At 40.4% G+C, this 288,358-nt stretch overlaps 3 protein-coding genes, 2 long non-coding RNA genes and 1 pseudogene across 12 annotated transcripts in view; 4 read left to right on the top strand and 2 right to left on the bottom strand.

The window, feature by feature from the left end:
* Positions 1 to 4,093, bottom strand: part of HEBP2 (heme binding protein 2) — an 8,271-nt gene extending 4,178 nt beyond the window's left edge. Inside the window, exons 1-3 of one of the 2 annotated variants that reach the window (XM_072825110.1) lie at positions 3,933 to 4,093; positions 3,312 to 3,456; positions 2,408 to 2,588 (exon numbers count right to left, since the gene is read on the bottom strand). In XM_072825110.1, the coding sequence (XP_072681211.1) occupies positions 2,408 to 2,588; positions 3,312 to 3,456; positions 3,933 to 4,019 (413 nt within the window). In that variant the 5' untranslated portion in view covers positions 4,020 to 4,093. The remainder of the gene's footprint in view (positions 1 to 2,407; positions 2,589 to 3,311; positions 3,457 to 3,932) is intronic. The other variant, XM_072825112.1, reaches the window with a different exon arrangement.
* A 95-nt stretch (positions 4,094 to 4,188) lies between these two features.
* Positions 4,189 to 8,785, top strand: LOC140614794 (uncharacterized). Of its 3 annotated transcripts, XR_012015602.1 has the most exons (4): positions 4,189 to 4,319; positions 5,797 to 6,192; positions 6,658 to 6,785; positions 7,434 to 8,785. It is a non-coding gene; the product is annotated as an uncharacterized lncRNA (long non-coding RNA). The 3 variants fall into 3 exon arrangements; XR_012015596.1 differs by having other exon boundaries at positions 5,797 to 6,785; XR_012015573.1 differs by lacking the exon at positions 5,797 to 6,192 and having other exon boundaries at positions 4,200 to 4,319.
* A 52,638-nt stretch (positions 8,786 to 61,423) lies between these two features.
* On the bottom strand, positions 61,424 to 238,038 carry ARFGEF3 (ARFGEF family member 3). Of its 5 annotated transcripts, XM_072825090.1 has the most exons (35): positions 237,847 to 238,038; positions 230,027 to 230,078; positions 195,582 to 195,663; positions 192,443 to 192,574; positions 177,812 to 177,880; positions 168,966 to 169,097; positions 165,351 to 165,473; positions 161,827 to 161,869; positions 159,447 to 159,525; positions 152,281 to 152,385; positions 151,059 to 151,392; positions 134,173 to 134,285; positions 132,478 to 133,397; positions 119,135 to 119,301; positions 117,922 to 118,087; positions 114,218 to 114,325; positions 113,654 to 113,869; positions 113,386 to 113,496; positions 111,756 to 111,906; positions 110,206 to 110,526; positions 107,877 to 108,010; positions 105,446 to 105,591; positions 103,638 to 103,817; positions 97,022 to 97,166; positions 95,190 to 95,312; positions 90,774 to 90,877; positions 89,598 to 89,742; positions 85,320 to 85,448; positions 82,685 to 82,861; positions 81,248 to 81,362; positions 80,327 to 80,429; positions 79,964 to 80,095; positions 78,379 to 78,500; positions 72,425 to 73,685; positions 61,424 to 69,036 (listed from the first exon to the last, which is right to left on the bottom strand). In XM_072825090.1, exons 1-35 carry the CDS (start codon positions 237,929 to 237,931, stop codon positions 68,845 to 68,847), a joined length of 6,717 nt encoding a protein of 2,238 aa, XP_072681191.1. In that variant the 5' UTR covers positions 237,932 to 238,038; the 3' UTR covers positions 61,424 to 68,844. The 5 variants fall into 5 exon arrangements, with proteins under 5 accessions (XP_072681191.1, XP_072681199.1, XP_072681192.1 ...); XM_072825098.1 differs by lacking the exon at positions 72,425 to 73,685; XM_072825091.1 differs by lacking the exon at positions 165,351 to 165,473.
* On the top strand, positions 78,212 to 81,208 carry LOC140632972 (uncharacterized). The gene is made up of 3 exons (XR_012030613.1): positions 78,212 to 78,508; positions 79,443 to 79,518; positions 80,217 to 81,208. It is a non-coding gene; the product is annotated as an uncharacterized lncRNA (long non-coding RNA).
* On the top strand, positions 137,337 to 137,819 carry LOC140614749 (ubiquitin-ribosomal protein eS31 fusion protein-like; annotated as a pseudogene).
* Positions 238,039 to 281,267: 43,229 nt separating the features above from the next.
* Positions 281,268 to 288,358, top strand: part of PERP (p53 apoptosis effector related to PMP22) — a 16,361-nt gene continuing 9,270 nt past the window's right edge. The window contains exon 1 of the mRNA XM_072825086.1: positions 281,268 to 281,555. Coding sequence (XP_072681187.1) covers positions 281,342 to 281,555 — 214 coding nt within the window. The 5' untranslated portion in view covers positions 281,268 to 281,341. The remainder of the gene's footprint in view (positions 281,556 to 288,358) is intronic.

The following is a 288,358-nucleotide window of genomic DNA, read 5'->3' as shown; positions in this document are numbered from 1 at the left end:
CCTCAAGAAATTAAAAATAGAGCTACCCTATGACCCAGCAATCACACTACTGGGAATATACCTAAAGAATCCAAAATACTAACTCAAGGGTACCTGGGTGGCTTAGTCAGTTAAGCATTTGTCTTAGGCTTGGGTCATGATCCCAGAGTTCTGGGATTGAGCCCCCACATGGGGCTTCCTGCTCAGCGGAGAGTCTGCTCCTCCCTCTGCCCCTCCCCCACTCTCTGTCTCTATCTCTCTCTCAAATAAATAAATAAATAAAAATTTTTAAAAATGCTAATTCAAAGGGATACATGCACCATGATGTTTACAGCAGCTTTATCTACAACAGCCAAAACATGGAAACAGCCCAAGTGTCCGATGATAGGTAAAGAAGATGTGCTATATATATGCGATGGAATACTACTCAGCTATTAAAATAAAAGAATGAAATCTTGTCATTTTCAACGACATGTATGGACCTAGAGACTATTATGCTAAACAAAATTAAGTCAGTCAGAGAAAGACAAACACCATATGACTTCACCCATCTGTGGAATTTAAGAAAAAAACGAATGAGCAAAGGTTAAAAAAAAGAGAGGCAAACCAAGAAACAGACTCTTAACCATAGAGAACACATGGTGGTCATCAGAGGGGAGGCAGATTGAGGGGGTGGGTGGAGGAGATGAGGCGGAAGAAGGAGGGCACTTGTCGTGATGAGTGATGAGCTTCGGGTGACGTGTGGAAGTGCTGAATCGCCCTAAATGGATACTATGCTGTATGTTAAGTAACTGGGATTTAAATACAAACTTGAGAAAAAAGAGAGCCGTGGCACAACATGCACAGGTCAGTGAGGGGTGGGGAGGTCAGTGGAACATAACTAGTGGGGAGACAAGGCTGGGCCACTGTAGAGAAGGCCCTGTGAACCATCTCAACTTCACCCTGAAGCAAGTGGAAAGTCACAGAGATTTTTCGTGAAGTAACAGGTTGGGGTTCTTGTTTTGCTGCTGTAGTAGTAAGGAAGAGCATGGGTTCCGGGGTGGAGCGTGAGAGGAAGAGAATGGCAGGCAGGTTACTCCCAACAGTTGGGAGGCCACTGAAGCAGAACAGTCAAGGCCCAAGATGACTAGCCATCCGATCATCTCCTGAGCATCAGGCGTCGCGCCAAGCATTGTGGGATATACAAAGATGACTGAGGTGTGGTTCCTAGGAGATGATGTTCAGAGGAAGTCACAGGGAAGGGCAGAAAAGTAGATTCATGGATCACTTCCCAGGAGACCAGTTGTCAGGAAAGAGTACGTTGATGGTGACCTGGGAGGGCCTTGCTGGGAAGGCACTATAAGATCACTGCCCACATAAATTGGGAATTGGGGCGCCGCTCATTTGTAGAGCTGTTGAGTTTAATCCCCACTTACCTCATGTGGAAATGTCTGGCAAGTCGGGCAACCTGGGCTGGAAACACTAAATTTGAGAGTCACTGGACACATGTAGTGAAAGCTTTATAAACAGATCACCCAGAGCAAGGCTGCTATGACGGGACGGTCAGTGTGGTGGGTCGACAGCACTTCTCTCAACAGAGAGAGGAATGGGAGGAGGGGGGGACATTCTGAGACTTCAGGGGAGCAATGAGTATCAGGAGAACAGATTAGTCAGCACATGTAGGCTGCGGGGGTCACACGGGCAAGGGGTGCCATCATGCGCCGCAGGCAGGGCCACTGCTGAGGGTGATGAGGACAACAGTTCCGAGGAGGTGGCCTGGGTTCTCCCAGACTGAGGAGCGGTGGTGTGAGGAGCACGGGGGAGACAGAGACCTTTAGCAGGCTGGTGGTGCCAAGAGGGGGAGAAGGGAATAAAGCGACTTCAGTATGAGACTGTTATCATGTTCTGTGCGTGGTTTAAATTTCAACAGAGAGAATTTAGGGAATGAGGCAAACAGGTAGGGAAGTCTGAAAGGGTACAAAGGAACCAGCCAACGAACAGGGGCGATGATGACAGGACCAGCTGCCATCCCTCAGGCTGGGGAGCACGGGGCGGGGGAGGGGGGAGGTTGGGGCTAACAGAGCCTAAAAGCTGGGAGGGGGGGTACCGGACACTGTGTGGCAGGGTTTTTGCTCAGGTTTACCTCCATGGCAGATAAGGGCAGCCTTGCCCCCCCTTTTTTTTTAACTTTTTTTTTTTGAGAATAATGTGCATTGTGTCTTATTTGTGTGGAAGGTAATCAACAAACTCTTTATTAAATGAGTTGATTATATCTGGCAGCAGACCCTCAGAAACATATAAAACTAAGCCAGCAGGAAACCCCTGGAGAATGCACTAGACCTCTTTCTTTATGGAAGGGTGAAAGCCTGCGGAAACTGCATAGGAGCGAAACTGAGTGCAGGCAAGGCCAGCTCGCAGTCCGCAGGGCTATAAATTATCTACCACTTACCGTACAAACACGGTCATCTCAGCTCGGTCTTCAATGAAGACACCTGACTCTGAAGGCCGTGGCGGATCCGGTTGCTGCTCAGAGGGGATGTACAGGGAAATGGTAATGATAGACTCACTAAAAGGACCTGAACCCGGCTCCACGAGGCTTGTCACTGGAGCTGTCATCTTTATCTTCATCTCTGGACCATAAAAGACCAGGAAAAGGGCGTGAAAGCAGATTTAGTATATTTACGATGACTTCTAAAAACTTAACCTATCATTTTTTGATCCAGGTTTCCTGACTGACTTTATGCTACTGACATAAAATTCACCTTTGAGATCATTTTCATCATGAAAAAATAAGGGCAAAACGATTCAATTATCCACCGGCCACATTAAACACTTTCTGTACTATTGATATTTTTGGTTAATAATAAATTCTAGCTTTAGGGATGGAAGGGAAAATTCAAGATTGTATAGACCAGCCTGTCCTTTATTTTTTTACAGTTCAGAACCTGAGATCCCACGGGTTAAGTGACCTGCTAAAACATAAACAGAGTCAGAGCCAGAACCAGAGGTCTTGAGACCTGATCTTGCGCTCTTCCTACCTTCCTGCCTCCTGATGACTCTTAACTTACCAGTCACCAAATTACCTCAAAGCATTAGCCACGAAAATGACCTAAGGCTGGTTGCACGGAGGAGGCCGGGCTCGTCCAGCGGAAACACGGAACAGAGGCTGAAAAGCACTGCCCTCCTCCGGGCTCTCAGCGTCCTGGGGCGAGTCCCTGTCCTCAAACGTGAAGCCTTCGACGATCTCATGATTTTTCTTTCCCAAAGTATATCTCTTTAATAAGCTAAAACGCAAGGATAAGCCCGGGGACTCGACCACACCGTATATATGACTGTAAGGCACACTGTCTTACTGTCTTCACCTCTCTCGTTTTTGCCTCTCATGTAGCTGTCCAGCTTGCTGTAACCCGTCTGGATGGCCGCATCCCAGTCCAGGGACTCCACGGAGGTGCTCACCCACTTGGCGGGTCCATAGCGCCGGATCTCGTAACTTCCCGGCTAAAACGCAACAGAGAAGCCCGAGGGAGTCATTCTGAAAGGGCAGGACGAGGACGGCGACGGCGCAGGGGCCCTACCTCGGTCGGGCCCACCTGGGCAGGCCCTGATCGCGGCCTGCAGCCCCGGCGCCCCTCCCCCAGGCTCGCGTCCTTGGACTCGAGACCTGGAGGCGCCGGGGTCGCCGGGCTCTGTTCGCGTGACGTCCTCGGGGCCGGGCGGCTCCCACCGCGGGCCCTGGACCCGATCACTTCCTTTTCTCTTGTTTAACCTCAAAAGACACTGCGCTGTGCCAGTGGGAACTGAGATGTAGCCGTAACGTAGGGCTCCGGCTAAGCGACCGGCATTCCCCATCGGGGCAGGAACGGAGCTGGGGGCCCAGACAACTTTAAACATTGTCCTTTTTGCTTCCATCTGCGGGACCCGCCGGCCCCACTGCAAGTCGCCGGCCGCCCCGCCCTCGCCGCGGGGGCGCCTACCTGGGGGCCCGCGTCCTCCGGCGCCGTCCAGCCCGGCGTCTCCACGGCTCGGGCGTCCGCGGGCTCGGGCTCCTGCTGCTCGGCCATGGGCGGCGCCGACGCTCGGGGGAGGCTGGCGAGCAGAGCCGCCCAGGGCCGCCCGCGGCGCGCGCCCCGCTCCCGGAGTGCCGGCCCCGCGCGCCCGCGCCCCGCTCCCCCCGCGCGCCCGCGCCCCGCTCCCCCCGCCGCCGCGCGGCCCTCCCCGCGCTCCGGGGAGCCGAGGCCGCGGGAGCCCTCCGGGGCCGGGAGGGGGCGCTGCGACCGCGAGGGCCGCCGACCCGGCAGCAGGGGCCGCTTGGGCCCCGCGTCCTTTGGGGGTCCCTGCGCGCCCTCGCCCTCGTTTATAAAGTAAGAGGCGCGCAGCGGGGTCCACGCGGGGAGCCCGGGGCGGGGGTGAAGGATGGGCGCGGCTGCCGGGGGCGCTGGTGGAGCCGGTTTGGGAACCTCTCGGCGGCTCCACCCGCGCGGGGAGCCGGTTCTGCAGAGCCGGCGTGTCCGGGCCCCGGGTGCACGCGGCGGAGGCGGGAGGGAGCCTGCGCGCCCGCCCGGGGCTCCACCTTAGGGCCGCCCGGAGCTCCGGCGCGAGCTGGCTCGGGACCCGGGACCCGGGACCGGCCGGGGCTGCGGAGGTGGCCGAGCGCGGGAGGAGGGAGATGGGGCGACAGTCCTGCCTGGAGAGGCTCTCCCGCGGTCCCGGTGGATTGACCTTTCCCCGACATGACCCCAGAACCTCTAAGTTGGTCCCACTGGAACTATCAGGCGGCGGGGAGGAAGGTTAAAAGGGGGGCAGAGAAATGGGGGGAGTCCAGCGACAGGACTCTAGTGCCTTTAAAACTTTTTTGGTTAGATTTATTCTTTATTTTTCCTAAGAGATTTATTGAAATATAATTGATGTACCATAAAATTCACCCATTTTATGGGTACCATTCAGTGGTTGTTAGTATATTTACACTTGTGTGCAACCATCACTACCATCAATTTTAGAACATTGCCCCCCCCCCCCCCCTTTAGCCGTCATTCCTCAATTCCACATCCCCAAGTCCTAGGCAGCTTCTAATCTGCCCTCTTTCTCTACAGGTTTGCTTATTCTGACATTTCATATAAATGAGCTAATACAGTGTCTTAATCTGTGAGGCTGCTGTAACAAAATATCACAGACTGGTGGCTTATAAACAACAGAAACTTATTTCTCAAGGTTCTGGAGGCTAGAAGTCCAAGATCAGGACACTCGCAAGTTAGGTGCAGGCCCTTCTCCTGGTGGCACACTGTGGGTGGTGTCCTTACAAGGTCGAAGAGGAAAGGCAGCTTTCTCTGGCCTCTTTTATAGGGGCATGAATCCCATTTATGAGGGAGTCTGTCCTCCTGACCTAATCACCTCCCAAAGGCCCCATCTCCTAATGCCATCGCCTTGAGCATTTGTTTCTCAAAATACGAGTTTTGGGGGGATGCGGGCATACAGACCATATAGCATACAGCCTGTGGTCCTCTATTGCTGGCTTCTTTTACTTAGCAAAATATTTCAAGTTTCATCCATGTTGTGTAGCATGTGTCAGTACTTCATTCCTTTTTGTAGCTGAAAACATTCCACTGGATAAATATTTTTCATCAGTTGATGGACATTGGATTCGTTCAACCTTTTGGCTATTATGAATCATGCTGCCATAAATATTTGTATACAGGTTTCTGTGTAGACAGATTCTCATTCCTCCTGAGTGAATTCCTAGGAGTGGGATTGCTGGTCAAATGGTAACACTATATTTAACTTTTTGAGGAACAGCAGACTGTCTTTTATTTTTTAATTTTTAATTTTTTTTTTTTTTTGCAGACTGTCTTTTAAAGTGGGTGGTGCACTGTTACATTTACATCAGCAGTGTGTGAACATTGTGTTTCTTCATATCCTCGCCAACGCTTGTTGACATCTGGCTTTTCGATTATAGCCATCCTATTGTGTGTGCCTGGTGTAAAAAAAAGTTTTTAAAAAAATTTTTTTTGAGATATTCATATAGCATAAAATTCACCATTTGAAAGCGTGCGATTCAGTGGGTTTTAGTATTGTCAGTATGTCGTACAAACACTATCACTAATTCCAGAACATTCCATCAATCCAAAAAGAGACCCCTCACAATTTAGCAGTCACTCCCAATCTCCAACACCTCTCAGCCCCTGGCAATCACTAGTTTACTTGCTATTCCTGTGGATCTGTCTATTCTGGACATTTCACGTAAGTGGAATATAACGTGTTCTTTTGTGACCGACATCTTCCTCGTAGTGTAATGTTTTCGAGAGTCATCCATGTTGTACCTTGTATCAGTGTTTCATTCTTTTTTATTGCTGAAGAATATCCCATTGTGTAGTCTTACTGCTTTAAAGCAACTGAGGTTCTCTTTTTCCTTTGCCCGTCCTTGCCGTAATGAGTATGGTGGCCTGTGGGCACATGACACTTGCCAGTGTTTGTATCAAAGCTATTATGCTGAGTTATGTTTGAATTATTTAGTGAAGACTGAATAATGAATTTTGACTGAAATTTTAAAAACAGCCTGACTCTTTTAACTTCTATAACATGTGATCCACTGCTTAGGTGACTTTGCAAAGTTGGGAATGTAATTTTATGTTGTGAAAAGCTTTAAGAGAAAAGGAAATAATTTACATTGTTGTTTAAGATTTCTGTTGTTTTTTCCATCTGCAGAGTACCTTTTACAGTGATTGATGCCTTTTGGGGTGGAGGAGCATTTTCTTTGTAGAAGAACTGAGGCTAAATTTGGAGACATTCATTTAAGAGGGTGTGGAATGTACAATTAACAAAGATAACAGCAGGTGACTCAGCTGAGTTATCTATATTTATAGGGTGATAATTAGTCATGTAAAAGAACAGAAGGAGGGGAAAAAAGGATTTATTTCAAAATAATGGGATTTCAGTTAGAATAAATTTAATGAAATTCAGAAGGCTCAAGTTTTATATCCATATGTCAAAATAATCTAGCTAGTTTTCTTGTTGATTAATTATGGTAAAATTGTTCTATTAACTCACACTTAATGAATGTATGACATTATGAAGAAGGTAGTCTAAGCTTTACAGCACATTTGGTGGTGCAGTGTGGCTCGATTCTAACAACAGGTGTCTCCACTTCACCCCAGCCAGGGGAAGAGAGCCCTGCAGAGCCCTGCAGCAGGAACCCCAGAAGATTCTCATTATTTGCAGAAGCTTTATTCTATAAAGTCACCATGCATGTTGAATTAATGAGTACTGAACTATTGCTTCTGGAGGAAATACAGAGTTAGGTTCCTGTGAGCCTCTGGCCACATTTTTTGCCAATCACTCCATAACCTTGTTTTATATGAGTTATTGTATAAAGATACCTTATTTAAGAGATGCTGTTGATTATTTTGATTCATTGACATTGAACTCATAACCAACTCATACTTTAATGAAGCTTATATGACACATATTATCTCCTCCAAAAGGTACATCCCAGCCTTCCTGCACTTAGGCATAGGAGTAGCACTTCAGTGTTATGATTGGAGGCCATTTTAAGCAACAAAATCAACAAGAAGCACGAACACGCAAAAAACATGGAACAAAATAGACTGCAAAAAGGACACTCGTTCACTGTATGAGAGCTGAAACTAGAGGGCAGAGCCCCACCTTATTTGACCTCAGCTGGGAACGTGTGCAACCGGTGGCCAGAACTCCTCGCTGCTCTACACATGCAGATGTCCACTAGTGACCGAGACGGTGCTCTGAGTATTGCTTTTGAAGTTCGAAATACGTACCAACAAGTCGGTGAACTGGCAAATATGGAATCTGTGAATGATGAGGATCAACTGCCAATGCTGCCTGCAGTAAGTTACGCCGGTCGCTTCTATCCATATTTCCTTGGCCAAAACAAATCATAGGGGCTTGTTTGACGTCAAGTGCAAGCACACTGTGTTCTCAAAGAAGAGCTCCAATATTTGAGAGAAGCGCTGATGCTCATTGGTGATACAATTTAGTCATTCATTGATAATTCCATACTTGCGGTAGATTTTCTTTTCCAAAGACAGTTGCAATATTATCTCCCATTCAACATGCTGCTCTTATAATGTGATTTTGATACATCCCGGCCCCCTCCCCTCTGACATCAAGAGATGGAGGTCTATGCTTTTTTTCCTTGAAACGGGGCAGGTTTGTGACTACTGTAGAAGTAACCCTGTGTTACTTCTGAAGCTGGATCATTAAGGACTTCCACCTGATTTTCTTTAGGACAATTACTCTTAAAAATCCAACAACCATGCTGAAGGGAAGCCCAAGCATCTCCACGGAGAGCCATGTGTAGGTTCCTAGCTGACAGCTGGCGTTGACCTCTACACGTCCAAGTGACCAAGTGTTCAGACATTGCCAACCCCCACCACTGAGTCACACCACACATCCTCCATTCCTCTAGGCTGAGGCCTCAGGGATCATAGGGCAGACACAAGCTGTCCCTGCAGTACCCACAGAACCCGTGAGCATAAATAAATAGTTATATTTTTATGCCACTAAGTTTGGGGTGATATATTCTCCAGGGTAATAACTGAAAGAGTGCCCTCTATGTACAGCGCTGTTGTAGATGTTGGGGGGTTTTAGTCATACATAAAATTTCATTCTAGGGGATCCCTGGGTGGCGCAGCGGTTTAGCGCCTGCCTTTGGCCCAGGGCACGATCCTGGAGACCCGGGATCGAATCCCACGTCGGGCTCCCGGTGCATGGAGCCTGCTTCTCCCTCTGCCTGTGTCTCTGCCTCTCTCTCTCTCTGTGTGACTATCATAAATAAATAAAAATTTTAAAAAAATTTCATTCTAGTCTTCGCATATCTTACAGTCAGCTCATTGTTTACTATGGGGCCATTCTTGCTCTCATAAAGAAATTAGGTATTTGGTCTTTCTAGAGTTACCACTGTTTCAAATATAGGAACTGTATAATGGGTAGCAACTTGGTAGTCTATCAGGAAGTACCTTTTAGTTTGCCTGGCTTCCCCTTTAGTTTTGGTGAGAATTATAATACTCATCCATCACTTAGACCCAAGACAACCCATGAAGCCCCTCTTACACTAAGCACTTTGCTTAGTACCTGACACATAATTACTTGATAATGTTGAATGAGGGCCAGTCAGAATTTATCAGACACATAGATAGTAATTGAGTGTTTTCAGGAGCACCTGTGCACCACCTTTTGAAGGGCCACAGAAAATGAAGAGACATTTATTGAACGTGGGGTCGAGGATATAAAGACTAAAGTCTAAAGCTGAGAATGTCTTTAAAAATTAAAACATCAATTCTAATCAATATGAGGCCTGATACAATAGACTGTGGTGAGTGGTTATAAAAAAGAGTGAGGGGTATCCATACTGATTTTATAAGTCTCAGGTTTTGAAGTAAAAATAGACAGCCAGCTATGCCACAGCTAGATAGCTAGGCAGCTCACACTCTAAAGAAGCTCTTAAAAAGAAACTAAATCCTTGATGCAGCTAAGAGGAAATGTTTTTAATAGATCACTTGATTAAGGACCATTTCCCCAAAATAGGACATTTAAGATGTTCCCTTAAGCTCTTATCTATGGGACTTTTGCTTTTGCCATACATTATTACCTTATTTCTTGATCAAGAAAAATGAAAACATTGATAGGAATTGGACTCGCTTCCCTTATAACTTTTTTAGGATGGAGGTGTTCAGTGTTTCAGTGTTCCCAGTTCTGAGAAGAGGAGACACTCAGCCCCAATCTAACATATACCTGTGAACCAGTCAATTCTCAGCCAGTTCTCAAGTCCTGCATAATGGGCTCCACAAGCAGCTGCACACCTGAGTTTGTTTGGGTCTGCATGTTCAGAATGTGTTCCACTCCAGGAAGAGGTCAGTGGCAGATTGGCTTGGCTCCAAGATGGAGGAAAAGTTTAGCAGTAATTAATGTCTGGGGCATCTTTTCTTCTAGATCAGGGCTTCTCAAGCTATCTGTGATGGAAAAACTTCTCCTTTTAAGAAATAATTTCTAGGGACACCTGGCTTAGTTGGTTAAGCGTCTGCCTTCAGCTCGGGTCACGATCCCAGGGTCCTGGGATCGAGCCCAGTATTGGGTTTCCTGCTTCATGGGTAATCTGCATCTCCCTCCCCTTTGACCCCTCCCCCTGCTTGTGTGCTCTCTCTCTCTCTGTCAAATAAATAAATAAATAAAATCTTTAAGAAAAAAGAAATAATTTCTAGTTCATCATAAAGCAATATGTGATTTTACTGCTCAAGATTGTGCAGCTCGGGCAGCCCAGGGTGACTCAGTGGTTTAGCGCCGCCTTCAGCCCAGGGTGTGATTCTGGAGACCCTGGATTGAGTCCAACGTCAGGCTCCCTGCCTGGAGCCTGCTTCTCCCTCTGCCAGTGTCTCTGCCTCTCTCTCTCCTCTCTGTGTATTCTCATGAATAAAAATAAATAAAATCTTTTTAAAAAATTGTGCAGCTCACTATATGGTTTTTAACTCACAAGTTCAACGATAATTTAATTGGTATATACCATGTTCAGTGAGATGACTCTACTGATGATGTGCACAGATTTTGTAAAAATGTTTAATTCCTATGATGATTCTAAACACTTTCAGTTTCTCTAGTTATCTTATCTCAGACTGTAACAAATAGTTTGTGAGCCAGCACTGTTTTGTGGATCCTGCCTTAAAGAATACTGATTTAGATTATCTTTCCTGTCTCCTGATGCTTTCTGTTTTGGAAGGTTGTTATTGATTCAAATTCTTTAATAGAATAGGCTTATACAAATTGTCTATTTCTTCTTGCATGAGTTTTGGCAGATTATATCTTTTAGGGAATTGGTTCATTTCTTCTAGGTTATCAAATATTTGGGCATAGAGTTGTGTAGTATTCCTTTTTGTCCTTTTATCATCCAAGGAATCTGTAGTGATGTTCCCTCTTTTTTTTTTTTTTTCCTGATATCAGTAATTTGTATCCTCTCTTGTTTTTCTTAGTTGGCCTGGCTGTGAGTTTATCAATTTCATTTATTTTCAAAGAGCCAGCTTTTGGTTTCCTTGTTTTCTCTGTTGATTTCCTGTTTTCATTTTCATTTTCATTGATTTTCTCTTTAGTTTTTATTATCTATTTTCTTTTGCTTACTTTGGATTTAATTTGCTTTTCCTTTTCTAGTTTTGTAAGGTGGAAGCTTAAATTATCGATTTGAGATCTTTCTTCTTTTCTCATATATGCATTTAGTACTATAAATTTCCCTCCAAGTACTGCTTTTGCTGCATCTACAAATTTTGACAAGTTGTGTTTTTCTTTAAATTTAGTTCAAATATTTTCAGTTTCTCTTGAGATTCTTTCTCTGCCTCATGTATTATTTTTTTTTAAAGATTTTATTTATTTATTCATGAGACACAGAGAGAGAGAGAGGCACAGACACTGGCAGAGGGAGAAGCAGGCTCCAGGCAGGGAGCCTGACCTCGGACTTGATCCCAGGTCTCCAGGATCACACCCTGGGCTGAAGGCGGGGCTAAACCGCCCCATGTATTATTTACAAGTAGACTGTTTACACTTCAAGTATTATAGAATTTTCCAGCTATTTTTCTGTTACTGATTTTATGGTTTAATCCCAGTGTGATCTGATAGCATACATTGTATGATTTCTATTCTTTTAAATTTGTTACACTGTGTTTTGTGACCAAACCTGTTAGATAAACTAAGAATAAGAAAAGAAAAAAATGTTTGTTTTACTTTCACTTATTCTTTCTCTAATCCTCTTCCTTTTTCTGAGTTTCTAACCTAGATCATTTGCCTTCTCTCCGAAGAAGCTCTTTTAATATTTCTTGCAAAGTAGATTTATTGGCAACTAATTTCCTCAGTTTCTGTTTGAGGTCTTGATTTATTTTTCACTTTTGAAGAATAATTTTGCAGGGCACAGAATTCAGTCTGGTATTTTGTTTTGTTTTATTTTGTTTTTTCTCTCTCAACCCTTGAAATATTTCACCCCACTTCACTAGCTTGCATGGTTTCTGAAGAGAAGTTGGGGGTAATTCTTATCTTTGTTCCTCTACAGGTAAGGTGTTTTCTTCCTTGGGCCTCTTTCAAGACTTTTTAAGTTTATTTTTTATTTTATTTACTTATTTATTTTTTAAGTAATGGACATGGAGCCAAATTCAGGTCTTGAACTCATGACCCTGAGATCAAAACCTGAGTTGAGATCAAGAATCAGAGACTTAACTGACTGAGCCAGTCAGGTACCCCAAGATTTTTTTAATCTTTGATTTTCTGCAGTTTGAATATGGTAGGCCCAGGTGAGCATTTTTGTTTCTCTCTTTCTTTTTAGTCATTATTCCTGCTTGGTGTTCTTTGAGCTTCCCACAGCTATGGTTTGAGTTAATTTGTGGAAATTTTGCAGTCATTATTGCTTCAAATATTTCTTCCGTGCCCTTCTTTTTTTCTTCTCTTTCTGATATTCCCATTATGTATCTGTAATACCTTTTGCAGTTGTCTCATAGTTCTTGGATATTCTGCTCTGTATTTTTTTTTCTCTTTGCCTGTTTTAGAAGTTTCTATTAATATACCTTTAATCTCAGAGGTTATTTCCTCAATGCTGTTCAGTCTACTAATAATCCCATGAAAGACATTCTTCATTTCTATTTTGGTGTTCTTGGCCTCTAGCACTTCCTTTTGGTTCTTTCTTAGACTTTCCATCTCTTCATTGACATTACCTACTTGTTCCTGCATGTTGTCTATCTTATCCCTTAGAGCACTTTGCATATTAATCTTAGTTATTTTACATTTCTGGTCTTATAATTCTCTCTTTATATATCTAAATCTGGTCCTGATGCTTGCTCTGTCTCTTCAAACTGTGTTGTTTTTGTTGTTGTTTTCCTTGTAGTATGCTTTGTAATTTTTTTTGAAATGTGGACTTGATGTGCTGGGTAAAAGGAATTGCAGTAAATAGATTTTTAATAGTGTGATGCTTAGGTGGAAGAGAAGGGGAAGTGTCTATTGTCCTGTGATTAGGTCTTGGTATTTTTTTTTAAATATTTATTTATTTGCTTGAGTGAGAATGAGCAGGAGGGAGGAGCAGGGGGAGAGGGACAAGTAAACTCCCCACTGGGCAGGGAGCCTAATGGATGCTCCATCCCAGGACCCTGGAATCATGACCTGAGTTGAAGGCAGATGCTTAACCAACTGAGCCACCTAGGTGCTCCAGTCCTTTTTTTTTTTTTTTTAAGATTTATTTATTTGAGAGAGAGCACACACACACACACACACACACACACACACACACCCCACACACACCTTGGTAGGGAGGGGGAGACGCAGACAGAGAGGGAGAGAGAGAATCCCAAGCAGAATTCTTGCTGAGCGTGGAGCCAATGCGGAGCTCCATCCCAGGACCCTGAGATCACCACCTGAGCTGAAATCAAGAGTCAGTTGCTTAACTGACTGAGCCACCCAGGTGCCCAAAGGTCTCAGTCTTTGAGTGAGCCTGCTCCACTAGGCTGTGAACTTCACAAGTGCTTCTCCATTTTTCCCACTGCTGTAAGTAGAACAAGATGGCTAGAGGGGCTGGAAATGGGTATTTTTCTTCTCTAGTGTAAGGCTGGAGCCAGGTAGGGCTAATTAATCCCCAGGCTAATTAGGCCCTGGTAAAACAGTTCCATCTGAAGGCAGGACTTGTTAAGAGCAGAGTGCTCTAGCTATTTCAAAACGGTTCCCTTCCCTCCTTCCCCTACCAGAAAGCATGAGAGAATTTTCCTCCGATCTCTGCTGTGAGCACCTGGTAAGGCTCCTAGAAGCAAAACTCACGAAGTATGGGGCCCCTCTGGAGTTTGTAATTCTAATGTTTGTCTGCTCAGAGCTTCCAGCAGTCTGTCGATTCCGGTTCTGGTCTCTCTCGCTGCCACTGGTCCTGAGGAGGTTTTTGCTTATGGATTTCTGCTCCCATAGTCGTGATTCTTTGTTTCTCTCACTTTGGGGGCAGTGGTTTGTCCTATGACCTCAGTTCTCTGGTGGATCCAAGAAGTGTTGATTTGCAGTTCAGCTTTTCTTGTTATTGGGATGGATTGATGTTTCCGAGCTCTTTACATGCCCGACCAGATACTACACTCCTTTCCTTTCTATAAATGATACTTTGGTGGTATTTTCTGGTCTAGTGTAGAACCTAGTGAAAGTGTCTACATTCTAGTCACCGTTTCTATTATACTGCCTCCCATTCTTAACCTTTCCTGGCTATGCTTATTTCTCTCCAAAATACATCTTAGTTGTTAACAACCTAGTTCTTTCATTTATGGACTTTCTTCAGCTCCACTCTGTCTTGGAGGGCTAGCATCCGGTCCCACCAGCGTTTGTCAGTTGTGTCAACATTTAAGCAAGGATGTGCTGTTTACCATGTTGTTCTTAATATTCTGCTTCCAAGTCCTGCTTCGTGAATTGAATTGGCTACAGTTACCTAGAGGCTGGTGTCTTCAGGAGTGTGTAGAAAATGGTGGGTAATAAATGATGGCTCAAAGCTAGATTTACAGATCTAGTTTTCTCTCAGCCTATAACCTTACATCTACCCACATCAAAGTTCGCCTGTATTTTGTGGCCTGTTCACATTGCATAATCATTTTCAGCCTTGCTTTTATGTTAGAATCACTGGCTCGATTTCAATTTGATTGGTCTAGGTGATATTCGTAAGTTGAAGTAATTCTATCGTGTAACCAGATTGAAATCCATTGGGCTATAGCAAGGATGTAGGCTTTGAAGGTCATTATGGTCTCTGTTGCAGCCACTTAAGTCTGACGCAGCAGCCATAGGCAACTGTGCAATAATTTGTGTTCCAATAAGGTTATTTCTAGACAACAAAATTTGAATTCATACAATTTCACGTGTCACAAAAGGCTTCTTTTGATATTGTTTTCAACTACTTAAAACTGTGAAAACGATTCTTGTCTCCAGGAGGTACAGTAACAGGTTGCAAGCAGGATTTGGCTTGTGGGCCATAGTTTGGCAACCTCTGGTTAGTAGTTTATCTGATGCTTCGGTTTGGTTCCAGAAGAGAAAATCTTTCTTCCTCAGATCACCAATAGCATTTTATTTTTTTAATTTTTTAAAAATATTTTATTTATTTATGAGAGACACAGACACAGGCAGAGGGAGAAGCAGGCTCCATGCAGGGAGCCTGATGTGGGACTCGATCCTAGGTCTCCAGGATCATGCCCTGGGCCGAAGGCGGCGCTAAACCATTGAGCCACCCAGGCTGCCCACTGATAGCATTTTAAAGGAGTCCTATCATTGACTAATTCTTTTAAATAGGTCTTATCAAGACATTTTTAAACATGGCAATGTATTTCCTTAATGGCCTGAGAAATGGTAGCAGCTGGGATGCTTTGTCTACCAGTAACAAGCCTGGCTTAAATGGTTTAAAAGAGTAGGAATGACATTCTCTCATTAAAATATAGAAAGTTGAAAGGCTAATTCAGCTTTTCTACAATATTATCAAACCTTCTTTCTACTCTACTGTCCTCAATACCGGTTATGACTGATGTCTTGCCTCATAGTTTCATAGTTGCAAGATGGTGGTAGCATCCCCAGGCACCACATGAGGCATGTTAACATCCAGCAAAGAGGCACAGTACTCACTTCTATGTATATATATTTTTAATATGAGGTAACCTTTTCTCGAACAACCCTATCCTGATAGATCTCCCATTAGGTCCCAAAGACCAAATCAGTCCCTGGTGGAGCAATTGAGATCATGATTAACCATCATGAGGGATCTGGTCTAACAGATGGCTTCAGGATCCCAAACCAAATCAGGGTCCTGTTAGCAAAGGAGGAGGAATGGCAGTTGGAAAAGAATCAACATAGTCTCACACAGAGCTAGATTTTTAGGATTCAGAAAAAAAATCTGAAGATGGCTGTCTGCTGAGCTTCTCATTTCTATTTGCTTTATTTACTTTCCTTAAAGACCATCAGGGAATTTTTCAGTCTAATTTTCCTGAAAGAAATTTTACTGATCTTCACTCAAAGAGCTTATATTTTGCATTCGTCCTTAAAGATAATACTATTATTTCTATTAGATTATGTTTAGAAATAAATGTATATTTGGGCTTATTTTGTTATCTTTCTAAAACTGCAGCACATTTCATATGTAGCATAAAAATGCTTTTGTAAAAAAAGGTTCAAAAGTTTTTTGTTCCTTTTTAACCATCAAAGTGTCACCTAGTTTTTGTATTATAAAACAACAACAAAAAATAGTTTTTTTTTTAAGATCTTATTTTTTTATTCATGAGAGACACACAGAGAGAGGCAGAGACAGGCAGAGGGAGAAGCAGGCTCCCCACAGGGAACCTGATGCAGGACTCAATCCCGGGACCCTGGGATCACCACCTGAGCTGAAGGCAGACGCTCAACCACTGCCCCAACAAAAAATAGTTTTACCAAGACAATTATAGTATCAAATAAGAGTTTTAGAATCATCCATGTCACCCTCCTGCTTCCTCCACCATCTCCATGGGAATTCTGATCTGCATCCCAAGTTGTTGGTCCTCATTTGCAAATCACAGAAGGAGATCTGTATCCATTCGGATTTCAGCTGGGCTCCTCCCCCTGAGAGCCTGGATGCCCAGCCAGGGGCCAGGAGCATGGCCTGAAATTCCACATTTGCAATTTTCTTAGAAGAACACCTGGTGCATTGGAAGGTGCTCTAGCCCAGAGCTGAGAGGCTTCTGATCCCAGCTCCTTATGAAGTATTTAACATCAGACAAGTTACTTAACCTCTCTGCGTTCTAGTTTTAACACCTGTAAAGCAGAACTTTGGACTATATGGTTCATGAGGTCCCTGGTGGAGCTAATCTGTTTTTCCTTACCATGGGATCCAAAACTTTGATCTTCACTTTCCAATGTTAAACTAATATCTACTCTGTTACTGCTGGGTGGTGGAGGCCACTCAGTCACTCCTGGTGTCCCCTAAGATAATGTGTTGAGGCAGCGAGTCTGTCCTGCCCCAGCGCCCTGGGACAGCCCAGGATGCTCTAGTGTGAGACTCGCCCACTTTGTCGGGCCTGATCCCCTTCCCCCTCCGGAGACACAGGAGAACACAAGTAAGCAAGGAGGGCTGCACCGGGCGGGAGAGAAGTTGGTGAGCTTTATCGTTTTGTTTTGTTTTAGACTAAAATGTTTGCAAATGTCTGTCTGTACCTTCATTCTTAATGATGAGACACACAGGACCATTGTTCGCCCCGCGACCGACCGCCGCACCGGGGAGGGAAGCCGGAAACCCAGAGAAACGTGTGTAGGGAGAGTCCTCTCGTTTGGTGGCAAAAGCAGTGTCCTTCGCTCGGCAGCATTTCTTTTCCTTCAGAGCTTCCCGTGCGTACAGGGAATTTTTTTTTTTTTTTAAGATTGTATTTATTCATGAGACACACACAGAGAGAGAGAGAGAGAGAGGCAGAGACACAGGCAGAGGGAGAAGCAGGCCCCATGCAGGGAGCTGACGTGGGACTCGATCCCAGGACTCGATCCCGGGCCGAAGGTGGTGCTGAACCACGGAGCCACCCGGGGAGCACCCCCCCCCCACCCCAGGAATTCTTTTTTTTTAAAGATTTACTTATTTATGATAGACACAGAGAGAGAGAGAGGCAGAGACACAGGCAGAGGGAGAAGCAGGCTCCATGCAGGGAGCCCGACGCGGGACTCGATCCCCGGGTCTCCAGGATCGCGCCCTGGGCCAAAGGCAGGCGCCAAACCGCGGAGCCACCCAGGGGTCCCCTCAACCCCCCGTACCAGGAATTCTAATCCTTTAACTCGCATAGCATTTCCCCACGTTTTCCTGGGGGGTGGGGGGGCTGCAGTTTTAGAGAAGCCTCAGGGTCCTCCGGCCCCCCTGGGAAGCGGTTTCCCTAGGGGACCCGAGGGACTGCGGAGCGCGGCGGGGCCTGGGGAGAGCGGGGCTGAGGTCGCGGCCCCTCGTGGGAGGGCAGGGGCAGCGGGGAGGCGGGGGGCTCGGGCTCAGCGCCCGCGGGGAGGCCTGGCAGGGCGTCCGTGCCCCCCGCTGCGGCGGGGCGCCCCGGGAGCTGGGCGCTGGGAAGCTGCGCCCCCGGCCGCGGGGCCCTGCACCGGCGGTGCAGGCAAAGCAGCAGGAAGGCCAGGAAGAGCAGGACGGGGGCTGGAAGAACGATGCACAGGAAGGGCTCCACGTCGTCCTCGGGGGAACTTCTCCTCTGGGTGCCCTGGAACCCGGGAAGAGGCGGCGTTAGGCGGCGGGGAAGGAGGCTTCTGCGGGCCCGAAGCTCCTCGCTTTCTTCATCCCTTGTTTTTATTTTATTTATTTTATTTTTTAAAGATTTATTTGGTCCTGAGAGACACAGAGAGAGAGGCAGAGACAGGCAGAGGGAGAAGCAGGCTCCCTGGGGGACCCCTAGGATCTCCCCTGCGCCGAGGCCAGACGCTCCTCCGCTGAGCCCCCCAGGCGCCCCTCATCTTTTCCTCTTACCCTCGTTCCCCCCTCTCAACATCACTATAGTCCTTTCTTTATGCCAATGGGCTTGGGCCCAGACGAAGCAAAGTAAGTGGATATGATAAAGTATGAATTCGAATGTCAAAAATGCCTATTGACGCTATCCTACAATATTTCGCTGACGGAAAAATAGGACAGTAGCCATGAGGCCCACCGCTCATTCTTGGAATGGGAGATCTTACTCCATGCGCGCACTCAGAATTGGACCAGTCCCGTAGTGTGGCCAGCAGGGATCATATGGAGCTTACATCCTTTAATTCTGGAATGAATTCTGACATTGTTAGGTGTTCCTATCACGGATAAGTAATATTTGAAATCTGAGTTGATCCCTGATGTTTACGATGAATGAGATTTTAAGATTCCTCGGGTTGCCTGGGTGGCTCAGCGGTTGAGCGTCTGCCTTCGGCCCAGGGCGTGACCCTGGAGACCCGGGATCCAGTCCCACGTGGAGCTCCCTGCATGGAGCCTGCTTCTGCCTGTGTCTCTGCCTCTCTCTGTGTGTGTCTCATGAATAAGTAAATAAAATCTTAAAAAACAAACAAACAAACAAAAAACTCCTTCCACTTGTGTCTGCAATATTTGTAGAATCAATATGAAAACTTTTGAGCTCTTTAAAGAAAAAGGATTGTATCCTATTGCAGCCTAAAATTTCTCTAAGTGACCCTGTAACAACTCTTTGCAGCCAATTTCCTGCAACATGCTGTTTATATCTATTCAAGGGGAAAATAGCCTGAATTGAACAATAAAGTTTAATGAATCTTTTAATCATATAAAAGCACCCCCCCAAAAAAAAACCCTACCTAGTCTAGGATATTATTAAATTAGATATATTAAAGATTTCTGCTATATCTGTAGTTTGCGAGTATAAGTCATTTATGAACTCTATATGAACACAGATTTTTTTGGTTGTTTTCTTAAAGTACAATCTTTAAAGTATAAGCATATCTGGTGCTTTGTTAGATAGTCATCATCTGCAAGGTTTTCCATCTCAGTCAAACTTTAAACATTAAATATTCTTGAAAGTTCACTAGTTTAAAAAAATCGCAGATAAATTCTTAAGCAACCTAGAAGGTATTGATTTTACAATATTGGCTGACAAGGTAATGATGGTTCTTGATGGAGTAAATAATATAATAGCCATGAAATGATGCTTCAACAGCAAGGTAAAAAAGCAGTACAAAAAAATACTGTTCCAAATTGCAGAGACATTGCTTTAAATAAAGCTGCTAAGAAGTAATGAGGTATTAAAAAAGCTTCTCTGTTAAGTAAAGCATACAGCAACAAATATAAATCTTTGTATCCACTGTTACAGAAGAAAAAACTAAAGCCTTGTATTGTGTTTCAAACAAACAGGCAAAATACTAAGCTCTTTATGTACTTATTTAAAAGAAAAATAATAATAAAACAGAGCTGGGAGTCTTTCCCTGATTTTGGGGCCAAGGACAACTGTTTTGCTGGCTGTGACCTCTTAAGACTGGCTTATTCAGTGTTTGTATCCTCTTTTTTACTTCCCAAAGAATTTACAATTATGTGTGTTATTTTGATTAAAAATTAGTTTATTTAATATTTATATTGCCAGATATTTTGTCCTGGGTAAGATAGGAGTTAAGGTATTTTAGCTTAAAGTGCATAAAAAGAAAAAATGGGTTGTTTTTGAAACAGAGTATTGTTTTGGGGTTTGACAACTCTGGCTTTTGAATTCTAGTAGGACTTTCTAATACCTGAATGACTATGGACCATTTCTTTGTTCCCTATGGGCTGGGGTTTCCTTCCCTATGAAACGGAAATAATATCTCTTTTTAAGGGTTGTAATGAGGATTTATTTTATTTTATTTTATTTTATTTTATTTTATTTTATTTATTTTTTATTGGTGTTCAATTTACTAACATACAGATATTTTATTTTTTTAAAGATTTTATTTATTTATTCATGAGAGACATAGAGAGAGAGGGGCAGAGACACAGGCAGAGGGAGAAGCAGGCTTCACGCAGGAAGCCTGATATGGGACTCGATCCTGGGTCTCCAGGATCACGACCTGGACTGAGGGCGGCTCTAAACCACTGAGCCACCCAGGCTGCCCCTGTAATGAGGATTTAATGAATCAGTATGTGTAAAGCAGTTGGTGAATAATGGATATTTATGTATTTCTACATCAGGTAGTCACATGGTCAAATATACTAGAAAATAATATACTAAAGATAACCAGAAGAAGTCTATAAATTTATTGCTAAGGCTAGAAAATACAGTGAACATTAAAAAAAAACTAGAATTACTATGTTTATGTTTTATATTTTTCAGAAAAAGTATTTTAGTAACAATATATCTTATGTGTGTGATCATTGTTGTGTTTCTAAATTATGGGTTCTGTTTTCTTACACATAATCTGTCAAAACTATTAAAATCTTGTGATATAATAGGACTTTGATTACAAAAGCTATAAGAATAGATGAACTCATAAATAAAGTCACTAGCATTAGTAAAAAATCAAGTTAGAATCAAAAGCAATTTAACTATGTTTAGTTTTTTTTCTCTAGATGAACCATTAAAAATATTAAAGCTATTATCTCTTTTAGTGCCTAAAACACTCTTCAACCTTGATAAACATGGATCATTATGCATGACTTAGTTTTTTTCATTCTCCATCAATTATATGGATGATAATAGTTTCTAAACAGTTGTGGGCATCCAATTTTAAATACCTTGTAAGTTCAACATGCATAGACTATAAAGATAGTTAATGTTCTATTTAAAAGGTTTTGTGTAATAAGACCTTGTTGTTAACAGCTATACCACTTAACAATATTATCAGTATCAGTTGCATTTTTTTTTTTTGCAATTAGTTGCAAAATTTTCCAAAGAGAAAAGCTACAGTCTCTTCTATCATCCATACTTCCATTGGTTGAGTCAAATTTATCCAATTATCAAAGACTTATCTAAGATGCATTTTAGGCAATTTCTTGAGATAACTCCTCTTGTGTTCTAGATAAGAGAAGCACAGAGAGCTACAGGACAAATTTATGATGGTCTCTTTAATTTTCTCTTTTACTAATTCTTGGCATATTGGTTCAAATTGTTTTTTTTTTTTAATACAGAAAGGATGTCTCCTTTTCTAGTCAAATGTTCTTATTTGTTCATTTTCCTTAAAGTTGTTTCTTAGCTTTTAATATTCCTCTGATGCTTATATTGACTCAAAGGCTTTGTTCAGGGAATATTTTTAAAAATATTCAGTTAAAAGTGTAACTGTTGAAGGATATACAATCATAATTATATAAATTCACTTAAAAATGTTAAATATAGACAGCATATATAAATATATAAAAAATGTATAAAATGTCTCTCTGTAAAAGGTAGTTTAGGAGAACTTAAATGCCAACCTCGTCAGTTGATTTCCCAGACAACAGGAAAATAGATTTGTTTCCCTCTTTTTCTGGGACAGCAGTATCCCTCATTTCCCTCCTGATCATAAAATTAATTGAGTTCTTAGGTTTCTACAAATATTTTTCCTTTCGGCTGCCTCAGATGGACGCTGCTGTGGTGATTTCCCAGCAGCAAAGCAGCTGCTGCATTTCTTACAGACAAAAACCTACTTAACCCTCTGCTGGCCTGCCCAAGGTAAGATCCTTGGCTTCTCTTAATTCTTAGAAACAGTGTCATTATACAGCCAGACAGCCAAAGGGAGCCTCTTATGTTTGTGTATGTGGGCATTGCTTTACTGGGCAAAGAACAAAGTCATAAAACCAAGGCATGAAGAATTAGTTGATTCCTACCTTCAGGTGTTCTTTGATCAATTTGATCTATCTATCTATCTATCTATCTATCTATCTATCTATCTATCATCTATCTATCTATATCAGGTGTTCCTGGAACATATTTGTGGCAAGTTTCACTTGAATCTATCATTGTCAAAAAGAATACAACTTTCCAGTTACTTCCTTAGACCAAGCCAGTCAGTGAATTAATATTTCTGTCTTAGCCATAAAGTAAAATGTTTCCACTAAGTTTTAAAGATCCTAAAAATATAGGCATTGTTGGTTTTAAAACTGACTCTTAAACATAACTTTAGCAAAGAAAAGGTTTAAGTCATAGATACAGACCTGTAGCTGGGTTTCCAGAAGAGGTAGGTTTGGTTCGCTGGTTAACCACTCATATGTCCCCCTGCCAGCGTGTCCAAACTTCCTCCAGCTGCTGGCCATCAGTCCCCGCATGTTTTCATCCGACTGGTGCACTGACCACCCTTCTATCTCGCTGCCCAGATTTCAACAGCCCTTGGCCTGGATCCAGCTTGGATGTGCTCGGCTGATGGCTGTTGGTAAACTCGTTCTCTGATGAGGGGCAACTGGGAAAAGAAACCAACCAGAGAGACCTCTCAGGGCTGACTGTTTAAATTCAGTGCCTCTGCATTTGTTTTTGTGGCCTTTATCGCTGTCAGGATTGGCATCAGATATCAGACATGGAATAGACTTTAGACAGAGGAGTTCTTTGCATTAGCATTTTGACAGTGCAGTGGATGGTCTCGGTGAATAAAAGCTGTTTATATTTAGGTATAAGACCCTCTCCCTTCCCTTACCACATCCCTCTCCAGAGATACAGCTCAGCAAGAAAAACTACCCAAGCTGAATTTTCTTTTATTATTTCTGGGTTCTATGATACAGAGAGAAAGGGTATTTGGTGGAGAAGCAAGACTCCTTTATAACATTTTAGTGAATTATTTAGATGAAGGATGCTAATGATAAAGTTGTATGGGAGCCAGACAGACAGTAGCTCAGATTGTTTGGAAGAAATATTTGCTGGTTTCAATTAAAAACAATCAAAGTACTGATAATTAAATCGTCTTCCTTTTGATTATCTTGGGAACTTTATAAGATTATTTATACTAAGCTTAAAATAAGAAACTTTCAATTTGAATATTCACTGAGGTAACCTTGGGATGTTTAATTCTACAAATTTATGGAGGCTTGAACATTTAAGACAGGGTGGTTGGATTCTCTCTCTTGCTTTTTTTTTCTTTTTAAAGATTTTATTTATTTATTTATTTATTTATTTATTTATTTATTTATTTATTTATAACAGAGAGAGAGAGAGAGAGAGGCAGAGACACAGGCAGAGGGAGAAGCAGGCTCTGTGCAGGGAGATGGACGTGGGACTTGATCCTGGGTCTCCAGGACCACGTCTTGGGCCAAAGGTGGTGCTAAACCGCTGAGCCACCCAGGCTGCCCAGATTTTCTTTCTTTTAGTGGGGTAGACTTCAGTTTCAAATATTTATTCAAAATATTATAATTCAGTATTGCAATTATCCACATCCTGATCTAAGCATCATTTCCATCCAAGCAGCTGTCATGATGCAGAGAGTATTTCTTAACTAGGATTTTTTTTTTTTCCTAATTAAGATTCTCCACAGTTGGCCCATGGTGGCCCATGGACAGGTTTTGGGGATGGGGTAGTGAACTGACACTTTTAGATAGATCCAATTTCTGAGAAGGAGCCATCATTTTCATTACCCTTTCAAGGACAGCAGCCCTCCTTGCTATGGTTTGGCTCTTTGCCAACCTTCTCATTTGTGGTAGAAGTTTTCCCTAAGTTTCGCAGTGCCTTAGTCAGTATCCTAGTGTGGAACTCCTTTGTCATTTCATCCTTTTAATTCCTAATGTAGAGTAAGTTGATTTTGTGCTTTCAGTTAAAATATTTTCTGATTTCACTGATCTGTTTCTATTTTGATTCACTACTGTATCCCCACACTGGCAACCTGTGCACTATTTAGCTTTTTTTGTATGTCCCTAGCTTTGTTAATACTGTGTTCTAAACTCCTCCTCTACCCTATGAACTTCAATACCTTTATTTCTTAAGAAGCAAACTGGAAATCTGGATCCAGAGCATTAAATATGCACCCATAATGTTGACCCTCCTCCAGCATTGAATGAATCGGATACAAATTCCTGCTCTTACAGATATATTTTTGTGGACTGAGAGAAACAAGTTACACAAATACTTGTCAGAAGGTGATACATGCTATGGAGAAAAAGAAGAGAAGGAGCAGAGTAAATGCTGAAGGGGGGGCTCTTTTAAAGGCGGAAAGTCAATTAGGATCTCAGAGAAAGTGATACTTGCACAAAAAGCTGAAGGATGCAATGGATTCAGTCATGAAGTTATCAGATGGAAAAGTATTGCAGGGCAAGGGAATAGCCAGTGCAAAGGCTCTGAGGCAGTCACGTGCCTGGTAAGTTCTCAGAACGGCTAGAAGGTCAGGGTGGCTGGAGCAGTAAGCTAAGGAAAAAGGAGGATGTAATGAGAGAAAGGATATGTGGGAGGTGATAGGACAGCACAGAGTAGAGAGTTTATAGAGCATTGTAAGAATTGTGACTTTTACTCTAAAATGTAGGAGCCATGCAGAGTTTTGAGCAGAGGAGTAAGAAGATCTGACTTTCATTTTAAAAGGATCACTCAGGCTCATTTGTGTTTGAAATAAGTATAGGGATTAGGACAAAAAGCAGGGAGACTAGCTAAGGCCTCTTTTAATAATTTAGGGAAGAAACAATAGACCAGAGTAGTAGCAGGGGAAGTGGTGACATTCTAGATATATTTTAGGAATAGAGCCAACAAGATTTCCAGAAGAACTGAAAGTGGTACGAAATAGAAAAAGAAAAAAATCAAGGAGGATTCTGTTTTAGGCTTGAGCCACAGGAAGGATGACCATTCTCCTTTACAGAGAGGGAGAAAGACCAGATGGAGCAGATTGTGTTGTGTTTTGTTTTTACACAAGAGGAATAAAGATTCAGAGTTGGGTTTGGACCTGGTAAGTTTGCAAAGTGTGTGAGTTTGGATATTAGAATTTGGAGTTCAGGAGTAAGGACTGGACCACAGTCAACAGTTAGAACTCATTGGCAAGGAGATGGTATTTAAAACTGCAAGACTTAATGAGATCACCAAGAGAATGAGAGTCAATAGGATGGGGAGACAGGGAGTGGCCAGTGAGGTAGAAGAGAACCCAAGAATGTTCAGCGTCCTGGAATCCAAGAGAAGAAATGTTTCTAGAACATTTCTACCTATCTCAAAAGGTAGGTGCTATGTGATCAAGTAAGATAATGGAGGAGTTTTACTATTGGATCTAACAAAATGAGTTTGGGGGAGGGATGTCATTGGTTATTTGGAAAAGAGTAGTTTTGGTAGAGTGGTTGGGGCAAGGCTTGATTGGAATGGCTATAAGAGAAAGGAAGGAGCAGAACTGGAGATAGTGCACAATCTTGAGTTATTTTTTGCTTGAAAGGGGAGCAAAGGAATGATGTAGTAGCTGGATAGAAAAGCAGAGGTAAAAGAGTTATATATGCAAATAGACAAGTTAATAGACTATAGAGAACAGAAATCATCAATATATGTCGACTCTCAACAATTCTAATTCTAGGAATTCATCCTAAAGGAATAATCTGATAAATACTCAAAGATATTATGCTGTTGAAAGGTGTTTTAGCACACCTTGAACATCTATAATAACAAACAGGCAATTTTTAAAAATTCCACAAGATACTTGGCTAATAAGATCTCTACATACAAAGACAGATTATCACCTGAAAGCAAATACCAGAAAAATGTAAAGATGCTTATCACATATTAAGACAGATTTATCAGACAACTGCATGCTTATTATACATTTTCAGGTCTCTGCCTGTAGAAAAAAGTCAAGAAAAGTTATTTTCCGTAAGTAGTGGAATTATGAGTTTTTTTTTTTTTAATGGGACTATGGTTCTTTCTGCTGATCAACATTTGTAAATTTTCTATGACTATAGTTCTTATATTTTCAAGAGTGACAGACTTCTTGGTTTTCTGGTTCTGCTGGTTTGTGGAGCAGCTGGACTCAGGGCAGTCTGCTCTAGTCATGTGACATAGTTCATCTTCTGGTCAATAAAGGAGAAAAGGTCCTTGAGAATTCATGATTAGGGAAGATTGAACTGAATTAAAGATGCCGATAGAACAGTAGTAGTTTTTTTTTTCCCACATTTAATTCTAAACTAGGAAATACATTTGAATTTTAGCAAACTTGTCAGTGCACTTCTCAAGATGATATTATAGGAATTAAATAAGCTTATATTTGATTAGGAGGACTGAAAACGAAACAGTAGATGGCAGGCGGCACTGTGATGAATCACTCTGCCTGAACCAGAGTTCCATGGAGACGAAGAGTTCACCTAAGGGTCAGCAGATCTGGCCTTTGGTTTTGTTCAGCTTTGTCCCTGATAATCTGGAAGGGAAGAAACGCAAGCCACGTGACTAAATCCACCAGCAATATGGGTTGAAAGAAGATATGCCAGCAATGATTTTTTAAAAAAACCAAACAAGTATGACAATAAAAAAGGAAAAATTATTGAAATTTACTTTGGAAAAATGAACACTTACAGAAATAGAAGATTTCCATTTTGAACAGAAGATTAAAAAAACATTTTATGAAGTTGTAATGAACATAAAATAGAATCTTAGCATTCTTATATGCAAATTGTAGTTACTCTTAGTGCAAAGGTCTTATGTGTTGTTTGATGAATTTTGACAGTTTTATTTAGCCCTGTAATCACCACGTAAAACAAGATGTAAAACATTTCCATCACACCAGGAATTTCTTTTCTCCTTCAGTCAACTACTTTAAAATTCCTGTCTACAACAGAAGAATATTTTTAAAAATCTCAATTCTTCCCCCAAATCAGAAGCAGGATATGAAATGTATAAGCTTACTGTTCTCTGGTTATGAACGTGGGTATTTTTAAAAATTTGGCCTTTAGTTTTTCTATACTTGGAATCAAGGAAAGTCTAGGTATATTTAAAATAGAATAATGATCATAAATGTTTGGAAATCACATTGATATTCTTGAATTTAAAACTGGAACTAGGCAGGTAGATACATGTAATTTGTTCATGTATCTTTTCTTCATATATATGTGATAGGGAGTGGATTAGATGGGGTAGAGGAACCTCATCATTTAGTACCTAAATTGTCATATATTATTATATTATCTGGTTTTTTTTTTTTTTTTTTTTTTTTTTTACAACTCTGAATGAGAAAAATCATTCCACTACGGGGGCACAGTTGGTTAAGCATCTGCCTTCAGCTCAGGTCATGATCTCTGGGTCCTGGGATAGAGCCTCACATTGGGCTCCATGCTCAGCAGGGAGTCTGATTCTCCCTTTCCCTCTACCCCTTCCCCTGCTTGTGCTATCTCTCAAATAAATAAAATCTTTAAAAAAAAATAATAATAAAAATAAAATCACTTTTCTGAAAGTGCAGTCCAGGCCTGACATGCAGTGGGCAATCAAATGCTTTAGGAAGAAAGATGTACTGGAGTCTCCTTTTACACGTAATCTGTATCACTCTGTTGAACACTGTCAGAAAGGTGACCTCACCAGAGGATGACTGGATTGCATGTACTTAGGCAAGGGGACCCTTTGGGTTGACCTGGGAACTACTGGAACTTCATCTAGGTACTGGACTCGTTCCCTGCTCTGTGGAGGTCTCTGCTCAGACTCAACAGTGCTGGTTCTTGGGAGCGGTGGGCCTATGTGTGGTGCTACACCATTCACTTGAGCTCATCAGAATCCCCCAAAAGATGCCCCCAATGACACACATTTAAGCAAAGTCACTTAAAATATCCAAAATGCTATGGGGGAAAATTTTAGTCTGAACCCCAAATTCAGCAAGTAGTTTGGACTGGAACAAATGTAAATGGCATATGTTAGGAATACTACAGCTCATGAGTACACAGTAAGTAACTACTGTTGGACATACAGAAGAACATTTGAAACATCCACTAACTCTGATTTAAATTCCTGTTTTGAAGTCCTCATTTATATCAAGGTCTTCTCCCTCTAAATAGGAATACTATCAGATGAAAATGCTTGGTAGATTTGATTTCATGATTTGAAATTAGAAAAATGAATTCCAAATACATTTGGACTGTTTTCATGTGCAGCCTGATAATTGAGACAAAATCTCTTCCTTTAGCCAGCATTTCAGTATTTTTGAAATGGGATATAGTTAAAGTCACCGTGTATAGGTTCCCAATATTCTTTCCCTCTAGGCACCAGTCAATACTTCTGTGAGCTTTCCCAGATGAGAAACAACAACAAAACCTACTCCTCCTACACACACTTAGGTAACAGAACAAAATCTTTGGTGGGTTTGTGATTACAGATAGAATTATGGAGATTATTTTTAGGGGCAACCAGTTGGTGGAACCATTTGGATTATATAAGAATTTTATTTATATCTTTATTCACTTTTTGTGGTTAATTAACCCATAGCAGTTTTTTGTTTACTGTCTCATTTCAGGAACTTACGTATGTGCAGAAAATGGTCCTTTTAGAAACATTTCCATACACATGTGTCTAAAATGGTGTCCTGTTTATTTCAAATAGTATTTTATAGACAGACTCAAGTAATTGAAGGATGTATTTTTTCCCTTCAAATTTTTATTTAAATTCCAGTTAACACACAGTGTGATGCTGGTTTCAGAATAGAATTCAGTGATTCATCACTTATATACAACACCTGGTGCTCCTCATAACAAGTGTCCTTCTCAATACTCATCATCCATTTAGTTCATCCCCCACCCACCTCACTCCATCAACCCTCAGTGTGTTCTCTAAGAGTCTTTTATAGTTTTCCTTTTTTCCCCTCCCATATGTTCGTCTGTCTTGTTTCTTAAATTTCATATATGAGCTAAGTCACATGGTATTTGTCTTTCTCTGACTAAATTATTTCACTTAGCATAATATCCTCTAGCTCCATCCACTTCATTATGAATGGCAATATTTCTTTCTATTTGATGGCTGAGTAATATTCCATTAATATCTTCCACTCCCTCTGCCCCTCCTCCTGCTTGTGTTCTCTTTCTCTCAAACACATGCACACACACACATATCATATCTTCTTTATCCATTCATCAGTTGTTGGACACTTGGGCTCTTTCCATAGTTTGGCTATTGTTGATAGTGCTGCTATAAAAGTGTGGGTGAATATACCCCTTTGAATCTGTATTTTTGTATTCTTTTGGTAAATACCTAGTAGTGCAATTTCTGGGTTGTAGGGTAGTTCTATTTTTAACTTTTTGAGGAACCTCCATACTGTTTTCTAGAGTAGCTGCACCAGTTTGAATTCTTGCCAACCGTGCAAGAGTTCCCTTTTCTTTTTTTAAAATCTTTTTTTTTTAACTTTTATTTATTTATGATAGTCACAGAGAGAGAGAGAGAGAGAGAGGCAGAGACATAGGCAGAGGGAGAAGCAGGCTCCATGCACCGGGAGCCCGATGTGGGATTCGATCCCGGGTCTCCAGGATCGCGCCCTGGGCCAAAGGCAGGCGCCAAACCGCTGCGCCACCCAGGGATCCCAAGAGTTCCCTTTTCTCCACACCCTCACAACACTTCTTGTTCCTTGTGTTAATTTTAGCTATTCTGATAGGTACAAGGTGGTGTCTCATCATGGTTTTGATTTGTACAGGATGTATTTTCTTTTAACACCAAGTTGGTCACAAGTGAAGCTAACCAGAAATGAGAAGCTTCTGCTTATGTAGGCCACAAACACTAAGTACACACTAGTTTAAGTTCCAAAGAACATAGTACAATTGTATGTGTAATCAGATGGCTTAAGAGATTAGGAAAAAATAAGAGAAAATGCCAGACCTAAAGGCATTTACTCCTCCTTTTCTCTCTTGTTGTATTCTAGAACAATTAGTTTTAATCTGTCCTTTATAACCAAAATATAAGCACAAATAATGCATTGTGAGGCTTCTCAAAATAAAACATGGGGAACTAGCCAAAGTAGTGGTGTTTCATTAAAGTTTCTTTACTGTCAGAAATGGACGTAAATGACACCTCATCTGTCTCTTCATAGTCAACCCGGTATTTCCCTAGGAAGTTCATAAGGCAACAACTTCCCAGGAGAGCTTGTCCATGGCCCACATTACATTTCTCTTACTGATCCTGCTCTTTTGAGGTTTTAACCAAGAGAGAAAAATGAAAGTTTAAAGAAATAACAAAAGACACAAATGATTCAAAATCTGGGTAATCAGCTTTTGAATAACCATTGAATTTTCTTGCCGGACTTCTATGAGAAATAGTAGGATTTGAAATGACATCAATGCCCATATATAGAATGGCTGAATAAACTGTGGTGTATCCACACAAAGGCATACAATGCAGCTGTGTAAAAGAATAAGCATCTCTATAGATGGAGGAATGGGAATGTGCTATTAGAGATGGGAAGGAATAATACCTCTAGGTATACTTCTTTGCATAATTCTGACTCTTAGCAGCTTGGTAAGGTTTCACATATCCAAAAACTTTTATTTTTCTATAAATTGGTCAGTTTTGTTTTCGTAGTTATTGGCATCAGTGATAATATTTCTCTTTAAATCGCATCTGTAAATATGGTTATGTCCTTTTTATCATTCCCAATTTCACTTTGTGCTTCCTGTTTTTTCATCTTTGAACACGACTGTAGATTTGTCAATTCTGTTAATCTTTTCTAAAGTCTGTATTGGGCTCCCTGATTCTGTCTTTGTTTTCTATTTTATTAATTTTCACTCTATTTCTTTCTTGTTTACTTTGAATTTATTTTGCTGTTCTGATGACTCTAATTCCTTGAGATGAGTGCTTAACTCTGGATATTTTTACTCTTATTTTCTTTATGAGTAGTTAGGACTGTAAGTTACCCTGGGACTACTGCTTTAGCTGCATCCTCCAAATTTTGTTTTATAAAAATTTTATTATTTAGTTCTCAGTATTTTTAAATTTAGTTATTTTTATTTGACCCAAGACTTATGTAGACCCACATTTAATTTCTACTTGTCAGAGGATTTTCTATTTACACTTGTGTTTGATTTATAAATAAGTTTCATTGTTTTTAGAGAATACATTGATGTGATAGCAGTTCTTTAAAATGTTACAGCTTAATAAGAATATGTGGTTAGTTTTTCTTTAAGTGTTCCATGTGTGGCTGAAAACCCTGGCTGCTCTAATTGTTGGTTGTAGGGTTCTGAATATATTAATGAGATCTTAATCTTTTTTTTTTTTTTTCAAAGAATGCAGGGAGCTTAGATCACCTTAGCTGTACTTCCCAGCTTGAATGACCTGATATTTTACTTGACTTTTTCTTTTAAATTAAGACTTCATTTGTTTTCTAGTAGTTTTAGGTTTATAGAAAAAACTGAGCAAAAAGTACAAAATTCCCGTCTATCCCACCCCCAATTTCCCCTATAGTTTTAGCATTGTGCATTAATGTGGTACATTTGTTATAATTAATGAACCAATATTAATACGTTATTATTAACTAAAGTTCTTAGTTTAGTTTTTGCTATATTGTACATTCTTTGGGTTTTGACAAATGTAGAATGACATGTATTCACCTTTACAGTATCATATAGAATAACAGTTTCACTACCCTAAAAATTCCCCGTGCTCTCCCTATGCATCCCTTCCTCCACCCCCACTCCCTGGCAACCACTTATCTTTTTCCTGTCTCCATAGTTTTGCCTTTTCTAGAATGCCATATAGTTGGAATAATAAAGTGTATAGTCTTTCCAGCTTGGCTTCTTTCACATAATGTGCATTTAAGATTTCTCCTTGTCTTTTTGTAGCTTGTTACTTGTATATTTACAAATTATTTGGCTTACTATCCTCGTGTCTCAGACTTTCCTTCAGCAATCATTATCCGCCTTCCTTCAATGAAGGAATAAAATCATTCTGTAAAAAATATGTATCTTTATTTCACTCACATTATTGGATGATAGATTTTCTGAGCAAATATTTCTAGATTGACAGATTTGTTTATCAGCATTTTGCAGATATTATCCTGCTGGTTTCAATAGCTGTTGAGAAGCTAATTATCACTGCTATGTCCTTGTAGCTGGTTTGTCTCTTCTGTCTGGCTGCCTTTAAAGTTTTCTCTTTGCTTTTGGCCTTTAATATCATTATGCAATTAAAGGTAAAGATACTTTATTTAAATTTTACTATAAGCTGTACTTTATACATCTATGGTTCATGTCTTCCATTTGCTTTTGGAAAATTTAGAATTACTATCTGATTGCTTTTTTTTGGTTCCTTTTGAGACTGTTATTAAATGTATTTTAGGCCTTTTCATTCTATTCTCCATATCTTCTAATTTCTCTTCCCAGGTGCCATCTCTTTCATTTTGCATTTATTGACTGGTTGGTAAGTTCTCTTCTCCCTGGAGTCTAATTATCTGTGAAACACATCCGTCCTTAAGTTTTAAATTTGAACAACGATACTTTTCATTTCTAAATGCTCTAAGGTTTTTCCCCTTAAAAGTGATTGGCAATTTTTGATGATCTCTTATTCCTTGATTTTATTTTTGGAATCTGTTATTTCTTTATCTGATCATTTAAATATCTGAATCCTTTAGAGTCAAAGTCTGTTTATCTTTGCTAAATCTCTCTTAAAATGAGAGTGAATTTTCCCTCTGAATTTGGTAATCTTTACAGTTGTGAGTTCTTATTTTGTGGCACCCGATCTATGAGGATCCTGAGATACTAAGTTGGAGGTGCTTTCCCCAGAGATGATTTGCATTCAGTACTGATGGGCCCAACACCAACATGGGATCACTTCAGCTCCATCTGGGAATTCCAGATTAAATGTGGGAGTTGCAGATTCAGTTTGTTTGCCTTGTTGGAACCCTCAGGCTCAGCCTTCCAATTTCATGGTGACCTATGCTCCAGTTTCACAAGCACATCACCTTGCCCGTCAGATTCTTGAGTGGCCTGCTGTGAATTGGTATAGCATGGAGCATTTTTTAATCTTATTTGGTCATGGAACATTTTTTTTTGGGGGGGGGTACTCCTTTTCAGATCTAGTTTTCCAGTGAACGTTGCTTAATTTCTAATCCAACCACTTCAGGAAACTGATGCTGTGTGACAGGCCAGTATTTCACAATGAGTCTGTGTTAGGGTGAGGGAAAAATCCTTTGCATTATAGAATCAATATGGTTTCTAACCCTGGAAAGTCCATTAGTAGAACATCCATTTCTTTCTTGGTGAAAGTATTCTTATATGTGACATGTCTCACCTTGGACATGTTCCTAAGAGTTAACTATCTTGTGGAAGATATTTGTTAAAATATATAAGTAAAATCTTAGATTTGTAGGGGGAGCAGTGAGATTAATGTTCTCAACAATAAAAGGTATAGATATGTTCTTGGTTAGAGGTAGGTGCTGAGTAGTTTCCTAAGAGTTAGGCTAGGTGATTTAAAAAGATACCTGTATACTCTAGGGTATTGCTGTTGAAATATGGAGGGGCAAAGCATTAATAAGTTCATGGCTCAATTTATCCAGATGAAAGCCTCTGAATTGAAATGTGCATTATTTAAGAGTCCCATTTTTTGACACAAAATTGGGATACTGGTGATTTAATTTGAGGACATTGAGTTTGAAATGCCAAGTATAATCTGCATTCCCACTTTAAGGCTCATTCCTTAAGCAGTATTTATAACTCAAAATTTTGCTGAATCATATTTCAGTTTCTTGCCCTTATATATTGTACTCATACTCTACACATATTTTTAAGACTCCTGCTGGTAGTTCTTCCTGCAAATAGATATTTGTTGATTGTTGTAACATAATAAGCAGTTTATATTGAATTGAAATTTAGAACCTTTATCCCTTAGTCACTGATTATAGAATACTATTGTTTGGAGGATTCTTAGGTAGGATTCTAAGTTCAGGGCTTTAAATACTAAGTTAACCATGCAGCAAGTGATATAGATTCTTTACTACTTGGCAGTATTTTTGTCATTTATTAAGCAAGCATTTCTATTGAGTATTTTTTATTAGTAGTAGTAGTATTTTATTATTTATTATTTTTGAGTCATATTAATTTTATTTCTAGTTAACATAGTGTCATATTAATTTCAAGCGTACAATATAGTGATTGAACAATTCCATACATCACCCAATGCTCACCATGACAAGTGCACTCCTGAATTGTCATCACCTATTTTTTATTTTATTTTATTTTATTTTATTATTTTATTTTATTTTATTTTATTTATCATCACCTATTTCACCCATCTCCCCCCACCTCCACTGTATAAACTATCAGTTACCTATAGTTAGGAGTCTGTTTCTTGTTGTCTCTCTCTCTCTCTTTTCCCCTTTGCTCATTTGTTTTGTTTCTTAAATTCCACATGAGTGAAATCATATGGTATTTATCTCTCTCTGTCTTATTTCTCTAGATCCAACCATGTTGTTGTAAATGGCATGGTTTCATTCTTTTTTAGTGCTGAATACAATTTCAATTGGATCTTTGTTAAGTTCTAGGCATTATGTTTACATAAAACAATCTCTTCCCAGAGAAACTTGTGGTTGTGTGTAGGACAAGCAAATGAATAGTTAGAGGTCAATGTGAAGCATTCGGGCAGATATATGCTCAAAGAGAACCCAGAACCATAAAAGAGGGAATCTAAGCCAAATGAGGACATGAGGAGTGTTCTTCTAAAATAAGCTCTTTTCTCATTCATTTCTAAACATTCACCACTTTCTTTAAATCCTTTGCCAATTGCTCTTCTTTTCTCTCGGGCTTAGTTTTTCTCACAGAAATGACCATTAAGCAAGAATTCTGTCCTTTACTCGCTTAAGTCAAATTTCCTCATCTTTTCTCATCCACCATGGTGGGAACTGTGCTAAGGAAGAGCTGTCCTTTTTTGTTCAAAGCAAGTTGTGCTGCCCTAGGTCCTCCTCCAACCTATGATCCCACCCAGTCTCCCTACTGGGATCCTGTTCTCCTTTTCCAACACATTTCTCCTCTCTCTCTGTCCCTCTCTCTCTCTCTCTTTTTCTCTCTCCCCCGCCCCCCGCCACACTCACTCCTTCATCCTGTCCCCTTCTCTCATACCATGGAAGGCCCACAAGTACCCCCCCCATCCCTAGCAGATACTCACTATGTAGCCTCTCTCTTTCAAATCATTTCCCCTCAGTCCATAAGCATTAAATTATCTCCCATCCTGAAACAAACAAAACAGGAACTTTAACTTATATCTTAGGTCATTGTTCCTTCTGTGTGTCCCTTGTTGTTTTATTTCCTTCCACAATTTAAAAATAGTCCTCACTCCTGCCTTCTCTTCTCCCAATTGTTCTTTGTACAATTTGGCTTGTGCCCTCACCCTTGTCCTGCACTTAGTCTGATGAAAGTCATTACAACTTTCAAATCAATGATGGACCATTTCCAGTGTTTATCCTCCTTGGTGTTTATACTGAATGTTCTCTTCTTGAAGGGCTCTCTTACTTGACTTTGGGAATACCCTGACTCTGCTGCCCTCCAGTGTAGCTGGTGGTGGTTTCTCATACTTTTCTGTGAGCAATGCTTCCATGGGCTGCTGTTTTTGCTCAGTTCATATCAACCAATGGTAAACTTTCAAAAAAATCAACTTTAAATATAAAGATCCAAATAGGTTAAATGGAAAAGAAAAGAGTGTACCATGGAATAATTAGCTTAATAATTAATACCAGTAATATAAATTGTAATATGAATTACAAACACTCAGCAATTGTCTGCCTTTGACTCAGGGTATGATCCCAGGGTCTGGGATAGAGTCCTGCATCGAGCTCCTTGCAGGGAACCTGCTTCTCCTTCTGCCTATGTCTCTGCCTCTCTCTGTCTTTCATGAATAAATAAAATCTTTTAAAAAATTAATATAAATTAATATCAGCCCAAGGGATATTAACAGATTTAAAGACATTTCATCATAAAGGGGTCAATTTGTTAAGATGATATAACAATCCTAAATATATATACCTAACAACAGCACTTCAATATTATGAGGCAAAAGCAGAAGAAATTAAAAGAAGGAACAGACAAATTCACAATTACAGTTGGAGATTTTAACATTTCCTCAGAGTGTAATTGACCTAGTTAGTATTTATAGAACATTCCATCCAACAAGAGTGGGATATGAATTTTCAGGCATATATGGCATACTCAACAAGACAGACTATATTATGAACCATAAAAATTATTAAGTAGAAAAAAGTTGAAATCATGTCCTCTGGAATTTAAATTGGAAATCAATAGGAAGATACAAGGAAAGTCTCCAAATATTTGGAAATTAAACAACATACTTTTCAATAACAAGGATTAAGGAAGAAATTATAAAATTGAAAAATATTTTAAACTATTGTTAACTTGAAAAAGGAGTAAATTAAACACAAAGTAAGAAGTAGGGAGGAGAATATTAAAGTAGTAGAGATTAAAAAAAATAGAAAATGAGAAAAAAAGAATGAAATTAAAAGCTGGTTATTTGAAGAGGATCAATAAAAGTAGATAATATTTATCCAGACTGATCAAGAAACAGAGTAAGGGCAAAAATTGCTGACTTTGGGAATGGCAGGGGGGCATTATCACTACAGACATTTAAGAAACAATAAGGGGGATGCCTGGGTGGGTTGGTTAAATGTCTGCATTCAGCTCATGTCATGATCCCAGGGTCCTGGGACTGAGCCCTGCATCAGGTTTCCTGATCAGTGGGGAGCCTGCTTCTCCCTCTCCCACGCTCTCTTTTTCTCAAATAAATAAATAAAATCTTTTTTAAAAAATGAGGAAATATTATGGCCAATAAACTTGACAACTTAAATGAATTAATAAATTACCAAAGCTCACTCAAGAAGAAATAGATATACCATGTGATTTAGCAGTTACATCCCTAGATATCTATGGGAGACAAATAAAAACTTGTATACATATATGTATAGCAGCATTATTCATAATAGCTGAAACATAGGAACAACCCAAATGTTCATCAACTGATGAATGATAAGCAAAATGTGATCTATCAATAGATCTATCAATCTATCTATCAATACAATGGAGTATTATCTGGCCATAGAAAGAAATGAAGTACTGATACATAATACATGCTATAATATAGATGAATGTTGAAGACATTGTGCTAAGTGAAAGAAGCAAGTTATAAAAGACCACATATTCCATTTATATGAAATTTACAGAATAAGCAAACCTAGAGAGACAGAATGTAGATTAGTGATTGCGTTGGGGTAGGTGGAGGTGAGTGATAGGTAAAGTATATAGGGTTTGAGGTGATGGAAAGGTTCCAAGATTTACTGTGATGATAGTTATGCAAATTTTTGAGTCTAAAAATCACATTGAATTGTATACTTTAAATGAGTGAATAATATGGTATGTGAATTACAGCTCAATAAAGCTGTTATATAAAAAATAGATAACCTGAATAGCCACTGTCTATTAAAGAAATTAAATTCATAGTTTAAGACCTTCCTCAAAAGAAAACTCCTTCCCAGATGTATTCATTGGTGATTCTACTTAACATTTGAGGAAAAACATCATCAGCTTTACAAAAACCCTTCTAAATCTAGAAGAGAAAGAAAACATTTCATAATTCTTCTTTGAGGCTACCATCACCTTGATATCAAAATCAAAGGCATTATAAGAAAAGAAGCTACATACCAATATTACTTATAGATGTAAAAAAACTTTAGCAAATTAAATCCAGTAATATATGATAATAATAACACATCATGACTGTTATGGACTGAATTGTGTCCCCTCCAAAATCCATATTTTGGCTCCCAATGTGACTGCAGTTGGAGATAAGGCCTTTAAAGAGATAACTAAGGTTAAGTGAAGTCATAAAGCTATGGCCCTAATTCCATAGGACTGACATCCTTATAAGAAGAAGGAGAGATGCCAGAGATCTTTCTCTTTGCAGGTGCACAGAGGAAAGGCTATGTGAGAACTCAGCAGAAACACTATGTCTGTAAGCCAGGAAGTGGTCTCACCAGAAACCAGTGCTGCTTTTGCCTCAGTCTTGGACTTCAGACTCGGAAAGGTGAGATAGTAAGTTTCTATTGTTTAAGCCGCTCAGTCAGTGGTATCCAGTTGGGGGAGCCCCAGGAGCCTAACATAATGACCAAGTGGATTTTATCCCAGGAAGGTAAGTTTAGATTAACATTAAAAAGTTAAGCTGATTTTTCACATTAACCGACATTGAAAAAATAATATGATAGCCTCAAAAGACACAGAAAGAACACCTGACAGTCTTCAACACTCATGAAAAAATATATTTCAGCAAACTAGGAGTGAAAGAAGCCTTTCTCAACCTGATGAAGAATAGCTAAAGTTATATTTAATAATGATAGACTGATTGCTTTCTGCTAAGGTCAGGAATGAGGCAAAAATGTTGTTTCTCACCACTCCTATTCAACATCCTTACTAGAACTAAATCCAGTATAATAAGATCAGTAAAAGAAATAAAAGACATGTATATTGGAAAAGAGTAAAATTATTTTAATTATCAGATGACAAGATTGTCTAGATATACCACAGAATTTATCAAAAAAACCCTACTAGAAATAATTAACTTTTATTAAGGTCACAGGATATAAAGTCAATATGGAAAAATCAATTGTATTTCTGTATATTAGTAAAAACTGTTGGAAAAATATAAATTATAATAGCATAAAACTATAAAATACTTAGGGACACATTTAATAAAATATGTGTAAATTGTACACAAACTGTACATTACTGTACAAACTGTACATTACTGAAAAAATTAAAGAAGACTTAAAAAATGGGGAGGCATACTCTATTTCTGGGTCAGAAGAGTTAATATTAAGTTCTCAGTGATCCCTAAATTGATACCCAAATCCTATGCAATCTCAACTCACATTCCAGGAGATTGTTTTGAGGAGATTAATAAGATTTTCTAAAATGTATATAGAAATGAAAAAGACTTGGGATAGCCAAAGCAATTTTAGAAAAAAAGAAGAGATTGGATGATTTGCTATGTGATATCAAGACTTCAAAGGTGTATAGTAACCGTGTTGGTGTGATACCGACATGTGGTGTGGTACAAGCATCTAGACCATTTCAGGAAAATGGAGTTCAGAAATAAATCTACTGATTGTTTTGAAAAGGTAATAAGATGAATCCATAGGAAAAGGATAATCTTTTCAATAAATGGTGCTGCAACATTTTGAAATCTACATGCAATGAAACAAAACTCAAAGCTTCCTTCATACTGTATGAAACAACTACGAGGGCATCATTGACTTAGACCGCTAGACTTAGACTGCTAGAAGGAACACTTGACATGTTGTTTGTGAACCTAGGCAAAGATTTCTTGGGTAAGACATAAAAATGGTGAAAATAAAGAATTAAAGGTAATAAATTTGATTTCAGCAAAATTAAAACTTTTTCTTTTCAAAATTTACTATTAAGAAAATGAAAAGACAAGGTACAAACTGTGATTTGCAAAAACCTATGTCTGATAAAGAACTGTATCCATAATATAAACATAACTTTTTTGTTTTACATATATGTGAGTGATTATGTATATATGCATAGTTGACACAATGTTACATTAATTTTGGGTGTACAACAGTGATTTGAAAAATCCATACATTATGCTATGCTCACCATAAGAGGAGCTACCATCTATCCCCATACAATGCTATTACTATACCATGACTATATTCTCTGTGCTGTGCCTTTGATCTCCACACCTATTCATTCCATAGCCTGAAGCCTGTACCTCCCACTCTCCCTCACCTATATTGCCCATTCCCCCATCCTCCATCCTCTGGCACCATCACTTTGTTCTCTGTTTTTATATATATATATATATATATATATATATATATATATATATATATATATATATATATAAAGAGCATACAGTTAAGTACAATCACATAGTGTTTGTCTTTCTCTGTCTGAAAATTTCACTTAGTATAATACCCTCCAGGTCTATCCATGTTGTAGAAAATGGCAAGACCTCATTCTTTTTTATGGCTGGGTAATATACTATTGCATATATATACCACATCTTATTTATCCATTCATCTATTATCCATTCATCTATCAATGGACACTCAAGTGTTATTTTGGTTATTGTAAATAATGCTGCAACAAACACAGGGGGGCACATATCTTTTCACATTAGTGTTTTTATTTGGGTTAAGTGCTCAGTAGTGGAATTACTGGATTGTATACTATTTCTACTTTAATTTTTTGAGGGACCTCCATACTGGTTTTCCCAGTTGTTGCAGTGATCCACATTCTTACCAACAGTGCATAAAGGTTCCTTATTCTCCATATCCTTGCCAACACTTGTCACTTCTTATCTTTTAGATTCTAGCCATTCTGAGAGGTATAAGATGATATCTTACTATGGTTTTGATTTGCATTTCCCTGATGATGAGTAATGTGGAGCATCTTTTCATGTATGTGTTGGTCATTTGTGTATTTTCTTTGGAAAAATGTCTATTCATGTCCTCTGCCCATTTTTAAATGGAATTGTTTGGTTTGTTTGTTTTTAGTGTTATATAAGTTCTTTATATGTTTTGGATATTAACTCTTACTAGTATATTATCTGAAAATATCTTTTCCCATATAGTCAATTGCCTTTTTGTTTTATTGATGGTTTCTTTCACTGTGCAAAAGCTTTTTTTTCTTAAAGATTTTATTTATTCATTCCTGATAAACACACACACACACACACACACGCACACACACACACACAGAGAGAGAGAGAGAGAGAGAGAGAGAGAGAGGCAGAGACACAGGCAGAGGGAGAAGCAGACTGCATGCAGGGAGCCTGATGTGGGACTCGATCACAGAACTCCAGGATCACACCCTGAGCCAAAGGCAGACAAGACACTTAACCGCTGAACTACCCAGGTGTCCCGGCAAAAGCTTTTTATTTTGGTATAGTCCCAATAGTTTATTTTTGCTTTTGTTTTCCTTGGCTAAGGAGACATTAACATAAATATGTTGCTAAGGGCAATGTCTAAGAGATGACTCCTTATGTTTTCTTTTAGGAATTTTGTGGTTTCAGATCTCACATTTAGGTCCTTAATCTATTTTGGGCTTATTTTTCTGTGTAGTGTAAGAAAGTGGTCCAGTGGTTTTTTTTTTTTTTTTCTTGCATGCAGCTGTCCAATTTTCCCAGCATCATTTATTGGAAAGACTATCTTTTCCCTTATTCTTGCTTCATTTGTTGTAGATTAATTGGCCATATAAATGTGGGTTTATTTCTAGGTTCTCTATCCTGGTGTATTGATCTGTGTGTCTATTTTTATGCCAGTACCATTCTGTTTTGATTACTGTAGCTTTTTTTTTTTTTTTTTGTAGCTTTGTAGTGTATCTTGAAATCTGGAATTGTGAACCTCCAGCTTTGTTCTTCTTTCTCAAGATTGCTTTGCCTATTTCAGTCTTGTGGTTCTATACAAATTTTAAAATTATTCTAGTTCTGTGAAGAATGCTCTTGGTGTTTTTTTTTTCATTTATTTATGATAGTCACACACAGAGAGAGAGAGAGAGAGAGGCAGAGACATAGGCAGAGGGAGAAGCAGGCTCCATGCACCAGGAGCCTGACGTGGGATTCGATCCCGAGTCTCCAGGATCGCGCCCTGGGCCAAAGGCAGGCGCTAAACCGCTGCGCCACCCAGGGATCCCGCTCTTGGTGTTTTGATAGTAATTGCACTGAATCTGTAGGTTTCTTTGGGTGGTATGGACATTTTAACATTATTCTTCCAATTCTGAGCATGTCTTTCCATTTGTTTGTGTCATCTCCAATTTCTTTCACCAATACTTTGCAGAGTATAGGTGTCTCATCTCCTTGGTTAAATTTATTCCTAAGTATTTTATTCTTTTTGGTGCAACTGTAAATGAGACTGTTTTCTTAATTTCTATACTTATACAAAGTATAAGTGTGTTATTTTGTTGTTAATGTATAGAAATGCAAGAGATTTCTCTATATTAATTTTGTATCCTGCAACTTTACTGAATTCATTTTTCAGTTTTAGTAGTTTTTTGGTGGAGTCTTGAAGAGTTTTCTATATATAGTATTATGTCATCTGCAAACAGTGGCAGTTTTACTTCTTACCAATTTGGATACCTTTTATTTCCTGTCCAATTTCTGTGATTTGGAATTCCAGTACTGTATGGACTAAAAGTGGTGAGAGTGGACATTTTTGTCTTGTTCCTGATCTTAGAGGAAATCTCTGAGTATTCCACCATTGACTATAATGTTAGTTGTGGGTTTTTCATATAAGGTCTTTATGTTGTTGAGGTATGCTCCCTCTAAACCCACTTTTCTGAGAGTTTTTTTCATAAATCGTTGTCAAAGACGGTCAAATTCTTTGTATGATCCTATGGTTTTTATTCTTCTTTTTGGTAGTGTGATGTATCACATTGATTTGCAAATATTAAACTGTCCTTATATCCCCAGAATTAATCCCACTTGAATGATCCTTTTAATCTTGCTGTTGAATGCAGTTTGCTAATGTATTGTTGAGGATTTTTGCATCTATGTTCATCAGAGATATTGGCCTACAGTTTTCTTTTTCTATACTGACTTTGTTTTTTGTATCAAAACCATAAACTTTGGAAGCTTTTATTCCTCTTTATTTTTGAAATAGTTTGAAGACTATTAATATATTAAATTCTTATAAATACGTTAAATGTTTGATTGAATTCATCTGTGAACCCATCTGGTCCTGGACTTTTGTCTGTTGGGAATTTTTTGATTATTGACTCAATTTCATTACTAGTAATTGGTAAGTTCAGGTATTCTTTTTCTTCTGGGTTCAGTTTTGGAAAATTGTAGCTTTCTAGGAATTTATTAATTTCTTCTTAGTTGTCCAATTTGTTGTCCAGTTTGTGGACCTATAATGTTTCATAGCCTCATAAGCCTCTGTATTTCCTTTTTTAAAGATTTTATTTATTTATTTGAGAGAGAGAGAAAAAGAGAGTAGAGGGAAAGGGATAAGCAAGTCCCAAGACTCCAGAACTTGACAGGGGCTTGATCTCACGACCCTAAGATCATGACTGAGCTGAAACCAAGAATTGGACACTTAACTGAGTAAGCCACCTATGCATCCCTTTAAAGATTTTATCTATTTATGTGAAAGGAGAGAGAGAGAGAGACAGAGACAGAGACAGAGAGAAAGAGAATGAGTGGGGGGAAGGGAAGAAGGAGAAAGATGATCAGACTCTCCAATGAGCATGGAGCCCAACTCATGGCTCAATCCCAGGACCCTGAGATCACAACCTTAGCCAAAGTCAGAAAGTTAACTGACTGAGCCACCCAGGTGCCCCAATCCTTTGAATTTTTGTAGTGTTGATTGTTACTTCTCCTTTTTGCTTCTGATTTTATTTACCTGAGTCCTCCTTCTTTTTTTCTTGATGAGTCTGGCTATCAATATTTATCTTTGCAAAGAAGGAGCTTTTGGTTTTATTGATCTGTTGTATTGCTTTATCTCTATTTCTTTTATTTCTTCTCTGATTTTTATTATATCCTCCCTTCTATGAATTTTGGGCTTTTTCTCTTCCTAGTTTTTTTTAAAGATGTAAGCTTAGATTGTGTATTTGAGATTTATATTATATCTTGAGGTAGGCCTGTATGTATTGCTATAAATTTCCCTTGACTTGCTTTTGCTCTGTTCTAGAGATTTTGGACTGTTGTGTTTTTATTTTCATTTGTCTACATGTATTTTTAAAATTTCCTCTTTGATTTCTTGGTTGACCCATTTATTGTTTATTAGCATGCTTTTTTTAGCTCTACCCATCTGTGTTTTTTTTTCTATTTTCATATCATTGTGGTCGAAAAAGATACATGATATAATTTCAGTCTTTTAAATTTTTTAAGGGATCCCTGGGTGGCGCAGAGGTTTGGCGCCTGCCTTTGGCCCAGGGCGCGATCCTGGAGACCCAGGATCGAATCCCACGTCGGGCTCCCGGTGCATGGAGCCTGCTTCTCCCTCTGCCTGTGTCTCTGCCTCTCTCTCTCTCTCACTGTGTGCCTATCATAAATAAAAAAATTAAAAAAAATTTAAAAAAAAATAAATTTTTTAAGATTTGTTTCATTGCCTAACATGTTATCTGTCTTGGAGAATATTCCATGTACATTTGAAAAGAATGTATATTCTGCTGTTTTGGGATGGAGTGTTCTGTATATATCTGTTAAGTCCATTTGGTCTAATGCTTTATTTAAAGACACTATGTCCTTATTGATTATTTGCCTGAATGATCCATCTATTGATATAAGTGAGATGTTAAGGTCGCCTGCCATTATTGTGTTACTGTCAATTTCTCCCTTTATGTACATTAAGATTTGCTTTATGTATTTAGGTGCTCCAATGTTTGGTGCATAGAAAATTACAATTGTTATTTATTCTTGTTGGATTAACACTTTGCTATAGCCTTTGTTTTAATTACTCTTGTTGGATTAGCACTTCGCTACTGTCTTTATTTTAAAGTACATTTGATAAAAGTATTGCTCTGCTTCCCTTTTTGTGCTTCTTTTTGCATGGTGTATGTTTTTCTGTCCCTTTACTTTGAGTCTGTCTGTGTTTTTAGGTCTGAAGTGAATCTCTTGCAGACAGCATATAGATGGGTCTTGCTTTTTTATTCATTCAGTCATAGTATGTCTGGACTATGGGTTAAATTGGAGCATTTAACCCATTTACATTAAAACTAATTATTGATACGTATGTACTTATTGTCATTTTGTTAACTGTTTTCTGTTTTTGTTTTTTTGTTTTTTTGTAGCTTATTCTGTTCCTTTTTTTTTTTTCTCTCTTGCTTTTCTTTCCTGTGACTGAAGACTTTCATTAGTATTATGCTTGGCTTTCTTTCTTTTTACTTTTGTGTGTCTTTTACGGGTTTCTCTTGTTACCATTATGTTCATGTATAACATCCGAAGTGTACAGCAGTCTCTAGTAAGCTGATGATCACTGAAGTTTAAGTGAATTCTAAAAGAACTTCATTTTTATTTCCTATCTCCATGCTTTATGTCTAATGTGTCATATTTTACATGTCTTTATTTAGTAAGTCCCCTTAATTATTTAAATGATTGATTTTACTACTTTTTTCTTTTTACCTTCATACTAGCTTTATTTATTTTTATTTTTTATAAAGATTTTATTTAGTTGAGAGAAAGAGACAGAGATAGCAACAGAGAGCATGAGTGGGAAGGAGAGGGAGAAGCAGGCTCCCCACTAAGCAGGGAGCCCCATGTGAGGCTTGATCCCAGGACCCTGGGATCATAAGCCTAGTTGAAAGCAGCTGCTTAACCAACTGAGCTACCCAGGAGTCCCCATACTAGCTTTATAAGTGATTACTGTACTTTTTTGTATGTTTGCTTTTACTTGTGAATTTTTTTCCTTTTATAGTTTTATTACTTCTGATGATGACCTTTACTTTTCCATTTAAAGAAATTCCTTAAACATTTTTTATAAGACTGAATTAGTTCTGATGAATGTCTTTAACTTTTGTTTGTCTGGGAGAAGATCTCTCCTTCAATTCTTTTTTTTTTTAATTTTTATTTATTTATGATAGAGAGAGAGAGAGAGGCAGAGACACAGGCAGAGGGAGAAGCAGGCTCCATGCACCGGGAGCCCGATGTGGGATTCGATCCCGGGTCTCCAGGATCACGCCCTGGGCCAAAGGCAGGCGCCAAACTGCTGCGCCACCCAGGGATCCCCTCTCCTTCAATTCTTAATGATAACCTTGCCAGTAGAGTAATGGTTGTAGGTGTTTTCCTTTTAGCACTTTGAATATATGAGGCCGCTCCTTTCTGGCCTGCAAAGTTTCTGGTAAAAAATCAACTTATAGCTTTATGGAATTTCCCTTGCATGTTACTAGTGACCTCTATCCTGATGATTTTAAAATTCTCTGTCTTTAATTTTTGCCATTTTAATTATTATGTGTCATGATGTGGACCTCCTTGTTTTCATCTTGTTTGGAGCTTTCTGTAATTCCTGAACCTGGATGTCTTTTCCCTTGCCAGGTTAGAGAAGTTTTCAGCTATTATGTCTTCAAGTAAATTTTCTGTCCCTTTCTCTCTTCTTCTTGGACACCTATAGTAGAAATGTTTCTTTGCTTGATGTCGTCCAAGAAATCCTTTAAACTATCCCCACTTTAAAACTTCCTTTTCCAAAAAGAACTCTTATAATAATAAGACAATGTGACTTAAACATGTGCAAAAGATTTGAAAAGTATTTCACCCTCCCCCCATCAAAAAAGGAAAACAAGAACACAAAAAGATTTTCAACATCACTAGTCACCAGGGAAATGCAAATTAAAACTACAATGAGATGTCATCACATATCTTGCTAGAGTATATGTGCTTAAAGAGATTTTAATATCCCTGATAATACAGATTTTAGCAAGGATATACAGTAACTAGAACTTGTATACTGTCTGTGGATAAGAAAATAGTTTCATCACTTTGGAAAAATGTTTTAGTTAAAAAAAAAGAAATAAAACCGCAATGCCACCAGTAGATAGTACCCAGGAGATATGAAAATATATCTTCATGGGCAGCCTGGGGGTTCCCTGGGTGGCTCAGTGGTTTAGCGCCTGCCTTCGGTGCAGGGCCTGATCCTGGAGACCCAGGATTGAGTCCCACGTCGGGCTCCTTGCCTGGAGCCTGCTTCTGCCTCTGCCTGTGTCTCTGCCTCTCTCTCTCTCTCTTTCTCTTATTAATAAATAAATAGAATATTTTTTAAAGGAAAATATATCTTCACACAGAGACATATGATTGTTTATGGTGGTCTTATTTGTAAAAGTCCCTAATTGGAAACTAGACAGTGCACATCAACTGAAGAATGCCAGCACATTGTAAGAATCTGTACAACAGATTATTTGGTAATTTAAAGAAATGAATTACCGACACATACATCAACATGGATGAATCTCTGAAGCATTACACTTTGTATAAAAAGCTGAACACAAAAGAGTATACACTGTATGATGTTATTCATATGAAATTGTAGGAAAAAAAACTATAAAGACAGAAAACAAAACAGTGGTTACCAAAGGCCAGGTTGGAGGGGGATGACTGGTTGGTAAGGGGATATGGTTTGGGTGATGAAATGTTCTATATCATGATTGATGTGTTGGCTACACAGTTTTATATGTGTCACACTTACCAAATTGTACACTTAAATCTGGTACATTTCATTATATGTAACTTATACATCTATAAAATTCATTTTGTTTCGAATGCTGTAAGAATGCTATAAGGTGTACCTGGAGTCATGTGGAGAAGCTGGCAGGCTTGAAGGAATTTTTGGAAAAGCAGAAGCTGTCTAGGAGCTCCATGAAGGCAGGAGGGAGTCTTTCTTGTGCGCCGCTGTATATCCAGATTCTGTCTTTGTGCTCAGCACATGGTATATGCTCAGTAGAAACTTGATTGAATGAAGAATGATAGTATTTCCGAGTATCAAAGAATGAAGATTAGGACCAAGAAGGAGCAATATGAATTTCCAGAGCCTGGCAAGGAGAGGGCAGGGAAGTAAAATAAGCCAATTATCTGGAGCCCTCAGTGCCACAATTGTGCATATTAACTCTACTCAAATGATAGTAATATTAGAACTATGTTCTGTTAGAACCAGACAGATAAATACATGATTTTAAATTTTAAGGAGGGAAAAGGGTACAGGAATTCCTCTGGTAAGTGTGGATGGAAAATAATGGAGGGGAAAGTCTGGAGTTAGGGAGGAGAGCATTTAAGAGGCTGTTGGCACATGTGCATCAAAGGAAAGTTCAAATGCAGTAGAAATGGATATAAAGAAGGTCTTGAAGCTGCTTTATCCTTTCCTTTTTGTAGACTTTTGATTTGTGCATAGAAAGTCTTTTCCTTTTAAAGTCAATTTTTCTGATTATTTAGAATCATCAATGGCACAAGGATTAGAAAATCAAACATAGAAGAAAAGTAACATTTCTATTAAATCTATCAACTTAAAAATTTTAGTATTAATACTTCTGATTTGTGTAATTGTGATTGTATGTATTTTTAATTTTTTAAAAGAATTTATTTATTCATTAGAGAGAGAGAGAGAGAGGCAGAGACACAGGCAGAGGGAGAAACAGGCTTCATACAAGGAGCCCAACGTGGGACTCGATCCTCGGTCTCCAGAATCACACCCTGGGCTGAAGGCAGCGCTAAACCGCTGAGCCACCCAGGCTGCCCTATATATGTATTTTTCAAACAAATATGAAGGTTGGTTTAAAAAAAATCTTAAAGTTGGAAAACTGCAGCTTAGGGGGTTTTAAGGAGTTTCTGCTTTCTAAGGTAGACCCTCTCTTTGTGCTGGGAGATATCCTTAATTCTAGTGGAAGTCCTGAATTGCTAGGGTATTTACCCAAGTGTGGAAATTTCAACCTGAGATGTGTTCTGTCTAGTAAAAAATTGATAATTGGTGGTAACATGATTTGCCCCTTAAACCTGAAGGTATTTTCTACATACAAGTTGAAACTTCAGCTCCTTATGCCTGAATGTGATTAGGGGTTTATATTTGGCATAGACAATGGCATTTGCCCAAGTAATTGCTTTCGGGTGGAAAGATGGGTAGACAATGGGCTGGAATGCCTATCAGACAGTGTGACCTAGACTGAAGGAGACCCTGGAGAATGTTCTCTGGATTCTTACATTGTCATGGACTGGACCATGAGAATTAGATCACAGTCCAGTTGCTGTTCACCTGTCCAATCCATCCCAGGACAGAAACTGGAATAAATATTAAATGAGAGGAAAAAATATGGCTATAATGTGAAAAACAAAGCAGGTTAGTGTTTCAAAGGAGACAGCTGATAAAAGAGGCACAACAATGGTCTGGAAACAGGATGGGGTGCCTGGTGGTGTCCTATACTTCTTCCAGCCTGATTCCTAGAAAGTTTCAAGGAATGAGAAATTATCAAGAAAAAACTAATCTTAAGGTAATGAAGTGGAGGGAACTGTCTAAAAAAAGATTGGTGAAGAAGGGGAGTTTATTGATAATACAGCATTTATAAGATCACCACACCACTATTACTAGATCAAAACCAATATAAGTGTAATTCTAGAGAATGACCTCTTCAGTCTGTTTGGGTGGCTATCACAAAACATCATCAACTGGGTGGCTGGGAAACAGCAGAAATTTATGTCTTACAATTCTGGGGGCTAGCAAGTCCAGGATCAGGAACTGGCAGATTCAATGTCTGGTGAAAAACCACTTCCTGGTTCACAGATGAATGTCATCTTGTGTCCTCACAAGGGAGAAGGAGCAAGAGAGCTCTTGGAGTCTCTCTCATAAGGGCACTAATCCTGTTTACCAGGGCCCCACCCCCATAACATAATCACCACTGAAAGACCAGCACCTCTTAATACCATTGGGGATTAGGTTTAAATGTATGAATTTTGGCAGGAAACAAACATTTAGTCTATAGTAGTAACTCACTTTTGTTTTTGTTTTTTGTTTTTAAGTGGATTTTGGGTCTAAGCATAAAATGGGCTAATAGAAAACTTTAATTTGTAGCTATTTTGAAAAATATTTAGACCTGTGCTATTCTGGGAATTAAATATTCAATTACTATATACCATTGAATTTTACCTATTCTATATTAATATAAAAATTTTAAATGTACATATAAATGCTACTTGGGTACAGTTATTTCATAAGCTTTATAACCTTTTAGGTTATTTTGCTCTGATAAGTTTATGAACAGGCCTGTAGGTCAGTAGTAAAAGACATAAGTTCCAGGGCCAGATTTTTTTTCCAGATTTTATTTATTTATTATAGAGAGACTCATGAGAGAGAGAGAGAGAGAGATAGATAGAGAGAGAGAACACAATTGGAGGGGAGGAACAGAGGGATAAAGAGAAGCAGCCTCCCTACTGGGGAGGGAGCCTGATGTGGTGCTTGATCCTAGGACCCTTGGTATCATGCCCTGAGCAGAAGTCAGATACTTAACTGACTGAGCCACCCAGGCACCCAAAGGGGCCAGATTGTTTTGATTCCATTTCTACTATTTAAACAGGAATGACTTTGGGCAAGTTAGATAATTCCTTTAAGCTTCAGGCTCTTCTGTAGAATATGGGTAATGCCTAGCTCCAAACTGTCCTGAAAATTGCATGAAATAATCCATGTCAAATGCTTGATAGGTTCTTAGCTACTGTGATGATAGGAAATACTACTTCTATTATTAAAAGAGAATTATAAACTTAAGAGAAATTTCACTGTGAGAGCTCTTTGGTCAAAATCCTTTTCTTGGTCTCAAGTCTTTTTTTGATTGGACTATACAGAACATACAATGTTATGTTTCAGGTATACAACATATTGATTTGACAATACATGCATAGACAATGCATGTCTATACATGCATTACTCAGTGTCCACCAGGATAAGTGTAGTCACCATATGTCACTATACAACATTATTACAATATTACAATGCTATGGACTACATTTCCCATACTGTACTTTTCATCTCTCTCATTTTATAACTGGAAGTTTGTACCTCTTAATCCCCTTTGTCTATTTTACCCATCCCCCCACCCATATCCCCTATGGTAACCATGTTCTCTTTGTTTAAGAGTCTGCTTGTTGGGATGTCTGGGTGGCTCAGTGGTTGAGCGTCTGCCTTCTGGCCCATGCCATGATCCTGAAGACCCGGGATCGAGTCCCACATTGGGCTCCCTGCATGGAGCCTGCTTCTCCCTCTGCCTGTCTGCCTCTTTCTCTCTCTCTCTCTCTCTCATAATAAATAAATAAAATATTTAAAAAAGAGTCTGCTTGTTGTTTGTTTTTGTTTTTTAGACTCAGTGTATAAATGAAATGATATGGTATTTGCCTTTCTCTGTTTGACTTGTTTCATTTAGCATAATACCTTCTAGGTCCACCCATGTTGTTGCAAATCACAAGAGCTCATTCTTTTTTAAGGTTGTGTAATATTCCACAGTGTATTTGCCAAACTTTCTTTATCCATTCATCTATTTATGAACATTTGGGTTGCTTCCATAGATTGGGTGCTGTAAATAATGACGTAGTAAATCTAGGGATGCATATATCTTTTCAAATTAGTGTTTTTGTTTTCTCTGGGTAAATACCCAGTGGGTGAAATTACTGGATGATATGGTATTCTTATTTTTAAGGTTTTGAGGAAACTCCATATGATTTTCCACAGTGGCTACACCAATTTGCATTCCCATTGACAGTGCATAAGGGTTCCCTTTTCTCCACAACCTTGCTGAACTTGTTCAGCAAACTTGCCCTTTTGATACTTACTTTCAAACTTGCCTTTTTGATATTTACTATTCTGCCTGAGGTGAGGTGATATCTCTCATTGTGGTTTTGATTTGTATTTTCCTGATGATTGGTGATGTTGAACATCTTTTTGTGTATCTGTTTGCCATCTGGATGTCTTCTTTGGAAAAATTCAAGTCCTCTGCCTGTTTTTTATTGGATTGTTTTTTGGTGTTGGGTTGTATATGTCTATATATTTTGGATATTAACCTTCTTATTAGATATGCCAGTTGCAGATATCTCCTCTCACTCACTAGGTTGCCTTTTAGTTTTGCTGTGTAAAAAGCTTTTACTTCAGTGTAATCCCATTAGTTTATTTTCACTTTTGTTTCCCTTGCCTGAGGATACGTATTTATAAATATGTTGCTAAGGATGATGTCCAAGAGATTACTGCCTATGTATTCTTTTAGGAATTTTATGGTTTCACTTTTTTCATTCTCATTATTATTATTTTTTTTCTCTCTTCAGTTTGGTTGCTTTCCATTATCCTGTCTTCCAGATCACTGGCTTGTTCTTCTGTATCATCTCATGTGCTGTTGATTCCCTTTAGTGTATTTTTATATTCCAGGTATTGACTTTTTCAGCTCTTACTGGTTCTTTTTCATGTTTTCTATTTATCTGTTGGAGTTCTCACTGAACTCATCCACTCTTTTGTTAAATCCAGTGAGTATCTTTATGACCATTACTTTGGATTCTTTATCAGGCATATTGTTTATCTCTGTTTCATTTAGTTCTTGTGATTTTTGTCTTGCTCTTTAATTTGGGACATATTCTTCTGTCTTCTCATTTTGTCTAACTCTCTATGTTTGTTTCTATGTGTTAGGTAGGTCAGGCGCATCTCTTGGTCTTCTGTGCTGTGTCTTTAGCCACATTATTTAGTATGTTGGCTTTTAAGGGTGGGCACTCAGTTTCCTAGTGCCTTCTGGCTCTCCCAGAATAAGTCCACTGATTTTTGAAGACAGATGTTTTGGGAACTTGTCTTCCCAGTGAGGATCTCCAGTGCCAACGATGCCTGGTGTAGGGTCTGATGTTCTCACTTCTTTGTGCTTGTGTTACTTCTGTTTGTGGTTAGTCTCACTGTGGGTTTGCTTCCTGGCCATATCTTCACCTCTCCCAAACTTTTCAATGTGACCTTCTCTCTGCAATTAACTGTGGAAGGCCTGTTTTGCTGGTCTTCAGGTGATTTTCATAGTTAGTTGCATATCTGTAGCTGACATCTCAGTGTGTTCATGGGATGAGGTGAGCTCAGGACCCTACTACTCTGCCATGTGTCTGGCCCCCTTCTTGATCTCAACTCTTTAGACAAGAATCTGATCTAAAGAGATACTGGTAAACCATAGTCCCTCCCTGTCTGCATGGATGCTGAGGGACTCAAGCGAGATTGAGGATCACTTCCTTCAGATTCTGTGGGTTATGCTACTGAATGTTGCCACTGATCAGTCTCTGGCTAGTATGGACCTGAAATTCTGGGTGTCTGATGTAGCTAAGAGAACTTATAGGTGTTTATGCTAGTTATATCATAGTGTTAGCTGGGTCACATATTTTTTGAGGGAAGGTTTTATTTACATGTGACATATATATAATTCACAACAGAGCTTTAGGCTGTTCATAAACAAAAACAACACAAAACTAAAAAGCCAGGGGATGGGTGCTATTAGGGAATGAAAGTGAAACAATTCTTTCACCTGGTGGAATACTTGAACTTTGACTCAGACCTGGACTTGAATGCTGTTTTGTAGCTGGACCTCCTTAGGAAAGTGATCTCCATGCACTTTCCTTCCATAAGATGCATTGATTGAATCTACTTTGTTTAAGTGTTGTGATGAGTGAATAAGGAGAGTCAAAAGATGCAGTGAGTAGCATGGTGCTCATGGTTTGGTCATCCCTTATTCCTCGACATTCTTCTTCAGCCTGAATTTAGCTCTGAGTTGCCTGGAAGCTAAAGAAAAAATGAGTGAGTCAATATCTAGAATAAGATCAAATATTCAGTTGAGTTTGGATGTAAAGTTCTGTAGATATCTGTGAAATCCATCTGGTCCAGTGTATCATTTAAAGCTCTCGTTTCTTTGGAGATGTTGTGCTTAGAAGACCTATCGAGTATAGAAAGAGTTAGATTGAAGTCACCAAGTATAAGTGTATTATTATCTAAGTATTTCTTCACTTTGGTTAATAATTGATTGATATATTTGGCAGCTCCCACATTCGGGGCATATATATTGAGGATTGTTAAGTCCTCTTGTTGAATAGATCCTTTAAGTATGATACAGTGTCCCTCTTCATCTCTCACTACAGTCTTTGGGGTAAATTTTAGTTTATCTGATATAAGGATGGCTACCCCTGCTTTCTTTTGAGGACCATTTGAATGGTAAATGGTTCTCCAACCTTTTATTTTCAGGCTGTAGGTGTCCTTCTGTCTAAAATGAGTCTCTTGTAGACAGCAAATAGATGGGTCCTGCTTTTTTATCAAATAAATCAAAACTCCTCATGGTTTCTTATATAAGAAAACAAATAGATAATGTAATGGGCACCTACTATTAATATAGATTTATGAAAGACAAATTTGGCAATTTTTATATCAACTTTCTTTAGAAGCCAAGGACATAACATTATATCTTAATTCATTAAGGCATTTCTGAAGGAAGCTGAGATAATTTGGTTTGAATACACAGCTTCTCAATAGCACAACCTAATAATGCAGGGATAAAGTTAGAAATTCTAAAAATTGTGTTTATTTAAAAAATATCTTATTTTAAAAATATTTTATTTTTATTTATTCATGAGAGACACAGAGAGAGAGAGAGGCAGAGGGAGAAGCAGGCTCCCTGTGGGGAGCCCAATTTGGGGCTCTATCCCAGGACCCTGGGATCATGACCTGAGCCACAGGTAGATGCTCAACCACTGAGCCACCCAGGTGCCAAATTGTGTGTATTTAAAATGACCTTTAAGTTTATTGTGGGGGCGGCTCATTGGTTGAGCATCTACCTCTGGCTCAAGTCATGATCCTGGGGTCCTGGGATCTAGTCCCACATTGGGCTCCTCACAGGGAGCCTGCTTCTCCCTCTGCCTATGTCTCTGACTCTCTCTCTGTGTCTATCATGAATAAATAAATAAAATCTTTTAAAAAGTTTGTCATGAATATTAGCTCTCTCAAATTATCCTTTGACAAAATGCTAGGTTGTTAGGTTGAATACAACCATCAGTTGAATTTCATGCTACTTATTCCTATTGCAGATGAATTTATTCTGTATTTTCCATGGTTATGGCACCAGAGTTTCTCATTGTGAGGACTAATGTAACACAATTCTTCTGAGGGTACTGATTAAAAAAATGTTTGAATTTAAATTTGTGAGTGATTTTATCTGCAGTTGAAGGTGCTGCACTGGACAAGGCTTCCTCCAGGCTATTCATTTCATTTAAATTTTTACCTCAGGTATCATGTTCTAGTGGAGAGAGCATGACTTTGTGGTTCAGACTGATTAGGGTTTTGAATCCTGGCTCTGCCAATTGCTAGTCATGTGACCTTCAGGAATTTATCTCCCCTTTGGAAATTTCTCCCCTTTGAGACTTTGCTTTCCCATCTGTAAAACATATCTGAGAAACTCACCCCATGGAGTGTTCCTGAGAACAAGTGTGCATTGTGCATAAATTGCCTCGCACAGTTCTGAGTCTTGAGATAGTAGGGGCTGGGCTTGGGTCTATTTATGTTCTCTACAATCAAATACTCCATTCAGACAGGAAACACTTTCTTTGATGGATTAAACATGCTTCTTTGAGAATTTCATCCTTTCAGTCTTGCCTTTCCTAAAAAATGGTTACTTCAGGGGCACCTGGGTTGCTCAGTTGGTTAAATATCTGACTGTTGGTTTTGGCTCAGGTCCTGATTTTGGGGTTGTGAGATCGAGCCCCATGTTGTGTCCCATGCTCAGTACAGAGTCTGCTTGGGATTCTCTCTCTTCCTCTGGTCCTTTACCTACTGCTTTCTCTCAAATAAATAAATATTTAAAAATGGCTACTTCAGTCATCTATGAATTCATTTAAAAAATGAAAATAATAAATGATTAAATAGTCTGGTTGCTCCATTTTTAGTGCTACAGGTAAAATTCCCCTCAATTTATTTCATAGTCTACTGGTTGATAATGTGAGATTGTGATAATAAATGGATTTGGCCATTTATCCATCAGATTTCCTAAGTAAAATCATTGCCAATATTAGTTATTGAATATTTTACAGTAAATATTAGCTTAGTATTTAGTAGTCAAATTGATTCCAGACATCTAAAGGGTTGGTATATTCATTAATAGGAAGCTGAATCTAAATAAGATTTTAAAATTAGTTCTTTTGATATTTCACCTATTTCATCTTTAAACATTGTAAACTCTATTTTGAAATATTTCTAACTCAAAGCAATTTTTAAAATTTGCATGAAATTAATCTTATTATTTTTAAATTTAAAGGGCTGATCTGACATAAAAACATTGAATTTTTTCCATTTTTCACAATGTAAGCAGAGGGAAATTTTAAGCCATTCTATTTTTTCCTACAGTGTTTTAAAAATTCAAACCAACTGGAATTTTAAAAAGTATATAAAATTCATGAATATATACGAATTATATTTTTAGTAAGCTTTACTCTATAGCAGGGAGACATTTCTTCTTTGTTGGAAAAAATCTGTGCACTGTCCTCATTTGAATGCCTCCAAAGTAGAAGCCTTTGTGAGAATTTACCAGAACAGCCTTATTAGAATTTTGGTCATGAAGATGGAATTGTTTATGTTTTAAGGGACATTGGCAATCGCCTTACCAGCTCTGTCTCATGACAGGTGAGAGAATGAGACTCAAAAGTAATTTGCTGACAAACAGTGCTAATCTAGGACTGGAATTAGGGCTTCTGATTCCAGGTGATTACACTAGAGTATAAGGTGACATGAGAGAGAAAGCGCTCTTGTCTCAAACATAATTTGATGAGTTTACCCCAGATTTACAGCCATCCTTCCTTATGATAATCCTGGACAGAATTTAACTGGTTTTTGTGCCATAGATTCTTATAGTTTGGGAAAGTCTATGAATCTTTTTCAGAATAATTTAAAGTATTTTAAAGACTTTTAAATCCATATGGTAAAATATGTTCTATTACAGAGAAAATGAAACCAATGTAGTTATCAAAATATTCAACTCTGAAAGAGTAATATATATGTATTCATCCTCATTAACATATTAAATAACAAGATCTAGTAGTGGTTCTAATAGCAACTTTAGTGCTTCCCAAGTATGGGAATTTTGAGGAATCTGCAGTAGGGAAAGATCTGTGACCTCTATGGGCAACCAGTCATAGGCCTGCCATTGTCGTGGTGGTTTGTCACCCATATTCAAAATTGAAGGGTTTGTTAGATTTCAGTTAGAAATCAGTGAAAAGAAGGGACACTTGACTGGCTCAGTCAGTAGACTATGTGACTCTTGATCTTGGGGTTATAAGTTTGAGCCCATATTCATGTAGAGATTACTTAAAAAAAAGTCAGTGAAAATAAAGCTATAATTGTTCCTTTCCTTGTTCACAGATCCCCCCCGCCCCCCAATTTCTTGTGAATCCCAAGTTACAAACCTCTGGTGTATAGTGAAGCTATCTGGGCAGGTAAAGGCTTGAGCCACTACAATATTTCTCGGCCTCCACCTAAACTCTTATATTTAAGGACCAAACACACAGCTTTTAATTTTAGGTCATATTATATCTCAGATTCTTAGAATAAGAATATTAGATAGAATAAGACTAAGATTCTTAGAATAATTTTCAAAGAGTGATTCATAGGTCATCTGTGTCAGAGTATTTTTGAAAGCTTGTTGCATGCAGATTCCTGAGCCCTGCATCATTTTTCCTGGGTCAGAATTTGTGAGGCAAGCCTGGACACCTGCAAGTTCAACAATCAGTCAAATAGTTGTTATGGGCATCCCAACTTGTGACTGTCTAGGGTAGTGAGCTAGTAATGGGCATAATTGAGCTATGTGGGAGGATGGCTTGTAGGTAGCAGAGATGTGTTTTTGATAGAGTTTGACGTTACTCTGTAAGCTGTTGTCCTATTGTGATTCTCAGGCTGATCACATAAAGAAGCTAGTTCTAAATCTGTATTTGTCTGTAACCACATGGAGTGGGTGCTGTCTTTTACTGATTAGGGAAAACCTGAAGTGGGGCTATTGGAGCTGCTGGCAGAGAAGGAGGTGAGCAGCTTAGGTTCACCCAGAAGCAAGGAGGAGGAAGGCTATGGAATCAGGTTCAGCACATTGATTGGGTTTATCCACAGCAACTGGAGCCCTGCCCATTGGGAGGAACCAAATTGCACTTTGTTGAGACAGTTCACACATCTAAGAAGAGACAGTTTGGAACCTGATGGAAGATGATCTGGTGAGACTGTCTTGCTCCACAAGAGGGCAGACAACTTTTTGACATTGAGGGCCACTGACATTGAACTTGGGAGGTCTTGTCAGTTGCCAACTCAGTTGGCCCTTCCTTGAAAATAACTTCGCATTTGTAGGTACAACTGTCTCCCCTCCCACCCCCATTCCAATTGCCTTACAAAACCAGACATACTGTGGTTTTTAGATTATTCATTATGAAATCAGGTATAAATTCAGCCCACAACTTCATATATCAAATTTTGATCTTTATTTTTCTCCGACTTGATGGAAAAAAAGAAGTGTTCTGAGCTTCCATTCTGTCATAGTGGCTGCTCACTTTGCTGCTTCTACACCATGAAGTATGGAGATCTTTCTGCTACCCATGCCATGGCCAGGGACTGGGACTTTTTCCTAGGCTAGCTGGCCAACCTGCAGCCAAGGAACACCTTGCAGGCTGGCCTCCTCTGGGCTCTTACTGTCTTGTCATTGCAAGGGTCTTTCCTGACCTGCAGCCTTTCTGCTACTGAATCTCTTCTCCCTCTTCCTTATAGCCCTGGGAGTTCACTCTTAGTCAAGGACAAAGGAATTTCCTCCCCTTATGTCTCTATCTTAGAGGGTTTGTCTACACTTTCCCTTTCTATGACACTCTTCCCTCAAAACCCATATTAAGATCCCTCCCCCAACTATGTGTACACACACGCGTATATAGATGTGTATGGCATGGGATCTTGGGATAGAAGAGCCAGAGAATGTCCCAGGCAATTCACTGCCATCCCACCAATTACTTACTGAACACTGGAAGGAAGAAGAGCATAGATTAATATCTCAGATATACTTTTTAATCACAGGATTTCACTTAATGCTTTTGAGGAAAAACTTGTATTGAAGAAAAGTGGCCTGGTAGATTCATCTGTGATCTTTGGATCAGAGATCTGGTCCTGTAAATCCATAGGTGTTACCATTCCTGAATATTGGCCAGGAAACAGTTTCGTGAAAGACACAATCCCAGTTATTCTGATAAGTAATAAATTCTGTGCATTTTATGATTATGTTAACTTCTTGCCATTCCTCTCCTTGGAGTGGCTGAGGGGGCGGGGGCGGTGGGCAGGCAGGCTCAGCTGTGTGCAAGGGATGATCTTCCCCCAATACCTTAGCCAAACCCAGCAGGGGGCCAAGGGAGACCTGCAGAGAGGAGATGTTTTTTTATCTCTAGGCGGAGCTCTAATCCCCACAGGTTTTACAGGCTTTTTTTCCCCATTGGAATAAGAGCTAAGTAAATTAAATTGACCAATTTAATAATGTAAAAATGTAACTCCCTGAACTTGTACTAGTGTAGACACTGCCAGGGTCTTCAGTCGATAGGGCTTAGCACTGTGCTCAGTTTTCCAAGAAGCTCATTTCTGAATGGTTTGACCTGACCAGTCTGTAATAATATATATCCCTCCCACTTGAAAGAAAAAATCTATTCTAGGCTTTTAGAATAATGTTGCTTTTATAACCCATTGTTATTTTAGAAAACCCATTGAGTATTTACTGATTTGATGGAATATTGAATTTTTAACCAAAATATAGCCAACACTATCTTCTCCTTTATAATTGGTAAATTAACTTCAATACTCATTTTTTCAAGTTGAGTTATAATGGAGCCTTCTGCATCACAACATTCATTATCTAATTTATCTTCTTGAAGGTTATTCTCTGCCAGAGACTGGGAAACCATGTCAAAGTTAACTGAAGTTCAATGTTTGAGTTCCCAGCTCTAAACTGTTGTGAATTTGATCCCTTCATGTTGAAATAATCTTTTTTTTTTTTTTTTTAACTTAGAAACTGCTTCTCTGGGATTTAATTATGCTGTTGCCCTCTCTCAGTTTGCATGAGATCATTAAGCTGGATAGTTTGTTTCTTTGACAACAGAACATTTTGAGCAACCAGATTAAATTAGGGGGCAGATTCAGGGCACCCATGACTTGATGTTGTAACTAGGAATCTACATATAAAAACAAACAAGGAAGAGATAAAAGTCATGCTTGGAGTATTCTTTCAAAGGCTTGAGATAACAGAAATGCCGGTCGATATGTGAAAGCCACAATATTACATTATGCTTCAATTTTATTTTCACTTGCTTATTGAACCTACCTTGACGCCAGATGGGAAAGTGAGTTTTTAATGAGTGAGATGAAATATTTATCAAAGCTGAATTATACAAGTTTTGATCAGAAGTCAAATAGTTGAAGCATATCAAGTCTCCTTTAAGGAAATACATACAGGTTTATGCATGTCTTATATTCATTGCAGGATATCAATAATGGAAGAACTGGTTACTGACCTAGGACTTATTTCCAAAATATTTGATTAAAGAGATCTACATCTGAGCTGCCAACCTCCTTGTATAAGACTAGCACAAAATGTTAAGCTTTCTGTGTTGTAGTGCATTTATTGATATAGATGTCAAGGATATGTATACATGAGGTTTCAAGCATAAATCATCTTGCAAAATAGTGGTGCTATTTATGAGATGGATAATCCTTCAGCACATAGTTGTACTGCATTTATTAGTCATTGGTGTTTACACAGCACTGCAACATTGGGGCTTTCATGTTACCTTGAAGCAGCTCTGAGGTTAGAGTTTATTTTGCAGAGTGGGAACCTTGAACTCTGTACTCAAAATTGTATGATTTTCCCACTCCCAGGAAGCCACAAAGCTTGGGATGTGAACTCTGCTTTTCTAGCGAAAGTCCAGGGCATTCTTGGCCCTCCTCACCTCCACCCACAAACACCCACTTACATTTATGATGTCTGTATTGCAAAGTACATATCTATTGTAGTTTTATTTCAGCCATAGGAGGGAAGTGACTATGTTTTAGTAGTAAAACTGTGAGATTCCCAGTGTATGATAGAGAATCATGGTTTAAGGTCACATACACAAATTCCATCCCTATGGCAGCCTGTACTTTGATCCTTCTAATGGCCACTTTTCCACAATTTGGGCATGATGATTTCTAGGCTTATACTATTATAGGCTTTTGAAACAGTGATAAAGCTGCAATCAAATAAGACCATGATGTTAAAAGTGGCTGTATGTTCTTTTCAATATTACCTTCTAATAGTATTATTCCTATTAGTTGTTTATGAAAAAAAGGTAATTTTTATAATGAACAAATTCCACCAATATCTACTGATAGTATGAATTTATTTTAAAAAATTATAGGGGTGCCTGGCTGGCTCAGTTGGTAGAGCATGTGACTCTTGATCTTGGGGTTGTGAGTTCAAGCCCCACGTTGGGTGTGAAGCATGCTTAAAAAAATAAATATTAAAAATATTATATATATGTAATATGTATTTCTTCAAATGTACTTTCTAGGCATGTACCAAATTGTTAACAGTGACCATCTTTGTATTATGGAACTGGAAGTGGCCTCTTCATTCAGTTGTGAAATGCCATGGAGAAAGGAACCTGATTCTTTGGCTGAATTCTATAAACATAGGCTAGTTACATAAATTATTTAGATATATTTATTATGTAAAGAAAATTGTTTCACATATTTTTAATGCATTTGAATTTTTATTCTACAACACAAGCAACATAAATACAATCTTTTAAAATATTTTCTCTTTAGAATTTTCATTTTCACCTCAGATAAAATGTACACAAAATACACTTGCAAGCTTGCTTACAGGGACCTGTTAAACAATGAACAGACAAATTCTATCAAACAGTTTATCAACATATAAAGGAGGATAGTTTCAGGGTTTTAAAAAAAATTATTAATGTGAGCAAACTGATTAAATAAGGCGGCAAATTAAAATTATATTTCCTTGACAAGTCCTTTGGAGTAAACAAAATGCTTCAAGGCTCCTGGTGAATGGGATTGCAAGGATGAATTCTGCATTTTATAGGTAAAATGATATACTGACTCAAATAATTATGGCTATACCACGCTTTACTTACAATTTTTATGCATGAAAACAAGTCAATTCTTTGGCATAATACAAGAAGGGATAAAAGAACCCTTACCACCTTCTGGCTTTATTTAGAGTGGGAAGTGGTAGTAGGGGAACTGTTTATAATGTAATTTATTTCTCTTAGAAATGCAGGAAAATAATCTTGAATAACAACTTTTTGGCATGATTAGGGCAATAAACATCTTATTCTTAGCTCCCTTCCTCCCACCCCCACCCATCCACTGAAAACAAATCAACAAACAAAAATAAGTGAAATTACTCTTTCCCTCTAGGCACCTGCTCCTGCCCCTATCATGCCATACCTGGATATCCTACCACATGGTTTCAATTGAAGTGAAACCAAAAATATCAAAATCATTAATCTTTGTCCAGTTTTGCCTATTTAGCAGGAAACCAATTTTTATTACAGAGGACCACTTCCAACAAAATACAGATGAAAGAACTGCCAAGGGAGGAATACAAAGTAGCCTGCACATGATCATGAGGTAGTCATGGATGACCACTGGTGGCTGGTAGTGTCAGGGCTTGAGATTCCCTAACTTGAAAACATATTTTATGTGGTAGCTCAAAAGATTGGATTTTAGATTCCCCCCATCCCTTTTTTGGCACCAATTGGTAAAATAAGTTGGAACTAAAATTATTCCCAGAGATTAGTATTTTAAATTTAACTTGAAAATCAATTACTATTAAAAGAGCTAAAAGCACACATAATTTCTAAAATGGATTATGGAAAACAAAAGTGTAATAAAACTCTTCAATTATTTCCATCCACAGAGGCAAGAACTCTACTCTTTAGTACCATTAACACTTTGATATGCTTTCTGATCTCACTAAATCTAGTAAATACTGTAATTATCTTCTCATACAAAAATCTAAATTAATTTAAACAATGTTAGAGTATTCAAGCAGAAAGTTTTAAAGAAACTTAAATCAATAAGAAGTATCTGTAATTAATATAGTTTATACTTGGATGATAATTTAAAAGTTCTTAATTTTTTTCTCTTGAACTATTCCATGAACCTTTTTTTAATGCAAGAAAAGAATTTCCAAGGCTAATTAATCAAAGAAAATGTTAGGAAATCAACTAAGGCCCCACCTACACTTGAGTTAACATGATTTCATTGTATTCCCAAAGCATATTGATACATGTGTACATTTCTCCCATAATTGGAAAACGAGGAGTGTGGTCTCCACTGTGCAGATATGAACAGAAACACATTTTCTGAAAAGTCCTTAAAACAGGCACATGTACTGCTAAAAGGGAGTTATTCAGTTTCCAAATTTCCATGAAACCACTTGGTAGACTCTTTACAGGTACACAGGAAATGAAAATATTTACACCAGACAGTTAAATGAAAGATGAAGGTACATCAAGTAGTGTAATATCATTTTGACATGTTGATATTTGGGTGACTAATGAGAGAGAGAAACCTACTAGCAAGCAAGCAATGACTCAAAAACCTCTGGAAGCCAGGAGCCAAGATTGCAACAGAGTTGAGATGGAAATATTAAAACTGTATGACAGAAGAAACTCAAACACTGTGTATTTAAATTTAAAATCACCTCAGTACAAGTCAAAGGGTCAACATGATACAAATGATCATCCATAGAACCAGTGTTTCTAAGTACAAAGATGAAAAGCTTACACAGATCTCACTGTCCCATTGAACTGATACATTCATTGTCTTTGAGCTTGTAAAAAACCGAATTGTTGGTATAATAAACCTAGAAACTGGGAAGGTTGAATAGGAATGCTGTAGAGAATCCAATCCCAAGTTGTCTGCCCCAGGTTGTTTGTTGTTTTCTCTAGAGCTTGATAAGTCAGGCTGATCTTAAAGGTAGTAGCTGGAAATTTTTTCAAGGCAGTTCTCAGAGTATGGTCCCCAGACCAGCAGCATTGGCCTCACCTGGGTCCTTGTTAGGAAAGCAAATTTCCAGACCTACTGAATTGGAAACCCTGGGCATGGGCCCAACAACCTGTGTTTTAACAAGCCCTCCAGGTGATTCTCATGTGTGCTAAAGTTTGAGAACCACTTTAGAACAAAGTCAAAAGATACCACACAACCACTACTTAAACCTTCAGGATAGGAACTAATAGTACAAACAATTCTTGGTGATTGAAAGGCTGGAAGGACCATAAGTGGATGGGATTCACCCGCAGTTGACTACGGTTTTGTCACGAAGATGGTCAGCCAGTCTCTCCTCCCTGGAACTCTCATGCATTATTGTACAAAGATAGAGGGGACAGGTTTTGTATGGTGCTAGTGGTGTGGCATCGAGTTTTCTTCAATTAGTAAGTGGTGCCATCATTTATATGGAAATTGAGCATTATTCCCAACTGAGTTTCTCATAGATTATCCCCGGGGATAATTTTTTTGGTCTGTTTTCCCTGAAGCAATAATTGTGTTTTGGAAATCTAAATGGTGTTCTAGTCCAACACTTTGTATTAAACTATTTGTTACTTCCACATCAAATACAAACATTATAAGCAGAGGAAGAGGATCTCACAAGAGACAATTTTCTAGATTGCTCCACTATGAGGAAGGAGAACACAATTTTTCTTGATGAAGCATAATTATGAGTTCTATACTAGTTTCATAAAGCTTGCCCAATAACAAGTTCATATTTCCAATAAAAAGTGCTTAAAAAGAGTCTCTTGCTTTTTTAAGGCCACACTAAATGTCACTAGGATCACCTAAGTGGTACCCATGCATATCCAAGTTTTGTTATTCACTTAATGAAACGTGTTGGACTTTTTTAATGCCTGTCTCCGCAGAATATGCAGAAATATTTAGGCATGTGGCACGTGGTTGCTATGGATATTGACCTGATGCCCTCAGTACCCGGATCTTTAAACAATCTTGTCTTACCCGTTGCTGCCTCTTCAGAAAGAGTGCATTTGAAAACTGGTTAGAATTTATTTTGCATATTCCCAAACTTTGATGATGACTTACGTATTTACTACTGTACACTTCCCAGGGAAGCAAGTAGAGAGGCACTGTTGGCTACAGGGCACTTTATTTTGAGTGATTAAATTGAACCAACTTTGCATGTCATTCTGGCCACAGACTGCCATGCTTTTCTGCGTAACAGCTGGCCATGAACAATATTATTCTATCATTTCCAACTAATTTGGCAAGTTTTGTAAATTACCTCTGAGGGCCTGCTTGAAGATTAAAGTTCAGACCTTATTTTATTTTCAAACACTCAAAATATTATGTTATATATGATCTTTCTATGTAAAAACACTAGCTTTTTCTTTTTTTTTTTTTAAACCTTATTTGAAAAATTCCCATAACATAGCAGATCTGGGATGTCAATCAGATATTTTCCACTCATTTTAACTGTTTAATTCCTTAAAACACTAAAGTGTTTCCCCTGTGTTTTTAGAGCACAATGTTGTAGAGCATGGCCTTTGAACTTAGGAACACCTCTCTCACAACCAGCTTTGCCACTTACTGGTTATCTCAGGCAAATTTCTTAACCTTTCTGGGTCTGTATCCTCAGCTGAACAAAAATGAGGAAATCTATGCCTATTTGACAAGGTCATTGTGAAAATTAAATGCTAATGTAGGTAAAGGGTCTACATTCACAGTGGCACTCGACAAATGTCACCGCCTCCCCGCTGTTTATAACCTCTTGTGGTTATCAGCTCCAAACAAAGGTCTTCATTCTGCTTAGTTTGATGGGTGGACACAAATGGATTTTCTTTCTGAGAAAGAAGACTGTCTTACCTAAGCAGTCTTGTGATGTATTTGGGGAGAGTCAGGGATATCTATTATACAATCACATTACCTTCTTATGGTTAAGGCCATTTGACTTTCTCCACTCACTCTGTATAAGCCTCTTCTTAAAACAAGAACTAAAAGCTTGGTGGTATCATACCAAGAGGCTTCCATTTAAAGGTACTTTTGAATTTTGTTAATATTTTGTCATGTTTGATTGCAAATATTTTAATCTGAGCTGTTATGTGTGTTAACATCTGCCTTGGTCAATCATTAAATAGCATAAAGATGGTAGAAAATGCCCTAGTTTTGTATTGATGGAGAAGGCTAGAAAATAATCGTAAGGGGAGAGAGAATAAGATGGTGTAAAGAGGCAGCCCAAGCATTTTTAAAAGCTAATCAGGAGAGGCAAGAACTAGGGGAAATCCTAGAACTCCATCAAACCTATGCTCTTAGGGCAAGGAGAAATCTGATGATGAGTGTGGTCTACCTGGCTGTCAGGAATTCCTAAATACTGAATTTTCTAGATGCTTTCAAGATGCACTTTACCAAAATATTAAAAAATAAATCTCAACCTTAGGGTAACACACTTTTGGCAGTAAATATGGGCAATTGAAAGCAATGTACAAAATCTTATTCTGCTTAGATCAGTAAATGTATGGTAAGAACTGTTTTAACCACAAAGGCTGTCTTGACATTGGTCCTTCAGAGACCTTGGGAGAGCGAGAGTGAAGGAAGAGAGCGGAAAAGGCAGAAACCAAGACAGCAGGAGAGTGTGAGAGGCTGACCTGGGCCGTCTGGAAAGGGAACCCTTGTCTACCAAGGGTTCCTCTCCACCCCTGGAGATGACAGACTTCATTGTGACCTGATGTTCTGTTTGTTAGAGATTATTTGCATCAGGCAATATCTTTTTTGACAATCACAGATACCTCTGGGAGGTATTATGGTGGTTTAGCTAACTTTCTTGTTGAAATCTGATGTGGATGTGAAGCACAGAGTATGCTGGGGACAGAGGTGGGTGGAGACCAATGTGGGCCGTGGGGTAGGCTATAGAATAGATGATGGAAAGGGGTCAAAAACCTCTTAAAAATGGTAGGTAAAGAACTATGTATGTTTTCTCACTTTTTAATTCTTGAACGTACAGTTTATTTTCATAAACTAGCCTTGGATCTCATAATAGAGCATCTATGGGAGAATGGATTCTGATTTCTAAACAATTAACATACTCTAGGACATGACATTCTACACTGAGACAGGCTTCCCTCAAATTTTCATACTTTATAAGAGGTTGCTACATATAAACATTTCATAATCACTCTGATTTGATACTCTTCTCTAATGAAGCTTATTTCCCACCCCTAAAGTGAATTTTGGAGTCCCCATGGGCTCACAAAGGGGAACCAAATCTCAGAAAAGCAGTACATCTTGGTGGCTCTATTTCTTTTTGTAGCTTTTGTTAAAATAAAAAAAGTACCCGACTTTCAATTCTATTTCCAAAAAATAACAATTTAAAAGTGTAGAATACAGCTCATTACTATCCCAACAATTCATTGCTTGTTAAGATCAAGGAGTTGATTTGCTTCTAAACTTATTTGTCTAATGAGTAAAACCTGAAGGCAAAAAGAGTGTGTCATGGAACTGGAAATATGTCTCTGGACTCTGTGGTGATCTTTAGATGGTATAAGGAATGATGAGGTTCTTTCATATTGGCTAAATAAATCAGGGAACCCTGTCTTCATCTTAACCTTGTAGATAGTTACATATTTCTCAAGGAAGACAAAGTTTACAAATAACAGCACTTAATAAAGCTGTTAGTTGTAAATCCTTGCTTCTCTACCAAAGACTTGATGTTTCAATCATTATAATTTAGGAACTATGAAGTATATTGTAAATAATATAAGGATTCCAAATTAATTTTCTAGTACTATCCGAAAGAAATGTCCATATAGAACAGCCATTTAGAAAGACCTCAGACAAAAGATAAATTTACTTGCCAGAGAGAACACATATTTTAAATTGAAAAACTTAATTTCCTAAATTTCATTGTGTCCCCTTCTCCATTAGTTATTTTTTCTTTTGAGACTAGAGCCTGTTTGCCTGACGCTGTAATTTCACGTGATGGTTGTATAATATTTAAGGTTTAAAATGACTTCGTCCCAGTCTCCTTTCCCACCCCTTCCAGCTGTCTCCCTGCCACCCCACACTTCCTGCCCCGTTCCCTGAGAAGTCTGCTCACTGGATGGAGAACTGAGTCCTTTCCTCCAAGGGTGTGGATACAAAAGGAGTTGCATTTAAATGTTTTGTTTTCTTAAAAACCCAATGTTCTGCCTTATGTTCAGATAGCTAGAGCATAAAAATGTCTGTGCAACAAGAAACTAAGGCACCATTTTTTTTTTCTTTCCCTTTCCTGTTTTGCCTTGGGAGCAAAAGCAGAGACTGGTGGGAAGCCAGGGTGGCAGGTCAGTCTTATGTCTCTTGGCAAGATCTGTATCAGCCACTATCACTGGGAGCTGTGTGTCAAAAGTTTCCAGGACACAGACTGAAAACCCTGCCAGGAAAGCATTTTATTCCTTTAGAAATAGGGAAATAAAGGCACAACAGTACCTTAAAAGAAGAAGTAAGTTGGTGAATACCAACCAGAAAATCTTGACAATTTAGGACAACTTTGAAATGTTCTGAAATATTTTACAGAGGAAGTCATCCCTTACTTGATTATGACACCCAAGAATATGTTTTTCCAGCTGTTGTCTTCCCTGCTAAGCCCATAACCATAATAGATATCTTCCTCCGATGAAGAACGTCTGCTACTAGATGCCTGAGTGCTTGCACATCAGCTTGACTTACCAGCGGATATTTTCTTAACAATTGCATTAAAAAAAAAAAAAAATCAAATGGACCAGTGAAGTGTTTTCAAAGGAGTAGTCCTTGAAAAGGGACTCTTTTGGGAATAGCATGGCAGGCAAAAGCACTGGGAAATAAACATCAAAATTTAGAAATGTGTCAAGGACTGAAGACTTTTCTGAAATAATGTGCAAAATCAGAGTATCGTTTGTGTCCTCTAGATACAAGGTGAGTGTCCAGAATGGCCCCAGGACTGATTAGCGAGGGAGCGGCCAACTGTTCTCCGAGACACTGGTTTCAGTGGGGCTGGTGGTGGGGAAGACGCCACCCGTCAGACTGGCAGGCACTCTCCGACCTTCGCTATTGTACTTGGTCACTGGGAGTCTCCTAGACGATGATGTCATAGACCCGGCCCACTCGGCCCAGCCATTCCCTCACAGCCTGGCGCACTCTGATGTCGGTCACGTGACAGGTCAGCTGGCTGATGCACGGGAACACGGCGGGCTGGAGGGCCGTGAAGGTCTGGTCCGGAAGGATCTGAATCTGGTTGAGGACTGTTAGCACCATGTTGGTCCATGCCTAGGAGAAAGGATGGAGGGGAATTAGCAGCTTTCTCCTCTGGATTCATTCGAACTCAGGTGTGGCTAAGCACTGCCAGTTTGCAAACGAGTTTTCCTAGGCTTTAGGTTGCAAATAAATCAGTCTTTACTAATGCAATGTGGCTAGAAGCCACTAATGTGGCTAAGTCGTCATTTTAAGTTCATATATACAAGGAATAGCAGAGACTCCTTTAATGTTAGGAATACCTTATTTTCAGGTTTCAGGGACTCCAGGCATACCTTGTTTTATTGCATTTTACTTTACAATACTGTGGTTCCCAGACACTGCTTTTTCTTTTCTTTCTCCCCCCCCCCCTTTTTTTTTTAAATAAACTGAACATCTGTGGCAGCCCTGTGTTGAGCATGTCCATCGTTGGCACCATTTTTCCAACAGCATTTGCTCACCTCACTTTGTATCTCTGTCACCTTTTGGTAATTCTCACAATATTTGAAACTTTTGCATTATTATTACTATTATTTGTTATGGTCATCTGTGATCAGTGATCTTTAATGTTACTATTGTAATTGTTTCGGGGTGCCATAAATTGTGCCCATTAACTTAATCAATAAATGTGTCCGTTCTGATTGTTTCACTGACCAGTTCCCCCATTTCTCTCCTGCTCCTCATGCCCTTCTATTCCCTGAGACACAATAATGGTGAAGTTAGATCAATTACTAACCCCACCATGGCCTCTAAGTGTTCAAGTGAAAGGAATAGTCACAGGTCTTTCCTTTTAAATCCAAAGCTAGAAATGATTATGCTTAGTGAGGAAGGCATGTTGAAAGCTGAGATTGGCACAAGAGTCTACTTCTGGGCTAAGTTAGCCACACTGGAAATGCAGAGGGAAAGCTCCTGAAGGAAATTAAAAGTGCTACTCCAGGGAACACACAAATAAGAAAGAGAAACAACCTTAGCGCTGTTCTGGAGAAAGTTTGAATAGTCTTGATAAAAAATCAAAGCAGCTACACCATTCATGTAAGTCAAAACCTAATTCCGAGGAAGGCCCTAACTCTCTTCAATTTTGTGAAGGCTGAGAGGTGAGGGAGCTGCAGAAGAAAAGTCTGAAGCTAGCAGAGGTTGGTTCATAAGGTTTAAGGAAAGAAGCCATTTCCATAACAGAAAAGTGCAAGGTGAAGCAGCAAGTGCTGATGTAGAAGCTACATTCTTAGAAGGTCTACCTATGGTCATTCATGAGGGTGGCTACACCCAACAACAGATTTCCAATGTAGATGAAAAGAGGCTTCTGTTGAAAGATGTCATCTAGGACTTCATGGCTAGAGAGAAGTCACTGCCTAGCCTCAAAGGTCAGGCTGCCTCTCTGGTTAGGAGCTTACGTAGCTGGTGACTTGCGGTTGAAGCCAGGGTTCATTCACTATTGTGAAAATCCCAGAGCCCTTAAGAATTATGCTGAATCTGTTCCGCCTGTGTTTCATAAATGGAACAACAAGGCCTGGAATGACAGCACATCTATTTACAACACGGTTTCTTGAATATTTTAAGCCCATTGTTGAGAACTACTACTCAGAAAAAAGGATTCCTTTTAAAATAATCCTGCTTATTGATAATGTGCCTGGTCACCCAAGAGCTCTGATGGAGATGTACAATAAGATTAATACCATCTTCATGCCTGCTAACACAACATCTATTCTACAGCCCTTGGATCAAAGAGTCATTTCTACTTTCAAGTTAATATATAAGAAATACATTCCATAAGACTGTAGCTGCTATAGATAGCGATTCCTCTGAGGGATCTGGACAAAGCATATTGAGAATTTGGAAAGTATTCACTATTCTATGCCATGAAGAACATTATGATTCATAGGAAGAGGTCAAAACATCAATACGAACTGGAGTTTGGAAGAAGCGGATTCCAGCCCTCATGGATGACTGTGAGGGTTTCAGGACTTCCCCAGAGGGAGTACCTGCAGATGTGGTGAGAATAGCAGGAGAACTAGAATTAGAGGTGGAGTCTGGAAATGCGACTGGATTGCTTTGATCTCCTGATCAAACCTGAACAGATCAGGAGGTGCTTCTTATGCAGGAGCAAAGAAAGTGGTTGCTTGAGCTGGAATCTACTTCCAGTGAAGATGCTGTGGAGATTGTTGAAATGATAGTGAGGGATTTAGAATATTACATAAACTTCGGTTGATAAAGCAGTTGCAGGGTTTGAGAGGACGGACTCCCATTTTGAAAGAAGTTTCTACTGGGGGTAAATGCTACCAGACAGCATTGCATGCTATAGAGAAATCATTCATGAAAGAGTCAATGCAGCAAACTTTATTGTTGCCTTATTTTAGGAAATTGCCATAGCCACCACAACCTTCCGCAACCATCACCCCGACTGGTCAGCAGCCATCAATGTCGAAGAAAGACCCTCCCCACTGGCAGAAAGACTGACTTGTGGAAAACTCAGAGGATGGTCAGTACTTTTTAGCAATAAAGTATTTTTTTAAATTAAGGTTGTGTGGGTGTGTATGTGTATTTCTAAGTATGCTATTGCACATTTTATAGACTATAGCATAGTGTAAACATAATTTTAACATGCACTGGGAAACCAAAAAATTCATTTGACTCACTTTGATATCTGCTTTATTGCAGTGGTCTGGAGTCAAACCCGCAATATCTCCGAGGTATGCCTGTACAAAGATCTTACCTACCTATTCCTCAGATTTTTAAAAATTCTCTTGCCTTCTCATAATGAAATCTCTATGAGACATTTTAAATGATCAGTCTCCATAATGCTTAGCAAACTGGAATAGGACTACCTTCATTCAGGGTGACTTTTAAAATCACAAGCAAATCTCCAAGACATGAAAAAAATTAAGCCATGTTATTTGTCCAAAAGGTCATCTATTATAGTATAACCACACATCTCTGGTTGACTGGACTTTTGCAAATCTCGTCTGGTTTTGAAGTTTGGTTCTATTTTCAAGATACTTTAGAGGAAAATAAGGCATCTTGCAAGATTCACGCTAAGTCCCAACTTCTGTTTATTCTAAGAATACATTTTTTGTGTAGGTCCACAGAATCCTAAGATCTGAGATCTTCTAACTTATTTATGCCTGCGGCAGGAGCCCACAATTCAAACACTCGCATTATTTTTAAAGGGCTCCCTGTGACTTTAGATCCCTCTTTTTCTCTTTCCCCATCTCTCATCTATCCTTAAATGGTACCAACACCGTTTTCTTCTCAAGCTGAGTCACAAATTTTAAATAGTGAAGGGGCCGGCCCACTCAAGGCCTTCCAAGCAACGAGCATGCTGTGCTCCTAATGGGTTAGGGAGACTTGAGATGAAAGCAGCCGGTTGGTACCACCGCAGGCCAACGTGCGCCGGCTTGGCTGGCTCGTCGGGGCGGCGGGAACCCACCTGGATCTGGGCTTCGGCGTCCCGCACCGAGACGCTCAGCGAGCTCCCGGTGGAGCCCGAGCGGGGCCTCTTCTCCTGTCGCAGCAGCTCGGGGCCCGCGCTGAACGAATGGCGCATCTGCCCCTGGTCTACCAAGTGCTGGGGACGCTGCAGCAGCGGGGAGTCCTGGCCCCTGGCGCCCAGCGGCTCTCCCTTCTTCTCCACTTTGCCCTCTTTGGGGAACGCGGGCAGGTTGTGCTGCTGCTTCCTCTTTTTGTATTCGGTCATGAGCTTGGAGATGGTCCTGTCGGCCGCCATGGTGTAGATCCTGTTCCCCGCGCTCTCCCACCACTCCCGCCTGCGGCCGGCGTCCTTCTTCTCCACCCTGGGGCTCGGCGGCCGCGGCGGCAGCAGCGCGTCGCCGCCGCCGCCGCCGCCCGCCCTCAGGCTCCCGGGCTCGGCCGCGTGGTCCCGGGCGTGGGCCTGGGCCTGGGCCTGGGCCTGGCTCCGGTCGTCCTCCGAAGGGGTGTCCTTCCCCGAGAAGCCGCCGGTCGACGGCGTGGAGGACTCGGACTGGAAGGAGGGCAGGATGAAGAACGGGTCGCTCTTGAAGACGGGCGCCTCGTCCACGCTGCTCTCCAGGTCCAGGTGCATCTGGATGTAGTTGGTGCACAGCTCCATGCACAGCTTGTGCAGCCGCTTGACCAGCCACACCCAGTCGGCGTTGCTGACGGGCTGCACGCTCAGCGAGGGCAGCCGGGCCCGCCACCGCCGCTTCTCCCTGCCCCTCGGCGGGCTCACCTGCGCCGTCTCCTCGAAGATGTCCTCGTCCTCCGACGAGCACTGCTGCGACGAGTCCGTGCTCCTCTCGTCGTCCTCAAAGAGGACCTTCTTCACCTGCTCGGCGGTGATGGCCTCCTGGTTGGTGAGGACGGCGCAGACCAGCGCGTGGAAATAAATGTTAAAGCTCATGGCGGACTGGCGGTAGAGGTTGGCGGCGCCCCCGATGCCGGACACCTTCTTCAGCAGGCACTTCAGCCCGGGGCTCGTGTCGAACTCCCGCGCCGTCCGGTACGAGTCCAGCAGCAGGTCGAAGATGACGGCCAGGTTCTGCATGGAGATGTATCGGAGGAAGCCGGCCAGCTTGGCCTCGGGGGCCGCGCCCGTCTTGTCCTCCCCCGGGGACGGGCCCTTGACGAACTCCTCCAGCAGGACATCGTACAGGTTCTGCAGGAGCACTTGATGAGACAGCAAGCTCACCACAATCTCCCGGAAAGATACGCTTCAAATGCAAAGAAACGGATCGATTAAAGTCACCCGCCTCGGCCACTAAAGCCATTCGAATGTCACCCATTTTCCAAGGACTTGGGCCAAATGATACACTAGCCGGCTCTATTTCAACGCCTTCATTTATCTGTATATTTTATCTCATTATCTCTTTTACAGCTTTTATTTATTTATTCATGAGGGACACACACACACACACAGAGGCAGAGACACGAGCAGAGGGAGAAGCAGGTCCCTGCAGGGGGCCCGATGCGGGACTCGATCCTGGCACCCCGAGATCACCACCTGAACCAAAGGCAGATGTTCAACCACTGGGCCACCCAGGCGTCCCTGATGCCTTCCTTTCAAAAGGGCAAACTTCTTGGGCCATTACACCATTTTAATCATGGTTAACAGGATTGCAGACACTTTCTAAAATCTAGGCGCTATATGATATTACTGTTTTGTAAAAACTTTTCAGTATAGGCTCAGTGATGGGATACAACATTGGACATTTTATTACCTGTAACTGTGAAGGAAATAAAATCAGAAAGTAACAACTTCTGGCCAATTCTATGAATTTTAATTGGTTTTCTTCCCTACCTTTGGTTTTTTTTTTTTTTTTTTTTTTTTCCCTCAAACCCAGAGCTGTTAGCAATCTCATTGAAGTCTAGCTTTCTAGGGACCAAACCAGTTTACTGTTTGGATTAACCGTTAATGCTTTAGGTGCATATATATAAAAACTCCAGTGCTTCCAGCATGTGAAATGGGCGAGGGTCACACATTTGCAAATTTAAGATAGAGATGACTGAACTCAAGCTTTCTAAATCAAACCTGAGAGACAAAGCAGCATTCATTCAACACTTATAATTCTCTTCTGTGTCCTTTCCTGCCAACATGGCCACAGGGCTCCTTTGTGGCCCTGGAATGCTTACTTGGATTTGCTGAGAGGCCCCTCGGGTCAGCTACGTGGCACAGGGGGAGGGGACGAATCCTCCCTAGACACCTGGCCAGGTCCCCTGGTTGAGAAGCGGGCACAGCCCACATAAGGAAGCCTTACCAGTGCCCCTTGGTGATTTGGTCTCTTCTGTTTGGCTGTATTCTTATACGATTTCAATTCCAGGTACTACCTTGGTTAAATACTATAATTCACCCATGTGGTTTGTGGTTTATGGTTTCACATTGTTTTGCGGCTCTTAGAACTGCATGAAAATAGCTTATACCATTATGTTGCAAACTAAATCCCATATGGGGTAATTATGAATTTATGACAACTCTAATTAATTAACAGTGTTTATTTAAAGCTCCAACCACTATGTTAATATGGTTAGCTATGACCCTGCATTTCAAAATTACTCTTTTAACAAAAAGGAACACAAATGCTTCTGTACATTTAAAGGCTGACCTTGCCCTCTGTGCCATGGTACACTGAGGCAGCATGGTGTAATCAGCACAGATCTGCCATTGACAAACCATATCCTTTTCTAACAACTCATTTAAGTAACTTGCTTTGGTGGTAAAATATACATAACATAAAAGTTTATTTTATTTTAGCCATTTTATTTTTTTTAAATTTAATTTTTTTAAAAGATTTTATTTATTTATTCATGAGAGAGACACAGAGAGAAGTGGAGACACAGGCAGAAGGAGAAGCAGGATCCCTGCAGGGAGCCCGACATGGAACCTGATCCCTGGAGCCGGGATCATGCCCTGAACCAAAGGCAGACACTCAACCGCTGAGCCACCCGGGTGTCCCTATATTAGCCATTTTTAAAAGCACAATTCAATGGCATTAAGTACCTGCACCATTTTGGGCAACTGTCACCACTGTCTATTTCTAGAACTTTTCATCCCAAATTCAATACCCCTCAAACAATAACTCCTCATTCTGCCCTTCTTTTGATAAGTTATTTAAGGTATCAGGAACCCTGATTCTTTTTAAAAGCCCCCAGGTTGATCAAGTGCTTCATGTCTATAGCTATAGGATACTACCTTAAGGGAAATCCTGTCGCCACTCAAGTCTTTTCCCTTGTCTGTCTGCCCCATTACACCGTAAAGTCTTCAAGGGCCAGGGTGGTATCTTATTATCTTATTCAAGGCTGGGAAAATGTCTGGTGAGAACAGCTCTCAGTAAGTGTTCAAGACAAACTGAGTAACAAAAACAGATTGGCTCTAAGTACAAATGCCACCCGGAAGCAACGTTCTCCCTGAGAAATGGCTCTGACACCTCAACCCCATGCCCTTGGCAGTCTGGACTCCTGAAGCAGGAACCCAACCAGAGAGGGGTAAGTTTGATCAACCTTTAGAAGATATAAACACCAGAGCCTACAGGACATGATCTGTCACCTTCCCCGAGAGCTGGAAAGCCCTTTACCAGTGAATGTTTAAAAAGACAGTTGATACTCAGCCATTAGAAATACTCAGCCATGAGAAATGACAAATACCCACATTTGCTTCAACGTGGATGGAACTGGAGGGTATTATGCTGAGTGAAATGAGTCAATCGGAGAAGGACAAACATTATATGGTCTCATTTGTTTGGGGAATATAAATAATAGTGAAAGGGAATAGAAGGGAAGGGAGAAGAAATGGGTAGGAAATATCAGAAAGGGAGACAGAACATAAAGACTCCTAACTCTGGGAAACGAACTAGGGGTGGTGGAAGGGGGGGGATAGGGGTGAGTGGGTGACGGGCACTGAGGGGGGCACTTGACGGAATGAGCACTGGGTGTTATTCTGTATGTTGGCAAATTGAACACCAATAAAAAATAAATTTATTATTAAAAAAATAAAAAGACAGTTGATGCAAGGCCATGTTTGAGTTATGTAGTATCTTTATCAACCAAGATAGCAATTTTATATCCTAAAGTATCAAGGGGACTAAGTGTGCATGTGAAAAGTTTAAAAAAAAATGCCTTCTGCTTTAGGATCAAGCTCCATGATACATAATAAGACAATAAGGGGACGCAGCTGGAGCAGTAATACAGAGATCAAAATTTCAGAGAGGTGCTGAAAAAGTGAAATAACTGTTATAGATGCACAACTCTTAATCATTTATATTGACAGAAGATTTTTAAAAAAGACCTGGAACAAACAAAAATGAACAGATAATTTTTCAATTTGTTGTACCCAAGTGTTTCATCCTTTTGGTCTGCACACCCATTACAAAGGGGACTGTGAAGTGCTTCTGAGACCAAGTGCAAAGGAAAGGTCTCTTCCTGGAGAATTAATTGCCTAACCAGTGGCTGACTGAAGACCTGCTAATGCCAGTTTCAGAGAGAAACAGATTCTGAATTTCAAGTACCATATCTTAAAGCTCTCACATTAGGTGGATGCTATAAAGCTCAGGGGCTATCTAGAGGTGATTTAAAACCACACCCAGATTTCTCTTTATTAATACTATAATCTGAATTTGATTTAGATATTTTTTTTCCCCATGGGTAACTTCAACATGAACCTTTGGGGATGAGCATAGATACGAACCTTCCTTGGGTCTACCGCATCTTGTGCTACATCTCGTGCTAAGATAAGAACTGCTCTGTAATAAGAATCAAATCCAAGAATGCCAGATGGCTCCACGCCTTTGTCCTTATGTGTCCCTGGATAGGTGGCCTGGCCTCTCTGAATGTTTTCCCATGGATAAAATGGGAGTGAAAGTATCTAGCTGCTGTATCTTACATATCATGCTCAAATACTTACCATCATTATTATTAGTAGGCTGGAAGTTTAAAAATGGGAAATTCCACTCATGGGTATTATCTTCAACATTGTATTATCAACAATAGTTTGTAGGCAAAATGACAGTATTTAGAAAGGGCAAGATTTGGGGGTACCTGAGTGGCTCAGTTGGTTTAGCATCTGACTCTTGATTTTGGCTCAGGTCACAATCTCAGGGTCTTGGGATCAGCCTGCATCAGGCTCTGCACTCAGTGGGGAGTCTGCTTGAGATTCTCTCCCTTTCCTTCTTCCCTTCCCTCTGCTCTGTGTCTCTAATTATAAGTCAATCAATCAATCAATCAATCAATCAATCTAAAAAGGGCCAGATTCTTATGGCTGGGCACAGATGTTTTTATCTCCCAACAGCTCATGAAAAGTTGAAGTATTTCTCCCTGAAACAGTATGAATCATGCCTCATATTGCAATTTAAAAAAAGAGAGACCATGGATAATACTATAGACACGCTGAGTTATGTCCCCCCACCCAAATTCATATGTTGAAGTCCAAACCCACAGTACCACAGTGTGACTGTATTGGGAGTTAAGATCTTGAAAAATAATTAAGGTAGATTCTCGTCCAATATGACTGGTGTCCGTATAAGAAGGGATTAGGACACAGACACATACAGAAGAAAGACCACATGAAGACACAGGGAGAAAGCATCCATCCAGAAGCCAAGGAGATAGGCCTCGGAAGAAACCAACCCTGCCGACACCTGGATCTTGGACTTCTAGGCTTCAGAACTGTAAGCAAATACATTTCTGTTGTTTGAGCCACCCAGCTGATGGTATTCACTATGGCAGTCCTATGAAACTAGTACATGTGAAATGTTGAAGCTTTACAGAAACAGTTTTCTGTAAAAACCTTTGCTAAATGACTCTATAAATGTCATTCTTAGCCAAATCTTGGATTTCAATGAGCCAGAAATGAAAATAAATAGAACCTTCCTTAGTTGTAAGCTCCCCACATGTTTAAGCTTATTAGCTGCTTACCTTTTCTTGGTGTGTCCATTTGGCTTCTCATCAGGAGGCAGCTCAATAATGAGCTGACAAGACTGAGCATGATCGAAGTTGTTTGGAGTCTTGGGTGAGCACTGCGTGTCCAACATAAACACCTGCAAAGGTACAGTTCAGAGCTCCGTCATCCTCCACCTGACTCCACTAGGGATTAGCTGGATGGCCCTGGATAAATTTCTTACTCTTTCTACTCATTTTTTCATCTATAAAATGAAGTTGACAATGGTTTCCTACATGATATGTTGAGAGAATTAATATGTGTATATTACATATGCATAGCATTAGAACAGAAGAGTAAATATTCAGAAGTTAGTGGCTGATACTAACACAAATAACACGACTACTTTAATCACGTGACAACTCATTACACCCAACTAGTAAGTGCTGATATTTAATATTAATTAAGAGTAAATAAAGAGGGGCCGTGTTTATAAAAAATATCTCCGATTTTGACATCTCTGTGGTATTCTATCCAACACAGGAATAAGAAATTAATTAGGACATTTAGAAACCAGACCTAGCCAGGAAACTTATCAATTGATAATCAGAGTATCCTGGATATACTAAGGGAGATTTTATTAACAATTTAAACAGCTCTTATAGAGAAAAGGCAATTCTGAATAGAACCCTTAATTCACTTTATTTTTGTAAAGAATTAGAATACTTTTCCAATAATTCCATCCAGTACTGCATACACATTTATAAAAATTGCTTAATATTTTAAACATACCACAAACATGCAAAAGATGTCTTTTGTATATGAAGACATAATTCAAATAGGTCTGCTGCCATTACATGATAGATTGTAAATTTAGGGACAATGTTTAATTACTCTGCTGGAAGCCACATGCAGGGTTTCTTAGCGGTAGACTGACATGCTACTTGAGTGTTTGGGGGCATATCTGTAGCTAGTGCTAAGGCTGGAAGGCCTTTGGTGATTTAGTAACTCACCTACTCAACAGATATTTACTAAGTATCTTCTATATGCATGGCTCTACTAATACCAAGGTAAGTATACAGACATGTTCTTTGCTCCTCAGGAGATTCAATCAACTTTTCTGACTTCTGACCTCTGTCAGCAGAAAAAGTCACTGGTACATGGTGATCCCTGAATAGGTAAGTATATTTTAATTTTAGTTATGATTTACATTTGACTGAAATTAAGCAGCTTGTAAATGTCAAACTCTGCATGGGAAACATAAGGAAAAATCCAAATAGGTTTGCCATCCTTAGGCACTTGTAGACTGCAAGTACCATCAATATTTCAGCAAATATGGATAATATACAGAGTCCGAGAAAGTCAAGTGGTGTATGAAGTGTAGGGGCCAGGCAGAAAGAGGACTTTATCTGATCTGGGCACTGGAGGACACAACAAGAAAGAGATGGAGGAAAGGATTATAATGATGTTGACTGGGTTAGTGGTCCTCATCAAGAACAGTACTGACAAGATGTCAGAGCCAGGAAGTGTATGTCCCTAAGGGAATGAAAGACAATCTGATTATGCAAGACCTTCAGGAAGAAGCTTGTAAAAGTCCTGGGAATCACAAGCCCCAGTCCTTACCTGCTGAGCCATGGCTCGAATGCGCCAGTACTCGGCCTCAGCACTGGGGGAGGAGGAGGGGGCCGCCACCCTCACCTGGCAGCCTTCCCCACTGAAGCTCTCAGTGCCGCTGTGGAAGCAGCCCAGTAGATCCTAGGGAGAAACACAGCAGAGGTTTCCTGGGTGCATCCAGGCCCTGTGTTCTAGAGCTGTTACGGTCCTGGTGTTTGGGACAAAAGCACAGATTGGACAACTTCTTTTTCACCCTCTGTAGGATTTCAAGTGAGCCTGCCTGATAAGAGAAGGAGGGCAGCATCCAGATGCCCAACTTGAAAGGCACGAGATGACTCGAACCTTCTCTGGCTCCACCTGCCAACAATTTACCTTCACTGGCTTGAGTGTGGCTGAGAACGCATCCTGCAGGGCACAGCAGGCAAGCCTCCACATTTCTTCAGTGAACACAGGTCCTGCTGTGACAAGGACGTACCTGCTCAAAGAAACCAGGAAAGAAGTCTTGAATCTGTACCTTTTGTCGCCCTTACAGACGAATGCACATATTTGTTCCACAGCTTCCATTCAAGTCTTGCTGCCTCTTATTACACTTGTCTTCAATCCAACTGGTATCCTATCTATTGTCACAACACTATTTCCTAAGGTATTTTCCTATAAAAATATCAAATAGCAATGGGTCCCCATTACAGAGAGGGCAATGTCTCAACTTAGGCTTTGCATGCAAGACTGTATATATATTCTGTACTAATTTTTCTATTCTAGCCTCATTTTCTACTACTCCTCTACAAATAACAACCAAAATAATAAAGACTCTGTTGTCATTTATGACTCAGATCTCCATGCTTATGTTTGTGATGTTCTGCTTGCAAGTCCCCATCTATCAAGATCTTGCCCACTTTGGGTGATCTGACCAAATGTCATTAATATAAAAAGTCCTTGCTGACATCCTACTCCCCTGTCCTCCTTGGCATGTACAGTAACTCCTAACTATTGTCATTTTTCATGTGTCTCTCTCTGTTATGTCCTTTAGAAAAGGCTATAAGCCTCTTTGAGGGTAGGGACCTTGACTTCCTATGCACAGAGTATCTCTCTTTGTATAATGCCTTACACATTGAAATGAAGCATTATTAGCATATACATATAGACATTTTTACTTGTAGAAAGCAGTCCAAAAAGTGGATTGCTACAATAAGAGAATTTAACTCCCTTGGATTTCATAATAAAAATTCTTAACTTTAAAAAAAAAAAAAAAAATTCTTAACTTTGTGGAGAGGCAAAGAATCTTTTCCTCACCTAATACAGGAGCAGCCCACTCTGGAGATGGTTTCTGTGGGCTTGGCCACACACGCTACCAGTAACTCAAACAGGTCCTTCAGCATCGTGTTGATCATGCTCTCATACCTGATGTCTACATGGAAAAGTAAAACCAGAATTTCACTCAACTCTTGTAAAGGAGAGGGTTAAAATGACATTTTTAGTAAAAGGGGAAAGTCTGAGCAATAAAAAGATGTATAAAAATCTAGGGAAAAAGTAATTTCTTGGATTTTTTCTGAACTTGACTTTAGCTTGTATTAATCATTTCATGATGAAATATGAGGCTTACTTTTATGTGTTGATATACATTTTTCGAAGTTAAGCATATAATTCATCCACTTATACTAGCTACTATTCAGGCTGTGCGTGTTCTTTTCTGTATAAAAAATTTAAATTCTTAAAAAAAAAAAAAAGAAAAATGAAACCTACAGTTTCCTTACTCTTGACAGACTAATTAAATGCTCGTGGCAAACAAACCCTCTCTCATCTTAACAGTTCTTGAACTCAGCCTGGCACACTATCCCCAGACTAAAGAAAATGAGACTTCCCCAAATCACATTCTATTTTCCCAATTCAAGGAATACATGTATATTCTTTCCCTCAAAGTCCATGTGATGACACAGATTTAATTTTTAGTAGAATCCTCAGTGGTTCTGTGCTGGGCAAAGCAGTGATCCAGCTAAGAACATACCTGTAGGGCTAATTATCGCTTACATGTGGAAACACCCACTTGTTGTCTTTCTCAATTAACTTTCTTTTTTGTGGAGGCAAGCTTATTAACTTTAGTAGAGCCACCCATTTCTTACTTTGCTTTTTAATTCTCCCTTGGGTGAACATCTCATGAATTTTTCTAACCTCTTCAACAAGGGCGTCTCTTACCTTACCTCTTCCTTTATAAAGAGAAGCCAAAGGCATATTGAATTATAACTTCTAGGTTAACAGTGATTTTTTTTTTCTGACTTCAATATACTATCTGCTACATACTTTCAGGTCATCTTCAAAGTACCACAGATATTAAGATACTTCACCCCTAACCTCTTAAGCAACTTCTTGCCTATAATTTAAGCCTTTTCTCAAATCTTATCTCCTCCATTTAGCCTCCCAGAGGAAGCAGGAGGATATACACCCTCTCACCTACAGACTACAGAGCTAGTTCTTTTTTTCTTCATTTAACTTATTGCATAGTTGAACTTGCCTCCTCTCTTCTCATGCACAGATCTACTAGATGGCACTATATTCTTATATGTATTTTAAGTATTAATTTTCAGTTTGATAATCTAGGAGAAGGTTGGCACTAACCATTATAGTTCTATTTAGGTAATACGTGGACAAAAATCATACACTGGTATTTTTTGACAGTGATGCTTCCCATGAAAAAAAAATACTCAGCATGGACTGCTAGGGGACCAAAGATACCTGAGTGTATAAAGCTTTGAATGTGCTCCACCACCAGCTCACAAGACAGGCCAATGGCGTGCTTGAAATTAGCAGAAGCTGCATCCCAGTACGAATGGTCTTTATGGCTACGTCGGAGCCAAAGGGTCATCACAGGGAGGAGAAGGTGAACAACCGCATAGATACCAAACCCTGGTCCTGAAATAGAAAAGTTGGCATCAGAACTGTGATCACAACAGCTCTCCTGTAGGGAAACAGAAGTTACTGCCATCACTTGGCATGCCCCAGTTCTTTCACAGGAGTTCCCCCCACCCCCTAAGAAGTTGCAAGGAAAAAGAATTTACTACTGACTGGGGGGAATATATGGTCTTCACTGGCATTTTTTTTTTCTTTTTTAAGATTTATTTTAGAGAGAGCATGAGAGTAGGGGGAGGGGCAGAGGAAGAAGGAGAGATGATCTCAAGCAGACTACCCCTGGGTACAGAGCTGGACTGGGACTTCAATCCCACGAGCTGGAAATCATGACCTGAGCTAAAATCCAGACTCAGAGGCTTAAATGACTGAGCCACTCAGGTGCTTCTCTTTTTTTGTTTCTGTTATGAATATAGTTATGCAAGTGATATATGAATAAATTCATAAAAATTCAAATAATACCAATAAAGCCAAAGTATCACCTAAATAACTCCCCCAGAGGTAAACAGAGATACACATATAAGAAAATGTCCTCTAAAGTTTACATATAAATATCTATATGAAACATCAAGAAACACATTAACATGTGTTAGAGATCATTCTGTATCAGAGAATTTAGATATTCCTCATTTTTACTGCCACATACTATTCCATTGCATGTATACACAACAGTTACTTATCCGTTCCCTTACTGATGGACACTTAAGGTGTTCTAACTTTTTGCTTTAGACAATGCTATAATGAAAATCCTTGTGAAAGTGATGGATTTTTAAAATTCTGATTACAAAAGTAAGAAACCCTTTTCTAATAAACACAGAAAAGAATGAGAATACGAAGAAAGAAACCTCACCCACAGAGATAATTACATTTTATGTTTGACTTCTAGTCTTTTTGAATGGACATGTGTATTCATAGATGCATAAAATTTCAATGTTGTGGTTGTACTCCATAGTATATATACTTTAAATGTTATTCACAAATACTCATTTTTATATCTGTGGGATATTTATATGCTCTCATTGTAATTTACTTAACCCATTTAGGGTGTTCATAATTTTTTTGGTATTCAATATATTTCAGCAATCATTTTATACTCATTTTGTTTCCATCACTATTAATTTCCTTTGATGATAGATTTCTAGTAGAATTAATTAGGTTGAGTGCTCTTCACACACAGTTAGTGGCAATGTGAAAACAGAAAACAGTACTAACTACTGAGGGAGAGCTATATAATTAAATCTGTAAAATACCTGCTTATTTTTGGCTTATAACTTTTTGACATATGAGAATAGCTATGCTGGCTTTTTTGGAAAAAATTCTGCTACAAACTGCAATGGATCTTAATACCGTACCAGTTATCAAGTCTTCACCAGTTTGTAATAAATATGAAACTCCTCTTATTACTATGGAATTGACTAGTGGGTTCATTTGTGGTTCTGATTCTGTTTGGAAAAATTAAAATTTCTATAGTTGCTTGGATCTTGGGAAAATTTGCATGTGTTAAGTATATATGCTAAATTTGATTGAATCAAAAGAAGAAATAAATTCCTCAGGGCCATTCTTTTCCTGTACTATCAAGGTATTAGGTGATCACTACATGTCTTTTTCTTTTTTTGAGAGAGCGAGCGAGCATGAGTCGGGGAGGGGCTGAGGGAAAGGGAGAGAGAGAATCTTAAGCAGACTCCACACTGATCATGAAGCCTGAGATCATGACCTGAGCTGAAATCAAAAGTTAGATGCTCAAAAAAAAAAAAAAAAAAAAAAAAAAAAAGAGTCAGATGCTCAACTGATGGAGCCAGCCAGGTGCCACTACATGTCTTTTTCTAAATCTAACCACCTATGACCTTTATATATTTAAGATCTTGCTGTTTTATTATTGTACATACTTTTGAGTGGTTTGTTTATGTCACTGAAGACTCAGTGAGCCTTACTGACAGCCCTAGGGCCAAGAGAAGGCTGTGATCATAGAACAGAGCAAAGCCAATAGCCTTGGCCTGATTATTGTAGGGATCCAACACACCTAACTGGATAGTACGCATTATTTGTAAATGGACTGATGGGAAGATATGTAAATAATAACAGGACATATCTTTTTTTTTAAAGGTTTTATTTATTTATTCATAGAGACACAGAGAGAGAGAGAGGCAGAGACACAGGCAGAGGGAGAAGCAGGCTCCATGCAGAGAGCCTGATGTGGGGCTTGATCCAGGGTCTCCAGGATCACGCCCTAGCTGCAGGCGGCGCTAAACCGCTGTGCCACTGGGGCTGCCCTAACAGGACATATCTTAAACATAACTGCATCATTACCATTTAACAAGTATTTACTGAGCATCTATTATGCATGAAGCTCTGCACCAAGTCTAGGGTTATAGGTGTAAAACAAGTAGACACATGGAAATACCTTCCTGAGAAAAGTTATATGCATAATACCTCCCCCACAAAAGACAGACATAGAAATTCTTACCAGGTGTTTTGGTAACATCTCTCAACAGCTCAAAGAGTAAATCCAAGGTTGGCGGTTGGTGCTGACGTGGACAGTTGGACACAGCCGCTGTTAGCTGCTCCAGCAGGATGATCCAGACTTCTATCAGCCCTGGATACAAAAAAGCAGATCTCTGTGAAATCCAGTTCAACATAATAGAGAGTCATAAGATCAAACTAAACATCGTGAGTTTAGCAGTGTGTCATATGGCAGTGTGTAGTCCTCAGTGTCTACAAGCATGGGCAGATTATGATTTACATGCTCTAAATAAGTTAAAGGGGGAAAATCCCAAATTTCTTCTCATTCCCCTACAGGAAGAAGGTGATGTGGCAAATTTTACTATATTGAACTAACTATCAGATTTCTTGGGAGCTGACAATACCAAAATAATAAAATATCCTTTTGTATCATCTTAGCATACATTCTTTTAAAACATTATTTTGTTGTAAATATGTAACAAAAATTTGTCACTTTAACCCTTTTTACATATGCAATTCAGTGGTATTAATTACTCTCAAGGTTTTGTGCAACCATCCCCACTATCTTGTTCCGAAACTATTTTTTTTATCATCTCAAACAGAAGCCCTGCAACCAGTAACTGTCCATTCTCCCCTCACTCTAGCCCCTGGGAACCTATCATCTATTTTCTGTTTTTTATGAATTTGCCTGTTCTGGATATTTCATATAAGTGGAATCACACAGGATTTGTGTTTCTGTGTCTGGCTTATTTCATTTAGTGTAATGTTTTCAAGGTCTATCCGTGTTGCACTGTATATCAGATGAATAATAATCCACACTTTGTTCATTCATCTGTTGATGGACACTTGTGTTGTTTCCACCTTTAGCTATGGTGGAAATAAGGCAATGAACATAGGACAGTAAGTATCTGTTTCAATCTCTCAATTCCTTAGGGTCTAGAACCAGGAGAGGAATTTCTGGGTCATCTGGTAGTTCTTTTTAACGTTTTTTTTTTTTCTTTTCTTTTTAACGTTTTGAAGAAGTACCAAACTGTTTTCCATAAAGGAAATATATATTCCTGTGAGGGTTCCAATTTCTCCATGTCCTTGCCAACACTTTTTTTTTTTTTAAAAAACTATAGACATCCTAGTATGTAAAGTGTGTTTCACACTGTTGTTTTGACTTACATTTCCCTGATGACTAATGATGCTGAGCATGCTGATCAGCCATTTGTAGATCTTTTAAGAAATATCTACTCATGTCCCTTTGCCCATTTTTAAATTGTGTAGTTTGTCTTGTGGAGTTTTAGGAGTTCTTTATATATTCTGGATATTAAAACCTTGTCAAAAATAGGATTTACAAAATATGTTCTCCTTTCGATTGTCCTTTCGCTTTCTTGATAATGTCCTTTAAAGCACAAAAGTCTTTAATTTTGATGAAGTCTGAGTCATCCAGTTTTTCTTTTGCTGCTCCTGTGTGTGAGTCTATTTTCTTTACTCTTCTTCATGCCCCACTTTTTCCAAAGGTCCATCAGTCATCTCCAGTCTTTTTTTTTTTTTTTTTTGCAATTTATACATTATTTTGAATTTGCATGCCTGCCTTGTGGTTGGCGCTGCTGGCACTTTCTCATCCTACGTACATGCAAATCACTTCATGTACCACTCACAGATGGGGAATGAGATTCACAACATCAACAGAATCATACACCCAAAGCAGCACACCTCTCAGTATACACCTCTCTTCCTTCTCCCCTTCAGGGTTTCATTTTTAAAACAAGATACTAACTTTTAGTGCTGCGCATTACAAGGCAAGGGAAAAAGCATGAGATTTTTTTTTTATTAGATCCAAACAATTTTAGTTTTGCCATTTACAGAAGCACTATCTGAGCCAACATTCCTGCTGACCACTGCCTTTGGAAATATACGAACCTGCCAGATAACTGACAGAGAAAGGACTCAATTTCTTTCGCTTCATCTAAAAGGGCCTAGAATAGAAAATTAAAAAATAACCCACCCTACATTTTAATACTTCTCAGTTTCCTATGAAAGATAACTGTCAAAAGATGGCAGCTTTATCATATTCCCATTATAAAAAAAAAAAACTACTTCTACATTTTGGACATTCCCATTCATAGAAAGCTAAAGCAAACCCATGAACCACAAATATAATAAAACTAGGTGACAGAGGCTCATGAGCCTCAAAGTATAAGCAGGTGGGAACAAGCTAATTTATCGGAAATGCAGAAGACAGAATCACATGCTATGCACCACTCGGGGGGGAGGGGTGTAACCAATAAAGTCCATATGGAAAACTCTATGGGGTCTCACTTCAACAAATGAAGTACAAAAGAGTGAAAGAGAGTTGAAGAGGAAACTCTAGGGATTGAGAAGAACTTCAGAGACCTATCAGCAAAACACACAGTACAGGTCTTATGTGAATGCTGAAAATTCACTGACATAAGAAAATGGGAAATGTTAACATTTAAGGAGGGCAGCCTGCGTGGCTCAGCAGTTTACCGCCTGCCTTTAGCCTAGGACGTGATCCTGGAGGCCCGGGATCGAGTCCCACATGGGGCATCCTGCGTGGAGCCTGCTTCTCCCTCTGCCTATGTCTCTGCCTCTCTCTCTCTCTCTCTGTATCTCATGAATAAATAAAATCTTAAAAAAATAATATTTAATATTAAATAATTATTGTTAATTCTTAGGTATGATAATGGAATTGTGGTTATGTTTGTTATATTTAAAAAACACAAGCTGAAACATTTACAGATGAAATGCTATAATGTCTGGGATTTAATTTAAAATAGATGAAGTGAGAGGAAGGGGGAGACAGAGTGAGGGGTTGTGTGTGTGTGTATACATAATAGACTGGCTATAAGTTAATAGTTGAAGCTGGGTGATGGGTACATGGAGTCTCATTATACCATTCTGTCTAGTTTAAACATGTCTGAAATTTCCATGGGGGTAAAAAAAAAAGGACATTATTTGCCTTTGGAAACCAGAGGAATAACATGTAAGAGCATATAAATTTTCAATACTAAGTTGAAGCCTTTGCTTTTAATTCTTTTCTCTGAGCTAGCTATATTTTGTATATCATAATAACTTTAAAGATATCAATGAGTTGATAATGTGGAAAACTTTAGATAGGTCTTAGCTGAATTTTATCTATAAGATGGGCTGCCTAGAAAAAAAACAATGGATTAATGATTTGCACATATGGAAAGAGAATTGCTGATTGCTACATACACAGACAATTTATAACTGTTTAAAGACTGTATTATAGATAAGCAACATTAGCCTCTGTTTATAATTGTCTGGGTTGGAGGTTTAAGAAGCTAAGTAAAAATTATTCCTAACTAGTCATTAAATGAAACCTCTATTAGACAACCTCTAGCCAATTTCCATTTTAATTGTTCTCTACATTTGCTATTCCTTCCTACAGTTCTCCCTTAAAACTACTCTCAACTAATGAGGTTTTACCATTTATAATCCCTGTGGAAAAATGTAAATCCTCTCGCTATTCTCATAAGTGAATTTATAACAGAAAAACAAAAATTAATAATTAAAAAAAGCAAAATTTAAAAAACCTCTCCCCAAAACTCCTTTTGCAAGAGTTTGAATCAACCTATACCTGTTAGTCCTGTTAGTTCTCTTTAAGGATATAATTTCCACTTCTAGATTTAGAACAGGGCAGGGTTGACTGAATCAGAAGACAAGCATGAGCATGAGTTAATCCATCTGAAAATTTCCCAAAGTTACTAGAGAACTCCGATCCACAGAAAATTACATGGGAACTAATTTGAAACACATTCTTTAAAATTATTCTTTTAATGAGGCTTCAGTTCCACCAGGCACAAATAGATTCTCTCTTCAGTAGTGGCTTAATTTCCCCAGTCTCTAACCAAATAGTCCTACAGGAAGTAATTATATAATGATTGTGTTTCCTAGAAGGTATTAAAGACAATTACCAGTCAATTTACGTAGCAATGCAACCGCGTTCCAATTTGCTAAATTATAGAGAATTCAGAGTTAGAAACTATATTTAGTGGAATCTGCAGATCTGTACTGAGCTTGGATAGAGGCATCCATCTATAAAAGGATGGGTTTGGAGACAAGACATCAAATGATGTTTTTAAATAGTCCATGGAAACTTTATGTAGACTTGTTCTATTAGAATTAAAAACAATAGTAACATAAATGGATGATCATTCTTATGTCTCTAAGCTACTGAACTCATGGTTTAAGCTTCTGGGAATATAAACATAACAAATAACCTAGAGTTCAGTCCAATCAATTTACTCACCAGTGTCATCATCAAAATCAGACAGGACCGACTCAATTCCATCCTCACTGCTGGCCGACTGTTCCTGAAGTCTTCGAGGCAAGCTAGCCAGTCGCCCACTAAGGAATATTGGCTTCAAGGGCATTTTGTAGATTTTGGCCAGTAACTAAATAATGAAAAACCAAATTGCAACTATGTATTAGAAAAAGCTGTACTATGGGTGTTAAAGAAGAATAACATAGTATACCAGCAATACTGGTGTTAGGGAAAACCAGAAAAGCTTCCAATGTATGAAAGTTTTGAGGTTGTTTGTGATTTGGATTCTTATAGTAGCTCATGAGAGGGAGATGCAGGGCGGATATTCCCTGGAGAGGGAACAGCAACTGCCCTGAGCAGTGAGGTGCCATGTATCTGAGGGGTGGAAAGTCGGTGTGGCTGGAGCATACAGTGAGAGGGAAGGATCTGAGGGTGGAAAGGTAGCTGAAGTCCTGTCATGTGGTGTCTTTTGAGGGCTGATGGGGGAAGAAGCTGGGGCTAGGTATCCTTTCTAAAGCCCTGGGGTTCACACCATCACTGCTGTCACGGAGGGAGGAGTTCCGCAGACAGGAAAAGGTCTGGGGACACCACCTGTGAAGATAGGAGAACAACTATAAAGGGTGTCACGGAAGCCTGGGGGCAGAAGGGGCTTTCTGGTTGCTGGAGGGAGCATCCTCTTGGGCTAACAGCAATGACCGGATTGACCACAACAAAAGTCGCTGTTCCTTTGATAAATGAGGTTTCATGGGATTTCCTCACTAGATCTTTACTGAACATGTCCCTTTTTTGTTTTTGTCCCTCTTCAGTGGTGGCACCACCACCACATCCTATCATGAAGACTTCCCATGACCTCTCTCCCTACAGCCTGATGCAAACATAGAGATTAGGACCGTTCCTGTGTCTTGAGTATAAAGGAGAAGTTTCAGAGGTTTCAGTTCAATTGTGTGTTCTAGCATATTTTCGTTCTTCTCATTCTTTCCTTCATGGAGTGAGGACAAAAATTCCTACTCCAGATCTCAGCCTCTGCTCTCCTCAGAGTCAGCCAAAAATGTTTCTCTTGGGCTTCAGCAAGAGACATCCACGCCTGGTTTGCAAGCATCAGGTCCCAGGCCGGTCACAGGGCCTGGAGCCCAGTGTGGGTGCACGAGCATGGTCCCCTACCTGCGAGCAGCGCCTGAGGTAATCCAGGGCGGGGAGGCACAGGTCTGGGGACGTGGCTCCGGGTCCCGGGACACAGTCTCCTATTTCCTTGCAGTCCACCTCCCCTGGAGGACAGACAGACACAATTACTCTGGCATTCCCCCTTCAGCAGAAGACCTAGTAGCTCCCACAGCACTCGTTCATTAAATGTCTACTAAAATAAAAGACAAAATTACCCCAAACTTTGGACCCTGAGGAGAATCCTTCCAGTCATTTTTTCTCCCTCCATATGTATATGTGTTAAATACAGTTGGGATTGAATCGAGCATCTTAGTTTGTTGGATTATTCCATTTTGGTAACTCTTCTTTTCACTAAACAGTGAACTCCTCTTTTCTGGTACTGGACCACAGTTCCTTCAGTGGCTGCACGGGGTCCCTCTGTGCCTGGGCCCGCGGTAGTTCCCCTCACCGTCCCTGCTGTGGATGGTGCGACTCTGAGCTTGATGATAAAGGACACTCCTGGTGCCCAGCCACGTCTGCGCTGGAGGGAAGAACTTGGCCTCTCTCTGTTTGCAAAAGGACCCCTCTGCTGCCTGGGCTCAGCACTATAGAGTGGTGATAAAGTCCTCTGGGAAGAGTCTAGACATCTGGGGCTCAGGGATAGAGACTATCGAATTGAACTGAAATGATTTTTTTTTTTTGGTACATATCTAGAGATTTTGCAGATCTGTGGAGGGCATCTAGATTTTTCTATAGGTAAATAGTAGTTGAGGATTACCATTTTTCTTCCCATGGGATGAAATCTATTCCCGTACTTTTAATAAGATCATTCCACAGTACTGAAATTGTTTCTAATTGTCTACAATCGTAGCCACTAGGCACCCTTTCCTGTGGGCAGACAGATCTAATTACTAGGCATTAGTTAAAATTCAGACAAAGCAGCATGTTTCCTTAAAAAAGAAAAGATAAATATTTGTATTCTAGATCAGGGATCGGCAAACTTTTTGTGTACAGGGCCAGACAGTAAATACTTTAAGCTTTGCAGGTCATCCTGTTTTTGTTACCGCTTCTCAAATCTACCATTGTAGCACGAAAATAGTAGTAGACAAATGACCATGGCTGTGTTTCAGTAAACTTTATTTATAAAAACCATCGATGGGTTGGATCTGGCCTGCAGGCCATTGCTTGCCAGCCCCGGGTCTGGATTAACATGCTTTACAATATAAAAACACAGACTGGGTCAAACTCATGTTGAAATAACCAGATGGCAATTAAAAATAATTTCATTTCTTAGCCTGTTGATCAAAGTGAGCAGCCCGTTTTTTTTTTTTTTTTTTTTTTTTTTTAACCAAGGTTGGTGTGTTACACATCAAAGTCTATGCAAATTGCGCCCCCCTGGAGTCTGGGGCAGTACCTAGCCAGGGTGGCTACTGGGGGCTCAAGGTTCCCATGCCCCTTACAAGTAAGGCCACGTTATGATTCACAGAAAAAAAAAATTTTCTCCATGTGTACATAGATTATTCTGCATCTCTATCTGCTGCCTTTAAGTCCTTCCCTAAGATAAAATCTCAAATTTGTTAACATGCTGCTAGACATCTCCACTTGAATAGGGTTTTACAGAAACTCAACGTGTCCAAATGTCCAAAGATGGAATTCGTTACTTTTTCCTCTCCTCCACACCTACTTAACCTGCTCTCCTTTTTAACATCCTATTTCTGGGTAACACTAGTCCTTGTCAGGGAAGCAGGGAGCCTTCCTCAATGCCTCCTCCCCAAGCCCCCATTCTAGCAGGGCCAAGCCCCACAGATCCCACCTCTACCATGCACTGGAGCCAACCTCATCTTCTCTACTGCCTCTCTGCCTGCAGCCTCTTGTCCCCATGTAAGGGGACATATGCCTTCCAGAGTTCAGTTTCTAACACTGTGTGATCGTACCACTCTTTACCTAGAAACCTTCCCCACACGTTCTGGATTCCTTGATGTGGCATATGGAGCCCTTCACAACTTCCTTTCTTCCCAACTCATCATTCACTATCCCTTTATGTGGGTACCTCCAATGTACCTTGATTTTAGGAAAGGAAACCTAGTTCACCACAAAGTTCAAATGTCCCTTACCCTTTAAAGCCTGCACTGGACCCCACTACCAAACATCTATCTCAGCTACTTGTTTATTTCAGCTTACATGTATTTTTTCTTTTTTACTAGCTTCCATGAAAGTATTCATCTTACTTAATTGTAATGATTGATTTATATGTGTTTCCTAGAAGAGGCTGTGAGCCTCTCACAGGCAGGAAGCATGTTTTATTCCTCTTTACACCTTCATAGTACATATGAAGGCTGCTGTGCACACATGGCAGGCACTCAACTCTTCACTGAATAACAGAATACCAATAATGGTTCTTAAATGAAATATAAGACTGTGACATAATAGCAAATATACATATTGGCCTCTGCTCCCAGTTCCTGGCACAGAGCTCCTAAAATCCTTGTAATTTCCCAAGTGATGAGGATTAGAGGCCCCCCCTTTTTTTTGCCCTAATATTTGGTTTCTGACTCCAATTCCTGACACGCCGCTCCTAAATGCTTGGAATTTCCTGCATGATAGGAGGGTCTGTTGTTCTAACTGAGGCAATATCCGGTGGGCTCCTAGAAGTGGACGACTGGTCACCTGAAAGACCAAGCCATGACTAGAAGCTTGAAATTTTCAGCTCCTTTCCCCTTCCTAGGGGAGAGGGACTGGAAATAGACTTAGAGGTCTATCATGCCTACATGATAAAGTCTCCATAAAAGTTCCAGAAGTATGGGGTTTGGAGATCTGGGTTGGTGAACACATTTATATGCTGGTAGGGTGGGACACCCCAACTCCATGGGGATGAAAGCTCCTGTGTTTGGGACCTTTATGGACCTTGCCCTATGTAGCTCTTTCTCTGGCTATTCATCTGTGTCCTTTATTATATCCTTCATTATATAATAAATTGCTAATCATGTTCCCCTGAGTTCTGTGAGTTGTTCCAACAATTAACCAAATCCAAGGGGAGAAGGTCATGGAACCTCCTATTTGTAGCCATGTCAGAGCTGTGGGTAAATGGGGACCTACTTTTGCTTGGCATGTGATGTAGGGGGTAGTCTTTTGGGACTGAGCCCCTACCCTGTGGAGTCTGGGCTAACTCTGGGTAGTGTTAGAATTGGACTGAATTATAGGACACCCCACTGGTATTGCACAATACTGGATGGTGTGAGAACCCTCCACCCTCCACATCTAGCATTGGAGCATTTTGAATGTGGTGGTCACAGGAGAACAGGAGAACAAAGGAGACACACAGGAGTGAGTTCTTCCCATGCAATAACTGAATTTCCTACTACTAAGATTATGTATCTTACAATTAAGACACTAAGTTACTTGGTTTCTATTTAATTAACATAGTTAAAAAAAATTTTATGCTGTTGTTCACAAGAAATATTCCTCTGAAGCCCATTGTGTAAAATCGATAAGCAAGTGGCTGTCATGGTTGCCCTTCTGCTCAGTCCTCCATTTCCTGGGGCAGATTCAACAATAGAATGAGGCACATATAATAAATAATAGAATATAACAACAGTGGTCTACAGATCAGCCTTGTTGCCTCTATCCTAAAACTTGCATTTTGCTTCTGCTCCCTGCAAAAGGGGGAATCTGAATGAAGTCACCTAGTTTCTTTGTGTCCAGTTTTCTTTGCAAATGAACTGTCGATAACCTCCAGATATAAGAGCACCCCACAGTGAAGTTCCAAACTTTAAGACTTACTTACGTTCCTTCTAAAATTATTGGTTTGACTAACTGTGCTGCCTTCCGTTTCACCCCAGATAAACTTGTGCTATATAAAAATCTGCTGCAGCAGGTCATGTTGCAGAGCAAGACTCTACTTTGTTTAAGCATTGCTGAATGAAGCGTTAAATCAGCTTGGTAGTCTCTGAAACACTTCAGAGGACTCTCAAAGAAGGGGGACTCTCACACTCCAAAGAAATGTTATGATAAATAAGGCCCAGGGGGAGGCATCCTTAATTTTTGTTTAGGGGAAGCTGGAAACTCAAGGTCATGCTGCTAATTATGTGACATTGAGGACAGTGGTTCCTGCATAAGGGCAATTATAGAATATAACACTGAACGTTTGAAGATTCAAAAAGAATCTTGTTAGAGTAAAGTAACATACAGATTGAAAACATGCTACAAGAGTATTCCAGGAACACGATGAAAAATAGCAACCCTGGACAGAATCCAAGCTGCTTTTACAGTAGGCTTTCTGCTTCTGAATATACAACACGCCACCATCTGTTGAAAGCCCAGGCTGCTTACTTGCTTGCTCCAGGCAGCCAGTGGGACTGCCTCCAGAGCTTTCCATGCAGAGTCATCCAGGAAAGGGCCCCCAGCTGTCACAAGGCAGGAAAAGAAGACTCCACTTACCCAGTCCTTTGACAAACTTCATAAGGCACATGATGTAGCTTGTGGCTGCATTAGCAAAGACCTGAATGTTGTCGGTATTGAGAAACGCTTCAAATACATCAAACACTGGAGCCTGGCCTTTTCCTAAGGGAGGAAGGTTGTAGAATTTGAAGAAAAATAAGTCTCAGCCCTTCAGGTCACCCATATTCCCAGCACCTTCCCTGGAGTCTTGGAAAAGACCTGCTCCTGGAGGAAATCCCTGGCCTTTTGACGGGACATGTGGCCAGGCTCCACTGCTGTCCTTCTCAGCTTTGCCTGCAGGGGGAGGTGCAGGAAGGCTAAAAATAGGAAGAGAGCTGGGTAGAGCTTTAAGGGCAAAGCTAGCTGAAAGCAAGGCTGGGGCAACAGGTGGATCTAGGAGGTAGTGAAACACACAGAATCCCCTGGGATTCTGCACACATAATTATAGGCAAGGAAAGGTTTAGATAAGCCCTCATGGCATATACTAATTGATTTATAACTGAGCAGAAGAGAGTTAACAGGCTCAAGATTGTTATCCTCACAAAGGCCTGCACAAGTTCAGCCCTTGGCTGGCTTCTGGGAACCTGGCTCTCAGGATAGTCCCAGGCAACAGCTGACTGGTAAGGTGGTTCACTGTGCCTAGACTATGCAAACAACTTGGTTTATCCTGAGCACTCGCTTTCCTTTGGGGAGTCTAGGATTTTGGTAGGTGCTAGGCAGAGGGAATCTATGTGGCCAGCTCCTAGCTGCATCTCCAATGGGCTTTGCTGGAGAGAAACATCATATTCATGTTGCTACATTTTCACCAGTGGAGCAGAGTATGCTCTGGGGGACCCTTGGGGGAGGCTGAGAGCACATGGAAGCCCGTACGGGGATTTCTTCTGCCCTTACAATCTGGCTTGTCCTCAGTATGCTGCCATGATAAATCTTAGCGGTGAGCCATGTAATAAATCTGACCCATGCAATGCCACCTAGCATACCTCTATGCTGAGTGCTGTGAATCCCTCTGGTGGGTCTCTGGGCATGCTTTATGGACCCCCATTCATTTCCAGCCAAACACAATTTGCCTAACTGGGATTCTATTGTGTTTGTGATGCTTTTCTGCTTCTTACTAGCAAGCAAATAATGTTTTTCTTTTTCACTTTAGAAGCAAACTCAACACACATCTGTATAACTGAAACAACAGAAGTGACAGCATTTTGTTTAATCTGTCAGTAAGAGCAGGGCCTGATGAGGCTCAGGGATCTTGGCGCGTGGGCAGAACTTGGAATGCGTGTCCCTGCTACACCAGATTATTTCCTACCAAGGAGACATGGCTGAATGTTAGCCTTCTCTATTGTTCAGTTTCTTTTGGTAGCATGAAAATTGGCATCAAGAATTCATACTTTTTTTTAAAGATTTTATTTATTTATTCATGAGAGAGAGAGAGAGAGAGAGAGAGAGAGAGGCAGAGACACAGGCAGAGGGAGAAGCAGGCTCCTCACAGGCCTGATGTGGGACTCGATCACGGGACTCCAGGATCACGCCCTGAGCAAAGGCAGATGCTCAACCACTGAGCCACTAGGTGTCCCAAGAATTCATACTTTGTAACAAAAATCATCTACATTCTTCCTTCTCACCACCCTTACCCAACATAGTACTGGAAATACTACCCAGTGCAACTAGACAGGAAAAAACACACATCCAAATCAGAAAGGAAGGAGGAATATTACCTGTTTGTAGATTCCATGATCTACTTTATTTAGAAAATCCTAAAGACACCGCCCAAAAGTTCATAACTAATAGATGCATTTGGTAAAGTTTCAGGACATGAAATCAACACATGTTCTTACCCATGGAGTAATCACCAACCAGATACTCCTTCACCTCAGACTTATTCCCACTGTGCACAGTTTCCAGGGCACTGAACAAGGGCCTCCATCCCGACTGGATTTGGGTGGAACACACTTCGACTAGCTCACCAATGGATGTGACAACCTGGCAGAAACAAAGGAGGTGGCACGTAAAACCTTTTCCTTAAAAGCAGCAGAAAAGTTTCTGGGAGGAGGATCTACTTCTCTGCTTCCTATTTTTGGGTTAATTTCAGTGAAAAAGAGAAGCCAGAATTCAGTCAAACTCACTCAAAAATAAGCAGCCATATCGCATTAATCTGCATTTTGCTACTGATTCATGTCGTTAAGCAACTTTTCACGTGCTTATGAGTCATCTGCAAATGTTTTGCTTTTTTCTTTTTTGTCTTTTCATTTATTGTCATTTTTTTTAAGGAAAGGTTTATTTTAGGGGGGGAGAGTGAGTGTAGGTGGGGTGCAGTAGAGAAAGAGACGGAGAAAATCTCAAGCAGACTCCACACTGAGTGCAGAGCCCAACGTGGAGCTCAAGCTTATGACCCTGAAATCATGACTCAAGAAGAAACCGAGAGTCAGATGATTAACTGACTGTGCCACCCAGGCATCCCTCATTATTGTCTTTTTATTAATAAGTTGTTAGAGTTCTTTACATATTCTAGATTCAAGTCTTTCCTCAGATACAGGATTTACAAAATTTTTTTTTACAGCTTTATCTTTGTCTTTTTATTTTTTTAATGGTGTCTCTTAAAAAACAAATTTTAATTTTTCTTAAGATTTTATTTATTCAGAAGAGACACACACACACACACACACAGAGGCAGAGACATAGGGAGAAGGAGAAGCAGGCTCCCCGTGGGGAGCCCAATGCAAGACTCCATCCTGGGACCCCTGGATCACGACCGGAGCCGAATGCAGACACTTAACCACTGAGCCACCCAGGCATCCCATCTTGAAGTACAAGTTTTTAATTTTGATGAAACCTAATTTATCAATTTCTCTTTTTATGGATCATGTTGGTGTCACTCTTAAGAAATCTTTGCCTAACTCAAGGGCCGAAGGATTGTTTCTAGTAATATTTACCATTTTGCGGTCCATTTTGCCTGATGTTAATATGGCCACCCCAGCAATTTCATGGTTCCTGTTTGTTTGGCCTATCATTTTCACTTATTTTACTTTCAATCTACTTGTGCCTTTTAATCTAAAACTTGTCTCTTGTAAACTTACACCCTTACAATCTGTTTTCTGATAGTTGAGTCAATTCATGTTTTTTAACATCTTTATTGAGATATAAATCCCATACGATAAGATTTACCATTTACACGGCCCAATTTGTTGTTTTTTAGCATATTCAGAGAGCTGTGCAACCATCACTAATTTTAGAACGTTTTCATGACCCACCTGTGCCCCCAAAGCCAGTATGTGCCAGCAGTCATTCCCTCCACAGAACCCTACTCTCTGCCCTAGGCAATCACTAACTTACTGTTTCTCTCTATGGATTTGCTTATTATAGGTGTTTTACATACATGAAATCCTATAAAGTGTGGTCTTTTGTGGCTGGCTTTTTTCATTTGGTGTAATGTTCTGAGGTTCATTCACATTGTAGCACAAATCAGAGCTAATTTTTTATTGCTGAATAATATTTTATTATGTGGAAATACCACATTTATCTGTTTATCAGCAGATGGAATTGAGGTTTTTCCAATGTTCTGGCTCTTATGAATAATAATACTGCTCTGAATGTTTGTGTATAGATTTGTATGAATATATGTTTTCATTTTTCTTGGGTAAGTACCTTTGGAGGCACTGACACACTGTTTTCCATGGTGGCGCATTTAACTATCCTGATAGTAGCATATGGGAATTCCAACTTCTCCACATCTTCATCAAAACTTATTATCTTTTATTGAAGTCATCCTAGTTGGTTTAAAGTGATTTCTCATTGTGGTTTTGATTTGCATTTCCTTAATGACTAAAAATGGGGAACATATTTCACCAATACATATTTAGTACTATTGATGTGGTCTTATTTACATCCATCATTTTACTATTTGTTTTCTATATATAATGTGGTTTTTGTTCCTCTGTTCCTCTCTTACTGCATCTTTTGTGTTAAACACATTTTTAGTGTATCATTTTAATTCCTTTGTCCATTTTTAATTTATTTTTTGTGTTATTCTTGTGGCTGTTGCCCTAGGGATTATAATACACATCTTCAATTTATCACAATATTCAAGTTAATAATGACTTAATTCTGGCAAAATAGAATAAGTTTGCTTCTAAATAGTTTCATTTTCTCCCCCTTCTTTCTGCTATGGTTATTTATATCTTTACATTTAACAAATCCAAAAATACAGTGTTAGAGTTAGTGCTTTAAACATTGTTTTTAAAATAAAAAGGAAAAAAATACAATCTTTTTATATTTACCCACATAAACACCATTTCTTCTTGTGAAATTAAGTTACTTTCTTGTGTTATCACCCTTTGGACTGAAGGAATTCCTTCAGGACTTCTTATAGGATAGGTCTGTTGGCAAGAAATTCTATTGATTTTTGATGATCTGAGAATGCTTTTACTTCACCTTCATTTTTGAAAGGTAATTACTCTAAATTATTCACTGACCACTTTTTTTTTTAATTTCAGCACTTTCAATATGTCATTGCATTGTCTTCTGGCCTTCATTCTCTCTGGAAAAGTAGCAATTAATCCTATTCTATTGTAGTAATGAAGTGTCTCTCTCTCTCTCTGCTTTCAAGGTTTTGTCTCTGAGCAGTTGACTATAATGTATTTCCTGTGGATATCTTTGTGTTGATGTTAATTGGAGTTCCATTATTTTTCTAAATATGTTTTCTGACCCTTTGTGGGTTCTCATCTTTGTCTCAACCCCCATTACACGTAAGCTTCACATTTTCCCACAAGTCTCCAAGGCCTTGTGTCTCTGGTCAATCTTCTCCAATTTTTTTTTATTTTTTTTATAATTTTTATTTATTTATGATAGTCACAGAGAGAGAGAGAGAGGCAGAGACACAGGCAGAGGGAGAAGCAGGCTCCATGCACTGGGAGCCCGATGTGGGATTCGATCTCGGGTCTCCAGGATCGCGCCCTGGGCCAAAGGCAGGCGCCAAACTGCTGCGCCACCCAGGGATCCCAATCTTCTCCAATTTTTAGAATGGATTATTTCTATTAATCTACCTTCAAGTTCATGGATTCTTCTTCTGCCATCGCAAATCTTGCTGGGAAGACCATCTCGTAGATTTTTTATTTCAGTTATTGCCCTTTTCAACTCCAGAATTTGCATTTTTTCATAGTTCCATTTCTCTAATTAGGCTTTTGAGTCATTGTCATCATATTTTCCTTTTATTCTTTGAACATATTTATACATATTTATAATAGCTGCTCTAAAGCCTGTCTTTCAACTCCAACATCCGGGCTCATTCTAAGCCACTTTTTATTTTTTGCCTCCCTTCCCAATATGTGTCATTCTTTCTTGCCTCTTTGCTCGCTTGCTTGCTCCTTCCTTCCTTCCTCCTTCCCTCCCTCTCTTTCTTCCTTCCTTTCCTAAAAAGTTGACATTTTTATATAATACACTGTGGCAATGCTGAATTCCGATTAGTTTTTGAGTTTTTTTTTTTTAATAAGGGGTTGGATTTCTATTGTGCAATCTGTCTCTACCCATGTGTAGGAGCCAATGTCTTTGGATCAGTTTTTTGTTTTTAGGTCTTAGATTTATTATTTAATATGCATCCCCAGGTCTGCATAGTTTAGTGGTCAGCTGATGATGTGGGGAGAAATTGTGTTCGACAACTTGAGCCCTTAAGGCTTCCATCCTCTTCAACCAATCCATGTGTGTAGGTTGGGGAAAATATTCTAAGTTTAGCCAGTTCTCAAGTCTCCCTTCTTTTTCACTTTCTGGTGGAACTGGTATGGTCTGTCCTGTGTATGCCCATGTTTCAGCCAGCCACAGATGTGTGAAGGAACTTATCTAGTCTTCCTGTAAATCTCTGGTTTCCAGAGACTCATGTTACATTTCTTATTGGTTCATGGCAACCTTAGGCTAGCAAAGTTGCAGGCTTCCCCTGTTCACTTCCAATGATTTTGCTGCTTTTCATGGCCAAACCAATGGCCGTTCTTCCTCTTCTTTAAACCAAGTCTGTCCCTTATAGTAGAAAAGCTGCTGATTTTCTACGTTAGCTCCACACTGGTCAAACTACTATTCTTGGCAATAGCTTGACAGTAGAGGTGATGGGGAGTCTTTGGCAAGAAGTCACAGACTTCCACCGTTCTTAACCAAGGTTCTAGAAAGAAGTATTTTCAAATGGAAATCCTACTGTATTTGTTGTCTGTCCTTGGTCAATTTCCACAAACCTAAAATTGTTGCTTTTGACAATTTTGCCCTGTTTTATACTTGACTTTTGTGAAGAAGCTTCATGAACTTTTTCATGCCATCATAGCCCAAATCCCTCCTATTCTTTTTTTTCTAAATTTTATTTTAAATATCTTATTTATTTATTCATGAAAGACACACACACACACACACACACACACACACACACAGAGGCAGAGACACAGGCAGAGGGAGAAGCAGGCTCCCTGCAAGGAGCCCAATGTGGGACTTGATCACATATCCTGAGATCATGCCCTGAGCCGAAGGCACACACTCAACCCCTGAGCCACCTAGGCATCCCAAATCCCTCCTGTTCTAAATCTTTCTGAACGTAATTGTAAAAGTTAATTAAATTAATTAATTAATTAATTAATTATTATTTTTTAGTTAATTTAATTTAAAAACAGTTATTTTAAAGTATGTCTTTTATAACTCTGGATCCCTGACTGAGCATGAGCATATATATGTTTGTGTGTGTGTCTATTTTCATTGTTTGTTTTTCTTTTTGTTGTCAGTGACATGTTATTTTCCTAATGAGTCTGATTATTTTTGATTGAATGTAGACACTGCACATGCAAATCAAGAATAATTTGAAGCCTTGGGATGATGTCATCTTCTGTCAGAGAGGCATTTTGTGCTATGGCAGGCACTAGAACCCCAAAATCTTCTAATCTCATGTCAGGGATTGGGATTATTTGAAGTTGGGGATTATTTCCTGTTATAACTAGTCTATTTAAGTTTCACTCTTCCTCCTAATATATCCCTTTCTCTTCATGGTTCTGTCCCAAGATGTCAGGAAGTTATCAGACTTGGCAGACCCCGGCCTCCAAAGTTGATTAGTTTCTCAATCTTCCAACTTCTTATTCTGAAATTAGCAGATTCCATTTTCAGGAAAAGAAGTCTCAAATACCAGACACTGACTTTGGGTATTCTTTTTCTTCTAGATATTGGCCTCATAGTTACTCACCACCTTGTTGTATTTCAGTAACTTCCAGTGATTTTAAAAAAAAAAATTGTTTTTATCCAGCTTTTCCTGGTTATTCCCCGTGGGAAGTTGATCTGAACTACTTAGTTCACTATCATTGAAATTCTCCAACTTAATCTTAGGTATTAACTCATATATTTTCATTGCTTTCCTTTGTTTCATTGAACTTAATAGACATTCTTGTTTAATATTTTGCAGGAAGGATACCAGTATTTCAATTCTTTTCAGTCCTCACTGTGACATCTGTTGTTTCAGCCAGCTCCCTCTATTGCCTTGTTTTCCCGTATGCTTTACAATATTTTGTAAATACTGTGAACTCACATATCTTGGAACTTTAGTAGTGGGATTCTTTTATGGCCCAAGTTGAAATGAATTCCTCTGGGGGAATTTCTGTTGCTTTTGTGCCATGCCCATATAAAGCTTCTCAGAGCACCATGGTGGTGTAATTTCATATGCTGACCTGCTAGAAGGGCTACCTTGTAATTTTAAATGCTGCAGAGTTTTTGGGTTTTATTGTGTGTGTTTTTGGTTTTTTAAATCTCTACCAAGAGCCAATGTTAGAGAGGCTGCTAGTATCCCTGGGAAGGTGGTATGTGGATTCATTTCTAATTCAATTTTGGCCTGAGTGAACACCAGTCTTATAAGGTTTGCACTGAGATTTATCTTCTATTCCTATGGCCTCAAAAATGTGAGAACCAGAACTCATGCTTCACCTGATGGCAAATTCCCTCATGGAAAAAGCAGTCTTAGAGCTCTACGTAGCACACTGGCTTCCCATTGTCACTTAGTTGTGGACATCTTGGTATTCTTGCCTTTCTTGCCAGAAAGGGTCAATGGATCTAAAAGGATTTTTTTTAACCTTTTATTCACATTTTGGGTAGATTTCAGACAAAGAGTATCTTCTGTGGTCCTAGCGCAACATCATGCTGGATATGTAGTGTCCAGTTACTTTTTTTAATACCTGTCTCCCAGCAGAGGGTACTGTAGTGATTAAGAGTGTAGGCTACGTACATAAAAGTATAGACTGGTATAGCTATACTGCCTAGGTTCGAACCTCAGTTCCACCGATCATTAACTATGTATCATTAGCCAAATAGCTTAACTCCTCTGTTACAGATTCCACAGAGGATTTCTGGACAGATGACATATGCAAAGGCCACAGAGCAGTGCCTGCCAGGGTGCTTAGTCAGGGCTGGCTGTGATGTTGGTGATGCTGACTTCCACGATACACTGACCTGGTCTTGGACATCCTCATCGCACAACTCCAGCTGCATGATACGCTCAAAAGGTCGGAAAAGTGCTTCATTAAAGTGAAAATGAGGCGGCTCATTCCAGTCAGTGAGAACCTCTGTCAGTATATCATGGATGAAGGAAACGGCCTTCTGAGACACATGCCTTTCCTTATGGCAGGCAGCCTACAAAATTTGGGGGACAGAAGAATACTATCAGGACTCTACACAAGTAAGAAAATGGTTTCTTAAGTTCCTAAACCACCTCGTTGTGGGGAGGTAGAAACAGCAATTCTGTTCAAGTAAAAAAATAAATAAATAAATAAAAATCCAAGGAATAAGTATAGATACAGAGCACACTAAAATTGAATTTTTAATAATTTAACTGAAGATCACACTCAATTTCCCAAAAAAATAAGAGTTTCTGTAATTTCTCTTCTCCCCTCCCCCACTTGTAACATGACAGTTTTCTTGGGTGGTATAGAACACACGGACTATAAAGATACCAGAATCTACTAGTCTGGGAACTGCCTATGGCCTCATTACGTTCCAAATATGAAGATCAGACAGGTCTTCTGTCCCTCAAGGACATGGGCTTATTGCCCCTACAATGCTCTAATTGGCTCACAGCTTTGTATGCATGCCCTTGAGGAGCCTTTCTCACACCGACCCTGAGCTTGGATGTGTGACCTGCTTTGGAAAATGGAACAATACCAAATATTGTATCAGTAGAGAACTGAAAAGTGGTTCTGATTTGGGGTTTGCCATCTTGCTTTTCCTTGGGGATCCTGAGAATGCCATGTGAATGAGCCAGGGCTGGTCTGCTGAAGGGAGAGAGATTGTGAGGAGAGGCCCATGTGTCCCACCCTCCTAGTCAAGGCTGTCATGAACCATCTGGCCAACAGGTGCACAGGTGAGGCAAGTGGAGCTCAGCTAGGCTTGGCTCAACCTAGCTCAGATTTCTGACCCATAGAATCATGAGCAAAATAAATGGTTGTTATTTTTATGTTGCCAGATTTAGGTGGTGGTTTATTATAGTGTAACAGATAACTGATAATAACAGATAACTGATAACTGTTATTATAGTGTAACAGATAACTTGCTTCAGTGCAATCCTTGCTGTTTTTCCATGACCAAGTTGTTACTTTCTACCCTTATTCTTTACTAGAATGTTCTCAGTTTAGTGAATTAAGTTTCAAAAAATACTTTATTTGATGATGTAGCTCCATCAGATTAACACTAAAGAACTAGTAAGAATAGTTATCACTGAAAAACAAGGCTGAGAAGTAGCCAGTTGTCATATATTGAAATGCTTAGTTCATAGAATTTAATTTATCATACTAACCACTTTGTATAAGAGTGAAAGGGGTCCTAGTATAATTAATTTTGTTGGAAAAACTAGGGCATCTGGTTTGCCTACTTACTGAGTACTTCCCCAAGTATATTTTAGCTATGGGAAAAAAGAAACTGGCAGGAACAAAAGACATTGTTATCATTAGGTTTAAAAGTGAAACTCCAGCCTCAGTTGAAACTAAAGCATAAAGAATGAAAAGCCGGCTGTACGAGGTACCTAGCCAAGTCATGTGATTGTAAAGAAAAAGGGTCAGGATGACACCAAGGTGGTACTGCCCTTTGGAGTGATTTTCCAAATGCCATGATGTACAACTGGAGAACAATGCTGTCTGTAGCCAGGTGATGGAAACCTCATCATTGCTCCCAGGTCACAGTACTCTTTGTACACCACCTGGAAAACCCGGTACTGGCTCTACTGCAGGAACTCTCTGAGTGTTTGCTCCCTGCTTTCCGAAGCTCACCTCCACCAGGTGTGGGGCCACAAGGCTCCAGCAGCGCATCACATGGAACAGTGGCCTCGACTTGCTCCGCACGATCCTCAGCATGGCATCCCCAAGGCGGAATAGGTGGAGGGCGCTTTTGCGGTCATGGGTGGACTTAACTTCTCCTATAAGAAGGCAAGACCATAAAAGCCATAAAGCCCAAACACAGAAACAGTTTGATCTATTCAAGTACACAGAGAGGATGAAATCAAAGGGGATGAAAATACTGAGTGGTGGGATTAGTCACTGTGGGCCAACCAAGAGAGGAGAGGACCCTGGATTCAAGAGAGATGAAGTGGTTCACTCAACACCTCTGCTATTGGCCACCACATCCCCAGTGCCGACTGTGACAAGCATGAGCAATGCTTGTGGATAAGGGAGAGTGGTATTGTGGTTAAGTGGGATGGGTGGGGAGTTCAGACTGTCTGGGCTCAGCTCCTGGCTGCACCAGTTAGGAACTGGGTTATCTTGGACCAGAGATTTCCCTCTCTAAGCCATATTTCTTATAAAAGTAGAGATAACAGGACTTACCTCTTAATGTTACTTTAAGGATTACATGTGGTGATACAAAGTGCTTATCGAAGGGCTTGGCAAGTACTAACCGCCCCCTGCTGGTAGCCATTAACGTTACTGTTGTCACTCATCGTCCACGTTGCTAATCTTTAATGGCACCTTCGAAGCCCCTGCTAAGCAGGTCAGGCCTCTTTCTACTCAGTAAATGCCTGTTAACCTGCTTCGTCTTGCTTCAGGGCAGTCTTTGCCTAGGGTGATCTTTTGCTACTCCTTTGCCCTGTCACCTTAGTCTTCTCTCTTGTCACCTTCTTGCCCATGTCCTACTGCTTCTCTCACACTACTTCCAAATGCTGATCACTATTGCACTCTTCTTCTTCTTCTTCTTTTTTTTTTTATTAAGGTTTTATTTATTTATTTATTCATGAGAGACACACAGAGAGAAAGGCAGAGACACAGGCAGAGGGAGAAGCAGGCTCTATGCAGGGAACCTGTTGTGAGATTTGATCCCGGGACTCCAGGATCATGCCCTGAGCCGAAGGCAGATGCTTCAACCACTAAGCCACCCAGTTGTCCCTATTGCACTCTTCCAATCAGAAATGCTCCTTTCTAACTAGTCTTGCCATATCAAACTTCAAAATGACAGTAATAATAATCACTGACATTTACCAAATGTTTACTCCGTATCAAAAGCTGTGCTGGTTCTTTATGCGTCTTTAATCACAGTTTATTTTTTAAAGCAAACCTTTAACAAATGTTGTTATTGCCATTTTGTAGATTAGAAAATTAAATGTCAGACAGGTAAACTAACTTGCCTAAGACAATGTAGCTGGTAAATAGTGAAGGCAGCATTTTAACTCACGTCTGGTTCATTCCAAAGCAAATGTCTCCTTCTTAGGTCTGCTGCCTCTTCCTGACCCTGCTCATGGCTTTTTTGTAAGCCGAGAGCTTGCTGATTTCTCCAATCCAAAACACTTTGAAGATTGCCCCTAGACTCGGGGATGCTCTGGAAGTCCGATGGGTCTGGGAGGTTGGCTTTATATAGCTAAGGTTTTAAAGTCTATTAAAAACTATCAGGAAAAAGACTGTGTTTCTCAAATCAGAATCTGTAGTAAGGATCAAAAGACCAAATATATACACTTAGAACTTCAGATCCTTAAAGATGGGACCTCAAGAGGCTGTACAATCCAACCTGCCACCACAATGTGTCCCTAGCACATGGCTCCCCGTGCCTTTGCCCAAACCCATGGGCAGGGGCTGGCTGTTTTGGCATGACAACCTTGGCTGCTGATGGATGGTTGCATTTGTGAGCAATCTGCCACCCATTCGGGACCCCTGGGCAGCTTGGTGTAACTCTGCTCCCTTCAAGAGGACCTTGCCTTTTCACTTGGCCTCATCAGTGAAGACAGTGACATTGACCTATCATTAATAGGAGATGCCTCGACAGCAGTTTTTCTAAGAGCAGCAGCAGGCTTCTCCCTCTTCCACTCGTCCCTCCCACCAGCGCCTTGTGGAATCAGGAGTCGCTTCTGCAAGCGGCTGAACTGAATAAAGCAAGAGATGTGGCCTGTGATATGGAGAAGGGGTCCTACCCTCAAGGGAAGCTATCTGTACCTCGAGTAGCCACATAATTTTCTCTCAAGCACAAAACTTCACAGAACACCTAGCATGGCTCCGGTGGTGACAGGTGCAGTGCTGGCCATAGCAGCATTTCTGTTCACACAGAATAATGTTGCTTCCACCCCCTGCATGCCTGAAAAGTGATGACAAGTCTGCACTAGACCTTAGCCAGGGTGACCCTGTGTGACGGTAACATGGATTCAAGCGTTCAAGCTGCTTTCGGAGATCTGGGCTGCTTCCTACTAATCTCATGGTATGGTCTCTTCAGGGAAAGAATTACCTGGCATTGCCAGAGAGTAATCCACTGTATCTGTAACAGAATGGAAGAGCTGGGACTGTGATGCTTTCTTCAGCTGGTAAAGGAACCCTCCCAAAGCCATCAGGTTCAACTTATCTGTAGCATCTTCAAAGAGCCTGAAAGAAACAGATTTGTTACTTGGAAGCAATTCCATGAAGTCTTTGTGGTAGAATGATTACGGTAATTTTGTTAAATGTGATTAACGAAAATGTGTAAACATTGTAAAGAAATGTATGTTATACTTCTATACCTATTATTACTGTGTACAAGTCTGCTCCAACTAAGAGATTTTAATCTAAAGGGCACAGACCATTAACAACAACAATAAAAATCTTTGTTTCCCTATGGCTTAGCTCAGCCATACTAGGTACTCATAAAATATTTAGTGAGACATTGAAAATTGGCAAAACATCACTCCCTGAAACTGAGTAACTGGGAATGGAATCATTAGAACTAGCTTTAGTTTCATTAAGCTATAGCAAAAAAAACAAAAACAAAAACAAAAAAAACAAAACACACACACACACACACACAAAACAAACAAACAAAACAAAAACAAAAACAAAAAAAACCCCACTAAATTAATCAAGGCTTTTGCTGTGCTAAAGTTGATGAATCTAATGCTTGGCATGGCCGTGGAGGATACAAAACGAAAGTACACCCAAACCTGTAAGTCCCCTGGGGGGTGGGCCTAGCTTTCTTATTGCCTCTGACTCATACATCCAGAGCCCTGGACTTGGTGGGAATGCAACTATCTACTAAATGAATAAATATTCCCTAATATAAGGGACTTTCCTTTTGTTTTCAACTCAGCTGGGCACAGAGATTTCTCGCAGAAGGAGCTGGGAAGGAAGAGGGGAGCACAGGTAGCAGGGCTAAGAGTAGGATCAGAGGCTCACTGGAATTCAGAAGGTTGGCATCAAATGTGGGTTTATATGGCTAGCCTTCCACTGCTCTTGGGTCATCCTGCTGCCTGCCCTCCAAATCTGAGTTCACACTAGAAGGGCAAGTAGCCCTGTGGCTGTCACATGCTGGGCAAGGGAGAGGGTCTCCAGCAGAAATTGAATAAGGAGTCCCTTTTGTATATGAGACACACAGCTTTTAAGATGGGAATTAGTGGATTCAGCATTCACGAATTATTGAAACAAAGACTTTTTTCGTGCTATTTTGTAATTCCAATTTATTTTATTTTATTTTTATTTACTCATAGAGATGCAGAGAGAGAGAGAGAGGCAGAGACACAGGCAGAGGAAGAAGCAGACTCCATGCAGAGAGCCTGACGTGGGACTCGATCCAGAGTCTCCAGGATCATGCCCTGGGCTGCAGGCGGTGCTAAACCGCTGCGCCACCGGGGCTGCCCCAATTTTAGTATCCTATAGTTTCTGGGTCTTATTAACAATTTGTTCTCTTGTTCCTAGTAAGAGAGCAGTAGTGAATATTATGCCCCACCTGACAACTGTATGCTACTTTCCAGATGCCAAAACACTTTCACAGCCACCGTTTTGGGTAAATAGGAAAAAAGAGATTACTGTACCAAGTGAGCAGATGGAGAAACCGAGTCTCAGCCTAACTACTTCTACAGACATGACCTTGTAGTTGGTCAGTGTCAAAGTCAGGAAAGAACTCAGGTATTCTGTGCTCCAGTGACAGCTGCTCTGCTCCCCCATTCCCTCTCCTTGAATAAACTTCACTGCATCAGTGCTGAGCACACCATGACCCAGTGTGGAGAGGGGAATGAGGTGGGACTACATGTTACTGGTGACTCACCACAGTTTCAACATCAGAAAGCCTCACCACTTGGGCCTGGGGTTATGTTTTTTTCCTCTCCACCTTAACATGGTTAAATAATATATCACACACGTGGGTGTGGGACTATAGGTATTAACTATCATAAAAATTATGAAGTTTTATGATTTATCAAGCTCTGCTTAAATGCTTTGAGTGTAGTAATTAATTTAACTCACGGCCACCCTGGGAGAGGGTGACTTTATGACCTTATCTTACGTGAGGCAATCAGGGTTCAGGGAGTTGAACCTGCCCAAGGTCATGGGGTAAGTGCAGAGCTCTGGCCCTAGGGAGCCTGTCTCCAGGGCCTCCGGTCTTAGTCAACAGGCAGCAGTTCATTTTAAGTGTGGGGCGTGATGGGAGACAGAAGAATATTTGAAAAAAAAAAAAAATCAAAAGACGCTTAAATGATAAATCCAGTTGGCCTGGAAGTGATTTTGAGACTAGAGACATGGATGCGATGTTGCCCACTGGCACTCCATGGTGAGCAGTCCTTTGAGGTGTGGTGACCATGCTGCGTTCATACCTGTCAGCCTGGGTGGACAGCGTGAGCACAGCCTTGGCGGCACTGCTCCCTGTCATGAGGCTGCCTCCACGGAAGTCGGAGGCCCGGCCTCGGCTGCCTTCTCTGACCAGTTCTTGGATGGAGAGGGGCTGGATGACAGGGGCTGTGCTCAGAGAGCTCTCCGGCTCTAGGTTCTGCTCCGGGGCCAAGCCCTCACATTCTGGGTCCCCAAGGAGTCCGGAGCCCCCTGACGCCTTCTGGGGCTGGCTGATGGTCAGAGGGGGCTGAGCGGTGCCGTCGCTGAAATGGGTGTGCTCCAGCGTGCCCACGTATTCACAGACCCTAGACAGAGTCACGGACAAGCAGCTGTTAGGCTGTAGCTCCGCAGGCCAGCTCTGTAAATCCCACAGTAAGAGAAGGATAACCCAGGCAGTTCTGCAGTCCTCCCCAATTTCCTTCCTTCTCTTATTATAGCCACCTCTCCCTTTCCTCCCTCACTATCCGTATTATTTTTTGAGTTGGACTAGATGACCTGGAAGTGAGGTAGGGATGCCTCGATTGTCTTATCCCATGCTGGGAGAAAAGTGGGTAACAATAGCCCTGCTCATCCAGTTCTATCTTGTCTAGCCTACCGGCTTATTTGGATGATGGCTGTCCGAGGGAGCTTTCCCAAGGGGCCCTCTCCCCACTCTCTGTGCTCTGATTAGGACTCAGGAAGTGCTTCTTTAGGATCCCAGAATGGGTGTGTAGGCCCCCTAGCCACAGCAGGCCCTTTCTCAAGGACTCTGCCCAGCCGTGTCCTGACCGGCCTCGACAGCTCCATGTAACTAGTGCTGGGGTCGTGCCCTAATCACAGTAAGCACAGAGAAGCATCACAACATAGGGTGTAATTGCCAACTTCCAAATTATTTGTGCCAAACAGACCCTGGGACTGAGATGGTTCTTAAGAGGCCCAGGATCACAGAAGTCATCCAGTTATAGGTAAGGATCATCCCAGATAATTCGCTCTCGTGTTCTACAATCGGGTAATTTTTTGATTCCATATAAAATACTCTGATGCAATTTATGTCATTTTTTTTCCTGTTTTGCTTGTGAGAGCAGTGAAGAGCAGCAGGTTACAAGCTCCACAGTAAAACCCATTTTGTTCCAGATTGATTCACACTGGCTCTTTCACATGTTCCTCTCAAGATGGGTTTTTCAATGCTTGAATGGTCTGTATGCTTCTCTATTTGAAACACAACAGACCATTATAGCCGTATTTGCTTTGAGGGCATCAAAGTGAACTGAGATCTAGGTGCCTAGGCCTGCCCCTGACTGCCCCATTGCTGCTCTGCTAGAACTGAGCTTGGTGCAAGGCATTGGGTGTATGCTGAGGAGGATGAAGAAACAGCTGGCACCAGCCCCATGCCTGCACCGTGGGCAGCGCTTCACTGTCCCAGGTCTGCCCAGATGTCAATGCCTGGGAGATGTGCTGTCTTAGCCGCACGGGGACTGTGGAGCTATTGCTGCTGCCATCTTACGGGTGTTGTAAATTCTGTAACTGATTGGTGTTTGGGGATCTTGTCGTGCACCTGAACACGTGTGGCCAGCAGTCCGGGTTGTGGCTTCCCATCTCCAGGCCTACGCTGAGGATTGCATCCATGCACAGGACGTGGGCGGTGTGCAGCCAGACTCCCTGTAGCTTCCCGATCTGCTCCAGTTTCTGCTCCACTTTTAGCTTCACTGTGCCAGGAAGACATTCATTAATGTAATGGTCCAAGAAGGAGACAGAGAGGGAGAAGGGAAGGGATGAAAAGGAAAGAACAGGCGGCATGAAAGAGTAAAAGGGAACCCGCAGATGTCACTTGATGTCACTGGCAGCAAGCTCCTTGGTAACAGGTCCCTGTGGTTCATTGTGCAAACTGCCCAGCCCTCAGGCTGCACAGACCCTGGTGAGCCCAGCTCTGCTGCTTCAGAGTTGGGTGGACCCTCGGCTGGTGGGCACAGTCCTTGTAGACCCACCTGTGGGTTCTAAGAGCAGTGAGGATGAGCTTTATGTGCCAACACTAGTGGAAGCCCTTTGTGCCTGAGGCCCCCCCCCAACCCGTACTCAAATTGATAAGAGAATTCCTGGCAACCCGCAAGTTCTCTGAGGTTTATATGATGTCACATGTTCATGATGACGATCATTCAATGCATATGGATCTGTGCTCTGAGCACATGATGACTGCTTTGTAACTGGAAATCATCAGGTCATTTCACTCCCTGAGTTTACATTTGTATTTGTCATCGTCAAATGATACTTTTTAAATTATAGATGACTAATGATAAAGGATGCAGAAGGTGACTTAATATGTCTATTATGCAAAATGACAAGGCAATGTCAAATGACAACATCCTCCATGAACAGAGGCTTCAATTCATTGGAAGATGGGTCTGGTGGGATAAGTGAAGGGTGGTCCAGGACCCAGAAACACAGCACGTGCACTTCAGGGGATGCCAAACCATACTCCTGTTGTAAGAGGCAAACGGAGTTCGGCAAAGCATCATTTTGTCTCATGGATGTGATACTGATTTTATTTTTTGTCTGTATATAATTTGAACATCAGTTTTGGCTTTATAATTTTTTAAGAACTTTAAATGTAAGGATTTTTAATGGAATTCATGGTTGTGCATATTAAGCATATATACTAGATCATCATCCACTTCATTGGCCAACTGATTTTAGCAAGTTAAAAATCAACTCTTTCCAGAGTTCATGATGCTCAGGTTTTTCTCTTACAAGGACAAAGTTTTTCTTCCACCATTTGATTTCCCTATTCCAAAAAAACTGGCTACTCTGCCTTTTCCCACTAGGACCTGGAGCTCCTCAGATGTATACTCTGTGAAGTGCCAAAACAAGTGGCCAGATGATGACAGAAATCTGAACAGCTCAGCCAGGTGGGCCCCTGGTGTCCTGTAGGACTCCTGTTAGAAGCCAAGAGCACTTTTCTAGTCGCTAGGGCTAGTATGTCTCTTGCCTCCAGAGGGATCTACTGTAGGGACTCTATGGGGGCAGCCATGTAAAAGAGAGCCCAGCCTGGGACCCAGCCTGGCATTCTGTGATCAGCAGTAGACATGCTGTGCGTCGCACGAGGCACAGGTATAGGTGTCTGCTCACATGTGGGGGCGTGTGTAGACTGCATGTAATGAGCCAGGTGGACTCTGGCCCTTCAGCATTACCTTGTGCTATGGCATCACTGGGTTCTTGGACTTCCTTTTCCTCTTTTTCTTCCTGGACACAGGAGGCAGCCGCCATCTGGGCAAGGGCTGAGGCACAGTTAGCTGCAACTCCTTTAGAGATGAGACATGATCACCACTCTAACCAGCTACCAAGAAGGGCCTTTCCAAAAGACTTGTTTCCCACTGGGGCCATCCCCAGGGTGTTCCCCAGGGAACTCCCCTCCCCCGCCGCAGGCTGTGGGTCAGGGAATGTTATTCCCTTCAGTACCTAGAGCACAGCTCAGCCGTGCTGCTTTCCGCAGCCCGTCGAGGCTCATGCAGATGGCATCACGTTCCTTTTGGTTCTGCTCTTTGATGCCTTCAGCTCCCAGAATGAAGGCCAACCCTTTGGAGCTTCCTGCCATTCGGCCAGTCAGGGGGGTTGATAGAGTATCGATCAGGTTCTTCCAGCAACCCACCAGAATATAGCGAGCAAATGCCACACCTAGAACGTGAAGGGGCATGGATCACTTGTCGGAGGCAAAAAAGACTGGGCAGAGAATGGCCTGGGATCTTCTGACCATCAAAGTAGCAATACTGAGCTGTAAGCAATTCTACTATGGGAAAGAGAAGTTATTGGATATTGGATTACATTTTACTTCGTGTTTATAAATAATGAATGTTGCATCATCAGCTGGATGTTGCTAAGTAACTTTCATCAGGCACTTCTTCTACCAGGATATAATGTTAAATGTTCATTTATGTCAGCCCAGAAGGCTGCCACTTAGTGATTTAATTGCTGGTAACATATCTGATGTATGTATATCCATAAACTCAAGACCCAACTCATTACCTGCCACTGTAGAGTCATCAATTCTCCTGCCTTGAGTGAAAGGAGACTCGGTAGATGCTGAGGCCATCAACTGGCCCCCAATCGCACTGCTCTCTAAGCCATCAATGTCTGCCATGAAAAAAGAGCAAGGTTTTCCCTGATTAGAACACTCCAGTCAAAAACAAACAAATGGCCACCACAATATTCATTCCCCACCGCCCCACCAAACATCCATTGGATATATTTTGTACTGAGTATGTAATAATCTTTTATCAGAATGTTAAAATTTTTGTTTTATTCTTCCAGTCCAGTTTTCTTTCATTATTAGAACATTCTTCTGTTAGGCCATTGTATATTTTTTATTTAAAAAAAGAAAATAAACTCTACTATATCTGTTGTTAGAAAATCTATTGATTTAGAACATTTTGATGTCTGAATATTCCTTTTCTCCAGAAAAGGGGCATTATTCCCAAATTTTATATGTGAAAGTTGCTCCAAGATGGATTTCTCTTTCAGAATTTCCCCATAAGAATGAAGAAGAGACTAAGATCTCTTTGGTCAGATAGCCACATAATCCGATTCCAAAGTATAATAATCACTTGATAATAATACCTTAAATTTACAAAGTGTTTTCACATTTAGATCTTCCTGACAGCTCTAAGTAGGTAAGCAGGGTAGGTATTATTTTTCCTATTTCATTGAGAAAGAAATAAATATTTCTTATTTATAAGAAATTTAGTATCATATCTTTTGACTCCCATTTGGGCCTCTTTCCATGACACCACACACACTATCCAGCTCAATAAAGGAATCTTAATTCTCCTTCATTTGAATTTTTGTTAAAACAAACTCTCATCTCTGGCATTAGCTCAATGAACCATTTCTTAATATACTGGCAAGAAGAGGCTGGCCTGGGATTGAGAAGTCTTAGCTCTGAATTAAGTAGCCTTGCAGTCCTGGGTTATACTGCATCCTCTGGGCCTCGATGCCTCAGTGGAAAGGAAAGAACCATTGGAAAAGTGACCATGGAATTGGAGCATATGTACTTGAATGCAACTAACATAGCCAGGAGGGAATGGTAAAAGAGGGTAGCCAAAGTTTATTCCTTGACTGTACAGCTTGATCCTCACCAACAGGATGAGACTTCTCTGTATGGTGTTTGAAATTTATTTAATTAGATCTTTGCTTCTTACAGGAAGTCCAAGAAGCCTAGAGACTTCTGGCAACATATCTCTTTGACAATTACAAAGACAGTAGATCTTAAAAGTTCTCATTACAAGAAAATTGTAACTGTAAGGTGTTACAATTTGTAATTTTTAAGGTGTAAGGTGACTGACATTAACTAAACTTATCATGGTGATCATTTTGCAATAACACACATGGACGGACACACACACACACACACACACACACCATATCATTAAGTCATCATGTTGTTCGCCCTGGACTACTATGTTATATGTCAATTATATCTTAACAAAACTGGAGAACAAAAGCAGGGAGAAATCTCAATGGCTACCAAAGTGGGAACAGGGCAGTTTCATTGACATTAATTTGACTTTCAGTCAAATGGTCTTATACTATTCAACAGAAATCGCCATTTCTGAAAGTTATGATGTTTCCTATATGCTAGGTGAAGGACTGATGAATTCAAGTAATACAAAGTTTATCTAAGTGCTAAAATCCCACAGTTCTATAGAACACTGTTACATGACCTCAGGAATGGCCAGAGTTTGTACAACGTTGATAAGGTTGCTACACCTTATCATGATGAAAAGATCAGATGGAAGCTTCCAAACCCCAGGTTAACTGCTGCTCAAGTTTATTTGCCATTTCAAACCTCGATTTTGCTACAAAGAATCACAGAATTTTATTTTGTAGAATTCGTATGAAAAAGCCTATGTTTATAACTTTATATCTAATTAGAGAACTCTCTCCTGGATGTAGTGACTGAGCTTACAGTTCCATGATAAAGAGGTGGCTGATGCACAGGATCGCATGATGCATGTGGCCCCATGAATGGCCTGTTATTTGCTCATTTTTATAATTATCCAATGACTCCCTTTGTTAAGGTTCAGGTAAGAGGTTCACAGACATTAACTTTGGCAGAAACTGTGGTATTTGAAAATTAAAGCTGGCATGTTAGGATCCTTATCCAAATTCCAAGGCTCTTTAAGTTCTGGGCAGTACCCTCAATCCCTATTGGAGGGATTTTACAAGGACAGATGGAAACCACGCACTACTTACAGGATGACTGAATAAATATCTCACACACTGATGAAATCCTGCACTTCAAATGGATGTAAAAGTTATCATGATTAATCAGATACAAATTGGTCATCTGTCCGGTGATCATGATCCCCAAAGTTAAGGACCTTAGTCTTGCTTCTCCCAGTTGCATCCTAGTTCTAGAACCAAGACTCCAAATGCCAGCCAATGACTACAGCTCTGCCTGCTGTGGTCAGACCTCACTATTGTTGGGGTCAGTAGTCTACTGTCTACCTGTCTGTAGTCTACTCTGCCACCTTCATAAGAGCCCCCTGATACCAGCCGTAGGTTATATAACATTCCCTTTGGAATCTGCCTCCTCCCCAGACTGTCCTGCCCTGGTCCAGCCATGCTCCTGCCTGTGTGCCTTGCCTGGCACAGAGCCATGTGGACACATGGCATGACAGAGAGGACAGGGAAGGTATCTGGCATAGGGTTGTGCCCTACATATCCTGTCGGCCGGAGCCATGAGATGATAACTCAGATCAGTAATCAGTCTGGAGGGCAGCCCAGGTGGCTCAGCGGTTTAGTGCCGCCTTCAGCCCAGGGCCCGATCCTGGAGACCCGGGATCGAGTCCCACGTCAGTCTCCCTGCATGGAGCCTGCTTCTCCCTCTGCCTCTCTCTCTCTCTCTCTCTCTGTGTGTGTCTCATGAATAAATACATAAATAAATAAAATCTTTAAAAAAAAAAAAAAGAAATCAGTCTGGGAACTCAGATCAAACACAACACAAGTCTGGACCTAATATACGAAGGCTACGATGACCAAAGTCTTGAGCACTCCTTGGTCTTCACCTAACATTGTAGTTAAGCCATAAAAAGCCATGAATGACTGTTTTCACCAAAAATCCCATGAAAACAAAAAAACAAAAACCTGCTTCATGGCCACACCCCATAGTGCTCTTTATGCTCTCATGTAAAATTTCTAATAAACGGGATTTTAAAAACTCTGGACACTGAAGACAAAGATGCTGGGCAACAATTTGGCATTATTTTTTAATTCTTATATAGCCAGGAAGAGAAGAGAGGACCTCTGATGTGAATAGGAAATGGGAAGGAAGCCAAGTTTAAAATGAAGCATTTTACATTTCTGGCAAATTCAGGAGCACTGAATGATATAGGATTATCTATTAGCATGTGAGAGCTTCCAGGAATAATTCTGGGCTTTATGCCCAGAAAATACTTCATATCCTTAGGAGAGGCTTATAGTTTCACCTTGACAGACACAGGTGCTATAAAAAGTCCTTATCTAATGGGGCATAGTGAGCCCTCCAGGGTCTCACATGAAAAACAGAACATTCCTATTAGGTGAATTCATGACACTTCCCTGGCACTATTACTGGCTGCCAGGGAGGCTTTGTGGGTGTCATTTCAGGGCTGGCTTCTCCAAAAGGGGCTCTGGGATGTCAGCCTTCCCTCCCCACCAAGTACCCCAGAGCTGTGTGAGGAGCTACTGACCTGTCAGCATGGTGATGAGGGGCAGGCTGTTATCCTCTGGGCTGCCCCAGTAGCCAGCCTCTCCCAGCATATTTCTCTCAAGCACCTGATGGTAGAGCTCCTCAATCCAGGCCTGGGAGAAGACCATCAGCACCCCGCTGGTCTGCACCTGCTTCATGAACTCCTTCTACAGAGAGGATCACAGGAGAAGGTGACCAGAGAGGATCCCCTGCAAATGGACAGGTTCCTCTGCTGCCTCGTCCCTTCACAGGTCCCCTATCTGAATCAAGGGTTCTAAGGAAAAATAAAACCTTGTTGATTTGGGTGAGGGTGAGGGGGTGTTTAAGGGAAGGGGTAATCAAGATGGGGAAGAAGTCCTAAACTTCATGAAGTTCCTTTTAATTATGATACATTTTTAAGACACCTTGTAGAAGGGATTAGGAACACTGCGTCTCATAGCTTCAGTCTTTGATGTGTGGGGGGATTAGAAACAGCACAGAAATATGAATAGAGCAACTCCCTCTCACTGCCCTAAGAGCAGCGGAGATGGAATGTGTTCTCTGAAAAAACCTGTGTGGCTCAAGAGCTACTTGAATTATGCTCATGAAGCCACCAGTTATCCTTGGGAATTTATAATTTATCAAGCAAACAAATGATGACTAATGCCCTTCAGGCAGTTCCATGGACTGAGGCTCATGAACTGATATTAGGGCAGACCATGGAGGGGTTCAGTCCAGCAAGGGAGCCAACCACAACATAATCACCATCATTCTCATTCCACAGCTTACAGGAGGTGCTTTATTACTGACAACTAGTAAGCTTAGTAGTGGGTCACAAGTAGATCTGAGTACATTCTGGAAGACAATGAAGAGTTTTTGTAACAGCACGCCTTGATTTTAGGTAAAGGGGACCATTCCCTGAATACCTTCTAATGTTTGAATATTCTGATCACTTGTTTTGAATATGGCTTACACATATTTGTGTTTAACAATGCCACTGAGTGAAATCACAGCCATTGGCAGGCAGCCACTCCCAGGCACTTGGGGTCATTGGCTCTCTGGAGCAAGGTGGATAGCCATGTGGCCCACAGTATTATGCAAATTGTACTGCATCCCCTTCCACCCTCTGCGGCCCCACAGGCATTGCCCATTCCACACTATCCCTCCCAGGTCCTTGATGCTCGGCTTGCCAGCCACTTGCCCTTGGAGGGTCTGAACAGAGACCACACACTCACCATCATGCCGGATGCCAGGGTGGGGCGCTTTCGGTAGTAGTCGCCGTGGGAGAGCTTCAGGTTGAGCAGTAGAGCACAGTGTGCTGCTGTGTATAGGCTGTCTGCATTCATCAGCATCTGCAAGCTGAGGCTGCCACTCCCATCAAATCCGGGAGAGTGCATCATGCCTACAGGAGAAAGTTAAGAAACCTCTGGAGTTGCAAACAAGGTGCCTGGCAAGACTGGCTTATGGAGTGTCCCTGACCCAATCCTAGGGATAGGAGCATACATCTTATAGGACACTCCTGGAAAGCAACTACAGCCAGCAAGGAGTATTGGGAGGGTCAGAAACACACCCCAGCTGGATGGGGAGGCGCATGCGCTCCAGAGTGAATCCATTTGGGCAAATCTTGATGAGTTACTCATAAGCTACTTTGGTAAAAATTGCTCAGATCCCCTAAGTCTCAGCTTCTTCACCTATAAGTAGGCAAAATAATCAACTGTGTCCATCTCCTGATCAAAGTCTCTGACAACTTTCCATCACAATATAATAAAACCTTGACTTCCCCTCTTCTTTCCTCACTCCCCACAGCCACCTGGACCTCTGCTGCTCCTTAGACCACACCAAGACTGGGCCTGCCTCAAGGCCTTCGCATTTGTTCTTCCCACTTCCCAGAATGATCTTGGTGTGCCAATTTCACTGCTGTATTATTCACAATTGCCAAAATATGGAGACAACCGAAGTGTCGATCAACAGATGAATGGATAAACAAAATATGGTACATACCATGGAGTTCTTATACATGCTACACCATGGATGAGCCTTGCAAACATGCTGAGTAAAATAAGCCTGGCACAAAATGACAAATATCATATGATCCACCTATGTGAGGTACAGGCAAGAAGAGACAAATGTATAGACACAGAAAGTAGATTAGAATTTTCCAGGGGCTGGGGAGAAGACTTTCTCTTTGGGATGATAAAAAATAAAAAGTTTTGTAAGTAGTGATGTTTGTACAACATGGTGGATGTAGTGAGTTCCATTGAATTGTACACATAAAAGTAGTAAAAATGGCAAATTTTAAGTTTTATGTGTGTTTTTATCCCAATTAAAACAAATGATAATGTAATATATCAAAATCATTGAATTGTATACTCTAAATAGGCAAATTATATGTTATGTGAACTTTATCTCAATAAATTTTAATACAATTCTTAAATGAGGAAACAGATTTAAAAAATATATATATATATGAATTTATATAAAGCACAAGGTGCCCTTCAAAAAATGAAAACCTTATTAAGGTGTTGAGAAAAAAATGAGGGAAGAACCAATAGCTATTCCTTTATGTGTGTGTGTATACATAAAATGAGGGAATGTGTGTGTGTGTGTGCATATACATAGTCATTTTTTGAAGGGCTCCTTGTGCTTTATATAAATTAATTGAAATAAAAACAAACTACAAACTACATCTTCTAGATGACCTTTAAAGATGGGCTCTTTCAGCCAGAGAGAATTGGTGCCTTATTCAAACTTTTCACGGAGAAATGTGGGGTGACAAAAATTTCACAGGTCAGCTTCTCTTCATCTGGTCCTATGTCAGCCTCAATGCTCTACTTGGTCCTGCAAACACTCTGATGCTAGATTTAGAAATGTGGCTGAAACAGACCATCTGAAATATATGCATGCAAATGACCTATATCCATATACTCTTCATATGGTTAAAATTATCCTTTGACCAAAAATGTACGTCTTATATGAAATGCAGTTTTCAAAACTAACAGGCAAATACATTGGAAATATAAATTTGTAACTGGAATGGTTACCTACGTCCCTGTGGATTTCTTAATGAATGTGCTAGCAAGAGGATGTGGGCCAAAGAAGCTTTTGAATTTGAAAAATCTTCAAGATTTTTGCTTTGTTTGAGAACTGTATAAACATCCTTTGGTGGGAGTAAGTATATATGTTATTCCAATAAAATCACTTTACTCAGTCAATGTTAGGCATGACCTCTGCCTTCCTCTAAGAACTCTGCAGCTGCTAGGAGAGATTTTTTTTACTGAAGGCACTTTGTGATCCTAGGCTGAGGTGCATTTATAAAAGGGGGGGTTGAGAGTGGGATTTAAAAATTATATCCTTGGGGTACCTGGGTGCTCAGTCAGTTCAGAGGCCAACTCTTGGTTTTGGCTCAGGTCATGATCTCAGGCTCTGTGCTCATCAGGGAGTCTGCTTGAGGATTCTCTCTCTCCCTCTCCCTCTGTTCCTCCTGCTTGTGCCCTTACTCTTTCAAATAAATAAATAAATCTTTAAAAAAAAACAAAAGTGACATCTTTGGTCAGGACATGGGCAATATGTTTCTGCCATGATGATCCAGAGGAACACTCCACACTCTTAAGGTCCTGGTGGGGTTGGTTCTAGTCTCTGGAAGAGATAAAGGACACATGATGGGTCTCCTCTCATGGCAAAGAGAAAGCAGAGTTCAATATTATTGGGTATTTAACTATCCTGGATCATAGATGAAAGGGATATTTAAGACTATGAACCAAAAAAACAGTATTTGTAATGGCTTTGATCTTTGGTTATCAGTAATAATTTCTTCTTAAAAATTTTAAAACCAACTACTATTCACCTTGGAATATGTTTTGAAAAACCAAGCACATGCTCAGATGCTGAAAAGAAAGGCGGCAGCTGATGCATCTGCTGACACAGAGACCCAAATCACTAGTGGAGGCGTGACAATGTCCTGGAAGTGTGGAGTTCTGAAATAATTTGTCAGACTTGTTAGGAGCACTCTGTTGGTACTGGTCTCTCTCTTTCTAGGAAGATAATTTCTTATATTACAGGAGCTGGCAAATTTGAGAATAAAACAAAAGAATTATCTATCAACCTTAAGGAAGATGCTCATTTCCTTGCTGTGCCAGATATAGTTCACTGGTGATGTTAATAATGGGAATAACACAATAGCTATAATTTATTAAGTGTTTTCTAATTTTTAGAACCAATCTCTTCTCATATGTTATTTCATTTGACATATAAAATCTATATTGGTTGCCTTTATTTCACCAGTAAGGAAACTGCCTCGGAAATATTAATTTGCCTAAAGTTAAATAGTTAGAAATTGGCAAAGGTCTTTTGGGCCTAAACTCCAGGCTTTTTGCACTATGCCATGCTGTACTTGTTTCTAATGTGAAAGGTTGTACTCTATCATGTCCCTCTCGAACAGATAGTCTATTTTAAATTCATCCTCTGATTGAGTTCATTGAAGTGTCAGAAATTTGAAGTGACACAGTATAGGAGCTATGACCTTTAACACATTCTGGCTATTTGTTTTTTCCAGTGTTCTGTAACTAAAGTTCATTCTTTCTCTCTATAATTAAGATGTTCTTAACTGTCAGGAACAGAAGGATGGGTCACTTGCTTGATTGGCTACCAGTGAAAGACTGGATACAAGATTAGCATGAATGACCTTGAAATATCTCTTTCATACCTTGGATAATTTAATGTGTCTTTTTAAAATAAACATTAAATACTTATGTAAAATCTTTAACAATACTGAAAAATATAAGAAATAATAAGGATAATAGTCCCTGCCCCATCCCAGCAGACTTACTTCCTTGTATGTATTATGTGGAAATATAGTCGCAAATGAGATCAAACTACATATGTTGTACTGTGACTTCGTGTTTTCTTAGCAATGTATGTTAGCTATGTCTTTTTATTTTGAGAGAGAGAATGTGTGTGTGAGTGGGAGCTTGATCTCATGACCCCAAGATCATGACCTGAGCTGAAATCAAGAGTCAGATGCTTAGCTTAACTGACTGAGCCACCCAGGTTCCCCTACATATCTCTTGACATTAGCACTTACGTATTTGTCTCATTCTTTTCAAATAATTATGCTTATACCATGGCATGGTTGGAGTGTGATTTATTTAATGCTCTCTTGGTGTAGTCATTTATGTAGTCTTAATTATGAAAAAAAACCCCTGAAATGATGAAATGACTTTTAGTAGGTATACAAGTTTATCTGTGGGATAAATTCCTTAAAGCAGACTAAAGACATATATTAAGTTTGATAGATATGGCCCAAATATCTTCCAAATAATTCCTTGCTGGAAATTTTTCTTTCCAGCAATGGTGCATAAGAACACTTTTGTAGCCACTCAGCAATATTGGACATTATCAACTTTCTAAACCTTTGTAATAATATTATATGATTTTTGGTTGCATTTCTATATATTAATAACAAAGTCACAGAAAGAGAAATAAAAAAATTCTTCTTATAATTGCCTCCAAGAGAATGAAATGCCATGCAATAAACTTAACCAAGGAGGTGAAAGATCTATACTCTGAAAACTGTAAAACATTAATAAAAGAAACTGAAGATGACACAAACAAATGGAAAGATAACCTGTGCTCATGGATTGGAAACATTCATATTGATAAAATGTCCATACTACCCAAAACAATCTACAAATTCAATGCAATCTCTATCAAAATACCAACAGCATTTTTCACAGAACCAGAATAATCCCAAGATTGGCATGGAACCTCAAAAGACCCCAAACAGTCAAAGTAATCTTCAGAAAGGTATCATAATCCCAGATTTTAAGATATGCCACAAAGCTGTGGTAATCAAAATAATGTGGTCCCAGCACATAAATAGACATATAGATTAAGAGAACAGAATAGAGATCCCAGAGATAAAGCCATGCTTATAATAGTCAATCTACAAAAAAGAAGGCAAGAATATACAATGAGGAAAAGACAGTCTCTTCAGTAAATGGTGCTGGGAAAACTAGACAGCTACCTGCAGAATAAAACTGGATCATTTCCTTACACTAACTCTACATGGATGAAAGATCTAAATGTGAGACATGAAACCATAAAAATCCTAAAAGAAAAACAGGCAGTAATTTCTTTGACATTGTCCTTAGCAAAATTTTTCTAGATATGTCTCCTTAGGCAAGGGAAACAAAAGTAAAAATAAACTATTGGGACTACAACAAAACAATAAGGTTTTACACAGCAAAGGAAACCATCAACAAAACAAAAAGGCAACCTACTGAATAGGAGAAAGATATTTGCAAATGATACATCCAATAACAGGTTGAAATCCAAAATATATAAAGAACTCACAGAGGAAGACACAGACATGGCCAACATGCATATGAGAAAATGCTCTGCATCACTTGCCATCAGGGAAATACAAATCAAAACCACAATGAGATACCACCTCACACCGGTGAGAATGGGGCAAATTAACAAGGCAGGAAACAACAAATGTTGGAGGGGATGCGGAGAAAAGGGAACCCTCTTACACTGTTGGTGGGAATGTGAACTGGTGCAGCCACTCTGGAAAACTGTGTGGAGGTTCCTCAAAGAGTTAAAAATAGACCTGCCCTATGACCCAGCAATTGCACTATTGGGGATTTACCCCAAAGATACAGATGCAGTGAAACGCCGGGACACCTGCACCCCGATGTTTATTGCAGCAATGGCCACGATAGCCAAACTGTGGAAGGAGCCTCGGTGTCCAACGAAAGATGAATGGATAAAGAAGATGTGGTTTATGTATACAATGGAATATTCCTCAGCCATTAGAAATGACAAATACCCACCATTTGCTTCAACGTGGATGGAACTGGAGGGTATTATGCTGAGTGAAGTAAGTCAGTCGGAGAAGGACAAACATTATATGTTCTCATTCATTTGGGGAATATAAATAATAGTGAAAGGGAATATAAGGGAAGGGAGAAGAAATGTGTGGGAAATATCAGAAAGGGAGACAGAACGTAAAGACTGCTAACTCTGGGAAACGAACTAGGGGTGGTAGAAGGGGAGGAGGGCGGGGGGTGGGAGTGAATGGGTGACGGGCACTGGGGGTTATTCTGTATGTTAGTAAATTGAACACCAATAAAAAATTTAAAAAAAAAAGACAAAAGAAAGAAAGAAAGAAAGAAAGAAAGAAAGAAAGAAAGAAAGAAAGAAAGAAAGAAAGAACTTACACAACTCAACACCAAAAAATCAAATAATCTGGTTAAAAAACGGGCAGAGAACCTGAATAGACATTTTTCCAAATAACAGATACAGATGCCAAACACATGAAAAGATGCTCCACATCACTAATCATCAGAGAAATGCAAACCAAAACACAATGAAATATCTTGTATCTGTCAGAATGGCTAGAATCAAAAAGACCAGAAATAACAAGCGGTAAGGATGTGGAGAAAAAGGAACCCTCTTGCACTATTGGTGGCAATGTAAATTGGCGCAGCCACTGTGGAAAACAATATGGAGGTCCCTCAAAAAATTAAAAATAGAAATACCATATGACCTAGTAATCCCACTATTGAGTATTTCCTCAAAGAAAATTAAGGGGGTGAAAAATATGCACCCCTATGTTTACTGTAGCAATATTTATAACAGCCAAGTACAGAAGCAACTCAAGTGTTCATCCATAGATGAATGGATAAAAAAGATGTGGTGTATACACACACATACCCTGGGATATTACTAAGCCATAAGAAGAATGAGATCCTGCCATTTGCTACAATATGGATGGATCTAGAGAGTTCGGTAAGTGAAATAAGTTAGACTGAGAAAGACAAATGCCATATGATTTCACTTATATGTGGAATCTAAAGCACAAAATTAACAAATAAAAAAAAAGCAGAAACAGACTTGTAACTACAGAGAACAAACTGATGGTTGCCAGAGGGGAGGGGTAGGAGGATAAGCAAAATGGGTGAAGGGGAGTGGGAGACACAGATTCTAGTTACAGAATGAATAAATCAGGAGAATAAAAGGTAAAGCAAAGGGAATATAGTCAATGGTATTATAATAGCATTATATGGTGACAGATGGTAGCTACACTTGTGGTGAGCATAGTATAATGTATAGACTTGTCAAATCACTTTGTTGTGCACCTGAAACTACTGTTGTATACCTGGAACAAAAAAATTACATGATTTTTCTTGGTAATACATTTCTTTAATTAAGTCTATGGTTCTAATTTTTATATAGCATTACTGTTTTATCTTCTGATGAAAGAAGTTATAAGAAAACATTTTTAAAGAGGTTTGGAAAAAGATACAAAGAAGAAAATGAAAATAGTCTGTAATTATACCATCCTAAGTATTAACATTTGATGTTCGTATTGAATCCTTTTAAAAATTATATTATGACCATTAGCCATATCATTAAACATTACTTGAAAACATCATTTTAAATAGCTATATAATGTCATAAATGGATGTATTATAACTCATTTGACTCTCCCCTTATTTGATGGCATTTAGGTTATTTCTAATATTTCTGCTGTGAAATGCTGCTATCATATACATTTTGACATATAAATCTCTCCTTGAGTTTCTGCTTCCTCAGTATAAATTCCTGAGATTCTCTCAGGAGCTGATAAGATGACAGGGTTCCATGCGTGTCTGTCTATCAGGACTTGGAAAACTGTCCCACATTCACTGGGCTACAAACTGAGACTATTTTTTTTTTTAATTTTTAATTTATCTACGATAGTCACAAAGAGAGAGAGAGAGAGGCAGAGACACAGGCAGAGGGAGAAGCAGGCTCCATGCACCGGAAGCCCGACATGGGATTCGATCCCGGGTCTCCAGGATCGCGCCCTGGGCCAAAGGCAGGCGCCAAACTGCTGCGCCAGCCAGGGATCCCTATTTTTTTTTTTTAAATCATAGCCAACCAACTCGAGAGGGTTCTGTGTTCTTGAACAGTCTCTATGATTTACCCATCCATTCATCACTCTTCCATCCACCCACTCTCCCACTCTAGGAGGCACAGTGTGGTACTAGGAACAGGTCTCTGGAGCTAGGCTGTGTAGGTTTGTACCCTGGCATCACCACTTTGTAGCTGTGCACCTTATCTGACTTACTTGACATCTCCATGCCTCAGTTTTATCACCTATAAAATGAGGGTCTATGGAGTCACTATGAGTATTAAATGAATCAATATAGGTAAAATCCTTCATCAATGCAGGGCACACAGGAAATGCTATGTTCATGTTAGCTATTATCATCCTTGCTGATACATATAAATGCTGAAAAATAGCTCCAAGTTAAGACACCAAGATATTTCAGAGGCAATCTCTGGGTGGTGTATGTTTTTTTCTTTATATTATTATGTTTTCCAAATTTCATATTCCACAAATGCCAGGGTATTAGAGGAGGATTTTGTTAGACTATTTATTCCCTAACCTTGCTTCCAGAATACTCCTCTCTCTCCCTTTATTAAAGCAAATGAACCAACCAGCCAACTCCACCAGCAGCAGTCATCTTGGTAAAGGAGAAAACCTTAAGATGAAATCACATGTTAACAATGGGTAGGGCAAAAAAAAAACAAAAACAAAAGCAAAAACAAAAAAACCCAAAACAATGGGTAGGGCAGGAAGACAGGACAGCCATCACGGAGCACCAGGCAGCCTACCCCAGATGTAATTTAGGGGAAAGAAACTGAATCATAAACACTTGAGTTTTCCACTAGATGCAAAAAAACCTAATCCTAACTGACAGAGGTGGGTTAACACACTAACTTATTTATTTGAGCATTTCTTTTTTGTATTTTACCTTTTGTATTCCACAGGGATTTTGAGTTAAATTTGACTACCTTCTGGAATGTTTAAATCATAGGGCAAGAAATCAAAGCTGACAAGAGCATGCTTGCCTTCCTGGTTTTGTATCCACAAACCCAGAGGTCCTTCCAGAGACTGTGGTCCCTTCCCAGAAGGTAATGAGAGGAGGGGGGAAACAGTGAAACAGAGAAGGGCCAGGGTTGGAGGTCTGTGACTGTCTGCTGCCTGGCAGTGCCACGGGCATTGGTAGGACCCCAGAGAAGCTACAATGACGCCCAGGGGCTCCCAGGCTTGCCGGAGGAGTCCAGATGCAGGGTTGGCAGAGGGGTAGCAAAATCACAGGACTCCAGGGAGCCTGTGAAATGGACATGTGAGAGGTGAAAGGCCTCTCTGTTCAGATCCCACATAAGCTCCAGCTTCTGGTTTTACCCTGGAATGGGGACCCAAGAGCTACTGTCAAACATTTGGCCAGCCAGGCTGGCTGAGGGTCTGGGGTCAGGTTTGTTTTAATTTAAAGAAATAGATATTTCCTGCATAACTGAGATTCATGCTTGCTATACTATCTTTTATGAAATTTAGTACTTTATAAACATCAAATTGCTTGTGATAAGCCTTACATGTGGTTGCAGTGAATCTCAAGATGGTAATAGAACAACACTCATTTTAGGGAACAGCGATCCCAAAGCCAAGTGCCTGTGCCCCTCTATTCATCACTGTGTGAGGCTGGATCTTGCTTTTTCCTCTCTGAGGGGCCACTTCACACAGATGCCACTCTGTTCTGTGCAGGATAGGGAAGGAATTTCTGCAGCTGTCACAGCTCAAGTCCACTCCCATCTTTATAAAACCCATTTTGTTTGGATGTTTTCAAACTCCCCCAACATAAAAAACAAAACAAAACAAAATCCTTTAATTGCTTTCAAAGGAAAGGCTCCCTTGAACCATGTAGAATTAAGGGGGCTCATTTCAACTGAATGTTAGTTGTCTGAGGACAGGGGTCCCTGAGAAATGCTGAGCCAGTCTGATCCCAGCCGGCAGAGCAGACCCTTATAACAAGTCCGGGAGATACTCGATGGGAGTTTTTGACAAAATAAGGTTTCAAGCTTTTGACATTGAAGTAAATAATGAGTAAAATATCTGGGTTGTCACTCAGGGAGACTCTCTCTCCCCATCTCCTGTTGTTATCTTTTAAACTTTGTCTAGGGTGAACAAAGGCCATCAGCCTGCTCTCCTGCCCCCGCAGGGTACAGATGTTTCTCTTTTACTAATCTTTCTTCTCCGAGGTGACGCTTGCGAAGGGAGGGAGAGCACTGGCTCAGTGCAGAAGTGGGACCCAGACCAGCATCTAGCAGCTTTGGTTCACCCGCCGCAATGGGCAACGGGATCCGTTAACTGAGTGGTACCTGAGGAGAATGAGCTTATTGGTAGCAGGAGCACAGAGCAATAGGTCTGTAATTTGGAAAGACAGACCAACTCCTAATTGGTAAAAATACTGGGGAGGTCACTAGAATGAAAAAGAAAATGACTAACTCAGTTATGGACAATTACTAAAAATTATATTCAGAGGGATGCCCGGGTGGCTTAGTGGTTTAGCATCTGCCTTGGACTCAGGTCGTGATCCTGGGGTCCTGGGATCGAGGCACGCATCGGGTTCCCTGCAGGAAGCCTGCCTTTCCCTCTGCCTATGTCTCTGCCTCTCCCTGTGTGTCTCTCATGAATAAACAAATAGAATCTTTAAAAAATAAAATAAAATTAAGTTAAATTAAAAATATTATTTTCGGAAACAACCAAAATATTTTGAAGTCTCTATTTTTATTTTATTTTATTTTATTTTATTTTATTTTATTTTATTTTATTTTATTTTATTTTAAGATTTTATTTATTTATTCATGAGAGATATATATAGAGAGAAGCAGAGACACAGGCAGAGGGAGAAGCAGGCTCCATGCAGGGAGCCCGACGTGGGACTCGATCCCGGGACTCCAGGATCACACCCTGGGCCGAAGGCAGGCGCTAAACCGCTGAGCCACCCAGGGATCCCCGAAGTCTCTCTTTTTAATGTATTGATTCCTGTATGTAAAAATGAATATCACATCAAATTGGGTCTGATGGGACATTTTACTGGCCTTTAAAACTTGAGCAGTTTGCAACATCAAATTCTACAAAAGACTTTGCTAGGATTTATATTTCCTAATTCTCATTGGAGAGGCAGGACCTTTGAGAGCCAACCTTTACCAATATGACAACTCATTTATCTGGAATTATTGGGGATGTTGTTGATAAATATGAAGTCATCTGAAAGTTAGATCTTACATATTTAAATTCTGAAATTTCTGCAGCTGAATTGTTTTTATGGTTTTAATTTTATTTATTTATTTATGTATTTGTTTATGTATTTCTTTATTTAGGGGGGAGAGAGAGGGAGAGAGAGAATCTTAAGTAGACTCCATACCCAGCACAGAGCCCAATGTAGGGCTCAATCTCACCACCCTGAGATCATGACCTGAGCTGAAATCAAGAGATAGATGCTTAACTAACTGAGCCACCCAGGTGCTCCAAGATTATGTTAATTTTAAATAGAAGGCCTCAAATGTAATTTTACCATTCTTGATTCAAGGTCACCATTACTGCAACCAGTAGCAGTGCTGTAATGTGATAAACAGTTGTTCTTTGGGATCACTGATGTTTGCTGGCCTGTCTGCCTTGGCACCAGGGGCACCAGGCTGGTCAGAACAGGCTGCTGAGCATCTCTCCATGTGAACATTACTAGCTGAGAAGAAGCACAGGCTCAGATGCTCTACCAAACCCCCTCAAAGGGAAGTGAACATTCCTTCCAACTCAGGCTTTATCCGCAACTTACTTCTTCAGCCCACGAACTATTTCACATATTAAGGGACCAAAGACCAAGCTTATGAATCTACAGTCAATACATATTTATTGAGAAGAAGGCATGCATATCTTGAGGCCTCTAGTTCAGAGCACAGTGAAGTTTCTCTATAAATGTTGACTGATGAAACATGTGTGAGTGTGTGTGAGAGTATATGTGTGTGTGTGAGAGAGAGAGAAACAGGGAGAGAGGAAGAGATCTACAAAACATATAGTAGCAATGCTCCATAAAACAATGACAAATTTAATGTTGGTAGCATAAAAGATATTAGGGAGAAACAATTTTTAGAAGAGCATTTAGACATTATCTTAGTCTTTCAACAAAATTAATTTTATATATGCATGTGTTCCTTTGCACAAATCAAATATCCCAACCTTGTTTTTGTATCTAATTCCAAAAGGAAAAGTATTGAGAAAAAAATGTTGAGTAGCCTTAAAAGTAGGTATTTTCATATCTCAAAAGAATCAGCACAGTTAGGAAAGCTGAGGAGTTTTATGTGTCTCTTTATAATCTCTAGATAGGTTGAGAAGTCCAGGATTATTTTTCCAGGATTAAAAGTTCTATAGATCTGCTGGTGCTTACAGTTTTGGATCATTCTCATATTAGAAAATGTCCTTCCTTAAGTACACTGGAATTAAAACGTGTTTTTTTGTGTCCCTTTAACCAAGGACAATTTGGTCAGTTTCTTAAAGATACTGATTAAGCTATCTCTTAACTATACAGGAATCAGCTTCTACCAAGTTCCAATAACTGGGCTAGACTTTTTTTTGTATATGTGTGTGATGTGTTCTTTGTTGGGAGACCGACTATGTGCTAGACATGGTTGGAGCATGCAAGGAACTGAAAGTACAGAGGGGAGAAGGTGGATGTGTTCACAAGTAACTCTGGCAGATGTGGTAAGTGCAACAATGCACACATGCTCAAAACTCAGTGGTGGAAGAACAAATGGCGATCTTGACTTTCAACAGTTACATGTTCATTCTCAGGGCTAGTCCCTTCTATGTGAGCACAAGCCCAGCAAAGTCCATCCACCTCGGTCGTCTGTGGTCAAGAGACCCTTGAATGTCAGGGGAAGGAACAGGTGACCACCAGGAGTCAGGCACTCAGTTATTTCTGCCTTAAGTGTTTTGTACCCATTAATTGCTTTCTTTTCTGTAGTACTGTGAGATAATAGGAAAAAAATATGTATATTGGTCTCTGCCCGTTTCCTGGCAGAGCTCCTCAAATCCTTAGAATTTCCTAAGTGATATGACCCCTAGAAGCACCGCTTGTTCTAGTATATGGCTTTGACCTCATCCTGACTCCTAAATCCCTTGTAAATGTCTAAGTGATAAGGGAACTAGGAACATCTTTTGTTCTAAGGAGGTGACTCTGGGCGGGCTGCTGGATGGGGACTAATCACACCATGCTGTGATTAGATGCTGGAATATCACACTTGGGGAGTTCAGGGGAATTCACGCAGCCTGCATGTGATTCAAGACCTCACTGAAAATAGTTCATATATTGATATACCAGAAGTGCACTGCTTTGTGATTTTTAGACGCCAACGTGTAGAAAGAAGCATAATGAGAACTCAGTGTTTGAGAGTCAGAAATTGTGATTTTGCTTTGGTCAGCAGCAGCTTGCTCTACTGCAGTAACCTCTCATTCTTTACTCTGCACCGTCTCCATCTATCAGCCTCAGAGCATCCCAGCTGCCTACAACCCAAACCACCTCCAGGAAGTCTTCTATTGCCCCGTTCTCTTCAAATACAAGCAACCCTGGGAGTCATTAGGATGTTTTGCGCACTTCAAACCCCAGGCACGATGGGAATTTCCCACTTCGGCAACATGCTCTGAATACCCTTACCTACCGACTGTTCTAGCCAAGGCCCGTTTACAAACCTGAGCAGAAGGTAGAAGCGAAGTTCTGGAGGGCGGCGTCCACCTCCTCCACGCTGGGCAGGGCCAGCAGGCGGGGCAGGAGGCTCTCCAGGGCCTGCAGGAACAGCCTGGCGCTGTGCTGGTCCGCCTCCTGGTTCTTGAGCAGTTTCAGGGACAGAGCGGCCGTCCGCAGGGACCGGTGGCCCAGGCAGTCCCGAGGGGTCTGCTCCTCATCGGCCAGGGAGCCGTTGTCCGACCCGATGTCCGACACGTCCGACCTCCCCGAGTCCTTCTCCGCGGCCATCGAGTACTGATCACAGGAATCGAATTCTGTCCGCGAAAGGTCTTGGTCATCGACGCTGAAATTGCTCTCGCTGTAGCGGGAGCCGAAGGACCGCATCCTGCAGTCCACCGACAGGAAGTTCGTTATGTCGGGGTAGGCGACCGTGTGGCTTCGCTGCACCACGTCCGGCTGGTCCACGGCCTCGGGCTCCGGCGCCTTGCTCGGCGGCTCCTTGCTCTCGGGCGCGGCCGGCGACTTGAGGCTGCTCTTGGGGTGCTCGGGGTGCTCGGGGTGCTCGTCGGGCGTCGTCCGGCCCAGCGCGCCCTCCAGCGTGGTCTGGCCCGTGTCGGTGGTCACGCTGATGCTGATGTCGGGGCTCCTCTCGCTGCCCGGCTCCCACGGCGTGTGCTCCGAGGACAGGACGCGCCGCTGCCAGCGGAAGTCGGCCTCGTTGATCTCCACGGAGTCCCGGCTCCACTCGGCGCCGTCCTTCAGCTCCTCCAGGCGCAGCAGCAGCAGCTGGACCTGGCCTTCGCTCAAGCCCCTGCCCTGGCTGAGCTCGTCCAAGGCCCCGAGCAGGGTGCAGACGCAGGACACGGCGGCGTAGCACGCCTCGATGCCGCCCTTGATGCACGCCTCCGTCATGCCATCCATGATGCTGGGCGTCCAAAGGAGAGAACGAGAGCGTAAGAAACACTGGCCAATGCTCCGACGCGAACAGGACGCGTGAGCCTGGTCAACCGCACGCTATTCAAAACAGACCCTCTGAGCTACACGGGGTTACACGGTCTGGGCCAAGGGTGAACGACACCAACATGCGCAGGCTGTGGCGCAGGAAAACACCCAGGAAAAGCGGCCCACCCTGAATCCCATTCTCTCTCGGTTGGCTGGCTTATCTGGATAATTCCAGATGGGGATTTATAGTCTCCACAAGGACGGGCACTGAATAGTCTCACTTTTGTATTACAGTCAGTTTTTCAAAAAGAAAGTAGTTATAATGGCTATATGATAATGAGGACACCCTCCATAAAAATAAACACGTTTCCGAACAGATGGATGTGAATACAACCATCACAAATCAGATAATATTCAGTTTTTGGTGGTGGTGGTGGTGGGGCTACGTGAAAGGCAATCTTACAGTTATATAGTACTGTGATTCATAAAGTTTTTCCCTAAAATAACCCCAATGAATAAGTGTACATTTCATTTTGCACCCTGGGTTTATGTTAAGTCATATGAAAATATGGAAAGTACATGATTATAATACATTGAAATAAGACCTCTCATATGGCTTGTGGGAACATTATTAGTCAATAACATTCCATAAAATGCAGGTTCATAAAAATTTCAGGGATTTAAAAACAAGGTCAAATGTATTCAGAGCAGCAGTCTTCACCAAGCAATAATAGATGGAAAAGGGGAATGTAGCATACAGTTTGAGAAGATCCAGATGAGACTTTCTTTTTGAAATTGATCTTTTTCTAGATTCTGATTCAGTGGAGCTGGGTCCTGCCAAATCACAGAGACGCTGTGGGCTTCCGAGAAGCTTTAAGAAAAAGAAAAAGAAAAAAAAAACAACAACAGTACAGTGAGTATCATAAAAAAGCACAAGGTTTTAAAATTGTGAGATCAAATAAGCATGTGATACACTCTAAAGAAAAAACACAACCATCTGTAATTACAAATCTTAATAAAACTGATCTAGTATTCCTCTTGTCACCAAGTACACATTGGGTTCCCAGCTCCACATTCAGGACTGGCTTAGACAAAGCAAATTCTCTAAGGGATTGTTTCAAAAAATTTTATAGCACATAACTATAAAGCACTTGAATCTATGTCTTTACTGAGAATGGCCTATAATTTAACATCCCTGTACTCTGTCTCATTTTGCTATCAAAGCTGGTTAGCTTCAAAAACTGGACTGATCAAGTGTATGAGGAACATTCTCCAGGACAGATCATGTAAAGCACAAAATAAGTCTTAAATTTAAGATAACTAAAATCATATCAAGCATATTTTCTAACCACATTGGCATGAAACTAGAAATTAATTACATTAAAAAGTAAAAACCGGAAAGTTCACAAATATGTGAAGATTAAAGAACATGCTACCAAAGAACTAATGGGTCAAAAAAGAAATGAAAAGAAAATACCTTGAGATTCAGAAAAAAAAAAAAAAAAGGGATGTATAACATCCCAAAATTTAAGGGATGGATCAAAAGTAGTTTTAAAAGTTCAAAGCAGTATATAGCCATATACTGGTCCTCAAAAAATAAGAAAAGTCTCAAATAAACAATCTAGTGTTATACTTTAAGTAACTAGAAAAAGAACAAGTGAAGCCCAAAGTTAGTAAATAAGATTACAGCAGAAACAAATGAAATAGAGACTAAAAAATAGTAGAAAAGATCAATGAAACTAAGAGTTGATTCTTGGGAAAGATAAAATTGACACACCTTAGCCTAGACTCACCAAGAAAAAAAACCTAGAAGATTTAAATAAATAAAATCCGAAATGAAAGAGATGTTACAACTGATACCAAAGATATACAAAAGATCATAAGAGACTCCTATAAACAATTATATGCCAACAAATTGGACAACCTAGCAGAAATGAATACATTTCTAGATATATTCGACCTACAAAGATTGAATCATAAAGATATCCAAACTGATCAATAAGTAGAAAGGTGATTGACTCCGTAATCAAAAACCTCCCAACTAACACAAGTCCAGGACCAGATGTCTTTACCAGTGAATTCTACCAAACACTTAAAGAAGGATTAGTACCAATCCTTCTCAAATGCTTCCAAAAAATAGGAAAGGAGAGAACTTTTCCAAACTTATTTTATAAGGCTAGCATTATCCTGATACCAAAACCTGACAAGGATACCACAAGAAAAGAAAATTATATCCAGTCAGGAAATGGACAGAAGACATGAACAGACTTTTATCTAAAGAAGACATACAAATGGCCAACAGACACATGAAAAAATGCTCCACATCACTTGTCATCAGGGAAATACAAATCAAAACCACAATAAGATACCACTTTATACCAGGTAAATGGGTAAAATTAACAAGACAGGAAACAACAAATGTTTGTGAGGATGTGAAGAAAGGGGAACCCTCTTACACTGTTGATGGGAATGCAAGCTGGTGCAGCCACTCTGGAAAACAGTATGGAGATTCTTCAAGAAGTTAAAATACAGCTGTCCTATGACCCAGCAATTGTACTACTGGGTATTTACCCCAAAGATACAGATGTAGTGAAATGAAGGGGCATCTGCACCCCAATGTTCATAGCAGCAATGTCCACAATAGCTGAACTGTGGAAGGACCAAGATGCCCTTCGACAGATGAATGGATAAAGAAGGTGTTGTGTGTGTATATAAATACACACACACACACACACACACACACACAATGGAATATAACTCAGCATCAGAAAGGATGAATACCTACCATTTACATCAACGTGGATGGAACTGGAGGATATGCTAAGTGAAATAAGTCAATTGAAGAAAGACAATTATCATATGGTTTCATTCCTATGTGGAATATAAAAAATAGTAGAAGGGACCATAAGGGAAGGAAGGGAAACTGAATGGGAATAAATTAGAGAGACAGACAAACTACAAAAGACTCTTAACTCTGGGAAATAATATGAGGGTTGCAGAAGGGGAGGTGGGCATGGGGTTGGGGTAACTGGGTGATGGGCATTAAGGAGGGCATGTGATGTGATGAGCGCTGGGTGTTATATGCAACTGATGAGTTATTGAAAACTACATCTGAAACTAATGATGTTATATATGTTGGCAAATTGAATTTAAATTTTAAAAAAAGGAAAAGAAAATTATAGGCCAATATCCTTGATGAACACTGATGCAAAAATCTTCAACAAAATGTAATTAAACTAAATTTAACAATGTATTAAAAGGATCATACACCATAAACAAGTGGGTTTATTCCACGGGTGCAAAGAGATGGCTCAATGTCTACCAATTAGTGAAGTGATACACGACATTAACAAGATGAAGGAAAAAATGAAAAGATCATTTCAATAGATGCAGAAAAAGCATTCTGACAAAATTCCACAGACACTTAGATGAAAAGTCTCAAAAAGATGAGTATTGAGGGAACATACCTTAACATAATAAAGGCCACATATTACAAACCCACGGCTAACATCATATTCAACAGTAAAAAGCTGAAAGCTTTTCCTCTAAGATCAGAACAGGACCAGGATGCCAATCTCGCCACTCTTATTTGATACAGTATTGCCAGTCCTAGCTACCGCAATCGGGCAAGAAATAAAAGCATCCAAATTGGAAAGGAAGATGTAAAACTGTCACTATTTGCAGATGGCATGATATTATATATAGAAAACCCTACAGACTCCATAAAAAAAAAAAAAAACTGTTAGAACTAACAACTGAATCCAGTGAAGTTGCAGGATACAAAATCCACATATAGAAATCTGTTGCATGTCTATGTGCAAATAAACTATCAGAAAGAGAAATCAAGAAAATAATCCTATTTACAAAGTATCAGAAATAATAAAATGCCTTCAAATCTGCTATCTGTGGAACTGCCGCCAAGATGCAGATTTTCATGAAAACCCTTGCGGGAAGACTATCACTCTTGAGACTGAGCCCTCAGATACAGTAGAAAATGTAAAGGCCAAGATTCAGATAAGAAAGGAATTCTTTCTCATCAGCAGAGACTGGACTTTGCTGGCAAGCAACTGGAAGATGGGTGTGCTCAGTCTGACTACAACATTCAAAAGGAATCCACTCTTCATGGTGTGTTGAGACTTCGTGGTGGTGCTTAAAAAAAAAAAAAAGAAAAAGGGAAAAAAAAGTCTTATACCACTCCCAAAAGAAGAAGCATCAGAGAAAGAAAGTTAAATTGGCCGTTCTGAAACACTATGAGGTCGATGAGAATGGCAACAGCAGTGGCCGGCGTCGGGAGGACCCTTCAGGTGGATGTGGTGCTGGAGTTCGTGGGGCGAGCCCCTCGGACAGACATTACTGGGGCAAGAGTTGTCTGACCTATGGCTTCAACGAACTGGGAGACAAGTAATTGTATATAGGTTAGTAAAAGACATGAACTAATATTTAAAAAAAAATAACAAAGTGCCTAGGAATAAATTTAACCGAGGAGGTGAAAGATTGGCATACTGAAAACTCCAAGACGTTAATAAAAGAAATTGAAGGGGCGGGGCTAGATGGCAGAGGGGTGGGGTCCCCGAGTCACCTGTCCCCACCAACTTACCTAGATACTTTCAAGTCATCCTGAAAACCAACGAATTCGGCCTGAGATTTAAAGAGGGAACAGCCGGAATGCTACAGAGGGAAGAGTTTGCACTTCTAACAAGGTAGAAAGGCAGAAAAATAAATCAATAAAAAAAAGCATCCAGTGGGGGAGGGGCCCGCGAGGAGCCGGGTTAAGCGGGGCGGCGGGAGCCCCCAGGACAGGAGAGCCCCGTCCCGGAGAAGCAGGAGCTTCACCAATCTTCCCAGACGGAAAGGCGCTTGCAGGGAGCTTGGGCAGGACCCCAGGAGGGGCGGGGACGCCCTCAGGCTCCCAGGGACACTAACAGAGGGGGTGCGCCCCGGGGGAGAGAGCGCCACACCCCGCGGCCGAGCTCCCTAAAGGGCTGCAGCGCGCGCCCGGCGGGGTCTCGGGAGCAGCTCGGGCAGCGGCTCCGCGCGGAGGGGGCTGTGCGCCCCGGGAGCGCAGTTCCAGAGGCGGAGGCCCTGGAACCCCGGGGGACACAGCCCAGGATCCGGCGCTGCATCCAGGCCCCTGCGGACTGGGAGCTACGGTAGTTACTGCGGGAGCTGAATACAGGGCTGGAGAGCTGGCTGCCGCCACTGTTGTTCCTCCTGGTGTCACCCTGTGCCTGGGGGTGGGGGGGGGCGGGGGGGTGCCAGGGAACAGGGGCCTCATGGGGTAAACAGCCCCCACTGAGCCGGGCACCTGGCAGGGGGCGGGGCAGCTCCCCCAGGTGCGCACACCTGAGAGCACAGCAGGCCCCTCCCCCAGAAGACCAGCTGGAAGGACAGGGGAAGAGCAAGTTCTTCACTGAGCAGCGCTAGAAAGCTCCAGGGTAAGTCCAGGTATTTACAGTATATAGAACCAGAGGATACCCCTCCTTGTTTTTTTTTTTTCTTCTTTGTTTCTTTGTTTTTTCCCTTTTTTAAATTTTATCTTCCTTTTTCCAGTACAACTTGTTTTTAGCAACTCTGCACTGAGCAAAATGACTAGAAAGAAGAACTCACCACAAAAGAAAGAATCAGAAATAGTACTCTCTCCCACAGAGTTACAGAATTTGGATTATAATTCGATGTCAGAAAGCCAATTCAGAAGCACAATTATAAAGCTACTGGTGGCTCTGCAAAAAAGCATAAAGGATTCAAGAGACTTCATGACTACAGAATTTAGATCTAATCAGGCCAAAATTAAAAATCAATTAAATGAGAGGCGATCCAAACTGGAGGTTCTAACGACGAGGGTTAATGAGGTAGAAGAACAAGTGAGTGACATAGAAGACAAGTTGATGGCAAGGAAGGAAGCTGAGGAAAAAAGAGAAAGACGATTAAAAGACCATGAGGATAGGTTAAGGGAAATAAATGACAGCCTCAGAAGGAAAAAAATCTACGTTTAATTGGGGTTCCAGAGGGTGCTGAAAGGGACAGAGGACCAGAAAGTGTAATTGAACAAATCATAGCTGAGAACTTCCCTAACTTGGGGAGGGAAACAGGCATTCAGATCCAGGAGATAGACAGATCCCCCCCCCCCAAAATCAATAAAAACCGTTCAACACCCTGACATTTAATAGTGAAACTTGCAAATTTAAAAGATAAAGAGAAGATCCTTACAGCAGCAAGAGACAAGAAATCCCTAACTTATATGGGGAGAAGTATTAGGTTAACAGCAGACCTCTCCACAGAGACCTGGCAGGCCAGAAAGGGCTGGCAGGATGTACTCAGGGTCCTAAATGAGAAGAACCTGCAGCCAACAATACTCTATCCAGCAAGGCTCTCATTCAGAATAGAAGGAGAGATAAAGAGCTTCCAAGATAGGCGGAAACTGAAAGAATATGTGACCACCAAACCAGCTCTGCAAGAAATATTAAGGGGAACCTGTAAAAGAAAGAGGAAGTCCAAAGAAACAATCCACAAAAACAGGGACTGAATAGGTATTATGATGACACTAAAATCATATCTTTCAATAGTAACTCTGAACGCGAATGGGCTTAATGACACCATGGAAAGGCACAGGGTTTCAGACTGAATAAAAAAGCAAGACCCATCTATTTGCTGTCTACAAGAGATTTATTTTAGACCTAAGGACACCTACAACCTGAAAATGAAAGGTTGGAGAACCATTTAAAATTCAAATGGTCCTCAAAAGAAAGCAGGGGTAGCCATCCTCATATCAGATAAAGTTTATCCCAAAGACTGTAGTAAGAGATGAAGAGGGACACTATATCATACTAAAGGATCTATCCAACAAGAGGACCTAACAATCATGAATATTTATGCCCCGAATGTGGGACCTGCCAAGTATATCAATCAATTAATAACCAAAGTTAAGACATACTTAGATAATAATACACTTATACTGGGAGACTTCAACACAGCACTTTCTGTAAATGACAGATATTCTAAGCACAACATCTCTAAAGAAACAAGAGCTTTAAATGATACACTGGACCAGATGGATTTCATAGATATTTACAGAACTTAACATCCAAACGCAACTGAATACACATTCTTTCAAGTGCACATGGAACTTTCTCCAGAATAGACCACATACTGGGTCACAAATCAGGTCTTAACCGATACCAAAATATTGGGATTGTCCCCTGCATATTTTCAGACCATAATGCTTTGAAACTAGAACTAAATCACAAGAAGAAACTTGGAAGAAATTCAAACATGTGGAGGTTAAAGACAATCCTGCTAAAAGATGAAAGGGTCAACCAGGAAATTAGGAAAGAATTAAAAAGATTCACGGAGGGGATCCCTGGGTGGCACAGCAGTTTAGTGCCTGCCTTTGGCCCAGGACGCAATCCTGGAGACCAGGGATCGAATCCCACGTCGGGCTCCCGATGCATGGAGCCTGCTTCTCCCTCTGCCTGTGTCTCTGCCTCTCTCTCTCTCTGACTATCATAAATTTAAATAAATAAATAAATAAATAAATAAATAAATAAATAAATAAATAAATAAAAAAGATTCATGGAAACTAATGAGAATGAAGATACAACTGTTCAAAATCTTTTGGATACAGCAAAAGCAATCCTGAGAGGGAAATACATCACAATACAGGCAGCCCTCAAGAGTACAAAAGCTAACCTTGCACTTAAAGGAACTGGAGAAAGAACAGCAAATAAAACCAGAAGAGAAGTTAATAAAGATTCGAGCAGAACTCAATGAAATAGAGACCAGAAGAACTGTGGAACAGATCAACAAAACCAGGAGTTGTTTCTTTGAAAGAATTAATGAAATAGATAAACCATTAGCCAGCCTTATTAAAAATAAAAGAGAAAAGACACTAATAAAATCATGAATGAAAAAGGAGAGATCACCACCAATACCAAGGAAATACAAACGATTTTATTTTTTTTATTTTTATTTTTTTTAAGATTTTATTTATTTATTCATGAGAATACACAGAGAGGCGAGAGAGAGGCAGAGACACAGGCAGAGGGAGAAGCAGGCTCCATGCAGGGAGCCTGACGTGGGACTCGATCCCGGGTCTTCCGGGATCACACCCTGGACTGAAGGCGGCACTAAACCGCTGAGGCACCCGGGCTGCCCTACAAACGATTTTAAAAACATATTATGAGCAGCTATACACCAATAAATTAGGCAATCTAGAAGAAATGGATGCATTTCTGGGAAATCACAAACTACCAAAACTGGAACAGGAAGAAACAGAAAACCTGAACAGGCTGATAACCAGGGAGGAAATTGAAGCAGTCATCAAAAACCTCCCAAGACACAAAAGTTCAGGGCCAGATGGCTTCCCAGGAGAATTCTATCAAACGTTTAAAGAAGAAACAATACTTATTCTACTAAAGCTGTTCCGAAGATAGAAAGAAATAGAATACTTCCAAACTCGTTCTATGAGGCCAGCATCATCTTAATTCTAAAACCAGACAAAGACTTCGCCAAAAAGGAGAATTATAGACCAATATCCCTGATGAACACAGATGCAAAAATTCTCAACAAGATACTAGCCAATAGAATCCAACAGTACATTAAGAAGATTATTCACCCCCACCCCCCAAAAAAAAGATTATTCACCATGACAAAGTGGGATTTATCCCTGGGATGCAAGGCTGGTTCAACACTTGTAAAGCAATCAATGTGATAGATCATATCAACAAGAGAAAAAACAAGAACCATATGATTCTCTCAATAGATGCAGAGAAAGCATTTGGCAAAATACAGCATCCATTCCTGATCAAAACTCTTCAGAGTGTATGGATAGAGGGAACATTCCTCAGCATCTTAAAAGCCATTTATGAAAAGCCCACAGCAAATATCATTCTCAATGGGTAAATACTGGGAGCCTTTCCTTTAAGATCAGGAACATGACAGGGATGTCCATTCTCACCACTGCTATTCAACATAGTACTAGAAGTCCTAGCCTCAGCAATCAGGCAACAAAAAGAAATAAAAGGCATTCAAATTGGCAAAGAAGAAGTCAAACTCTCCCTCTTTGCAGATGACATGATACTCTACATAGAAAACCCAAAAGATTCCACCCCAAGATTGCTAGAACTCATACAGCAATCCAGCAGTGTGGCAGGATACAAAATCAATACCCAGAAATCAGTGGCATTTCTATACACTAATGATAAGACTGAAGAAAGAGAAATTAAGGAATCAATCCCATTTACAACTGCTCTCAAAAGCGTAAGATACCTAGGAATAAATCTAACCAAAGAGGTAAAGATCTATACCCTAAAAACTACAGAACACTTCTGAAAGAAGTTGAGGAAGACACAAAGAGATGGAAAAATATTCCATGCTCATGGATTCCATGCTCATAATATTGTGAAAATGTCAATGCTACATTTAATGCAATCCCTATCAAAATACCATAGACTTTCTTCAGAGACTTGGAACAAATCATCTTTAAGATTTGTGTGGAATCAGAAAAGACCCCGAATAACCAGGGGAATATTAAAAAAGAAAACCAGAGCTGGGGGCATCACAATGACAGATTTCAGGTTGTACTACAAAGCTGTGGTCATCAAGACAGTGTGGTACTGGCACAAAAACAGACACATAGATCAATGCAACAGAAGCGAGAATCCAGAAATGGGCCCTCGACTCTATAGTCAACTAATAGTCAACAAAGTAGGAAAGACTATCCACTGGAAAAAGGACAGTCTCTTCAATAAATGGTGCTGGGAAAATTGGACAGCCATGTGCAGAAGAATGAAACTAGACCATTCACAAAGATAAACTCCAAATGGATGAAAGTTCTAAATGTGAGACAAGAATCTATCAAAATCCTAGAGAAGAACACAGGCAACATCCTTTTTGAATTTGGCCACAGCAACTTCTTGCAAGATATATCTATGAAAGCAAGGGAAACAAAAGCAAAAATGAATTATTGGGACTTAATCAAGATAAAAAGCTTCTGCACAGCAAAGGAAACAGTCAACAAAACTAAAAGACAACCTACAGAATGGGAGAAGATATTTGCAAATGACGTATCAGATAAAGGGCTAGTTTCCAAGATCCATAAAGAACTTATTAAACTCAACAGCAAAGAAACAAACAATCCAATCATGAAATGGGCAAAAGACATGAACAGAAATTTCACAGAGGAAGACATAGACATGGCCAACAAGCACATGAGAAAATGCTCCACATCACTAGCCATCAGGGAAATAAAAATCAAAACCACAATGAGACACCAATGAGAATGGCGAAAATTAGCAAGACAGGAGACAACAAATGTTGGAGAGGATGTGGAGAAAGGGGAGCCCTCTTGCACTGTTGGTGGGAATGTGAACTGGTGCAGCCACTCTGGAAATCTGTGTGGAGGTTCCTCAAAGACTTAAAAATAGAACTGCCCTACGAGCCAGCAATTGCACTGCTGGGGATTTACCCCAAAGATACAGATGCAGTGAAACGGCAGGACACCTGCACCCCCAATGTTTATAGCAGCAATGTCCACAATAGCCAAACTGTCGAAGGAGACTTGGTGTCCATCGAAAGATGAATGGATAAAAAAGATGTGGTTTATGTATACAAAGGAATATTACTCAGCCATTAGTAAATACCCACCATTTGCTTCAACGTGGATGGAAGGAGGGTATTTTGCTGAATGAAGTAAGTCAATCGGAGAAGGAAAAACATTATATAGTCTCATTCATTTGGGGAATATAAAAAATAGTGAGAGGGAATAAAGGGGAAAGGAGAGAAAATGAGTGGGAAATATCAGTGAGGGAGACAGAACATGGGAGACTCCTAACTCTGAGAAACAAACAAGGTGTAGTGGAAGGGTAGTTGGGTGGGGGGATGGGGTGACTGGATGACGGGCCCTGAGGGGGGCACTTGACAGGATGAGCACTGGGTGATATGCTATATGTTGGCGAATTGAACTCCAATAAAAGATAATTTAAAAAAAAGAAATTGAAGATGACACAAATAAGTAGAAAGATACTCTGTACTCATGGATTGGAAGAATTAATATTTTTAAAATGTCCATACTACCCAAACCAACTATAGATTCCATGCAATCTCTATCAAATTTTCCATGTATTTTTCACAGAAATTGAACAAACAATCCTGAAATTTGTATGGAACTTTAAAAGACCTGGAATAGCTGAAGCAATTTTGAGAAAGACGAACAAAGCAAGCGGCATCAGACAACCTGATTTAAAACTGTATTACAAAGATATAGTAATTGAAACAATATGGTACTAACATAAAAACATAGATCAAAAAGTACAGAATAAAGAGCCTAGAAATAAACCAATACATATAGGTCAATTTACAATAAAGGAAGCAGGAATATACACTAGGGAAAGGACAGTCCTTTCAACAAATGGTGCTCAAAAAATTCGACAGCCTCAAGCAAAATAATGAAAATGGATACCTATTTTATATCATCCACAAAAAATTAACTCAAGATCGATTGAAGACTTGAAAACACAGGCAGTAAGCTCTTGGACAGGAGTATTGGAGAGGATTTTTTAAATCTGACACCAAAAGCAAAAATAATCATGTGGGACTACATCAAACTAAAAAGTTTCTGCACAGCAAAGGAACCACTGAAAAAAAAAAAAAGTCACCTACTAAAAGTGTTTGCAAGTCATATATCTGATAAGGGATTACTATCCAAAATACATAAAGAACTCATACAACTCAATAAAAAAACAAAAACCACAAATAATCCAATTTAAAAAATATTCAGGGGAACTGAATAGACATTTTTCAAAGATGGCATATAGATTTCCAACAGACACATGAAAAGATGTTCAACTTTAATACCATCCAGGAGATGCAAATCAAAACCACAATGAGACATCACCTCACACCTGCTGGAATAACTATTTTCAAAAGACTAGAAAAAAACAAGTTTTGGCAAGGATGTGGAGAAAAAAAGACCATTGTGCACAGTTGGTAGGAATGTAAATTGGTGCAGCCACTCTGGAACAGTACGGAGGCTCCTCAAAAAATTAAAAACAGACTGCCATATGATCCATCAATTCTACTTCTGGGTATTAATCTGAAGAAAATGAGAACCCTAAGTCAAAATGATACATGAACCCCATGTTCATTGCAGCATTATTTACAATAGCTAAAATATGGAAACAACCTGTCTCTTCATGGATAAATGTATAAAGAAGATGTGGTGTGTGTGTGTGTGTGTGTGTGTGTGTGTGTGTATACATACATACAGTGGAATATTACTTATCTATAAAAAAGAATGAAATCTTGCCATTTGTGACAACATGGATGAACCTAGAGGGTATTATGCTAAGTGAAATTAGAGAAAGACAAGTACTATATGATCTCTCTTATAGGTGGAATCTAAAAAAAAGACAGCAAAAAACAAACAAACAAACAAACAAACAAGAACAAGCTCATAGTTACAGAAAATGATTTGGTGGTTGCCATAGGTGAGGGGTGGGAGGACGGAAAAAAATGAAGGTAAAACTTTAAAAATTAAAAAAATCATGTGTTGAGAAGTATTCTCTTTCTATACTCTGGAAATATTCATGTATTATTAGAATTATCCATTCCTTAAATGTTGGTATAATTTGTTTTTAAAGTTGTATGGGGCCAGTGTTTTTTTTAATGGAAAGATTTTTTTTAAACTACTGATTCAATTTCTTTAAAGATTCTAGAACTATGTAGGTCCTCAATTTCTTCTTGAGCCAGCTTGTTAAAGGCTGTGTTATTTCCCAGGGATTTATCTATTTTATCTAAGTTTTCAAATTTACTGACTCAGTGGCCTTAATACCTTTTTAAAATTTCTTTAGTGTTTATAACATCTATAGTTACATGCATGTTTGCATTCTTATTTCTATTTACTTGTTTTTACCTATTATGGATTTGTTTTATTGCTTTTATCAAGAGTTAAATTTCCTTAGGCTTTTCAGAGCCCTGGTACTTTTCAATTTATTGATTCACTATATTTGCTTTTTATCATATTACTTTCTGCTTCCATTCCTATTTTTCCTCCTTTCATTAAATCTAATTTGTTCTCCTTTTCCCAGCTACCTACCTTGGAGAATTGGAATCTTAGTTTTAGGCTTCCAATCTTTTAAATATAATCATTTTAAGCTATAAATACCCTTCTACATACTGCTTTGGCTACATCTTACAAGTTTTCATGTATAGAATTTTCATGACTGTTTAATTCTGTTTAATTTTTGTCTCCATGTGGTAGAGATCTTTACAGAACACTTCAATTTGAGGCTAATAAATTCAGGAAAAGATTGGGTTAAGTATATTAGAGCAGCCTTCTTATCACTATGCCTGGTTTTTTTTTTTTTTAAGATTTTATTTACTTATTCATGACAGACACAGAGAGAGAGGTAGAGACATAGGCAGAAGGAGAAACAGGCTTCCTGCGGGGAGCCCATTGGGGGACTTGATCCCAGGATCATGACCTGAGCTGAAGGCAAACGCTCAAACACTGAGGCACCCAGGTGCCTCTGTCCATTATTTTCAAAGTAATATATACCCATAGAAAAAGGTATGTTAACTAGAAAAAGTTACATCTTAAGGGGCACTCTTCTTTCCTTCCCTCCTGCCACATTTCTTTTGTACCCCAGAAATTGGGAACTTCTACTCTCTTGGAGGTATAGCAATGAAGTTTCCACTTTTCTCTCCATTTTTTATTTTTTTGACATTGAAAGAGTCAAGTTCCTTCTCTCCACTCTTTCCCTTTCCCCCCTTCTCCCGCCCCTGGCCTCCTCTTCCCTCTCCTCCCCCCACCCTCTATCTTGCCACCAGCCTGCCCTGCATCCAAGCTAAGTGGCTGGGCCTTAGTGCCTCTAGCTGTCCCATCTCTTGCTAGAAGGGCAGGTGCATTTCAGAGGGATAGCTGGGGGAGAATCTTACTTTGTCTTGGGATCTCATTACATTCTCGAATCTAACTATACCAGTAGTAAATCAGATGACATATTTGAATTCCCACATTAATCTTGGGTTTATTTCTCAGTTGTTTCCAAATCTGGAAGGAAAGGACATGAGTGATCACGCTTCTAAAGAACGCTGAACAACTACTTGAAGAATGGCAAGACACGTCGAATCTCAGCTTCTCCCAGTGGGAATGAGGGATGTGCTGTCAGGGGCTGGGGTGTCATGGTCTGATTAAAGACTAGGGAACTCCTTCTGAAGCTGAACCATGGGAGAGAAGAAAGGAAGCAAGGTGAACTTTTGATTACTGCTCATATTTTGGGAAAGCGGAAACAGAAAAGAGAATGTCATTTGAAAAACAAAATGTTGTCCTGTCTCTCTTTGATTAACAGGCACACAGCACGCATGGGAGAGTGACAAATCACAAAGAGAACAAGGAAATAACACATCATGCGTTCCAACTGTGAAAGGCTAAACAAATATCCTCGGTGCCCAGTGGTTTTCTTTGTGTGCGTAGACGGCACATTCTGGTTTCCAGGTTACCAAGCTTCTCAATTTACTGGTTGTCATAGTGAGTGGAGTAACCTGGCCCACATCAGTCTTCTGGACTCCATGGGGCAGCATCACCTGCAAATGCTACTCATATGCTGGTGTCTAATTGCAGCCTTGCCCTGTAAAATAATTTTGGGAAGCTAGAAAAATCTATGAAAAAGGGGAAAACATAACAAATTTCCTACACAGTGCTAAATAAGTTATAATTTAAAATACATTTAGACACCTATGTGCCCCATATGCAATGTATTTACTCAGTATGCAGCTATTTTTTTTAAAGATTTATTTATTCATGAGAGAGACAGAGACATAGGCAGAAGGAGAAGCAGGCTCCTTGCAGAAAGCTTGATGCGGGACTTGATCCCCAGATCCTGGCATGAGGCCCTGAGCTGAAGGCAGGCCACTGAGACACCCAGGAGTCCCAGCATGCAGGTATTGAGTAGATCTACCATGGGCAGCCACAACCTCAGTGCTGGTCAACTCGGAGTAAGAAAGAAAGGTTGCTGCTGCTCACAGAACACCCTGTTTGCAGATATTCTGTCTTCAAGTCCATCTCCCATTCAGTCAAAATTCATTGAGCACGTATTCTAATTCAAGCACTGCAGTGTTAGATACTGGGGTGGGAAGGGGGTGGGACAAACAAAATCAATATAAAAAAATCTGAGGAGACAAGAAGTTTGTACCAAGTAGTACTGTGAAACAATCAGTGAGGTGGGACATATAATTAATTGCTAAATGATGGAATTTAAAGAGCAAAACTGGTGGTTGGAAGAAGCAGAACTTATAAAGGAGGAGGATATTGCCAGCAGACATAGCTGTCCTCAGAACATCTGGGTTCACCTGGTAGCCCTGCTACTCACAAGGACTTTGGGCAAATAACTTCTCATGGAGCCTCAGCTTCCTCGTCTAGAAACTGGGCATGATATCATCTTACTAAGAGAGTTTGTAAATAAATTAACATGAAGTGCAAGCTCTGTCTAGCATATCATCATCAAATGCTTGACCCTGCTAAGTGGAATTGCCCATGGGGATAGGGGAGGAGTCTGGAAAGAGGCAGGAAAGTAGGAGCTGAATGGAGCAGAGTCAGTCAGATGGAATGAGGATGATCCTGGGAAATGAGAATGATGAGAGAAGGATCTAGAAACTGGGCAGCATAATTCAGACTTGATGAAAGAGGCAACAAGAGCTAGTAGAGCCTGAAAAAAACTGTTAACAGTGATGATTTATAAGCCTAAATTCAGAAAGTCAAAAGGAAGAAAATAGACGGCAAATAGACAAAGAGCTGAGCCAGAATGGGTGCACTACTCTGGGTAGCAGGTCATGAGGACCAGCTATTTTCAGCCTCCACATATTTTATCCTTTCCTTCGGATAGCAATAATCATGCCAAATATTTGTCTAGCACTTTATACATATGGTGTATTTATACAACTTTATTGCATTTTGAACCTTTGAAATACTACTAGTTTGTACAGATGAAAAATTATAAGTTCAGAATTAAATGATTTAGCTACTACAACCTTGCTGGGGAGTGGTAGACAGAGGATCCGAACTCTGACTCTGAAGAGGGTAGCTGAGCCAGCATGGAAAGGGGCTCCTAGAATCATCTGCATTGCAATATCCAAGTTAAGTACAGTAGTAAATGTGTTGTAGGAAAAAGTGATGGGTTTCAGGATAGATGGACCAGGGTTCACACTCTTTCTCTTTTTCTGTGACCTTGGGCAAATCATATGACCCTTTGGAACCTTAGTTTCTTTGTGGGAAAGAAAATTCCTTTTTCCTGGTGTCAGATCTCTATGGGGAGAAACAGCCAGTGGAATAGAGTTCTGGACCTTTCTCCTCTCTTTCTCTCCCTTCCTTCTGATGTGGGGTGGTGGTGTGTGTCTCATCTGACTGGTAGATTTAGAAGGATCTGAGCATGTGTAGCCAGTCCCTTCCTCTTTCTTCTCCTTGAAGATCTGCCTATTCAGAGAAAGCCCATCTTGCTTCCCAGTTATATGCTTAACAAGGGTAGAGCCAAGAGAGGGTCACAGCTATCTGAGTGGTGACAAACTAGTCTAGTCTCGCTTGCCTCCAAAGTTGTATTGGGTTCACCAACCTAGGAGCAACCGGTTATTAAAGCCTACCCTACCCTTTCCTCATTGCCTGAAGCTGCCATGGGGAAAAAATAGTAGTCTTCACTGGTACAAATTGAAATACAACATCAAAGAGCTATTAAAACTATTAAAGATAATATATGTGAAGTGCTGGGCATATAGAAGGTAAGAAAAAAGAAGGTTATTATTGTGTACTCATAGATTTTCTTAACCAGCAATTAAATATGGATCACTCCTTCATTTCTAGAAATGTTGAGTCAGAACTTGCCATTGTTCATTACAGTCAAATCTTACTAAAAGAATAAGAAGAGGCATTTCAAATTAAGCTTCTGAAAAACCGATGAGTAGCAAATACTACTTAAACGAATCATCAACAAGGGAATTTTGTTACTCTGGGTTTGTTATTGTTTGAGCATAGGTACCAAAAACAAAGGCAACTTCACAAATACAAAAATGTTGATCCACTTTTTTTTCTGGTTATTTGAAAGAAAGCAGAGAAATTCTTACCTGAAGTACCTCCTCAAAACCATGAAAGAGCACACTAGGATAGCTGTGATAAGCTGGGAAACTACTTTCTCACAGGGGTCATGATGTTTGGGATATGAGGGCCTAAGAATGGATGGGGCAAAGGGAATTCTTGTACCAGTCAGAGATTAGTCATGATTTTTTTTTTTTATTGGACGATGTACAACCTGAGTATGGAATCACTCTGAAATCCAATTTTGGCAAAGGGGAGTAAACACAATATCTGCATAAACAGTACCTAAGGGAACAGAAGGAAATCAGACTGGGGCCCGGTCCGATGCCTGCAGCTTAAGTTATCAATGACTTTGCATCAGTGAATACCAATCAACTTCTCCTCACCGAGGCTCCCAACACATCCCAGCCCTAAAGATACTGCCAGTTACTGGATACCATGTGGTAGCAAACAAGTTTCGGCAAGCGATTGGCGGAATTTTCTGAGTGCTTCCTGTAGGCAAGACACCGTGTTTGGATACGACCCCCCACCTCCTGGCAGGCACACTGGCATTCCTTAGCGCCCCCTTACCTCCTTCATGATTTTGATGGCTTCCACCCGGTGCTGGGGTGGGGGATAAAGCAGCACTCGGTGGTAGAGGGACTGAAGCACGGGCTTCATGGAGTCCACTGACCCTACCAGCCGGACCAGCTCGGCCGCGATGTAATAAATGGTCCGAGCCACAGGCCCGCTCAGAGCTGGCGCAGTGGAGGAGCAGCCCGACCCCCGGCCATGGTCAGAAACTCCTGGAGATGCAGAGTCGGACTCGATGCCAGAACCAGTGCTGCTGCTGTGAGCAGAGGTGATGCTTTTATCATGAATTGGATTCCCCAGGATCACGATGAGAGCTGGGCACAGGTTTTTCCTGGGAAGACACAGGAGAAAAAAAATATCTGCTACAAGTCAAAGTGATAAAATGTGAATACAATCCTGAGGGTAAATATCAGATGCCACAAAAATGACTAATAAGAGTTGGGTTCTTTACTGCTCCTCCTTTTGGCTCCATCCTTCCCTCAGGTTTCCATGTCTCTTCATCACTCCTGCATATATGAACAGAATACTTTTTCTCATAACACAAGGCAGAATTAACTAAAATATCAAGACAAGTATTCAGAAACCATCTTATATAAAGAAACAGACTCACAGTGATAAATGGCTTAGTTAGAAAGTTTCATTCTACTATAAGTAACTAAATTATTTCTACTTCTAATTTGAGAAGTTAATTTAAAATTCTGACACACACACTGTCACATATCATTGGACTTCCTCCCTGTCAAAAAGCCCAGGAACCCAGAGCAACTAGCTGGCTGCCTGCGGGCCCTGTCACTTGTGTGAATCTCTGGCTATGATTAAGCGACTAGTCTTCAGGTTGAGATGGAGAAAGTATCAGGGAAGAGCTAAGAATAACACTTACTAGCTTTTGCCCCCTGTGCAACTTTCTGGTGTCTTTGTACACTTTTGAGATAAATGAATAACCTAGAAATAATCTTTCCCTTCCTGAGTCTCATGATCCTATGGTGTCAACAAAATGCAAGAGGGCCTCTGAGGCCTACTTTGTTAAGATAATCACAAACCTCTCTGTATTCTGATCTAGTGCATGCAAGCAAAGCAATCTCCCTGCTTTCTCTCTAAAGCATTCGTGCACAAATGGGGTGACTGGTAGGCTGCAGATGCCACGGGAAGGGACCTACATGTAGAGCTGGAAGGGGAGAAGCCTCGGGTTGGTGTGGGGGGGCATTAGGGGGTTGCTTACCAGATCAGGTCTGTGAAGCCTCTGTGCAGATGCATGGAGGAGGAGGAACTGCTGAGCACAGACAGGACGCACTCCAAGTATAGGAGCTGCAACTGCTGTTGGTCACTGCAGAACAAAACCAACACATAGACTCATGCAAAGTGAAGGCAAAATGAAAGAGTTGGTATGTGGGAAACACTTGGAAGAATGTTAGGCATTAGAGAGGTGTTAATCTGGGAGGAGGGACAGTTAGCATAACGAGTTGAGTTGCATCCCTGAAAATTCCTCTGTTGAAGACCGAACCCCTGGTATCTCAGAACATGCCCTTACTGGAGACAGGGTCTTTTACCCAGGTCATCAAGTTAAAGTCAGGTCACGTGGGTAAGTCTGATGGCCACATAAAATGGGAAAAATTGGAAACAGAGACATGCACAGAGGAAAGACAATGGAAATGACATAAGGAGAAGATGGCCATCTACAAGTCAAGGAGAGCGGCAAGGAATGTATCCTGCCCTGTAGCCCTGAGAAGGAATCAGCTCTTCTGACATCCTGATCTTGGACTTCCAGGCTCCAGAACTGGGAGGCAAGACATTTCTATTCTATAAGCCACCCAGTCTGTGGTACTTTGTTATGGCAGCCCTAGTACACTAATATAGTTTGGGTGATTAAAAAAAATATTAATAGACGTTGCTTTTTGGAACAGTTTTAGATTTATAGAAAAACTGAATATGGAACAGAGTTACTGTGTTCTACTCGCCTCTGCACATGGTTTATCCTGTTATCAACACCTTATATTAGTACGGCACATTTGCTACCATTACAGAACAAATACTGATTTATCATTACCAATTAAATGCCACAGTTTATTCCAGAAAGCTTTTCTTGTGTTCAACTGTCAAAACCTTTCAAAAGACCATTAATTACATTATCTTTTAAATGGTCAACACTTTACTAAATTGCATTTGAATTTCTTTTTTGAAGGCAACATGGTTGTCCAATGAACACATTATTTTTCTCAGAGTTATTATTATGAGATTAATCCATAGAGACAGATGTGAAAACAAGAGTTTTCTGGGGTGCACGTTCTTATACCCAGACTAAGTTTTCTGCCTAACACATCAGGAAATACTAAACTCCAGGTGGGTGTTAAGTGACCGACAGTAATAAGGAAGAATTTAATGTTCAAGCACTCATTTATACAAATATGTAATAAATACTTTTAAGAGAATTCACTGAGAAATCCTGTGTGGAATGGAATGTTCCAAAAAAGGAGGAACTTGCTTTGAAAAATCATTTTTGGTTGTGTCTCTTTTCTCCTAAGTAAATGCCAATAGGAAGTTTAATGCCCTTAACAGTTCAAATAACTCCCAGGAGAAGGAGAATGGACAGTAGAAACTTGAGGAGACAGGAAGGAAGAACGAGAAAAGTTAACTCCAGGCTGTCCCAAGGTGCAGAAGGCTGCACACGTACAACTGCCAAACAGAGAAAGGTTGCATGAATGCAAGATGAAGGATGGCAAGATGGGGGGCTGCGGGTCCCTTGTTTAAGTGCCATGCCATGTTAGATTCCTTGGCAATAGGTCTCTATAAAATTGACATCAAGTTCTAAAACTAGTTGGCAGGCTACAGCCCAGAGGCCAAATCCTGCCTGTGGCCCCATGAACTAAAAACAGTGTTTGCATTTTTAAATGGTTGTAAACCAATAACAGAAATGGACAGGGAACAGAGGCAGTGTGCAGCCTTTTACAGAAAAAGTTTGCTAACTCATACTCTAAGATGGTCTTCCTTGCCCAAAGAGAACTGTACAATGATTCAAATAATGCCATTATTCTGAAAAAGAGAATGCTGCCTATATTTGGATATACTCTACTGCACCCACTGAGGTGGGGAGGAAGAGGTAGGTCAAGGCTAAGTTTCCACAAAAATTATCACTATTTGCCAAGAGGAAGGTGGTGGTTGGATGAAGAATAAGAAAGGTAAGACATACTTAGCCATTCTGGGCCAGGTAAAGACTTTATGTTTTGATACTCCTACCCACAAGCTTCCCTACACTTTTGAGCAAGGCATTGTTTCTGACCAGAAACAGCACAGTCTTTATTCTTCAGAGATTAGAGAAACAAGGAAGCAGGTAGGTAAAGGATTGTGTAGTAACTGGTACAAATAAATAATTTAACACAAGGTTTGATGAGAGCATATGGAAGTAGCATCTAATCCTTAGAAAGACCCAGAAAGAATTTCTAAAAGAAAAGGCATCTGCACGGAGACCTAAAGTGGGAGACTTGCATGGCAGTGTTGGGGAGAGGGTGGTGGTGGTCTGTGGTTGGAGCAGAGTGTGAGGATACCATCAACAAGAGGTGGAACCAGGGGCCAGATTAGGAAGGGTCTTGGAGGACTTGTCTGAACTCTATTCTGCAGGTAAGAGAATGTCAGGACCAAATTCTTGTTCTAGAATAATCATTCTGGAGGCTGTAGAAATGATTGGAGAAGGCAAAACAGAAGGGTCATATCACCAATAAGCCACGTTTTGAAAAAGTTCTGAAAGGACCCTCTCTGTTATCTCACTGGACTCATTATTAAGAAAAATAATTATTAAATGCCTCAGTTCAAAAATATATACCTTTCAAACTGTCAGTCTAGCACCAGAAAATGAGAACTTTAAACAATAAAGATTCTTAATTTCTGAAACCAGAAATACACCCACAGAAAAGTTCTGAGCAGTCAAGGTTTCTACAAGTATCTGCAGAGTGTGCCACAGCAATATTGCAACCCCAAGCCATCGGACCTGATTTCAGAGAGGATGCATTGCCAAGATCACGGGCCTGAGAGTCTCCTTGGAGACCAAAGGCAGTAGCTTTTCTGTGGGCTGCAGCGGTCTGGAAAAATGGGTGCTCATGGCCTTGCACGAGTTGTCATTTAAAGGAGCGTTTGAAATGTAAGCAACTTCCACACATGCCCCTCACTAGATACATATATGCACATGCACCATGTGTGTGGTTCTTATTTGTCTGACTGTAGACAAACAAATACATGAAAAGCACAGAGTAGAAAGAAGTCAAGAAACCAGCCAACTTCTTCAAAACACATGAGGAAAAAAAATCTGCCTACTTAGGAGGATTGTGGTCCCCTTGGCCTGGTCTTCCACTTGAGCATTTCATGGTTGGTAGGTTGAGTAAGCTGCTGGGTTCATTCTCTGCTCATCTCTGAGCTCAAGATCCATGGAGAAGAACTGCTGTGAGTGGACCAGCGGGCGGGGAAGGCTAAGCAGCTCTCATACTGGCAAGGTGACTGACTGCAAGGGTATTTGACAGCACATTCTGGATTTCTGGAGTTCCTGGAATTCTGTTTAATTATGGATCATTTTGACCTTATCTCTCTTTGAGACAATTGAAATTTAGGTAGAAAAGGAGAGAGGGGTTAAGTAATTGTGAGAGAAGTGGAATGAAACTAAAAACATGATGTGAACACCTGGCCTTGCCTCATTGCTGCTGAGAATGCTTTGGTGTACACTTCTCTCTGCCATTCAGCACTGGGAGGAGAGGGCAGTGGGGAGAGGCTTATAGGAGACCAATAGGCAGAGAATGAATGAATAGCTTTCTGAGCCCAATTAGCCTTCCAAAAACCACTGGATTTAAAAAGCATCATGTTCTATTAATAACACATCTCTAAGGCATGTGAGTTATTCTGCATACCTGGATGCACTCTGTGAATCCTTCCCAGAGACTGAATATATCATGAATACACACCTTTACGGAGCAAAAGCCCTATGAGGTATGTGGACACTGATTTTTGGAAATGACCACTGAAGGAAAGTACTGACCATAGTGTGACTTCAGAGGAAGAAGATATTTAGAAGGTGGGAGAAGTATCAAATTTAGCTAATAGAAATTAAAGGATTTCAGGTAGTAAATCCAGAAGAAACTGTAAAAGATGTGAAAACTCAACAAGAAGAATAAAGAGAATCACCAGATTGAAAGCAGCCAAGAGCTTGGGTCCACCTGACCAGGTGGCCTTACAGGTCTCCTATTTAAGCTTCACTAAGCATGCTACACCCCAGCTCCCTTAGCCACAGAACACTCATCTCAGGGTAATGGAATCATGGTGAGAAAGACCATACTCAAACATGGTGAAGAGTCTCTAAAGACAGAAGCATAACTGGAGAATTGCAATGAAAAACCAAGCTCTATAAAATCCTATAAAAACCAGTAAGCTCTGTGACAACATGTCTAAAGCTATCTTTGAGCCACAGCCCAATGAGAAATCCTAGAAAAACATGTATGTGTCACATGAATTACTTTTCTCATTTAAAGCCTATTCCCAAGTCATATGGTTTGGAAATGTTTTTTTCCCCCCAGTGACTGATACACATTTATGACCTTTAGTCTGTAATATCTGCACATATGCATTTGCAGTGTTTGTGCAATGTAGTTTCCTAATGATCTACAAATGTCTGATGTAAGAAGTTCAATGTCTCAAACTGCATCATAAACTAAAGTTAGCACTGACAATTCTAAAAGTAAACAAACCATTTGAGAGCTAATATTTATCAAATATTTATTGTTAGGCACTAAGCAGTTAAAAAATTCCATTTATCCCAAAACCTCCTAAAGATACCAATACTGAATGTCTATAATAATTACAACAGGCATACCCTTGGACTGTTCCAGGTATACCAGGTCTTATGGTCACTCTACAGATAGCGGTCCCTACAGCTCATGTTAGAGACATCCAGGTTTTAGAGCGCCATGGAACTTGAAGCCCTTACTGGACCTAGCTGAAGACTTTCCTGACCAGTGAACGATGGTATGTTTTCAATCCACCATTCATAGACCTACAGAATTGTTCTGACTTATCTTGGTGGCTAGTTTTCAATTATTAATAGCATAAGTACCTTGAGCTTTTCTAGCACTTAATATCTTAGTTTTCTCTTAGCAAACTACTCAGGAAAAAAAAATGTATAGCTTATTTTCTCCCTTGCCTGCGAAGTAATGAACATAGCCTTTATATTTTTCAAAGTTCTGATGGTCTGTGTTTTATTCCCTGATAACGCTAAGATCTGAGGAGGGCACAGGAGCATCTTTGACAGCTGGCAACTGCCTCGTTGCTACCAGCTAGCTGTGGTGTTCCCCTGGTGAACACAAACAACTTCACAGAATATTGGAGTCAGATGAGGACTCTCCACAACGGTGACAGAACAATATGAAAGCCAATCCAAAAATAGGCCTGAACAAAGATTTAAAAAAGGAATCCTGTACAACCGCAGAAATGACCAAATATCATCCTTCCCTGTGAATTAATGCTGTTTCTTCTATGATTACAGCTCCCATCTGTTCCTGCCATCATTTAAATAAAAATTAAGATGTCCCATACCAGGAAGGCCCCTACTTTCTGACAGCACCCAATCCTTGAACAGATCCTAAGTTCGGGTCACCCACTCTAATAAATCACCTCACTATGGTTCAAATCTAGGACAATCCCTTCTAACATCCTTTTACTGGACACCCTTGGCTCCGTATAGTGTACAGACTCCCTCACTATTACAAGTTCATAAACCAAATTCTCTCAGCCTCAGGTAATCTTTGGCTATTGGGAATCAACTATCTCTTAAGTAAATTTTCTCATTTGATTCTTACAAAAAACCCCTAACATATTTTATGTTTTTATATTTCACTAGTATTATATGACATAAAACAATAATAAATGTTAATTATTTTATAGGATACATAAGTTTACAGTGGTTGAGAGCTCTGCCCAAAGTCAAGAGCTAGTAAGGAGCAAAACAGAGGTTTTACCCAGCTAATGCAATGATGATAATGTAGTTGAACCAATAGTGATTAAACACTATACATGATTATATCTTAGGATAAAAAGCCAATGAAAAACATCCCTCAGCTCTGATATAACAGCTGGCTCTGCTATGAAGGCGAGAAACTAGGCAGGGCTGGGGAGGAGTGAGCACTAGAAGAAATCTATACCCTGGTCATGGATGGGTAGAGTGAATATATAAACTGAGCAGAGTACAGGGGAAGCCAACTACACATGCCAACTGCTTTTCGACATATCCATTCTGAGGAAAAACAATGCTCTGCTTAGGGTGTAGGGGTGAGAGAAACTTGAGGTGGGGCTATGGAAGAAGTGCTTTTCTTTTTGGCTTACACTATCTATGGATTAAATAGAACTCTTCATTTTTTAAGTGCCTAATATGAAGGGAGCTTAATTTGGTCAAAATGTGCAGGTAACCTAGAGGAGTGATGGATTAGATCATCTGATATAGAAACTATTGGGCAAAAACTTTGAGTCATTCTAAGCTTAGCTTTAAAGACCCCCTAAGTTTATTTAAGAAGAAACAAAACCCCAATAAGTTTCTACAATTTTTCCAGCAAAGTGAGAGACCTCATTAATGTTTCAACTAGACTGTCTTCCAACTTATTACTATATATAAAATTTATAAATAAGTTTTATAATTTATCAAATATTCTAGTTCATAGTAAATTATACTGTCTTTCATGACTCAAAGGGCATTTCAGAATCTTATTTTGTTACAGAATTTTGCAATTAACTATGTATGTAGCTGGTAGAGACTCTTCATTTCATCTTGGAAAGTCTAGTTCTTTCATGATTTGACTTTATTATAGATGCATAAATTAACAAGTTAACTTACCGTATAGAAAGTTGGAGCAGTGGACAACATCTATACGATCTAATATCAATGATTAAACTGGCATGTAAAAAAATGAGTATATAAAAGTCAGAATAATGTGTTCTTTTCAAAAATATGCATGTGAATTCACAGGCTGGGGAAATGTTAGAAAAATATAGAAAGACCATGGAGTCTGTCCCTGACATTCAACAGAGGTCAGTGTGAAGACTCATTTTGAGTCATACAACTGGGACGTGCCTGGGTTACATCAACTAGCTTTGTCACATCAACTACTCTACTTTGTAAGTAAGTAAGTCTTCTTTGTAAACTATTGTTTTCCCATTTCTCATGAGAAAATTATATCCTTCAGTCATGGTATTTAGTAAAGTAAGCTTGCCCAAAGTCACTGAATCTATTTCTCAGGAGTGACAGGTGAATACCAATGGGGGAACCATTGTTCTTATAATCTGCAGTTTTAGGTGAAGCTGTAGACAAAAGTTCTCAGAAACAGACCACTGGTGAATAAGAACACCAATGTGGAAGGCACTTACTTGATGGCGGCTTGCAGCTTCTCACACAGAACGGTGAGCACAGAGACAAGGTCATCACAGAGGGACTCAACTGTTGACCCTTCAAACAGAAGAGGTTACAAGCATTAGACACGGGCAGAGAGCCCTAGAAGCTTCCTCAACAGTCCTTCCATCCTCTGCTTTTAATGTCTTCAGGACTGAAAAGCTGGTTTTCAGATGCTGAGCCTCCCTTAAGCCACTAAAATTATCATAGAAAATACAATTATTCGTTTCTAATGTAAAATACTTCAGAAAGAAAATAATACATTGTTTGCTATTATAAATAAAACTCATTCACACTTAATGGAAGGATATTTGATTAAATTAAGAAACAAACACAGTTGACAACAATTTTCTCAATATTCAGGCCAGCAGGCTACAATGTATCCCTTATTCTGACCTTTGGAATTTCTGGATCTTTTGAGCAGATCTGAGTTGTATCAAAGAGAGGAAAAACTGGCGGCATGAAAGAAAGGTGGTCTTTTCAAACTAAGGAACTAGGGAAAGAGGGCAAAATAACTTAGTCACCATCTCTACTATTTTAACCCACTGTCCAGCTTCCCAGGGCACACAGTTGCTAAGAGAACAATGGCAGAAAAAACAATTTTCCCTCCAAATGTGTTCATGCCCAGAAACTAGCAACAGAACTTCCACAGAAGCCCTGGATGTTTTATAGAGAGGGTGAAATTTAGAATCTGTCCAAGTACTGGTCCGCAAGTTGCTTACTGTGTGAGCTTGGGAAAGCCTCAGTTCTCCCTTTGGTGAAATGGGAGCAGACAATCCCAAACTGACAGAATTGTTGGGCCAAGTGAAGTAACAGGTGGAAGCATTTGTTTTTCTTACAAGAAACACCTTCAAATATCTATACAAATGTGGCTGAGTGTATGATAAATGCAGAGATAAAAGAATGACCATGAGGTCAGAGAAGTTGGAGAAAAAATGGCAAGCACAGAAGACCGAAAATGATAGTAAAGTCAGAGGAGGACAGGAAAAAGAAATGGCTAATCCTGAGAAGTTATGGTCTTCCACGCAGAATGACTTGACACGTTCCTCATTTCTCTCCTTCATTCTGTTTCTCCTAATTGTGGCTGTTTGACTGCTTTTCAAAACTTTTTTTTTTTTTTAAGATTTATTTATTTATGATAGACAGAGAGAGAGAGAGAGAGAGGCAGAGACACAGGAGGAGGGAGAAGCAGGCTCCATGCAGGGAGCCCGACGTGGGATTCGATCCCAGGTCTCCAGGATCGCGCCCTGGGCCAAAGGCAGGCACTAAACCGCTGCGCCACCCAGGGATCCCCTTGACTGCTTTTCTTTCCCCTTTCATTGTCCTTTCCATCCTTTCTATAACCACCCCCATCCCCACCTTTTCTTATTACTAACATGCAAAACTATCAAAGAAAAGCAGATTGCCCAGTATTTTTTAAATTACTGAATAAAGGGGATCCATGGGTGGCTCAGCGGTTTAACGCCTGCCTTTGGCTGCAGGGCGTGATCCTGGAGTCCCGGGATCAAGTCCCACATTGGTCTCCCTGCGTGGAGCCTGCTTCTCCCTCTGCCTGTGTCTCTGCGTCTCTCTCATTAATAAATAAATAAAATCTTAAAAAAAAAGAAATTAAGAAAAAAATGTTTAAAAAATTACTGAATAAAATCTGAAATATATTTAAATTTTTTAAATTAGATGGTCTGAATTTTTCATATCTCTTTCAGAAAATAATACTACCAAAGTAAAAAACAAAACAAAACAAAAAAGCCCCCCCCAACCCAAAAAACAAACTGCTTGTCAATTATATGTGGACCTTTATTTTTCCTTTTCCTCTGGGTCAGAAATTCTTTACCTTGATTTCATCTCCCACTTAAACTGAGCTGTTTGTCCTACTGCCAGATTTCCTGTGAGATTCATTTCTCTATATTAAAAAAAGTTGCATTTCACAAACACTTGTGGTATTAGTAGCTCAATGTCAATCAGGTTTCCACAACCCTCTATCTAATTCTCATTTTAACAATTAATAAGCTTGGCTTCATGGAGAACAAAAGAAACCAATGACCAAAATAATAATAATAATAATAATAATAATAATAATAATACCCACAAAAACCTCCAGCCTCCAACAGGAAGGTATATGAAGAGTTGCTATCCTTCACATAGTTGGAACGGTAATCGGTGGGGCTGGCAGAGTGCAGGACCAGAAGGAAGATTAAGAACCAGCTGATGAAGTAATAGCTGGGAAGCCGAAGTTAAGCAGAACGTCCTGAGAGCTCCCTGGGAGCCCCTACTCACCCCTTTCATCCCCAGCGCCAAGCACAGAATATGCATCCTTCTACCTGGTTTTTAAACTGAACTAGCAAAAATCAAATCCAATACCTTGATTCCTGAACTCCTGTGGGACATCCGGGTTTTCAATGATCTAGTAAGGGAGACACACCACAAGACAATTAGAAGATTTGCGCACAAAAATCCCGGACTCTTAGACAATGGAAAATTCAAGGAAACAAATGTCATTCTGAGTGCTCTGGGCTCACCTAACTCTCCTAAGTGCACCCTCCAGGTCTTGATAGCATTTCATTACTCATGGTATTTAGGAAAAGACTCTAATGTCTGGAACTGAGCTCATCAGGTCCTAAAATATTCATTCAAGAGTTTGCAATCTTCACAAAGGTTTAAGTCCTTTACACACTGTATGATTCCAGTGTGCTTAGCTAGGGCTTGGAGCTACCCCTGCGTAAACTGGTGAGTTACCTTTGCACAGATAGTTTGTCCCAAGGTCACAGACAACACTTTGATTGGCACCTAACAAACACAGATTCTTAGTAATAAGAAGGATCAGGTTCCTGAACTTTAAAATACAGGTCTGTAGAAAGGTTCTTCGGTCTCCCTACCTCTGAGCACTGGGACAGAAGAGGGTATTTTCATTCTAATCAACTACCAGACATATAAATCATCCCAGGACACTGTTTTAACTTATTTAAACTTGTTACAGGGGCATATTTTTACTATTCTCTGTTCATCAATTTGCAAGCTCAGTTGCTTCCATAGCATTCACTGAAATCCTATGTCAATGTCTACAGCTCAGAAGTGGCTAAATAAGAGTATAGAACAACATTTTCTGGAGGAAAAACATCTAAATCATATTTAGAGAACAGGAGAAACACTACCACCTTCCCCCTAAGTATTTACGTGTGGCATTTTTGCTTTTTGAAATTAGTAACTTATAATCTAATAATAGCTTTCATCATCTAAATAATTCAATAATTCAAAGTTTGATAATAACTCCAAGATCCTGATGGTACAAAATCAAATTGCATAATCTGTCCTGGGAGTAGGGGTAGACATTAGGTTGATGATACAGTTGACCCATGAACAATGTGTGAGTTGGGGGAACTGATCACCCCATATAGCCAAAAATCTGTGTGTCACTTTTGACTCCCCTAAAACGTGACTACTAAGAGCCTATTGTTGACCAGAAACCTTACCAATAATATAAACAAGTCAATTAACACATATTTTATACATTATATGTAATATATTCTGTATTCTTATCATAAGGTAAGATAGAAAAAAGAAAGTGTTATTAAGTTTTCTTAATTTTCTTTTTTTTTTTCTTCATAAGGAAGAAAAAATACATTACTGTATTTATGGAGAAAATCTGTATATTAGTGGTCTCATGTAGTTCAAACTCATGTTATTCAAAGATCAACTGTAATCAAACATTACCATGTTAATGTTTTTGCATTCTAGATTTATTTTCTTTCCATTGTATTTAAGTCTTCCTAATTGTGACATGGCTCATGATTCTTTCCCGTGATGGGTCATGCTACACATTACACATCTTTCCTAGGTAATGCTAGGTGCGCCATGAGAGAACACGCAATCTCCTTTTAATGAAACTTACCATTCCTATAGACCACTTCCTTTTAAAGGCTTTTTAAAAAATTACCATTTTTAGCTGACAAAACTTATGTCTCCCTCTAGTAGATATCACATATGCTTCAAATATTAGCATCCTGAGAATTACTTTTCTGGGTCATGGAAGCATCTCTGGGGACTGCATGAGTAATAGAAAGGAAATGACAGGAAATACTAGTTTTCCACCTAATTTGGGATCTTGCCTCAGGCTGGGTAAGTCCAGATGGTCAGTGATGAGCAGGCCAGAGGGCTTATTAGACACATAGTATCACAGACAGAGGCAGACAACCCTCTAGGTTCTTTTTTTTTTTTTTTTTTAATATTATTTTTAACCAATCTCTACACCCAACATGGGACTCAAACTTGTAACCCCGTGATCAATAGTTGCATACTCTGGGTTTGGTCCACACCTCTATAGCTCTCTACCTGTTACCTGTCTCATGGAAGAACAATGTGAGCTAAAAGGCTGAGTCATTTTACTTGAAACCTAATATTCTTTTACTTAAAATTTTAAAAAGATTCAGCAAAGGGATACAATTAAAATCACTTTGATACTACAAAGTTTCATTTAAGTGTTTCATGTTAAAACATGAAGATACCATTAGTATTATATTACCTCATCACATTGCCATTTAGTAAGGATGAAGTACGAGTACACAATTAATATAAGATTTTCAACGTTTAAGGTTTATTTCTATTACAATGTGCTTTAATGTTTTTTCTTAAGTGTTTTTTTTCTGTAGCATATTTTCTATTTATAATTTGAATTTCTTTTAAACTATTATTTCCATGCTACCATATTCAAAATACTAGTTTAAATGAAGTAGTTTTTAACAAAGGGTAACCTAAGGAAATAGCATCTCAAGATAAAACAATTTTTTAATAGAAACTTGGGCTGTGGACATAGCAAACATTAAAAAAAAAAATCAGTATTTGCTTTTTCAGATTAGTGTTGCTTTTTCAACCCTGTCTGTCACAGCAGGGGTTAGGAGCCCAGGTGCTTAGTTCTGGCTCTTTCTTTCACTGATAAGCTCATGCATTTCAGATTTCAATTTCACCTCTCTGGGTTTCATCTTCCTCATCTGTAAAATGAAGGGTAAAAGAATTTGACTAGGTAAACCCTAAGGTTTCATTCAACTCTAAAAATTAGAAGATAATTGAAAGTAAAAATTAGAAATGATTTCAGTTGAATATGAGATCTTAACTTCTGTAAAGTTAATTTCTGAGATATTTCAGACTACCACTGAGATTTCCCATTCTAAAGAATAATAAAGTGTTCATTTCAGAATACTTCTTGCAAATTTTAAAAGAATTTTAATCTGAATTATTCAGAAGCAGATAAAAAAGAACCCCACATACCTATTTTAAAGAAGAATCATCTCTTCACTAACACTCCCCAAAGATAAAATATATGAGAAGCCAATTACATTTATATTTTTCCCAGGGAATGCTCATTTTAGACAATCTGTTCAAATTTAGATCAATAAGCTCCAATGGCCTTCAACGACAGAGAGAAGGCAAACTGAGCTTCATTCACCCTTATGGCACCAGCACGGAAGACCTACTGGCACAATCTTTTAGTTAACAAAGAGAAACACACACTACACCTCAAACATGTAATTAATTGCTGTTAGTTTTTCCTAATTTTGAACTTACTTCTAGTATTAGTTAATGTGTCAACACAATATTTTTATGTAAAAGTTTTCAACCTGAGTTAAAAAAAATGATTAAAAAACAAAAGTGAATCACAAAATAATGACTAGAAAATGATAGGAGCCATAAGGAAAAAAGGACTCCGAAAACTTTAAACAGGCAAAAATATATTTAAGGAGCTTAGTTTGTATAAATAAACATTCTTCTAAACCAAGCAAGCCCCTCCTACTATTGCAGTAGGAAACAGCCAGGGCAGCAGGTGGGGGAGGGAGCGCTGGGATGTGGGACACACCGCATGCAGTTACACACATACCGGCAAGGCTGCTCACCGTATTCTCCTGCCTTTGTCGTAACTGTAAAGTCAAGTCACTCAGCATTTGACTCAGAGTTGCCCGCACAGCAGTGTTTATACTACGCTGGTGACAGCTACATATGTAAGTCTCAATGCACACCTGGTAAAGAAATAAGATAGCAACATACACGCTCTGTGGGTATCAGTTGGTTCCCGACATGCTTTGGAATTGACCAGAGAGGATAATAAATCTCTCTTAAGTAGAAAGTCAGCCTGATTGAGGACTAATTATCAATGAGTACTAGAAATATTTAAAATCTTGAAAATTTGTTTTTAAGCCTCCAGGCAAGTCACCTTTTTCCTAAAGATTACCACTCTTAGAACTTACCCAGAGCATCATTAGAGAATGCAAATTAGTGATTTTTAGATATGCCAAGTAATTCTACCGAGAGGAGTTGCAGGGGGCTGGAAGTTAATCAGGAAAACCTCCGGCCATGGCCAAACAGAAACAGAATTTACTCACTCCTGAGTTATGAATTATGGGGAAAGGGTTACTGAATCCCTTTCTCCTGCACTATAAACAAGCTCGATCTTGGGTAACTCTCTGGCTGGGCTCTTCTGGAATCCTGGTAGAGGTGGACCATGGGCTGGGTTACCAAGCAGCATGGCTTAGGGTGAAAAGTGTCTCTCAATTTCTAAGTTGCATCTAAATTGAGAACAATGTGGATGGATTTTAAAAATCTGGTGAGAAGTTCAGGTTTGGGTTTTCTGGGCGCATCTTGTTGCTCACATCCTCCGAGGGACGTCTGCCAGTTCTGTTCACAGACTTGTTAAGGACATTCCACTTCCTTAACACAGTTGAAACATGGAGGCTCGGCAGCCAAGGTGACTGCACCCACCGGGGTGGCTCTCATCTTCTTGCTCTGAGGCTGGCATTTGAGAGCCACAGACTGGCTCTGAACCGCTCAGAGGCAGGGACTCCTTCCTGTGACAGAGAAATGCCTGCCAGGGCCCTGCCTCTCTTCCCTGTGTGTATCTGCTGAGCAGATGTAATGCCACTTGTGGCCTATTTGGGTCTTGCAAGTCTGAATATCAGGTTGGACCTGAGAGGACTCCCCGATGACTGCAGCATGGAAAAATCCCAATTTGGGAAAAAAACAAAACCAAAACGAACCAAAAAAATCAAGCCCAACCCTCCTTTGATGATGATGATGTTTAATGTCAGGACTTTTTAGATTTTACTGTCTCTTAATTCTTCTGGAAACAATGGAGATGGGCATAACAATAAATGTGCGCTTTAAATTTACTGCATTTTCCCTCTATAAGGTAGGCCATCCTTTCCTGTTTGCTAACTATATTTAGACCCACAAAAAGAAAAAGAAGGGATTTAATGTACTGAAATTATTTTTCTAGGAATAACTCTGAGTTTATCTACGATAAAAATAAAGTGTTCTCACCTCAATGACAAATTTAATTTGATGGATGAGAAGTGAGATGGGAGAGATCCTAAGTGTTAACCTTTGTTGCCACTACTGTCTACACTGGAACTTCTTGTCAGGCTTGTCATAACCTTTTTGGTAAAATTAATGATGAAAAAAGTAAATATTTTCCAACAGTTTAATTTATCTCCTATTGGATGCTGAATAGTCCAAGTGAGCATTTAAAACTCATAAATTTAATTGGAAGTTGGTTTAGATTAATTCATTTTTATGTAAAAAAGAAAATTCCAAAATATTTATTTTTCTAATTACCATTGAAGGGCATGTAAGTTTTAAATTCATTTTCTCCAATGATGATGGATTATAATGTACTTGAAGCCACAAATTATACATACTTAGAAAAAAAGGTGTCTTAATCTTGGAAGGCTTATACTTGGCGTGTCATGAAATGATGCACAAACCCAGGAAATAAATCCAAATGAGTGCAGGGTTTCACTTTGATGCAACAAATTCTCCGTAGTGTAATTAGGCACAGCAGGACTATTCATGCCTCAAAATTTAACAGTTTTCTTTAAATCCCACATTCTCTCCAGAAGCCTTTATAGCTGCTGATCTTTAAGATCTCTGAGCACTAAAATAAATTTAAGGGGGATTTTGAAGCTGTAGAAGTATTAAAGATGAAAGAGTAGCTATTTTGAAAGCTGAACTCATGCTCAATATAAGCATGATTCTTTTAGGTACAGAGAGCTATATGAGCTATACAACCTCCCTTCAAAAATTTTATCGGTCACTTTGGACCCATGAAAGAAAGCATGGATGAGGAACTGGAGTTTATGTAATACGTATGGTTCAGTATATGGGCAAGAACTTCCTAAATACCAAATGTGTTTGAGTTTTAATGTCACCACTACCTCTTTTGTTCAGTTGCCTCTACCAGGTGTACAACACTTGGAGTGACTCATTGCATGCTTACTCTGTTTTTAAAACTGAGTGGGGAAAAATTATAGAGGAAGACAAACCATGAGAGACTCCCAAGTCTGGGAAACAAACAAAGGGTTGCCAAAGGGGAGGTAGGTGGAGGGATGGGGTAACTGGGAGACAGGCGCTAAGGAAGACACTTGATGGGATGAGCACTGAGTATTATACTATATGTTGACAAACTGAATTTAAATTTTTAAAAAAGGGAAAGGAAACCCTAAAAAACAGGTATTAATCTGGGGTGCCTGGGTAGCTCAGTTGGTTACCGAACTGTTGATCTCAGCTCAGGTCTTGATCTCAGAGTTATGGGTTCAAGTTCCAAGTTGGACTCTGTGCTGGGTGTAGAGCCTACTTAAAAAAATGGGGCACCTGGGTGGCTCAATGGTTAAGTGTCAGCCTTTGGCTCAGGTCATGACCCCGGGGTCCTGCATCGGGCTCCCTGCAGGGAGCCTGCTTCTCCCTCTGCCTATGTGCCTCTCATGAATAAATAAATAAAATCTTTTTTTAAAAAAAGAGTGTTAATCTAAGAAGCTCATTCTGCTAAAGCTGGATGTGTAAATATTTACTGGATAAAAGGGTATCCTTTTTAAAAAAGATTTTATTTATTTATTCATGAAACACACACACACACACAGGCAGAGACACAGGCAGAGGGAGAAGCAGGCTCCATTCAGGGAGTCCAATGTGGGACTCGATCCCGGGACTCCAGGATCATGCCCTGGGCCAAAGGCAGCTACTAAACTGCTAAGCCACTCAGGGATCCCCCAAAAGGGTATCCTTTTAAAAATAAAAATGACCACATACCTGATAATATCACTATTTTTAAGTCCACAGAAAGAAATGCTGTATCAGCTATCTTGACATATCCTAACAAAAAGTTTCTCCTACTTGCTATAATAATAATAAACTGGTAAACCAGTAAGGGTCATCGAGCTAGGTTTTCCATGATAAACCTGACCACTGTGTTCAAGGCCAGTGATTTTTCACTTCATAAATGTTTTTCTGCCTCTATCTTGGAGCAGTGCTAACATGAGCACAGTGAATCAGAGAAGGTAAGAGAATACCAAGTCCAAAGGCAGGCTGAGTTTCTGGGAAGAGGCTCCTCAGTTTCTTCTTGCAGTACTTCCAATGGCACTTCTACCTCCCCATGCCCTTTGCTTTCGTAGAGCAGAACTGACACTTAAAAGTCCCAGTTCTGTATCTCTGCCAGAGGCTCAAAGGGCCAAGTCAAATACCTTGTGAAAAGCCCCAGGCCCCTGATCTCCAGGGAACGCACGAAGACACAGGGCAGTGAGGAGTTTCGTAATGGACATTTTGACCATTTCATGCATTTCTGGACGTCCAGCTTTATGGCATGCTAGACACAGCTGAGGGCAAAACCACAAAGAGTTAATGAAGCAAAACAAATCCAAAAGGCAGAAGGAAAAAGAACAAGAAAACACAAGTCTGCAAGCCATACACAAGCAACAAGAGTCAGTAGTATCATCAAGTAAGGGACCAATAAATAACAGTACGAGGTTAAGAATCATTATTATTAATCACCGGGGTAGAATCATTATTATTAAGTATGAAGCAGCATAGTAGAATGTCATAGACATATAACATTGGCCAAAGTGATAACAAATTTTAAAGCGGCTGCCACAAAAAAAATTTGTTTATCTTTGCAAAGTGGATACGACGTTCACTTTGTTAAACCATGCATTTGCCTTCTCTTTCCTATCTGAACAGGGCTGGTGGCACAGTTTTGTTAAAACAGTGCATGATACTGAGCACTAACAAGTTCTAAACAGAAGAGCTATATGTTTTCAATTGGAAAATCTTTATGGAGATGAAAAATAATTTACGGTGATAAAAAACAGGAGATCAAAAATTAAGCTACAAGAAGAAGAAATGTCTTTTTATATAGGGAATAATATGATGAAAGCTTGTTGATCACATTAGAACCAAAACCAATTTTGATTGTTACTACAAACCTAAACCTTACATTGAATCATGACAGTTCAGTGGCCAAGCCATTTCTAGGTGAACTGCTGTAACAGGTGGGTATGTGACAGAGGGCACCTCATCATATGGTTCCTGCTGGTTGTGCGCACACACATACAGAGTGAATTGAAGTTATTTTATTATTCCTAAGAAACGTGTGTAAGTAAGTCTATCATGCTAGGTTAGGAAATTTGTTGGTTTTCCTTTCAGAAATTTTTAAGGTGTCCAAGCATATATGGACAACTCTGATTGTGACTTCTCTCCTCCTCTTCATATTCTTCTTGGCTTAAGCTGGCTTATTAAAATGGCCTTAAGAGGCCTCAACCCTTTAATTCCTGCACCTTAGTCTACAGAAGGTCTATTGAACTTTACCCTTTGCCCTGTGAAGCAGCCCAAAATGAAGTAGAGAGGATCTCTGCACTGCTCTCCATGTCTTCTAACTCCAAATAAATTCTTCAAGAGCTATGTAAGTCAGACATTCCAGGGAAAGGTGGAAAGTCTTTGCAAAAGGACTAGTTTGCTCAAAGCCTACCCGGCAGCAAATAACCAAAGAACAGACACCTCAAAGGAATCAAATCAGGGTCAGTAAAGAAACAGGCCCACAAGGAAGAAAGAAAGTGTTTCCAGAAGGAAAAGTGGAGACACTCCTGAGAACAGGATTTCCTTACTTCATAGGCCTCAGCCAATTTGAGACCATAATCTGGGCTCCTTTGACCAATTTTCTTGCCAGGAGGTGGGGTTAGAGAGAACATAACAAACAAGATGCTTCCAAGAAAAACTGACTGGGTCACCTATGCACTTTTCTTCTGGATTTTATCTGCAGACTAATCTGCTCCTTAATTGTAGAGAATATTTTATTTGCTGTATGTCTCAGGAATAATGCTATTACATTTAAGAAAAGAAAAGAAAAGAAAAGAAAAGAAAAGAAAAGAAAAGAAAAGAAAAGAAAAGAAAAGAAAAGAAAAGAAATCATTGGACACTCAGGAGTTAGCAGTAAGCCCAATTAAAAAAATCCTTTAGTGACAACTAGAATCATTTGGCTTGGAATTGGAATATTTGGCAGCAGGTCTTCAGCCTTCATGGTTTTAAATTCCCTTTGGTAACAAGTGATACTAAATAAAACTAGAAACATAAAAACATTAGATCATCTGATGCTAGTATAATGCTCATAAAATATAAACTGAGTATCGATATATAAAGATACCCAAGAAAGAGGCATAAACCTAACAGTCACTTGAATCTATGGTCACAAAAAACGTAAAATTCACCAATACTGCTGCTTCATATGTGAAAACACCATACAGCCATTTTCTAACTAAGCATCGTGGTAAAAAGCCAAGGTGGATAAGACTCCTAAGAATTTCAGTTGGTTGCCAATATTATGATGGCAGGATCCTACCAACATTTTTAAAGGCTGAGAGCAAGGAAGCAATATACCATAGTGGTTAACAGCCCATATTTGAAATATAAAAAGTCTGAATTTGAATGTCTCACTGTAGAAACTTGGACAAGCAAATTATCCTCACTTTTCTTGGGATTCTTTATCTGTCTTCGTTGTGGGAAAGATGAGAGGAGAATGTACAAAAAAAAAAAGACACTACTTATTGACATACCCTAGGGACTCAGTGGCTAGCAGCTACCATTATTATTAGTTGGTTATTATTATTAACCAGTGTTTTACAACTGAGGGATAGATGGATAGATGGAGTCAAAGAGGCAGGACCCTAAAACTAAGAATCTTAAAGAAAAAAAAATGGTCTTTGAGATAGACTTTGCTTGAACTTAACAAGATCAAAGACTGGAAGTTTCCCATAAGTCAATAAGGAAACCAACAAATACACATTGATCAACAAGGCTTTTTCATTTTGAAAAATCCCACAGAGGAGCCTAGAGCAGGCATGAGAATATACCCTGAATTTTTCCAATGAAACATTAACCATTTTCAAATTTGCTCTACAGACCTTCTGGCTCTGGCTTCTCTTCTTCCTTTATCCAAAGTCCTTGGCAATTTTTATTCCTACAGCTTTCTCCAATATTAAAGTAACTACTCTTGGAAAACTCAACAGCAATCTGCTAAATTGGGCATCGTACTAAAAGAAACCTTGGTCTAGTTTTCAACCAATTAAGAGAAGTATTATGTATCCATAGAGAGTTTTTATTTCTGATTAGTCATGAAATTGGACAAAACACATACTACATATTTCATAATTATCCATTTCTAAATTTGATGATTTTCATATTCCTCCTATATCATGGAAAACTATGTTCTGAAAAACTTTCCTTATTACAATTTAATTAAACAAGTTAAAGATAGACATACAAATAAAGGCTTTATTTACATTTTACATGTTTAATGATCCTCTTACAGTTTCAACAGTGCCTTGGGGAAATGGGCTCATTTTTCATAGTTAAGTACACATCCCCATTTCCTGATCAACAGGTTTCAGGGTAAACACTGTTCTTGAGTAAAAGTCAATGTGCATCAGGGTAAGAAAGAAGAGAATGTCTGGATTCTTTCTCAACATTTCCACAGGAGCTTTAAATAATTGATTTTAAGGTGTTTTTTAAATAGTTTCCCAAGCTATAGCAAAAGTGACAATAGAACTTTTTTTTTTCCGTTAAGTTACTTATTTTTATGAAAAGTCCAGATACAAGTAAGAAAACTTCTAGGAGTGAAGCACTAGTTTTAGGCTAAAATGTCCTGCTTTCAAAACCAAGATGCAGATTTTCAATGAGCAGGTGAGAAGCACCTGAGAATCTACAAAATCACTGCGCTTAAATCTACAGAATAACTTTTTTTGTGGCAGTATAACTTTCTTACATAGTTCTTTTCGTTGATGCTATTTTTAAGATCAACAGTCTTACTTAAAGCTGAGTAACAGTCTTAATTCCATCTGCAAAGTTCATTCCCCTTTGCCATATAATCTAACATATTCACAGTTTCCAGGGGTTAGAACATGGATGTCTTTACAGGGAGAGGGTTTTATTTTGCCTGCCACCAACCATTGAAAAATAATTTAAGTGACTTCTATGGTGAGAACTGAGAGGCTCTGAGCTGTTTTGCAAATTTGAGGAACCATGAAGGCCAGTGAGAAAAATGTTTATTCCTCTCTTGTGTAGCTAATGTAAATAATGATTTCAGATGGTTCTATTATTATTCTTTCTTAAATTGTCTAAACATTATTCATCTAATAATCTAGTATTTGTAACTACTGATCCATATGCTTATATTTATAAATTGTTGCTATGCTTTTCACATAAATAGATCTGCTTATCCTGTGCCAGATTACATAATTACAGAATGGGGTAGAGGCATTCTCCCCCTTTTTAAAGGCTGACAGTGGGCCTTATGGCTTCAGAAGCAACAGTAGGACAGCTCTGTAGCAGATTAGACTGTTAAAGCATAAGAAATACACCTGATACATGTCAAGCACTGACAAATGGGAAGGGAAAAGTGTAGAGGTGATCTGGCAGGAGATGAAGGACAAGAGGGATGATAGGAGAATCAAAAGCCTGCACTTACTGAGGGGTCACCATAGAGGGGATGCTGCTGGTAGGTTACCATTTTTGGGGACAGGGGCAGCTCTTGCCTGGGTTTTGGACCATTTAAAATGAGAGTATGCTGACACATGTGACACTGCTTCTTAAACTTGGATAGGCCCATGAATCACAAGGGAGCTCTAATTAGAAAACAGACTTTTATTCATGGGTCTGGGGGTAAAGCCTGAGGTTCTGCATCTCTAATAAGCTCCCAAGTGCTGCTGATGCATCTGGTTGGTGGACCACAGTCTGAGGTTTTAGAGTACCATGGCTCATTCTGACATGGTTTTACAGCAAAGGTTGGTGGGAGAGAAGAGTAGCCATCAGAGTAGTTGTTGTCAACTTGGCTTCTAAAGCAGGATCACTGGGGAGCTTTTACAAAATGTGAATGCTTAAGATCCCCCAAGACCAAAAAACTCAGAATTTCTGGGGGCAACTGTAGGCATCTTCTTTTTACTAATACTTCCCAGGTGATTCTAATGTGAAGCCATTTGATGAGAACCACCAATGTAAAAGTAAGGCCTCCAGAGCTTGGTGACTATAAGTCTCCCATAGATAACAGTTTCAGGAATATAAAGAGGAAAAAGCCAAAACCTAATCAAGTAACTACTGAAAATGGCCAGCCTTATATAGGAACCTAAGCCTGCCCCTTGTTCTGATTTTTGATCACCGTTAGTAGTCAACTGATATATATTATACTCTTAATCAAAAGACATGTTTTAAAGACAAAAGGCAGGATTAGTTTAACTCCAACACTGGATCTGTATGGTATTCTTTCCTGAACATGGTTTGGGATGAAGCTGGGGGTAGCCTCTTTGATGGTTCCACTATTTACAGAGGAGATCATAAGAGCCCCCATGAGGTGGGCCTTCTGCAACCAAGCTGGTGACAGATGTGCAACACAGTGCGAAGAGTAGAAGCTCAGTCACAGCCACTGGTCTTGCATCCCATGTCCACCACTTTTGAGCTCTCTGACTTTTGGGAAGTTGGTGAGCCTCTATGTGTCAGTTGCCTTATCTGTCAGATATGGATAATACTGCTTCATGGTATTGTGTGGATTATAAGATTTACTATAGGTAAAGCTCTTAAAACAGTGACTGGCACAGAGTAAGTGCTAAATAAATATGAGGGACAGCTATACAATATTGTCTTTGAGTTTATGTACTTGTCTCTCACCATAACAAGTGGCAAGATATGTTGTCATGCCTCCTCAGAATTACCAGCTCGGAGAGAGAATGGCCATGGGAGGGCCTGGAAATGGAACTTATACCTCATAGAAATCTGATGGGTTGCAGGATAAATGTCCACTATTCTTCCCAGCAGCAGGAGCACTCTCCAGGGTGTGTCTGTTGTTGGCTTTTTGAGCAGTGCAGCAGAGTGTGAAGCTCTGGCCCTAGGATCTGTGGTACTTGTCATGCTCGGGGATCACTCGGCCTCTGTCAGCAGACTGCCTTGGGAATGTCCTTCCCATGGACCAGCCAGACAAAAGAGCTGGAGTCTTACTCTCTTGAAGCTGCTGTCGAGGCCCAGGGGGGCAATTCTGCACACTGCCATTTACCAAAGGCACGCTGAGATGGTGATTCTCACACCTGTAACCAAGCAGTCTCCACAGTCCTGCTACGCTGGGGAGTGTTCCAACATATCCAGTGACCAGAGCAGAAAGGCAGATGGAGTGAGGAGCAGGAGAACTGCAGACGAAATCACGTCCTGCTGTGAACGGGGCAGTGGAAGAGTCTGCTCGTGGGCCTGCAGGAGGGGAAGGGCCGAGAACCTCATCAGTGGGCCTGCAGGCTCCAGTGGAAGGCCTCACCATCAAATACATGATGAGATATTTATTTTCTAGATCTTCATCAAGTCCTTCCTTCAAGGGAATGTCATCTCAAGCTTTTTTCATGGACTATAAAGTCCAAGCCAGCATTGGAAGCAACACACATTTCCATGATGGTTTGACCCCGGCTTCACTACCTTCATGCTCCTATCACACGGGGGATGCTTCCCCAACTGAGGGATTGCAGAGGGCCACAGCAGGACATGAAGAGCTGGAGAGCTAGTGAACGAGTTACTGTTCTCTCAGGAAGCTTCGCTGGATGCCCCATCCTGCCAGGGTCCTGGCCAGAAAAGCGTTATCCAGGGGACATCGTGATGGACCTGCCGCTCCCCCAAGGCAGCAGCAAGGCCTTACTGTGTGGCTAGATCCGCACTAACAGCTTCTTCAATGGATTCTACCTTCCTTGTCCAAATGGCACAACCACACTACCACTGTGGCTTCAGCAGAGAACAGACGCTAGGCCCAGGGAGGTAGCCAAGAACACCACAGGTGGGTGGAGGCAGCAGAGCTGGGGTTTACATCCAAACAGTGCTACTCCCGAGCCAGGGCTTCTTGCCACGAAGCCAGAACGCCTTTATCTTTATGTTGCTTTGGAGCCGAGATCTTTTTGTTTTTTTTCCAAAAGACAAAAAAAAAAAAAAAAAACCAACAAAAAACAAAAACAAAAACAAAAAAACAACACTTGGTTTTCCTTTACAGGTTTTGGTAGACCACTATGTTTTGATGTTTTATTCTACCTGAAAAGGCCTGCTGAGTCTTTACTCTGATTTCTAGATACCTTCAGTAAACAGCCTTAACTTGGGAGGTTCACGGCCATGTGTGTCCACTCTTCAGGGATGACATCTTGAATCTCTCAGATTCTCATTCGAAAACTGGTTTCTGTGAGGATGGTAAAGGCAGCCTCCTCCTCCTCCTCTGGAAGGTAGCTTGGAACTCTGGCAGCACTTCCCCTCCCCCCCAGAAGGTCCTGGAACAACCTGTCATCCATCCACCCCCCTCCACCACAGTCCTCAGCTCCATCAGCAGGGAGATTGGCTAGGCAGGAACAGCTGCATTTCCCTTCTCATCCTTCACATGCCAAAGGGCTAACAGGCCACTATGCTTTCTTGCTGTAACCAGAAATTACACTTGTCATTTTAAAAGCAAACTGATATAGGGTACTTAAATAGTCAAAATCCTACAGAGACTAGGTTGGTAATTGCCAGGGGCTGAAGGGAAGGGGGGATGGGAAGTTACTATTCAATGGGTGTAAAGTTTAGTTCTAGACATCTGCTGAGCAACACAGTGCCTGTAGTTAATACTACCATATCCTACACTTAGGAGGTAGATTTCATGTTAAATGTTCTTACCACATACACACAAAAAAGGGAATATGAAAATAATGAGAACACTCATAGGTGTCCCTTAAAAATCAACTGAAAAAATATTCTATTTCTTTACCTATATGGAGTAAAACATATAAATATGTTAAAGATAAGTGTTCTTTCTACCTATATAAATACACATTTGGGAATTTACATTGTAGTGAGAGGTCAGCTAATTGCTTTTTGTTCTTTTCACAGACACATAAAAATGTTCAATGTGCTCAAAAATAATTTTCTCTTAATTTTCTCTCTTTAATGCCACACAACACCATAAAAAGCACAGGTATAGGCCAATATAAATACTACTCATGATAATGCTAACTATATTAGTTGAGGAATATTTTAATTAGTTTCATTGTGGTAGTTATTCCACAATGTGTATATATATCAAAACATGGAGTTGTAGATTTAGAATATGTAGAATTTTTGTCTATTATACCTCAATAATTAGAAAAAGAAAAAAGAAAACATGTTCAAGACACTAAGTATCTACCTGGTATATTCAAGGAATGGTGATCATTACTGTAAGATAGAGAGAGAGAGAGAGATATAGATAGATAGATAGATATCCATGAGCACTGATTATTAAGCTTTCTTTTTTCTTCATAATTTCAGAATTCAGAATATCATTGCCCGTTTGAGGTCTACACATGTACTCTTGTCAAAACACATGAATTCTGAAGATACTCTTTTCAAGAAATGGAAAGAAAATTATTCTAAGAGTATTAAAGTATAGCTTTGGAATGCTGACATTTCCAAAAGCCACAGGCATCTGCCAGGCACTCGAGAAGCCAAGAATTCTGTTGGACATACTCTTAGGAGTGCTGGAAGGTGCACAGTTCCCTAGCCTGCAACACAGATGGGAAAGAGAAGGCTTTCCAACGAGTGTTACAAAATGTGTTCATCTGGCTTTAGGTGGAGAGCCTGGAATTTTATCAGTAAATTTCTCTCTCACTCTCATACCTGGTTTCTTAAAAACCATTTTTTAAAAAATCGAATGCTTTTTAATTATTCTTAAGAAAAACAGATTCAGAAAGCAAAACGAGATGCAACACTGAGGTGTAGTAGTGTTGGGAGAACCAGTACTGTTATTTCCATTTTAAAACCTCAAATGAAGCAAACCAAAGCATGCAGAGCATTATGACCAAGGCTGATGGAGTCCACAGCCTGCTTCCTACAGATCATTTCCTTAGTGGAAACTCCCTAAGGTAATGATCAGAGAAGGGTTTACCCTACTGCTGGCTGCTGGACCTCAACTCCAGCAGGGACTTCTCCCAGCTTGGGGGAGGCAGCTGCCAGCAGGCACCAAACAAGCAGCACTCGAGGGCCAGGAGGGGGCGGGGGGGGGGGGGAAGCGGGCACTCACCTCGGCAATCTTCAGTACTGCGCTCCCATTCAGGTCAAATGTCGGGGTGTAGGTTATGCAGAGCAAAACCTTTAGCAACCAGGATGTGGGGGAGGAAGGGAAAGAGAAGGGGTTAAAAGTGTAGAAATAAACAGAGATACAGTTTCACATATCATTTGTGCAGCCCTGTTTTTATGACTCCTTTGCTCTTTGCTTTATCTCATGTTTCTTCCCATGCCACTTACTGCTCTCTAACGAGTGGCTGCACACTGCCCAATAAAATAGAGACTAATACTATAATAAAGGGACCTACCCTCTTCCTCCAGGGAAGGGCCACTGCAAGACTGGCCAGAGACAGCATTCCTCAGCAACTCGAGGTGGTCTACCCAATAACATGGCTCAGCGCTACGCATGGTGGGTAAATGATCTAGGTTAATACTGTTAATAAATGTGATGATTGTTCTTATTTCCCTGATAAGGAGACTGATGCTAAGATTAAATAAGCCACCTAAGACCACACAAGAAACAAGTTGTGCAGCTGAGATCTGAACCCAAGTAACCTGACTCCATGTCCCGAATTACCATGCGATCTGCCCACGTGTCATTGTACTTTCCTGTTCCTGTCCCCTTCCTGGATCCCCAAAACATATAGAAATTCCTTAATAGGCAATTTCCTCTTCCCTCCTATAACTTCCCCCAGATGCTGCTCTGAGTTTACCTATTTATTAGTCTCAGATGACTCTTATTCTACAGGACAGACAATGAGTTGATGACATTTGGAAGACCTTTAACAACCTCTAAATGTTTCACGTCCTACTTGCAGAGCTATCAGCGAACAGATTGTTAAAATTCTGTGGCATTTTTTAAAATTGTTTCTAATTTCGTAGCTAAGAGGCAAGACTCTCCCTGTCCTCTGACTTCTGACACTGTGAATTTTTCTCACTGACCATCCGAGATTAAACAGCACTGGTGTCTGCTCCTCGATTGCCAACCCAACACTGTCCTGCTTGCAGCCTGGCCTGCCAGTGGGGGCTACCTGATGGTGTTTCTCATCTGGTTCTGCCCAGTTCATGGAAGAACGCTGAAGCCTAGCAAATTTACCATAGGATATCACCTAATCAATGAATAGTGCACTTGCCGGATGGGACAAGGAATCTCTCCCAATCCCTCAGTTTAGTTACCAGCCAGGCCACCCTCAGAACAGCTGCTCCTTTAGAGAAAGCTAATAGGTATGAGATTAAAGAAGCTGAAGGGGATCTTCTTGAATTTTAGTCATGAGATTATATAAATTCATTGTGGGTCTGTTTCTCAGTCTTTTGATCCTTAAGGAGCCTGGTACCCAAGAATCACCTCCAGATAACAATCCCCTCATGCCAAGCAGGTAGATAGAGAGAGATGCTGGGAACAGCTGTCCTCAGGCCTTGTGGGAAAAGGCTTTCTTTTGTTTAATGGTTATCTTTGGTAAACAAGAAGTGGTGAAAGCCGAGGTCAGCTGTGTCCTGAGGACCTAATTTGGCTTGGGAGGAGGCCATATCTTCTAATGCCTCTGTACTTGGTGGTGCCTGTGCCTGAAACCCTCCTGTCCTTGGCTCTTCCTGCTTTTGTTAATCAGGTGGCTCATTTGATTGGCTTTTTTCAGGCCTCAACTTAAATGTAACCCCCTCAGAGAGGCATGTACCTTCCTCTGACTACTCTCTCTAAATGGCTGGTCACATCTCTTTGTTTTATGATATCAGAACATGCACCAGGCTCATAAACAACTGTTTTATTTACTTATTTACTTTATTTACTTATCTCTCCATTAGACTATAGCATCCATTGGGCATCTGAAAGACCCTCAAGGCTTTCTCAAATGGAGCTTTCCTACTTTGAGTTTTTGCTACTTCTCACAGCTTCCCTTTCTTGAATTTTTCCCTCCTCTCTGATTCCTGGCAGGCAGGTGGGAGGTTGTAAGAGGCTGGCTGGTGGAGATGGTGGTCTGCAGAGAGGGAAGTAGCTTGCCCATCTGGGCTCTTGGTTCCTTCAGTATTTACAATAAAGACTGACAACTGGCAATACTTTACAATATGAAAATAATAATGGCAAATATTTGCCTAAACTGGTTAGTTATTAATGTTACTTATAAGACTGGTGATTGGCTTTCTGCCTTCCATTACTCTGCATTCATACAAGGTACACAAGAGTAGATCTGGAAAGAAGTTTTCAAAAATCAAACCCATTTTCGGTGAGGAAGAGGGAACAGTACCAATGGGGACGTCTCCATGAAGGGCACTGAGTTGGTAGTGGTATCTGGTAATCAATGTTCTCTGGGAAACCGAGGAGGGTCAACTTCCTCTGTCACAAGGAGGTCAGTAAATGTAGAATGAGGCCTCTTAGCAATAGTCTGAAGGAAGCTTAGGATCCCTGCACCCAGCCAATGCTGATAGAGTTCAAAAGACCCTTGATAAAAGGCTCTCCACACCTAATGTCTGGCCACCAATATCCAAAGACTCACTGAGCTGTCTGCAAAAACTACAAACCACCAAAAACAATGAAAGGGAAGTGAAGCACATTAATGAAGCTAGCTTCTTCAGCTCAAGTAGAGTTTTTTGTGTTGGAAGCAGAGCAGGTTTGAATAATAGGGAGGACAGTGCTCATGGCCCACAATGACTCACACAGTACATACAAAGAGCAGTGTCCAGCGAGGATGATGCAGTAGACAGAAATGACTTTTCAAAGATGATCAATGGAGAAATGGTTGATATGCCCAGTGCCTAGCAAGCATTAATTCACCAGATTAAAACAAAGATTGGGTGTAGGAAGTTTAGGGGATAGAAAATGAATTTAAAGCAGCTGACTTCTGTTGCATTGGGAGAGGGCAGAAAGTTCAAGTTCACTACACTGGCCTCAAGGAAAACAGGAGCAACTAAACCCTGAGGGCGATTCCATTACTGACTACACCATCACTGAACAGCAGGAACTGGAGTGATCGGCAGTATCTCACAATTCAGCTAGCCCGCATGGCCTCCATAAGTGAGCTACAGGGATAGGGAAATCAGACACAAAGTCTTCCATAAATTGGGAAAAATTACTGCAAAGACTAACAAAAAGCCCAATCATTAAAAAACAATCATCAAATTGCTACTGTATAAAAGAAATAACTCCTCAATTTAAAATATGTACAGAAACTTTGGGGGCACCGGGGTGGCTCACGTCATGATCTCAGGGTCCTGGGATTGAGTCTTGTGTTGGGTCCATGTTCGGTAGGGAGTCTGCTTCTCCCTCTCCCTCTGCCCCTTCTCCACTTCTGTGCACGTGCTCTCTTTCAAATAAATAAATATAATCTTTAAAAAATAAAATGCATATAGAAACTTTGCATAAAAAGATTGTACCAGAAAGGAGAAAGCAAAGCTGATTTACTTTAAGAACTGGGCACAAGTGATAAGAATTTCAGAAACGTGGTCACATTAGGAACAGAGGGGGACAGATATGGACAGATAATGATGATGAGCATAAGATGACAGGTGTGCTCTTCTGATCACACATGCCCTGGATTAACCCTCTCCCAAGTACTTCTCACAGCTGTGACTGGGGTTTCTGCATCAGGCAGACTGGGCCCTGTGACTGTATAACAGAGCAGGTGCTGTGATGTCAGAGCCAAAACACTATTGTTTTAGTAACATGACCATGGCATGTGATTCAGCACCTAATTGCTGTGTGACCATGCCCTCTATCCCCCTGTCTGTAGAATTCCCACCCCCACCTCATGAGGATATTTAGAGGAATGAACACACTAAACAATGGTTTAACACAGTAGTGTACACGGTACCTATCCAGGGCTGCCTTCTCACAGAGGTTAAATAAGCTTCCATGTGATGTAACTTATGGTATCCATTCTAAACATAAGTGATTAGGTACATTTTCAGTAAAAATTAAACTCAATCAGGGACACCTTGATGCCCTAGCAGTTGAGTGTCTGCCTTCAGCTCAGGGCATGATCCTGGTGTCCTGGGATTGAGTCCTGTATCAGGCTCCCTGCTGAGAGCCTGCTTTTCCCTCTACGTCTCTGCTTCTCTGTGTGTCTCTCATGAATAAATAAATAAAAATTTTTTAAAAATCAATCAGATTATCCACATTCAAAAGCATAAATCTGTGGCAATCTGCATTCTACTCTTTATCACTGCCCCGGATTCCTACTGCCCAGCATCCACATCATTCTGCTGCATCTCCACGTTCTCCCTCCTATATGTTCTCCCTTTTCAGCCTCACATCAGTTCAAGTCATTATGCATTCAGAGTCTGACTGCTATGGAGTCACAAGTATAAAAAGCAAGCACAATCTTTGGCATCAAGAACGCTCATCTCTTGGAGAAACTAGCACAGGCCTAACTGTACTTCAGGGCTGGTGGTGATGAATGCTGTTGCAGTTGTGAGGGCTAAAACAACCTTGAAGGCTAGAAGGCATTGTAACCTGGAGGAGACTTTGCTGATGAGGTGACATATGGGCAGGAGAGAGAGGGAGGGAAAGATGTGCTAAGCAAAGGAAATGTCACAAGTAAAGACAGATACGGGAAGGTATGAGGCTAGAGATGGTGCTAGAGAGGTAGGCTGGAACCCTGGTGCACAGCAATTCAACTGCCCAATGGTTAAGTGTCTTGCACGTATTGTTTTAGAGCTTGGCAGGCCCATAAATCCCAACTAAAAATAGAGGAGCTGAGGCAAACTGTAAATCAGAGTGATAAAAGCAGACACTTAGGATGTAGAGGAAGTTAAAGACAGATTCTAGTCATTCCAGTGACAGTGAATTGCCTGGGGTACATTTGGCAAAGGGATGCAGGGAATTCCCACCCTAAAAGACAACTGTCACCAATATGTGAAACCTTGTATCATCCCATCGCTGTTCTCTCCTCCTACTCCCTACCCCTCTAGTGGATCACACTGATCTCCCACAGTCCCATTTTTTTTTTTACAATGCTTTATATTTAGGTATTAATATAGCAGCATATTTCAGAGAACAGTGATACACTTTGTTCAAAATGTATAATATACTACTATTACAGGTGTGACACTCAGAATGGGCAGGAAATGCAGACATTCTATACCATTTCTTCAGAGCAGCTTAGACTTATCACTTAAATCTGCATCCCTCTCTATGCCTCATTGGACTTATATAAGCTTCTTAGTAGTAGTAGCTTCTTAGTAGCATCTTTTTGATGCTTAACATGTTTAGCACATTGTCAGGCCTCGAGAGGTGTGATGTCCTGGCCTGTACTCAAGCTCTCCTATACCTTGTTCACCTTAGTGATCATCCTCACAGAGTTTCAGTGAGACTGTGCACCTTCGTGTCTAGTCATTTTTGTAAAATGTGTAGACAACATGTTAAGACAGCCCAGTTGTATAGAAGAAAATTATCCTAGGAATCTGAATGCCAGACTCAGGTTGCTCAGACTGGCTAAAGGCAGATTTTGCAATCACATAAGATAAGAATACTAGAACTTCTGAAGACTAGGTTAGGGTAATCAGAATTTAGTAAAGCCTCCTTTTGGGATATCCAGTCACCTGGCAGGATCTTGCTCTGGACAGTGAGAAAATCATCTCAACTAATCAGATGGCCTCTCCCATGAGATGCCATGAACATTTCTCCTTCCTGAAATCTCCTGCTATGCTCCACTGAGAACCTACCTTTTGCACTCAACATAGTAAATGGTAACTTGCCTAAGATTTAGGATTCAAAGATCTCACTTCTCCCAAGGTTCCAGATGAGTTCTCCCCAGGACTGTTTCCACAAATGCTAGAGCGAAGAAGTGATTCTTGAGCTTAATGGATTGCAACTGCATGTCTGCTTTATGTCTAACTGTGTGCTGTGTTGCTCAGGCTCCCATCCATGTATGCAGCAGACATTTATGGGTGTGTTACTCGTGATCTGACCTAGTGCTGGTGTTGGGCATATAGTACTGAACTAAAAAGACACCCTGATTTTGCAAGGATAAGACCTGGTGTTGAAGACCATCATAAAATAAGGGGTCACAATAAATCGTGGTGGATACTATGACTGGGAAAACACACTGTACTCTGGGGAAGTCTCTCTGGGTCTAAAGCATAGCATACTAGTTGTAATGCTGCTTTCTTCTCTCAGTGGATTTTTAAATTTAACATGCTACAACATGCACAATTAGTAAATTAACCCTAGGGAAGACACCACAGGTTCCATCAAGAAGCGAGCTGATTTGGGGAAGTCAAGACATATTGAGGATATGGATGCATATCGAATGAATAAGGAAGTCTTCTTTCCCTCTTTTTTTAAACTATTAAAATAATCTTAATTTACATATGAGTGTATCTTAAGGTGACTGGAGTTTTACTTTCCCAAATACCAGATGTTATTTATAAATCAAACCAAACAAAATCTACTACAGCTCAAAAAAAGTTACTAAAAACTTGAGTCCAGCCCACAGAAGGCCTTGTCTTTACTGGAGCATAGAGCAGACGACTCTCTTCAAATTCTTAATGCCAAACGCATTTCAAACCCCAGCTCTGGTTCTGGTGGAAAATCTAACTTCGTTACTTCATGCACATTTCCTTCTGGCATTTCCTTTATCTTGGCATGAAACTTCATAAAATTAAAAATAATTGCATAATTCCTTCTCTTTAGAAACATTCCAGTTCTTTTTTTTTACTCTGTCAAATATGGCAAAAACAAGGATGGGAAATTCAGTGTTGAGCATGGGGATTCTGAGCCACCAAAATGCCTTTCCATTGGTTGCAGGGCAGGCCCCTCTTCTGCATGTGCAGCCTTATGGGGTGTGAGCTGCTGAAAGTGTACCTTGGCCATGAACTAGAAACAGATTCTTTTCCTCAGGGTCTACACACGAACAATAAAGCAGATTCCGCCTTCTGAAGACAGCAGAACAGAAGAATGTGTATCTTTGGAGTGGGGGTGGGAGTAGTGAAAAAGTACATATAGAATGTCAGGGCACATTTTCTTCTCATCTACAATTAAAATGTGGCTGCCCAAAGTAAGCATTTCTTTTTCTCATTTTGATCAAAGTTTTGCAACCTCAGTGTGATGGACATTTGGGGTCAAATGATTCTTTTTGCGGGGGATTGTTCTGTGCATTGTAGGATATTTAGCAGCATCTCTGGCCTCTACCCTCCAAATGACAGTGGCACTCCCAGTTGTGACAACTGAAAATTTCTTCAGCCATTGCCAAATATCCTCTGGGGGACAAAATAGTCCCCAGTTGAGAATCACTGTTTTAGATCACTTATACCCCACATGCCTTGTGAATATAGCTGAGAACCCCTACAACGTTACTCTGCTTCCAAAAGCCTCAGAGGGAGAATCGAGGACTTTCAGAGGGGATCTGGGATGACCCACTGGTCCTTCACTATGCTCCAAAGATCCAAGACTGAAGTTAACAACAGGTAGTTGAGCTATGATCCTAATCTTTATTTTGATTTACAGAAAAATGAAATTATTGTATCACATGAAACCTCTACCCCTTAGGACTCAAACAGACTTATCTGAGGCTGAGGTGACAGGTAGTTTGAGAAATCACATTCTGGCAAATGGCTATTCTGACAGATTTTTTTAGTCCACAGAATATTTTGCTAGAGTTCCTGAGTACCCAGTTTGGAAAACATTTCTAACTGGTATATGGTCATGTTTCTTCTGGCCTTGATTTGTTGCCACAAGTAGTAAGTCTGATATTCATTGATATTCATCAATATGCCCTTAGCACCTAATTCTAGGAAATGCTGTACCAGTGATATCTGTAAAAAAATTTTTTTGTGTGAATATTAAATTATAATGAGTTTGGCTAATTCACTTGAACAAATAAATAAATAAACCATTCTGCTCTTCCTTCCAAACTCTCTTCCCCCTTGGCAAGTTCTCGTAACTCTTCCCTCTAACTAGAGTCTCAAAAATCTATCACTGGAGCCAACATTTCTTCCAAGTTTCAGTCCCTAATTTCAACTTCTCAACAGCACCAACAAATATATGCAATTCCATGAAAATCTTGTTACCAGCATAAGTCTCCAATGTGACACAGCGAACACTTCCCCCACTTCTAAAATTCCTAATTATGCAACCATTAAAATTATATGAAAGGAATAAATATAGCCTGGGAAAGGTTTATAATCTAAAGTGAAATGAAATAAAAAATCCTATATGCACAATGAATATAACTGAACACATAAATAGATAGGATTAGAAACAAATATACAAAAATCAGTCATACTTATGGGATTTGCAGTGAACTTTCTTCTATTTTGGAAAGCCTGTGGTGCTGAACTACTTGTATTTCTTTAAATTATCCTTTAAAAAGATTATAATTCTTTAATATCTGACAATGTGAACTATCTCTCTCCTAAAATGGCCCCTTAAAAATCCACCATTCAGTCAGAAATCCTGGCTCCTACTCCTGTAATCACCTTGGATTTTTCTTTCGCCACCTACTTACCACCTACTCCACTGCCAGCCACCACAGCTCCTGATTCTCTCTCTGCAGATCAGCCCCGTGCAGCTGGGTGCACTTTTCCACACATAGTTGCACAGGACCCTTCCTGTTGCCACCAATCTGTTTCAAGTCCTCAGGACTTCTTGCTTAGGCTCTTATATTTCACCAGCGTCTCTGACTCAGTTCTGCTGATTCTGGACCATCATGCAAAACTCTTCCTTCTTCTGCCCTGAACCTTCAACACCTAACACCCATCTCTGGAAATGTCCCTGTCCTGCTCCTGCTCACTCTGACCAGGCCCCAGAGAACCTCTCTCAACCTCCCCTCCAGGCTCATCACTTACCAGCCTTCAGTAATCACAGTTTACAGCCCATGCTTTCCCATCTACAGGGCTTTTCTTCTCTACCAGGAACGCCCACCCTCCCAATATCACTGTCAGAATTCTATACACCTTTCAAAATCCAACTCAAATATTACCCTCTCCTTGAAACACTGATCTATCCAGCTCAACGTGGTTTCTCCTTCTGAATTTTTCCAACTCCACTTCTGCTACAACATACACAACTACCTTGAATTTTGGTAAATGTGTACATTGTTATCTCTTTCCTATTAGATTCTGAACACTTGTCTTTGAAGGTACTGCTTTTAATCCTACAAAATTTTATATGTTGCTGGTAATAAAAATACACTCACTGAATAAACCAATGGAAAGAAGTCTAAGAGAAAACAAACTGAAAAGTTCAATGAACTGTCTTGTTCTAGGTTAGTCTGTAACAAACTTATTTCGACCTAATCTCATAGCTGATGCTTTAAGAAGTAAAGTTCATCAGCATGTCCTAGATAATACCTTTATTCCCTCTTTCTCTCCCTCTCAGACTCTCCCCAGAACAGGCACCTCATCTCAGATGGTCTCTACCCACATACACATGAGGTTTCTGATAATTTTATAATCAATGCTTATAGACATGATCAACCAAGTTCCTCAAGATAGTTTTTAAAGGGCTAAAGCCAACTTGATTCTCTATATGTTAGACATTTAATAATTATAAAGCTTCCCCAGTGTAACCAAATCATATGAATTTTACCTAGTAGGATGGAATAGAAATTTATTGGCATAAATGGTGGGGTGTTTTCTGTAGACTGTGGAATTATGACTAATGATTAGGACCCTAAATATATACTGGTAGATGATCAATAAATAACAATTCAGAAGATTCTTCTTTTAAGCTACAATTTAACAATAGTAAACACGATGAAGCCCTTTTTTAGGAATCAGAAATATATGATGAAACACTTTTCCATTACTGCATACTGCAGAAGAAAGTGACCTTTATAGGCTGTAGGGGGAGGGAGTGGCTATAGAAAAAAAAAGAGAAGAAACTCTCAAAGCAAAGGTATTTTTCTAATGTTCAGGTTCATAATTTGAATGAGTTTAGAGGTATTCATTTTATTAAGATGCTACACATATTTTTATAACTATAACAAAACTGAAAGCTAACCAACGGTTACATACAGTTAACCGGCTGAACCACCCAGGTGCCCAAGACATGATTGAGGGGATTTAGAACCAGTCCTTCCATTTGGTCTGTTTCTTCCTCCCAGACAAAGGTGCTGACTGCAATGCTGGTACATAATTTAAAAGCACTCTCTCCTTCTCACTGTAAGACCAGAGTTATAAATGGACATCCTGAAGCTTTGGTCTACCAGCTCTATAGCCATTAGCTCGTTTTCTATCAATCACTCATCTTTGTATTTTCTATAGATGTTTGGTTGACTTTTGTTGTAAAACATAAAAATACCTCAACAGTAAATGACATTCTTTTTCTCTTCCCCCAACCTGATCTCAATCTCGATCTTTCTCTCTCTCGCTCTTTGACACCCACACACTTGTCAGCTAATTTGGTGGGAAAGAGATATTGATTCTTCAAATTTGAAACTAGGTCTTGAAACTAGTGAAAGAATGCACTGTCATGGAGGATGCCAAAAACACACAGGATTCTCAGCCACTATCAGCTTTGCCCCTTACCGCCCCGTGACTTAATTTCTCTGTTCAATCATCTTTGGAATGGGGATACTAATGACTACCATGTACATGCCTTTTAGAAGAGACTCAGAAGGCAAGAAACCTAGCCCACTGTTTAAAAGCACACATTTGGCCTCCAGCTGAATTACAGTTCAAATACTGGCCCTTCCATTTTACTAGATGTATGACCTGAGTATGAATGTAAAGTACTTACTAGAGCATCTAATGCATAATAAACATTAATCAGCCCCTGTCATTTCCCCCTTTAAAAACTGTACAGTCTCCCACCAATATTCATTTCTATTACCTAAAGGTGCATACAAAGTAAAACATCCAATACCAGAACATTCATCAAATGCTTTCTCGGTATCCAGTATCACATCCTTCCTTAAACACAAAGCTAGCGGCCCTCCTCAGGATGCTCACATCTCTGACACACTTATGAAGGCAGAAGGCCAGCCATAATTCCCTCCGGTTTTAAAGACCAGCCAGCTGTATCAGCTAATAACCACACTAAATGTTATCTATCAGGAAGAAGGGGAAAAAAAGTCCTAATTGCTCTAGTCAGAGATGTCATTAGTTACGTAGCTGGCTTCTATGGAGTCTGCATGGCATTTACAGAAATGGCACACACCATGGGAAAATGCTACCAAAGCAGACAAGTGCTTAACGTAAATATTAAGTAGCTCCCTGCTGTCTACTAATGCATTACTAAGGTAATCTATCTTGAAAAACTTTCTTTCTGATTCTACAGTGCTGAAATTTGATTTGCTCAAGCTATAAAATTTTTATTTGGATTCCATGGCCATTTCAATAAATCAAAATTGCCTTTTCTTCCCCTCCTGTTAGAACAGGATCTTAGACTAAGTGGTCTAACCTCATTCCTATTTAATTTGTCAGGAGTAAGCATCATTGATATTTTTTTCTTTAACCTTCCAATTGACAGTCTAGGGCCTTCCTTCTAAATGAGAACATTACCATCAGAATTTTGAGTTTCATTATTAGTTAGTTTAATCTTAGGGAAATGTCTAAAAGAGGAAACCATATTATTTTCTCTCCAGGAATTCAATACAACTGCTACATACTCTGAAAAATGTGACACGGTTCAATTTCTCGTGTTTATAAACACTACCAGATAGCAATAGGTGAGTAAAATGCATGGCATCACTTCTTAAAAAATAGCACCTGGGGTTTGTCATAAAAATGTGCTATGCTGTGGTTGGACAGACATAAATAAAAACTGCATGGTGTGCCTTTATCGCTCTTGAATAGCATATTGGTGTTTGAAAATGCCTACCATATCTCACCTTAAAAGATTTTCTCGTACCTACAAAATATTTATATGAAATGACTAGGGGATTTTGACAGGTAATTCCTAGTTTGGATAATTTATCATGAGAATGAGTTATGTAGAAGCATCAGGAATAAATATACCCTTCATATGAAATGAATCCAGCCTTTCCTTGAGGGCTCATCCAATTCCCTCTTTGTTAATTATATTTTGGGGAGAAGTGGCAAAAACATTTTCATATTCTAATGATGTCAGCAAAACAAGGACTTATTCGTGAGTTTTTTCTCAGGCCATTACAAATATTACAACATCCAAGATAAAAGGGTACACGCTTTTGAAGGTGACTAAAGTAATCACAGAAATTCTTCCTGCATAGAGAAAGGGCATAAACATTATCATTATTTATAAGCCAGCAATGCTATAATTTGGATATATCTTAGATCCAAATAATCCAAATGTCAGAAATAAGAAATGCTCATGGAGCCCTCCCTTGTGGTTATCACAGCATGTTATCTTATCATTCATTGTTTAGCTGCTTGGCTAAAACTGTTGGTCTAAATAAAAGTATAGTATAAAAGAAATTAGCTGAAGGCTAGGTCTGTTGTGAGTGGAAATATTTTTTCCCAATCCCAATGTTTAAATGGTTAAGAATAATAGCATAGGGCAAAGGCCCTTCTCTTTTTAAGCATTTTGGAAACCTAATTTTAAAGAATGGCAGCCTACATTATTGTTTTTTCTTTTTTGTTTTTTGACAATGCCTGATCTCTTCCCAGACATTAACGACAAATACCAATGGTTTATCATGGTGTCATTAGAAAGTCCATTAAGATAAACTTTCCAGGATTTCCAGTAGAGTTAACATGTGTCAACTGCTGTCCTCAGCAAGGCTAGCAGAAGGCACTGCTGGGCTGGAAGTAGCAAGCAAGCATAAGTTTTCAAAAACAGGTGTTACTGTTGACATAACCATTAAACATCCTGCTTCTCCAAGACTTTAAGAATAGGTACTTTCTCCTTTTAATTTTTAATACATATTCCTGTATTCCACAAAAAGGTATATTCCTGGGAGAAGTTCCAGAGTAATGTGAAATCTGTGAGGTGTTTCAGTAGGACACCACAGCTCACCATCCAGCGTATGGAGACCTAATAATACAAGAATGATTCGGCAGACTGGTCTTGGAAGCCACAGAAATGATTACCGTGGCAGCTGGCCTTGTCTCTCAACAGCAGCATGGAGGAAATGGAAGAGTAAAATAAATTCTAGAAGTGGTTAGTCTTCAGTTCCTATGAACGCACAGCTGCCAAACATATGTCGGAGGACAAGGCAAAACTGTCCATTACAGAATTGAAGAGAGTTAAAGATGAATGAGATCATCAAGACCAGCTAGTTCAGGGATTCTCAATGTTTATTTTAAGAATATTCCTAGGGGGCCCCCCGGTCGCTCATTCAGTTAAGCATTTGCCTTCAGCTCAGGTCAGTATCCTGAGGTGCTGGGATTGAGCCCCACATCAATCCCCATGTGGGGCTCCCTCCTCAGCAGAGTCTGCTTATCCCTCTCCCTCTGTCCATCCCTCCCACTCATGCTCTCTTTCTCTTGCTCTCAAATAAATTTAAAAAATCTTAAAAAAAAAAAAAGAATATTCCTAGACTCACCCACTGAGATTATGACTCAGCAGCAGCAGGTAGGAAGTAGTAGGCATATGTTAACACTTCTGAAGCACTTGCTTTATGCCAGATACTGTGCTAAATTCTTTACAAATATCACTTATTTAATCCTTGCAACAGTCCTGTTGGGCAGGTGCTACTATTTCCCCCATTTTACAGATGAGGAGACCAAGACACAGAGTAGTTAAGGAATCTACCCGAGGATATCCAACTAGAAAGTGGATGAGCTGGCTTCAGAGTCTCAGCTTATCATCACTGCACTCAATTACTCATACTATCGGCTAGGGTGAGGTGCAAGGCATGAGGAAAATGTCATGACTGAAATAATCTTTTCTTTGCTGAACAGGGAAACTGAAACCCAGAGGAGTTAAGTCTCTTATCCAAGACAAAAATCCTTCAGTGCATTTCCAGGAAAGAAATCAATCATTATATGACACCAACTTTTCCCAAATATTTCTCTGTACCTATTCCTCCAGGGAGAGAAGGAATAGATGGCATTATTAAAAGCCAGCCCAGTGGTTCTAGCTGTGTTGCTCTGACTGAGGTACTGTTCTAGGAGAGAGATTTCCATCCTCTTCTGCTCAGCTCCCTGTTCATTCACAGCATAGGACACATTCCAGAGTCAGCATGAAGGGCTCCCAGTCATGGTGATCCTCAAGAGAGGGCAAAGGGAAAGAAGAGGGAGAGATGCCATCCCCCGAAAAAATAACTGAAATGTGGGAGATTAAAGTTCATGTCATTTGAGAATAGACAAGAAAGATGTGATTCTAATGTGGTTCCCAAGGATAGTCTTCCTGACCCTAAATTTACTATTTCTAGAGCCTTAGGATATGTGAAAACATCACTAGGTCACTGCTTTGTTTAATCATAAACAGGTAGCAGAGTACTCAGAATGATCGGAACTCCCCTAAGCTGGATCTACTCACATGCATGCTCTCAAAATGTGATAAATAAATACATTTCCTAGCAACACTGGATATGCAGGATCAGACCAAAAATCATATAGATTTACCGAAATTCTATCTTCTTACTTAGTTGTCATTTCTGTTCAACAATCCAGGTAATTCCGGCGGACCATAGGCAAGAACCACCATACATTCCAAATGAAGGGGGAGCTGGCATGACCACAATACAGAGGCATTTTCAAGATAACAACGAGGGCTTGGGGCGGGGGTAGGGGGGGATCAGTCTGTTCCTGTCCCAATGACGCAAACTGGCAGCCACGTCAAACCAACCTTCATCACTTCCACCTGCAGGTCTTCATTGAGGGAAGGCGTCACTTTCACAGCATTCAGAATCTGATTGAGCAGCTGCTTCTCATCAGAGTCTGTTTCCATGGATACAAACCTCTCTTCTGACAGAAGCTTCTGTAAAGAGCACAAGGCAATGATCACAGATAGATACAACAGAATAAGGCAGCAGGGGAAAACCTTAGAATGTACTGAGGATAATTTTTTGTATTCAGGAGCCACGTAGGTGGAGGTCATTGGAAAAGTACTCATGCTACGTGGCAACAACAACAACAACAAAAACACATCAGACCTTTTGTAAACAGTGTGGGCAAAGACTTTTTGCTGCTATTAAATAATTCTTTCTAAATAACATGGTGACCAATAGGTTATGTGGTTGGTGGGGATGGAGGATGAATGTGCCCAGGGGATTCTAGCACCTTACAAAAGTCATATTCACACATACATATTCCTAACATAGCTTTGTCACAGGAAGGGAGAACATCTTGTAGACAACAAATTCAGTTTTCAGAATTTACCTTTTTACTTCCTAATGTGAACTGTCATTTACCCAAGTAGTATTCATGAGCTCACAAATCTTAATGCATTTTCATCAGAAAACAAATCCCACAAAAACCAAAATGAGAAGTCAGTCACTTCTATGAAGTCTCTTAAGAGACATTACACCTCACAGCTCTTTTCTATTCAGGAACAACTTTCATTTTCCATAAAATTCTGTCTTAGATTGTACCAAAACCCTTCCTAGAATTTCTACTCCCTCATCTTTCCCTGGAGCCACAAGGGCTAAACTAAACTATCAGAAGTCAGTTATGAAGTCCACCTAAGTTTCTTCTTCTCCATACTAAACCTCCTTGGGCATCTTCAAATGTTCCTGGAGTGAGGTGGCTTCACAGATACTCTCCTACTTAAAATGTGGCCTCCAGAGGGAATGTCAAACTTTAAGGGGTGGTCTGACATTAAAGAATAAAAGCAACCAAGAGTGCCCCCTAAGGTACACTATGAACCTTAGGTGATTATGATGTGTCATTGTAGTTTGATTCTTGGTTAAAAAAAAAAAATACCATTCTGGTGAGTGATGCTGGTAATGGGACGGGTGGGCATAGCGGACATATGGGAAATTTCTGTGCCTTCTTCTCAATTTTATCACAAATCTAAAATTGCTCTTGAAAAAAAGTCTTAAAAATGTTTAAGATGGCAGAAGGGAAAGCCAAAAAAAAAAAAATGGCATCTTGGTGGCACCATTAAGCTGTCACACCAAACCTAAAACTGCCTGCCTCTAGAATTCTAGTTATGTGAGATAATTAAATGTGTTTATTGCCTAAAACCAAAAGCCAAAAAACAGCAATGCATAACTTTAATTATATTCTCAGATCAAATGAGCTTAGTTGTAAGTCACAGTACATTCTATGCTGACTTACCCCGAAATCCCTAATTCTCATTCACAAGGGCTGCAATTAGGCTATTCTTCCCATTCTGTCCTGAGACAGTCAATTTTTGAGACCCTCGTGTAAGATTTTATATTTATCTGTCCTCGTCCTAGTGTAGATTTGCAGCCGTGAAGAACTTTTGGAATTCTGATTTATCCTGTGTAAGGATTCCCTCTTTTAGCAGAATGTCACTGCAAATCCAGAAATCGAGTATTTCAAATCTTCTTAGGACTCCCTGACATTTTGTCTACATCCTCTCAAAAGTGATTTTTTCACTGTCATGCAGTGCATGCCAGGCATCCCAGAGTTAAAGTTTATATTCAAACTTGTTTTTACCTAAAGTGATAAAGACTGGGGAAAAAGCCCTACAAGCATGCTGAAAGTTAAGAGGAAGTAACAGGGGCTAGTAAGAGGAAGACTCATTGTCCATCAAGTCACTGGAGTTAACATGGTAAAGTAAGCCCTTGAAAACATGGTTCTGTAAGCTTAGAGTATTTGGGAGTTAAAAAAATAAATAAATAAATAAATGGGGGATGCCTCAGTGGCTCAGTTGGTTTAACATCGGACTCTTGATTTCAGCTCAGGTCATGATCTCAAGGTCCTGGGATTGAGCCCTACATCGGGCTCCACACTCAGCCAGGAAGTCTACTCAAGATTCTTTCTCTCTCTCTCTCCTGCCCCTTCCTCCCTCTTGCACACACACTCTCTCTAAAATCAATCAACTGAAAAAAAATAAGTGGGAAATCTATATAATACTAGAGAAAGGGAATATCACAGCAGGTCAAAACAAACTCTCATTCACATTTGTGGTTGGCCCAATCACCTTGGAGAAAGCAAAGAGTTTTTAATAACACTGACAATGTTTAAAAATTTCTAATGCAGATAATGCATAAAACATACATTATCTAATTTCGATCCACTGGAGACAGAAGAGCCATGTCTTCTCACTCTTTTATATGTATGAGAAAGAAACTTAAAGGAGGAGATAGTACACACTAATATGAAAAGACACCTGACAGAGGCCACCAATTCATGGCCACATTGAATAAACCCCACAGGCTTGTCACTTAGAAGCTAAGCCACTTAAAATTCAATATATTATATAGTCATCACCTTTGCACTGTTGGAATTAGACCTATTCTATACAGTATAAAATATAAACAAACAAATGCTCAGAGAAGGAAAGTGTTCAAGCAATCTAATTTTTCTGATTAGGCCAAATTTCTTTTTTTTTTCCCCTCCCATTCTTGCTCTGGAAACAAAACACATGAATTCATTTACCAACCTAACTGTAAAATAGAAAACAAGACAAAATATTTCCAGTTTACTAATTCTCCTTACACAGAATCAAAGATGTTAAATATATAAAAGATTTTAATTGGTACAGAACTGGAGTTGTCTCTCTTGGGATTCTTTGCTCTCCTAAAGTTGGACATCCTCCAAAATATTTCATTTCTCTGTGAGTTTAGCTGGGAATCAGCATCAGATGACAAATGCTCCACAAGATATACTATACCCAGAGAAATGCTGGTAAATATAAGAAAAATCTGTTATCATTTATGGTTATTACCTAGTTCAAACAAATTACAGTTGGGGTCTTTAAACAGCTAGTATTTAAAATGTTAAGTATTTGGTCTTTCAATGCCAAAGTAGCCTATCAATTTCTGTCACCTGGTTGCACCCAGTGAGAGCCATACCTGTATTCCTGCCAAGGCATGTTGGGCCAGTTTCACATTCTTGGATTCCAAAGCCAACTGGAGAGGAAGCAAGCATTTCTCCCTGGCAAAACACATAAATAAGGACAACATATGAGCTCAGCAAAGCGGGCAGTCAAGTGATACAAGCCTTATGTACACCCACTCACAAATGCTGTGACACACATACATAAAAACTATGACCAATAATAAAAATGCACATGGACTTAAAAAAAACACACAGCAAAAAAAAAATCTGTGCAGAAATGATAACACAGGAGCACCTGGGTGGCTCTGTTGGTTAAGTGTCTGCCTTTGATTCAGGTCATAATCTCATGGTCCTGGGATCAAGTCCCACATCGGGCTCCCTGCTGAGCAGGGATTCTGCTTCTCCCTTTTCCTCTGTCCTTCCCCTGCCCCTGCTCATGTTCTCTCTCTTAAATAAATAAAATCTTAAAAAAAAAAAAAAAAGATAGCATATCGGCACTTGCCTTGGCTATAGGAAGAGCCAACACAAGGACCCTCAACCAATTGCTTTAGTGCACAAATTATTACATGGTGGGGCTCTCACTGGTCCATGTACATGCTTTTCTCTTTCCTAAATATAGGACCTAGGACATCTGGGGGGAATAACTCTAGAAAGTACCATTTATATAGATTTCAATGCCTTGCTCATACTTCTCTCTCACCAACAAAATGGATGCATTACACCACTACTGTGCCTCATCAATATAAATGGAAATTCTATTAACTTGTCAATTTTTCTCCAATTCAACATGTTCAACAATCATTTATACTTTTTAAATTTGCTTTTTGGTCTCCATCAGGTAGATCTGAATTTTTTGATGGGTTTTCGATAAGCATGTTTCCAAGACAGAAATATAAATGTCAGCAGCTTTGACCAATGAAAAGTACCTGGTACCAAGGGAGAGATGAAAAAGGCATATGTGGAGAGGTACTTGGATATTTTAGGGCTTAACAAAATAACTGGGCACTAAAGTATGTTAGGAGTAAGCCAGAAGAGCTACAAAAAGAAAAACATCTTTCTGTTAGAACATTCACTCTAAATAATTAAACAATATCTAAGAATTTTAATCAACCTAGTATTTCCCCATGGAGCTACACTAGCATAACAAATGGGATGTTACTTAATTTTACCAGGCTCCCCCGCCCCCACTTAAACCATAGCAACCTCGTTTTTATCTGTTTTATTTTTTCAGCATAAACTGAAAGATTCATTGACTCTAGGGAGTACGAAAGCTACGGGGTGAGACTATAGGATTTCGAGTTTGGAGAAATATGGGTTGCTGTTGTAGAACACAATGACACAAGTTAATTATAGCTCTGATTCCTTCCTATCCACCCTGCAGCTCTTCTGTTTTTCTATGGATCCTCCATCAGTAGCTCCATGACAGATGAAGCAAGAGTCACAGACCCTCCCTAATGCTGGCCACAAAGAAAGAACAAAGACAGACTCCATCAGAGGACATTCGCCTTCACAGTCCTCACCTCTCCCCTCACCAACCCAATACTACAATAGCCACTTTTACGTGACAATCGAATAACAGTGCAGCCATTTTTCATTAGATAAATCCTGTGACAGATGGATAAATTACCCAGTGTTACTTCCAGCGAGGGGGCTGGAATTCTCTCATTGTACCGTTATTGCCAGCTTAACTACCATTACAAGGCAAACACTGCTATGCAGTCAATTAAAGCAGGAGTGGCTGATTTTTTTCCAAGTTTTTTTTCTTTTGTTTTAATCATAACCAGTTTATAAGCTGGAAAAATTAACTGGAAGGGTGAGCGTTGCAAAGTAGTAATAAAAGGCAGATGGAGTATTAACAGAAGAACAACAGAATGTCATCTGCAAACCCTGGAAACAATCAAATATCCATCAGGATTCATTCATTGGGGATGAACTTTCTGCTCACATTTGAAGTCAGATCTGCCAGTGAACATGCAGTACCAGTGAGCAAGTATGAGGTTCAAAACCCTCACAGTCTCACAGCCTGGGGGATGGAAAATCTCTGCTGAGTGGCCCTGAATTGAAAATGCCCAAGTATCACACATCACCCACCAAGGGCATCAAACAAGAGTGGAGGCCACATTCAGCAGCAACAGGGCCACTCCTGGGAATGCTGAACCTGCTATATATACATTGTATGATCTCAACCAAGATATATAACTGGGTCTTACTTCCTAATCCACAAAAGGGGCATCTGATGACCAATCCTGCAGGATTGCAGTAAGGAGTACAAGTAAGATATCAGGAGTTGGCAAAGTTTTTCCATAAAGAGGGAGATAATAAGCATTTTAGGTTTTCTGTCCATGTTGTCTTTAAGTACTCAACTCTGCCATAGCACAAGAGCAGTCATAGACAATACATAAATCAATAAGCATGGCTATGTCCCAATAAAACTTTATTTACAAAAAAAGGCACTAGGCCAGGTTTGGCCTACAGGCTATAGTCTGTCCAGTCCTGGAAATAGACAAAGGCAGCACAGTTCATGGTTTGCCACATGGAATAAGAAGATCTAATCTTGTCATAGTATGTGGACAGATTTTGCACAGGACATGGAACTAACTGTCCTGGGGGAGGGGGGTGGTGACAAAACCAAGCTCTCTTCCAGAGAGAGATCTTTTAGTATCAAGAGATCTCTTAGAAATGTTTTGAGAAAGGAACAGAGATTTCATCTAAGTACTAAGCCAAGGCACCCCATCCATCCAACCACCTATTCAACCAACATTTGAGTGCCTGCTGTGAGCAAGACACCATCACGGGTGCTCAGATAAATCTAGCCAAGAACACAACAGAGCAGATACTTGCTTTCATTTAAGAAAGAGAAAAATAAAATTAGCACTTATTTCTGTTTAGTGTACCTGTCACTTCAACCTTAAAATAGGCATTTTCACCCTGTTTTACACTTGAGAAACTGGAGGTTCAGAGAGCTTCTGTAGCCTGCCCAAGGCTACACAGCTGAAACCTACTGGAGACAATTCAAATGGAAATCCATCTGACTCCCAAGACCAAGTTCCTTCCAATACCCTTTGGTCTCAAAAAGATCAGAGCAAAGTTAAAAGATCCCTTTCTTAACCTTTTCTGGATCATGAACCTAAAATATCTGGCACAGGACCCTCCTCTGAGAGAAGTACAGAAATCATTTTAGGGGGCTCGTGAGCCCCCAAATGTCAACTTCTTATGGATCCCAAGTTAAGAGCCCCTAACCTCAAGGGAAAGGACCCTGCCCGACATGGTGGAAATTTTGATGGGTCGGAGAAGAGGGACATGTTCCCTGACTGGTCTGAGAGTTCCACAAGGATAGGCTTTGAAGTGATGTTATGCTGAGTGAGGCAGAAAGGTAGCTTTGTGTGTGAGTGTATATATGTGTAGGAGGTAAGGGGAATGACTCTCTTGAGAATCCAAGTTCTCTCTTCCCCTCAGACCCAGCAGTGCCCTAGATTAACATCACCAACGTCAGCTCCAGACTTAAACAGGAAAGGAACACTTGGGAAATGATTCCATTGCTTGCATTACCCTGCCGCCTTTTTTTTTTTTTTAAGTGATTTCAATAGAAGAATAACAGGACTGTTAACTGAGTCTCACAATAAAATTGATAATGAAGTTGCGAGGTAGCACCCACTCGGTCCCCTTTGCACATACTATATTAGAACAAATCATCTTTTGATCTTTCCAGATGCTGCCTCATTGGGAAAAGGGCATACCAAAAATCAATATTCAGTTACATTAAGTGATTATTTTTTATTCACAGGCATGTACAAGTTCACTCTTGCCTAATTAAATAAAGGCAGTGGCCTCTGGTTCCATGTCCTGACATGTAATTATTTTTTTAAAGGTTTTATTTATTTATTCATGAGAGACAGAGAAAGAAAGAGGTAGAGACACAGGCAGAGGGAGAAGAAGGCTCTCCACAGGAGTCCGATGTGGGACTCGATCCCAGGATCCAGGGATCATGCCCTGAGTCAAAGGCAGGTGCTCAACAGCTGAGCCACCCAGGCGTTCCCATCCAATTATTTCTTAAAGAATTAGCAGTGCTGCATATGCATGAGGAGCAAATCATCCCGTGACACTGTGTCTGGTTGTGTCAAGGAGACTAAGCCTACTTCCTTTACTATGTTGTCAAGACCAGCTTCATTGGGCTGGAAGATAACAATGAACAAAGGGAAATTAAAATAATAAATAGGAGGAAAGTTAGGATTTACCAAAAATTAGCTTTTGGTACCAACTTCAATATGAACTTCAAGTAATCAATTACTGAATGCTGGGCTGATTTCTCTTTGATGAACCACATGGGAAACACACAAAGATACTTCAGATTTATAATGTCTGCCAACGCTCTCCAGTTCTAGGATCCTACGATCGGAGACATTTATTCAGTAACTGTCTGAAATGCTTCATATAATAACCATGGCTCTGATTGAAAATCAGAGGCTTATATATGTAAAGGTCCATGATCATATGTTCATCTTTACTATTTAATCATAACTTTTGAAAGTAGAAATTTAATTGCTGACAAGACAAAGAGATATTAGATTACCTATGCAAGGTCCCATGTTTACAAACGAAACAGCTGTGATTTAAACTTGGACCATGGGCCTTCCAAGCCCATACCCTAGGCCTCCATAATGCTTTTACCAGCAGACAGCTCCCCACCAACTGTGGTGTAGGACATATCGTTTTAAAAATAGCAGTTCAAGTGTTGCCAGGTTAAAAGACTGGAGACAGGCACCAAACAAGTAATGTAAATGATCTTATTTTGAGTGACTGTTGATAAGGAATGCATATTTGACAGCTGGTATGTAGTTATGAGAAGGGATTGGCAATTGGGATGAATGGTAAAATGAGGCTTTAAAACCAGTTGCTGAGTTTAAGCTACAACCATCCACTTTTCCTAGTAGCCACACGCTTTGCTAATTTGAGTATGGGAGGTTTTTCAACGCTTCCCCACCCACCTTGTGTGACACCTGGGACTTTATTATTCGTGTTTATGAATACTGCGGCTGTATATAGTTTGTATAAAAACTGATGAATTTTCATTGACTAAGCTTCGCCAGAGCCAATTCTATTTAACCAATTGGAGTTGAATCGGTTCCTTAATTGACTTTCACTGCAGTGCTGTTAAAAAGGTTTCCATTTTATTACAATTTTCATTTCTATTTTAAGTTATTTTTATCAGTATCATTCCTTCTATATTTCATAACAAAGATTAGGTTCATCCTCCAGGAACTTTTTTGCCCTATGAATGCTACTCTGAACAACATAATTCCTTCTCTCCTGCCTGCTTTCAAGATATCTTAGCAAGCCTACTGTAATTATTAAGTTGAGCATATGAAGTTGCCATCTTTACAGAGTATCAGCAATTTTTTATGATTCTATTTTAAAAATCCCAAATAATATGGTTATGCTCATATTTTCACTATCATTTTATTATAAAAGACTTATATGTACATAAAAACATTCAAACAGTACAAAGGGTGGATGGCAATGAAAATCAATTAGGGCCCTGTCTAGAAGAGAGTGGGCTGGATGTTGGCAGTGGGTATTTTCAGACGGTGGCATGGGGGAATCTTTTGGTTTTTTTTTTATACTTTCTATTTGTATCAATTTTTATATAATAACTCTAGAATATATTTGCATAATCTGAACAAAATACTTTTTAAAGCCATAAAGCCATTGGCTCCTTACAAAAATAACCATCACTGTTTCCTTCTGTTCTGCTCAAAAAGGTGAGTGCAGTGCTTTTGCTTGTATACAGGCAAAATATTAAGTATGGAACTAACTTTCTCCCACTTCTTATTGGTACTTACACTGACAGTCCATGTATTTTTTTTTTTTTTGAGACAGAGAGAGAGAGAGAGAGAGAGAGAGAGAGCATTTGCGTATGCACATGAGTGGCCAGTGGGGTGGAGGGAGAAGAAGAGGGAGACAGAGAATCTTAAGCAGGCTCCATGCCCAGCATGGAACCCAACACAGGGCTCAAGCTCATGACCCTGAGACCGTGACCTGAGCCAAATTCAAGAGCTAGATATTTCACTGATTGAGCCACCTAGGTGCACCATTACAGCCCTTGTATTCTTTATAGCAATTATACCTGTTGTTCTTGTCCATAAAGAAAGTTTCATTTACATGATGGGCAACACTATGCTAATTGATTTGTTTTTGTAATGAAAAGATAACTATAGGTAATTAAGTAGGCTTATCAACATCTGACAACTTGTAATACTATCTGGATTTTACCTTTGCTATTTGATAGGTCTAATGGCTCCTACTCTATAATAGATGGTTATTTGTATGGAGGTAGGTTAAATTTGTTCAAACACTAGAATTTACCTTGAAAATCATTTTTCTAACATCTATGAGACAAGCTCATTTTCTTGACTTTTTTTTTTTAATAAAAGAAGCCAATTCAGAAGAAAAAAACTGCAAAAGAATAGAAAGCAACTTAAACACGAAAAATATTTTGTTACATCATTGTGATGGGGCAACGGCAAACCCATTTACTTTTTTCATTTCAAAGTTTTCATCTAATATTCTTGCAGTAATTTAAAAACACAGAATACAACAGGTCAAGAAAACAATTCATAAAGGAGAATATATTTTTATTCACTTTGAAAATACCTTCTCCCAGTTTTATTGACCAGTTTCACTTACTGACCTATATTAGTTTCAGGTATACAACATAATGATTTGATATGTGTATAATGCAAAATGATTGCCACAATAAGTTTAGTTAACATCTAACAACTCATGAATTATAATTTTTTTTCTTATGATGAGAACTTTGAAGAGGATTCTCTTAGCAACTTTCAAATAGTCACCAGTCTGTACATGACATCACAGAACTTATTTATCTTTGGAAAAAAATTAAAGACACATTATGGGTTGGTATTTTCACCAACAATCTGGGTTTATCAATATTAATACTTCTGCCATAAGATATACATACCCTGTAATCAAGTGGAAAAACACTAAAGTTTTTTTTTTTTTTAATTTCCAGAGGAAAAGAGACATGAAGTCCATGCTAATCATAACAGAAGCTGCTCTGGAATCCATTTTTTCTACAACTATTGAGCATTTATTATGTTCTGGGCATTGCACTTGGCACTTAACACAGAACAGCAGAAAAAACAGCCATCATTCCTGTCCAAGATACGGGTTAGTGTCAATTCACCTTCTGATCATCAAAAAGAAGGAAAATGCCTGAGATGTGTTAGCATCAAGGCTATTAAGGTTAGCTGAGCCTATAAAGATGAGCATGTCCAGTAAAAAGATCAAAGCAAGTGTCCTTTTCCTTCCATCAGACACAAAATGTGCTGGACACAACATGCTGGCTTTTTTTCTTTGGCTTGAGTGTTCCATCACTGTCAACCAGAGGACCCCTAATCGATACACAGGAGAGTAGCCATGCAAGTATTAATGCCTTCCACGGAAGAGTGTGCGGGGCACCACTTTAAGAGCTTAGGCACATGATGTTCTTTAAGCTTCATGCCAACCCAGTGAGGAGGGACAAACAGTATTGGCATTTATTGATGAGGAACAAGAGGATGAGAGGAAAACTCATTCCTGGAAAAGAGATGAAGCAGCAGCCGAGCTGTGAACACAAGCTCCTCCCACAGCAGATGACCTTACTGGTTCCCATTGGTAGCTCTCAAACCCTGTTCCAAGACTGGGTTAAGCATTTTACACACAGTAAGCCTGTGAAGGACCTTTCATGAAAAACAAAAAGCCCAGCATCCTTTCTTTCTTACATCTCCTCACATTATCTCCCACGTCAATCATTTACACACCGACTTGTATGCTGTTCCACCGTGAAAGACTCAGCTCTTCCTCACCTTCATCAACACACTTAGCAATTTCTCATATAGCCCCTTCCTGTGGCACCATGAAAAGGTTTATTCTTTAAGATGTCCACCAAAAATAATTTGTCAATAAGTACCAAGAGTTTAAAACCATGAATCTGCCTTCACTGAGGGTCTTCTATGCCATGAAATCTTTCTAAAGAAATCATTATACATGTAACAAAGCTTTAGATGCAAAGACTTTTTTTTTACTGTTCTTTTGTTTATAATGTAAATAAGGTTAAGGAAATTATGGCACATTTATAAAATGGAATAATAGACAATAATTAAAAGTATCCTGGAATGTTTTCACTGACACAGGAAAGTGCTTTGAAATATTATGCCAAAAAATTTAAAAATGAAAATGCAATGGAGAATACATACTATGACATTCCTACTCTTAAATAAACCATTACAATTATAGAAGGCTGGAGGAGGGAGAGAGGCCGGAAAGAAATTCCTCAGACATGTCCAGAATGCCTTTCTGCCTTTTGGGAATACGAATGATCTTGGTATTATTATTACATGTTTCTACAGTCAAAAAATTTTCAAGAACATATTGCCATTAGAAATAAAAAGTGAAGCTAGCCCTGTACTACACGAGCAAAAACGCCTGCCCATTTTCTTTCAAAGCTTTTGGCCTGGGACCCTGAGGAGCTATGTTTCCTGTAACAGCTTTCATCTAATCCTTCCTGAGCTTTCTGCTGTGCCAACTTCTACTCTGTCAAGTCACCACCCTTCCTTCTTATCAAAAACTAGGCCATATTCCAGGAATAGTTCCCCTTCCCCTTTCCTCTAAGACATTCCTTTACCACCTTTCAAATACTTCCTGAATTCTTTGTTTTCCCTAAAGTCTTTTTGACTGAAAAATAGGCCTGCTTATGACCCTAAAATATACTTAATTATCTTAGTCACATAGTGTAAAATCACTATGCTTAACTTCATTTTGCTTCTTTCTAGGACAAGCTTTCCCATAATCAAACTTTTGGGCTTAGAATATAAATATACCACTAGCATGAAACCTGCCTATGGGAATTGTTCTGCCCTGTGGCGTAACACAGAACCACATGTATCTTTTACTTAATGATTTTTTTATTTTTAATTTTTAAAGGTTTTATTTATTTATTCATAAGAGACATGCAAAGAGAGGCAGAGACATAGGCAGAGGGAGAAGCAGGCTCCATGCAGGAAGCCTGATGTGGGACTCGATCCCAGGACTCCAGGATCACAATCTGAGCCAAAGGCAGATGCTCAACAACGGAGCCACCCAAGTGCCTACTTAATGATTTTTTTATGATGAAAGTGTTCCAACTGGCAATCCAGAGGTAGGACTCTGCCCAGAATCTCTGCCATGAAGAGGCAAAAAGCAATAAATCACCAAAACAGAAAGGATTTCTAACTCATATGTTCAAATCTTAGGGAAGAAGAAAAAAGTAGCTGGACAATACCATAGCATAATCTTTTTTAAGTGCTGATAATTTTATGTAAATAAGTAGCTACCTCTTGAAAAACAGCAATTAATGGTATACATATCTTTCAGGAAAGTCTATGTAGCTAAAGACAAATAGCTTAAAAAACAAAACTAATCACACTGAGACAAAACTATGATTTATGCTCTATTCAGAGCTCATCGGCCTGTAAAAAGTTCACAAATATATATATACATATATATATATTTTTTTATAATGATTTCTCATCACTTAAATGCTATGATAGTGAAATTATAGGGCTAAAAATAAAGTAACATATTTTTCCTGTGAATTAGAAATTTTCAGTTGTGATGTCAAAATGCCTTATAAAACCAGTTCATTAGCAGATCAGCACAACTGTCAGAACTAGAATTTGTATTCCTCAATTATTAATAACTCATTTGTGAAAAGTACATAAGATTTTTAGTAATAAAAAAGTCTTTAAAAACTATTTATTTATTTTTATCTTTAAAATAAAAAGCCTACTATATATATGTCCAGACTCTGTATGAAAATATAGGATTATAATGATAAGACATGTAGTTCATTCCCACATGGAAGCCACAGCCTCAGGGAAGTAACAAAGGATAATATTAAAACATAGGTAATAAAGCAATGCACATTTTTATTAAGGTATAAACAATCAAATATGAATGTGTAACAAGAGTAGGAGAGATCCTGTCTACAAAAAGTCAAGTGTCTTCATGGACAAGGTGATACTCATTTGGCCTTGAAATAGTATAGCATGGGACTGAAGTGGGAAAGACATACCCAGCTGAGGTTTTGGGGACAAAGGCTCAGAGTAGGTTCATTACAACCAGATAAGTCATAGTGGGAAGACGGATGAGAAAGGAATGTGGCAGGATAGAGTCGAGGCAGCTTTTGAAGGGTCTTTGCATGCTATTCCAGAGAAACTGGCTGTTAGCCAGTTGTAAATGATGAATCAATGGGAAGATTTTGTGATCCAGGGAATAATGTGACCTCAGACATTTTCTACAAAGTGGAATGGATACAATGCAGGGAATGGATAAAAAACAGTATCATGGAATAAAATTCTGGAGCCTAACTAATCTAGGTCAAATTCAGGCTCTGCCAATTACAATCTGTACAGTAAGTATTTTACCTCTGCAACTCTCACTTTATATATGGACCTAGTATTACCTACCTGGAGAACTATTACAATGATGGGATAAAAAGCTACATTAGAAGAATTCTTGATTTCCCATCCTAACATTTACAGCACTCCTGAAGATCCCTGGCCCAATTCCCTTCTCTTCTCACCTCTGGCTCTGTCCTGCCCCACAAGGTTTTCATGACACGGGTCTCAGACTGCCAGCTATGCAAATAGCTGCTGTTTAGGGCCCTAGACATGCAGACCCCCATGGCACCATCTGCTTTCTTAAAGGTAAAGCTGGGAAAGGGGTCCACATGCAGTTTCTGGAAGAAGGCTCAGTAGAGTCTAAGTAGAGAATTCAGAGATCTCAAGTGCCCAGAGCATGAACTGAGGAGATGGAGTGGGCTCTGAGGGGGAATGCTCCCTCCACTCTGGAGAAGATAAGAACAGGGACTCTACAACATGAGCCCAGAGAAGGGGCCCGCTACTCCTAGGACTTAGGTTGGTGGTATGATAGTGCTTAGCATGTTGCACATGCTCAACAAATTTTTGTTGTCATGTCATCCCTACTTTTCTTACGACAGATAAAACTAAGAACTATTTCCATCCAAATAACACACTCAGATATAAAATGCATAGGGCTCAGAGGTCACAGAAAATAGAAAAATCTGTATCCTTTACTCTTTTATTGACTTTTTATCTACAGCAATAATATTTTCAGCCTTAAATTGTCAAATATAGTCCAAGATGTAAAAGCTAAGTATCTGGCTAGTTTGAATATAGGGAAAGGCCAAGAACAAGCTTAATCTTCACTGTCAAGAAAGACTGGACCATTAAGGCTAACAATCATTCATCAAAGGCATGCACAGTGCTTTTAAACCTCACATCCTCTCTACACATCCATCCATCTTTACAAACGCTATCCTCCTCCATGCTTCTGCTTGACCCTACTAGCATTTCTAGAGCCCCTCCTGGCAGGGTTAGTGCCTCCCTCACCTCCATGACACAGTATACAGTAGATGATTACACAGGTAGTTAGGGATGCTATTAAATAACTGTGTGTCGGAGGGGGGCATTTTCACCTTTCTTGACTCACAATCGATTGGTAATGAAGGTCCTTGTGAAATCTACTAAAGCAAGTGAACTTACTATTATTACAATGGCATAATAAAATTTAAAATTGGTATTATACCTTCAAAGAAGGGGCACTTTCCAGCAGTTTATGCCAATTTTTGATCAACTGTTAGAATCATAGCTACAATGATTTTTCCTATGGTACATCAATTTGATGGAATTTTAATAGCCTTCAAAATGTTTTTAAAGAACCCCCGATGGCATTTGAAAATATTTTCTCAATACAAAGTGAAAGTAGCAAGTTGTAAAACAGTATATACCTCCTGATCTAATTTTCATGACATTCATTCAAAAGAAAATAAACCAATGTTAAGATTTATTATCTCTAGATAATCTGGCTTTCATATCCAACTGTCAGGGGTTGGAGTTCAGACTTTACCAGTTATTACTGGGCAACCCTATGCAAGTCCTAGCTGTTCCATGCCTAAGTGTCCTCATCTATAAAGTATGGATGTAATGAAATCTACTAAATAGTTAAACTAAGCAACATGGCACTGTATTTCAAGAGTTACATTTTCTAGGCTTTTGAATTTTCTACAGTAAGAACATACTTCTCAACCTAAAAATGCTCCTTTTTTTTCCCCTGCAAGTGTATCATTTGTGTATTCTTTTTCTTTCTAGATAATTTAAAACATATTTCATATTATAGGACACAAGGATTCATTTTAGGCTCTCTCTTATGCCACTCACAAAAGTTAACGCCAAATGGATTAAAGACTTAAAAATATAAGTCCTAAAACTGCAAAACTCCCAGAATACTTAAAAAAGCTCTTTGACATTGGCCTTAGCAACAATTTATTGGATAACAATCAAAGTCACAGACAATAAAAGCAAAAATAAACAAGTGGGACATCAAACTAAAAAGGTGCTTTTTAAAAAATATTTTATTTATTTATTTGACAGAGAGAGAGAGAGAGAGAGAAAAAAAAAACACAAGCAGGGGGGAGGGACAGAGAGAGAGAGAAAATGGCTCTCCGCTGAGTAGGAAGCCTGATTTGGGGCTCGATTCCAGGACCCTGGGATGATGACTTGAGCTGATAGTAGATGCTTAACTGATTAAGCCACCCAGGTGCCCTAAAAAAGTTCTTCACAGCAAAGGAAACAATCAACAAAATGAAAATGCAACTTACAGAATGGTATAAAATATTTGTAAACCATCTATCTGATACAGGTTAATATCCAAAATATGTCAGAAATGCATACAACTCAACAACAATGATAAATAATCCTATTAAAAATGAGCAAAGAGGGGTGCCTGGGTGGCTCAGTCAGTTAAGCATCTGCCTTCAGCTTAGGTCATGATCCTGGAGCCGTAGGATTGAGCCCCACATCAGGCTCCCTGCTCAGTGAAGAGTCAGCTCCTCCCTCTGCCCTTCATCCTGCTTGAGCTCTCTCTCATGCTTCTCTCATGCTCAAATAAAATCTTTAAAAAAATTATTTTTTAATGGGCAAAGAAATGGAAAAGACATTTTCCCAAAGAAAACATGAATTTCCAACAAGTACAGTAAAAGTTGTTCAAATCATTAATCAGCAGGAAAATGCAAATTCAACACTACAATGAGACATCACCTCACACCTGTTAGGATGGCTATTTTCAAAAAGACTAGAAATAACAAGTGTTAGTAAGGATGTGGAGAAAAGAGAGCCCTGTGCACTGTTGGTAAGAATATAAATTGGCACAGATGTTATGAAAAACAGTATGGAGGTTCCACAAAAAATTAAATATGGAACTACCATATGGTTCAACAATCCCTGGGTATATACCCAAAGGAAGTGAAACCAGTGTCTCAAAGAAATATCTGTATTCCTGTGTGTGCTGCAGCATTATTCACAAAAGCCAAAGTATGGAAATGACCCAAGTGTCCATCAAAAGATGAATGGATAAAGCAAATGTGACATTTATCTACCTAGATATCTAGATTTATATATAGATAGGATATAGGATAGATACACAGACACACAATGGAATATTACTCATCCATAAGAAAGAAGGAAATCCTCCCGTTTGTGCAATATGGATGAATCTACAGGACATTGTACTAAGTGAAATAAGCCAGTCAGAAAGACAAAACCTACATGATCTCACTTATATGTGTAATCTAAAAAAAGTCAAACTCCTTTCTGCCCTTGGATGCCACCAAGTAAGCATCATTAAGTTTCCTCTCCCACCTCCGTCATGTATAAGTCAGTCTCCCAAAGAGCCTGAACAACTATGGAAACTCTTCATTGGTGGTTTGAGCTTTGAAACAACCGATGCAAGTCTGAGGAGCCATTGTGAGAAATGGGGAACACTTACAGACTGTGTGGTGATGAGAGATCTGAACACCAAGCTTTCCAGAGGCTTTGGGTTTGTCACATATGCTGCTGTGGAGGAAGCAGATGCAGCCATGAAGGCAAGGCCACATATGGTGGCTGGAAGAATTATGGAACCAAAGAGGGCTGGCTCAAGAGAAGGTTCTCAAAGACCTGGTGTCCACTTAACTGTGAAAAAGTTTTGTTGGTGGCATGAAAGAAGATACTAAAGAATATCATCTGAGAGATTATTTTGAACAGTATGGGGAAAATGGAAGTGACAGAGATCATGACTGACCCAGGCAGTGGCAAAAAGAGAGGTTTGAAGGACACCTGGGTAGCTCAGTGGTTGAGCATCTGCCTTCAACTCAGAGTGGGATTCTGGTCCGGGGATTGAGTCCTGCATCAGGCTCCCTGTGAGGAGCCAGCTTCTCCCTCTGCCTGTCTCTCTACCTCTCTCTCTGTGTCTCTCATGAATAAATAAAATCTTAAAGAGAGAGAGAGAGAGAGAAAGAGAGAGAGAGATTTGGCTTTTATAACATTTGATGACCAGGACTCTGTAGACAAGAATGTCATTCAAAAATTCCATACTGGAACTGGAGGGTATTATGCTGAGTGAAATAAGTCAATCAGAGAAGGACAAACATTATATGTTCTCATTCATTTGGAGAATATAAATAATAGTGAAAGGGAATAGAAGGGAAGGGAGAAGAAACGGGTAGGAAATATCAGAAAGGGAGACAGAACATAAAGACTCCTAACTCTGGGAAACGAACTAGGGGTGGTGGAAGGGGAGGAGGGCAGGGGGGTGGGGATGAATGGGTGACGGGCAATGAGGGGGGCACTTGACGGGATGAGCACTGGGTGTTATTCTGTATGTTGGCAAATTGAACACCAATAAAAAATAAATTATTAAAAAAAATTCCATACTGTGAATGGCCACAACTGTGATGGAAGGAAAGCCCCATCTAAGTAAGAAATAGCTAGTGCTTCATCCAACCAAAGAGAGCCAAGAGGTTCTGGAAACTTGGGAGGTGGTCGTGGAGGTGGTGTGGTAATAGAGGTGGTTTTGGTGGGAATGATAACTTTGGTCATGAAGGGAACTTCAGTGGGCAAGGTGGCTTCACATTGGCAGTCGGGATGGCTAGAATGAAATTTGGTAATGATGGAAGCAACTTTGGAGGTGGTGGAAGCCAGAATGATTTTGGCAATTACAACAATCTTCAAGGTTTGGACCATGAAAGGACACCCTGGAGGCAGACGCTCTGGCCTCTATGGTGGTGGAGGCCAATACTTTGCCAAACCATGAAACCGACATGGCTATGACGGTTCCAGCAGCAGCAGTAGCTATGGCAATGGGTTTTCATTACTGCCAGGAAATAAAGCTTAGCAGGAGAGGAGAGCCAGAGAAGTGACAAGGAAGCTACCAGTTATAACAGATTTGTTAACTCAGCCAAGCACAGTGGTGGCAGGGCCCACCTGCTACAAAGAAGACATGTTTTAGACAATATTCATGTGTATGGGCAAAAAACTTGAAGGCTATTATCTGTGACTAATTATATAAAGGTTATTTTAGTTTCTGTTCTGTGGAAAATGTAAAGCATTCCAACAATCTAACGTAGATTTTTTTTTTGCACCCATGCTGTTGATTCCTAAATGTAAAAGTCTGATGACACTGAATAAATATGTTTTTAAATAAATAAAATAAACAAGAAAGTCAAATTCAAGGACAGCAGAATGGTGGCTGCCAGGAGCTAAAAGGTGGAGGAATAGGGAGATGTTGGTCAAAGGGTACAATTATAGATTTCAATTATAAAATGAATAAATTCTGGGGATGTAATGTACAACATGGTGATCATAGACAGTAATACTCTATTATAGCCTCAAAATTTGCTAAAACGGTAGATCTTAAGTGTTCTCATTACACACACACACACACACACACAAATCGTAACTATGTGAGGTGATGGATGTGTTAATTAACTTGATTGTGGTCATTTCACAATGTGTATATATATATACATCAAATCATCACATTGTATACCTTAAATAAAAATACAAATTTATTTGTCAATAAAGTTGGGAAAATAAACTGATACCTTTTTATATTTCGAAGTTATAGCCTCCATCCCATTAAGCGCCCCACAATTCTCTCCCCATAGGCATCAAAAATCACGTTCAGCCATCCATGTAGAAAGATCATACCTCTTAAGCAATACATTTTGGCAATAAGCATCGGATGGAGAAGGATGTAAAATTTTATATTCCCATAAATAGCAACTTCCCAACAGGCATATGTGTGTGTTGTTTTAACCAGTGAATATCCCAAAAGATTCTGCTCTGTAAGCACTTTCTAAAAATAAGCCTTGGGTGAGAGCCAAGGAGATTGGTTTGGTTATTAGCCATCTGCTTTAAACATATTATAGATTTTATACCTCCCCTCGCCCAGCCTATAGTCTCAGCTGAGTAAGATCTACATTAATCTGCCACTCAGTAGCCTCAGGTCTGGCACTATCTGATATGAAGACAAGACTATTTCTCAGGATAAATTTAATTTTAAAGGTTGGGATTGTGTCTGGGCACTAGTTACCCTTCAGCCTGCCTTAGAACCCAGTCATCCTGAAAGCAGTTGTGTTTGTGACAATACATCAGCAAGGGGCTGCTTTATCCTACTCAAGGTAGCAGCAGATCTATTACACACCGCATGACCTTCCTAAATGAAACATGTACTGGAAGAAAAATAGATATGCTCTGTATTTTTTTATGTACTGAAGAGAAAAAGCAGTAGCAGACTGGTCTCTTAGTGAAATGATTAAAGATCAAGACAGCAAAAGCTGCCTGACAATAATCCCAACCTAGGGTATGAAAATGGCACATCAAGGGACTGCGGGTTTGACCAACCCAGGAGGGCCATGGTGGAGCTCCTCCTCCTTATGGGTGTTAACATGAGTTGGCCAGGTGTTATTGTCACCACTTGCAGCCCCCAGAGATCACAAAGAGCAAATGCCACACAGCCAGCTGCTACAGGTTTGGCTCTAAATGGCCTAAATCCAAACAGGGACATAGTGAGTTTGCAAAAGTACATATGTGAGTACCCACAAAATCCGAGAAAATAAGCTGTGATTCTGCAGGCTCATAAAGATGTTCACATCGAAGAAAGGGAAATGTATGGATAAATTTAACCAAGTATTTAACCAAGTATTTTAATTTAACCAAGTATTTTAAACACTATAATTATAATTCTGCTATAATTATTATTTGTACTGGCAAAATCTCATTACATGTGATTACATGGAAACCTCTAGCTAAGGAAAGGCGTCTCTCCTTTTACAAGGCAAGAAAAGGACCCTCCTCTCATTTTGTATCCTAATATTGATGAGAGAGGTCCCCACTATGGAACACTGCGATTAACTGACTACCACCCAAAACACTCTTCCAGCTGCACAGATGCCTGGTCACTAGGGTGACTCAATACAGTGTTTGCATTACATTGTTCTTCCCTGTGTGTCAGAAGACACCCGATGCTCTCAGTTCCAGCCTGGGGAGGCAAAAACATGCTGACCAGTCTCAAAATGACCAAGAACCCTGCTGCTGAAAGACAGGGTCAAATAAACCTTGGAAAACATTCATACTCAAGTTTATGGGCACTTGCCCATTGCTATTCTTCATAGCCCCACTAACTGGCTCTCCTTTCTCCTTGGGGACTCCAAAGGACCCGCTACCTCTATGCAGGCTGGGCTCCACCCAGTTATCCCTGAAAAAACCAAAGCCATCCATGCTGGGTAGCTGGGCCTGCCCAACTGAAAGCCCAGGGTGTCTGGGGAGCAAGTCCCTCTGCTCTGGATTAAGTAGAAAGCTAGAAGGGAAGATCAAAGTGTCAGGGAAGGCAATGGAGTCTGTTAAAAGAACTCTGGCCCAAGGGCACCTGTGTGGCTCAGAGAAGCATCTGCCTTCAGCTCAGGTCATGATCTCAGGGTACTGGGACGAGCCCCACATCAGCTCCCTGCTCAGCAAGGAGTCTGCTTCTCTCTCTCACTCTGCCCTCCCAGCCCCCGCACTTATGCATATTCTTGCTCTAATAAATAAAATCCTAAGACAAACAAACCAAACAAACCACTCTGCCCAACTTGGAATTCTGTTATTTCATTTTAGCCAACAAATGTCAGATATAATCCTAAGCATATTACTTAGGTCTCTCTGATATGCAATTTCTTTTCACAAGACAAGTGCAGAAGCTTTCTAGACTTCTTTGAAAGGACAGGAAGGATAAACTGAGTAGGGATATGAAAGAGCTTTGAAAGCAAACACTTTATGGAAATACGAGGGAAATACAGTGACAAGAACAGCAGAGTCTAAGGAAACCAGCTCTGGTCTCTGCATGTCCCCAGCTATCTCACCAGCTACACCTGGCAGCTCCAGGACCTTTTCAAATTCTAATAGCCTCGGCATCTTTGAGGTGTGTGGCTCGCAGTCTTACCAGCCTTCCTCTTAGCAACTTGATTGCAACTTTGTTTTTGGCTGACAGCATAGTCAGCCTCTTCTGGTAAATCAGCCTCCCTTGTGGCTCTTGAAGTACTTTGGCTTTCCTGATAAAAAGGGCACAAGGGGGATCCCTGGGTGGCGCAGAGGTTTGGCGCCTGCCTTTGGCCCAGGGCGCGATCCTGGAGACCCGGGATCGAATCCCACGTCGGGCTCCCGGTGCATGGAGCCTGCTTCTCCCTCTGCCTGTGTCTCTGCCTCTCTCTCTATATCATAAATAAAAAAAAAAAAATAAAAATAAAAAAAAAAGGGCACAAGGCCTGTTTAGTTAGCACTGTCCTTCTGCCTTTCATCTTTCTGCCTTCTATCTTGGATGGGGGCAGCTGCAAGAGCCATTTTGTGCTACAGAAAGCCAAATATAATGGAAGGTCAGTAGTATCCTAAATGTACCAGCCTGCCTATTACCTGAGGAAGATAAGCCCTATCTCATTTAAACCACATTTACATTTTCCATTACTTACAGCTGAATGCATTTGTAACTTACTACTAAAGCTGATGTCTTCTTTCCTTTTTAAAGATCTTATTTATTTGGAAGAGAGAGACAGTGAGAAAGAGCACAAGCGGGGTGGAGAGAGGAAGAAGCAGATTCCCTACTGAGCAGGGCCAGGACCCTGGGATCATGAGCTGATCTGAAGGCAGCTGCTTAACTAACTAAGCCACCTAGAAGCCCCTAAAGCCAATTTCCAGAGAAAAGCCAATATTCAAGCAATCACATACGTGTCTTCTGTTCCCAATACATTTCCCAAAGGTGAAAGGGGATATGAGACAGGGACAACAGTAATTCCTATTTTAACATATCTAAGTGACCGGTACTCAGCAAATATCCATTGAAAACATAGATTATATTAGTTAAAAGAACAACTTTCAAGTCAAACCTGTATTTGAACCTCTATCTTGTACTAGCTGTGTGACTTCACACAAATGATCTTATCATTCCAGCCTGTTTTCTTATTCAAATATAAATTATATTAGTACCTATTGTTAAGTTTAATAAGATAATGTATGAAGTCATTAGCACAATTCCTGACATAAACGGATGCTTCATAATTGGTCACCTTCAATATTGTGGGGAGGTACATCACACCACCAGCCTGGATATAAGGATGATAAGGGTTTAGAATTTAGCTACAGAAGCACAGGAGTAAATCAGTTATTTGTGGCAGAAGAATGAGGCTATAATGTGCACCCGTGCACTTAGGGTGTGGGAGAGGATGCCAAAGCCCCATCTCCAAGTGCCTAGACCTTGTAAATGTCACAGATGTCTCAGACCTCTTCCCTTAATATCTCACTGGAGTTACCAAATACTTAGAGTTTCCTTACCCTTATTCTGCAAAAGAAATTAAAAGGTCAGCAAAATGGTCAAAATGCAGCCAGACAACAGGAAAAGGACTCCACCAACAGAGCTTCCAACCTGCCACGTTTGCCTAGGCCGCCACCCCTGGGCGCCTGGACCCTGGGGGTCATGTGGATTCTTTTAAAGCGGGTGTATCAGGAAAACACTTTCAGCTGCAAGTGACATGAAATTAACTCCCTAAGTGCTTAAACATGGAGGCAGGTTGGCCTCAATTTTAGGCAATTCAGTGCTCCAATGACACAGCCAAGAGCCCAGTTTCTTTCCATCTTTCCGGTGATCTACCCTCTAAGTGTCCGTTTTACCTACCCACCTGCATTCCCTGACCCACATCCCCTTCCCCCATTCCCCCACCCTCTTCTGGCTTTCCTTACAGGTGCAAAGTGAGCTGTGGCCATTGGAAGCGTCATTTGAAGATGCTAAGTATCAGAAGAACTAACTTCACCTTCACAGGTGTGAGATGGCATCCCTCTCGAACTCCATTCTGATACTCTGACATAGGGCACATCCAAGGCCAGACCAGAAAGTCACACCTGTGATGGGGTAGGCTCCTCTGAATACCCAGTCAGTCCTATTGGTGGTAGGGGGTGACTGGATGTTGGGTAACAACCAAAAGTCTCTGCTCCAGGGGAAAATAATGGAAGGCCCAGAGAATTTACAAATACAATCACCTCCTAAACTAGGAAAACCCCTGCATGTTTTCTGATTAGAAACCAAATCACAACCTTTAGGTAGGCATGTAGTGTGGTACTACTGGAAACTTGGGTTTTCCCTCTGCCCCCATAATTCCATCAACAGCCACACTCATCACAGACTGCCACAAAAGAAGCCAGCTCAAAGAAATTTCTTGGGTCTATAAGCAAAAATGGAAGAGAAAGATAGAGTGTCATTCAATGCCAGTTTTCTTTTTTGCAGATCCTAGAATTTATTAAACGACACTTGAAACTGCCACAGTGAAGTTTCACAGATCACACCTGCTCCAGCTCATGTTTCTAGTGCCCAAGGACCAGCTTAGACCTCTCTGTATTCTTAGGAATCAGAGGTGACACTACTTAAATTCAGATTCTCATCTGCTCCTTTGTAGCTGAAATCTGTTCTTCTATCTAAAATCATACTTTGAAACTCAGCACTGCAGGGGGGTAGAAAAAAAAAAAAACCAAAAACTTTAATCATGCTGCAAACTGCCAAAACACCATGAGGCTATTGTATCAGTCATATTTCACTTATGATTTGATGTACATTCTTCAGAGTACCATCTTATTTAAAATCTTAATTAATCTTCCTAAGGCCCCAGGTAAGGAGTATTATTTGTAGAGCTATTCCAGGGCAATCTCCATAGTTCCAGGGGATGACAGAAGTGTAACAACATGACCCAGGTGACAGTTCCACAGGCCTGGGAGGCACACCAGAGGGCTACAAAGCATTATAGCATGATTGCTGTGCAGGCCTAAAGCTTGGAGTCAAGGACAGGCCTGGGAAAGGCGGGGGTGGGAGAAGCTCCTATTCCCAGGTAAGAGCTGGTCATTTTTTAAAATTTAATTTATTAATTTATTTGAGAGAGAGAGAGAGAGAGGGGGAATGCAAGGGGGAGGGGCAGAGGGAGAAGGAGAGGCAGAGAATCTCAAGCTGACTCCATGCACAGCACAAAGCCTGACATTTGGCTTGACCCTGTGACACCAGGCCTGACCCCATGACACTGAGATCATGAGGTGAGCTGAAACCAAGAGTTGGACACTGAACTGATGAAGCCACCCGGGTACTCCAGGTTGGTAAATCTTAATGAAGGATTTAAGATTCTGACATCTAAAATGGGAAAGGGGGCGCCTGGGTGGCTCAGTCAGTTTAGTGTCCAACTCTTGATTTTGGCTCAGGTCATGATCTCAGGGTTGTGAGATGGAGCTCCAAGTTGGACTCCGTGCTCAGCAGGGAGTCTGCTGGAGATTGTCTCCCTCTGCCCCTCTCCTGAACCTGCACACACACTCTCTCTCTCAAATAAATAAATCTTTAGTAATAAAATGGGGAAGAAATGTTCCCAAAGCATAACCTAGATGCCTGGGATCTTTTCAGAGGGTCCACGAGGTCAAACACATTTTCATTCTCAATCACTCAGGGGTATATGGTGGACTCTATCAAAAATGAATATCCACCATTATCTGAAAAGGCAATTAAGATTCCTCTCCCATTTTAAACCACTAATCTGTGCAAGGCAGGATTTTCTTTATCTCCTTCAACCAAAGCAACATGTTGGAACAGATTGAATGCAGAAATAGAGCCAAGACTCTAGCTATTTTCCTTCTACTAGGCCAGATATGAAAGATTTGAAAAAAAAATATAAAATTCTTCTCACTAAATTTGCTTAAAGTAGTTCCTTTTCATAAAAAATGTCATTCGTATCGATAGGTAATTGGTTTCTTGTTACTTTTAATGAATTAATATTTAAACTTTCTGTTTTAACTTCAATGTGGTAAATATTGATAGATATAATCCAATATTTTTCCTAAAAAGCCCTTTGGGGTCCTCAATAACATTTAAAAGTGTAAAGGGTTTTAAGACCAAAAAGTCTGAGAACTGCTGCATTAATGTGACAGGTGAATGGAAAGGGAAAATGTGGTACAGGTACACATGATAGGATATCACTCAGCCATGAAAAAGAAGGAAATCCTGCCATTGACAGCAACATGGATGAGCCTGGAGAACATTATGCTAAGTGAAATAAGTCAAAGACAAATACTGTATGATTTTATGTAAAAGTTCTCGTCACACATGGACACAAAATGGTAGCTATGTGAGGGGATGGATATTAAGTACCCTTATGTGGTAATGACTTTACAATGTAAATATAAATCAAATATCACGTTGTATCCCTTAAACTTACAGAATGTTATGTCAATTATATCTCAATAAAGCTGGAAAAACATATGCCTGTAACATGGAGGGCCCTGAGGTAAGCTGTTTGGGCTAGAAGCTGCTCTCCTGCTCAAATGCTAAGAGAGAAGAAAGGAGGAGGTAAATTGGTGGCTTTTTTGCTTGGACAGAAGGTGACATGCAAGCATGCTGATCCCTTCTGCAGGAAGACTGAGTCTGTCTCTGTGGTCTGCAATTGGGTCTCTCTAGATCTCTTTTTTTCTGCATCTACTGGTTGGTCAATGATCACACTGGGGAAACAGAGGCACCTTACTGCCTTTCAGTGTCCATCTTCATGTATAGATGCTGATGGGCAAAATGACTAGCTCAGGATCCCAACGGCCATGGAAGAACTAGGAATTGGACCTATAAGTCACTGTATGACTATTACCTGTTTCCTTTCTCCTCCAATGGTATGTTCTTGGAGGGGAGATGGTCTCTGTGTTATTCCCAGCACACAAAACATGGCTGGTTTGGCTGATTCTGAGCCCAGGATGCTTGTCCCCATCTGCCACTGCCTCTTCCACCACAACCCAGACCCCCTCATACTGTCTTCCTACTACCAATCACAGCTTCAGACACCTCCATAGAGATGCTGACATTCATGACAGAGCTGCAAGGCATCATCACAAGCAAATATTTATAAAGGAGTCCACTGTACTGGGTGATTGTGTACACACACCTTAAACTAACAATTGTTTTCTTTCTTAATCAAATATCTTATTGACTTTAAAATTACAATTATATTTTGACCATGTCTGAAACACGTGAGTGCTTCCCTCCTCGCTTTCAGCAAAGGTCGTGTTACTGGCCCTGTCTTCCACATTCAGGTTTACTTCAGAAGAGCAGTTAAATTTCCAGAGGGCAGATACAGTGACCCTCCCCAGGTCAACCCGGATGGCCTCTGTGTCCAGCCCCTGCCTGCCAACCACAGCTGGACAGTGTTTCCTGGCTTCTTCTCCACCAACAGACTCTGAAATACACATACAAAACCCTTTTTGTCTTTGAAAGATTTTTCTTGCAGCTGGCAATACAGAAAACCAAAATGAGGCTTACAAAATAAAGCAGGCAATGGGGAAGATACAGCTTTAGAGAGGAAAAAAAAAAATCTTTAAAATACAACTGTTCTCTCTGGACTTCATTAAATTAAAAATTAGCCCAGGTCTGCTCTCACTAAGAACGTGATCTATACTGGATGGGTTTCTTTAGTTTAGGCCTAACTTGGTAAAAATCAGTCCTTGGCTACATTTCCTCTGAGGAGGTCTGCAGGCTCACTGCTCATGGTAACCCTCCCTAAAGAGACCACCATAGCTGCTCATTAGCCTTTTCCCCACTCAAGTGAGCAGAAGCTCAGAGAGGTAAGGGTTAGTTAATGACATAATTACTCAGGCTTCCCTCGTGGGTACTCACATCAATTTCAGACTGGAGTCTTTTATCTCAAGGTCTCTTCTGCCTTACAAAGAGGAAAAGTCAATTTAGGTCATTTCCTGGCAAAGTTCTGTACACACATGAATCTCAACAGCTCTACTAATTCACAGCTCTTCCCTCAGCCTGAATATATGACACCCCCTCTTTTAAAAGCTCTGGCTCCATTGGGACGCCTGGGTTGCTCAGTGGTTAAAGCATCTGCCTTTGGCTCAGGGCCTGATCCTGGAGTCCTGGGATTGAGTCCCGCATCGGGCTCCCTGCATGGAGCCTGTTTCTCCCTCTGCCTGTGTCTCTGCCTCTCTCTCTCTCTCTCTCATGAATAAATAAAATCTTAAAAAAAAAAAAAAAAAAAAGCTCTGGCTCCTTGGAAATTGCATTTAAAGTTGTTTCAGTACCGGGTGATTTTATCTGCAACTCCAACATTAGTAAGTCGCTCTCATTAACGAGCAGTGGCTAAATACGGATTTCCCAAGAGCTCTTTGCAACGATGGTGCTTCATCAGATAATGTACTGCATGAAATTTAGTATTCTATATCTCAGTTTTTCACAGTTACAAGAAAGAAAAAAATAACCCTTTTTGATGAATCAATAATGGTGGAGGGAATACCCCATAATGGGTTAAGACAGTAAACTGGAGTCCTGACTCTCCCCGAGGCCAGCTTGAGAAGTGTGGCTGGCTACCTGGTTTTTCCAAACCACAGCGTTTCCCCTGCTGCACAGAAGGGCTGTCAGGATGGAGACCAGGATGCACAACACCTGGGAGAGGCTCTGTCACATAAGAAAGGTTTTCAAAATGTTAACTTGTATTCTTAAGGGTATTCAAATTAGTTGAGAAAATATGAATCAGAAAGCTTTGAAGCTTCGAGACATTTTATTAACAGAGCACTGGGATATGAAGAGGTAAAGGAGATCTCCTGTGTCAAATGTACTGAACTTCACTTGAAAAGATAGACCAGGGTATTATTGTGTAATTCCATAATCATACTGACTTACAGACAGTCCAACTACACATAAATATGCACCAAAATGAAAACAGAATATAAAATATTTAATAAATGAAGATATCCAAAGAAACTAAATATGATTTTAGTTTTTGCACTATGCCTTCCCCAGTAGAAAAAAAAAGCCCTACAGGGTGAACAAGGGAGATACAAACAACTCACTGAAACATTTATATCACTGAATCAATAAGCTCCAGTCCCTACCCATCTCTTGGAATCCACTGTTATAACCCATCAATAGAAACAATTTCTCAGAGGCATACTTTGAAAAAAAGAAGGAAATTTGGACTTAAATTGCCTATAAGGCACAGTTTAATTATAAAAACCAAACAGAATAAAAAGCCTACCTTTATTCCATTCAAAAAGAATAGAGGCTTAAGAAAGGAAAATTCATGATTGGATTGTTATATTTTCTCAAAATGGAGTCTTATTTTTTATTTTTTAAAAAAGATTTTATTTATTCATGAGAGAAAGAGAGAGAAAGAGAGGCAGAGACACAGGCAGAGGGAGAAGCAGGCTCCATGCAGGGAGCCTGATGCGGGACTGGATCCCAGGTCTCCAGGATCACGCCCTGAGGCAAAAGCAGATGCTAAACCACCTAGCCACCCAGGGATTCCTCAAAATGGAGTTTTATGTTTCCTTCCAACACTTCCCCTTTAGAATCAAGGGCTATAAAATAAAGACATCAACCACTTGTCAAAAGGAATGATGAGTGGCCAAGGCTATTCTTGAACATTAATATCTTGTTGGGGGATCCCTGGGTGGCTCAGCGGTTTGGTGCCTGCCTTTGGCCCAGGGCATGATCCTGGAGTCCCGGAATTGAGTCCCGTGTCGGGCTCCCTGCGTGGAGCCTGCTTCTCCCTCTGTCTGTGTCTCTGCCGCTCTCTATATATGTCTATCATGAATAAATAAATAAATAAATAAATAAATAAATAAATAAATAAATAAATAAATCTTTTAAAAAATCATTATTAAAAAAACATTAACATCTTGCTCACATCCCAATATATCCATCAAGCCCAATATCCTCCTAGTCTGGGTGGGTTATACACTTCTTTAATTGACTGCATCATTTAAAACTGCTTTTAGGTCAGGGGATATTAACAAGGAGAAGCTTTATAATTGAGAGCTAATTGTAAGTCTTCCTTATCAAAGGGAATAGAATAAGAAAACCATTAGGACTGACCTACAGGCTGGCAGATAGCAGAAGAAGCTATAAGTTAGGAAATAGTGTAGTACTGTTACTTATGATACATAAAAAGGGAACAGAGGGCAGCTGTGTGCCTCAGTGAGTTAGGCATCTGCCTTTGGTTCAGGTCATAATCCCAGGGTCTTGGGATCTAGCCCCACATCAGGCTCCTCACTCAGTGAGGAGCTTGCTTCTCCTTACCCCTCTCCCTGCCACTCCCCCTGCTCATGCACATGCTCTCTCTCTGTCAAATAAATAAATAAAATCGTAAAAAAATAAGATAAAAGGTGACAGGAATACTCTTTGTCTTCCACAGCAGCAAAAAAAGGAAAAAGAGAAATTAGATCTTTGGGGCACCTTGACTTTGAACATGGATTTCAGCATCCCCCCCTGCTAGAGGCTTCTCTACATGCCACGTTCTTCTTGCCAATGGGTTTTTGTGGTCAACACGGAAATGTCATTATGCTCACCTGTGTAGGGCAATTCTGATCTCAGGAAGGTGTAACAAATCAGGTCCACGCCAAGGCAAGTCCTTGTGCACATAAATGGTCCCTATATACCTCTGGCAAGGCTGACAGTCTCCCTCCTTCCTTTCAGGACTCACTGAGATAAAGAATTCCCTATAACTGTAAATGAGCCAGGCTTAGATTAGCCAAAGGGTCTTAAACCTCTTATTCTATCATCATCATAATCATTATCATCTTCCTATTGCAGAACCAGCAAAAGATAAACAGAGCCAATATTTACTTACATTTGCCTGCCTCTGCAAGGGGAGGTCAGCTGTACTTGGGAAGAAAGAGATAAGACCTCAAGATGAGTTTAAATTCATGAGAAGCAGAGATGTTTCCAATTCACCTGGAATAACGTGGAAGCCTCATTAGAAACACCTGTCCTGCACTTATGCTAACAGCCCCTATTCAGTTAGCACAAGCTGAAGACAGGACCTGGGAATTCTACACTACCATCCTTTGCTTCCTCCTCTTGACTGTAGGAGCTAGCAAGGAAAGCCCAACACTTCTTCATGACACAAGAAACAACAATGCTGAGATTGAAACTGTCTGCCAAAACCACTATTGAGATATGTGCTGTTCTCATCCATTTTAAATCAGTCTTTCCCACTTGATGTGAATATGTTTATTTCAATTAAAAAATAAAAATGTTGCACATCTGTAGAAGTTGCTCCAGGGGATCCCTGGGTGGCGCAGCGGTTTGGCACCTGCCTTTGGCCCAGGGTGCGATCCTGGAGATCCGGGATCGAATCCCACATCAGGCTCCCGGTGCATGGAGCCTGCTTCTCTCTCTGCCTCTCTCTCTCTCTCTCTCTCTCTCTCGCTCTCTCTCTGTGACTATCATAAATGAATAAAAAATTAAAAAAAAAAAAGAAGTTGCTCCAGGGTTCAAAGCATAGAACTGAAACACTGAAATAGATAATAGCAGCAGAAAAGCAATTAAAATAAAACCATACAAAGAATGGGGAGCTACTATGGATGGTTCTCTTAAAGCATAAAGGCTGATGAATGTGCTCCCATTCTGCATGAAAGATCAGTAGGTCCCCCAATCAAAATAGGGAGGAACATGACAGCATCTGAGCTGAAAAAAAAAATGTGGACCACCCAAGTAAAATGAAGCAGAAGGCTGAGCAGAGGCTCAGCCAGAGCAGGGACAAGAGTCATGTGTGGGACACACACAAGGATGAATGGGAAGAAGTGCTGTAAGAGTCTTTCTGGGAATAGCAACTAGCAGGAGAAAAGTAATTAGGCTGAGATTGACTCTGAAGAATCACAGAGAAGGTAGTAAGCAAAAGGCAGCTGGTCTGTGGCTGGAGTACTGTCTGGGATTGTTCCCAAAGGGGCACTGAGAAATGCCAACAAGAGGTTCACTGCCAATGGCTGCCTTTTAACAAGACAACTCGAAGATTCCCTTGACAGTTTTATCTCGTCCATACCACTCCTATTGTAAATAACCTGGGCTAAGAGAAGGAGCAAATCCTGGGTTGGAGCAGGATGGTGGTGAAGGTTCTTTAGTTCTTTAGAACAGAAATACTCCAAGTCAAATTCATGTTGGGCATGTGGCAGAGGAGGCAGCTTGCCTCTTCTAGGCGGGCCAATGAGAGCTGAAATTCTTGCATCATCAATGCCCTTTGGCAAAGAACATTAATCAGAGTCCCAATAACTACTACCAACTCCCAACCCATGGTCTAATACAGGGCTTTGGTTGAGTAGAGAGTGAAGCATTTAAGACTATACTAGCTGAGTCAATGGATTGGGTGTTGGGCTTCCGATCCTACTCTTTGGGACCCCCCCCCCCACCCCGCCCTTCAGTCAGTGAGATGTAAAAAGTTGTCTTGTCAAAGCTGAGGTTTCATTCTGGCATGGATCCTTCCAAATACTGTGTTTTCTAAGAATCTAGGAGATGAGGCACAGGTGCCCTGGGATATGCAGTGCAGTTTGGAGAATCAGTTTCATCCTGCAAGCATTTACAGAGCACCGTAAGATGAATAATTTATATATATGACCTTCTTGAGGATAGGGTCTCAGAACGGAAGCCCTAGTCAGCTGCCAACCTGATTGATAAGCATCCTGAGAGATTTATGTATAGTGAAGGTACAAAGGAGAAAAGGATCCCTTCTAGCAAACACAGCTCAGTCTTTAAGGATAAGAAGGATGACAAAGTGGGAAGAGTTGTATGTAAATGAGGCACCCAGTAGACAATCTTGAAAAGAGCAGCTCAGAAAATACCTCCCTCGTGTTTTAATGCCCCATTAGAAAGGGAGTTTGGGATTGCTAAGCAAACACTGCAGACCTGCCATGTTGGTCTAGGCTCTGGCATGCAGAAGGAAGAGGATTCATAAGAGCATGCTTTATTTCAACTTCTGAGATGGGCTCAGGAAGGAGGAGGAGGGGGCTGGGAAATGCCTTCAGTAAAACACTAGTACATGTGAGACAGAGTATCCCGGAACAAATCACAGCCTTCATTGTGGGAAAGAGCTTGTTTCCCTGATGGCATGTGCCACTAAGATTCCACTCAAAGCAGGACAGAAACCAAGGTCCTTAAAACAGTCTGTGGAATCTGGAAGGGCAGAATGAAGCTTGACTTGAACGGGGATGGCCCTGGGAGCCATGAGAACTTTCTGAGGGGACAGGGAGTACAGGGCTGGAATCCTGGTGAGGTGAGTGAGGTACTGGCCTCGGGTAAAAAATTTTAGAGGGCATGAAGAAACTCAGCAAGATAAATAATATTTTAGTGCCACATTTTTTAAAATTCCAGTGTTATTAACAGGGTTCTATTAATTTCAAAGAGAAAAATGTCAGAGAACAGAAAACATTTCATGCTATTAACTAATAATATTTCTTGATTAGTAGCATCCAGGTCTTATTTATTACTTGGCTGAAAAAACAACAGCTAACAATGATGAAGTCAAGGACTATTAATGCGAACGTGATTTGGTCAGCATCCTCAGTTGCTTTCTGCTTGTAAAACAAGTAGGATATGGAAATGGTAACCCCAATCAAAGGGAGAGCCTGAGCTATCAATGACCTCCTTCTTGAGTTTAAGAACACCGTGATGTCCCACTAATTCACAGGTTTTCAACCCTGTGTAGATATGGAAGGCCTTAAATTAAAGAAGGAAAAGAGGAACAAAGACAGTGAAGGGACAGGCTCATCATGGAGGAAGGTTAGGGTTCTTTTTTTTTTTTTTAAGATTTTATTTATTTATGCATGAGAGACTTGGGGGGGAGGGGCAGAGACACAGGCAGAGGGAGAAGCAGGCTCCATGCAGGGAGCCTGACGTGGGACTCGTCCCGGGTCTCCAGGATCACACCCTGGGCTGAAGGCAGCACTAAACGCTGAGCCACTGGGGCTGCCCAAGGTTAGGACTCTTAAACTTACTGCCAAGTTCAAAAGCAAGACTTAGGGCAAGAAGGTAGAATGATATTCACATAACTACGAACAAATTCCACAGAATTCCCTAGAAATATTCCACAGGACAGGTTCCCTGGACCTTCCTCCATGGCTGGCACAAAATCTCACTGGCACTCTGCATGAATTCCTGTAGTTGCAGCTATAGCGGCTCACTTACTGACCCTGAGAGTGGGCGTTTGCTAACTGCAAGCCTGGCGTGGAATAGGCAATGCCTCTGACCACTCCTTATCTTCATCTAAAATGTTTTATCGTGGGATTCTCCCCTATAGTGCCCTACACATGACTGAATCTAGTCACTAGAGTGACTAAAATCACTCCTGTGACATCTGGTCTACTTCAGTTTGTACAAGAAGTCCACGGAGCAATCAATGATAAACGAAAAACAGAAGATAATGGAACCACAGGTCTCTCAAGGCTTTGGTTTCTTCTGATCTGAGGTATCATTACTAATGTACACATTTGAGCAAAACAATATGAGTAATTATTTATCAGAACGTTAATATATTTAACCTAAAAAGCATTCAATCAGTGGCAAAAGAAAAAATTAAGAAAAACAGCACAGCAGTATTTGAGATTTGTATTATTCCCTATTGCCCTTTCCAAAACAACAAAATATCTGTAAATAATGGAAACCAAATCTGAATACAAAATCAGGAGATTGTAAGCCATAGCTAATGAATCTGGTTTCTTTCTCATATACTACAAAAAAGTGAAATCAAAGAAAAATAATTAAAATATAATTGAAGAAAAATAATTAACATATCCAAATTCTTTCTTGGATACACATATTTACAGTGACTAGATTTTTTTTGAGCAGGTACTCAAACAATAGAAGGATGCTCTGGTAAACATGATGCCTGCACAGAGTTAAGTCCTGTCTGGGTTTAATAGTGCCCGGCAGCAGAATCAGAGGATTAAGGGAAGACTGACTTCACAACAAAGAGAGAAAAGCCCATTACAGCGTATCTCATTATATCACTTCCCTTACGATAAAGGGAGCTAGAAAATCAGACAAATATTGATTCAATTGCTCTTTTTTGTTCTAATTATGGCTTATCCCTCTACCCTAAAAGAGGCTTTAAAAGCCTCCCAACTATTGTGAATCATGGTCAAATTGAAGTATCCTTCTACGTATAAAATTCTACAATGAATTTACAGTTGCTACCACAAAACACTGTTTTTTCAGCTACATATGTGTTTATTCTCCTCCCTGTGAATATAAAACCTTTGAGAGCAATGCTCACATCTGCTTTGTCTCATGCATATGGTTTAATTCTCTGTACAAAAATGTTTGATTAACCTCAATGCATACGGAGAACACAATACACATACATGAGGATGACATCACCAGCTCTTTATTAGGATAAACACTCCAAATTATCTGCTAACGGTAGTAAAGATATGAAAAGACACCAATATATATTCATCCACAGCTCCTGATCCAGCATCCTTGCCACCTATTTGGTGACATCCCCCCGCCCCCTTCTATGGATTGTACAAGATGGCAACTGGGCTCTGGGTGAATCTCGAAGCCATGGAGGAAAGTAAAGCTAAATGCCATGGCTAAATGAGGACCAACCATGTTTAGATCCCATTAACACTGCATTTTCTCTACCTCATCTGTGCCCCATGACATCCTCGGACGTACATACATCAAGGGTTGAAAAATATCAGTTGTCCTTTGATGAATGTGCTTAACTAGTAGGCCACGAGGCTCCTCTGGTATCACTGCCACTTTCTCACCCCTAACACTATAGGCAGAACTCTTATCACAGACCCAGAATCACAAAAAGCCCAGCCGTCAGGTTCAACAACCCTCTGGATTAGGAACTAGCCTTTAAAGTGTTGTTACCAAACGTTTTTAATCAACCAGCCACTTAAAAAATTTAAAGTTCTGTTTTTCACGTATTTTAAACTGACATTTACATTTCTTTGTCATAATTTTAATTAATGGAAAAGGCTATGATTCTGGCATACTGGAAATATTACAATTTTTAATTAAAACATATCACTTATTTAAATGTACCTAATGAAATCTGAATATCCCACCAATTTGAAAACCACCTTCATCCATCAGAAAAGTATATGAGCACACTCTTCTTTAATAGTAAAAGATGCTACATTTTTCTCCTTTCACCTTGAATTTGTTCTTCCATTCTACTTCGTCAACTTAATTTTCTCTCAATATAATATGTTTTAACTCTTAAGAGGCCTTTATTACTCTCCTACTATATTTCCGTGTAACAAAATGTGTATAAAGTAATTTTTAAAAAATTTCCGGTGGCCAAAAGGCTTTAAAGTGTTAAGTTTTCTTGTACTTTGAGGTGTAATTATTAATGGACCCAACTGATCCAAATAGTATTAAGTATTATTTATAAGAATGTTAATATAATTAACCTGGAAAGTATAATTTTACTTTATTTTTTAAATATTTTTTATTTTTAAAATTTAAGTCATTTATTTTTCTCTTCAATTACTTCACATACCCATGGATGAAGTATTCCTTATTATCTTTTTGTCTATTACCTTATAAAAGATTAGGTCTTCCTTCAATTTTTTTGAAAGCCAAGAAGTAAAAACTAACTTACAAAAAAATGTGTGGTCTGGTCATTACATTCGTCCCCTTTACCAACACAAACACTAGTATTTTCATAGTCCTTTGTTGGTGGGAAAAGATTTTTGCACTCCAGGACAACACATCACAGTAAGATTCAGAATGGGATGGGTTAATAGTGGTGCTTTCCTTGGTCAAAGAGAAGAGGGACTATAACAGATAACACAGAAAAGGAGATGTAGCAAAATCAGTTTTCAGAAAGAGTACCTATAGACAACAGGGACCAGGAAATATCTCCCTTAAACCATCTATGCCTTCACATGTCTTGGAGAGTCTCCATGTTCTCCTGTGTGCATGCATACCCCAACTGGAACACCCCTCCTCTGGGCAAGAGTATCGTTGCCAGGCATTCTGTCCATTTAGCTTTATACACAGAAACGTACTTTGGTTTGATTAACACATGTATTTCCTTACAACATATCAGCTTGTAGCAGATACTACAGGAGAAGCAATAATTTTTTTTTAAAACACAGGATTCTTGTTCATTCTCCTTGTAGAGATGGAAAACATCTAATAAATCATAATGTCCTGACAGTATAGAACTATACTCAACAAAAGACTGTAAGTTCAATATTTTTAATAATGTCAAAAAATTGGGAATCATCCAAATGTTTAATAATATTACTAAATAAACATTACAGCAGCCATATAGTGGAAGAATATACAATATTTTAACTTGAGGAACATATATTGATGTAAGAAAATGTTCTTCATATGATGTGGACTGAAAAAACAAGCAGGAAACAACCATAAATAAAATTCATACTAATTTGTTAAGTATGTATATGTAGGAAAAAGTCTGTTAAGAAAATTTTTTAAACTGTTTTTAGTGGTTATCCTTAGGTGGTGTGATTATGGGCACAGGAGGAAGTGTTTCACAGTAAAAAAAAAAAAAATGATGAAACGGTAGAAAATGAACTGAAGTGGAAAACAGAGTAGGAAACTGTATAGCCTTTGCTCCCACTGGCTTCTCCCTTCACATGCCTTTCTAACACATTCCTTCTAGGGAGGAAGCATCATACTCATCCTTATGCCCCCATGCTCAGTATAAGGGAGGCCATCATAAATGTGTGCTAAATAAATAAGTGAAGAAGAGAAAGAATCCACAGCTTTGTTCTTCCCAAATGTCCCACACAGGGCACTTGTCTCATGATAAAGGAAGGTGGGGAAGGGTGAGCAAGGTAGAGAAACTGGTTCATTATCTCCAGCCTGTTTTATGTGGCTATAGAATTAGTGAGATGGTGTCCAGCCAAGGGGCCAATGAGAGTTTAAATCTAACCCCCTACCCCCACCAGGGTGTAGGACTGCTTCTTCCCAGCAGGGGCACCATCTCCCAGTCTGCATGGAAGATCTTGTCTACTATCTACATTCTCACTCAGGTTTTGGTAATTTCTCTCCTTGACCAGTTTTATCTTTCATCTACTTCTTCAACTGCTTCCTTTGGGTTACTGACTTCATTTATTCCACAGATGCCTGGGAATCACTGCAGTCAGGTTCCCATCCTGTTCCTAGATATAAAAAAGCCATTGGTCAGCAAGTAAAATGCTATAAGCCAATGAGGTTATCTGGGCCTTCAGGAAAACACGGTGGTTTTTACTTCCACTACATTATATAACTCCAGTCTCCTTACCTCAGCAAGTGTGGAGGGATCTTGACAATGGTATCCACACCACCCAGGGTTTCTGCAGAAGGAAAATTACAAAGTTAAAAATAAATAATGTATAGACTGGGAATCTGCAGATAAATTTCCTTGTTAGTTTCTTTTTTTTTCCCTGGAAATCCCTATAATTATAAACTGGTCAATTCTCAATTATCTGCATGCAAGTCATTCGTACTTAAAAATCCTTCCCCTTCATGACTCCAAAGACTTCCTTGGAGGAGTTAAAAATTAGGATACATTTCCCTATAGAAACACAGATTGAATAGCTAAACTTCTCACCTGAACCAGAATGCCAATATAATTTAGCTACAACTGTCTAAAATGCTATATTCTTACTATAACAATAGAGAGAAGATATGAGAAACAAAAGCAAAAATAAACTCTTGGGACTACACCAAACTAAAAACCTTTGCAGAGCACAGGACACCATCAACAAAAACAAAAGGCAATCTACTGAATGAGACAAAATATTTGCAAATCATATCTAATAAATGGATTATATCTAAAATATATAAAGAACTCATATAACTCAACACCAAAAAAAATTTTTTTAAAAACCTCAACCAGACAAATAATTCAATTAAAAAATGAACAGAGGACCTGAATAGGCATTTTTCCAGAGATGACATACAGATGGCCAACAGACACATGAGAAGATGCTTGACATCACTCATCATCAGGGAAATGCAAATCAAAACCACTATGAGATATTACCTGATACCTGTCAGAATGGCTAAAATCAAAAAAATAAGAAATAAGTGCTGGTAAGGATGTGAGAAAAGAGAATTCTCATGAGCTGTTGGTGGAAATGTAGCTTGGTGCAGCCACTATAGAAAGTGGTATGGAGGGTCCTCAAAAAATTAAAAACAGTACTACCATACCATTCAGTAATTCTACTCCTACCAGGTATTTGCCCACAGAAAATGAAAACACTAGTTCAAAAAGATATGTGCAACCCTATGTTTATCACAGCATTATATACAATAGCCAAGATATGAAAGCAACCTAAGTGTCCCTCCATAAATGAGTGGATAAAGAAGATGGGCTAAAATATATATATAATGGAATTTTACTCATCCATAAACAGGAGAATGAAATCTCATCATCTGTGAGAGGGTAGATAGACCTAGAGGGTACTATATTAAGTAAAATTAGGCAGAGAAAGACAAATATCATATAATTTCACTTATATGTGGAATGTAAAACAAATGGATAAACAAAAAACAAAAATAGACTCATGAATATGCACGGAGAATAAACTGATGATTACCAGAGGGGAGGGGTGCAGGAGATGGACGAAATAGATGAAGGAGATGAAGAGGTACAAACTTCCAGTTATAAAATAAATAAGTCACAGGATGAAAAGCATAGCATAAGGAATATCATCAATAATATTTTAATAACTTTGCATGGTGACAGATGGTAACTACACTTTTTGTAAGTATCTTGTAATGTATATAATAGCCAAAACACTAAATTGTGCACCTGAAATTAATATAGTATTGTGTATCAACTAAACTTCAATTAAAAAATAATAAATACAGAAAAGAAAGCTATTTCCTCGAAAATACTGTTTCAATACCCTTAAATAATAATTTATAATTGTGAGACACTTGATGTTCACAAGGCACTTTATGCAACATCTCATTATTCTCACACACATTTCTGACATGGTAGATTTTTAACTTTAAAAAAAAAATCCTACAGTAAGGAAGCTCACCTTTAAATCTCATTAACCTAACCTGGATATTCAATACTTTCCCATTGTTGTGGATTATTCAAACTACTGCTGCCTCCAATTGTAGAGATAATGAAACACTATTCTCTCCCTACCACCCCCCCCCCCAAAGCTGTTCTATTTCAATAACGCTAACAGTTCTGCAGCGAATTCCAGCATGTGTGGTTGGGAGAGGCATCCCTACATGAACAAGCAATTCTCTGACACCAGCTAAGCCATTCTACAATTTAACTCAATTCTGACAATATCTACTAGAAGATGGGGTCAGATCCCATTAGTAAAAGACTCAGGCTGAAGGTTCTAATGATCCCCTCTTTGAGTTCAGTTAATTTGCTAGAACAGTTTGCAGAACTCAGAGAAACATTTCACTTACTACATTACTGGTTTATTACAAGAGGACAAAACTCCAGAATGGCCAGATGGAAGAGAGGCACGTGCCAAGGTATGGAAATGGAAAAGGCGAAGAGGAGCTTCCATGTCTCTGAGGGTGGCATTCTCCCCAAATTTGCATGTGTTTACTAACCCACAAGCTCTCTGAATGCAGTCCTTTTTGTGGTCTTTATGGAGCCTTCATTATGTAAGAACGATTAATTAAATCATCAGCCATTGGAGACTGAACTCAATCTCCATCCCTTCTTCTTTCTGGGGAGGTCTGGGGTCTGATTGAAAATTCCAACTCTCTAAGCACAGGGTTGGTCCTCCTAGCAACTGGTCCCCATCCTTAAGTTGCCTCATTTATATAACAACACTTTATGGTTCTCTTCACCTAGGAAATTCAAGGATTTTAGGAGCTCTGAGCCAGAAACAAGGAAAAAGACCAAGTCTATATTTTTCATTAGAAATCCCAGTATCACAAGCTCCAATTTGTTCCCAATTTTTTCAGCTCAAACTGTGTTAACTCCTTCTTCCTTGCTTAGAGTCAACTAGACCTGTCAATGCAAACCATTTTCATTGGAAAAGAAATATTTCTCCCTGTCTGCTAAAAGATCAGAAGGAAAAATGGATACCATATGTATCCCTGAGACTCAAGGGTAAGAACAGTCCAAAACCTGATGATAGGATCTGAGCCTGTTGTGGCCAATGGGGCAAAGAGCGGGTGCAAGCAAGACAATCCACAAAACAGAAAGATGGGCTCAGTAGGGTCAGGGATGCTGTGGCCAACAAGGCTAACGGTGGCAGTGGAAGAACTGAGGTCAGCTGTTAGGACAAGACAGGACATCAAGAAGGGAAAGCCCTGAGATGCACGTGCAGGAAGCAGATCAAAGCATGGCCTAGCAGCTAGCAGGGCAGGGGCCAGTGCCCACAACAATTTGATGCTACTGTCCAGAGGGAGGTGTTAACACTATAATGACCAAATCACTGTAGTTTTCTTCATCAGACAGAGGGGTTTATATTCAACTCGGGATGTTCAATAGAGCCCAACCCTACAAATGCTAACCAAGAGGCAGAGGAAATAAAAAGAACACAGGACAATCACAGAGCAGCTGTAATGAGCCTGTCCTGTTCAAGGAGAGATGCTGAGAAGGTGTCTGCCCCGGGCTTTGGGTGTCGAGCCCAGCTGCAGACTAGTGATGTCCATATGAGCATCACATTCTCAGAAACTGAACTGAAGCTGTGGATATGGATGTGGTCAACTCCAGTAGGGTTGAGAATAAGAGAAGAGGGCTCAGGGCTAACTCCTGAGAAGCTCAAACATTTAGGCTAGGGAGAAGTGCTGGAGAAAGGAGACAGAACCCCTTAGGAGGCATGATAAAAATTGTGGTCCTGGAGGCCAGGGTAAGATAGACACCCGGTATGTTCCACCTGGCTGAGAATGCCCTCCTGGACTGGGGTCTGGGTGCCTTATTCTTTAGCCACGGTTGGTGGCATGATGGAGGAGGAAGTCAGATGGCAGTGAGTTGAAGAATGAGTAGACGATGAGGCTATGGACACAATCACCATAGACACATTTTAAGAAGCCTGGCTGTGAACATAACAGAAACTGGCTGGAAGGAAAAGCAGATGGGAAGGTAGAGGGAAGGATGGTGGTGGACGGACTATTCTTCCTTCCCAACCTGGCATTCCAGCCTCTAGTTTTCTTTCTCCTCTCTTCCATTTTCCAAATCCATTTTACACAAGTCCCTGATATATGTAAGACACCAAAAGTTTCTAAAATGAAGACACAGTCCCTTGACGTTCTAATGTTCCGACATTCTATGTCATCTGGCCCGTCCCAGCTCACGTGGGTCTGGGATCACCACTTCTTGAAGAAAAATGCTCTTGTCTCTACTTTCCTCAAGCTGACCCCTTCCCTTATTCTTTCTATTCCCTAGTCAGACCATTTTCTCACTGACAAGAAAAATATCTAACAACCCAGATTGTTCAAAATAGAGGGAAGACACATATATACATTCTTTGCCAGTTATTATGCGGCCACTAAGAAAACCAATTTTCAGAGAAGTATCAATGACAACATAGAAGAAAATGCTAAAGCTAAAAACAAAAACAAAAAAACAAATGATACTCTGCCATAGAAACTATAACCCCTTGCAGAAGGGAAATACTCTAAAATGTGATCAGCATTCTCTCTGGGTGTTGAGATTACAGGTGACATTAGTTTTTTTCTTTATACTGTCCAAATATTTTTCAGTATTCTAAAATGAGCATATATAAGTTTTATAATAGAAAAAAAGATGACTATATCTTAAAACCCAAACAAGTCATTAAGAGGCTGATCTGTTTACTGAACATCTGCTTCTTTTCTTACAAATGCAGAAGCCACAATAAAGCATAAGCGACAGTCCCTACATTCAAGAAGCATGAGTCTATACTGTCGATACTTGTTGTTTTGGTTGACTAGCCTTCTGAAACAGAACCCTAAATTTGTTTTGAGGAAACCTTCCTTTTCTGAGTCAGGGATTTCAGGAAGCCTTGTAGCCTAGATCTAAGCCAGTGGGTCCGTTCTATTCCTTAGCTAGAGGACTCGTTCAGGTATACACATGACCCATCAGGACCAAGAGAGAACAAGTGAAACCAAAGACTGGGCAGGAGTGACTGGAAGAGCTCCACACTCTTGAGATGAGCTGATGAGCTGATGGTCAAGTGGGAGATGACCCCTTCTGTGATGGCCTGCATAGAGCAATGACCCCCCATCTCCTATGACGGTTTCAGTAGGAGATAACTCCTCTCTCCTGTGATGGGCTAAATGTCATGGTAATCCCTCTCCCCTATGATGGTCCAAATGGGAGATAACACCTTTCTCTTCCAACGGACTAGGTCAGTGGAAATGACTCTTCCCTTCCACGATGGTTTCAGTTAGAGATGATCCCTTTCCCCTCAGATGGTTGAAGTGTGCTGATGCTTCTTTCTCATGAGATGGTCTAAATGTGATAATTCACAAGCCTAAAGCTATGGAGACTCCTGCAGAGCAAGGTCCTTGATCAGTATATAATTTCTGAGCCAAACTCAACCCATAGCTAGCCTTACAAGGGATATTTAGCTAATAGAATGAATAAATTCTGTTTTGCCGGTCAGCTTAAATTAAATTAAATTAGGGTTTGTTATTGTTGTTGTTGTTGTTGTTTTGGGGAGGTGAACGGTTTGGTCTCCCAAATACAATATTTCTCAATTATCCTGCCCCCAGAAGAATAACTATGCCCAAATACTCCAAAGTAGCAGGTGCTCTAAGACAGTCGTGAGGGCACGTTTCTGAACCTAGGGGAGGAATGGATTCGACTGAAGAGCTCAGGGAATGCTTCCTATGTGAGTTGGGCCTTAGGAGTCTGGAAAGGGACTTCGCAGCACAAGTAAAGGTAGCAGAGTGTGCAGTGCAGTGTGTTTGTGGAAGCTTCAGCTTACTATAGTTTATGGGACCCCTGGGGGAAGGGCAATAAGAAACAAGAGCTGGGGTTAGATTCTGAAGAGTGTTTTAAGGAATTTACACTTTAATCTAGAGAGAAATAATGGAGATTGAGGAAGAGGAAGTGTTTCACAGTTAAAAAAAAAAAAAAAGATGAAATGGTAGAAAATGAACTGGAGTGGAAAACAGAGTAGGAAACTATATAGCCTTTGCTCCCGCTGGCTTCTCTCTCCACATGCCCTTCTAACAAATTCCTTCTAGGGAGGAAGCATCATACTTATCCTTATATCCCCATGCTCAGTATAAGGGAGGCCGTCATAAATGTGTGCTAAATAAATAAGTGAAGAAGAGAAAGAATTCACAGCTTACCCATTCTTGAAGACAAATCTACTTTAAAAGCTCCACCAACTCACACCAATTTCCTCCCCAACCCACCCCTGACCACATACTTATGCCCTCTTCATTGATCTGTTTTCCTGATTTATTCAGTCCAACCTGCACAATGAGTGTCAAGCACTGTTATTTAACTATTTCACGCCACTTTGACTCCCCTTGGTAACTACAGAAAAACAGTCACTGGGGAAAAAAATCACATCCACTCTCTGGGGTCAGGTCGGATTCCAGGCTCCACTCAGATACCTTCCTCACTTCTGGGTTTCCCACGTAGCTTCCAGGATCTCACCTCAGCCACACTGTGGTTTAACTTAACAAGATGTAAGTACCAAAATTTAAACATGAAAAATACTCCATTACTGGTCTCCTCTCTGTTATCTCAATCTGCGTAACTTAGAGCAAAATAATAATGAACACAGGGATGGGATGTTTAAAGCGTAGTCAGGCCCTGCTTTATTATGTTATTCAGCCATCTGTGACTCTTCATTAGAGACATTTAGGAATCTAGCTCTGAATCAGTCTGCTGAATGACAATGGCAATGCAAAAACAATACTGTGGCTTTAAGAGCCTAGTTGCTCATTTATATCTGGTCCAGATTCCTGTAAGGGTAAACAATGGTCAAGTTCCGCCTACAAGATAAACTTCCTAGAAAATATTGCAGAAAATTTCGTGATGATATGCAGATGTCAAAGAAAATTGATGTTGCTAGGATTGTCTGTACACAGACACCCAATATATGTGAATTCTGATCTTCTACATATTAACAGAGTCACCTGAAACACCATCGGATTCTACATACAGTAAAAAACCTGCTAATGGCACATTGCTTTTTCAGGTTGTAGCACAGCAGTGTCATAACAAGCACTGATTGCTTTCTGATTATGAGAGAAAGAGATTTAATTTTATTTTGTAATTGAATGGCAACTGAGGAATGGCAAGCAGGCTTGGGCCAGGGCGGGCGGGGGTGGGGGGGGGGTGGGGGACGGGACACAGAGCTGTCTCGGTTTCTCCTCCACCTTTCCTTGTTTTGATCACCCGAAGTATGCTCCTGATCCCTCTGCATTCCCATTCAGACCATTCTGATTGCTCAAATCCGTGCCAAATTGGAATGAATGTCTTTCAGTCTTCTTGTAGGTGGAGTCCTGCAAACCTGAGTCTGGTGGGGGACACAAATGTGCCACCTGGAACTTATTTCAATACTTGCACAGCTCACAAATTTAAAATCCCACCTGTCTGAAGGGCACACCACAGCAGAATTGCAGAGGCAACGCAATCCCACCCGTACGTAATGTCTCCTGTACAATAACCATGCTGGCCTCTATCCGGAAAATCAAATTAAAGAAGCCATTCCTTCCTCGTCACAGTCGCCAATGTTTCGAGATCCGGGAGGATGGTTCAACTTCCCTTTCCGCCACAGGCGCTTGGAATCGGGCCCCTGGATTCGCACCGGCTGTGGTCCTAACTCGGAGATGGGTGACCATCGTCCGCCTGGCTGGGGATCTGGGAAAAAGGGGCCTCCTGGCTAGGAGGACGGCGGTCCCCGGTTAAGGTCTGGGAGAAGGCAGAGGCCAGAGGGGAGGCGGACGGATGTTAACGCCCGATCCCAAATTCCCACGCCCCGCATCAACTGGCTGGGGCAACTCTCGCAATCGCGCGTTATGCGCCCACGGCAGAAGCTCGGCGCAGCCCCCCCGCATCAGGGCCGGCTCAGCCCCAGCCCGCGCGGCCCTCCGGCGGCGGCCACCAGGGCCCCGGGGCCCGACCGCAGGCAGGTGCCGGTGCCCGCGCCCCGCGCCCCGCGCCCCGCGCCCCGCGCTCACCCAGGGCCCAGGTGCAGCTCTCCTTGATGGCTTTGTACTTGCTCCCGGACGCCTCCTTCTGCAGCTTCCTCAGGATCTCTTCCATCTTGCCCTTCGCAGGGGCTCGGCCACCGACAGCGAGAGGAGCGCGCGAGGCCCGGCCGGGGACGCCGCCACCGCCGCTGTCGCCGCCGCCACCGCCTGGCCCCGGGCGCCTAGGCGGCCGCTGCGCTCGCCCCCCCCCCGGCCCCGCGCGGCGGCTGATGAATCACGCCCGCTCCATGCCGCGGGCCACGTCAGCCCCGCCGCCCCGCCCCGCCCCGCCCGCCGCCCCGCCCGCCGGGGTCAGGTGCGCTGGGCGCGCGCCGCGGAGCGCTGGAGCCCGGGGGCGGAGGCCGCGGCCGAGACCCGCCGCCGACGCGGGCCGCCGGGCCTCGAGGCTTCGCGGGCAGGTGGCAGCGGATGCCCGGAGCTGGCCCGCCGGCCGGGCGTCGGCGGGGGCGGCCGAAGGAGCGTCTGGGCGGCGGCGGCAGCCGGCGGGGGGGCCTCGCCGCTTCCCCCGCCCCCCCCGGATTCCCACCCGGTTCCCCACCCGGCTCCCCGACCCGCGATCGCGTGCGCCCGGGGTGGGGCCCGCCGGGTTCGCGGAGCCCCCGCCGGCGTGCGGCGCCCTAGCATCCGCTCGTCCTGCGCTCACTCCTCGGCGGACCGCCCTTCGCGGCCGCGGGCGGTGCTGGGCTCGGGTGCTGCCGGCGGGCAAACCGTGCCGCTGCCCCCGCGCCCCGACACTCTCGCCCAGGAGAGAGTGCCCAGCCCCGCTGTGCACGCGAGGAAGCCAGGCCCGGGGAGGCCAAGTCACCTCCCACGCCCCCAAGAGTTAGCCTCAAAACACATTCCTGAATCCAAACCCCTTTAAAAAAAATCTCTCTTCGACCGCCCCCCCCCTTTCCTTCCTCTCTTGCCCTGCATCGTTATCCTCTGGGGAAAGAAAGGGAGGGCGCGCAGGGCCCCACGCAGCTACCTAAGTCTGGTGGGGGTGGGAGGGCGGACAGGAAGAACTGCCCCAACCAAGAACCCTCAGGATGAACTTGGGAGACCCTCGGGGGGTGGCCCGATGGGGGAGGAAGGCAGCCTCAGCCGGGCCTCAGGTCCCGAGAGCCGCTGTGCGCCGGTAACTCGGCGTCCCTGGGGTGGTTGTTGAAGCAAAGAGGGAGAAGGAAATCAGGAATCTCATTTGGCATCTCATTGTTTCCCTGTTGTTTCCCTGACTAGGAGCTAAGGAGGGTTTTGAAGCATATTCGTTTTTCTTTAGAAATGTCACTGGAGTGATAGAGGAAAAAAAAAAAATTGCAAGGGAGTAACTGGCAGCTGGGAAAACAGTAAAAAGGTTCTTCAGTAATCTAGAAATGAGTTAAGCCAACGGTAGGTGGAAAGGAATGGAGGGAAATATAGCAAGAGATATTTAAGGAGTCAGAGCAGGAGGATTTACTGACTGATGGGGATGGTTAGCATCTGGGATGGTTCCTCCTTTGGGAAACGGTGGCCCCATCTTCCAAGTTAACGAGAAGGGGACAGTTTGGAATCTGAGGAGGACACATGTTCAGTTTTGAACATATTCAGGTGGAAAATCACAATGAGATACCCACAGGGTGTTTCCCTTATGGGCAGGGACCCACAACAGTGTTGTGTGATAAAAATGAGGATTTGAAAGCCTCCAGGTCTTGAGAGTTATTGATTGAAGCCTGGGGTTTGGCAAAGGTTGCAGAAGGCAGTGGATGGAATGGGAAGAGCAGGATGCCAGGGAGGAAGTTGGGGGTCCCCTTACTCTTTTAAAGAGTATTTATTATTACTTTATGATTAAAAACAAATTTATGCTACAAACTAGAAAATACTAATTTCAGAGATATAAAATTTAAATAGCCTTGTAAAAAAGCTTTTACAGAGTATTAAACAGATGCATTTGCACACTAAAAAAAAAAAAGGACAATGATTATGAAGTCAATCCACAAAGAAATACAAATAATTTATGACCTATGAGAAATGTTCAACCACCTACTTATCAAAAGAGCACAAACATAAAATGGGATTTTTAAAAAATCAATCAAATTGGCTAAGAGCTGGCTGGCCAACTGGACCTTCTCACATTGTGGGTGCTGGTGGAAGGGTAATTCTGGAGGGTTTCTGGATGTTTATACAGCATAGATATGGCTACAATTCAGCAATCCTGCTTTTAGGAATTCATCCTAAGCAAGTGATTGTAGAAGTGGATAAAAAATTTTCTATAAGGATTTCAATGTGCTGTTCAATCATTTTTAAAAAATTAAAAATTATATGTCCAACAGTAGAAAAATGGACAAATAACCCAAGACGTATGTATCCATAAAGCAGCATACTACATAGCCTTTAAGAATAATGTAGGATAGGAATATTGAATGACATAAAGAGTCGTTGCTACTACTTAGTTGAGTGAAGTAGAAAGTTGTAAAATGCTACTGCATACATCCAGGCACAGATCCCAGTTTTATTATTTAAATATTTGATGTGGATGTACATACAAGTTTTTAAAAACACACATGAACACATAGAAAAATAAACATTTTTCCTTTTACAATGGCAAACAGATCAAATGGAGTTTAGCTAGGAAGTCTGCCCAAGAAGAATAATGAAGGCAGAGCCTGGTTGCAGTAGATTAAGAGCAGGTAGAGATACATGTTTAAACAACCCACTCAAAATGTTAGCTATGAAGGAGATTAAGAGCAGAATAGTCAAAACACTTTTTTTAAACATCGACTCAGTAAATACCATTTACATCACTACCCAGTGTACCCAGAAATACATATATTGGTAGATTAAAAAACTGAAACAAAAGATTTTTTGGAGTAATTCCCATGCCCAACAGTGGGGCTGGAACTTATAACCAGGATATCAAGAGTACATTCTTTACCAACTGAGCCAGCAGGGCCCCTGCAACAAAATTTTTATTTATAAAACAATACTTACTGTTACACAGAATAGAGTTACTTTTAAATGGTATTTGATTCATTGTTGTAGGCATGTTTGCCTGTTCTTAAGTTTATTCCAGGCTGGAGACATGAGGATAATGCTGCATGCACAAATCCAGGTGCTTTGTGCTTTGATGTCTATTCCTTCCCACCTTTCTCAGTTATTTTGTTTAAAAATTCTGGTTCACACAAATAAGTTGCTGTGCATGCTATTAATAACAATACACTCTACTTAGTAACTAAAATTACAAATTTCAGCAGATTCTTTAATCTTAATCTAAAATGGTGATAAATTTATCATCATTCTTCAATGTATTTGAATAACAAAACATTTCTTCTTTGAGCATCAACTCTAATCCAAATGTAGATTCAGGATTTTGAAAAACAAATGGATCTTTTATCCAAATGCTTTTTCTTGATATTTCAAATATCTTTATTGGAAATGTCTGAAGTTTGAAACAGACTTGCAATATCACTAATATCTTTAATTTCATTCCATTCAGAGTGCCTTTACTAATAATGTTTTTTTTTTCTGTGCTGCAAAATGTTGAGGACATATAGTAACCATGGTGATCACTTAAAATGTATTTTAACTGTTGCATATCTTCAGCATCTTGAAATATAGTGTTACTTTTCCCCTATAGTTCCAAATCCAGTTATTACAAAATGTTAAAAATAAGTTATATGTGCCAATTCTGTTGCTAAAAGACATCTCAAAAAATGTTAGCCAAATGAGATTGCTTTTAAACAAACAAACAAAAAATGTGAATCCCATTCCTGGGTTCATATAACTTAATATTTTCCTCATAACAATCGATAACTCCAGTATAACATATACATATATTGGTTAATGGAAAGGCTAATCTACTTTAACAATGACCCAATGATACAGTGGTTTACAGAACATAGGCTTTTATCTATCATTTAAACTAAGTCCCAAGTCAGTGGTGAAGATCAGTACAGCAGTTCCAAAAGATCATTGGAGGTCCATGTACCTTACATCTTACTGCTCCACTATCTTGGAAGAAGTTGTTCTCCAAAGATGGGTCCTAGGCACATTGTGTTCTAGTTGATAGGGAGAGAAACAGAGAGTATATAAGTCCAGGCCTGAGATGTGGAAGTCACGCAAATCCCTTTTCCTATATACCATTGGTGAGGACAGTTGCAGAGACACACTTGGATACAATATAGTTTATCTGGGTCCTCAGTGCCCCACCACAGATCTCTTCCTGTGAAATCCTTGCCCAAGGGGAAGGATTTTGTGGATAACACCAATGTCAGTCACAGCTCCAGTTTGAACAATAGGTATCAAAAAGTAGCAGTTCTCTTAATGAAATTAAACAACTATCACTACATTTGTTTTCCAGAAATTCAGCAGAGATACAGTAGAGTTCTAAGGATGTCAGATGTATGAACAATGTGTGAACAGTGATTCCAAGTAGTAATGTAGAAGGTAATTACTAATAATATTTTAAATTACTGTGCTTTGTTTCCTGGTCATATTTACTTTCGAACCGCTTGCAATTCTGTTACCAGTTTAATTTATATTTTTTCAAACAGTATTTTTCCAATTCTATCAAATTACTCAAACCAGTAATATGTTAGCTTAAATTTAAACAAAACAAATCCTTCATAAAAATTGTCATATATATTTGACATAAACTGAATGTATAATAACTCGAATTATTAGTGCTCTTAATAGGTAGAGGTAGAATCATACAACTTGTATCTGCTCATACCTGACTACTAAGTATTAATTCTATTCTGTATATTCTGTGGAACTACATCTGGACTGTATTATCACTTAGCAGGATAGTTTTAAGTTTCTCACCTGATTAATCATCAAGAATTGTAGTTATCATAACCATGCATGCTAGGAATAATTTTTTTCAGCAACTATGTGAGTAATTTTCTCTTTTGCCACACATATACAACTAAACGTAGTACTAACACTTTCTCATTAACCAATGTAAATCATGAAATAGTGTTGACAAATTTGTTTTTTTTTTTCTTTCTTTGAAAATATTTGAGGGCCTTATCAACAAATTTGACTTGCTGTATTTCCAAGTTTGTTTTTTCCTTTTTGTAAGATTTTAAATTTTCATTTGCATCTTGGGAAAGAAGAACAAAGCTGAATGCATCCTACTCCCTAATTTCAAACTATATTACAAAGCTATAGTAATTAAAACAGGATAGTATTGACATGAAAACAGACACATAGATCAATGGAACAGAATAGAGAGCCCAGAAATAAGTCTGTACATATATAGTCAATTAATTTACAGCAAAGGATGCAAGAATGTACAATGAGGAAAGGACAGTGCCTTTAATAGATGGTGCTAGAAAAATTGGACAGGCACAAGCAAAATAATGAAACTGGACTACTAGTTCATACCACACACAAAAATAAACTCAAAATGGATTAAAGACTTGAATGTAAGACCAGAAACGATAAAACTCCTAGAAGAAAACATACGCAGTAAGCTCCTTGACGTTGGTCTTAGCAATATTTTTTTTGGACCTGACTCCCAAGGCAACGGCAACAAAAGCAAAAATAAACAAATGAGACTACATCAGACTAAAAGGCACAGCCAAATATACCATCCATAAAATAACAAGGCAACTACTGAATGCGAGAAGATATATATATTTGCAAATCATGGGTTATAAAACTAAAAAATACAATTAAAAATGGACAGAAGATCTGAATAGAAATTTTTCTAAACACATGCAGATGGCCAATGGACACATTAAAAGATGTTTACCATTATTAATCATCAAAGAAATGCAAAATAAAACCACAATGAAATGTCACCTTAGAATGGCTATTATCAAAAGGACAAGAAATAAGAAGTGTTGGTGAAGATAAGGAGAAAAGGAAATCCTAATGCATTATTGGTAGAAATGTAAATTGATGCAGCTATCGTGGAAAATAGTGTGGAGTTTCCTCAAAAAATTAAAAATAGAACTATCATATGATCCAATAATTCCACTTACAGGTGAAGAAAATGAAAACACTAATTGGAAATTATATATGCACCCTCATGTTCATTGCAGCATTATTTACAATAGCCAAGATATGGAAGCAATCTAAGTGTCCATCAAATGATGAATGGATAAAGAAGATGTGGTATTTACGTTTACACATTGGAATACTACTTGACCATACAACGGAATGAAATTTGGCCAACTGTGACAACATGGAAGACATTGAGGCTATTATGCTAAGCGAAATAAGTCAGATAGAAAAAGATAAGTACTTGGATGCCTGGGTGGCTCAGTGGTTGAGCGTCTGCCAGGATGTGATCCTGGAGTCTCAGGGTCAAGTCCCACATCAGGCTCCCTGCATGGAGCCTGCTTCTCCCTCTGCCTATGTCTCTGACTCTCTCTCTGGGTCTCTCATGAATAAATAAATAAAATGTTTTTTTAAAAAAGATAAGTACTTTTTTTTTAAAAAAGATAAAATTAAAAGATAATTTTACTTATATGTGGAATCTAAAAAAATAAAACAAATGAACAAACAAAACAAGGCAGTACTCATAGAGAAAACAGGAGAAAACAGATTAGTGATTGACAGAGGGGAGGGGAGTTGAGAGGTGGACAAAATGGGTGAAGGGGATCAATAAGTACAAATTTCCAGTTACAAAATAAATGTCATGAGATGTAATGTACAATAGGTTGACTATAATCAATTATATTGTATTACAAATTTGAAAAATGCTAAGAAAGTATATCTTAAATATTTCCATCATGAGAAAAAATATTTTGCAACTTTGTATGGTGATAGATGGTAACTAGTCTTGTGGTGATCATTTTGCAATGCATACAAATGTCAAATCATGTTGCACCAGAAACTAATATAGTGTTATATGTCAATTAACTTGAATAAAGAATAAACTCTAAAACTACTATTTAATATATTAGTATATATTTTATTAGCTAATATATGGTTATTAATATTTTAATACCTTCAAAGGTTAGATAAACTAATATCTCTTTAAAAAAGAATATCACTGTAAATAATACATTTTAGTGGTTTTGAGCATTTGACAAACTATACTTAAACCTTTTTTTTTTTTAAGATTTCATTTAATTTATCCATGAGAGACACAGAGAGAGAGGCAGAGACATAGGCAGAGAGAAGCAGGCTCCTCTCAGGGAGCCCAATGTGGGACTCGATCCCAGAACCCGGGATCACGCCCTGAGCCAAAGGCAGATGCTCAACCGCTGAGCCACCCAGGCATCCTTTAAACATTTTTTAAATGGCTTACTTTTTTTTTTTAGACTCCTCAAATTAAAAAAAAAAATGTATTGAATGGAAGAAACATTTTCCCCAATGTTGTCACTATTCATAAGTCCATATCAGCCAGTTCAATCAAAATATGCTTCTGTGTTTTTTCGCATCATCATTCTTATTTCTTCTAATAATGAAGTAAACTATTTTAAGAAGAATTTATGCAAGTTTGATTAAAATGTACAATTATTTGCAAAGTCAAAGAGTGCCTAATGATTATGCCTAATCCAAAAATTCAAACTGAAAATTATTAACTCACAAACAAAAGTTAATAGGAATTTTTGCTGCCTTTGCCAGCAGTAGATAAATTCTAAACTTCACTTCATAATTAACTGCAAATTACATTGACACAAATTAAACTATAAAACATTAACTCTCCTGATACAATTATGATCAAATCCAGAAAATCAAATGAAGCACCAGTGAACAGAAGAGCGGATGGCCGGCTGGCTCCCAGCCAATGCACAAAGTCACCAGCTGTCACCCAACTAAGTTGACCCCAGTATTTGCTACAATGTGGACAGGATGTCTTAGAATATAAGTGCCATTCTCCAATATTGAAGATTCTATACTACTTCATTTCAAAAAACACATTGTGGTGAAACAGACTAATTGACTTCACAACACATTGATGAGTAACCTAAAATTTGGAAAACACTAGACCAGTGGGAGATTTAAAGGGTCTATTGGTGGGAAGTATATTTATACAGTGAAAGAAAAGAGACTTAAAGGTAGAAGTTGAATAGTAGGAAGTGGCCAACCTAACAGGTGAAATAGGCATCATAAGGAGATGGGAAAGATAGCAATTTAGTGTACAGATAGCCATCGGTCCAGTAAGGGTCTGAAAGCCAATCTCCAGATAAGCAGGGAAAGGTGGAAGACTGGTTTTAGTAGTGCTTAGTTTTTTGATGTGGACAGGGATTTGTGGGAGTTACATCTGATATCTTGTTTTCCTTGTGAAACAGAAAGACATTTGGTGAGTATAAGAGATATAAATAGAGGGCCAAAAGTCTGTAAATGGGAAAGGGTGGTGACCAAGGATGCATAAGGAAGCTTCCTTGAAGTGTCGAGGGCCCTAGAAATTCCCTGTTTGTGAATGTTTAAGGAGCAGTCTCAATTCAGCAAAATTTCCAAGTCTGGTGATATCTAGTGAATTTGCTATTATTGCTTCAGATGCTGACCATCCAGGTTGATGATGCTAAATCTAGATTTCCAGCTCCAATTTTCCCTTCCAAGAGGCACCTGAGTGGCTCAGTGATAGAGCTCTGCCTTTGACTCAGGTCATGATCCTGGGGTCTTGGGATCGAGTCCCGCATCAGGCTCCCTGCAGGGAGTCTGCTTCTCCCTCTGCCTGTGTCTCTGCCTCTCTCTGTGTCCCTCATGAATAAATAAGTAAAATCTTTTTTTTTAATTTCCCTTTCAAGCTTATTTTGCCTGATATTCAAATCATTGATCTTTTCACTTATTCTAGTACCTAATTCACAGTATACTGAAGAAACTTGTAGGCAATATTGTTTAACCCAAATATGCACAAGTATAACCTGTAAGTAAAATAAGCATGGTTTTGGATTAAATTCAGTTTTGTAGTAAATTCAGCCTAGGAAACAGTGTTTAATTTGAAATCATTTGGGATGCCTGGGTGGCTCAGGGGTTGAGCGCCTCCCTTAGGCCCAGGGCGTGATCCTGGAGTCCCGGGATCGAGTCCCACATCGGGCTCCCTGCATGGAGCCAGTTTCTCCCTCTGCCTGTGTCTCTGCCTCTCTCTGTGCCTCTCATGAATAAATAAATAAAATCTTTAAAAAAAATCATTTGTTGACTGGACATTTAAAAAAGCAAATGATTATTTTTAATACATTTTAAATAACTTATCTAAAATATAATGTACCTTTATTTAAGGAAAAATTTTAAATACCCAAAACAGATAACATTAACAATTATTAACATTGAAAAATGATTCCTTCATTTGCAAAAAAACTGTTTCTATTTTAGTAAAAATTGATATGTACTCAAATATGATACAGTTGAACTTTGGCTTCTGGCTATGATTCAGCACCTTGTATCAGGACAAACTTACTGTTGAAAGAAGTTCTAAAGCTGGATTTAAAAAAACTAAGGGGGACATCTGTGCAGCTTAGTCTATTAGGCATCTGCCTTCATCTCAGGTCATGATCCTGGGGTCCTCGGATAGAACCTCGTGTCAGGCTTCCAGCTCCACAGGGAGCCTACTTCTCCCTGCCTCTACCTCCTTCTCTTTCTTTCTCTCTGTCTCTTATGAATAAGTAGATGAAATCTTTTTACAAAATAAAAAAAATAATAATTAATTAATTAAGAGTGATTATTTGAAGGCATAAGAAACAACTGGGCTGCCAGGATTTAAGGGCCAAAATCCTGAAGAGAAGGGGAATACACAGAAGTGGGCCAGATGTTCTCTACTACTTTTTTCCCTCAGAGCACTTGCCAGTACCTCACTGTGCATAGAAGCCAAGTAAAAAATGGTGGACTGGAGGTGTCAGAGTTCTCAAAGTCTGGGAAAACGAAACTTGGAATCCTGAGTTATTAAGGCAATTAGAGCTTGAGGAACCAAGGTTCCTCATACAGAGGGAATCACATGGAATTAAGGCTACTTAAAATCATAAATAACATTAAAATCAATAAAGTAAATGACTCAAAGGCTTGACACCTGCTCACTAATAAAATTTTAATGACTAGCCTTTCTCATAGTTGTGATATGTCTATGTGTGTGGATGTGTATATGCACATAGTCAAATGCATTTTTGTAAATGAGGTAATATTATATATGCTCTTATACATTCTGCTTCTGCTTCTTTTCACTCAGTGGTATGTGACAGACAAGTTTTCCTTTTAAATGGCTGCTTATTATTCTGTTGTATAACTCTAACACACCTTAATCAATCCATATTGTTGGTTCCATTTTTTAGTGTTATAATGAAGTCTTCAATGAACATTTTTGTGGCTATTCTATTACTTCCCTATTAGAATATCTTCCTGGAGTAAACCTCTAGAAGCAGAAATACTGAGTCAAAAGTCACACACAATTAAAGTGTTTGACAACGTATTGGCAGACTAGATTCAAGGAACACGGATGTTTGCTTCCACCAAGGCACAGGAGAACCTGTATTTCCACTCTTCAGCATCACAACATATTGAAAATCTTTTCCCTCTTTGCCAACTTAAGTGGTGAAAAAGTTGTATCTAATTTTTGTTTTAGTTTATAACTAAACCTAAAAGACAAAGTTGAATATCTTATTTTTATTGTTTTATCTCTGCCCTGTTCATGTCTTTTGCCCATTTAAAAATTAGGATATTACCTCTTTTTATTAATTTGTAAGAGCTTATTTTATATTAGGAATGGCAATTTTGTCATATAGAATGTAAATGTGCTTTTTACATTGGTAATTTGTTTTTTCATTTTGTTTATGATTCACTACACATTTTAAATCATGACTCTGTGTGTTTGTGTATGAATTTGGTAGCGGAATCCTCTTTATTAAGTCTATTTCTCATTGTTGCCAGCAGTAATCTTCTAGAAAACCATGAAGGGACACAAACTTCTTCACAGATATGAAAGCAAAGGAGATTTTGCTGTATTCACCAGTACCCTAGCAGAAGAAAATATGGGTGCTACTATAGGCGATGTGGTGGCGACAGAAGTAGATATATCCTTGGGAAAAGAAAAAGGGAATTACCGAAGATGTGACTTTGTAAAATCTCCTCTGAGGTTTTCTACTCCCAGGAAATTCCAGTTCTTTAGGATGCTCCATACTTCACTCTCACCCATTCTAAGCGGCAGCTTCTCAAGTAGACTGTGCAATGGGCCACATCAGCTTCCATTAATGACTTAGAAGAGGGAGAATCCCCAATCCTGATGTTATGTGTGTGGCAAAGAAAGACGTGCTCTCAGAGTTTCAATTTGAAGTAGAGAATACATTCTCCTACAGGCACATTATTCTGCATGCTTATTAACTTGATCGGTGGAAACACTGTGATAAAGACAAGCACCCAGACACTTACTTTGCTTTGTTCAGCATCTGAATGTTCTTCCAATTTGGGAGCAGTTCCTCAGAAGTTTAGAGAAAGAGCCCTGTCATCCTGTGGGTGCTAACGTATGGCACCCGTTTTTCCTCATCCATGTGTCCATTCAAGATTCTGATTCTGAAGCAAGCACCAAAAAGAAGGGAAGGACATAGGTCTATGATAAGAATGTTCCTGTCACCACTTCTATTCAACAGTGGACTAAAGTTGATGGGTAATAGAATGAAATAAGAAAGAAAGTACACAAATTAAGAAAGGAATAAATAAAACAGTCATTATTTATGGATTATTTATGGATAGTTATATAATTATCTACATGGAAAATTCAAAATGTACAGAAAAATTGTCAGAATTAATAAGAGTTTAGCAAGATTTCTAGAGGTACTGTCATTATAAAGAGACAATTGCATTTCTACTCATCAACAAAAACAATTTTAGTAGCATAAAATAATATAAAGCATCTACAAATAAATATAAGAAAATGTGTGCAGGTCCTTTGTACAGAATATTCTAAGTCTCTATTGAAGCGTTTTAAGGAGATTCAAGTAAATGGAGAGACATATCCTACTTCTATAAAGACAAACTATTGGACAACAAGCAATTCCAGTGAAATTCCCAATGAATATTAAAGTAAGCACAAAAGGCTTACTTTAAAATTCATTTGGCTTCAGAGGCTGGGCAAGATGGCAGAGGAGTGGGGTCCCCAAGTCCCCTGTCCCCACCAACTTACCTAGATACTTTCAAATCATCCTGAAAACCTACGAATTAGGTCTGAGATTTAAAGAGAGAACAGCTGGAATGCTACAGTGAGAAGAGTTTGCGCTTCTATCAAGGTAGGAAGATGGGAAAATAAATAAATAAATAAAAAAGCATCCAAGGGGGAGGGGCCCCCGTGAGGAGCTGGGCTAAGGCCACTTGGCGAGTGCCCCCAGGACAGGAGAGCCCAGGCCTGGAGAAGCAGGAGCTTTACCACTCTTCCAGGACGGAAAGGCGCTCGCAGGAAGCTCGGGCAGGATCCGACGAGGGGCAGGGATGCCGTCAGGCTCCCAGGGGCACTAACAGAGGGGGTGTGCCCCGGGGGAGAGCGCGCCACACCGCAGGCCAAGCTCCCTAAAGGGCTGCAGTGTGCGCCGGGCGGGGCCAGGGAGCAGCTCTGGTGGTGGCTCGGGCGGCGGCTCCGCGCGGAGGGGGCTGCGTGGCCCCGGGAGCACGATTCCAGCAGTGCAGGCCCGGAGCCCAAGGTGCCGGGGGACACAGCGCAAGATCCCGCGTTCCCCCCAGGACAGGCAAAGGCTGGGAGGACACAGGACAGCAAGGACGCTCCTGCCGCCCGGCGGCCCCGAGCTGTGCAGATCGGCGCCCTCCGCCCCCGGAGCATCCAGGCCCCTGAGGACTGAGAGCTGCGGTAGTTACTGCGGGAGCTGAATCCAGGGCTGGAGAGCTGGCTGCCGCCACTGTTGTTCCTCCTCCTGGTGTCACCTTGTACCTAGGACTGAGCAGGGGCCTCACAGGATAAACAGCTCCCACTGAGCTGTGCACCCGGCAGGGGGCTGGGTAGCTCCCCAGGTGTGCACACCTGAGAATCAGCACAGCAGGCCCCTCCCACAGAAGACCAGCTAGAAGGACAGGGGAAAAGCAAGTTATTGACCAAGCAGCACTGGAAAGTTCCAGGGGAAGTCGAGGGATTTACAGTATATAGAATCAGAGGATACTCCCCCTTGTTTCTTGTTTTCTGTTTGTCCCCCCTCCCCCCTTTTTTTCTTTTCTTTTTCTCTCTTTTTCTCCTTTTTCCAGTACAACTTGTTTTTGGCCACTCTGCACGGAGCAAAATGACTAGAAGGAAAAACTCACCTCAAAAGAAAGAATCAGAAACAGTTCTCTCTCCCACAGAGTTACAAAATTTGGATTACAATTCAATGTCAGAAAGCCAATTCAGAAGCACTATTATAAAGCTACTGGTGGCTCTAGAAAAAAGCATAAAGGATTCAAGAGACTTCATGACTGCAGAATTTAGATCTAATCAAGTAGAAATTAAAAATCAATTAAATGAGATACAATCCAAACTGGAGGTTCTAAAGACAAGGGTCAATGAGGTAGAAGAACGAGTGAGTGACATAGAAGACAAGTTGATGGCAAGGAAGGAAACTGAGGAAAAAATAGAAAAACAATTAAAAGATCATGAGGATAGGTTAAGGGAAATAAATAGCCTCAGAAGGAAAAATCTACATTTAATTGGGGTTCCCGAGGGCGCCGAAAGGGACAGAGGTCCAGAATGTGTATTTGAACAAGTCATAGCTGAGAACTTCCCTAACTTGGGAAGGAAAACAAGCATTCAGATCCAGGAGATGGAGAGATCCCCCCTAAAATCAATAAAAACCGCTCAACACCTTGACATTTAATAGTGAAACTTGCAAATTCCAAAGATAAAGAGAAAATACTTAAAGCAGCGAGAGACAAGAAATCCCTAACTTTTATGGGGAGAAGCATTAGGATAACAGCAGACTTCTCCACAGAGACCTGGCAGGCCAGAAAAGGCTGGCAGGATATATTCAGGGTCCTAAATGAGAAGAACCTGCAGCCAACAATACTTTATCCAGCAAGGCTCTCATTCAGAATAGGAGAGATAAAGAGCTTCCAAGATAGGCAGGAACTAAAAGAATATGTGACCACCAAGCCGGCTCTGCAAGAAATATTAAGGGGGACCCTGTAAAAGAAAGCAGAAGTCCAAAGAAACAATCCACAAAAACAGGGACTGAATAGGTATCATGATGGCACTAAATTCATATCTTTCAATAGTAACTCTGAACGTGAATGGGCTTAATGACCCCATCAAAAGGCGCAGGGTTTCAGACTGGATAAAAAAGCAAGACCCATCTATTTGCTGTCTACAAGAGACTCATTTTAGACGTAAGGACACCTACAGCCTGAAATTAAAGGTTGGAGAACCATTTACCATTCAAATGGTCCTCAAAAGAAAGCAGGGGTAGCCGTCCTCATATCAGATAAATTAAAGTTTATCCCAAAGACTGTAGTAAGAGATGAAGAGGGACACTACATCATACTAAAGGATCTATCCAACAAGAGGACCTAACAATCATGAATATTTATGTCCCGAATGTGGGAGCTGCCTAGTATATCAATCAATTAATAACCAAAGTTAAGACATACTTAGATAATAATACACTTATACTTGGTGACTTGAATGTAGCTCTTTCTACAATTGACAGGTTTTCTAAGCACAACATCTCCAAAGAAACAAGAGCTTTAAATGATACACTGGACCAGATGGATTTCACAGATATTTACAGAACTTTACATCCAAATGCAACTGAATACACATTCTTCTCAAGTGCACATGGAACTTTCTCCAGAATAGACCACATACTGGGTCACAAATCAGGTCTTAACTGATACCAAAAGATTGGGATCGTCCCCTGCATATTTTCAGACCATAATGCTTTGAAACTAGAATTAAATCACAAGAAGAATTTTGGAAGGATTTCAAACACGTGGAGGTTAAGGACCATCCTGCTAAAAGATGAAAGGGTCAACCAGGAAATTAGGGAAGAATTAAAAGGATTCATGGAAACTAATGAGAATGAAGATACAACTATTCACAATCTTTGGGATACAGCAAAAGCAGTCCTGAGGGGGAAATACATCACAATACAAGCATCCATCCAAAAACTGGAAAGAACCCAAATACAAAAGCTAATCTTGCACCTAAAGGAGCTGGAGAAAAAACAGCAAGTAGCAAAACAGCAAATAGATCCTACATCCAGCAGAAGAAGAGAATTAAGAATTGCATTTGGTTAGCAAACTCTGAGAGAGTCACTGAGTCAGTCATTTAGTGGTTGGAAGAAAAGTAATTTTCTTTTGGGAGTAAGGAGTGGATACAAGAACTAAACAAAATGAACTTCCAGGGAAGATGGCAGAGTAGGAGGACCCTAAATTCACCTTGTCCCATAGATATAATTCCATAACACTCACATCAGTGCAAATAACCTAGAAAAATGAAGACTGACAGAAACTGTAACAAACTCCACAACTAAAAGTAGAGAAGAGGCCAACTGAAGAAGGTAGGAAGGGCAGAGATGTAGTAGGGAACTAAACCCCATGGATCTGGCCATTGGAGGGAGGGAGCCACAGGTGTGGAGAGCCGTGAAAATCCGACTATCACACCAGGAGGCTACATGGGGAAGACAAATCCCCATAGTATTTGGCTTTAGAAATCAGGGGGGCCAAATTTCAGGAGTTCTTAATAACCCATGGAACTTAAAGTCTGGTACTTTAAAAATCTACAGGCATGGCTCTGGGAGAGCCCAGAGTGTCCTTAAAGAGACAGTGCCACAAAAAGCCTTCAGAGATAGAGTTAGAGGCAGCAGTTTCAAAATGCCTGGAGCATATACTAGGGAGAGTTAGTTACCAATCTCAGACTTCACTGAGGGACCTCTCTAGGAACAAAGGAGCTGGCAGCTATCATTTCCCTTTCCCTTCCCCTTCCCTCAGCATAATCTTACAGTCTCCTGTGGGAACCAGACTTGCACAGGCAATTCACTGCCTAACTTGCTTACACTGTGCCCTGTCCTCTCCAGCTGGGCCTGCCTCAGTCCTCGTGCTGCGGGTCCCCTCCCCAGGAAGACTGATGCAAACCTTTCCAACACTGCACCTCCCAACCTCCTGTGGAGGATACAAGCACCTTGTTAAAAATGTACCCTCTGATAGGGTACCTGGGTGGCTCAGTCAGTTAAAGTGGTGACTCTTGATTTCAGCTCATGGGATTGGCTCCCTGCTTTGGGCTCCATGCCCAGAGGGGAATCTGCTTGAGGATTCTCTCTCTCCCTCTCCCTCTGCCCCTTCTCCCACTCTCTCTCTCTCTCCCTCTCTCTCAAACGAATAAATAAATCTTTAGAAAAAAACTGCACCCTCCATCTGTATGTGTGCACGTGGCAGAGTGGCTCCAGCTGCCCCAGTTTCCACAGTGGCTGTGAGTGGCCTCTTCCCCTGTGGAGGAGGACCAGTGACACCTTGTTAAAAGTGTATGCCCTGCCTACTACTTTCAAGAGCAGAGACATAGCTAACTTCCTAAAACACAGAAATAAACATAGAGAGGTAGGCAAAATGAAGAGATAGAGGAATATGTCCCAAATGAAAGAACAGGACAAAATCACAGCAAGAGACCCAAGCAAAATGGATATAAGTAATACGCCTGGTAGAGAATTTAAAGTAATGATTATAAAGATACTCACTGGACTTAAAAGTGGAGGACCTAAGACCATTAACTCAGAGATTAAAAAAGAACCAATCAGAGATGAAGAATGTGATAACTGAAATTAAAAATACACTTGATGGAATAAATAACAGGCTAGAGAAGGCAGTGGAATGAATTAACAACCAGGAAGACAGAGTAATGGAAAGTAATGAAGCTGAGCAAATAAGAGAAAAAAAAATTTTGAAATGAGAATAGACTAGGGAACTCAGTGACTCCATCAAGTATAATAATATCTGCATTATAGGGATCTCAGAAGAAGAGAGAGAAAAGGGGACAGGAAATTTATTCAAAGAAATAATAGCTGAGAACTTCCCTAATCTAGGGAAGGAAACAGATATCCAGATTCAAGAGGTACAGAGATTCCCCAACAAAATCAATGCAAGGAGGTCCATACCAAGATACATAGTAATTAAAATGGCAAAAAGTCACGATAAAGAAAAAAAATTAAAAGCAGCAAGAGAAAGGAAGATCACCATATACAAGGGAAACTCTAAAGGCTATCAGTAGATTTTTTCAACAGAAGCTTTGCAGGCCAGAAAGGAGTGCCATGATATATTCAAAGTGCTGAAAGGGAAAAATCTTCAGCCAACAATACTCAACCGAGCAAGGCTTTCATTCAGAATAGAGGGAGAGATTAAAGAGTTTCTCAGAAAAACAAAAACTAAAGGAGTTCCTGACCACTAAGCAAGCCCTACAAGAAATATTAAAGGGAACTCTTTGAGTAGAAAGGAAAAACCATAGTGAGAGTATGAAAGGTAGGAAACACAAAAGCAGTAAAAAATTAGTTATCTGAAAAACCATTCAAGGGGCTAACGAAATAAAAGGATGTAAAATATGACATCATATACCTAAGACATGGAGAGACGAGGAGTAAAGAATGGGTACAAACTTAAGCAAGTATCACTTCATATAGACTGCTCTATGCAGAAGATGTTGTATACAAACCTAAGGTAGCCAATTAAAAAACAATAATAGATATGCAAAGAATAAAGAAAAAGGAATTTAAATATATCACTAAAGAAAGTGAACAAATCATGAAAGAGCAAGAAAAGAAAGGATCAGAGAAAAACCACAAAAATAATCATGAAACAAGTAACAAAACAGCAATTAATACGTATCTATCAATAATTACTTTGAATGTAAATGGACTAAATGCTCCAATCAAAAGACATAGGGTAACAGAGTGGATAAAAAGTAAGACCCAACTATATGCTGCCTACAAGAGACTCATTTTAGAGCTAAAGGCACCTGCAACTGGAAGGTGAAGTGATAAAGAAACATTTATTAAGCAAGTGGTTGTCAAAAGAAAGCTGGGGTAGCAATACTTACTTCAAACTAAAGAGACATTAAAGCAAAGACTGTAACAAGAGACAAAAAAGGACTCTAATAATAAATCCAACATGAAGATATAACAATTATAAATATTTATGTACCCAACATGGACACACCCAAATACACAAAACATTTAATAACAAACGTAAAGAAAATAATTGATAGTGATACAGTAACTGTAGAGGATTTTAACACCCCACTTACATCAATAGATCATCCAAACAGAAAATGAATAAGGCAACAGTGGCTTTCAATGACACACTTGATCAAATGGATTTAACCGGACAGCAACATACATACAAAAGAATGAAACTGGACCACTTTCTTACACCATACACAAAAGAAACTCAAAATTAATTAAAGACATACATGTGAGACCTTGGACCATAAAAATCCTAGAAAAAAATCACAGGCAGTAATTTATTTGACATTGGCTGTAGCAACATTTTTCTAAGTAAGTCTCCTGAGGCAAGGGAAATAAAAGCAAAAATAAACTATTGGGACTACAACACAATAAAAACTCTGCATAGTGAAGGAAGCAATAAAACTAAAAGACAATCTCTTGAATGGGAGAAGATATTTGCAAATGACATGTCTAATAAAAGGTTAGTGCACAAGATATATAAAGAACTGATACAACTTAACACCTAAAAAACAGACAGTCCAATTAAAAATGGGCAGAAGACATGAATAGACATTTTTCCAAAGAAGACATACAGATGGTCAGTAGACATGTGAAAAGATGCTCAACATCACTCAACATTGGGGAAATGGAAATCAAAAATAGAATGAGATGTCACTTCACACCAGTCAGAATGACCAAAATAAAAAACAAAGGAAACAGCAAGTGTTGGTGAGGATATGGGGAAAATGCAAACTGGTGTAGCCACCATAGAAAGCAGTATGGAGTTTCCTCAAAAAGTTAAAAATAGGACTACCCTATGACCCAGCAATCACACCACTGGATATTTACCCAAAGAATCCAAAAATACTAATTCAAAGGGATATATGCAGCCCTATGTTTACTGCAACATTATTTACGATAGCCAAATTATGGAGACAGACCAAGTGTCCATCAAAAGATGAATGAATAAAGAAAGCAGGACTTATATATACATATGTATATAGGTATGTGTGTATACATATAGATACAATGAAATATTATTCAGCTATAAAAAAGAATGAAATCTTGCCATTTGCAACAACATGGATAAAGCTAGAGAATATAATGCTACGTGAAATAAGTCAGTGAGAGAAAGACAACTGTCATATTATTTCACTCATATGTGGAATTTAAGATACAAAACAAATGAGCAAAGAAAAAAAGAGATAATGACAAGCAAAGAAATAGATTCTTAACTATAGAGAACAAACTGATTATGACCAGAAAGGAGGTAGGTGGGAGGATGCATGACATGGGTGATGAGAATTAAAGAGTAAGCGGGATGCCTGGGTGGGTCAGTGGTTGGGCATTTGCCTTTGGCTCAGGGTGTGATCCTGGGGTCCTTGGATCAAGTCCCACATCAGGCTCCCGACAGGGAAGGGAGCCTTCCCTTCCCTTCCCTCTACAGGGAGCCTGCTTCTCCCTCTGCCTATGTCTCTGCATGTCTCTCTTGAATAAATAAATAAAATCTTTTTTTAAAAAAAGAGTATACTTATTGTGATGAGCACTGAGTATACAATTACTGAATCACTATATTGTACACCTGACACTAATTTAACACTCCATGTTAACTATACTGGAATTAAAATGAAAATAATAATAAAAGAATCAAGCAAAATGGATTTCACTTCTCTAATCTCCAATGGTTCTAACCTGGCGGTAGGAGAGCAGTGCTCAGGGGGACTGGGAAAGACAACTAGAATCAACCAGACATACCTGACCTGTAGGAACTTGGACAGCAACTCCTGATGGAAGCTCTGCTGGGTGTGATTTAGACTCTGGGAGTCCCTGATCCATGGTGAGAAAGAGTTTGCACTCTAAGTGGCTGGCTGAGTTGACTGGCTGGAAGGTAGGACAGAAAATGAAGAGTCCTAATCATGGGCCTGCTTTTTTTTTTTTTTAATTTTATTTCTTTATTTTAGAGAGAGAAGGAGAGCACAAGTGGGGGGAGGGGCAGAGGGAGAGAATCTCAAGCTGACTCTGTACTGAGTGCAGAGCCTGACACAGGGCTAGATCTCACAACCCTGAGATTACCACCTGAGCTGAAACCAAGAGTTGGAAGCTCAATCAAGCAACCCAGGTGACCCTCTGGGCCTGTTTCTTAAAGAAGACACTTTTGGTCCTAGGAGTGGAAGGAAATGAAAATTGTGTTTTAGGTACTGAAACTTTGCAGGGATGTCCTCTAGAGCAATACTCTGACCTGCCTCTGTCACACCTAGAAATTTATGCTGCAGAAATGTTCTATTTTCAGAAATTCAGAAGTAGGAAGACTGAATATTTCTCCCCTGTGACTTAGTTGTTTTCTTTTTATTTAGAGGGAATATTATGTATATTGTTTTATAAGCACAGGTCATGTCCCTCAGGAGCTTATGGTTATACTACACAAACAAATGTAGAAGGGAAGGAACAAGCAGTGCATTTGAAGGGGAAAGAAATTCTGCTTGCCTTTATGACTGGGAGGTCCCTTGAGTTAGCTGCAGGCATGCCCAGAAAGGAACACTTTCTTTTTTATCTTTACAATTGCACTGGGCTTTAATGTACATTTGATTTAATACTTTATCAAATAAAAATAAAAATCAAACTATTATAACTATTGATGTTCACTCTACAGGTAACCCCAATTTATGAATGGCTTATAACTCCAAAAATATTTTGTTAGGTCTATGCTTGGAAATGTCACAAATATAGCTACATTCACAAACTCACAAAAGCTTATTCAGTCCATCATGAGGATGAGATATTCCTGAATGTAGTTCTTAGTATTCCCAGAGAGACCTGACTACCACCTCATACTCTTAATCCTAAACCCTACGATTCTTGAGTCTTGAGACCCTAGAGCCCTGATGATTTTGTCCACAGGGAAGGATGGATGGAAATGCCGTTGGCTGTAGAGGCCCCAAATAGGTGTTCCTGGTGGTCTCCCCAGCAGTGATGGGGAAGGACTCCATGGATGAGGGTGTCAATGATGGGGGGAAGATTCCCGGAGAAGAGGCTATTAGAGACAGGAGAGGACTTGTGGGAACAAGGTAGTGGTCACTCATTTGTAAGTATTATTGTAAGTCAGAAGATCTTTGTACATACAGTAGTTTTTAAACACTTCATTCTTTTTAAAATGTCTGTCACCATACAAAGTTACTGCAATATTATTTACTGTAGTCCATAAGCTGTACTTTTCATTTCTGTGACTCATTAACTTCATACCTGGACATCTGTACCTCTTAATTTCCTTTACCTATTTCACCCATCACCCCACCCCCTGAGGGATGCATGCCACTTCTTTCAAATATGAGCATTTGACAGGTGTTAGAGAGTAGATATTTTGACTCTGAGGACTTTGGTAAGTATCTGATCTGGAAGAATGGGAGAGTTCTAACTTGTTTATTGGAAAGCGACCCATATATATTAAATGCCATGTGGAAAAATATGACAAAGTTGACATTTGTCATGAAATTTCAACTTCCTCACCTTATATACAAGGTTATCCACACCTTCATAGCGGTGAGCTCTTTTTTTTTTTTCTACCTATGCAGAGAAGATTTTAAAAATATGAATTCCTGGGTTAAAGACTCTGATTGACCAGTAACTATAATGAAATCTTCTGTGATGCCTATGGCTTCATTTCCAAATTTTGAATTTTAGGCAAGAATTTATAATGTTTAGATGTCATAAAAATGTTGACTTCTATAGAAAATGACCAAAGATAAAAACAAATGACCAAAAAAAGTATGACAAATTGAGAAAAACATTTACAATATATGCAACAAAGGCTTAATATCTCTAATAATGGGGTGTTATGTAGATAAGGAAAGACTAATACCAGAGAAAATTGGATAAGAGAGGAGAAAAGGAGGTCACATACGAAGAAATACAAATAACCAACAAACCTTTGAAAGGGTATTTAAGCTGCATGTTCAAAACTGAACACATAAAATGGTAAGAACTGGAGCACCTAGGTGGCTCATTTGGTTAAGCATCAGACTCTTGGTTTCAGCTCAGGGTCATGAGATCAAGCCTTGTGTCAGGCTCTGCACTCAGTGCAGAGTCTGATTGAGATTCTCTCTCCCTCTCTCTGCCCCTCCAGCTTGTGCTCTCTCTCTCTAAAATACATAAATACATCTTTAAAAAATAATAGCTTTATTGAGATTCAACTCCCATACTGTACAATTTACACATTTAACCTGTAATATTTACTGATTTTTCATATGTTCACAGTTATACAATAATTACTACAATCCCAAGAAGGAGAAATATGGGGGGAAATTGCCCAGCTTCTCTCTACTTATTTTTCCATCCAACAGCAGGAGGATAACTGAAGTGGTCGGTACACTTGGAAAAAGCGACTAAGTATTTTGGCTCAGGGTCTTTTGGGCTCTGTTCCTTTTGGAACCAGCCTTTCTGCAGGACACATACATTCCCTGTCCCTCCATCTAATAAGACCTGAGGTGGCCCTGTGAGCAGTGTTGATAGGTATACAAAGTGGCCCTCTGTTATAGCACAAGTGAGCTATCTTCACTGGTCCAGCTCCCATCAGTAATCAAAACCGGATTTTGCCCTCCATTGGTCTGCACCCAACATTGATCACTCAATTGTTTACAAACACAGAAAGAGATGAAGGGAGGGTTGTTTATCAATCTCTTGCAATTCTCAGTGAGAATGAGTGAGAAATCAGAACGAGAACTCAGCTGGGATGTGGGGGCAGGGATGCACACTTTGAAAATGACTAGCTGCGCTGAATATACTTATTTTACAGAAAAGATTTGTAAGGCACAAAGATATTAGAGAAGTTTTAGTTTACATGATTAGTTACAAGAAACTTTGAGTGAGGGATCCCTGGGTGGCGCAGCGGTTTGGCGCCTGCCTTTGGCCCAGGGCGCGATCCTGGAGACCCGGGATCGAATCCCACATCAGGCTCCTGGTGCATGGAGCCTGCTTCTCCCTCTGCCTGTGTCTCTGCCGCGCTCTCTCTCTCTCTGTGACTATCATAAATAAATAAAAAATTAAAAAAAAAAAAAGAAACTTTGAGTGAGAACCCACAAATCTTGACTTTCTGGACCAGTGCTCTTACCCTATCATTTCTCAAATACTTAATACACTGTATATGGGTCCCAAAGTTTATGAAATTCACCTGTTTGCACTTGTCCTTCCTTCAAAATATATTTTTGGAGGGAAGTTATTGCCTCATATAAGAAAACAGAAAACTCCTTATCAAATTATGTGTCTATTTCTGAGGTATACTTGAAACGCTCTTAACTTCAACTTGAACTACCTTAAATTCAATCCTGCAAACCATGACTTGGTTCATGTATATTAAAAAAATGATTACAATTTCCTCAAACCAGGGATGCCTGGGTGGCTCAATGGTTGAGCGTCTGCCTTCGGCTCAAGGCGTGATCCTGGGGCCCTGGAATCGAGTCCCGCATCGGGCCCCTGCATGGAGCCTGCTTCTCCCTCTGCCTGTGTCTCTGCCTCTCTCCCTGTCTCTCATGAATAAATAAAATCTAAAAAACAAAACAAAACAAAACAAAAAAAATTTCCTCAAACATGATCTATTTTTCCTGTCAGTCTCATAGAGATATGTCAGAATGAGCTATTATCGTGTTCTTACAGGAAGTTAAATCGACTGTGATTTAGTGAACATTCTTATTCTATACATTAAAAAGGGTATCTTTTGAAATCTCGGATAAAATACAGAAAAACTGTTGGAAAATTTCTAAAAGAAAGTACACACTACTTCAGTAAGCCTTGCCAAGTGCAACATTCTGTAAAGCCACGGTGCTGTCGAGGTCACTCACATGCTGCTCTCGCAGATGGTGACCGCTGCTGCTCTTGGCGCTTGGGAGGCAGGCAGGGGTGGAGGGCCAGGTGCGCCCGCGCACCTGGAGCCCCGCAGAGGAGCTGCAACCACCGCCGCCCCGGGACTGAGCGGGCCTGGCGCTTCTCAGGCGCATGCGCACGGGCTGCCGCGCCGCAGGACTCCTTAGGCTTGCGCAGGTGTACTCCTGCCTTCCTCCCCCCGGTTCTTTTTTTATATATACACATGTATTTCTTATTTATTGGAGTTCGATTTGCCAACATATGGTATAACACCCAGTGCTCATCCCGTCAAGTGCCCTCCTCAGTTCCTGTGACTCAGGCACCACCCCCCCAGCACCCCCCCCCCGCGCACCCCCACTCCCACCTTCCGGACGACCCCCCACCCCCGCTGGCCTCCCCTCCACTTTCCCTTGTTCTTTTCCCAGAGTGAGGAGTCTCTCATGTTTTGTCACCCTCTCTGATTTTTTCCATTCATTTCTCCTGTGACCTGTCCCCTCCCTAGTCTCTACACCCCATTTTTGCACCTCTCTGGAGACAAACTTGTTCACAGACCGATGGCCCAACGCGATAGGGGAGCTGACAGGCTCAGCGAGGCTTTCAGTGAAAGTAGAGTGTTTGAACAATGAAGTGGAAGCCAGCTTTGTTGCTCCTTAGACAGCAAGCAAGTCCATCAAAAACGGTAACTTCTAGGTTTTTGGGTTTTTTTTTTTTTAATTTATTCATGAGAGGCAGAGACACAGGCAGAGGGAGAAGCAGGCTCCGTGCAGGGAGCCCGACGTGGGACTCGATCCAAAGCCCCCAGGATCACACCCTCGGCTGAAGGTGGCGCTAAGCCTCTGAGCCACCAGGGCTGCCCGAGTGACTTCTAGGTTTTACTAAGCTTTGCTCGTCTAAGCTTCTGAGCAGATGGTAACCAACTCCTGCTGACCTCTGAAGAGGTCTTGGGAATACATCAGGTCACAAGAACTGAGGCCCCTCCTCTGTTAAAACAACTTTGAAGAAAGAAGAGAGATCTAACAATGCCTATCACATAGTTATTGGGAAGATCGACAAAATAATATATGAGAAGTACTTAGAATAGAGTTGAATGCTGAATAAATGCTGGTTCCATTCTATTTTTCCCTTTCAAACTCCAAAAGTATATGTGAAAAAAACCCAGTTGCCTTCTTGTTTAGCATACACTTCTTAGTTCATTTTTGAAGATACTGGAGCTAAACTCTGTAAGGGCACAGTGTTTCTGAGAAACATAATTCAGTATTTCAGATGGTGATACTGCTACCAAGTTGCCTCCATTCTTTGTGTGTTGGGAGTGTCATTTGTCTTTTCTGGATTTTGAGCTTGTGCAATGTGGATGCTAAATGTGGACCTCTGGGTAGGTAAGTAAATCTCTTTGAGGAGGAACATTCTGTAGCGGAGACTCCAAATAAAAGGGCCTGAAGGAATCATCTTTGAAAATAATTAGTTCTTTTTCCATTAATGTAATTTATATGCCAGACTGAGTTAAATATTTTCCCCACCCCCTACTCCACCATTCACATACCTAGAAACCAGAATGAGTCCTTATTTGAAGATAGGGTCTTTGCACTTAAGGTGAAGTCATACTGGATTCCAGAGGGTCCTAAATCTAATGATTGGTGTCTTTAAAGAAAAAAGAGAAGATTTGGAGACACACACATACACACTCCACAAGGGATACAATCATGTGACAATGGGTGCAGAGTTCCCAGCTTCTGGTGGTAGACTTTCCTTGGCCTCCAGAAGCTGAGAAGAGGCAAAGAAGGGTTTTTTTTTTTTTTTTTTTTAAGATTTTATTTATTTATTTATGAGAGACACAGAAAAAGAGACAGAGACACAGGCAGAGGGAGAAGCAGGCTCCATGCAGGGAGCCCTCCCTGATGCGGTACTGGATTTCAGGACCCCGGGATCACGGCCTGAGCCAAAGGCAGAGACACTCAGCCACTGAGCCACCCAGATGCCCCAATATTTTTTTTTTCCAGAGCGTTTAGATGGTCCTTCAAAACCTTGATTTCAGATTTTCAGCTTCCAGAACTGCGAGAGGAGTTCTGTTATTTTAAGCCACCCAGTTTTGTGGTACTTTGTTATGATAGCCCCAGGAAATTAATAATCCTCACAAGGAAGGGATTCTTGCATATCTTTATCCACTCCCCCCCCCTTTTTTTTAATCTTTATCCCTTTGGATAGAAATAATATTCCACTCTTGTGAGAGTTCTGACTTTTCTCTCACTGATGTCTCTCATTCCTAGGCTCTGGAAAAGCTACTTGGCTACTTTGCCTGGTTCCTTGTGATAAGGTGACCAGCACATCCCCGTTTGCCCAGAACTTGGTTTTAGCACTAAAAGTCCTGTGTCCTGGGAATCATTTCAGTCCCAGGCAAACCGAGACATTTGGTGACTCTCTCTGAAAGGCCCTTTCTTGTTACATAGCAGATGGTTCCCTCCAGGCAGAGTCTCTTCCTAGAAGTGCTGTAGGTCCTGAGGGATAGAGGGAGATTTATTCCCTCAGGAGGATTCCCATTCCCTCTTCACATGAATCACATGGAGTTCTTGGCAAATATATATCCAAGACCCACTGTTAATGACCATATGGCCTGCTTTGTCCAGGACATCTCCTGTTGGCCCTACATATCATTTGGAAGATAGATTTATATACACTTCCCTTACCTATAAACATGTTCTATAGGTATGGAGCCTAGGAAGTTGTGATTTTAATAAGCACTCAGGTAATTCTTATTGTTACCAAAGTAGAGGGTTAGCATAGAGCCTATTCTATCCATACTTGACTTACCGATGCAGAGCAATGATTTTCCCAAAAGCAACACTACCTACACTTGCCTAAACAAGAAAAACAGGAACAGTGTGGATATCGTGAGACTTGGTTTTATTAGTTAGGGCTTAAATTCATTGCTATCATAGGATTTATTTTATTACAGCAGGATTTATTATTATTCGGATTATGCAAATCTGCTTATATACATCCTCACTTCCCATTCTCATTTTTAAAAATACTCTCTTTTATCTCAAAAATAGATTCCCACAGAGTGAATGCAGTCGAAACTAATTTATCTCTGTGTCATCAACCCTGCCATAAGCAACAGCCCTTAAATAATTCACTTTCTGTTGTGCCTTAATGCAGAAGATGCTATGAACGTTCCGTGCAGTCATTCTCCAGTATCTTGTGAGCATGAAGAAATCTTTAGTCCAGGAAATAAATTGGTCTGTCGTGTATGACCAGTTCACTTTATAATTTGTGCCTGAATCATGAATAATCATGAATAATAATATCTTCTTTGCAGCATTTTTTAATGAAAGAAACAGATACAGGGATTTTAAATCATTTTTATCTCTTATATGTTTGTGAGTTATTCTCCCGACATTTATAATTTGTGGGCAGAGCAGATGGCAAGAGCTAAGCATCAGGTAACGTAATCATAAAACACTCTCCCCACCCCTCAAAAAAGCAGAAATGTTCTATATTGAAAACTTATTTCATTTATTGAAAGATTTTTTTTTACTCTACTGGAATACATTGCAAGAAATTATGACATTAGATAAAAAGGTATTTCCACATCAGAAGTTCAAAAGATTAAGATGGCACTGAAGTGTAAGTTAAAGGAATTCATAAATGTTTCAGAAAACATTGTAGTAGAATTATTACTATCATTTGAGAGAAGGCAGGCTCTGTAATAAAGTGAGATTCATTACAAAGCCAAAATTGTTTTTCAAGCCTTTGACATATTTAGATAGAATCTCATGCCAAGTCAAATAATTATGAAGTTAAAAATTGTTCAAAGGAATGCTTGGAATTTTATGCTAATAAAGACTGAGCTTTAAAGGATTGTTTTTCTCTCTGATAATGTTATGTTTTACAAATTTCTTCTAAGCTCTCAAGGTGTACAAGCATGACAAAATTCTAAGAAGCAGGGGTAAGAAGAATTTATTGTAAATACCTATTCAAGTGTTTCATTTACTCATTCATTTATTCCTTCATCAAATATCTACTGAGTGTCTGGCACTGGGCTCATTTCCAGGTGTGCAGCATTGGAGCTTATAGACAAGATTTTTCTGCCTTCAGGGACCCATCTCCTAAGGAGGGAAATGCTCCACAAGCAATGAATGGATAAACAAGACATTTCAGGCTGTGTGGTAAAGGCCCAGATCAGCAGGCCTGGGTTATTCAGACCCTACCCCACACCCAGAAAAGCCCTGTCTTCAGGGAGTCTGACCTTTGACCGGCTCCTGGGAGATAGTCCTTGGAATATCCTGCCTGATAACTGTTTTTATTTGGGCCATGCTGTGCCAATTTGATCTCTGTGGGGCTGGAAGAGTGAGTAATAAGGTCAGTCACATGGCTACTACAAACCCACATCACTGATCTGTAGTAAAAACCCTGGACCCCAGGACTCAGGGCACTTCCCTGGTGGGCCATGCTCACATGCGTTGTCATACATGTTTGCCGGGAGAATTAAGGGCATCTCCATGTGTCTCCACTGGGAGGCGCACCTGCAAGCACGCACCTGGTTTCTCCTTGACTTTGCCCATCCACCTTCTCCCTTTGCTGGTTTTGATGTGTATCCTTTCACTGTAATAAAAAAAACCTTGAATAAAACAATTCCCTGAGGCCCACGATTCCTTTTAGCAATCGTTGAGTTTGATGCTGCCCATATTAAATGAACTAAACAGGGTGATGTGTGAGACCAACAGACGGAAGGTGCCTAATTAAGATGGGGAATGAATTGGAGCCTGAGGGATGAGAGCATGCAAAGCAGGTGAAGAGCATAGGGAGGTGTGTTCCAGATGGAGGGAATAATACCTGTGAAGGCTTTGGGACAACAAAGTGGTCAGTGGGTTGGAGAGACAGGAGGCCAGGACAGAGCGTAGGAGGAGAAGCAATGTGGCGCCAGATGGGATTGGCAGGATTAACAAAGGCCAATCAGGAGAGACTTTCAGGACTCAGAGAAGAGTTTAGATTTTATTGTAAATAAAAGAGTCTTGTCTGATGAGGTCACAACCAGTTCTGTTTCTGTTACATTTTGCTACACATAAACTTAGGGCATGTGAAGTCATTTTACCAATGCGCTCCCAGTCGTGTTGCAGAGGCATGTAAATCTTAAAAGAAATAATCATCAAATAAAGTGAGTCCTTGGACACTGAATATGAATTCAGAGTAGCAGTTACCCTAAGTTCAGTGCTGGGAAGAATCTTAATTTTAAATTATTAAGAAATACAAATGCCCAATACCTACATTCCACCTTACTCAAAGTGAGCTGACAATCAAATCAAGGAGACGCCCTAATTTTTTACTTACCGGATTTGCAAAAATGATTAACATTTCTAAAATGCGGTGTTGGCAAGCACTTGTCAGAACTCTCATACACTTTCAGTGGAAATGAAAATGGGTGCCACCTTTTTGAAGGGCAATTTGTTAATATCAATCAGTTGGCATATCATCTTTAATCCATTATTCCCACTGCTAGAGATTCATCAAAGGGGATACTTGCAGAATTACACAAGATAAGGTTTGTTGTGGCATTGCCTGTAATAAGCAAGAAGATGCTAACAACCTAAATATCCATCAATGGAAGAATGGTTGCCTTAATTATGGCTATTTTATATGATGGAATTCTGGTGCATGATGAAAAGAGGATTGCTCAGATATCAGTCTTTAAGATAGATGTGTCAGATCTGAGGTCCCTGCCCTGGCCTGGCTTTCAAGGGCCATACAATAGCCATCTCTTGACAATAGTCATCCCCTGACTTCCACTTGGGATAAAGAATCCACAAGGCCAAGGGCACATGACCACCATTGCCCTCATTGGCCCTCTAGACCACGTTCTGGTTACCCATGTCCCATAAATTCCCCGTTCAGCCTGAGCTTGAGTACATCCTCCCAAGGTCTCAATCTGTACCTTTAGGCCTATGTGGCAGCCAGGGGCAACTGTTTGCAGGGGCTTTGGCCAGAGCTTGGCATGTGAGGTGGGGTGTGCACACTGGGTTGCACAAAGTATTAGCAATACAGGAAGGAGTCAGAGGTGGGAAAAGAATGGGGGTGGGCTGGGAATCAACATTCCATGGTTTCTAAATTCAAACCTGTCTTTCCAGATTGTTAGGAAGGTATACTTATCAAGATAGGAGGATAAGAAAAATTTTATTGTACTTTATTGCCTTGATTTATAGATTTTACATATTTATAATGTGTTATTTGGCCTCCATTCCTAGTCTTTTCACAGGCTCCCCAAATATTCAGGTATAGATCCGTTGGGTGTCACATTTATTTTTTCCATCAACAAAAATTTTGCTGTATATTGACTGTATATAAACATGTAAGGTAAACTTACATAATTATCTAGAGGATTCTTGGATATAATCTCCAACATGTTTGCCCTAATTTTCTTGACATCTCAGGGGAAAACTATTTCAGTCTAAGATTATCTGAATAATTGATTTCAAACTTACATTCTGTTTTTATAACTCCATGTTAATAGACTATTTTAGAGATGAGGAAAATGAATTGGAGAGAGACTTAGTGTGTTTTCCAAAGACACAGAATTGGTTGCAAAATCAAGACTGAAATTCCAGCTACTTCCTAGCCAAGTCTCTCTCCATAATGTTGGCTCAGAGATCAATAGAGAAGGGTGAAATCCGTACTACTGCTCTGAGACTTTGGGACAGAGCTAAATATGGTGCAGAATCTGCATTTAAGGGGATGGTACCATCTGGGCCCTTAGAAGGGGACTTTTTAAAAAAGATTTATTTATTTGAGAGAGAGAAAGCACATGAGAGAGGCTTTGTGCTCGCAGGCAGCAGTGGATAGGGCGCTGGAGGGTGGGAAGGGATCAGGGGGAGGAGCAGAAGGAGACGGAGAGAGAAACCCAAGTGGACCCCAAACTGAGTGTAGAGCCCAATACCGGGCTCAATCTCACCACGCTGAGCTGAAATCAAGAATTGGGCACTTAACCGAGCTCCACCCAAGTGCCCTAGAAAGGGACTTGTAATCCATCTGACCACTAATTACTAGGCACACTGAGAAAGCGTCTCCTGCCCACCTTCTCCTCTTGGTTTATCTTCAGTCTCTGATCTCTCTTCCCTTTGGAAGTGCAGGGCAGGTTTCTCAGAAGACTGCAAGCCTGGACCCATTCTAGTCTTCATCTCTAACATGGGATAGCTGCTCTTCAGGTCCCAGAACTTCCCAAATATTCGGGTCCAGAAAGCCGACAGCCAGCACACCAGAACCTCAACTGGGCTATATCCTAGATTACCTAAGTAGTCCAATGCTTTGGTCCTTGTGTTTGCAATACACAGTGATTGGCAAAGCCCCAGAATTTCTTTAGTGACATCTCCATGGCATTCTTGACAGTGGAACTGTCTTTTTCACCACATATTATTTATATTATGCTCTGATCAATAAATTCATCTCTGACATTGCCATTAAGGCAACTAATAACACAGGTTATATGCTGTTTCATGAGATTTTAGATAGCTGAAAAATTAGAAATCATAAGCACATTTCATCCTTTTGAAAACATGATTTCAAGAGGAAGCGATGCTTCAGTTAAAAGACCACAGGCTTTACTTAGACCTAGCAGAGTCCTGTCTACCAATTCTTCTCTGTGAGACCTTGTACATGTTGCTTACCCTCTCTGACCCTCAGTGTCCTTATCTGCAATATGAGAGTTCTGGTATCTGTGTGTCAGGGTTTGGAGAAGGAAGGAGTGCAGAGCACACATGGGAATTGCTTCTGCCTCCCTGTGGACACTCATTAAATGGTGCTTCTTATTAGGTCATCGCCTCCTTCCTTATACTTTGTGGTGCCCCAGGGAAATTTTGAAACATATGCTAAGTGTATTTGGCTAAACCTGTATTCCTTTGAAGCAAGAGAAGTTTCATTATTTGCCAGAAAAAGTTGCTGGGCCTTGACAGCTTAAGGACATTCTCCACAGGCAACTACCACAGCTGGGTTGGAAGCTTTTATTGGGACCTCCTCCATCCACTTCTGCAGACCTCCATCCTTGTCACGGAGGTTGGTCAAGGACCATTTCCCCCCTTGATACCAAACTCAGCCACATATGCTCCACACCAGATTGAACTAGACTCCCACACTCCCAGCTCACATCACTTTGTACCCAGGTACCTGTTTACCAGCCAGGAGGCTGGGATGGGATGTGAGTAGGGTGCCATCATCACATGTACCCTGACTCACTGTCCTCTCTCCGACCATGCAATTCAGCCCACTGGGCCATCTTTTTTGTCTTCACAGTGTTTTCAAATTCAAGGTTTTGCTGATTATCCCTGCCAGTGGACTGGGGTAGGGCCATCCAGCTTACCTGGGCAGCTTTTAACAGCTTTAGGTCTCTAGAAGAAAGGGTAGGTGTCTCTATTTCTTCCTTTCAAAAGCCACTGGGCTGCTTACATAAAATCCCCTGCCTTGTCCTAAAAGCCATCAAGTGTCTGTATCTACACCTTGTCTTACAAACATACCTAATGTGACTTTAAACTCTATCTCTTTCAAGGAATTATTTTTGGCCTCAAAACTGTGGACGCTGTCCCTGAACATGGCTCATGCAAATCTGTCTGTGGTTACTGTTCTGTCAAATTCATCAAACCAGGAAGCATGTCTCCTTTGTTCATCATTTTAATCCCGATAATCATATATCAATGTATTGCATAAATATCTATTGAATGAGTCAATAGTTCCTCCGTCTGGAATAAACCTTTTAGTACTCTTATTTAACTAGAAGCTATCTTTCCTTTAAGGTGCATTCTGGTCCCACCTTTCATGTGAACTATTCCTTAAATTTGAAGAGTGGGTCCCAATGACCCTCACCTTTGGATAATCCTCCTCTTGAAGTGTGGGTGGAACGTGGATGAAAAAGCAGAATTTTTTTCCAGCTGGCAGCAGAAGAGGAAGTCAGAGAGAGTCTGAGTGTGAGAACGTTTCAGTGCACTGTTGCTTTGAAGATGGCTTTGAAGATGGAGGGGCCCCAGGAATAGGAGGGCCTGACTGACAGCCAGCAAGAAAGTGGGGACCTCAGAAGTACAGTCACAAAGAACCAATTTTGCCAACAAGGTGAAGGAGCTTGGCAGCCCGCTCTTCCCCCAAGTTCCATGTCAAGCCTAGTCTGACCGGGGTGACTCCCTGGTTTCACCTTGGGAGACCCTAAGTAGAGAACAGTCTGAATAGTAGTGTGAGCCCTCCAGGACTTCAGAGCTACAGATCTGTGAGCTAACAACTGGGTGTTGTTTGAAGTCGTTAAGTTTGTGGTAATTTATTATATAGCAACAGAAAACCACCTGCCTCCTTATAACTCTCTTTCCAGCTCTCCGAATGCCTATTCAATAGATCTTCACTGAGCACTTAGTCATAAATGCCTTTTAATGCTACTTGTTTTCATGTATATTCCAGTATGAGCTGTCCTCCAAATTAAGTTGTAAACTCAAAGGAAACAGAGGTGAGGATTTATATTTCTTTCTAGTTGCCACAAATCCAACTGCTAAAGTACTTGATTAACTCATAGCTATTTTTAAAGAAACGTTGCAGTACATCTTTGGAAAAGTAAAAAAACAACCCTCTTGAGAGAAAATAAACATAATTAAACTGTAAATTGCTGCATCAATTGTACACTATTTTGTATCTCATAAAGTGGCTGGGAAACAGCCACTTTAAAAAAAATCTGTAAAACCCCATAATTAATGTTTACCATTAAAAATCTCAACGATTTTTGTTAAGCCTACTAGGATTCTCCACCCCTGTGGAGACAGGAGACAAGGCCAATGGGCTCGGAGAAGCCATCAGGGGCTGGGCTGAGGTGGCCTCACACAGTGAATCAGTCATAAACAAGAAAGAACTCTTAGCTCCAAATGAAACAAAATGTCTGTATGAGAAGCAGACTGAAAATATGTGAAGTTTAAATACAAAAAAATCTCCCAAATATTAATGACTTTTTTCAATTCATTAAGGAAACAGGTCTGTGTAATTTTTAATACAACTGTGTAGCCGGGGCTCAGGCTTTTCATCTCTTTGCCCATCTTGTGAGTATATTTTTAAAAAGTGTATTTTAAGAGCATGTGTGACACACTGAGGTCTTAGCTAAATATTTATTGGAAATTTTCCAGGCTGAAATAACCCTAGAATATACAACGTGCATTTTAGGGATCGTGCCAGGGGCACAACAATCATCTTTGTACTTGAGTGTGGGTGGGCAGAGGGAGAGACCGAGCCCACTCTGGAATTGGTTTGGAAACATAAGTAGTCTTCAAATACACACCAATGACTGACTGGATATGCTCTACAAATTTCAAATGTACCCCAATAGATTGAAGAATTTGCATATGAAAATTGAGTATTAGGGATCCCTGGGTGGTGCAGCGGTTTAGCGCCTGCCTTTGGCCCAGGGCGCGATCCTGGAGACCCGGGATCGAATCCCACGTCGGGCTCCCGGTGCATGGAGCCTGCTTCTCCCTCTGCCTGTGTCTCTGCCTCTCTCTCTCTCTCTCTCTCTGTGTGACTATCATAAATAAAAATTAAAAAAAAAAAGAAAATTGAGTGTTAGGTGTTAACTGGGCAGACTGCAGCCCAATGTCTGGGTTCGAAGGACAGCCCTGCTACTCCCCAGCTGAGTTATCCAGGAAAAGTCACTTAGCTTCTCTCTGCCTCAGTTTCCTCATCTGTGGTATAGCAGCAATAATTGTACATTGCTTGTGATACTGTGAAAGTAAGAGAGATTCCTGTGCGCCTGAAGCAGGCGCTGGCACATAGTAAGTGACAGATAAGGGTTAATTGCTATTATTATTATTAACATGGTGGTCAGGCGCCTGAGACTTTAAGTCAAGAAGGTTGACCTGGGCTTTCATCCTAGCTAACCCCAACTTTCTGGCTGATCTTAAACAAGTAATTCAAGCTGTTTCAGTATCTGTATCTGCCACATAGATGTAATCATTATACCTACCTCATAGGATTTTCCGAGGATAAAGTAATTAATACACAGCATGTCCAAAGAATAGTGTCACCTATCTTGAAGCACTCAATAAATGTTAACATTTATTATCTCTGATTAAATTTTGGGTCCCAGATGACATGATTTGAGCTCAGTATTTTATTTTTTATTTATTCAGTGATGTTCCAAACTTGGAAATGATGTTGAAATGTAACTACTTTTTCTGCAGAGTATACATCTATGCTAACCTTTCATTAACTCTATTTACTTGTTTGTTCCAAAAGCTGTCTTACCTACAAAATTGCTTATGCTGGAAGGAACATATAGCATGGACATGGTGCAAGTAGATTGGGGCTTAAATCCCCTTATTTACTAAAGAAGTCTGGACCAGAAATAAATCTGGAAGTTTCTATGGCATAGTATCTAAGCCATCAGAATTGTGGCTAAAATGGTTTAACCTAATAGCTCAATTTCAGGGTTTTTTTTTTTTTCCCTATCTCTGTAATGGGCATAACAGCATTTAACTTGCAGATAGTCGGGCAGCCCCCGTGGCACAGCGGTTTAGCGCCGCCTGCAGCCTAGGGCGTGATCCTGGAGACACGGGATCCCGCGTCGGGCTCTCTGCATGGTGCCTGCTTCTCCCTCGGCCTCTCTCTCTCTCTCTGCGTCTCTATGAATAAATAAAAAATCTTAAAAAAAAAAAAAACTTGCAGTCATGAGAATTCAAAGAGATATTGCTTGTAACTTAGCAAAGTCCTCAGAACATAGCAATTTAAAACAGAAATAGCAATTTTAAACAAATGTTGGTTATCAGTGAGTCCCCGGTGGAGTTGGGATAGAATTAGGTAATAGAGTACATCTGGGCCTGAAACCAGCCCTGTCTCCCACTCTTCATAGATGTGCCATTTGCTCCAGGGCCAGGAGTGCCTCCACCTCCTCTCTGTTGCCACAGCCCCACAGCCCTAACATTAGCACAGCAGCCTGCAACTGGCATCACTTGGTGGCAGCATCTTCCCTGAGCCCTGAGCCCTGCTATGGGACCTGTCCTCTGTCCTCCTACACTATTTCCCAGCATAGCACTATGTGCATGAGAGGGTCTCAATAAATGCATCCTGGGGAAAGGAATGTTATACCCAGTATAACGCAGGAATATAAAGATCTGAACAGGAGAAATAATCAAAGGTCACAAAGGTAGGGCAGGTTATGTATTAAGTGCTTGTGGGTGACAAGTGTAAATAGTAGTGCGTATTAACAAAATACTCATATTTTACCTGTCAAGTGAAAAAAAAAACAGGATACAGAAATATAGAGTGGAATCCTAATCTTCTAAAAATGAAATGTGGAAATAAAGAGTAGAAGAAATGTATAAAATTATTACCTGTTTCTCTCTGAGTAGGTGACAGTGCTATGAGGACTTAACATTTTCTTTCTTATGTTTCAATAATTAAAAATTGTGTCAGAGTTCTCTAGGAGACAAAGGCATGCCAATTCTTTGAACAGGGGTGAGCAGGGGCTGGCCGGTGGCTGAAGGGCTCAGCCAGCAGGGCAAGTTTCAGGGCAGGAGCCATGGACATTGCTGTTTTGTCAAACCTTACATAGGCAAGTCATCTGTATCTTTTCAACATCTCTCTGGCTGCTCTGAGAGGATAAGAATGGATATTTGAAAATCAATCTGGAAGCTATTACAATGATCCAGGTGAGAAAGGATGGTGGCTTGGAGTAGGGCAGTGATAAAACTTGCAAAAGCCACATAGATTTGAGAGATATTTCTGCAGGTAGCCCCTAAAGATTTTCTGATGGGTTGGATGTGGAGCAAGTGGGTTGAGGATGGCTTCTAAGAAGATAGAAGATGCTGGTATCACCTATGAATATGGAAAAAACAAAGAAGGATATAGAAGACACTTCGGGGATGAAAGACAGTTTGGGCTGTTTTATGTTTAATATTACCTGTGAGACATTTAACTTGAAGCTTAGAAGAGAAGTCTGGCCCAGAAATAAACTTGGAAGTTTCCAGGATATTATCTAAGCCACAGGAATAGTTGAAGTCGTCTAAGAAGAGAATGCAGAGGTAGGAGATGGTGCCAGGACCAAACCCTGATGAACCCCAGTGGTTTCGACTACAGGTGCTAGGAAAGAAGACTGCAAAGGAGGGGAAGAAACCAGAAGAATGTGTGCCACTAAGAGCCAAGGGAGTGCTCAACTATTAGAGCACACAGGGAAAAAGCCTTAAAAAAAAGGTCAAAATCAGCAGCAATTGACTGATTGAAAAGAAAGGAGCAATTTTCTATGAATGATGTATTCTTTATACTTTCTGTCTTCTTCACATTTTCAAAATAATATATTTATAATCACAACAGAATAAAATTTTAAATAAATAAATGGCCTTTATTTCTGAAATCAAAAACTTATTTTTAACTTGGAAGATTAATGATTAACTAGGGGATTTTGTATTTAATTTTATATAAGGAAATGACTGATATTGGGGTTTTTATATTTATTTTTATAGGAGAAAAATGATCTACTAAGCAATATAGAAGTATTTAAAAATTAATTTTTAGAATAGTTTCAGACTTACAGAAACTTGTGATAGTAAGGAGTTCCCCCTAAACCCCTGTACCTGGTGTTCCTTATTATTAACATCTTACACTAGTATAGTATATTTGCTGTAGTTAAGAAACCAATATGAGCACATCGTTATTAACTAAAGTATAAAGACATTAAAAATTCATACTATATGGCTACTAGTTTATCTATGGAGATTTGATCAATTTGAAGGCTTGCAAATGCTATGCTGAAAAACAGTATTCTACTGCCATCTACTGTTCCAAATAAATATATATATTTTTCAACTTGGAGTCTCAGAATGTTTTTATTTATCTATACTTTCAAAGCATTTTAGAGCTAAGGTTTCCTTGCAGTTTGTTTCTTAGCCACTTCAACAAATAAATGAATGTACTGAAGTTCAGAGAAGCCAAGTCTCATAGCTACTGACAAAACCATCCATTCATCCATCCATCCATCCATCCATCCATTTGTTCATGCATGTACTTGTCATTTACCTTACACTTGCATTAGAACAGATGCTGGGGATACAAAGACAAATAAGACAGGCTCACTTTCTTCAAGGATCTCGCAATCTAATGGAAACAAACACAAAAAGATTACTAAAAAACAAAGATATTACTACCTATGGTTCACGTGTTCTGGGAGCACAGAGAAAGAGCATATAGTTACCTTAGATTGGAGGTGGGGATAGAGGGGATATACCAAGATTCAGGAAGTTTTCTGGAGACCATGAGGCATGAGGGAGATCTTTAAAAATCAGTAGGAAGTAACTAAGGGGATGGATAGGGGACTGGGAAGAAAGGTATTCCAGAAATAATATCAGGAATAAAGGCAAATATAGTTATCATGAACATGAGGAAGAAAAAGACTGGACTAAATCATCCAGGGAGAGTGTGAAAAGCACTATGGAATGAGAAGGACAGTACAAAAAAGTAAAAGAAGGGGCGCCTGAGTGGCTCCGTGGTTGAACATCTGCCTTTGGCTTAGATCATGATGCCAGGGTCCTGGGATCAAGTCCCACATCAGGCTCATTGCAGGGAGCCTGCTTCTCTCTCTGCCTATGTCTCTGTGTCACTACATTAAAACAGCTCTTAATAAGAATATCAAGCTCTTAATCACGAGAGCATGAATAAATAAACAAAATATTTAAGAAAAAAAGAAAGAAAGGTAAGAGAAGTGAGAGCGCCATGACAGAGAGAGGTGTGGGTTTCCAGGAGGAGGCCATCAGTAAAGTTGAATACTCTTGATATTCTTACTAAGAGCTGTTTTAATGTAGTGGCACAAGCAGAATCAGATTGTGATAGGTTGGGGGGAACCTGAAAGATGAGAAGGCAGGCAGAGGGGACAGATGAGGCTGGAGAGGCAAATGGACCAGACGACAGAAGAATTTGTGTCACTTTTAAGAATTTCATTCTTGATAGCAGAGGTGATGAAAAATAAGTGAGGGGTACATCATGGAGAGTGTCGGAGTCAGATCTGCATTTAGCTGGATCACTTCCCTGGTCTTGTGGAAGACGGATGAGGGAGGAAGGAGTGTTTAGAACTAGAAGTGGGGATAGCTGTGAGGGCAGTTGTGGCAGAGAAGGCCAATGACTCAGGGCAGGTGGAGTAGGGACAGAACAGAGTCTGCCCTTCAGAAATACCTGGGAGCCATGGTAGCTGGCAAAACTTTAAATTGTTGGATGTTAATTGGATAAAAAAGTAAGACTCAAGGATGGTCTTGGAGTTTTAATTGTGGTGACCAAGATGATGGAAGCAGTACAAGGGCTATAAGACGAAGATGATGGTTTAGTAGAGAGAGCAGTTTGAACTCTGTACGGATTGATGTTAAAGTGGTTGGGGAGGAATTCAGGTGGTGCCACTTGCTGGAAGTTGGATATAAAATTCTGAATGAAGCACAGAGGAAGAGTGTATATATTTGCAAGCCGTGAATATATAGATAGGGGTTGAAATCATTAAAATGCATGATGTAATATGAAAAAAAATGAATAGAAAAGTGATCCAGGAAAGAACCCCAGAGAATCCAGCACTGGTGAGGGTGGGGGTCAGAGCAGGACTGGCACATCAAGGGGAGAGAGAAGGGATGGATAGAGAGGTTCGTGGAGACATGAAGGAGAAAGAGCCAGTTCCTGGCACTTGGTTATTGTTCTGGCAATCCAATAGCTGGGCCAGGATGATCCAATGCTGGGCGAAAGTAGCTACGCAGAATATTCACATCAGACAAGGTCAGGCTATCATTGCGATAGAACAAAACAAAAGCAAGACTCCATAATCATATCTGAACACAGAAAGAAAAAAACCAGTATGCAACTACAAAATAAAATATCACTCTCCTCGACATAGAACAAAACACTCATATCCTGGAATCCTTTCCAAAATCACCTGACATAAGCCTAAATCTTTTGACTAGGCTTTCCTAACATCCTCATGCTGGGACATTCCCAGAATTCCCCTTAGTGTGCAGTGTCCTTTGCTGCAGAGTAAATAAATCTAACTTTATTTGACTACAGGTGTGTTTTCAGATGATCCTTGGGCACTGGGCTTTAACGTTTTTTACAGAAAGTAGAAAGTTTTTATTTTATTTATTCATTCATGAGAGACATACAAAGAGATATAGGCAGAGGGAGAAGCAGGTTCCCTATGGGGAGCCTGATGTGGGACTCGATCCCAGGACCCCGGGATCATGACCTGAGCCAAAGGCAGACACTCAACCACTGAGCCTCCCAGGCACCCCAAGAAAGTAGAAAGTTTTATGGAGGAAGACATCACAGTAGCTCGTGGAATGAAGAGATCAATGACATCTATTGAATTTGGCAAATATGAGCTTACTGGTGACCTTTGTGAGAACAGTTTTAGTAGGATATTGGGCACAGACCCAAGGGTGTGCTTTTAGTAGCTTGAGAGAGATAATTGTGTATGTTTCTTTCCAATTCTGTGTTCAGTGACATCAGATGGTATCTGGAAATCAGTCTTGGGAGAGTTTTACATGATAGAAATTGGCAAATGCTACAAATCAAGGACTTCGGGGGAGGGTCAGAGAGTTGGTTGTTAATCATTTACCATCACACCACTGGGTAGAATAGACAGGAAGGAATAGAAGGGGAGAGAGTGGAGACAATGAAAAGTTTGCAGGAACAGGGGAGGAGTGAGATGGGATAAAATTAGAGGCTAAACACAGGGTCAGTGAGAATTAGACTTCAGGCTGCCTGATTTTCCTGTCCCGTGTTCATTCTACTACCACCTACACAGCTCTTGCTTTGGTTTACTGGTGAGGACATGGCAGCTTAAATGGGACCATTTCATTACAGCTCAGGGGACAACTGGTAGTGGGTTGGATGTTTACAGAGGCAGAGAGCAGGGAAAGAAAGAAGGAAACTTTAGGAGAAATATTTTCCAAACTCTTATAAACGGTTATGGTGGCAGATAGCACCGGCTTTGGTGACAAATGGCCTGGGGTGATGTGTGGGTTTGCCACTCAGGGACTGTGTGGTCTTGAACAAGTTGCTTAACTTCTTTGTGACCCAGTCTTCTCATCTATAGGAAGCTGATAGTAGTATACACCTGGAGGATCTGAGGGACTTGGAGCACTTACTAGCACATGGAAAACTCCCAACAAATGTTAGCTACTATGACCGTTAGACAAGGCAGTAAAACTACATACTGTTATTTTTAAAATTTACATATTTATATATTTTTTGTTTGTGATATTTATTGCCTTTATAACCATAAAAATCCAAATGTATAAAAGTAAAACCCTGTTTCAGATACACTTTACGTTGGCAGGTGCTCTGTGATCCCTGGACTATCCAGCAGAGGGAACTACTTAATGGTCTGTTCTCCAGAATCCACCATTTCACCAGGATGGCTGGGATGAATGGTGGCGTTGTCCGAGAAAAGTTAATAATTTACAGTTGGTATTCTCATAAGGAATGTGTTCCTTGTGAACATGCAAGGGCCCCTTTCCAATCTTAGTAAAGTGCGAAACCAATGTGAAAATCATCACCATCACCATTTTATTGTGGCTTACTATGTGCATACGCTATTTTGCATGCTTTAGGGTATTAACTCTTAAAACTCATTGCAACACTATGTGGTGAGCATGATCCATTTTATAGATGAGGAAACTGAGGCGCAGCGAAGCTAAGTGTTCCAGTGTCACACAGCTAGCATGAGGATCTGAACCTGAGCTGTCTGGTTCCACCACAGTCTGTGAGACATACATTAGGCTCCTTCTGGTTTGAACCCAGCCAGGGTGGGTTTAGTCTCTTCCAGAAATTCAGAAGAGCTACTTTCCTTGCTTTCACCTCGACACTAATGAGTTCTTTTCCTCAAATCTCTTGGAAGAAGAAAAAGAAGGCATTTCTAGTCCAAGATCATTTAGAGATATTAAGACCCATGAAACTCAGATTTTGTCTGAAACCACTTTGCTTATGATCAGTACTCTATTTATCTATAAGAATGTGACTTTTTCCCCTCACTAATATATTATAGGCACAGCTAATTAAACAAATATTTACATTACTTTTGAAAACCCTGAAAGCTTATTTTCTTTACACAATCTACACCATATGCAGTTAACTCTTGGCAGAAGCCCCCCTTATGCTATTCTTTCAAAGTGAAAATATTTGCCTTTAAGGAAAATATGTGAACTTGGCTTATGTAAAATTAAGGCTGGAGAAATTTTTTCATGTGGTTTCAAACACTTTCGCGCTTTTATTAGTCCTCAAAAATGGCGAGAGAACGCCTAAGGCAAAATAGTATTCTTTTTCTTTTGAAAGTACCAAGCTGAAATACAGAGAACTAAAATTTTAAAGGTGGCTAAATACCCCCCCCCCTTCTTTTATGTTAAATTGGTGGGAAAAGCAAGCGACTCAGAAGAAATCTGTGAAGGTACAAGGTAAGATATAACTCTCATTAAAAAAAAAAATGTGATGCTCATTAAAAACAAAAAACAAAACAGATGTGACCCTCGTTGGATGTTTTTCATGATTTGCCCAAGGCCACCATGGAGCGAGACACTGAGAATTGGTTTCTCTTCAATGGCACACCCAGTGGCACCCCCTCACCCCTCCATCCTACCTCACCCCCTGCCCCACTCGAGTCAGGGTGGTGAGAGAAGGAGGGCCAGGCCCTGGAGGTGGCATTTAGGTGACATATTTTTTTTATTTGGAGAAACCTCAACAGAGTAAATAAGCGGAGTTTAAAGTGGGGTTTAAATATGGACAGATCTGCGGTTGGGGGTGGACAGCCGCAGAGGGGACCTGACGGTTCCTGGGAGGCCAGATGAGGCGCTTCCAAGGCCGGAGGGAGTGTGTTCGCGCGTCAAGTGCCGGGTGAGCGCCTCCAAAGCCGCAGACCCCGGGCTCGACGCCGGGACACACGGGTACAGGAAACACGGCCCGGGCTGGCCCAGCGCGGCCGACCCGGCAGCCCAGATAAGGTACGAAGGGAGCCAGGGTGCAAGGTACAAAGGTGGCCCAGGAGGAAGCGGCCGCCCCGCCGCGGGGGGTCGGGGGCGGGCTCGGGGCGCAGCGCTGACCCACAGCCCCGCCGCGCGCACGCATCCCAGGCCGCTCGGAACCTGAGGCCGCGGCCGCGGAAGGTCAGCGCATTATCCGCCGTCGGGGACGGAATACTTAGCGGGCCCGCCTGGGTCGAGACGCGCTCCCGGCGAGGCACTGGGCGGCAGGCTCGCTTGGCGCGGGCGGCCGCGGGCGGCGGGGAGCGGGGAGCCGGGCGGTGGGGGCGAGGAGGCGCGCGCCGCGGCAGCGAGGCCGGGCCCCGGGGCGGGCGGGTGGGGCTCCGCGGCGCCCGGGTCACCCGAGCCGGCCCCGCCTCCGCCCGCGCGCACCCGGCCGGCCGGGCAGGTCGGGGCGGCGCGCCGTGAGTCACCGGAATCTAGGTGGGGCCCGGGCGCCCCGAGCCGCGTCCTCCCGGGAGCCGCCTCCCCGCGGCCCCTTCCCTTTTGTCGCGCTGCCCGCGCTGGCGGGCCACTCTCCGCCGGCGTCCCAGCCCCGCGCGCTCCTCCGCCCCGCGCCCCGCGCCCCGCGCCCCGCGCCCCGCCGTCGAGATGCTGCGCTGCGGCCTGGCCTGCGAGCGCTGCAGGTGGATCCTGCCCCTGCTGCTGCTCAGCGCCATCGCCTTCGACATCATCGCGCTGGCCGGCCGCGGCTGGCTGCAGTCGAGCGACCACGTCCAGACCTCCTCGCTGTGGTGGCGATGCTCCCAGGAGGGCGGCGGCAGCGGGTCCTACGAGGAAGGCTGCCAGAGCCTCATGGACTTCGGTGAGTGCCGGCGCCTCCGGGAAGCCCTCCGGGCTGCGGCTGGGCGGGCGCAGCCTTCCGAAGCCGCCCTTCGCGAACGGTCTGAACTGGGGCAGAGGTAGTGAGTGACTGGGAGAAAAAAGAAAAAAAAAAAAAAAAAAAAGTTTAGAGCTTAGGTTTCGGCATCCGATCTGAACAAAACGGAGTAACAGCTTTGGGTGGCCCAAACCAGGCTCACCGCTGGACGGAAATGGCCCTAGTGTAAGCTCTGTTTTTTGTAGGGTTTGTCAGTTACATGCAAAAGGTGATTTTTTTCAGGCATTGAAAAGTTTTAGAAGAAGAAATGTAATGGACAACCTGTATTTTCTTGGAGACCTGCCAAAATCTCTTACCATTATACCTCCTCCTGTGTTTCTTTGTAAGATTAAAATATAAATATTAAAATACGCGCCTTCCCGAGGTCGGTGTTTTCGTTTACTTGAACTAAGCGAAAGCAACTCTTCTTCCATTAAAAAAAAGGCTTTTCCATCAAAGTTTTTAGCAGTTAGATCTCAGCAGGTACTACAGTATTTTTAAGCGTCAGTCTAGTCCTGGTTAGCTTTTGTTTTAGGGAGTGTCTTTATGACTTAAGTAGGGCACTGTTTAAAAACCTCACTTATCTTAATCTGATTTGTAATCTATGCAGCAAACACATCTTCTACACCAGCAGAATGAAACAGAGTTGACAAGTTTAATATATCTCAGAGGGAGTGTTTTATTTTTCCAGCATGAAGGCAGCCTGGGTGTTTCACTTAATAGGCCCCGACTGGAGAGGAGCACTTTCCTGTCTGCTGCCACCCTCTGCTTAGGGCTGTCCTGAGAACAGCTGGGATCTGTTGTGATTAGCAATGTGGGCCTGGGGTGCAGGAGACAAGAGTTTAAGTATGAGCATAGTCGGAAACTTAAAGCTAAATGCTACTGAATGAGGCCTTAGCAACTGAGTTTAATAGTTTTAAACTCAGAAAGAAGACTACCCTGCCTTTTTTTCATTCCCTGCTAGGACCACTGACTTGATTCTTTACTCCAAAGTTGTCCACGGCTTCCAAGCACACTGTTTATTTGTGGTTCTGGTGCCCCGTATCCAGAGCTTGGTGCTGTATCTTATCTACTGTGGAATTGTGTGGAGGTTCCCACTTTGTGCTTTCCCGCAAAGGGAGTGCATGGTCCTCATTAGCAGGTAATAAAATGTAAAGACTGCATGGAATTCCTGCTTTCCTTAAAGTCTGTGTTTTTCCTCTCTTAAAACAAACAGACCGCCTGCCAGGGTTTCTATTATCTCAGATCTTTTGAAAGGAAATTAATTTCTTTGAAGTAAAGTATCTGTATCTTTTAGTTAAAATGCATTGGAGCCCAGGGTCTTGTAGGGGACTTAATAGGACTGCTTTAGACGAGTGTGTTTTTAAACAGACTGGATAATCGTGCTTGAGAACAAAAACTAATACAGATCCAAAGAGCATGCCGCAACCCCCTCCTCCACCCCTTGCTTATGAAGTAAGAAGTTTAGCACACCACTGGAAGGGAGGTGCAGTAGAGCCACCAGCAGCACTATTGCTGGGACATGATCCAGCTTGCAAGGTTTTGGCTGTGACTGCAGTCCTCTTGTGAAACTCACACAATGAGGTTTTTATTTTTCTTGACTTGCAAGATGAGCTCACCTTCGGAGGGTGTGGCGCCTCCAGCTTCAGAATGATATGGTGCTTTGTATATGGAAGAGAATGAGCAGGTTTTGTTGGTTTGATATTTTTTAATTAGGAGTTTAAAGCATTCACTCTTCTAATTGTAAAGACAACACTGATCCAGTGATAAACTATATTTCAATTTGATATAGAAATTGGCCTTTGGTAAAGTTCAATTTTCCAAGTAGGTCTTGAAAAATCTATTACTACCTTTATGATGCAGCAAGACCGATTTTCATAAGTGGGTGGTGGCTTTAACCTCCCAGTTAAGTTATTCCTATGACCTTTGCAAAGATAAGTAAGTGCTAATAATGTGTTAGACGCAGCTTTTGCTCATGACCTAGAATCAAATCATGAATCCGGGATCCACTGTCATCAGGTGTCCATGGGAAGAACCATATAGATGTGAACTCCCCAAAGAGAGGTCCATCTCAGGCTACTGTGGTCAGAGATGAGTTGGGAGTGTTTACTATACTTTCACTTCATTTTCTGTCGTGGCAAATTTTGCTTCACAAGTATACAAATTGTGTATTTCTACACTGTAGGGAGATTTTCTGGACATCTTTAACTCTGGAGATTTTCAGATAACTTCAGTAAGGCTTTGTGGAAAACAATATGTTTACAGGAGGTTTATCTAAAATGTAGTAAAAGATTTATACACACTCCCACATAAGTATAAGCACAAGGAGTAAGGTAAATGGCTCTAGTTAATATGGTATTTCAGTGCAGAGAATTGTGTTTATCTACTCTTTAAAAACTTCTTGATTATGTACTAGAAAGTATACATTGTGATTTACCATTGTAACTATTAAGAAAATATATTTAATATTTAAATATATAATATATTTAAGAAAATATATCTTCTTATTACAAAGTGTTTGACCATTTCTTTCTATTAATTGATATTAATAACATTAATATGTTCATTTTATTATTAAAAACACAGATCATTCCTGGCAAATCTTTTATTTTTATTTTTATTTATTTATGATAGTCACACAGAGAGAGAGAGAGAGAGAGGCAGAGACACAGGCAGAGGGAGAAGCAGGCTCCATGCACCCGGAGCCCGACATTGGGTTGGAATTCAATCCCGGGTCTCCAGGATCGCGCCCTGGGCCAAAGGCAGGTGCCAAACTGCTGCGCCACCCAGGGATCCCATTCCTGGCAAATCTTGGCAATAATCCTAATAATATAGCTGTTTCTATAAAGGGAAATAGTTCCTAAGAACTATGTAAAATGCAGAATATTATATTCCCCATGGTTATTGACAGTTTTTTTAAGGAATTTCAGATTGCTACATCACCTCATTTTTCCTCATAAGTGAGCCACATTATACATGGAATATTTGCCTTTACATGATATTAACAACTGAGTAAATACCCAGCTTAACCAATACTTGCTTAATTTTTTTTTTTTTAAATTATGAGCATGTAGAGCATTGAAAGAATCTCACATTTATATTTGTCCAAATGGGGAAAGAACATCCAAATGATCATTCAAATTTCACATATAAATAAAATGCAAAATTGCATTTGAATGCATATTCATGCATACTGTTTTTGTTCTGCTGGCACCCATCCCTCCCCTACCCAGTTTTAAGAAAACAACACATCAGGAGCATATTTTAAATATCAATGATACAGATTTCAAATCTCAAGCAGGCTCCTACTTGTCAGGGTGGAGACAAATGGTGATGAGTTTACCAAGAATGGCAGTGGGGAGTCAGTGCAGCTAAGTCAAAGGGTGCTTGCCTCAGCTCTGCACTCAGAAGTTCAGAGCTTCATCTTTACCAGATGCCTTTGAATACCACACAGTGCATTGCATGTGGCTTTGTTTTGTTTTGTTTTTAACATGAAATTGGTCTTGGATAAGTCCAGGAATCAGAGTATTATAAGAAGTATTTTTTTAGATCATTTCACCCTATGGTTCTTAAATATGTAGGAAATGAGAAAGATAAGTACCAACTTAATAGGTTTACATTAGGCTAAATTTGACTTAAAGAACCATGTTGAGATGATGCTCTTTTGCTGGGAGGCAGGGTGAGGTATTGAAATGTTATTATTTTATGAAATTAGGCATTAGTGGATAGATTATTCTGGGTGTGTGTGTGTGTGTTCATGGTTTTACCTAACAAAATAAAAAGTTGGCTAGTACTCAGTTGATTTTCATAATTAAAATATATATGTCTATTGACTTATAAAATCCAGACGTGTAGGAACCAGTGATCTAGTCCACTTGCTGCACTTAGCAGTAAATCAACAGAGAGCCCCATTCCCTTTTAAGTGACCTAACTTGTTTTCTTCCGTCTAGCGGGCACAGACTCCTAGGCTATAAAGAAGGGTGTAAGAGTGCACCTGTTCAAGCTTTCACCAAAGCCTGTGCTCATCAACACCACCCGTGACAAGCTAAGCCTCTCCCCTTTGTTCCACAACATAACTCAGTTCTCTGGACACTGCTGTTTGTCTAAAAGTACTTGTCTTACACTGATGGAGTTCCAATACGCTTCCATGCAAATTCTACTTCCCAGCTGCCTTCATCTAACAAACTTTCAAATCTGTGAGGATAGATCCCCAATTCCCTGCTAGTTATCTTTACTCAGTTCAGGGTAGAAATCCCTGTTTTCACATCTTCCTGTGTAGGGTGGTTTCCCCACTGAGACTTTCAAAGAAAACCATAAAGGGGGAAAGGACCACAGTTCTATAAAAACACAGTGGTAAGTAGTTATCTTCAGGTTCAGTTTCAGGAGAAAATGTGGGGCATGCAAAGAATCTCACACCAACTAGATGCCATCCCATGTGACCCTGACCTTGCTTTACTGCCTTCTAAAGCTTCTACAAAATCACTTCTTCTGATGTAGATTTTTTTGGAGTCCTGTTACGAGTTGTCCTCTAGATTTTTGCTACTCAAAGTATCCAGACCAGAAGCATCCACATTATCTGGTGGTTATAGGACACTCAGTGTCTCAGGCCCCACCTCCTGAATCATAATCTGCATTTTAACAAGATCCTTGGGTGATCTGTAAGCACTTTTCTGGTTTCAGAAGCACTGGCCTCTGTTCCTGCAGATTATCTCCTCATTGGACATGCACCAGTCTTTTTGAATATATGTTCCACCCATGTGTATATTCATTATATATTGTATATATCTTGTTTGTGTAGGTAGGATCTTTTTAATTTTTTTGTCATGAATCCAGTTTTCATTTCTGATATAAAGAATCTGTTTGACATAAAGAACCCTATACAAGCAGTATGAGATCTGACAAAAGCTCAGATTTACTAGGTAGGGCCTTTGTACTATTACTAGATGAATCGATTGTTCTAGAAAGGGACCCTACTGTAATTGGATGACAGGTTGGTATCTGCAGGGCACTGAGTAAGGGGCTAGGCCAGACTGTCTTGGTCAGTGTTGGGTGCCTACATGAGAAATTACTGAAGAATACAGCAAATCCCTTAAAAGAAACACTAACTTTGGAGGAAAAATTGGTGACAGCCTGCAGAGTATTACCCACAATACTAAAAATATTAGTAATGTTTTCATCTTACAAAGTTTTTTTTTCCCTTTTACAAGTTTCAGTTTATGGTTTCTAGATTGGCATTCAAGGTATTTATTTTATCTATCTATCTATCTATCTATCTATCTATATTTATCTATCTATCCTACTTTCTTAGTAGTTGACGTTACTGGTCTTTTCCTAGCTGTATTTACCTTGTAATGTTGTATTTTTTTCTTTCTTTTTTTGGGTAACATTGTATTTTCATATGTCGTCACTGGAAAAAAGATACAGCATTTTTCTTATGCAAAAAACTTAAAAATGTTTCCTAGGAAAAACTTAGGATTTCATTAGTGACTGTTAGTTTTGATTTAGTGTTGAATCTTTGCAAGTGATAGCAAAATTAAGTAAGCTGTTCTTCATCCAAATGGATCTTTTTTTTTTTTTAAGATTTTATTTATTTACTTATAGAGATGCAGAGAGAGAGAGGGGCAGAGACACAGGCAGAGGGAGAAGCAGGCTCCATGCAGAGAGCCTGACGCAGGACTCCATCCAGGGTCTCCAGGATCACGGCCCTTGGCTGCAGGTGGCGCAAAACCGCTGCGCCACCAGGGCTGCCCATCCAAATGGATCTTTAATGAATCTTATAAAGTGGATTTATAAGGCTGCTGGTTTCTTTGATAATAGGAACTTCTCCAAGTGATACTTAGAAAATAAATTTAGGACATAACAGATTATATGTAACACCAGATTGATTTTCCCTTAAGGAGAAAGAACAAACAAGAAACATTCCTGCACAGAAATACAGCATCTGTTTACCTGGAGTACTTGAGCACGACTTGTGGTCTCAATTCAAAGAGTGCCAATTGATGATGAGAATCTTCCCTGCTCTCTATCACAAACCGCAATTAGGAAAGGCAATAAAATTTTGCACATAAAGGGCAGACTTCTTCAGAATAAAGATGGACATACTGCCTTCCAAGAGCCAAGGACCATCTATCTGTTCAATCATGGAAGAAGTAGTAGGATAAGTTTTAAAAGCTGATATTTTTATATTGGGGTTGGTAAATATGGTATAATTTAGACCATGATATAATATAAAAATATAAATAGTTCCCAAAAGGGTTGGGTAAATTTGTAGGTATTAAGCTCATTCTGGGTATTTGAGACCAAAGGTATTTGGAGCACAGACTTAACTGTTTTTTGTTTTGTTTTGTTTCTAGATTTTATTTATTTATTTGAGAGAAAGAGATAGTGAGATAGCAAGAGAGAGCACAAGGAGGGAGGAGGAGGCTCCCTACTGAGCAGGGAGCCAGCCCAAAGTAGGGCTCCAGCCCAGGATGCTGGGATCATGACCTGAGCCAAAGGCAGACACTTAACCAACTGAGCCACCCAGACACCCCTTAACTTTTCAAAATGTCTGTCATGGAGATATGCCATGTCATAAGTCTACATGGCTGTCGGCCTTCTTGGGCAGAATATTGGGCTGGAATGACCCTGCTTAGACCAGGGTCCATCTCATCATTTTATAGCAAAATAGTCATTGATATGAGAAGGCAGGTTGTCTTACTTGTCTTCATCAGCCAGATCTTCAAAACCTTGCCTAGATTTTAGTCTTA

Source organism: Canis lupus, chromosome 1 (assembly GCF_048164855.1).
Source record: "Canis lupus baileyi chromosome 1, mCanLup2.hap1, whole genome shotgun sequence".
NCBI lineage: Eukaryota > Metazoa > Chordata > Mammalia > Carnivora > Canidae > Canis > Canis lupus.
The sequence above is the reverse complement of the archived record's forward strand: the minus strand, read 5'-3'. Positions and strand labels throughout refer to the sequence as shown.

Excerpts from the sequence above, each read along its gene's own strand:
- ARFGEF3 (XM_072825090.1), bottom strand. The coding sequence starts at position 237,931 with ATGGAAGAGATCCTGAGGAAGCTGCAGAAGGAGGCGTCCGGGAGCAAG. Across the intron at positions 230,079-237,846 it reads GAGCTGCACCTGGGCCCTGG|AAACCCTGGGTGGTGTGGAT; the intron begins GTGAGCGCGGGG and ends TTCCTTCTGCAG. Across the intron at positions 119,302-132,477 it reads CGCTTCTACCTTCTGCTCAG|GCATGATGCACTCTCCCGGA; the intron begins GTTTGTAAACGG and ends TTTCTCCTGTAG.